The 207,500-nt window shown below is 38.0% G+C and overlaps 3 protein-coding genes and 2 long non-coding RNA genes across 13 annotated transcripts in view; 2 read left to right on the forward strand and 3 right to left on the reverse strand.

The window, feature by feature from the left end:
• meis2a (Meis homeobox 2a) overlaps window positions 1-14,191 on the forward strand; it is a 50,492-nt gene extending 36,301 nt beyond the window's left edge. For 3 of the 5 annotated variants that reach the window (XM_055171818.2, XM_055171821.2, XM_055171819.2), the window contains exons 10-13: window positions 8,549-8,607; window positions 9,543-9,653; window positions 9,954-10,041; window positions 12,806-14,191. In XM_055171818.2, the coding sequence (XP_055027793.1) occupies window positions 8,549-8,607; window positions 9,543-9,653; window positions 9,954-10,012 (229 nt within the window). In that variant the 3' untranslated portion in view covers window positions 10,013-10,041; window positions 12,806-14,191. The remainder of the gene's footprint in view (window positions 1-8,548; window positions 8,608-9,542; window positions 9,654-9,953; window positions 10,042-12,805) is intronic. The other 2 variants (XM_055171820.2, XM_055171822.2) reach the window with 1 other exon arrangement.
• Window positions 14,192-20,704: 6,513 nt separating this feature from the next.
• cdin1 (CDAN1 interacting nuclease 1) lies at window positions 20,705-74,873 on the reverse strand. Of its 2 annotated transcripts, none has more exons than XM_055171828.2 (12): window positions 74,686-74,871; window positions 73,851-73,968; window positions 62,340-62,385; window positions 61,272-61,336; window positions 60,837-60,897; window positions 55,452-55,524; window positions 49,292-49,371; window positions 48,750-48,799; window positions 47,502-47,569; window positions 44,391-44,456; window positions 44,063-44,168; window positions 20,705-21,226 (listed from the first exon to the last, which is right to left on the reverse strand). In XM_055171828.2, the coding sequence occupies exons 1-12, from the start codon at window positions 74,702-74,704 to the stop codon at window positions 21,091-21,093; spliced, it is 888 nt and encodes a 295-aa protein (XP_055027803.1). In that variant the 5' UTR covers window positions 74,705-74,871; the 3' UTR covers window positions 20,705-21,090. The 2 variants fall into 2 exon arrangements, with proteins under 2 accessions (XP_055027803.1, XP_055027804.1); XM_055171829.2 differs by lacking the exon at window positions 20,705-21,226 and adding an exon at window positions 42,086-43,223 and having other exon boundaries at window positions 74,686-74,873.
• Window positions 74,874-83,779: 8,906 nt separating this feature from the next.
• Window positions 83,780-142,293, reverse strand: LOC141365381 (uncharacterized). 2 transcript variants are annotated; one of them, XR_012370617.1, is made up of 3 exons: window positions 142,214-142,293; window positions 135,865-136,005; window positions 83,780-84,084 (listed from the first exon to the last, which is right to left on the reverse strand). It is a non-coding gene; the product is annotated as an uncharacterized lncRNA (long non-coding RNA). The 2 variants fall into 2 exon arrangements; XR_012370616.1 differs by lacking the exon at window positions 83,780-84,084 and adding an exon at window positions 110,441-110,568.
• Window positions 142,294-149,278: 6,985 nt separating this feature from the next.
• On the forward strand, window positions 149,279-199,024 carry dph6 (diphthamine biosynthesis 6). Of its 3 annotated transcripts, XM_055171813.2 has the most exons (14): window positions 149,280-149,435; window positions 149,517-149,608; window positions 149,748-149,941; window positions 161,428-161,501; window positions 163,426-163,544; window positions 168,996-169,057; window positions 169,707-169,895; window positions 171,605-171,755; window positions 173,267-173,383; window positions 175,295-175,424; window positions 175,502-175,667; window positions 188,559-188,798; window positions 192,846-193,215; window positions 198,782-199,024. In XM_055171813.2, exons 1-14 carry the CDS (start codon window positions 149,413-149,415, stop codon window positions 198,898-198,900), a joined length of 2,046 nt encoding a protein of 681 aa, XP_055027788.2. In that variant the 5' UTR covers window positions 149,280-149,412; the 3' UTR covers window positions 198,901-199,024. The 3 variants fall into 3 exon arrangements, with proteins under 3 accessions (XP_055027789.2, XP_055027788.2, XP_073725915.1); XM_073869814.1 differs by lacking the exon at window positions 188,559-188,798; XM_055171814.2 differs by lacking the exons at window positions 173,267-173,383; window positions 175,295-175,424; window positions 175,502-175,667; ... (1 more) ...; window positions 192,846-193,215; window positions 198,782-199,024 and having other exon boundaries at window positions 149,279-149,435; window positions 169,707-169,932; window positions 171,605-171,748.
• LOC141365382 (uncharacterized) lies at window positions 162,316-163,226 on the reverse strand. The gene is made up of 3 exons (XR_012370618.1): window positions 163,182-163,226; window positions 162,991-163,096; window positions 162,316-162,889 (listed from the first exon to the last, which is right to left on the reverse strand). It is a non-coding gene; the product is annotated as an uncharacterized lncRNA (long non-coding RNA).
• Window positions 199,025-207,500: the final 8,476 nt, after the last annotated feature.

Raw genomic sequence — 207,500 nt, forward strand, 5'->3', positions numbered from 1 at the left:
AATATATTTATCAAAGCGGCCGGTTCGCAGAGCGCTCTATCTGTCGGGTACAGGCGGCGGCTCTCGGTTTTATCAGGCCGCGGGCCCGCGTGCCACCCCGGGGTCAATTGATTTTCTCTGGTTTTCTGATTCATTTCTTCCTGTATAGCTTATTTTCTTTTTCGCTCACAATGAGAAACATGCCTGAGAATGAGGGGTCGATTTGTCGGCCAGGTACTTAAATTGCTGGCAGGAAAGGCGTTTATCAGCCTTTAATGCACCTCGCCGTGCGGGTGGCGTTTCAATTACAGCCTTAAGTTTCATACTGTCACACGACTACGACGGCAGATCATTGAGTTTCTTTGCCTGTTTCTCACTGATTAATGCTGTAATAACTGAAGCGACTCAGTAGGAATGAATTCTCCTCGTCTGTGAATTCAAACAATAATCGTAATGTAAAGAAAGGTCGGAAATCATTGACACTGTTCAAACTCACAGGTTGCTCTTTAAGGAGACGTCTTGGTTAAATCATTCTTGAAATAAACTCAGTATAAAACATCAGGCAAGTCAGGTCAGAGAGTTATTCACCGGAGGCTCGGCCAAATCATCTGAAATTCCTGTTGATGGGACAAAAAACCTCCTGGATTCCTGTGACGAACATTGTGAGGATCCTGCCTTTGATATAGAGCACATGAGAGAGAGAGAGAGCGAGAGAGACAGATCTGATCAGGAGAGGTCGACAGGAGAAGACTTTGGTCTGGAGGTCCCAGAGAGAGGACGACCTGGATCACGGCTTTGTTCAGAGAGACACAATCAGACCTGCAGTAGAGTACAAGAGACCCCTCTGTCTAACACACACCTCTCTCTCTCTCTCTCTCTCTCTCTCTCTCTCTCTCTCTCTCTCTCTCTCTCTCTCTCTCTCTCTCTCATTTCAGTTTCTCACTCTTTCTCTGTGTTGAGTAAAGTTGCTGGTCATCTATATAACTTTGATTTACATGAAGCTGTTCAGTGTTGTAGTATTGAGTCTCACCTTAAAATATCTGTGATAAGAAAAAAACATTTCATGAAAAAATATTACTGATGTGAAATTGCCAAAATCTAGGAGAAATGTGTCATATGGGAATGATGTTGAGGGCTGTGATCTGCTTTGCTCGCTCTTTGAGGTTCACCTGTGAGCTTTGGCTTATAAAAGTTTGGCTTATGAAATATAAAGTTTTGTGATGTCAAGGTTTGGTTTATGAGCTGCTGTTGTGCTTTAGTGTCTCACCTCATAGTGTGTATTTAACTTACCCAGAATCCTCCTGATCTGACCCATACCAGATAACACCTAAAGAAAGACTCTGTAGAGGATGTAGGAATAAATGTTTCCTGTAGCTCATTGTCAGACAGATCTCTTACCAGACCTGACGTTATTTATAGAGTCATATCTGCCCTTCCTAACACTGAGAGAGAGAGAGAGAGAGAGAGAGCGAGAGAGAGAGAGAGAGAGAGAGAGAGAGAGAGATGAGAGAGAGAGAGAGAGAGAGAGAGAGAGAGAGAGAGAGAGAGAGAGAGAGATGTCCTTCTGCTGACACTGCACATTAAGATAGCGTGAGCTGAGAGGGAGACAAACACTAAAATGATGCTTTTTTTCGCTGCTCACACCAGTTTGTAGTTTTTATCAAACTTAATTTGTGTGATTGTCACAAACTCCTACTTGTTTCTCCCAAGATTGATTTCGCAGTGAATGATTGTTGTGTGATGTTGAGCTAAATGAATATTTGACTCTTGTTTATTGAAATCTATGCCAGACAGCTTTTCTGGATGAGGTACCGAGTGCGTGCATGCGTGTGTGCGTGCGTGCGTGTGTGTGTGTGTGTGTGTGTGTGTGTGTGTGTGTGTGTGTGTGTGTGTGTGTGTGTGTGTGTGTGGTGATAGGCAGATCTCAGGCAGGTGTATTGCATATTTTATGTGTACTTATTTATTATTTTTTTAACTTCAATGTTTTTGTAAAGTTTTTTTATGATTGATTTTTCAAACATTCAAATAAGTTATTTTTAGAATTTTTTTAACATCAAAGTTTAAATTAAATATATATTGAATATAACAGGATTGCCATAAATGACTCTAGCAGGAATCACCTGAATGATTTATTTATCTATTGAGCCCTTCTGTGCTGGAGTTTAAGGGCACGTTTACATGACAATGATTGAACTAAAAACTGAAAACTTTCTGTGCGTTTTTGAACAATTTTGCCTACACACCATAATGTTTTCAAAAAGATCCTCATACACATGTTTTCTTAAAATGACTAAAAACGCTGTAGTATATGTGCCAGGCCAGTAGGTGGCATTGTTACTTTGTAAAGAAACACTACACGCCTGCACATATACGCATTCTTCTACAGAGAGGAAAAAACATATCGTCAAGATGGCAAAAGCATTGAGCAGTTTTGTTTAGATGGACGATGAGGTAGATTTATTATTACTGTACTATTACGTGAAAAATGTGTAAGATTTGTTGGAGAAGCGTTAATAAACTCTTGTTATATCTTATCTTGAGTAGCATAAACACAGTCTCGTGTATAGACTGAATTAACACATACACATGATGTCACTGTTTTAAGATTTACATTTTTGACGATTAGACGGAAATTATAATGCTGTTGTTGTTTTTTTTTAAATAACTTTGAAACCCATTATAAAACTTTGTTTTTGTGAGGCCAATACGCTGTTGTCATGAAAACAAAAGAACAATAGTGACAATAAATAAATATTTAACTTTTCAGTGTATTGTAACTGCACTTTTTTAAAATAGATAATAGTTGAATAAGTTGTGTAAAAACATGTTGAATATTTTAATGAATGTGTTTTGTGTGTGTACAGCGTCTCTGGTCTGGCGGTGAGAAAACTTGATTTATTGTGTTTAACATTTCAGGATTTTACCTGTGAACGTTCTGAATGTTGACAAGGTTTGAATCCCTGAGATCATCGCAAATCTAAAACAGTTTTAGCGCCAAGGTGTCTCAGAGGAGAAAGAGAGAGTAAGAGAGAGAGATGTGTGCTGGTGTGGACTCCTCCTCACACAGGTGTGTTGACGCCCGGGGCGTCTTTGGCTGTGATTTTTGACTTCTGACTGTCATGTCTTTAAGTGAAGCAGGACGCAGTGTCAGATGCCTGTGAGCTTTACTGGGCTGGAGATTAACCTGCTGGTATTGTCAGAGCTTGTTGATGTAGTCAGTGAAGGTGTAGATGTGTGTTTCTCTCTCTCTCCTGCAGTCGATCTGGCCGCGGGACAGAAGCCACAACACAACTACAGACAGAACAAAAGTCTCACTGTAGAATCCAACAGCTGCTATTCTCAAGATCAAAGTCGTAACAAACATCTGATCCTGCTGGAGGTGTGTGACGGACAGCTGACAGCTGGACCCTCCGCCTCGGGTGGGAACCCCGTCACTCGCTTCCATCTCTTTTACTTTGTGTTTGTGTGTGACGTAAAGCTCACCTTTGGGCGGGCTGTCTTAACCAGACGATTCACGGCCAGTCAAAACATATCTTTGTTGTCGACGTGATTGCACCTATTTTTGCTACCAAAGATATTTCAGCAGGTCAACGCAGAGCATCAGCACAAAAATATCAAGCAATTTTTTCATTGTCTGATTTGGAGTCTGGTGCACTCCTGATAACACTGATTTAATACATTAAGATGGAATAATGTTACTCAATTGGATGAGCAGTAAAATAACAAAACAATCAGGAGAGAGAGAGAGAGAGAAAAGAGCGGTGAGGTCGAGTGCTGCAGTGTTATTGATTTATTTGAATTAGGAGCTTGTTAAATTATGTTAGTTTGCAAAATAAATAAATCATTCTGTGTCTTAAGACACACCTGAAAGAGAGCTGTCTTTATGTCTCTATCTATTATAACTCCTTAAAATGGACATTTCACAAGACTTGACTAAGATGTCAAATCAATATTTGGTACAAATGTGAAGTTTTAGCTCAAAATGCCCCACAGATCATTTATTATAAGATGTTGAAATTGTCACTTTGTAGGTGTGAGCAAAAATTAGCTGTTTTTGCGTGTCCTTTAAAATGCAAATGAGCTGATCTCTGCACTAAATAGCAGTGTCGTGGTTGGATAGTGCAGATTAAGGGGTGGTATTATTATAATAAGATCCCCTTCTGACATCACAAGGGGAGCCAAATTTCAATGACCTATTTTTTCACATTCTTGCAGAGAATGGTTTACTAAAGCTAAGTTACTGGGTTGATCTTTTTCACATTTTCTATGTTGATAGAAGCACTGGGGACCCAATTATAGCACTTTGTCTGATTTTCATGATATGTCCCCTTTAATGTATATTATTTATTTATTCTATTTTTTACATTTCTTTCTTGCTTATTTGTAAAATTTTCTTTATACTAGTTCTTATTACTATCTCATTTTTTGTATTGTACTCCATACATTTTTTCTTTCTTTCGATTTGCACTAGAGAGAGAGAGAGAGAGAGAGAGAAATATGTAAACACACAATACAGACACAGTCAGTCTCTACACACACACACACACACACACACACACACACACACACACACACACACACACACACACACACACACACACACACACACACACACACACACACACAGACAAACGTTACCTCACCCACTGTTTGATTTACTACAGATGGAAGAGCGGTGTCCGCGTGTGTGTGTGTGTGCGCGTGTGTGTGTCCTCTGAGATGTTATGATAAGACAGACAGACAGACAGACAGACAGACAGACAGACAGACAGAGAGAGAGAAAGAGAGAGTGAGAGAGAGAGAGAGATTTCTCTGGCCTGTGGACACACAAACAGATTTGACCCTGTTAGTGGGTGTAAATTGGTGAATTGTTTGTTTTGATTAAAGTTGTGCTGTTAATCTGTGTACACTTGACAGGTCAAAGTTTATAACAGCAGAGTTTTTCCTCCTTCAGATCTTCTCTCTGTTTCTCTCTTAGAAAGATCCTCTCAGATTGTGGTTGGTTATTGACGTCTCATTGAGATTGAATAAAGTTTGATTACAATCCTACATACTATTATTTATACACTTAAGTTACTATTGCTAAGCTATTGATATTGAAGAAGATTTGACATAACAGTGATACGTAACCTATATAAACATCCTATTACAGTTTTTCTGAATTGCTAAAACACATTTTTTGAAACCATCACTCATTTTCTCAAAACCTTAAACACAAATCCAAATTGTAAAACGGAATTCACAGAACCCCTGACAAAATCAAACAATTCCTTCAAAACCATTTCACTTGTAAGTACTGCAAGTAATAGTCAGTGTTTAATATTATTGTAAGCAGCACTTGTATTTTGTAAAAAGTCAGCAATCCAACCGCAAATTTTGCCAATTGCATCGTCTCTGGTGTCCTCTTCTTCCTCATACTCTTCATCTGACTCTCAGACTCTTTACAATACACACAAAATACCATTAGAGAAAAGTGTGTCGAATTTTAAGTGTTTGCTTGATGACAACTGTGTTGTAGTTGTGTTCAACTTTTGCCTGTCTGTGTTTAGCATTTACAAAACAAGTACACTGCAGTTTAAAATGTGAGAAGTTTGTGTTTAGAGTTTTGTTAGAGTTTATGATTTAATAAATGTGTTCAGAGATTGGGGTTTAGTGTTTTAGCAATTCATAAAAAACTGTAAACTCCTTCAGACTATTATTTCTACAGATAGTTTAGCTTGTGTACATATTACAGAAGATTTATAAAAATACCATCATATTATTCAGAATCCTGTTTTTTTATTTTTAAAATGTGTTTTCTGTAAAGTCTGAACTCTTGCATTGCACAGCGTCTTATACATCATAGCCGGTCCCTGATTGGTTGAGGTCTTGTATCCTGTTGTTGTGATTGGCTGCGACTGTTGTCTGGCGTTCATGTGGGCGGTTCATAAGATGAACGGTGACATCAGGGTGTCATACACATGACTGAACCCTCATGAGATGTGTGTGAATGTTGATGTAGTCAAGTGGACTCCTGCTGTTCTGAGTCTATAACTCTCACACAGCGACTTTATGACTTGAACCCAAAATATACAGCACAGAAATAAAGCTCCAGACTCTTCAGAATTAAAGAATTTCAGTTTTATTTCAAAGTTTAGTGAAAGATGGCATGAAAATCTGCATCCACATCTAATGATTAAGTTTTTAATACCAACATTTGGGACATTTCAAATGTAAACCCTTATTTTTCATGTGATTTGTTGCTTTTACAAATAGTCATTTATAAATATAAATATTTTGTAAAAATTGAAGATTTTCTTTATTTTCATGCAGTGTAAATCATCACTGATGTATTAAAAACTACCCACTATGTGACTCAATAGTTATTCACTGCAAAAAAAAATACTTTTTTGTATTTTTGTCTTGTTTTCAGTACAAATCTCTATATATTTTTTAATCAAGATTTATTTTCTTGATAAACAAAATGACCTAAGAGAATTCATGTAGTTTTAAGACAAAAAAAACATTAAATTGAATTTGTGCTTCAAACAAGCAAAAAAGGCCAACTGGGTAAGATTTTTTTTCTTAAATTAATTGTTTTAGAAAAATTTAACTTATTTCAATAATTTTTTTTTGTACTTGATTTGCAGATTTTTTTTGCTTGTTTTAGGCCCAAATTCACTTAAACTGTACGGGGCGGTTTCCCGGACAGGGATTAGATTAGTCCTAGACTAAAATAAATGTAAGAGCTGTCCAAACTGAGAACAACATGCACTGATATATCTTAAAATACATTAGTGTCCTTTGTTTAGCCTCAAAATGGACACCAGTAATGTTTTTAGTAAGGCATGTTTGTTGAAAACTAGTTATAATTCCTAATTATACTAAGGCCTAATCCCGGCATAAAGTAATACCCGTTCGGGAAACCACCCCTATATGTTCTTAGATCATTTTGTTTTTCAAGAAAATACATATTCATTTAATGATATTTTTTTTTAGATATTTGTAATTATAATCTTTAGACATTTGTACTGAAAACAAGACAAAAATACAAAGTAAGAACGTCATTTTTTGCCGTTTTTTCACAAATGTAATGGTTTATTTCTGCCTTTAGAAGTCATTAATGGAAACTGAAGGCCAGAATATAAATGCGTGTCAGATTGTTGTTATCTGTATTCTCTGTCAGATTGAGAGTTTGGTGCGAGTCGAGTCGTTCATGTTGAGGTTTGGTGTCTGGTGTGTATGTGTTTGTTTTGGGTGTTGTTTTAAGCACAGCCCATTATCAGCTCATGGGAGGAGACAGTAAAACACTCTTATCACACACAACCCTGATAATCTCTATTGACTTTAAATCACACTGATAAAAGAAAATGTGCTGTGGACCAGCAGGACTAAAGTTTGGAGAGGAAGACTCTTATAAAACTGTTAGCTCTGATTGGTCACCGTTCACAGTCGATCAGGGACTATTTTATCAGGCTCAAAGAAGAATTTTAATGACTTTACTTTATGAAGGTTGCATTTATACAGTACATATATTTCTTGCTTTAATTTTTTGTTGTTTAGTAGATGTTTTATCAAATCTGGTGTTTTGTGAATAAGTCACGGCTGAAGGGAATAAATTGACTACGGCGCCTAACATTGGCCTTCAGCCGTGACTTCTTCAGTTCAGTTGTCCATAAGCGGACTGATGTCGCAGTTTGTTTTCTTGTTCTGTCAGGCGTTTGAAAGGTAACGTCAGGTACGTTTGGTTCAGAAGGTATTGGAGTTCAAATTGATTCCAGTCGTTTAGTATCTAATGACGTCTCTCATAGAGTCGCCCTCTGTGCGTTCCTTCTCTTCTGCGTCTGATTCTCGCTGTAATATCAAACACATGTGGGCACCGTCGCCGCCTCCTCCTCCTCCTCCGTGCTCTTTCTTCCCCACGCTCGCCTTTGACACGGCCCTCGCCGGCCCGTTCGGCATTAAAACGGGTTCCCTGGGCTGGCACTAACCTCGCCGTGACCCGGCCGGCCGCAGGAGAGAGGGGCCGCTTTTCTAGAGCTGTCGTGCTGGTGATAAAACTTTAGACAGGCTAATTGATGAGCTCGCTGACATAACAATAGCTTCAGAAAGCCTGCAGCTCATTTACAGACAGCTGGAGGACAGAGAGAGAGAGAGAACGAGAGCGCCCTTACTAGGGGGCAGGGGAGAGAAGTCAAAGAGGCGTTTGTATAGAGCCGTTTTTTACATCATAATTTTTTTGTATGTGAGAGGGATGTCAGGGGGCTTCATCTGTGTTAATTTTAAGTAATGATCGCTTTAGTTTACTTCAACTCAAAAACTCTTGAAAAGAAATAAAGCGAGACAGGAATGAGTCGATAGTGGACATACGGTACAGCTGTGAAAGAATTGTGGAGAGCACAGCTGACATCTATGAGACAGAAACTCACATGAAAACACTTCAAGAGAAACTTCATATAATCTCAGTCCTGCTCAGCAGTTTTTATATTTCAGCTGATCGTTTGAAGCTTTAGTGTATTTATTATATTGTGTTCATCAAACCAGCTGCTGATTCTGTTGTTTCATGTTTCTGTCTCTTCTGTGCTTTCAGGTTTATTAATGCCAGAAGAAGGATAGTCCAACCCATGATCGACCAGTCCAATCGAGCAGGTAAACCCGTCTGATGATCTTCATATCGCTGGTGTTTGACTCTTTGTGTTTGTGTAGTGTGAGATGTTTCAGCAGAGACATTAATGCATCTCAATGCTAATTGGCCACAAGAGACGTTTATGCTCATTCTGGGAGAATTGAAACACTTTCTCTTTGTGTTGTAGTAGATTAGAAAGTGCAAGTGATTAACATAATGATACGTAATAAAGTCATTTTACAAACGAAGAGATCTTAAATGCATTTACTGCTGGCAGGAATCTGATCGACTCGGGAAAATTGTGAGATGCATTTCGGTCGAATTGAGACGGTCAAATCTGCTTCAATGATGATCTGATTTGCAGGCGATATTTTTACTAAACGTCTTTAGATACAGACCTCAGATGAAGAGCTGAATGCATTTTCTAGTTCAGTCATGCATGTGTCCTGATCAAACATCAAACCTTCACCTTTCTGTCTTTGGATTGAACCGTAAACAAGAAATGTTCCCATAGCCTTCGTTTTTAATGCAACCTCAATGAAAAAGAGAGATTATGAGCTCTGTGAAGTCAGATTAAATCTGCTGTTTCTGTCTATTTAATGTCACAATTAGCATATTTCATTTCTCATACAATATAACATGACTGACTGATTCATTCCACAAACTAGCTGGATAACAAAACTAATCACTCTTAACCTGGTAATTACAGAGATAACAAAGTGTTTCTCAGCGGAAACCTTATCAGTAATACAGAAACAGACTAAAACAAACTCTATTAACCAGAACACAAGTTCTTGACATTTAACAGAGGTGTGCGTGTGTGTGTGTGTGTGTGTGCGTGTGGAGGATGATGATGATGAAGATCGCTCAATGTGTGTTTGGTTGTTGCTGAGATCTCCTCTGATTGTCTCTGGTATGTCTCTTTTCTTTCTCTCGTGTCTGCGTTTGACTTCATCAGGTTTTCTTCTTGATCCTTCAGTGAGTCAGGGAGCGGCGTACAGTCCGGAGGGTCAGCCAATGGGCAGCTTCGTACTGGATGGACAGCAACACATGGGCATCCGGCCGGCAGGTTTGTTCTTATAGGAATATCTCACTTCTTTTCTCTAAACAGTCACCCCGAAATGAAGTGCACAATAAACAGAGACGTTTCCTGAAGTCTTCAGCCAGAAATAAAGACGAGCATTAATGTCACTCAGTTATCTCCTCTAGATCTCAATGTGACCTCAGACGTTTCTCTTTTCTGTCCACAGTTTAGCTTCTTAAAGGAGAAAGTCCCAAAAACACTCAGCATTGTGTGAATAGTGGAGCTTTGTGGTGTGTATTGTTGAGTTACGATGACTTTACAGTTGGTGTTGTTTTGTCTCTGCAGGTCCTATGAGTGGCATGGGCATGAATATGGGCATGGACGGCCAGTGGCACTACATGTAACACGTCTGTACAGGAAAGAAACGGAGGAAGTAAGTACTGTACTCTGCCTTTCTTTCACAAGTCTTTCCTGTGCCCAGAATTTCCTTCAGAATTCCCCTGAAAGCCTAAAAATAACCCCACAGACATTCACTTGACCAGCGTCCTGCCACTAAACGCACGAAAAGTAAAGCGAGATGATGTCCTGCACAGAAACAGTAAAGGGAAATGTATTTAAACGTCACGGCGGCGTCGGGTTCTTCACATCTCATGCAAATGTTGGACGTTGGGGGGGGGTGGAATTAAACAGCTCCAGCGAAGCAATAAAACAGGTGAAGTCAAACTGTCCTCGGAGTGACATAAATCCGTCAGGGGAACGATTGATTCTCGAATGATCTTATATGCATAGACGGTAGGCACGCAGTACATTACGCTCCCCGAGCGCGTGACACCGGCCATCCTTCACGGGGGAAGCCGCGCGTCTGCCACGGGAACGAATCCCAATGTCTTGAGGACAGGGCCGAGCCGTTGAAGAACGACCCGGAGTAAATGCGGAGATGTCGGCGTTCGCCGGCTGATTAAGATGCCGTTACGCCGCCCGCCGGAGCTGCTGACATTTAAGAAATCGAGACGTATGGCGTCCCAGAGGTGGCAGGCCAGAGAAGATTTTATTTAACACCTCGACTTGCCGCTCAATGAGTCTCAATATAATAACACTTTGCCTGATTAAAAGAACCCTTTATATGTAAATAGACGGCAGTTTGGCGTAGGTCACCGCAGCGATGCAGCGAGACGCCGCTAATAGACTCCCAACGCCAGCGAGCGCCTTCCCTAAAACAGCCGCAGAGACAACATTTGCTCAGCTTGGATAATTTTTAATACGGCGTTGGGTAATTTTCAGTCGATTTAATTACGTAACATATTTTATGCTTCACAAGCAATTAGATGAATGGTTTAATGCAGAGGAATATTAGCCATCGCTGTGATTTCATTACGCGCACACACACAATATGCCGTAGTTTAACGGCGATCGTATACGGTAGCGTACGTCACGGCTGATCTCAATATAACCGCAACATCTGCTGTGCTTTTAACAGGAAGAGCTTCGGGTTATATGGAGGTAAAGGCCGTCGACACGCTTGATTTACTCATTTCATGAGCTCTTTAAAGAGCGCTTTAATAAACAAATGCATTTGGAATGCGTTCACGGCCGTGAATCTGCTCTCTCAATACCTGCTCGCTGTCGATTCTTCTTCACGTGGCGTCGTACCGCGGTACAGGAATGTAAAGTGAGTGCCTGATGACCTGAGAGCGACCCCACCTCCTCCTCTTTTAAATGAGTGTTGTTAATGCCCTCGGGGTCACGTTACCAAACACTCTGTGCCACCCACTGTGTTCCTCAAGCACCGATCCCTGTAAAACCTCAACATCTCCTCAACTCAGATATTTACGCTTTACCTCAATCTAAAAACCGTTTCCTCTGTAAGATATGAAAGTCTTTTTTCAGATCAGTGTATGCTTGTTAAGACTCTTCTGACGTCACCTCTGTTTTCTCTCATTAACATTCAAACATTTAGGGTCACATACTCCTCCTTTAATAATTTTCCCACTTTAAAAAAAATAGTACGCTTAATTAAACATAAATAGATAAGTGAGAATTATGTTTTGATCACAAATTTCTGCAATGAATCAAAAGCATTTTTTATTTCATCATCTTGAGTGTCTCCAGCATTTTGTTGAGAATTGACAGAAATTTTCTCTTTATGAAGCAACCGAGATGATGTTGAAATGTCTGTGCTGGACTCTTATTGGCTGCTTTTTTTAAATAATTTCTGAGTCATCTATTTCAAAAATCCATTAAATCAAAAATAAAATTGTATGTTTGATGCAAAAACAACATTTTAGCCAAGTGACCCTAAACGTTTAAATAATAGTGAATGAGGAGTGTTTTTCTACACTTTGTGCTGTTCGTAATAGACACACACGCACACACACACACACACGCACACACACACACACACACACACACATGCGTGCACACATACATGCACAACCACACACACATACATGCATGCACGCACACACATACATGCACACACACATGCATGCACATATACATGCACAAACACACATACTTGCACACACACACACACACACACACACGCATGCATGCACGCACACACACACACACACTCACGCATTCACGCACACACACACACACACACACACACACACACACACACACGCATGCATGCACGCACACACACACACGCACACACACACATGCATGCACATACACACACATGCACAAGCACACACACACACACACACACACACACACACACACACGCACGCACGCACGCACGCACGCACACACACACACACACACACACACAGGGGCATAAATGCATGCACACTCAATTGTACTACAAGTTTATTTGGATAAATGTATAAATGTCAAATCCATGAATGCATGTAAACTGAAATCCACCTCCTGTAGCTAAATGTGTAGACCGGATTCATTCAATTCTCCTCTATAGCTCAGTGGTAAAGTCATACCTGTAGTGTTAGCAGCACAGAAGCTCATGGGTTCCAACCCAGAGAACTCATACTGACACAAAAAATGTACACCTTGTAATGCACTTTGGATACAAGCATCTGCCAAGTGCGTAAATGAGAATGCTCAGCATTCCTCACAGACGAGTTTCCTCAGTCATTATCAGCCATTTCTGCTTTCTCTGTGTAATATCTCAAGCTGCATATGTGTGATCTGAGTCTAGATAAGCACCACTAACTGTGTGTTTGTGTGAATCTCAGGTCTGCGAGTCGTGCTGGAGGAGTTTGTACCTCAGCGTGGTCCTCACCGACCCAAACCCTTCACCGTCAGTCCCTCGTGTATCACATTCCCCACACATCCATGAGGCCACGCTCACGCACGATGAACCGACTCCAACAGAACCCACCACGACCGCAGCACCGTCCACCACGCGAGGGAACCCACCAATTACGCCGTGGATGATATTGACAATTCTCCCTAGAAAGATTTTTTAAGGAAAAGAAAAAAGAATCAGACGCTTCAAGTGGACGAGCTGTGATGATTTTTTATTTGATTGTGAATTTTGTTACGTTCATTGCTGGAGGACCAAGAGCTGAATGAAAACACTTTGTAAAGTCTTTGGTTTTTGTTCAGATCAACTGAGGATGTTTCAGTTTAAAACACACACACATAATGTGAGAGAGAAAAAATACAAAAGAGACTCCAAGAGTTGAAACTACTGTAGTATAAAAGCATAGAAACTTAATGAAAACTTGTACATTTGTATCACTCACTTTATTTGTTTCATAAGCTTATAGTCCTAGAGTAAAATGTTTCCCTGTTTTTTCACACTGTGTGTGCGCGCGCGCTGTCCCCTGAAGCAGAGACGCTCCGATCGCAGCAATAAGCAGAATAAAGACCCGACCCGACCCGGACCAGAATAACGAATGATTCCTCTTCCTCCATCATCATCTTCACTTACTGCTGATTGAAGCTCCCTCTCTTCACCTCCTGCATTTCATCTTTTTACTCCATGAATGAATGTTAACCTGTAGGTGGAGTTCTTTGTTTGAATTGCCCAAGCACTGGATCCTGTTGCTTTTATACATTTTTATTTTATTATTATAATTATTATTATTATTATTATGTTTTGTATCTTGGACTCTCAGAGTAAGAGCCTTATGAAGGATGTGAATCCTCACACACAGCAGAGTCGATATATCTGCCGTACGGATCGTCGTTCGAATGGATTCTCGGAATTCTCCGGCACATAGAGTCGACGCACCGGAAAACTTTAAAAGTTTGACAGAAAAAAAGAAAAACAAAGCAAGAAAAACACAACTTAAATTATGAACTCGAAAGCGAGAGATTATTGTAAGAAAGTTCGTACAGAGTTTTAGTCTATTAATTGTTTCATGTTAGATATTCTGTGTTTACCTCAATTGAAGAAGAATGTTTTGCTAGTTTCAAATCTGCTGTGACATTGATATTGTATGTCCATGAATTCCCCTCTTTTCCAGCACGTGTTGCTCACTAGAAGATTAAATACTGTCTCCCTTAAGCTTTGTCAGAAATACATTCAATACTTGTATAAGGACTGTGGCGTAATGTTTCAAAGGTGTTCACTCACAAATGCTGTAATAAATATTTCATTTTGGATTTTGGTAGATTCTTGTGTGTTGTACAGTGTGTTGCAAATGAAGACTTTATAACATCATTCAGTTTCATCAGCTAGAAACCAATCTTGGTTTTGCTCTGCTGAAATTCGGTGATTTTCAGATGAGAAAGATGCTGGATTCGTGGAGAAGTCGTCTGATTGTTTTAAGAGAGAAATAACTTCAGCTGCTCAACACGACTGAATTACATTGAAGATTCGGATTCGAGTCGCTCTGCGGCGCCACCTGCTGACCAAACTCACAAACACACGCTGCCACATCAGGCTTATCAGGACTTATTATTATACTGACCTAATGATATTATTTACACCTTAAACACACCTAATCCTCCCAAAAAATCATTATTAAATTAAAAAAGTTTCTTTATTTTTTTACGGTTTACGAGTATGTGTGTTTATGTTGTAGGCTATTACGCATGTTGTAATACAAACCCCAATAAACCACACACGTGTTTACTTCTCTAAGACTTCTATTGTTTTATAGGCTGGAACCCTATAATTATAAAACATTTTTAAATGATCATTTCCCCAAAACGAGGTTTCTCATTTTCAAAATCTTAAAAACACGTTGATGCATCACCACAATACTACAACAAATTCATTATAATGATGCGCAAAGCGAAAAATCAACAGTACAATTTTGGAAAATATTTGGAAACAATTTTACTCGCGAGTATTAAAACATTTTAGTGTTAAATGTGTGAATATAAAACGCAAATATTTATTAAATTACCTGTTATTATTAATATGCTTTATAATTTTTTTTCTTTGTTATTTTTAACACTGTATTATTAAAAAATAGCATTTCTTATTGAATCGTTTTTAAAAACATTATTTATTTTATCGATCTTCTTTTATCTTCGTTAGATAAAAATGCTTTTTATTTTCTCCGATTAAGCACATTTTTAAAAACGTTTAAAAAAAATTAAAACGCATTTAAAATAATGACAGCTGTAATAATAGGTTTTAAACACATAAAACTGTAAATACATTTCTAGACATTAAAATTACTCATTGACGGTATTATTTTGTTACAAGGACATTTCACGGGTTCCTACACGGATCATTTTTATGCCATAATAATATAAAAAATATGTGTGCCGTTTTTATTTGTAGGATTTAATAAAAAAAATACAACGTCATTTCATCAAATAAAGAAGTCGACTATGTAAAAAGAAATGTAATGCTATTGTCTAATGTAACGTTTAAATGTTATTTTAGACTCTTTATTGTCCTCAATAAGAAGCGCACAAGACTAAACATCATTTTAATGAAACAGACGTGAGAGACATTTGCTTTATTATTATATTCGATCAAATGAGCTAAGAGAGAGAGAAAGAAAGAAAGAAAGAAAGAAAGCAGCATTGTGCGGCTGATTTTAATATTAATAGAGGACAGAAGGTGGTTTCACTGAATTCAGCGTTTGACAGGAATGATGGATGATCCGACCTTCATCATCATCATCAGCAGCAGCAGCTCTGTCAGAGACACTGGAATAAACACACAACCACCACACGAAATGTTCACAATAAACCTGAGAAAACAAATAAATCAAATCTCAATCCAACTCCATGTTAACGTTTATGTCCAGATTTTTTTTTAGATCTGAATGTTCATTTAAAAGCAAAACGTCTGGAAAGAATTTCTATTTAATAGAAATCTTATTAAGCTGAACTATAAACTAAACTGAATTCATCTGATAAACAAACTAAACCGCATTCATCTGCTTAAGAAACTATATTAAAAAAAGATTCGTGAGTTTTCGTGATGTTATTGTCGCTGCTGTATTTGTGTGGCCTCCGGGGGTCACGCGCAGGGGCCCGTGATCATTAATCACTGTCAGCATCAGAATGATTCTCTATTGATGAGGATAATGACATTAACTCACAGTCACTGATCAATAAAGCCAGCAGAGCTCGTTTCTCATGCTGGATCAGAACCGAGATTCTCAAACTACAGCATAAACATTTAGTCGATGACGTCAACAGAAGAATATAGGTTTTTTTTAATTATTAATCATCTTTGTACTGTTGTTCAAACCCTTTACTCACTCAATCCTTTACACTCAATTATTTCAATAACACACATTTATTTTCAGCATTATTAAACATTACTCATTTAAGTTACATCATGAACACACATAGGCCAACACACACTTTTTTGTCGAATATTATTATTATTATTTGACAGCCAAGTATATATTTTGTAATATATACCAACAATGTTTTGTATTTATTTTGAAATATATAATTTAAATCATAAGACTGCTGTCCATTCGGATAAATGTCTGTATGTGTATTGTGTGGGGTGTCTTTAACCAGATACATTTGTACCCGAAAGTAAGCCAAACCTTGGTACATCCTTATTTGTAATACATATAAAATATAGTAGCTTACATAAAGTTTGCTTTATTGAAAAAAATGCATAACTTTTTATATTAGGTTTAGGTAATGGCATTAATTTCTGTAGGTGTCTAAACGAAGTAAATCTCAGTCTCTGATGTGTGTGTGTTCATGCAAGATTAATTTAAATGTTTTAAAGGAAATAATCAGCATTATATTTGCAGACTCGGTTAATACTTAACTTAACATGTTATTTCTCTGCAGTTTGAATCAAGAGAAACAAACATTATAGTTTACTCGAAATACTAAAATAAGAATTAAAACTAGTGTTTGTTGAAGGGAGAGAAAGCGGGACAAACCGCACAGCGACCCCTTCTGGATGACAAACAAAATGTATTAACTTTAAATATAAGAGTTTCATTTATATTAATTTTAACAACATTTTAGATCAATAAAACACAACCATTTTACAGCAGAAACAAACTTTAATAAACCAGATCATTTTTATGACGTTTGTGAGAATTTATGTCGGCGCGCGTGTAACGTCACAGGCGCTCGCGCATCTGAAGAGACCTAAAGCTGGTTTAAACTCATACTAATAAACCTGTTCTTCATCTGATCATTAACTTCTGGACCATCTCAGGTCTGCTTTTAATTCATTTGAGTCTATATTTCTGTAGCATTATTCGGCTACATTACAGTGAAGAAATATAAAAAACAACCTGAAAAATTGCACCTCATACTGAAGATTTAAACTCTGTTATGTTATTAACCCAGTACAACCTACAGCCAGCTGCTTGTTTAACCCGACGCGAAGTGATGAATAACGGGCGAGACCAACTTACATTATCTAGTTAAATACGACTGGTTGCCACGTGAGTAAATATATTTGGACACAATATTGAGTTGATATTTTATGAACTTATTTGTAAAGCAAACCTTCTTAGAAGAAAATCTGATTTCTATCGACTTTAAGTTCGAACAAGACGAACATTTAGTTTCGGTTTAATCGTTTGAGAAACATAATGTGTCTCATTAATGATGGATAACCTACATTAAATTCGTTTTTTTAAACTAAGTACTATTAAAATAACTATTAACCTTTACCTGTCAATATGTTATCGGTTTCTGGTGGTTGTTATCTGGATAAAACAAACCAGCGGTTCTGAGGTCAGTGATAACAGCAAACTCTTTTATAACATGATTTATAAAAACACGATTTCCTTTGGTATTTCATTTCTTTATTGCTCTTAAGTTTCATTGTAAAGAATAACACTTAAATCATACAGTACCTGACAAACACAATCATGTTAAAAAATTAATAAAAGACAGCAATCAATGTAACTCTTCTTCTTAAATATCCGACATCATTCAGCTCGTTTTGAAATGAACTCTGTTGTTTAACTAATGACAACCTGAAATGTAAAGTTTAAAATATTGCCAAAAACTTTAATGTGACTCATGTGAACACTTACAGCTGTGTGCTCATTTTGTAAGATAAACAGTTAATGTACAATCACAACATGACTCAAGACAATATTCATGAACACATCTTCATATTAAACCAGCACAAAAATATTGTGTTGCCACTGGCGACGTTTTAATACAATTACAAAAGGCATTTCATACATTTACAAATGAAGCATAATTAATGTGTGTGTGTGTGTGTCGCTTGAGGATGTACTGTAAAGCTGAACTCAGAACAGAACATCAATGAATCTGGGTCACCTGTCAAAGTCCAAATGCCACTTGTGCTGCTGACCTTTAGGGGTCGAACAGAACCCCCACACCCCCCTTACAACAACAAAAATAATGCCTTAATATTCACAAACACAAGACATCATCACTGAATCTTACAATGACTTTCATTAGAAAATCTAACATGAATGTTTATAAAAGAAAACACTGACAATAAAATGTGTCTTACTGTAAGTTTAAGAAAGAATAATATATTTAAATTCCAATCATTAATGAAAAAAAATATTTTGTGGTATTTCACCGTTAAAATAGCTGGACAAAAACCTAAAAATATTTTTGAGATGTTAACATTATTGTTTTCTGCACAACTCCACCCTCATAATGTAAACAGCAAGAGTTAAACAGATGCTTTATGAGTGAAAATATTAAATATACAAACTATACAAGCAGAAATCTCTAAGGATAAACTGTAGGGAAATCTGAATCTCCTAAAATTGTGGTGTTTGGTATTCAGTTCATCTGGTGTTCCTGTAGCTCAATGATGAGTTAACATCTCAAAGGTCTGGGGTTTGAGGAACAAACTACTGATTAAAAGAAATGTTTATCTTCAATGCACTGCAGCTGGTTGCCAGTAACTTACCGCCGATTGAAATGTATGTTATTACTAGCAACATTTTGTTGAAAGTCAAATAAACACTAAACATTGACAAGTCTTTGTCTTTACAGAGCAAAACTAAAATAACAGCATCGAGTAAAACATTTTGGGAAACAAAATCTGAAGCAAAAAACAGAAAAAGTTTGTTGAGAATTTCTGGTTCCCAGAATGCTTTGCACGAGGCGTTTTTTGTATAGTTTTATTCTGTAAAGATAAAGACTTGTTAATATTTAATATTTATTTTACTCTGAACAAACTCCCGCCAGTTAATAACACAAATTTAAATCTACAGCAAGTTACCGGCAACCAGCTGCAAGTAACACTGTAATTTTTATGGATTTTTTTACAGTGAAGTCACTTTGCATCAAAGCTTCTGCTAAATGTTTAATGATTGTGGGACACATTTTTGCATTTATATTTACTACAGAATTTTTCTGCTTAAAAATAAACATGATGAAACCTTCAATAAAACTGCCTGTCATAAAATTAATATAAATAAAACTGTCATGTTCACTCCAGTGTTGCCTGAATTCATCACTCAACTATACCAAACCAAACCAGCTACCTCTTTAAAAAATACATGTTTTACATTCATGAAATTCAATCTAGCCTACTATATATCTACAAAAACTATTTGGTTTCAAGCTATCACATAAAATAAAAGCACATGTAGAATTTATTGAAAGGAAAAGAACTTCTCTGTTTGATTCATAAGAAAATCTGTCATTTTACCCTAGTTGTGTAAAGTGCTTGACATTTTGACCAGTCACATAAGCGACTGAACCGCTTTAGGGTCTCACCATCGCTGGTAAAATGATGATTAAAACTGCAGTTAAGTGCCACTAGAGAACGTGAGCGCGTAAGACACCTGCTGCTCTGTTGAGAGATGAATGTGTTCATGTTTGAGCGGAAACAGCTGCTAATCATACGAGAAACATCTGAAGATGACGAGATCTTTCCTCGTTCTAATGTCTCTTCTGTCCAAAACACGCTCAGATCCTCACAAACTCCTGCAGACCCTTAAATCTGCAGTAAACAGCATTCTGGGCTTTTCTCATGGGAATCTGTGAGTCAATCTGCTAAACTCTCAGATTCCTACAGCATAAATGATCTGCTTAATGATAGACGCACATAAATGAGTTTGTCCTGTTGAATCAAAAAGAATAAAGTCAAGAGAAATATGCTCATGCGCTCATGTTTGAAGTGAGGATATTATGAGCAGATTCTCATTTATAGCGCCTGATCTTTACTGCTTTTATCTGCAGAGCCACAATCATCAAGCACAATGACGGGAAACCTTAAGAACCAAAAGGAACCGACTCGCCGACATTTCTGTACCCTACGATGGGTTTATGTGTGAGAATATAAAGTGAAGTCCAAGCGTTTCACAGACGTTAGCGTGCCTCCATGAGAACCATTGTGTTGGGGCCCGTGTGAGGTGGGGTGGGGGGAGGTTTGGGGTTTTAACAGAGGAAACCGCAACCGCCCGGTGACCCCCCCTCCTTGACCCCAGATCCTCCTGTCTGAATCAAGGTCTGTTTGTAGGGTTAGGGGTAACAAATCATGCAACACTTTACCGCGATTTAACAGCCGAGCTCCGGGGTTTAGACGGGCGAGCGGGGTCAGGGACGGGTAACGCTCTGCGGCAGACGGGCTGAGCATTACAGAATGAAATCCAAGTTCTTGATGGTATTAAACTCATATTAGTCTGAAATAAGTTGATGGTTGGAGAACATAAGCCTGTTTGGCACTGGACTAGAAGAAAACTTTCGTTCTTCCATTAAACAAACTTCATAAAAACAATACAAACTTCAAGAAAAATACTCAACTTTATTACACAACCAAACAAGTAAAAGATACATCATCAAACGAACACAAAGAAGGAATATTAGCAAATGTTCATCATGACATCCAGGCAGATATAGAAGTGACCCAGCTGTCAGAGAAGTTCATTACCTGCCGTCTCCTCTCCCGGAGCTCCTGCAGGATTCGAGGAGCCGTGGGGCGGCGGTGTTTTGGCACGGAGGTATTATTCTGACCCCGGCCCTCAGGAGTTCAGCAGGAGTTCATAGCAGATGTTTGCCTGTAGACTCGCGCTGCAGGAAAGCCAAATTGCTTCCGGATTCACATCCCCACCGACAAACGGCACTCGCGACGCCCCTCCGCCCAAAACTTTACTAGCACCCTCCACCGGCGTCACAGCCGAGACGCCCGCTGGCACAGGGTTGTGATGTCAGAAGGAAAGCGGTCATTCAGCAGGATCCCTCGATCTCGCTGACAGTCCAGTTCTGATATAAAACCGTACCAGTAGATGACCAGACCTGGACCGAACCTGCACACACAGAGGTGTACAAAGATTAAAAAACTCAATGAGTCGATTGCAAAGTTTCTAATAAAAAATCTCTCTACTGACAAACTTGTGTCTAAAACAGATGTCAACCGTCATACGAGGATGTTTTCTCCTTGTCTTTTGATTCTTTTATCCTGAAATGTTTCCTCTTAATATACGAAAAGCTGCAAATGTAAAATTTTGTGAAAATGTAAAAGTATTATTTGTGTTTATTTCCTGAACATCAGATTAGAAATGAAAATCTCTTTATGAAGTTCATGAAAGTCTACAGTGCACACAGTAAAACACTTGATGCAGATTTATTTGTGTAGAATGAGAATCTGATACAGAGAGAGATTGGTGAGATTGTTTAGTTTAAGATCAGATGTTCAGAGGTGTTTAGTGACTGAATCTTTATGATGAAGTCCAGCAGTTCATCTGTCAATATGGTGTTGTGGTCTGATCCAGCTGTCTCATATACACACAGACACGCTTTTGCGTCTTTAACTCTATAAATAACCACTGACACTTTACACCAATACACAACACTTTGCTATCAGTTATCCAACATCAAATTAACCCAACAAGAAAAGTGGCAAAACTCAAAAGTCATTTTATTATAAGATACTATTTTCTCCATTACAAAAACACTTCAATTTAAGCTTCATCTTCAAGCATCACTCATTATGATGATGAAGTTCTCAAATTTCATTTATTTCAGAAAATGCTTTTTATAATATCGTATTTAGATACATTTTGGTAAAAAGAAGTAATAACACGAAAACCTGATTTAAGTCACACAAAAATAAAACACTTTATATCATTTTTGTGTCATCGCCTTTTAACATCAAGATGATTTACTGACTATCTGCTGAAAAAAACTAGTTAGTTCCAGTACCTATTTAAAACCTTCAAGTGATAAACAGCACTGAGATCTGCTTTTACACGTCACTTCATGCGTCTGTAATGTGTTGAGAAAGTGCAGGAAGTTTAAAAACAGTCTGTACAGGAACAATGCAATCACACTCCCACTGTCTAATAAATCATCCCACTGCCTGCCTCTACTGATCTCAGATCAGCCCCACACTCAAGCTCAGAGCTTTCTCCACACCATGCACAGACAATCAGTGGACGCTTGAGAAGAAGAGCAGCTTTCAGAAAAATCACCTTCATCCAAACAGAAGACAGAATCATCAGCAGGAGAGGAAAGAAGAGAAGATAGGAGAAAAAATGAGAGGAGAGGAGAAAAGAGGTGAAGAGAGGAGAAAAGATGAGAGAAGAGAGGAGAAGAGGATAAGAGAGGAGAAAAGATTAGGGGAGAAGAAAGGAGAAAATATGAGAGAAGAGGAGAAGAGAAAATAGGTGGAGAGGGGAGAAAAGAGAAAAAGAGGAGAAGGAGAAAAAAGGAAAAGAAGAGAGGAGAAAAGAGGTGAAGAGGGGAGAAAAGAGGAAAACAGGAGAGGAGAAAATAGATGGAGAGGGGAGAAAAGAGGAAAAGAGGAGAAGAAAGGAGAAAAAAGGAAAAGAAGAGAGGAGAAAAGAGGTGAAGAGGGGAGAAAAGAGGAAAACAGGAGAGGAGAAAATAGGTGGAGAGGGGAGAAAAGAGGAAAAGAGGAGAAGGAGAAAAAAGGAAAAGAAGAGAGGAGAAAAGAGGTGAAGAGGGGAGAAAAGAGGAAAACAGGAGAGGAGAAAATAGGTGGAGAGGGGAGAAAAGAGGAAAAGAGGAGAAGGAGAAAAAAGGAAAAGAAGAGAGGAGAAAAGAGGTGAAGAGGGGAGAAAAGAGGAAAACAGGAGAGGAGAAAATAGGTGGAGAGGGGAGAAAAGAGGAAAAGAGGAGAAGGAGAAAAAAGGAAAAGAAGAGAGGAGAAAAGAGGTGAAGAGGGGAGAAAAGAGGAAAACAGGAGAGGAAAAAATAGGTGGAGAGGGGAGAAAAGAGGAAAAGAGGAGAAGAAAGGAGAAAAAAGGAAAAGAAGAGAGAAGAGAGGAGAAGAGGATAAGAGAGGAGAAAAGATTAGGGGAGAAGAAAGGAGAAAATATGAGAGAAGAGGAGAAGAGAAAATAGGTGGAGAGGGGAGAAAAGAGGAAAAGAGGAGAAGGAGAAAAAAGGAAAAGAAGAGAGGAGAAAAGAGGTGAAGAGGGGAGAAAAGAGGAAAACAGGAGAGGAGAAAATAGGTGGAGAGGGGAGAAAAGAGGAAAAGAGGAGAAGAAAGGAGTAAAAAGGAAAAGAAGAGAGGAGAAAAGAGGTGAAGAGGGGAGAAAAGAGGAAAAGAGGAGAGGAGAAAATAGGTGGAGAGGGGAGAAAAGAGGAAAAGAGGAGAAGAAAGGAGAAAAAAGGAAAAGAAGAGAGGAGAAAAGAGGTGAAGAGGGGAGAAAAGAGGAAAAGAGGAGAGGAGAAAATAGGTGGAGAGGGGAGAAAAGAGGAAAAGAGGAGAAGAAAGGAGAAAAAAGGAAAAGACGAGAGGAGAAAAGCGGTGAAGAGGGGAGAAAAGTGGAAAAGAGGAGAAGAAAGGAGAATCGGTTGAGAGGAGAATGGAGGTGAAGAGGGGAGAAAAGAGGAAAAGAGAAGAAAGGAGAAAAGAGGAAAAGAAAGGAGAAAAAAGGAAAAGAAGAGAGGAGAAAAGAGGAAAAGAGGAGAAGAAAGGAGAAAAAAGGAAAAGAAGAGAGGAGAAAAGAGGTGAAGAGGGGAGACAAGAGGAGACGAAAGGAGAAAAGAGGAAAAGAGGAGAGGAGAAAAGAGGTGAAGAAAGGAGAAAAGAGGAAAAGAGGAGAGGAGAAAAGAGGTGAAGAGGGGAGAAAAGAGGAGACGAAAGGAGAAAAAAGGAAAAGAGAAGAAAGGAGAAAAGATGAAAAGAGGAGAGGAGAAAAGAGGTGAAGAGGGGAGAAAAGAGGAGACGAAAGGAGAAAAAAGGAAAAGAGAAGAAAGGAGAAAATAGGAAAAGAGGAGAGGAGAAAAGAGGTGAAGAGGGGAGAAAAGAGGAAAAGATGAGAGGAGAAAGGAGCAGAGGAGAAAAGAGGAGAGGAGAAAAGAGGAGAGGAAGGGTTCCTGCAGGTTTCAGCAAATTCAATTTAAGACCTTTTGAGAGCATTATGAATAAAATTTAAGACCAACACGACGCATTACTAGAAGAATTCAAATGATCTCAGAAATTCTCAAAGCGTTCTATTTTTATTGATTCAGTTATAGAAAAATATCAAATAAATTCAGTATTAAAACAGATCATCAAAATACATGGAAATACATTATTAGACCGCGAGTGTTGCCCTTTAGTAAGAGACTTCTGACAATGAAAGCCCAAAAAGCTCGACCGTCACGTGATTCATAAAGACTTCAGTTAGATCATAGAAGCTCACAGTCAGCCATTAAAATACACACTGACAGCTGTGATGTTTCCTAATTAATAGTCGAGAAATGTATTGATTTACAATACTTATAAATCACACGAACATGTGTAGGTAGTATTGTTACGTAGTTCAATATAAATAAAATCCACTAATATGGGAGGATTAGTATGGTCAGCTGCTGGTTTGTGCCGTGTTAACATGTTTTACACTGCTGCATACAACTTTACAGCTTTAAAATGCATCACACTGTGTAGTATGTAATCTTATAATGTTAATGAATGTTTATAATGTACAATTTACTGTGTGCTGTGTAGACATCTTGTGTCTGTTTGATTTATAAATATACAAAGAACAAGGTTTACAAAAAAAAGACCCAAGGCACATTTAATGTATTGTACATTCTTATAATAGTCCTGCCTCAGTGTCTTACTCCAACATCTGATGAGAGATGCCATCTTAATCACTTTCAATTACCTTTAATCCCTGAAAACATTAATAAATGCACTTTATTCATTCAAGTTATTCATTCATTTATTGCATTTAATTTCATTAGAATCACAGTGCAAAAAACACTCCGCACATACATTTTTAAGCATAAATATGAACAATGTATTGCCATTGCATTTAATAGCCTGTATCTCTAATTACACAATAATGAATGAATCTGCATTAAAATGATGTTTGTGGTTTGTTATGTGTTGCTAATGTTATCCACTATTTAAAGGACTCTGATTCTACTCAACCGTTTGCGCTATCAAAAAATTTGAATAGTTCCCAAAAAATTGCGCTTCTTGAAAATATATGGTTTATTATGGCACTTTTTTGCTTTTTGTCCACAAATCACCGCTATTTTGTGGAGAGCTGAAGGGGAAGCGTGTTAGGTTCGATGCTCGATTTGCATGTGTATCCTCTTTAAAAAATAAAAATAATAAAACTGCACTGTAAAAAAATCAGTAGAAATTACAATGTTATTGCAGCTGTGTTGCCGGTAAATTACCGTAGATTTAAATGTATGTTATTTACTGGAAAGAGTTTGTTCAAAGTTAAATAAATATTAAATATTAACAAGTTTTTATCTTTACAGAATAAAACTATACAATAACAGCCTCATGCAAAGCATTCTGGGAACCAGAAATCATCATCAACCTTTTTCTGTTTTTTGCTTCAGATTTTGTTTCCCAGAATGTTTTGCTTGATGCTGTTTTTTAGATTTACTCTGTAAAGACAAAGACTTGTAAATGTTTAATGTTCATTTAACGTTGAACAAAATGTTGCCAGTAATAACATAAATTTAAATCTACGATAAGTTACCGGCAACCCAGCTGCAAATTTCTACGGAATTTTTTTACAGTGTGGATTGAAGTGTGATCAGAACTTTTCTATTTGCCTCCACCACCAATTACTTCTACAGCGTTTTATATTACTATTTTATTCTCTGTGGACAATGTTTCTCTGGAATGAACAGAGTTAAGAAATTTAAGACTGTGGCCATTGTCAATACTTTTAAGGCCTTAAATTTAACTTTCTGAATTGTAGTCTTTTAAGACCCTGCAGGAACCCTGAGGGAGGAGAAAAGAGAAGAGTACGGCCTCATTCCTTCAGCTGTTGTCTGGATATTACTCACCTGTGCACATGCAAATCCCCACACAACTGATTTACAGTTCAGTATCCTGAATGAGCCGGCGATGCTGAAGAGAAGCCTTACAGATGATCACAGTCAGGTTCATTTTAAAGTCACACATTTATTCAGACCTAACGGAGCGTTGCATTGGATCTGCTGGAGATCACACTTTTTTATGGAAGTGTTATGGACATCAAATCCAAACATTTACATTCTAAAACATGAGAGAGGTATGGAGTATGGCCATTACAGATGGTGCAGAGGTTAAAGCAGCGTTCTGATTCCTCAAGCATCTCTGGGCTACACACAAGAACAGCTTTTCAGAGGATAGTTTTTAATTAGTAAAGAAACACAACTGGAACAGAACAGAAGCTCACACTAAACATCATCCTTAAATCTGAACACCATCACTGGCCGATGGTGGCGGGTAATCGCCAAAGCTCTGAGGTTAAATAGACGCTCTCTCTCGTAAAGCCCAAGGGAGGCTCTCCAAACAGCTTCCACAGTCAACAGGGAAACAAAAAGGCCAATGTACTTCAATGCAAAGCTTCCATAAATAAAATCACAAACAGACACAGGGCTCCAATTATAATTCAGGTCTATTATGCGGGCCAGCGCTTTGCCACCTAAATCTGGCACAAGTATCGCTCGGGGGAAGTCGGTGATCTTCCAATAAACATCTAACTGCGTAACGAGTCGGTGAAATTGTTTGTGAAATGTAGCTAATTTGAAGCGCGTCGGCTTTGGCGCACAGAGAGAGCGGGATGCCGCTGAGAGCGACGCTGGCAGACGTGATGCCATTAGGCGTAACGAGCGGCCCGCATTTGATTTTCAAGCAGGTGCCATGCTGGTTAAAAAGGCATTTTAATGAGAGAGCAGCACTTAAGAACAAAAAGCCAAAAGGAGCTGCTGAGAGAGCGAGCGGCCTCCTCCCCGCCAATGCGCACACATAATCGCAGCGTAATTGAATAAGTAATTACAGCCCTCCGTGGTGTCATCCTTGCTCCGCTTCAGCTCCTGGCAGCTATCAGACGATACACCTTTCTCCGTCCGACATCGAGACGCGCCACTGTGACGTTTCTCCACTTGACGTTATTTTTGTGCCTCAGCAGAAAGTCATTTAAAGGAACGGCACGCTCGAAAGTAAAAATTTGGTCGTCATTTGCTCGTCGTCCGTCCCAAACCATTAGGACTTTTCTTAAGCCGAACACAATTTTACAGGCTGATTCTTTCCATACGATGAAAGCAGACAGTGATTTAAACTGTCAGACTCCATTTAAGTGTCATACAAGTAGTGTACGATATTTTATATTTGAAAAGATGCTGATAATCTTCCCCTCCGCTGCAGCTCATTTGCACGTCACATCTGAGTTTGCTAATGGCCAATGCATCACGTGACCGATCACATGACCATGAATGAGATCCAGGCACAAGATTGTTAGTGAACAACATTTATTTAGTCTCTTAAATAAAGATGTTTCGGTCACACTATATTTTACGGTATCACTGTTACAGTGTAATTATATATTTAAATACTAATAATCATTAACAACATGTACTTACTACAGGGTTGGGGTTAGGATTAGGGTTTGGTTTAGGGTTAGTTGTATGTAATAATGCATAATTAACTGTTATTACTATAATAATTACATGTAGCATGTGTAACAAAGACACCGTAAAATAAAGTGTTACCGATGTTTCACCATTTTCACTGTCTAGACTGGAACAACACGACTGAAAATGAGTTTTGATTCGTTTCTTGTTTATCACTGTTGCTGATGGCATCAAAGTTTCTGCAATAACAACATCACCGCACTTACAGTAAACAATAAATGAGACTTTTTCTCCAGTTCGAAGTCTCTTTGGATTCTTCAGTATTTCAGGTCTGAATGAGAGCAGATGGAGGACAGAGAAGCGGGCAGTGCTGTCACAGCTCGGTGATTAATTGGTGTTTATTTATAGGGCTTGAACCGGGTCGGAGGGGGCAGGGCGTGATTCCAGGCTGCAAGCGAGGCGATATCAGCACAAAACCTGCGTCTCGCATATTTTACTGGACCGGCCCAGGGCCTGCATTCAAAAGCAGAGCCAATATAATAAAAAAACCTTCACGCAAACAGGATGTTTAAAGAGCGCAGGAGAGACGGGATACGGTCCACGATAAATAAACAACACGTCCTACTCCATAAATATCACAAGGTGAAGAGACGAGCTGAGCGTCATGACATCCTTGTGGCTGATCGCAGCTTCTTCTGCTTTTTTATGTTTTAAAGCATTTCACTTCATATGTAGCGTTGAGCTAATAAAGCAGGATTATCGTTGAGTTACCCGTTGACCAGCAGTAAGTGTGGCATGAACTCAAACGCCGTAATTAAATGGGAAAAGACGACCATAAAGCGGATGCAATCTTCTTTCAGTTATAACTCTACAAGACGTTTTTACACCTCTTCTCTGTTGTTGTTGATGAGGCTTCAATCCGGATGCGGCGCGGCCTTCTCGGACTATTTCTAGCTTGACGCGTAGAGGAAGTGAAATTTACTTCCAGCGGCTGTCTGTGGATATGACGTCAGAGATTAAGGCAGGATTAAAGCGTTATATCTGGGAACCTCGGAAACATCCGTGACCCCACGGAGAAGAGCCCCCATCTCATTTAGTCCTATCAGGGGCAGCTAACGGCCGTTCAAACTCTGAACCCGTGACACATATTGATAAGCTCATTAATGTGTCCTGCTACCATCCGGCACGCGGCTGTAACTGCAGAAATCTGTTCGGCGCTCATTATCTGTGCTTATGGATTAATGATCGCCAGGCTATCGGTAAGGTGAGACCCAATAAACGCCTGACCCGTCTATGATAATGACTATGGAGATGACACCTCCAGATTTGGTCACATCATTTCCTCTGTGGTGAGGTTAAAAGACGGACACAAAAATCCAATTCTTCTTTTCCAGGTGATATCTCTGTTATTGAAAATCCTTTGATTTGCATTGAATTATAGCTCGGGTACGTTGTGGAAAGGTTTTTGAGGTGCACCATGGTAGTTTTTTCTGGCTGTGTTTCTATCATCTTTGGTTGAGGTGTGGTTATGTGCCGCGAGGCTCGGATTCGCCCCGTCACGCTCCGTCACCGGCCCAGCTGCTCTGCCTGCCCGCTCCAACCCATGACGGCCTGTCAGAGCCCAGATGACGGGGCCACCGCACGGACCTGATGTTACAGTAAAAAAACTCCTGCGTGGAGCACATGTAGGTCACCTATCTGACTACAGAAGAAGATCCACAGCGCCATAGGGGTCGCAGGCTTAGAAGAGCTTGACCCCCGGCCTGCCGCTTCAGATCAAGTGTCGGGTGACCTGGAGTTGGGCGGCAGGGGAGCGCGCTGGGCTCCGATGACCTACATGCTGCTTTCCATCATATAAACGGACAAAAGCTTTCATTAAGACTTCCTGTGAATTCATTAAACCACAGCCTTGTACATTGCAGCACGTCACCGTGTAATCAATGGGCCGAAATAAAACTAAGACCCATTACGAAAGACCGAGAGGACATTAATATTAACATTACGCATCTAAAAACAAGAAAAATCTATTAGTCAGGACAAATGAGAGGAAACCAACAGGCCGTGTTACTCGTAAGAACGATAGCTGGTATTAATTTACAGATGAAGCACATGTCATGATGATGAATGACCACTGCATTATGGGTAAGTGTTAGAGCTGCTGATGAGCACAGGGGTTTCACCGGTAGTCTCACCGGGTTATAAGCTCATGTAACCTGTTATTGTGAACTCCCAGCAGCCCAAGTGAATAATTAGCACCCTCTCAGGGGGATCAAAACAAATCCCTTCAAATGGTCTCCATTTTGCGTCGGCTCGGCTGTACAGCGAGCGGCGTCTAATCCTGCTCTTAACCTTGCCTGCTAATGTGTTTCCAATTTGTGTCGAGCCCCTCTGCAGCTCGGGCTGTAATCAACAACAGTTTGGTGTGTAACCCGAGTGCCGTCTGCTCGGCCCGACCCAGGCGCCTTTGTGCTGGAGTGTCCAGGGTCTCGAGAGGGTCCTCTGCCATTCACATAAACAACCTCGGCTCACGCAGACTCCGGTGTCGTGGACCCTAGATAGACTGCAGTTGAATGTCTACCAAGTTGTTTATTTTCTACACATCCTTTTCTACACAAAACTACCTTCTAGTGATGGCAAAAGTACGCGAGATAACGTGCAACGAGAAATCAGGCATGGCTTTCGTCCAAATCGCCACCTTTGCTTGCGTAACGGCTGCTAAATGGGCACGTCAGCACCATCTGAACGGTTCTGAGCTACTTATCTGATAACGCACCCATAGACAGAAATAGGAAATGAAGTGTGGAAAAAAATCACCCCTTGACATTCCACGAGCAGCAAAGTTTTTGTCCAGAAGTCATGGAGAGCAATGTTTTAAAGTCAGATGAATTAAAAGCATGATATTTGTTAGACACAATCAAGGCGGTGTGATGTTTTTGGATGTCATTGGGTCACTTTGGATTCTGCTGAGGTCTTCAGGAGAATCATCTTCATTTAGCATTCAGTTTATCTTTTAACAATGATCTAAAACAAGTCTATCTCAAGATGGTTATTAAAAACGTACATTAAAATACCAACAATCCTAAGCTGAAGATCAATGCCCAATGTGGTCGCTCAGCAGTATGTTTAAATAATTTAGGTTAACCTTTTACTCACACTCATGTTTTTACAAACCTGTATACATTTCTTTGTTCTGATTTACATGTAGGCTTTTATCAAAGCGACTTACAAGATTTGGAAACAACGAAGCGATGTTTCATAGGGAGGCAATAATACAAGAAGTGCTTTCACCAAGATACAAGTTTTCACTATTCCCAAACAATACCTGTCGAGAGATAGAAATGTGGTCAATATCTATGTCAAGTATTTTTTTAAGAGATGGATTTTTAATTGTTTTTTGAATGTTGCAAGAGATGTGGCTGACCGGATTGCAATAGGAAGATCATTCAACCAGCAGGGAGAAATAAAAGAAAATAAGCGGGAACATATTCCCGATACACAATAGAAGATATTTGGAGGAATGTTTCTAACCAAACTGATCGTGAGCCCCATTCGTTTTTATAGTAGGAAAAAATACTATGGAAGTAAATGGGGTTCATGATAGGTTTGGTAACTATCCCATTAAGACTCTACAGTCAACTAGATGATGCTTTGAATATCTGGTTAAAAAACACATGTCTTGATGACTTTTTACCTGAACTTTAGATTAATTTTTTTTTTTAACTGACAGGAAAGATAAATTGCTGTTTAAACCGAATGTGTTCTTACAGCAAAACTCATGTGAGATACTGATAAAGAAACAAGACATGAGCGTAATAGGCAAAGACACCCATCTAGTGTATGTTTACATGGAAAAGCAAACTGAAGTTGGAGCCAAAAGGATTGTGGGCTGCGCTCTGACATATTGTGCAGAAGTGCTTCAAGACACCAAAATCCTGGTACTTTTCCTCTCTCTCTCTCTCTCTCTCTCTCTCTCTCTCATATGATTCACTGTCATCTCTCCACTACACTGTCTATTAATGCCATAAAAGGACAAAAATAACTCATTTCATTTCAACTGCTTCTGTGTAATAATACTATTTGGATAAATCTCACAAAATAAAATGAGTCTAGAATTGAAAATATTTGTAGTATTTATCTGTTAGCGTATTTACCTCCCAAACTCTGTGAAAACTGAATGAATGTCAAAATCACTCATTACTGTCACAACAAACATATGCCTTACCCAACATTGAAATGTACATAAATGCGTTGTTTAATACTTATTGATATGTCAATTAATTTTTAAATAATGATGTACAATAAAATAAATAATAATTTAGCAATACTAGAGGTAACTTCCCATCTCAAGAGTTAACCATAATATTTTCTCCAAGAAGCTGCAAAGCAAATTAGATTTCAGTGTCATGTTAAAAATTTGCAAAGCAAACAGATTTCAAGTGTGTGAAGTGTCTACGAGAGCGAGACTCCAGCTAAACGAATTATCTAGCAGATCAAAAAGGACGTTAAATAGTCTAAACGTGGAATCAGACGCGGACACGAAGAGGTCACGGCGATGCTGAACGGCATCCCTGAGGCTATCTGCACTGATCGTCATTCACTGAAGGGGTTTGTCAGTCCCACAGTTTAACCCTGCTTTTAAAAGCCAACAAACAGAAGGATCTCTGAGGATGACAGGAATGACCTTTCAGAGCTTTAGGAGGGGGGATACGTGGGCTTATTCTTCTATAAATAACACCTTCACAATCTTTTCTGGCTTTAGTACACAAGACACTGCACAACATAGTTACACAAAATGTCTTGATTATCATCTCAAAATAAATCAACATTATATGATGTCAAACCACACCACAAAAAAGGCTAACGCTTACTACCATAAGGTTTATTTGTAAACATTAATTAACTGCATTAGTTAACATGAACTAACAATCATCAATACTTAGGCAGCATTTAGGAATGTTAATTTGATTAATTTTAACTTTTACTTATATGTTTTTTTTTTTTAACTGTATCTGTGAACATTAATTATTGCACAAGAAACTAAAAAGAACAAACAGTTCACAATAGTTTTAGTTTTTACTAAATAACACATTTGAATAAATGCTGTTTAAATATATTGCTCATTACTAGTTTATATTAGCCAATGCAATAACTTATGTTAATAAACAGAACTATATTGTAAAGTGTAGCAGAAAACATTAACAAAAATGTAAAAATACCAACAACTTCAGATTCCTGCGACACTACAAAGACTTAATTGACTTCTACATCTTTGGTCAGGACTTGGTTTGGACTTTAACACTGGTGATCATGTACCTCAACTGCTAAAGGAAAAACATATCAAAACTTGTTAGTACCTGTTAGTTGCTTTAGATAAAGGACACTTTGGACGACTGTTCCACATATCTGTTTATATTTTCATTATATTTAGAGTGTATTATCTTGTTCTTTTCTGCCACTGATTAGATGACGTTGCTGTATTTGGCTGGTCGAGCCACAAGAAAATGAACCTTTTATTGGTTTACCTACAGTTGACTCTCCATATTGAATCAAACACCACAAACTACTTTAACGTTAAAAAACAACAACTTAAATATATTTAGATAAATGCACACATAACCCTCAATACAGTTTCTGCGACATCTATGAGATGCATGCAAGAACACACCGAGATTCATTCGCACTTTTCTCTTAATGGTGGCACGACTGCCGCCTCCAGACATTTATTCTGCTCTGATGTTCCTAAAACACTTGGGAAAAAAATCAAGGCTGGAGCCCTTTTCACTTTTCGCCTTAAATTGCCTCATCTCTCTGTCAAGACGCCAAAGGGGACTCCATTAGTGCGGTCCGGAGTCGAGGCGCTCCCCCCACGGGTGCTCCATTTAGCCGTTCGCTCTGCCCCGTGAAGCCTGTCCACATCAAATTAGAACGGCCCCCGCGCTCGATATGACGGTTTGGAGAAACGCCATCCTGACTGATGCCGCAAGTCCCGCGCTTGTCACCGGCTGTCAGCCGGACGTGCCGTTTGGGCGCGTACGGCTGACAGGTAATCTTAATGTCTTCAATTATCCCAATTAGTTCTGTCATAAACAATTTGATACGTGCTGGAGCAACACAAACACACGGATGCGCAGTTCTTGAACCGGACCGCACGAGCGTGTTAATGAAAGGAATAATAGGTTCATCAGTGACAGAGTTTCAGGGTGTCGTCGTCGCCGTGCGTCTCAGCTGGCCCGTGGTCTCTTCTACCTGAGCTCTGGAAATTGTACCATCTCCTTTCATTAGAAGATCTCAGGCTGAGCATGTGAAAGGCTTTGACAAAACTCATTTGAAGGCAGAGCCAGCAGATTGCCTGCAGCAGCTGCTGTAAAGAGATAAAACAACGCGTGGTTTCCTATATTCTTCTGTCCAAGCAGAAGTAGGCTTTGGGTGAAGACGTACATCTCCATACAGAGATCATCACAACACTGATGCTGTTCTTTGCCAACTAAAGCTCCATCGTGTTCCAGTGGATCATTCACGAATGACAAAAGCCTACAAACATGAGATTTAAGACGTTGTAGGTGTGTTCTTGATGAACGGCTGTACAGAGATGTTAGGCTGCCTTCTAAGAGAAGGTGGCATTGTGTGTGATCTTCGCTGGGAACCAAATTAGCATTAACTAACATGATGAACTTAACATCAAACTGTATAGAAAATCATTAACCTGAGTCTACTAGAGCTGCAACTAACAATTAATTTCATAATCGATTAATCAGATAGGGTTTTTTAATTAATTAATTAATTAAACATTTTTCACTTATAACTAAATAAGGCACTAAATTAGAGGTAGAAGTGTACTTTTAAAAGAGTTAAAGCCACACTTTTATTAAGTTTTACTAATATAATCTTTTTGAATTTCATATTTTAAGGCTTAAATAAAAAAGTTTGTGAAGCTTTTAAATAGTAAAACATCTTTAAATGTCAAAATATAAATAAGCAAAACTAATTTCTTCAGGTCTTCAGGCAAGTGCTGAGAACATTTTGCCACAAATTAATAAAGTAAATAAAATTAATAAAATTCGACTTTAGACCTTGATGAGAGTTAACATTATTCATTATTAACAAAATAAATAAGTCATTGTGATATGAAAGTGATATACATGCATTGTTGCAGTAATAAAAACCTGGATTTCCCGCTTACTTTATAAAACAGATTAGTTAGTGGTTATACTATTTTTATAAAAACCCAACAACAAACGTATTGCTTTATTAACCAGCGTTCGTTTGCGCTTTTGCTTCCATCATTGTCCTTCAAGGTTGCCAGATCCATGCAACAAAACCAGCCCAATGGTCATTCAAAATTAGTCCAAAAGTATCCCAATGACTATTCACAGCCCAAATACCAACAAATAATGAACCAAACTCTAACCCACAGAAAACATCAACCTGCTGAAAAGCCAATGACCTGGCAACGCTGCTTTTTACCAAAGTTAAGAAGAAGCACCTGATAAACGTGTAGCTCACATTTTATGAAGAAACAGCACCTGATTTTAATCATAAACACAAAGTTTACAAATGTCTTTATCTATTTTTATCGATTTTACCAATTAGTTGATTCAGACTCTACACTGAATCTGTGGTGTTCGTAGAAATACCTGCTCAATTCTATTTTAGTAAGGAAACATAGCATATGGAAGAAGATCACTGGATAATGGATGACATCTAAAGCATTTAGCAACGCTGGCTTAGCATCTAAAGCACTTTTAAAGATGTCCGGTGAGCGTCAGGGACCATTACAGCGTCGGACACCCGCTCCTGTCCACAACTGACACGGCAGACAGAGAAAGAGCGGGGAGACGCCGTCATTGGGAAGTTGTAATAGGAAATTGCTCTTGGCAACTATTTGTTTAGTACCCAAATCTTTCTTTTTGTGCCAACACAGCAAGCCCCTTCGGAAAATAGGGCAGCTCTCCCTAATGAGTAATCTATTTCAAAGCAGTCTTGTCTGGGCATGACAGTTTACTGAGAGGCTTGAAGAACTGGTAATTACCAGTGTTACGGGGCAATTAATGCATATTACACTGCGCCACTCGTGGCGGCAACTGTCAGCTCCCCAATAAAAATGAGCACTCTTCAGCTACAGCGTGACATTAATTGGGCCTTTAATGACTATGCACAGGAACCGGGCCAAATAAGAACAAAACAGACGACTGCGCCTGACTCCAGGAACGGGCTGGAAATTGTACTAAAAATGAGATTAATTGCTGTTGGGAGGAGGAAAAGAAGAGGGGAAGAATAAAAACCAGATGAAATTACAGGGTTCTGGGAGCAAGGGCTGCTCGTCACAATGCCAATTCTTAATTGTCTTATATATTCTTTACATATAGAAAGGCCGGTGACAGGTTTGAAGTCATTCAACGCAACGATACAGCTGCTCGTGGGATATTTCCTTTACAAAAGCAAGAGCTCTTGAAGAACGACTGCTTCCAGTTCAACTGAAAAACCAACGTCCTATTTGTTCAGGGTCTGAAAAGAGTCAAGTAGCACACGAGCGCGTAGAGGAACGGACCGAGAGGAAAGATGTCTATTGTCTGTAAATAAAGGAAAAGGATCAGGTTAATCAAGTGCCCTTCATACGAAACAACACACACGAAAAGAAAAAAACTTGAGTCTGAAGAGCACTTAAATAATAAAAAAAACTGTTCATTTGTCTTGATTTATGCTGTTTATATGTGAAAGTACTCTATAGGGTGTGAGAATCAAAACACACTCATTTACATGCGGCGCTCCTGCTGTATTTTTAATACGGAGCACGATCTACTGCTGTCACACGTACGCTGTCATCACCGATGATAGAAGCACACGGCTTCAAAGATACTTCGCACCGGGAAACAGAACCGGCAAATATTTGAATTGCAAAACCACATTATCTTCCAAAGGGATAAAACTTCCACCAGTTAAAGACCTACATTTGCCATGAACACGTGAATCGCCGACTGTTAAAGGGGGGCGCCGGGGACCCTCAACCTGATTTAGCATATCCAAATTTGCGTAATGAGATCGGACATGTTTAAAGTCGAGTCTCCGTGACGCTTAATGCGAGGAGAGAACCATAAAAATGTTTAGGCAGACCTCATATTTATCCCACATCCACCACGTGAAATTCCTCGACTTGTGACTACCTGACAGAGATATGATTATGAGCTGACGTGTAATTACAGCAGTCACACTAATGCAACGTGAAACCTCTCTTAAACTCTCATATGAAGCTTTCACAATCCTAATGGTGTTTGTTCAACAGAGTCGCACAAGTATTTTAGTCTGTGAGATCCAAAGAAAACATGACCACAACTTTTTCATCCCGGCAGCCACAAAATAAAGACGGCAAATATGTAAATATGTCCATTTTGAAACAAATGTATGATTTGAAGTTCAGTTCTGTAACAGGAATGACTTAAGTTCATGTAAAAACACACGGGGAACAGACACTGAGATAAGCGCTGAACCTTGAAACCACCGCGAGTAGCTTTGAACAAAATTCATTGTGAAATGTAATTATATTCAGGTCATTAAATTGTACTGAATAAACACTTTCTTAACACTGGCCATACAAAACGCGCAGAGATGTGATTTAATACCAATAAAACTTGAAAGAGACATTATATAAATGATCGTTTCGTTTACTTTACATAAAGCAAATAATGTTGAGATTTCATTCACGTGTCGAGTTTAGGGCTGCTTGATTATGGGCAAAATCTAAATCACGATTAGTTTGGTCAAAATAATAAACACGATTATTTAGTTGAAAATCATAATCATGTTTTTTTTTATAATAATCTCAATTATATGGGTAAAAATCTTTGTCTTTGATAAAAATGTGATTATCACGGATATTTTGGTACAAATCAATATCACGGTTATTTGTGTAAAAATCATTATCGCAGTTCTTTTGGTAAACATTACAGGGCTCAACGCAAATAATTTTATACTGGCCCGGTCAGTAAAAAAAGTCAGTGTCACATATTTAAAAATAATAATTCAAAAATCAAATATAATTGAATACATATACAACAGACATGTTCCAACGAAAAAAGGCCCCCAACTTTTCTGCTTTACCTGTAAACTGACAGCAAATTGTGCAAAATATTGCATCGTTTCTTTCGTCGTGTTTTCCCCAAGTAAATGTCTGCTTTCAAGATGTTAAATAATAATAATATACATTGATGAAAATATATTTTAGTGACTGAGGGTGAAGCACTGACCCGATCGGGCAAGTGACAATACTTTTTACTGACCCGAACGTCTCTCACGCTTGCCCCGGGCCACCGGGCAGTCCTTTATGTTGAGCCCTGAATTATCACGGATATTTTTTCATAGACAAGACTATTTTGATTGAGGGTGGAGATGACATGCTCACAATTACTGTGGCGCATAATTGCTGTTATTTTGGTAAAAATCCTTATCCTTGGTATTTTTTATAGTCGCAATTATTTTGATCATGATTTTAATGGCACAATAATTCTTTTACCTCGATTATATTGTTTTTGTAATTGTTTGAATCAAAAATTGAAAGTGAAATTCAAAAATGATAAATTGCACAGACCTAGTCGAGCCTTGCAATTTTCTCACGGCTTACACATAACGTATGCATCTTTATTCCATACAATTCAACTAAATAAGCTAAAACTACTTTGTGTCGAGTTTGGTCTAAGTTATGATTGTTGTTGTCTAAACTCCGCCCACTGTACATTTATTCCATACTAAACACCAGCAAGAGTAAAATCGAGTCGTATGACCTGCAACGTCCTCTGAACCAATGGCCGTCCTCCCTCCGTCTGCGCCCTGATTACATGTAGACACGCTGGAGACAGACATGGGCAGAGACATCAAATGTCTGTGTGATGGATAACTTTAGGGCACAATGACCCGTGTCAAAGTTCTTTGCTCTAAATGAATTAAGGTGATAAGAATGCTTTGTGGATAATGTGTACCTTCGTACGTTCAATCAGAGACTCTTATCTGTACGACGAGGAAGTTGCAGTAATAACTAAAGACAAGCTATGACAAAACCACTGCAGCCACACTGTCAAACACAATTTACAATACATCATATCTCCTCTCCGAGCGCTGTTAAAACAGTCATTACGAGCGCCGATAGGAGGGAACTCTTTTTGGAGGAGTGGAGCGCGTCTCTCTGGACTGGGCCCAGGGGCTTTCTGCACCCTGTATCGTGCCACGGGCGGCTTTCATTTGCCGTGATGCATGTAGAGAAGGGTTGGAGGTTGAAGTTGACAGGAGGGCCGGCAGGGAAAAAAGAAAGCAAGCTTTGGGAAGATTAGAGAATTTAACATGTTCAGACCTCGCAGTGGTTTTTCACATCCCCCACTTCCTTTTTTGGATGGGGTCATGAGTGAGGAGCCATCAAATAAAAACAAGACATCAAACATGGAGATTTGGTGACCCTTTCTGTCTTGATCAAAATATGTTTGCTTTCTTATTCAAACTGCCACTTGACAAGGTTGATAATATTTCAGCAAACAGAAAAACATTCATTTAGGCACTGACAGTTTTTTTCCATTGCATACACGAAGGAAAGCCTTCCAGCGAAAGACAGTTTAAAATGCAGTAAAATAATGGGGTTAAGGGAAATGGTTTATCATTTACTCCCTCCTCATATTTTCACTTCAAACTTCTCCTCTGGTGTAGCTCTTTTAGTGCTCTGTAATATGACACCGTTCAACTTTATATGTTGGGACAATCTGCTTAAAATTGTCTGCTGATGTGATGGTGCAGTCTCATCACCGATCGCTCCAACACTCATCGCCAAATTAGGAAGAGTGCCGTCTGTATGAACACATGCCAATTTAAAGAAACATTCCTGGACATTATGACCAAAGAGAGTGAACGACTTCATGACATCTGACTGTACGTACAAGCTAAAATAGCATAAACATATCCACAGACACTTTGGGTTTTTCAGGCATGATTCATACGCAGTTCAGTACAGTTTGGACAACGGTGCACAAAAAAACTTCTGGTCAGGGTGAACATCAGACATGAACAGGAAAAATACGTTGCATGATTTACATTTATTAACATCAGAAACCACACAGCTCCAGTTTCTCCTGTTAAACTCACATCTTGATAAATCCTGAAGTAAAGGACAACAGTACAGCCAACAGTTAGAGATAGTGAAGAGAGAAACTTCTCGTGTGAAAACAACAACAGTTCTTATTCTATTAAAGTATATTTCACTTAGAAAAGAAATCACATCATTAGATGAGTCACATACTGGGCCAAACCTACAAGCAGTTTTAAAAGCACCATAATCACTGTGTTTATACTCTTCAGACAGTCAACTATCAATAAATTATTATTACTTCAGTCTACACATTAAACAGACAACATGAGAGACTTCTTAAATTGCATAATGCTTAATGTCTGTAAAGGAATTAATCATTACCTAGTGTTGTCTTTCACTACAGGATCAAATGTACTGATAGGTTCACGTAAAGAATTAATAGCTAAATATTTCTAGCATTAGAAAGTTTTGGCAGCTTTAATATAAAAGCATTCTAGGAAAACTCATTTATTAAACCAAGACATTGTAAAATAATGACAAATCCTATAACTCTGTAAGACGTTTGCTTTGGTCTGTAAAACACACTGACTCCAGGCTTTAACATCACTGGATCTCATTCAAAAATACAACGCCAGCAAGAACTGATGGTCTGATTGAGAGGATTAAAGAAAACAAAGATGAGAGGCTTTACACTCCAGTATGAAAATGTTTTCCCAATCTCATCTTCAAAACCACGCCAATCAAAATAAGAACCATCTCTCACACCATTTTGGTTTAAAGACCTCAAGAAATGGTTTAACATGTGCCGTTTTCTCTCCTGCATCCCCTCGTGACAGTAAACTGATTTGAGATATATCAAAGGTCTTGTTTGTGAACTATAGCTACTTGCTTTGGTTTTAGGGTAAGAGACATTTTCATGCTGTTTTAAACAAGAAACCTGATAAGAGATAAAACTCTGATGTTATGGGATCTATAAAAGTATGAGCTTTTCTCCAGGGTTGTGAGAGAACGGCATCTTTATAGTCTTTAAAACAAATGCAGGTCTGAATTAGACAGTTTTATTGTCGAATCAGTGGATCCGCACTGTCATTTATCAATCGAGAAGCACATCATCATATCCATCCATCCCTCGCTACACAACTAAGAGTTTACTGGGTATACAAATCTAAACCAACAAATTACAACCAAAAGATTAAAAGTTGAAGTCACTTTACTGCAGGTCCTTCTTTAACAAACTTTAAGAAGTCACAATTTACAAAATCTTTACTTTTAAAGTATTCCTGGTGTCAAAATCATACTTAATACGACATATTAGTTTAATGCGTTATGTGTAAAATAAACAGATGAAATAGAGGCTTAGTGGCAGATAAATCCCACAGCTGATGGGACCTGAAGTGTGCGGATTACATGCAGAGCGCATTAAACAATGTCCCTAAATATGCATTGAAATCCTTAAAGCATGAAAGCACCTTGTCATGTGGTATTAGCATTCAGAGCTTCATGCCAGGCATCTTTCGTTGCACCCGGGTGTGCCACAGTGCTAAATGTCATATGCCACAGACCACAAATCCCAAAAAGATTTCTGACGTCATCTCATGTCAAACTGTGTTTCTGGAGAGGTCTTTACGATTAAACCGTCACAAGAGCACTTAACACTTCAGCTCTCCTACACATTCTTTTAAGTGAAATTTTGTTTTATTTATATTAAACGTGATGGAGGATGACATGTAAGAACTGTGGAAAAGAGCGAAGCATTCAACTCTTATAGCTATTGAGAATCATTCAAAACAATGTCGTTGTGGTGCAAGAGGACCAGTATGCAAAAGAGAGACTGCCAAAAAGCATCAATATAAAGGGAAACAAATCTGAAGAAATACACCTATCAGCTGAGCTTGCTAATGTGACAACAGAAAAATAATCCAATACTGAATCTATGGCAAGCATAAGGGAACAAATTGGCATTTTGGGTGCAGGAGGTTCATATCCCGGACAAGCCCCCAATATTATCACAATCCCCAGATGTTTCAGGGGTACAAGAGACGCAACTTTAAAAACTGACATCTGAGTGAGCAGCACAAATCAAAACTACAACAGAAAAACTGCAACAAATCCAGAGAAAGAAAACTGTAAAATGTATGTATGTCTGTCACATTAGTTATTAGTGCCATAAGATAAGAAGGGGAGCGTCCTTCAGCTATAAATATCATGGACATAACATAACCACACACAACAAACCAAACCATCAGATTTAAATACTACAAATGTCATTAAAAACAGCTTCACAGAAAAGGATAAATTCAATCTTTAAAGTGAATTTCATTTCATTAAATTTCAACCGATTCATGAACAGATATACGTGATCAATGTATTGTGTAATAATGTCAGCAATTCTACTCGTGCTCTTTAAAAACGAATGCATGACCCAATCTAAAATGTATAATATTATTGTCAATGTCAGCAACTACAAAAACAAAACCACAACACAAATGTTCAGGTCAGGAATTTCCTAGTGGTCAAGCCACAGAATATATATGAGAAAACTGAGAGTATTAACCCTGTATGACCGCAGGGGGAAATGAGCCATACTGCAGTATTATTTGGCCATAAATCATCTTTGTCAAGTCCTGACAGCATTTTATCAGATCTAACCTTTAGGAGCCTCTATTAGAAGCACTAACATTTTCAGCTTTGAAAAATGAGCAGTACCGAGAAACCTTTCAAGTCTTGTGCTGAAAAAAAACACACTAACAGAACTTAAACATCTTAAACTAGGGTGTGCAGCTATTGTGAAAAACCTCAGCGAGTTTCATGTTAGCTAAAACACATGAAGGTCCCTCAATGCTTCTATAAATTCAACAATGACATTTACAGAAACACATATAATACACTATTAATGAATATGACCAAACTTTGTCACTCTAGTCCAAGGAAAAACTATTAAAGAGATCGGGTATCCAAGAATTTAATTACATTGATGCTAAAACGATTAGTTAGAATGGCACACATTCATTCATCACTGATAAACAACTTCTCTAAAGCTCTGAAATCTCATTAACTATCCAGAGTTGCACTTCATTACGGGACACATTTACCCACTTCAACTAAAGAGCACACACAAGTCATTTAATGTGCTTAATATTCACTATCATCAGGTGAATAATTCTTAATGCAACCTATAACCAAGTAGATGGATAACTCAATTATGTGCAGATCCGTCAGAGGGCCTGTTAGAAGATTGATGGGAAGGTGAAGCCAACAGCGTCTTTAGCATCAGATCCAAGCACTGGGCCTGAACCGTCTTTTCTCCTCCACTGATTCTCATCTTTATAGGCAAAGCATCATTACCCAGAACTCCACTGACAAGAGTTTATTATGAGCTTTGTGTTTTGGCCACACTATTGTTAGGATGATGAATGTTACTGCTGGGAAAAATGAGATGATTTGGCTAAATATACACTGGCATTGCTCTTCTGTTTTATTTCTAACTAGGGCTGGCGATTTAACGTGTTAAACAAATCTAAAGCCACGTCCCTTACGTTTGTCACATATGTAACGCTTCTGACACAATAATGTAACATCTGTGCGATCTCTGAAACTTCACACTGATGTATCCAACCATTGTGACTAATTATTCAGCACATCAAAAAAATGATCTTAGAGCAAATGCAAACGCTTGAAGATAATGAAATCAGTGTAGATGTCACTCAGACGCAATGCACTAATTCTAAATATGGAGGCGATATTCATCAGGTCGCAAAGGAAAGAAAACTCAATGACCTTTTCAATATTTTTTAAGATTTGTTTAAACAGAAATGATGTAAAAACGTCGAATCTAACGGGCTTGGACCTTCAGAGCAAATGATAAAGTGAATGAGAGGAGACAACAGAAAGCTGGACACAGGCGATCCTGTGCTACGAGAACCCTCCAAATGTCAAATGTAAATGTCAATTAAAAATTACAAGCATGCTCTGAAAGGTGGACTCTGAAGGGCCTGACATTCTTTTGACATGCCAAAGTTGATCTGACAAGGCAGCCAATCAACATGACAGTACGAGCTGTGTCACATCTGAACGCACACACATTACTATTTCAGATCCCCACCCCAACAATGGCGTTTCAAATGAGCATTGTATGAATAAACAACCCTTCAGTAATAATGTTATGGGTAATAATTTAGTCTATCATCTGAGACCCCTAAATAGTTTAAACTCTTTCTGTATGGTTTTACGCTGAGTGTTTGAGGTTTGTTTGGGGTCTGACCTGTTGCAGTAACTCCAAAACTGCTCATTCAGGTAAGTGTGATGGCTGTGGTCATCCCCAAATGAAGCTTTGCTTTCAATCCAGTGAACGATATGATCTTCAACAGCTGCAGTGAACAAAAACATGTGTTTGGGTATGAGATCTGAAGAGGAGATTCGTAATCAAATCTCAACACAAGAAGATTGTATTTTTATGAAAACCACTTAATGATTTCAAGATTTACAGCTAATGACATTCATGTCATTCAACCGAGCTACAAATATAACAAAACAACTTTGTAATATAAACAACCTTCGAGTCATACTAATAAAAACAGTAAGAGACTCACCTATTGGCACCTCCAGAATAATGTCTGGGGTTTTGTCGTAGCCTTTGGCACGAAGTTGATTCTCATCTGTGTGCAAACGTTTACAGATGTCATATACAGGGTTCTTTTTTTTAGCATTTTAAATGCAAGCTTTATTTATTTTCACCCCCTCTCTAACTCTTTTTTATTCTGATCTACCTACAGATTTGTAAACATCCTCTGGCTACATTGAAATAAGGACTGTAGGCTTGCTGTCACGTCTAATATATAGTTTTAATAATCACATCAGCATCGGTCTAAACATTTAGAAATCGATTTAAAAACAATCAAATAAAACAATAAAATGATCTGTATAACATTAGCAGCTTGTGATTATGACACTTGCATTATATGTGAACGGTTGTTTTGCTTTCTCTTTCTCATCCTCAAAGCCGAGGACAGAGAGACTAATAGAGCCAGTTTCTGCTACTGTGAAGCTCATCACAACACTGATGCTTCTGGCCTATCCTTCAATGTGATGCCCAACCAATGTCTGCCCAGTGACCACTTCACTTTATTTACACATTTTTGAATTCTAAATAAATCTTTTAGTAATTTTTTGCTGCATCAGCCAAGTCTGCCCCGCAACAACCAACCACTTCCTTCAATTTTTTATTTCAATTAAAACTCTTAATTTAAATCATTTTTTATAATTTAGTATTCAATATATAGCATATCTTCTATAGGATCAGCTATGTCTGGCTCTCTCTCAAAGGTTTTTTCTCCACAGGGTTTTTCTCCTAGGAGTTTTTTATCCCCTTGGGAGTCAGCTGACATTGGCTCAACTTTGAACTATGTTACGTTACACAAATGTTGAATTATTACTACACTCACTAGTACGGATTCATTTTAGTCGTGGTACTTTGCTGTCCTATGATTTTTCTGTTTCTTTTGTTTTTATTAATGTAAAGCTGCTTTGGGACAATTAAACAATTGTAAAAAAAGTGCTATAAAAATACATTTTTATTTAATATGAACTTGTTTCTAACACCTTCAGATCTTTTTAGATTGAGATGCAGAGCAGCAAGTGCAACACACAGATAACTGCAGCAGAACTTGTAACAAACTTTCCCACATTTCTTTTTTATCATTAATAGAGTAATAATAATAATAATAATAATAATAATAATAGATCTCCTGCTCCTCATGAGAAACACACGGTCAATGTGGGCGATCAAACAAAAATCTCCAAATGTTTTCATCCAACACAAACAACGTCTGTTGCAGTTCTGATGTGTTGTTTATAGTTCATTAAATGCTTATTTTAATCGAGAATGTTTTGAGTTTTGAATGTTGAATCATAACGGAATAAACTTGAATGTCAAAATCTGTATCGCTCATAAAATAATCCCTGAAAGACATTTACATATTTTAAACTTTTATCCAATCAGAACAAAGGAAAGGTTCAAATATAATTGAGTGTCAGAGAGCTGAACAAAGACCATAAAAAACCCATATCAGAGAAAAATAACACACAAGAAAGGTGAACCAATTTCATCAGCCCAATGTTTGCTAGCACTGCACAAAAGCCTCTGAAGTGTGCTTTTGTTATGAAGTGTGTAGATGTGTGACCTCGGCCATTGTCCTTGAGTCACAGTGAAACACCTGATTCCTCCATTAAATCACACATTCTGCTCCAGTCGAGCTGAACCGCCGCTGTAGGGTGAAGGGTGGAGGGATGGTCTGAGCGAGGGCTTCATACTGAACTCTATTGACACTGGTCACATGCTTTCAGACCCTCTTATTACATCACATTTTGATTAGAATTAATGACCCATCACAGCTGGTCGACTGATGATTTCCAATCCATTTATCTGGCTGTGAAGATGCTGCCCTGACCCGCTCTCTCTGTTGGGTCACAACTCTCTTATACAAAATGCAGGTGCAGCAATACACTGATAACATCTGAACGCTATCGTCACTAATGACATCTTAACACTAACAACAATAATTACATCTGAAAACTCATGCTACTAGTGTACAAGTATTAGAAAAGTGTTTTTAAGCAATGAGTTTTGTAAAAATTATACATTTTATACATTTAAATACATTGAATATGTGCGGATGAGTAACAGTCACAACATTTGTCTAACTAGAGCTAGTCAGCATAGGTTAGCAGGTCTGGGTGTAAATATTGGTTTGTAGGCTGCTTATTATGGGCAAAATCATAATCACCATTATTTGGGGCCATCACACTGAAAAAAATATTAATTTAATTTACTCAATTTTTTAAGGTAAGTGGATGCAATCAATTTATTTAAGCTACATTTAAAGAAAAGTTTTTTGTTTGGTTTTGTATTTCTAATTTTTTGTGTTTAAATGCAGCTTAAATAAATTGACTGTAACCACTTACCTTAAAAAATTTGAGCAAATTATATGAAACATTTTTTTCAGTGCGCGGTTATTATTATTATTGTTATTATCACAGTTGTTTATTTGTTTGTTTATTCCCATAATCGCAATTATTACTAGTAAAAAAACATGATCACGGTTGATTTTATTATTATTATTTTCATAATCATGGCTATTATTATTTTTTTATCCTAATTCCTTTTTTTATTAGCACGATTATTTTGGGGGTCATAGTCTCAAAAATTTTTTGCATAACCCTGATTGTTTTCATAATCACAATTGTTTTGTTTATTTAATTATTTTAGCATAGTCATGATTATTTAACAGGATTACTCATTTGAAAACATATATATTTATTTAACATTTTTCTTAAGTAAGTGTTTTAAAAGGCTTTATGTGTCAAAGCAGTGGTGCCTTCAAGGTGCCTTACAAACACATCAGTCAAGCACACAATTTAATTGTAATCACAGAATAATAATTTACCTCGATTATCTTGTTTTTGGTAATTGTTTGAATCACAAGTTGAAAATCAATTAATTGTACAGCCCTAGTTTGTAGTTATATTTTACATACAAAAAGTTTTCTTATGTTTTGAAAGGGGGTGTTAAAGCTGACTTCTAGAATGTCACTTTGTATAGACAGACATTTTAAGTAGCCTACATGTGATTTGTGCTGCTTATGCTGTGAAAGAAAAGCAATGACTCAAACAGCACCTGTAGTATCTGTGAGTGACAAACTTACCTAAGAATGACAGATTTCTCTCTCTGAGCTCGTCTCGAAGAATCTCCTCATGTTCAAGACCAATGGCACTATGAAAGTGTAGTTAAGAACAAACCGCTTCACAATAACTGCACACGTGTTGTGTTTAGAGTCTGAAGCTCAGATGCAAAAGCCACTAAACACCACCTCAGATTCATCAATTTCACTTCAAATCATCTTAATCTTGTGGCCTCAGATTATTTACAATCCATTAAGAGTCTGATAAAAATGCTAATTTACAAGAAAACATGTCAGACACACTTATAGGGTTTTGCATCTGATCTTAATTTTCTATAGACACGGTCAAGAAAGAATGGAGAACACCTTACCTGTGCTGTTGCCCTGGAAACACACAGATGAGTAAAGAAGGGTTGCTGTGGCAACACCAGAGAAATGTGTTTATTTTCATATCAGAACTCGTATGCTGGGGACACACCTAAGGACTTACTTTTTCTTGCATTAATGATTTTTATCTGTGATGGTAAACGAAGACTGAGCACAACTGGAAAAGACTGAGCATGATCAGTCATTATAATCAAATTACAATCATAATCTGTGCGAAAATCATCAGATGTGTGTGTGTGTGTGTGTCCAGCTTAAGAGTAACAAAACACCTGAAAGCATCGGCACCACTCTGATCTTAACTAAATCAACAACAAAACTCACCAGCATGACCCCAGTGTATTGTGGGTGTTTATAATGTTTAAGATGAATCATTATTATGATTTAAGATAAATCAATTTATTATATTCCTCACTTTTGGGTGCTGCTTTGAATAAAAGCTTTTGTTAATGGGGTTAGGAGTTATTCAAATCTTTAATTAGGAGCAATGTGATTGCAGGTGTGACGTATTTAACACAGTGTGCTTATGGTTTGACAAACATCTGTGTGAGGAAACGGCATGAATGAATGAAAGCTTACATATGCAATGAGGTAAAGAGGGCAGATATATCTCTCTTCTGAACATATCTACTTCACTAGGATATACATAGTATGTAAAAATCACTGTGTAAAATGAGGTTACACACACACAGTATATAGACACACACACACACACACAGTATATAGACACACACACACACAGTATATAGACACACACACACACACACACACAGTATACACACACACACGTGCAGCTCTTCCTCAAGCAGGAGTTTTATGTCAGGTAAAGCCCTGAATCAGTCAATGGCTCCTCGTGAATTTCAGGCTTAAAGTTTTATGAGAGGATACTGTTTGATGCAGTCCACCAGCGGCCCGTAACAGCAGTCATTTACTGTGCACTGAAAAGAGAAAAAAATATAACAGTTACAAATACCCATCATGCACTTCAGCACAGCCACACATGAGCTTCATAGCAGATGGGATAAACCATCAGATACACATGACCAACAGAGAAAATTCACAAAATCTTCAGATTTAAAACATTTGCTTCATTTCTGCTGACTATTGTTATTGTTAGTATCTTATAAAAAAAGTGCTACGCATATTTGCATAACAGCACTATGAAATTAATGTCCGATTACAATTAAAAAGACAATCATGTTTACAGTAAGCACTATTAATATATGTGACCCTGTCTGAGAAAACCCAAATAAAGTCATTTATTAAAGTCATAAACACATTGTGTGGAAATATAATCCTGATATCTTTAATATTGACTGAGTAAGATCAAATATTGAAATCAATGAGTGGAATTAAACTTTGATGTTCATCTCATCATTAGATTATGAGACCGGATTTCACACATATGTTTATTGTGTATTTGTTAATACCTGTTCCACATGTTTTGCTAGCAGTGGATCTGGAATGAAACATGGCTCCCGTAACATGTTGTTGATGACGTGTCTGGAGGCTGCAGAAACACAAATACTGTAGTCATATTTTCTCTATGATACTGAATGGGCCACAGAGGTTTTAAGCTGCTAAAGTTTATATGTTAATGACTGAATTTAAATCTAAAATATGGATTCATCTTTTCTCTTCATTTACCATTAAAGGTGGGGTGCATGATCTCTGAAAGCCAATGTTGACATTTGAAATCACCTAAACGAACACAACCCTACCCAAATAGAATCTGGACCTTCTTTTGATAGACCCACCCACACATACACAACCCAGGCAATGATGTCAGTTAGTAGACACGCCCCTTACTGCTGATTGGCTACAAGTGTGTTTTGGTACTCGGCCCGACTCCCTTTTCCAAAGCGTTTTTCAAAAATCAAGCACCCTGCCTTTAAATGATGTGATGAGTTTGTTTGTTTCTTCATTTGATTGCTGTGAACTCAGCAACTTCACTCCAGAGTCATAAAATTCACCCGATTTCTCACAACATGCACAGACTTGATGACTTGATGATTTGTGTTGTGTTTATCTGATTTACTCACTTGTGTTTAATCTGAACTAGATGAACATTTATCTTACGACCCTAAATGTGCCATGATTAATGTTAATGTTATTAATTTAATGTTTATGCCAACAAAGTGCACTTACATGTAATTTGGTTTGCGTCAGTATTTTTAAGGACATTTATAAAAAATCCTTGAAAAATCATGATAATATTGATAACCGTGGTGATTTTGGTCACTATAACCGTGATTATAAATTTTCATACCGTTTCATCTGTATTCCTGACCTTTTTAAAACTCATGTTTGTTTCTATACCAATGTAAGCATATTTCTGTGATCTGATCTGGTTCCTGATTAACTGACATGTACATGAGTTTTGCTGTGCTGGCTAGAAGAGTTCTGAATAAGGAAATTATTATATTTAACTTTTATATTACTCTGAAATATATGCCATCATGAACAGGTTGTGTGCAAAGCCCACATACTCAAAAAACCACAACCAAGCCAGACAGTAAAACACAGATTCATTTCAAATCTAGACTGGCAAGCAACTGAGACTTAAAGTACAAAAGGCCCAGAAGACCAAGATGTTTTGATGCCCTCCAGACTCCACATACAGAAGCAGCATCTACACAGTGCACTGGATTGTTATTTGAAAATCCCGTTTCCGCCGACGAGACGTCTTTAAGCTATCGGCACACTCTCGTTCTCTCTCATCTCTTTCCTCTCCGAAGCTCGGCGCTTCCACGAAACAAATGGGTATCTGTTATCTTATTCATCCTCCTGCTAAGGGAGAATGTGAGAACAAAGCCAGCTCAGCAGTCCTCTCTCCAGCAGCAGCACCCGCGCCGTTCTCTAGCTCATTTTTCTCAGAGATTGCTACCTTCACACGCAGATCCATACGGCGCGCCCGCACTCCGCTCGGCAATGAAGAGAGCTATATTTCCCCTTGAGTTAGGACACCTCGTGACAAACGATAATGGATAATCAATAAAGCGGGAAATATGAGGCCGCAAACTTTATGAAGCCGGGAGACGTATTACTCGCCAACAACACTCGTTTCTCTTAACAAAGTCACTACGCCGCTGCGCCTAATAATCCGAGGGAAAATCAAAGAAGCCGCAACCACATCAGCAATATTGGCAACTTATTCCACTTTAATGGCATTCTGATTGATTTTTCTCCCCCTTAATGGTACTTTTATAGATTTGATGCTGGTCCTGCAAAACAGCCGTGTGTAACAGACCTCCCCGAAGGCAAGCAGCAGCCATTAAAGGCCTTGTCTTACCAGGACTCATAATTGGAGGTTGACCACCATTGCATTTCACACATCGCACAACACCACCTGCTTCAAACGCTCTGCCCAGACATCCGTCCGCCTGCTCCGGGACAGATGATAAGTGACCGCTGGCTTTTTCCTCCATTTTCCGAGGGACGGGGTTCAAAATAATCGTAAAACGGCTGACCTTGAAGCTGACATTGCGGAGTTTCAGCCAAGCATTGACCTGATGAAAATGGAGGCCGGAGCGCTAATAAATCAGGCCGCTTTTAAAACGAGTTTACTCTAACGCTCATTCATCACGGACAGTAATGCCATTTGCGGCCACGGATGCGCAGCACGCAAGCGGCGCAGTAAATAACAACAAGAGGCGAGCGTCCTCGTGCAACCGCGGCCTCCGGCATCGCCGTACATTTATTAAAGACGCCTCCGCGTGCGTGCGCTACACAGCGCGACACTGTAAACACACGCCAAATTTAATGTAATTGTCCCGTGTCGACATAAATTCCTACCGAGGCGTCCTTATCGGAGGAGGGAAATATTAAAGAGGAAAGACGTCTCTCCGCCGGGAGTTGTTGGGGACAGAGAAGCGCCATTTGCTAAAAACACAGGCACCTTTAACAACCTCTGATGTCATGATGAATGGGGAGGTACGTCTCTCCGCTAGGATGGGAAAGCCATTATTGGAGGCAACAAAAAAAAAAACGGACAGAAACCTCATTAGAAGGCAGCGCGCGTTGAGGGACGATCGTCGTAAAAAAATAATGGATGACAATCGTTATCGGCCCTGACGCTGATGAGCTCCTGAGTTTGTTTATTAATTAAAAACCCTTCTTCTTTGGCTTATAAGCGAGACACTCCTCCCCTCCTCCACAGCTTCCAGAGCGTAACCCATCGACTCACAAAAGCCGTCGTACATCAAACTTCATGATGCGCGCGAGAGACGCTCGCTGATAATGCGCCCCTGCTAAAGCTGATTTTCCATGATGAATCTGGGAGCATATAAATTGGCTAATATCTAAAAACATTTACAGATACTAGAGGAATTGACTACTTGCAGGCTGTGATGGATGAGGCTCTTAGACACCAGAGGACAGCTTGGCAAATCTCTGCGGCTTTCTAAAGCCCTCCTTTGATTTTCATATTTACTTCTTTAAACTCCATTCCTAAATACACACAGAGAGAGAGAGAGAGAGAGAGAGAGAGATGGGAGCATTTCTCCAGCGTGTGGTTTGTCTCATCGGTGTTGTGGACGGGGGGGCTTCCAGCAGGGTTAGCGGGGCAGAACTGATCTCCCTTCACCTGATCGTGTCTGATAGGAGGGCTGCGCCTCAACTCGATTCAGAGCTCAACGCCGCAGTGAGGTCGACTCCAGCTACCTCGCTCCGCGCTAGTAATTAGTATACTTGTCAAGACGACTGCTTACCTCACCCGCCTCCTCCAACCACTAATGAAGAGAAGGATCTCATTATTCAAAACCCAGAATCATCTGCCCGATTCACTTACCTTCAGCTTTTGAAGCAGGAATGAAGCATGAGACGCCCACCTCTGGATCTCATTTAACTGTTTGTTTCAAATATTAAAGTCTGTGTTGTGAAAATGCTGCAAAAGCTCCAGTATGGGTACAATACGGTGAAAACCTGCCTTTATAAAAAGGTGCAGTCAAATTGTAAGCAGAAGATATACCCGGCTATACTGGTTCACCAGCATCATTAAGATGAATCTTGTTATCAGCACTATTCACCAGTGAATTTGACATAATATGTGTCTCATTTAATACATGGATATGGATCAATACATTGATTACATTTCTAATGATACGATGCATTGATGCCACAAAATATCGATATGAGGTACCTTTATTTTGACATCCTCTGCATCCTCATTTTTTGACGTAACGTACATCTACGTATTTCTGCCACAGCGTGCATTTTTGTTTATTTTCGTGTGTTAGTGTCAGCAGTAAATGCAATGCAGCAACAAAGCAGTTGTAGCAGCAAAAACACAGCGAAAGAGACAGAAGACGTTGTGACTGCTATTGGACCCAAATCGTGGGTTAAGTAATATTTAGTACTTGAAAAATGGATTAGACAAACAGAAAACCTTTGCTAACACTGGCTGAAACACTAAAGACTTTGACCGTTGCCATCATCAGCTTGATTTTTACATTTTTCCCCTCATTATTTATTTTTCTTTATTTAAAAAAGGTGATTTTTTTTCTAAGTTTGATATTGTAAATGTCCCTTTTTTTTAAAGCGTTTAATTAAACATTCATGTTATATATTTTGGTTGCATTTGTGAGTAAAGTATGTGACCGCATGTGATATCGATAAATTAACCGTATAGAATCGAACCGAATTGCATGAAAGAAATGCCCGACAACCCGGCAAATACCGCATCGCCGGTGGAGATAATCGATACCGTACTGTATCGCAACCAACTGTCTGACTTACACCCCAGTTTTAATGAAGCTCCACATACAGAAAACGTAAGAAAGATTCGAGTAAACGGTCAGGTTGAAGGAGATTCACAGCAGTGTTTGTCTTGCTTTTCTTCAAATCCCTCTGGTGGCCACTGTTGTCTGGAGCAGAGAAATTATTATAGATGTTGATATCATATTCGATGCGTGCTGAAAATGCTCTAAACGTATTGATTTATTTACATGCGCATCCATCCGGCCCGCATCCTGCTGAAACGGTCTGGGGGAAAGTCGTGCAGGGAAACGGCAGAGAAAAGACTTCACAAACAATCTGAAAGTCACTATTGATTCTGCTGAAGTGATTGGAGATATATTCAAGCATCCCAAAGGCACAATTTCTGTGTCTCTGAAATGCAAACAGGGAATGAAGGAAAAATAAAAGATGGTCGTGTGTGAAAGCAAGACGCTCGCTGGCTGAAGGATCACGTCTTGCGTATATGAGGCTATTGATCCGTGAGCTCTGCTGAAAACTCACACTAACGCTCACGTCTGGGAAAGAGCGAGTGGGAAATGATGGATGTGCTTGCCAATAGCACTGGACAAACCTGTTAGCTAATTGCCACCAAAGACAATTATCCTGGCATTGTTTCACGAGAGCAACACATTACAAAAGTCTAATATCCACACAGGGAGATTCAGTAATTGAAGCTTGGAGCTCAGAGCGTTCCTGCCGAGGGCCAAGCAGGTCATTGGAGGAGAGATCTGAATGCTAATATATAAGTCACTTTCATTAGATTATCAGCTTCCAATCACATCACGCTATCAGAACGACACTATGAAGAGAGGCGGAGTCTACATTATCCTCAAGATACCGTATGGAGATGATGTAAGATTTTCGACACAGGCAGCAAACAAGGAGAAAAAATATTTTTCCTTTAATTATGAGCAATTTCTACACCTCAGATTTCAACATTTTCTATATACCTCACATATTAACAAATTAAACCTTCAATGGAGTACTTTTCCTCCTCAGGTAATCCTCAGTACACGTTATTAGTAATTATCAATGTGTTTTAAAAGCTTTATTATAATAGTACAGCCACCAAATGACTAGTTTATATTTATAATGTGGTAGGAAAACATCAGCATCATTAAGAACAATCTGTATTTGACAAAAATCTATCTGACACAGACACACACAGACACACACAGACACACACAGACACACACTGTGAGCTGCTGTATGTGACTGGAGAAGAGAGCAAGATGGCGGATGCTGAGAACAGCATAAAGTGTGTGCGTGTGTGCGTGTGTGTGCATGTGTTTGTTTGTTGGTTTGTGAGTTTAAATGCACTGGATGAATGCTCAAAGGGAACGCTTGTCAACTTCTACTGACATCCAGGTGAAAAACAAACAAAGAGAAAGTCTCTGACACACTACTGGATATTTCAGCTTCATTCTTCCAGAAACTTCTGTGTGTTGCTGCTGTAAGAATGAAGGGAAGTTTCTACACAGATCCTGACAAGTGTGCATCATAGAAATAACGAAATAAAAACAGGCAAAGTATTAAGGGTAAATATGTAGCTCTCAGACTGGTTAGCAATAATGTGAAACAGTATAAAATAAAGTGTGCAAACCCCCCCAACTTAAAATTTGAATGTATTATTATTTTTTTTAGCCTAATTTACACAAAATGTATGATAAATTAATTGTTTTTTGTAAAATGTCATTAACCTGGGGACCCCTGGCACCATCTCAGGCCCCCAGTTTGAGAACCACTGCCCTACAGTCAGACTAGAGTCAAAATAAATGTGTGTTTATAAACAACAGCGCTGAAATGAGGGAGCTTGTGACAGGACAGCATTAAAAAATAAAGGGAAATACTCACGGACTGAAGCTTCACGTTCCTCCACGAAACACTCCACAATCATACGAGCCAGAAGAGCAGGAGACAGATCCACCTGACGGGAGACACACATCTCACATTAATGTTTATCAACCCTGATATCAGAGAAAGAAAAAAAATTAAGAAATACATTAATAAATTTGGCAGATGTTTTAATTCAAAGCCACTTACAGTGCATTGCAAACTATACATTTTATCAGTATGTAATGCATGCAAAGACATTTATCAGTAATTACAAACCAGCATCTGGTATCAAACTAGTTAAGCCTCATTCACATTAGCAGGGACTAGTAGTAGCAGAGCCACGCAATCTCACTGATTTTAATAAAAGCTTGACGACTTCTGGCGACAGTAACCATTGGAAAAGTTGAGAAAAGTTAACTTTATGCAAATGATGAGGGACTTTCTGGAGCAACTACCAATGAGAGCGAAGCAGTGGAGTTCACGTCATCCGTCTCTCATCAGTTAATGGAGTGGACGTTACTCATTTGTTTATGACAACCAGATTTAAAAACGCCTCCTAACGACCTCTTTGATAAAGTCTCTTGTAATGTGAATGCAGCTTTACTTTAGCTCTCCTCGTAACCGGGTTCAAATAAATGGCACTATGGAAATAGGCGTCACACAATTACACAAAACATTAGATTTATTATCAATTTAATCAGACCTTCATTTTGGTTTGATGCATAAGATGATCATTATTGACTGCATCTATAATTATTGGTGCATCGGATTGCTATAATGTTACAGTTTACTTTAAATAGTTGAGGTAAGCCATTAGAAAAACAATTCTGAATACCAAAGACTCATTATAATTTTAATGTGTTGCTTCTCAATATGTATTTTATGTGAAATACAGTCTGTTTTTCTTTCTTTTATCTTATAATAATACCCCCCCTTTATCTGCACTATCCAACCACTGCACTGCCATTTAGTACAGAAATCAGCTCATTTGCATTTTAAAGGACACACGCAAAAACAGCACATTTTTACTCACATAGAAAGTGGTAATTTAAACATGCTATAATAAATGATCTGTGGGGTATTTTGAGCTAGAACTTCACATACGTACTCTGAGGACAACAAAGATTTAATTGACATCTTAAAAAAAGTATTGTGAAATGTCCACTTTAAAAACTTGAAAAGTGTTAAATTAGGGTAAATGTAAAACAGATAAAAATGTGTGATTAATTTGCGATTAATCGCGAGTTAACTCATGACAATCATGCAATTAATCTAGATTAAATATTTTAATCAATTGACAGCCCTAATATACACATGTAAATATTTATTTAAAATGTTCTTGCATTCGTGTGTATTTAGATATACATAATTATTATTATTATTATTATTATTATTATTATTATTATTACACACTACACACACATATATGATGTAAACAAAAACTTTTATTCTGCAAACGATTAGTTGCAATAAAACGTTTTGCAGCCCTCCAATTACAATGCAACAGACAATTATTTTTACAATTTTACGTACTGCTGCTACTAACAGTAAAAATTAAAATGTCTTAGGCCACCATGCCAGAATTAGATTTGTTGTTTTTGCAATGTTATAGTTATCAAATATAATTGTTTCTCAGTCTATTTTATAGAATACATCCAGAAAATATAGGAAATGTATATATAGTATTAAAAACTGTATAAAAATGTGTAAATGGTATTTAGGGTAAACTCCCCTTCCACTTGAGCAATAGCAGGAAACTGCAGGATCTCTTAAAACTAAATAAAATTAAATCCTTATTTCTAATTTAAAAGAAATGAGTCTTTTTACTTCATTCTGTTCAAAAACGCTCAAGATGTGTTTAACATTAAACACAGACGATGCCTAAAGAAGACATTTAGTCCTGAACATTTTATTTTTTGTACATATTTCCTGTATTTTTTGTTTGAATCTTAATTAAATAGATTGAATGTATACATATATACACATACACACAGTTTATATATGAAGAGTTTGGTTCCAAAACGCAATAAATCCATTTTGACAAATTTTGGTAAAAACATGTTTTTTATACCAAGAAAGTGACAAGATGAAAACCACTATTTTCTGTTACAAACTTTCACATAGCATCTTTAGGTTATAAAAACATAAAAAATTCAAATCCATAACTTGATTTTCAAAGATTTATTATAAAAACTAATTATTTTTTCCACAAAATGCAATAAATCCATGACAGTTTTTTATTTCAAAATGCTATATCTATTAAATCAATGTATAAATGTGCATTCATCTTTACCATTTTATATTTATTTAGTTGACTAGTGGTATACAATGATTAAAAAACAAACATTAATGGCATTAACCAAAACACTTACTTTGTTATATTAAGAACACAATGTTTTAGCATGAGAAGCTTGATGCTGTCTGGAGAACAAGCAACCGAGTGCCTCTCGCGGAAATTATTAGCTGTTGATGGCTTACGTTTCTTTCCCGTCACAGAAAACCATCACAGGTTTGGCAATGCTATTAAAGTATTATTTTGTTTTGTTTGTTGATCACGAAGTACAAAGTAGATGAGGAAAATTAGGATTCCGTTTTCTCAGCGCGCCGCCATGTTTGTTTACATTGCGTGAATGGTCCGCTGTAATATCAGAAATGGATTTACTGCGTTCTGTAAAAAAGGAGGAGTGGCGTTTGTCGCATTTTGAGAAAAAAGGGAGAAAAGATGACAGAATATCATGGCGGGTATTGGATTTTGCGTAAAATTAATTATTTACTTTTAACTACTGACCTGATATAATACTGATTTTGGCAGTAACTCATTTTTTTCAAAAATGGCGTTTATCGCGTTTTGGAACCAAACTCTTCATATATATATACACATATACATTTGAATATCACTTAGGTAAACCACCAATACATAAAATCATGAAAATGATCTGATTAAATTCCGAAATATTTTCTCTATGTCTCAACCAATCGTGACAGCAATCTAAACACAGACAAACTTACTGACTAAAGAAAGCTCAGGAGCAACACCTGCAACCTTGAAATGTGTCATAATAATATTAGTTTCAATAAAATCATGTTCTTAATGCTGTGAGAAGTGAAGAGATCTCGTTTCATCATCAACACAACAATAGATTCATTCATACACCTTTCATGATAATGACAAGAGGACAAAGTATTTATCGTCATTAAACAGCCAGGATTTGCTTTCTCACACAAACCTCTCTGAGTCTGTATTAGCCTGGAGGTGTCTGTCTCTGAATCTATTGGCCTATTATCTGTCTCATATTCATGTGTGATACAGTTTAATAAGGAGCGCACAGCACCCGTATAGCCACATCAGAGATGACACTGAAAGATGGCGACATTAGCGGAGGTGTGCGGTTGACTACCTGACTCATTCTCATAACTCTCATATTAATCACAAAACTGAACCACGTGAGTAACATTTACAGAGCCCTCCACATTCATCATCCTTAAATCATGTTAAACAACGCTTGAACTCATTCAGCGGGATAAACAACACGGCAGTCTGGATTTGAGCGGATTCATTTAAACACTGTTGAGTCTCGACTGAAGGACAAGTGACGTCCACGTATGTACAGAAATCATTCTCTTCAGTTTTTATAGGTCAGCTCAGTCGGCGATATATCGTCTCATAAAACACTATGAGTGTATCAATTAGGTGTGCGTGAAGCAGAACATTAAAATGAATAATGACGCACTTCCAGAAAGACGACATAACCCTTCAAAAACAAACTACATGTCGCTTCAGCAGATTCAAAATCGCAGATCGCTTTGTTGGTGGGAATTCAAATATTTCTTTATAATTTCAGCAGAATTTGGGTGTCTTAGCTTCACACAACGACAGCAATGCTTGAGAACAGAGCTCAACAGTGACTGTATGATTTCTGTAAGGTAGTTTGTTCATGATAAAGAGCATAAACAGAGAAAGCTTTAATGGGGAATATCAGAAAGGAGTCTAGAAACACCTTTCACCGGATGATAGTAAGCCAGTATAACTAGAACAGGGTTCACACACTTCAAATTCAAGGAACTTTCAAGGACTTTCCAGGTCCAATACCCTCAATTTCAAGGAGACATTTTAAATGAGAGCAAGGCTACATTGTGTTACATTGTCACAGTTTTCATGCGTTAAACACAATCATGCAAAAAGCATTTTGAAATGGATCAAAATTTGCATATAGAAGATAAGTATTCAAAACTAACAGTTTAGCATGTGCGCTTAAAAAGTCTGGATTTTTATGACGTCATCCTACACTACACCAGGAATAATATGGATTTTTTTTCCAGAAAACGTCTTGGACAAAATATATTCAAGCACTTTCAATAATCTATTTATATGTATGGTTCTTTTCAAAAACTTTTGACATTTCTTTTCCAGATTCACAAACTTTCAATGACCCGTGGTAACCCTGCTAGACTGCGTCTCAATCAGCTGACTTGTTCAGAAGTCATGGCACTGATCAGGGAGTCGGACATTTTAATCGCAAAATTCTTACATTGTACTGAAACGTCCATTCCATAAAAATTCCCACAATGCAACGCAAAAACCAGTGAGCATTGAAGGTCCCTATGTTCCTTTACCAGAAATCACGTGACCTTTTCTAAAGCTCTCAAACCGAAAAATGTGTGAGCCAATTTAAAAAACTTCATGAAATGCAGCAGTATGTTTTAGTTTTAATATAAACACACACTGATAGACAAAAAGTATGCACGGACATAATGAAATAGTTTTTCATAAGATACTTCAGCAATGGTTGTTGATGAATTATCACAACACACGCTTAAGCATCCACGTCACAGGAAAATAAGTGAAGAGCGTCCCAATGTGAAGTGAGCTAGAGTCCTTATCAGTACACAATATACTAATTCATGACCTTGGGAACGAATTGAGACTAACATCATCATATTTGACCCAACTCATGTGATCTGAGGAATCTGTATAATGTCACGTAAGTATTGTGAGAACAGCCAAGCGTTCACTGCCGACACTAAAATCATCCTAATATCACTGCTGAGAGAGCTTCAATACATAAACACAGCAGAGATATTAACCACTGACCTCTGCACGTCAACAGTGTTTAAAATAGTCGGCAGATGCATTTATGAACGTCACTTATCTTAATGACACTAAAGTATTTTTCCTTAAAGGATAATTGCATGAAATCATTGCTTAATAAGCAGAACTATTAGTCCAATTTTTATAAGTACTAACAGACTGGGAAAACACAAATCTTTGAATCTTCTGGATTAATTGTGTTTGTGTTAAAGTTTGCAGAAGACCTGAGCTCAAGATCCCTGCAGGAATAATAAAGCAGAGGTTTGAAGTCAGGCGCTTCTTGTATATGATGTAGTGTTCGGTGAAGTCATTACCTCATTGGCCAGCTCCAGAAGAAGCGGTGCAGTAGGACGTGTCTCAGCTTCACTGCGGTACCTTCATTACCACAAAAAACAACAATGAAGGGGAAAAAAGTCAACAAATGAGAAGAGGCCAAACAACAACAGACCAGCCAGGACATGTCATCATCCCTGATGGATTTAACCTCTACGGCACAGAGCTCAAACCCACAGCTCATCATTAAATGAAAAAAAAAAAACACAAAACCCTCAAAGAGCTCGGCACAAACGCTCCTGACTTCTAAATATTCAGCTACATCTTTCATTGCCAGCATAGGAGTGGATACATTCGTTCAGTTAATTCAGTATTATATACTCACTGTTTATAACATCATAAGAGTCTAAAGGGGTCTGGAGGTGTCATGTGTACCACACTTATAATGAGACGGAATGATTATTAGTGATTTTTACCTCTGGTAATACCACTTCACCACGTCTGGAGCGTGATGTCTCGCCATGCTGCGCTTCATTCTCTTCTGAAACAAACACCACATGTGTACCGGTCAACATTAACAACAATCAAATCTTATGTCCAATCATACAGAAAACATGAAGCAATCAGCCTTTAGATTGGCTTGTATATAACGGTAAAGTGTGTGAGGGTCTTAAATCTTAAGTCTCGTAATTTATTGGTTATCAATAATCTAATCACAAGTGTCCATACAGTTCTCTTTTATAGAAGTAGGCATTTTCACAAATGTATAAATATACACTCCAAAAAAATACTTATGTCTTGTTTTTAGTATTAACATCTAAAATTTCTTTGATATGTGCACTAAAAACAAATACTAGTAGAAAGTCATTTTTTGCAGTATATATAAATACATTTGTTCTGTTCCTCAGCCCATGTTCATGTTCAGGTTCTTGTACAGAAGAAGCATTAAGATCTGAAGTTCAGAGAGGTCAGGAAACCCCGAGCTTTCACCTTCCATTCATTTCCTGTTTTAATGCCATTCGATGGACGTCTCATCCCGGGAACAGCAAGAGAAGCACTTAAAAAACGACTTATTTAAAACCTACTAAAGTAATTCTGTCGAGGCAGGGCGAGTGAGTGACAGCCGTCAGCCGGATGATGAATGACTCTATTTTGTGCGTCCGCCACCGCAGCAGCGGTCATCCATCATCGTCGGCTGTCAGCCGCGGAAAGCGGCCGTGACAGCGCGAGTCAGCAAACATTTAGCGCACGGTGCCGCGCTACGCGGGGAAATTATTATTGTCAGAATAATAATGGTTTAGCATAATTTATTACGGGTCCAGCAAATAAGCAGCGGCTAGACGTTATTAGGCAGATGGAGGGGCAGGGTTGGCAGTGGTCCACAGGGACTCGAGCACGGCCCTCGGCGAGAGCGCATGCGCGCCGGTCGGGGGGGATCCTCCAAACCAATCACAGAGTTGGCAGTTCAATTACACAGAAATAAGGGGACATTCATCATTCAATTAGGCAGCTGTCAGGCCTCACAAAGGAAGAAAACTTCTAACCTGGTACTCCTGGGAGAAGATGCTCAGAAGAGTGGACGGAGAAAGACTGGAACAAATAAAAAAGGACAAAGTTAATTACCAGAGAGCATTGCACGCAGACAAAGCGAGAGCGCCGCTTGAAAGCCGAGAGCAGCCGCCCTGTAATCTAGAGGAACATGAAAACAAGTGTGGCAAAGTTGTTCCAGATGAGCACCTTGAACACGAATGATTCCTGCGAGACGACGGGATTACCGAGCAGAAGGTCTGTGTGAACACGGGGAAAAATAAGCGCCATCTTTGCATCCAGACATACGATTGGCTGTAGCCAACACAACACGATTTCACATTTTAACATCCTGCATTCACTAATTCAGACTCAAATATACACAGCAACGTTAATATAATATATTCGGCAGAGCAGACAGCCGCGGTGCTTCTGTGTATTATATACATGTGATCTACTGTAATGTAAAAATCTGAGTTTGGGAGTGGATTGTAGTCCTTCTGTAGCTCAACTGGTACAGCGTGATGCTAGCGACTTCAAAGTCATGGGTTTGGTTCTCAGTAAATACAATATCTAGTTTTAATCGGGTCACTATTCTGCTGTTTTAACTATTTTATTTTAATTTTTGTTATATATAACATATCATACCAGTATAAACAATAAATTAATAAGTATGCTGTGTTCAAATCAAACAACAAAGAAATACTAGTTAAATAAATACATTAGATCTAGTGTCAATCATTCTCTGTAGTTAAAATCTGAATAATCCCAGATGTCAACATCAATGAAATTTCCATTTTTCATCAGACACATTCTCAAACATAAATTCAATCCACATTTTGCCAGATCAATCTTAGGTTTTAATAATTCTTATCACCAATCCTCAAACTCAGTTGATTAAATTTAGATGATTTTTGAAAAAGTTTTGGTAGTTTACACAATTTTTCTATAACATTCCCATAGAAGAAGACCGTTTTTAATCTGTAAATATTTACAGGAATGGTCTAGGCATGCTAAATTAAATGTTTATTTGACATTACTATAAGATACAAATCTATCATAACTAAATGATTTATTTAGAGTGTGTATTCCACTTCTAATCCATTGTCCTTAAAACACGGGCTTTTTCCCTACTTTAACATAAGGACTGTTTCATATTGATGAGTACAATGAGTAACTATTAAACCTCCAGTCATTCATCTATATCTCTCTCTCAATGTGTTATGCTGATATCCTTTGTAATGACAGAAAAAGTATTTCCTCTTGTGGTCTCAGATTGTAAACCTCACTGCATGTATGTTTATATAAACTGTATTTAAACCTTTGCAAATGCCAATTTAAATCAAAGGATGAATGACTATTCATTCATTATTTGACTCTATTGACAAGCTCAGTAAACACACAGAAGAGTAATGATTGATGTCGAGCAGCTGGCATTATGATGGAGCTCAGTGTGAGAGTGTTGGGGGATGATGATGATGATGGCCAGTACTGTGAAGGTTGACGCTTCGCTTTGGCGTGTGGGATTTTCAGAAACATTCCCACTGCAGCTTTGGGCTTTCAAAACCAAACTTTCATGACAGGAAGCTGAGAGTCCCACGGGCCGGTCACTTCTATAGATCGCCATAAGCTACATTCATCTCGTGCTCTGCTCAATGTCAAACACCTGGTGAACACACACAGACACACACACACACACAGACACACACAGGCAAACACAGGCAAACACAGACACACACACACACACACACACACACACACACACACACACACACACACACACACACAGACACACACACACAACCCCTTAAGCCATTATTTATTTGTTAATATTCAGGGTTTTGTGCTATTGTATCTTCGATGTGATTGGATTAAATCATCTACTGCAGCTGTTGTGTCTCCGATTATTTTTAAGTTTGTCATTGGAGCCTGAATAAAAACGTTGTTATTGTAAGTAACTCTTGACTAGTTCTCCTGCAATTGGCTCAAGTTGAAATAACACTGCAACATCTGCAATTTTTTAGTAAACTATCACAATTTTTTTCAAAATTTCTCTGGACATTTTGCTATAAAACCCCACATGAACGTGTCAGAGATGTATTGAAATCAAACTAAAAAATGTAAACTGTTATAATCTGTAAATAAAACACTGCTAGTAGTAATCAATAAAAAACGTGGAGATATGTTAAGGTGAGAATTTGATAAAGTTTCAGAGAAGATTTAGAAGACAACACCCAACAGACACAATTAAACACTTTTACCATCTGAACATACTGAAGACTGAAGACCAACACATCCACACATCTGTTAGGTTTCAAATGAATTACAGCCCATAATGATCATCATTACACCTTAACTGCTGAATCTTTACCCTATTCACTTGAAAGTGAGGTAAACTGCCCTTAATATCTGTAAAAATATATATGGGTGTCAAACAATGGTCTGAACGTTAAATTATGGGTCTTGAAAAATTCAAAGTTAATAGCACAAACTATTAATAATAGCACAAAAACCTCAAAAGTGTCAGATCTAATAGAGGCGCTCTATCTGAATCAATGTCTCTTCTCTAATCTCTTTTTCTATCAAACAGATTTAAACAGTGAAGTTCTTATGCGATGTTAAACACAACAATATGAAGCAACACAAATTATGCACTGTGTCATCAGAGTTTACATTGTTTCAGTTTAAACAGTTTTACATTTTGAATAAATGCATGTGTGTGTAGTTTCTCTATTGATGTCTTGTGTTGATTATTTATTCAGGAGCAGCACACTGTTTGGTCAGTTCCAGTTGATAAATGTACTTTACAGTATGTGTGTATTTAATGCACACATACAACATAAACACTATATTTTGTCTCCAGAAGTAAGTTTTCTACATGACAGAATAGCTACATTAGAGATTATTGCGTTAGGTTTAGTGCTAATGGTAGGTTTATGGAGTTTCTTATCAACCTATTATTTCCCTCTAGTTTAAGCTGTTGGCTTAGAGCGAGTCATTAGGAGCCGATCGCCTACAGCCCGTCATTCCCGACGTGAAGAAACAGAAGGTTTGGAAACACAAGAGCGCTTCGGAAATCAGTCGCTACGACCATAATTACCCTTCCTGACGTCCCATTAAAATGCACTGCCCAAAACGGCACAAGGTTTCATATGCTCTACTTTTATGTTAAATGTTTACTAATCAAACTATGAAACCAGAAGAACCAAGAAACAAAAGACGGCGTTTTCATTTGGTTCCAACGTTTCGTTTATCATTTTCAAACTTGTCACTTTGGCAAACTATTAATAATAAGAAATGGCAGCAATTAACCTAATGAACGCCACCTGGCTAATGGCCCAACAGAATCATCATATGTTCAGATAATAATGAGCGCGTGACGAATCTACTTCTACAGATTATCATGAGGTGAAACTCTCAAACGCTGACGGCGGGTTTAAGGAAATGATTTCATGTCAAAATTGTCATTGACTATATTTACTCTCTATGGCAGCACTGAGGGTGAACTTCACGATATTTCTAGACACAATGTGCGTGTTAACGTGATAGAAGAACATCGGCTTCGGCTTTTTCCCCTTAAGTCAATATTTATCACTAAAGCAGAAATGTGTTCTGGATGCGTTTGCGCCTCGTGCTCTGCATATGCAAATGAGCCTAATTATACATGCAGATAAGAGCAAAAGAACATCTGCCTCGACTCGACTTCATCTACATGAGGAGGATCAGTCGGCTCTGATGAATGTGACGTATCAGAACAACTACATGAAAACAGTGTGTGTTACGTTCAGCAGTTAAAGTCACATCTGAATATTTTTTGTGTCGATGTTTCAAGTGAAAACGGAAAATAGTTAAAACACAGCTATTATATGACCAGTACATGACTGCAGGTGATCACATTTCGTTTTTCATCAAAACTCTAAAGTCTACTTGTTTTTCAATGTGTATTAACAAAATAACATTAATCTAACACCATACAGCACATAATAATCATGAGGAAATATTATTGCTTTAGTTATGATGTGCTCCAGCAATACAGTATAGGGGTGAGTGGGACACAAACTAACATGGGGTTCATTTTAACACGACTACTTGACATATTTCTACAGGACCGAGCAATCTGTGCTTTTGGTTTTTTTTCTCTTACTGTCTCCTGTGAATTTGTGAAAAGTTTCGATGTGTTTTGGTTAAGATTTTGAACAAAGAGTGTTTTGGAGGCATGAAAGTAATTTTTTTCATCTTAGCTTTTTATCATAAGTTGGGTGTATAAGTCACCAAATCTAACCTTATATTATTTTAATCATTTTAGTCTTGTTATCTAAAACAAAACAAAAAAAAAACAATTTAAACATGTCAGCAACTCCTAGTAACTGATAGCTGGGATTGAAACTGATAGCTAGTTGTCACACAGTGTTATAATGAAGTCTCAAGTATACAATGTTAATGAAATGAAAACAATGCAAATATTATTCATCAAAATGATAACAGTTAATACAATATCAGGGGAAATAACTCAAATAAATCTATTTCTATGCATTGCTGCATAATACAAGGATGTTTAGATGAAGGATGATGGATGAATGAATGTGTGGATATCTATCTATTATAGGCAGATATATAAACAATATCCACCTTTAGCATATAGACAGAATTTGATTGAATTATTTGTGTTTAAACTAAATTTTCTAGCAGGTAACAACAAACAGTTTGTTACAATGAACCCCACCTATAGGGTAAAGTTTGCACTCCTGTTACTTTATGTGTAATTGTTTGATAAACATTGGTCCCATAAACAAACTTTAAGTGTTCATTTGTAGCAGAGATTTGTGTGTTGATTTTGTAATAAAATGATTCATCTAACTTAAATATTTTTTAAATAATAGAGCCAAAGCTAAAAAGCGTTAGGTTGTGCCCCGCTCTTCCTTACTGTATGTACAGTGTGAATGCTATTATATTACATGTAGATGTTGATTAATGACCTTTATAAACTTCAGACAGCACGACTGCACAGAAATCCCTCGGATGATCATAAACGTACCATCATTACAGTCACTGACATGTATTTGTGCACAGCAGCATATATATATATATTTATAGTCGTTTTATAAATCAAGCACAAGATGCTTTCCGGCTGTCAGATTATTTCTCAATAGTCGGCTCATATGAAGACACGTATAACACAATCCCAGAGCTAATTATGATCAGCTGTGAAAAGTGACTCTCTCTGGCGGTATGGGTGACAAGATGTGTTAAAGTTATTTTGGTTTGGTCTCTAAGAATCATTACCGCTGAAAAGTGTCAGGAAAGCCTCCTTTACCCATCATGCACTGGGCATCTGTCGCTCTGGCGAGGAAGCAGATAACGCTGACCGTCGACTTCCAGCCTGGAGCAACGTTAGCGAGCTTGTACCATCCTGGGCAATTTGTTCCATTCCAACACTGCAACTGATCGCGTATGCAAACACATCCTGAGGCAGAACTCATGCGCTGTCAGGAGCGACTCCATGTCTCCAAACTACATCCAAACCAGGCCTCCGAGGGTCACTTTCACACTATACTACATTTAGTAACTTACTAAAAGAAAAACTAATGGAATCAGTAATGTAATCCTAACAGCACAAAATCAAAAGAACGCAAACCAGAACCGTCTGTACAGTAATACAATAATGTTGAATCAATGTTGTAAATTAAAACAATCTTTGATTCACATCTTTGAAATATAAAATATGTCGCAAGTACTGGATTTTCCATTATTATCAAAGCAATATTAAGTTAAATGTAATCTTGTGAATCAAAGTCAAATCGGCCATCTGTACCAACACTAAACCCAACCTGCTGTCCTTAATCTGACTACAAACTAGTTGAAATGGACCACACAAGTCTTGTGCAGTTATTGTGGGGTGTTTACAATGGATGCACTTTTCTGTTTATGAACAGCAGGAGGAAAAGCAAAGCTTAATGGCTGACAGTCCAACATTTATTCTGTGACACAATCCAATGCACGCAGCGCACCAAAACCATCTCAAAAGGTTTATCAGCTACATCTAAAAAAAATCAAGTAAAATACTAGTAAGCCAACTAGTAAGACAGCTGTTCCTCTAGCTCAATAGATAGAGCATTGTGTTAGCGGCGCAAATGTCATGGGTTTGATACCTACACAATATAAAAAGTCAGCATTTGTGTCAAACCAACATATATTTTTGTGTTACATAATTTAACTTAAAAAAATAAGTTAAACAAAGTTTTGTCAACTTATCACAGGTCAAAACTTAAAATAGTAGGTTGAATTGACTTGTAAGTTCACTAAAGTGCAAGTTATAGTCATGCGCAAGATCTATCCCGTAGCTACGCTGTAGGTTATCCGTATGCTGTGTGTAGCCTGACACGCACCTTGCCAAACTTTAACAGTGTGTCCATTCAACGCAGCGCTGTGATTGGTCCACCAGAACCCCTCCCGTCAGGTAAAAAAAACTGTGATTCAACTCAAACTGCAATCAAAGTCACTGTTTATTAACTTCCGTCACTGCTGGTCTTCTCAAATCATACACAACAAGCTGCTGCTGCTTCTACGGCTGTTTCATTGCTACTCTGGTAAAGAACACACATAATGATAAACAAAAATAAATCGATCTTAAATGCACTGTTAGTCACTGTCTGTACTCTCAGTTTACACCAGAACGCCTCACCAGTTAAACTACAGGTCAGTCACAGTCCAACACCCAGATCCCCGTTTGAGCAGGAGAAAGAAATGAATCTGGTTAACGTAGCTGCTGGATTAACAGGCATGTAATGTGAGGATAACAGCCATACGAGTGATAAATAATCAATGAGGATTTGAGCAGAGCAGTCACAAACAAAGTGTTTGTAGCCAAGAAATCTGCATATCAATGGCACACTGGCTTTACTGCGGTTTACTCTACAGATCACGCTAGATAAACCCCCAATAACAGAGAAATTAACAAATGCTTGACATTTGCTCAACATCCATTATTCTGACACTTCTTCACAATTTCAAAAGCCTGAGTGCATTCTTAATCAAAATTCATATTCCCCCAGCGAGCCACATGCACCATATTGCGGCCCGCCTCGTCGCTGATGAAAACGGCACATTATGGCCCGCTAAGGGAACGAGATTTCGCATTCAAACACACCCAAAACCAGGAGCATCTGCCAGAGCCCTGGACCAACATCTCCTGCGTTTCTCTCCCTACTACGGACAAATATGCAAACCAGGTGGAACGACATTTTAAAGAGGGCCAATCATTACGGCCCAATTCATTCATGGGGTTGTACGGACCGTCCGCACCCTCGCTCTCCTGGGATAAAGAGCTGGGAGGAGTGACAGTGCTCCGCGCCATTCGGACGGCACTTTTAAGAGCCATCTTCATTTCCAATTCTAATGTTGAGAAGTCAGAGGAAAGGCCTGACTGATGTCACAGCTCGCCGGTCGCCCATCACGCCCCACGCTTCGCTCTCATTGTAGACTATGGGCGGGTGGGGGGAATGCTGGATTTGCATGTGTCTCCATTGTGAGGCGGCGAGAGTGACAGCACCGTGTCCAATTCAGAAGAGCCGGAGCACAGAAGAGCCGGAGCTCGGCCCGGGAGAGGTCTGGCTGACAGATGACTCCCAACATCTGTGTTACGAGAGTCTCTGTCTTCCTGTCCACTAAACATATGACAGCAGTTTAGAAAACCCATAGAAACCAGACTTTAACAAACCATCGCAGCTATCGCTCATTATTTACCCACACTTATGTCGTCTCAAACCAATATCATCTTCATTCAGTCTAATTTCAACCAGTTTTAGTTTATCGTGAGCACAACTGCTGCTACAGCACAGGGGAAATATTTTTAATGCAGAACACTTTTTAAAGCGTTAACAATATTTAATGAGTTTCTAACTTAGTGCTGTGCAGCATTGTGAGTTTGTGATGTATGCACATCAGATATAACATCAGATATGCGTCACCACATTCAGGGGTTACGACCATCAATCTGTTCAGCACTGAATGAAGTCAAACACAAGCCTAGAATTTATAAAAATATCACTGTTAATTTTAGGTCCTGTACGTATATCCGTTCTGCATACACATACTTAAATGTTACTGATCCAATCTGAACTACAGCTTCATCTGTATCTACTTTAAATACAGAAGAGTCACTTAAATTCAGCAAATCATCAATGAAAAAATGTGCTTAACCTTCAAGAAATGATCGTACACCTCAGCTGGTCAAACTCAATATTTTTTATATGAGGGTTTTGAAATAATGTAGCCCTATTAGCAAAAGATGATGTCCGAATAGGATTCAAAACTCTGTGTAACTCTGCAATTTTATTTATTTATTTTAAGAAACATTCAATAAAGACAAAACTAAAACTGTTCATAGTGTTGATTAGGTGTAAATGTTGATTGATTTCTCGTATATCACGAAAAATGACTGGAGTGCTTCTCATACAATAACTCTTTAACACAGAAACTCTAAAGATTACCCGTGAAAATACATGAAAAGGGTCTGCCTTACATAAATCTCTCAAAATGTACAAATTATGAAGAATTATATAATGCAATAATTATGCTATGCATTTTAAAAACTAGAAATAAGCAATAAAACCAATTGTTTATGCCGTAAAAATTTTTTTGATATCAATACAAACAGAATTTAATTTGTAAGGTTAGTTTATTTATCTTTTTAGAGAATTTTTTTATTAATATGCACCTGACTTACATTATAATAAACAATCACAAATTAAATGTTTGAATTACAATAGAAATTGCAGTTGCATAATATTTCACAAAGCAAACATGTTGCCTTAATGTGGATCTTTTATTTTGCCTTTAAATGTGCATTGGTTCCTTGATAATAAGATGTACAGTACATAATAAATGTGCAAAATGACATTTCAAAACACTTTACCATTTTAATTTTGCTAAACGCACTGTAACTCAACAATCCATGATGCACAACAGACTCAATCTGACTCCTCCTATAAGCAGTTCAGTGTATTAATTGTGTCCTAACGTCCATGCTGAAAGAGAAATGCTTTTAAAGTGACTGAATTTAAAAGACCAGCTAAAAAGTTATTCAACTAAAGCATAAAAAACTAATTTTTTTTTACAATTTAGTGATGTCATAATTGTATATACGGTGTATTTACTGTGCAAAACTGGAACCAGATACAGAAACACAAAAGAAGTTTATTCACATAACATAAGAGTGAATATGGCACTATAAACATAAATGCATTGATGCTTGTGCAAGGGCAGGACCAACACACACACATCAGATGCATGCGCAGTCGTGTTGTCTATAGATACGGGCGACTGCAGGATTATGAGCATGCAGATTCAATGAGCTCAGGGCCGTTGAGTCTCTCCAGCAGTAAAACACATACGACAGAGGAAAACTCTCGCTGCCCCTCCTCTGCGTCAGTGTTTACGCCGGCCCGCGGCTCTGAAATAAAGGAAGGCTGTATTGGCAGGCTTGTGCGCAGGCTTCCAGATGATGGATGGCCTGGTCAATACGTTATGTCTTAAGAGCCCGATTTCCTGCCGGTCCAATCAGAAAGCCTCCAGAGCCCGACTCAGCTGATTGGACGAGCAGAATCATTTTGCGGGCAGTGAAAACATTAAAGTCTGTCCAGATCTTTGACCACATCTGGGTTTCTGAAAGGACAGGATTGACTTTCACTGAGGAATCATTACAACTGAGCAAAAAACACGCAGCATCACTTCATGTATTTATGGTTTATACGGTCATTCATTGTGGGATTTTTTTTCTTTTACATCTTTTCATCACAATGGCAGAAGCGCCAGAGAAACCAAACACCGGCAGAATGTGCAAGAAAGAGGCTCATATATCAGGAGACTCCAGGAGGACAGAGGAATATAAAGCAGCACATCTAGGGCATCAGACTAATACACCCTATATTCTATAAAGTGCTGACGCGGCGTGTGTAGGGTAGACGATGTATTCCTGAGGGACACGAGCCGTATTCTAGCTGTGATTACAGCACGATGAAAACAGGAAGCTACTGCTTCATATGACTTTCTAAGTGACCTCTGCGGAATGAGGCGGTCTCTGGGGTCTGACACGATTACACGCGTTACATTCAATAAAGAACACGCTTTCATTGTCAAGAGCACGCATACCATCAACATACACACTATCACCATGCTCTCTTTAAACCACTTCATATAAATACATACAAAATAAAATCATGAGACCTTCTTGGCCTTCTTCATAAATGCATCATTTATGTTTGTACGAAACAAAGGAAGATAAAACTCAAATTAAAAAAAAGTCTACAGCATCAAATGGTACTATAAACAAACACAAGACTTAAATCATGTTCCAGAACACACCAATGCGTATATCTACATACACACAAGCATTAAAAATGACAAACTAAGACCTTTTCAGTCATGAAACAAAAAACTGGCTTGTGTGAAGTTTTTAAAAACAAATCACAACAACTGAAGTAAAATCTGTGTTTCACCTCCTGTATGTCGCCTCCATCCACCTTCACCTCATATCTACTTATTACATCCAGAGCTACTTATATCTGCTAGGGCTGGGTATTGGCATGGGACAGCCTCACGATACATTACAATATGATACATGGACCATGATACAGTGTGTCGCGATACGATACAATACATTACAATGCTTTTTCTTTTTTTATGAAAAATGTAATTTTTTTTCGTCTTTTTTTTAAGCCAAAGTGCGTCCACACGAAAGCTGCAGGTGTTTTTACATTTTCTGCCATTTTTTCACTCCCACTAACTTCTGAGACATTGGCCATATATGAAAGACAACTGGACAGTGACAATTACAAGCAGCGACAGAGGAGGTCGTTTGACACACACAGAGGGATTATAAAGTTTTTTAAATATTGATAGTAGATATTGAAATATCGATACACTATCATGGAAAAAAGTATTTTTGCACAGCCCTAATATCTGCACATCTTTTTATTAATAAAATCATCTGACCTTCAGATTGACAGCTGACTGATTTAACACACAAAAAAATCTAGTGGTAACGGGTAAGAGGTTGAGTTCAGTGAGGAAAACGCTGCTGATGACGAGAGATTGTGTGCACGAGCAGCAGGGTGTGTGAAGATATACAAATACATAAACTGACAGGTAAAGAGGACATTATATCATTACATTAGGACTGAAGATATAGATTTATATAAATGTATGCAGACCATTTTTCTTAGTAAATATCAGCATGAAAACCAGCAGAACCAAAAGCATTTCTGGACAAAATCACCCCGCTTTTAATTAAAAACCAGTCATGAAACACAATATTTATAATGTTATTAATATTATAAATCACCAGCCAAACCATTTATGAATGTGTAACAGCCTGCTTTGGTCTCAACACATTCATAACATGCACTGAACATAACATAATCATCATACACTCAATGAATCAGTACAGTAACAAGAGTCAGTTATTATTAATATTATTAAAAAGCTTTAAATAGACACATGATGTATTATAAAGATGGATGAGAGCTTACTTTGGAAACTGGACCTTCAGTATCTTCATGCACTGTCGTGTAGGTCTGAGCTGCTCCATAAACCTGCTCATATATTTGTATTCTGCTCGACTAATTCTCATCTTATTCACATCTTTACCTGGACACAAAGAAACAATTCATTTACATACCACATGTATTCATAACTAAACCCGTTAGACTTAACTCATAATCTAACATCAGCTCTGCACAAATGATCATTCTGATTTTTATTAACATGTTTTTTGGGTGAAAGATCTCAGATTAATGAGTACTGTGGATGAAGCTTAGGATCATTTGATGCTTCAACAAATATTTTACAATATTGTTTGCTAGTTTTGCAGGAAGGTTTCACTTTCAATGTCTCTTCATGTAATCAGACTGATGATGCTGAGATCAGACTGTCAGGTGTACTCCATTCTCAAACAAAAATCTCACTTTATTAGTTAGGTTAAATGTCATTGTGTTAACTGACAAATCCTTATATTCATATCTTTAGTTATATTTTACCTAACACCTTATTTTTATTTCACCTTCTTGTCTGTTGTATTTGAATGAATGTATTTTTTGTACTATATGTATGATGGCTTGACAATATTATAACAATCCTGCCAATAAAGTACATACACATCTGAGGCAGACAGACATAAACACACATACGAGGGAGGGCTTTACAATACACACACAGTATTTAGCCTAGCTGCTAATACTTTGACACACAAATGTAGTTATTATGAAGTGATCGCGTGAATAAAGCAGATATGAATTAAAATTAAACAAACATAAGATCTGTTAATAATCATGACACATGTTAAGATACGCGCGCGCTGTGACATACCTGCTGCCGCAGACTCCATCACTTCCGTTCAAATCAATAAATATATAAATAAATAGAAAGAGATAAACGACAAAACACTGTTATAAAACACACATCATGAGAAAACAACGCGTTTCAATAACAGATACTGAATCACTTCCTCAATAACTCCCGCGAAGCCCTTCAAACATGACGTCAAAGAGAGCGTGACTCTGATTGGCCGAAAACACTGCTGTCATTGAGTATACTGAAAAGTGATTGGTCAGGATCAGATGTAGACACATACACAGAGAGAAACACACACAACCTGTGTTCTGTGTTTTAGTAAACAATGTAAACGATTTTAAACTGATGAAAGATAGATTTAATATTTTTATTTAATATGCTGCTGCTTCATTTGAATGTCAAGAAATTGTTATAGATCACTGTCATACACAATATATGTGTCATTAATACCTGCACACTCATCTGACAAATTTTTGTCATTTTCTATTTCACAAAATGTAAAGCCTGATCTGATATAAGTCCTTACGAAAATTTACCATGGTTTAACTACAATTAAACCAAAAAACATGGTGACTGTAGTAAAACTATGGTAACCACAAAATAACCATGGTTTTTGTGTGTCATGTGTCTCTGCAGAATGAATGAGCAATTGGACAGTGATGGTTTGAGATATGAGCCATTTCTTTGGGTCCAAGACAAAAGCAGATATATATCTTAAGTCTGATTGTTTAGGAGGTCAGGCCGTGTGGATTGAGTTTAGCCTCACGTGTATCTGAAGAAAGCGTCCGTGTGTCCTGGGAATCAGAGGTTCAATGTACAGCAATGCTGGAGAAGATAAAATCAGACATTATAATGACTGTAGGAAGGATGAAAGGCTGGTGTGCACATCTCGAGAAGCTGGCGTGTGTGTATAGCGCAGATGCTGAAAGCAGAGGTCTGTGAGGCCGCATGTAAACCGAGGAGCGAAACACGCAGCGGCGTTAACCAGCTGTGCAGCCGGAGCGCAGCAGGAGATGAATTTGCAAAGGATGTTTTGCTTTGATAAGCAGGAGATTCAGTACTGATCTCTGCATCACTGACTGCTCTCAACAACACAAACTTACTGTGATGATGAGCCAATAATGAGACGGATAAACCTCAACACCTGCAAACTTATTTTATTCCACGGCAAGCCGTTTCATAGTAAATGTGTTCAGTGGAAAAAATGCCAGATTTTTTGTTTATAGTGTTAAGATATTTTCTCTTGAAACAGGACATTCTAACAAAGGGTTCACAATAATCTTTTGGTTATGTCACAGACAAAAACATGATAGTTTGCTACTAATGCTAGTAGTCAGGGGGAGATCATTTGGGTGACAAAACATAAACACATGTGTATATCTGCTAAAGATGATTTTTAAGGAGTAGATACTACTAGAGCAGCAAGCAACATGAAATAAAATAAGTTTTTGAAGATTTTGTGGGGTCTGGGACGCATGTCATCCAAAGTCTATAGTGAATGAGATATTTTCGAATGGTAAGCGATGAGCTTTAGGTGATTTAACGTGGATTTGATGATAAATCAGTAAAGGGCTGGAGAATTAGCAGCGTATCAGGTTCAGTCATATCACAGTTGCCCCGTGAAATCCCAGAGCTATATTTCACATGAAAGAGTATGAGACGCTGAGATTTTAAAGCTGCTTCTCTCATTTATTTTATTAGCTTTTAATGAATGTAATTAGATGGCAAGTAATTAAATGTAATTGTGCTCGCGACGCCCCCCTCCCCCCCGATCCTTGTAAATTGGCCCAAACAACATGTGTGGTATGAGCAAATTTGCTGGATTAATTGGGGATAGATAATATTTTTGGATTGTATTTCACACTAAATGGCCGTGCGCCGAAACAAAGACTGCTGTGCGAACTCATTAATCTCTGTCAAGGGGAAAGCTCGGATGTAATTTGCATGACTGAAGTAACGGCGCACGCTGTCGAGCGGTCCAGGTTTACCCGAGCCGAAGCGTCAATCTGGTGGACGAGACCCCCGATGGCCTGCTGGTCTACACGGAGGAGGCGTGGCCTGTGAAAACTCTCATTTCAGCTCAAACTCTAATGACTCTGACACGGGAACAAAATCTTGACAACGTGGCCTTGTTAGAGCCGAAAGACACGCACAAAATTGAAGCTTCTTCACACCAAAAGAAAGATGCACCTAAACTTTTATCTCACTAGGTCCCCTTTAATACTGATAATTAGTCTGTCTGTCTGTCTGTCTGTCTTGTGTTTGTATTCTGCAGGCAGTTTTCTCATGATCAAATATTGTTTGATGTCTTTGTTTCTTGATGATCCCAAACTTTGCTCTGTTATGTTGAAATTTTTCATCTCTTAAGGAGATGCACATGGTTTGTGTACGTTATAGTTTTTTTTTTCTGGTTGTCTCTGTTTTGTGTAAAAAGCATAACACGTACATAAAAGCTGCTGAAAGCTGGTCATTATTAGACATTTTAATGTCATTCATCATCAAGATATAATTGTATCATTGTATGCTTTCTGTAAATAAATCTATTCCTGATGTCTGAAAGCTTCACAGGTGAAGTGATCTGTATTTGTTTGTGTAATTGTGTAGTTAAATGTGTTTGTGGCTGACATGTCTGCATACACAAAGTGCTGGTTTTAAACAGATGGGAAGGGCAGATGACATTTGTAAATGATTTAAAATGATATTCATGACATGGAAAGTAAACAAACAGGAAAACAACACCGCACGAGAGTGCAATGGAGGATTTAGGGCATTGTGTCTTTCTAACGTTATTATTTAGTGCAATGTGAAGAAAAGAAAATGGCAGAAATAGTCTGCATTGTGTGCTGTCTTATTTAAACACATTGTGAGAGCGAGCGATTGAGAAAGAGAGGCGCCTGGTAAATGAAAGGTTATGCTTTGCCCTGTGTTTGTATTGTCAATAACTGGAGAAGCTGTCAGGAAAGTAGAGAGATAAAGGTCAATAACTCTGACAAATGTGTTTGTATTTGAAGACTCACGCTGATAGCAGGAGCCTTACGCTCCACAACACTAACACAAATACTCCAGCACATAATAACACACTCATTATTTTAACAGAAACAAAATCACACAAAGTCAAACAAGCAGCTCAATGGCACTCAAGTGTGTGTCATTATCACATATAAATACAGGTGGAAACCTACTGTAGGATTTATTCGGTATACGTCACATGACAAATAAATTCTTATTTTTATTTTATTCATCTTTTAAAACCATTTGACTGATATAAAATATGAAATATGTCATTCTTTATAATTATGATAAACAATAGTTTAGTGTTTTTGTGCTTTTGAGTTTTTTGTTTATCTAGGATTTAGGCCTATGCATTTATTTTTATATATTATAATATTTAGAGGTTAAATTGTTGAGAATTTTTATTTCTCTCATATAAATTGTTACCATTCATGGATGTAAATAATAATTGTTGCGTTTGACGAACATCAACACTGTTACTGTATGAGTGTATACAGAGATGTGTATTTATTGTGAAGCCTATAAAGAGTTCGTTTTGATTTTTAAATAATACAATTTAACACAAATTTAACATATTATTTTTCTAAAAGATGTTTGCTGTGTATAGTATAATATACAATTACCATTTAAATTACAATTTGGTCAATTCTCTTTCATTTGCTATTCTGTATTTATTATAAAAGAGAAATGTTTTAATGAAATATCTTTAGTGTGTTTGTGTTATTGTGATTACAGCTACACTATTGATCAGGTTGTGTTAGATTATAACAAATGAAACTGAAAGTATGTGTTTGTTTCTGTGGGTGAAGGAGATCTTCAATGTACTTTTAGTGCCTGTGTTAATTCCTTGGGGAATATGAACATTTTTTCTTGCACTTTGCATTCAGTGTGATCATGTAAATTCAGGGCTCTTGTGTGTGTTATTGTGCAGATCTTTTGTAAAGTAGCTGTTCCAGCATTCTTTCATTATCTGCAGCAACAAAGAAACTCTTTTGTTTGCAGTTTTCCTGCAGGCGACTTCATCCGTGTGTAACTTACTACTGCCCCCTGCTGCATCATACACAATGTGTGTGTGTGTGTGTGTGTGTGTGTGTGTGTGTGTGTGTGTGTGTGTGTGTGTGTGTGTGTGTGTGTGTGTGTGTGTGTGTGTGTGTGTGTGTGTGTGTGTGTGTGTGTGTGTGTGTGTGTGTGTGTGTGTGTGTGTGTGTGTGGTGTGTATTGTCAGTACAGTCCAATTCTAATAAATTGTGTTTGTTCTTCAGAACTTGCAATATAGTATTCACTGTGTTCTTCTGTAACAGAGCCAAACTGATCACAGAACAGCATCAGTGTGCAGATTACAGTTTCTGCAATGATTATTATAAGAATTTTTCTTTTTTGACAAATCTAAAGTGAATGTTTTATACACAAACCATTTTCTAACATGATGAGCAGATAGAAAATACAAATATTCATGTTTTTGTTAGTCAAGAATTGTATTTAAAACTTCAACAGAATGAATGAGCGTTAACACAAGACCTACTGATGTTGTTATTTTCAGATGATATTTTGGTTGTGTTACTGGGATGTCTTTGTGTCTTTGGGTTAAACAGGAGGTTGAGTCAGGTTATTCATGTCAAATGAGCAATTAAAGCTCTTATAGAAGCTGTCAGGACGCTCTCATGGGACAGCAGTCAAACTGATCACTCACATCTAAACTACATTATCCATCATTTAACAGCACAATCATCATTCATTACACACATTTCGTTTTAATCAGATTTAAACAGTTTCTTACAATTGTAAGTTTTTCAAAAGTAGTTTTTCTGAGACCTTTATTGAAATGATTATTCATGTTTTCCTCTCATTGTTGTTGTTTTTTTTTTTTAATGTATTCTTTTCTTATTCATTTCAGGTTTATATTTACAACTTTTTTAATCCCAGAAGGAGCGATTATTAATGTCAATACTTGTAAAACCACACCAATCACATTTATAAACATGATGCAGCATGCTATAAATTCAGATCTCATAAATAACAGGAAACAAAAATCAATTAAAACTCCACATTACATAAACAGACAGACTTCAGCGCATGTATAGTAACTGGTTGGGAAGTCTCGTGCCTGAGGCCATTTTCTCCAAATGTGAGGGGTGTATAACAACACACCCATAATAATACCGTGCTACTTGATCACACATTAAAAATAAAGTAATTCTTATTGGATGTTCCTTTTTTCTTTTTTAAACTTAAATATTATCAAGCCAAAATAAAGCTCCAAAGAACATTTGTCATGAATTTATCTGTAATCTAATTATTATTGTAAATCACTCTAAAAGATGTTTTTGCTGAAATGCAGAATAACATGCAAATCCTAACATCACAGGTGTGCTTTTGTGTTTAGACCTTTTTGTTATTGCATAAATTCATTATTTTCTTTAATCTCAGTATGAGCGTGTAAGGATGATATGAAATGCTTTGGAAGAATGTGCAGTTTAATGTTAGTTTTAAGCAATGTTCATTGTAGCTTCAGTGATTTATGAAACACGTGTTTACATTATAGAGTGTAATGTAGTTTAGATATGAGGACCTCTCACATTATCTGCGACTCGTATAATCTCTCTGAATCTGAATGCTCGACTGTGCTGTGTTTCACCCTGAAGGAATATTTCAAACACAAAAGTCTCTTTATTTAAATGTGAGTAAAGCACAATTCAACTGCTTATATTATATTGACATGCTTTAATATTCCTAAAACACTTTGTTTTTCTCTGTAAATTTCTCCTATAAATGTAGTGCATATTGCATTTAAAGCAATAAGGCTAAAATATTTAGCAATATAATCGTACATCTTTTTCATATTTCAATGATCACAAAATTAGACAGAGAAACTGTCTTGCACTATTAAAACCACAGCTGGCAGATGTGTAATATTTATCTTCTTATTTCATTTCTTCATTGTTTGGTTTTTGATGAGAAACTTCTTCATCTGTTTCTATTTGATGTTGTTTTGATGATAATTATGTGATACAGTCAGATGTCAGTCAGATACAGATCAAGAAAGAAACAGCAAAAGGGCAAAACTAAAGTTCAATCAAAGAGGAACGCAGGTGTTATTTATAAACTGCAGCTTTAAATAAAAACCACTGTGATGCTTTCAGTATGCACAGCACAGACACAAATACTTCATGCATTTCATCATTCAAAGGATAATAATGAACAAAAAACAATCACTAAAGCACTAAATCTAGATTTAAGACTGAATACGTTTTTGTTTTCCATTTCTAAAAAAAAGTTAAAGAGATCTCCAGCCATGCATCTTTTCATTTCATCTGAGGTTAAAAAAATCAACGTTTGGCTGTGCATCTAAAAATATTTCAGCAGGCTGATGGTGTTTTCTTTGTGTGTTAATTGTGTGGATGATTATGAACATTGTGTATTAATAATGTGACAGTAGCTCATTCATCACAGCCTCTAATGAGGAGATACACATGGACACGTCTGCACACCGACCCTGTCTGTGCTGAATAAATACAATGATTTTAAATTCTTTTTTTTTAAAATGCGTGTATTCGTGTTTCTGAGGTTTTCTCTTTGTGTCAGTGTGGGTGTGTGTTTAGCAGAAAGAAAAGAAACCGTATACGCACAAAATCCAAAATCTTTCCCCAGTTACATCACAAGCTGTCAAAGCATCTACCCATAATTCTCCTCTCCGTACGGCTGCACAGCAGCAAACGCAGCTCAATGCTCTTGTTGTTGTTTTTTCCTCCTGTATTTCCATGTCAGAGAAGAATTGTGAGTAAAATTCACGGGGCTTTAGAGTAACTAATCTCTCCTGCTGTAATTATGGATTATCAGCTCCTCAGAGACTGATGAGGGTGGTTCCACTTCTCTCATTGGCTGATCGGGCGAGGGGTTGGAGGGGGAAGATCGTGTGGGTTTGCCCGGCCGTCAGAGTGATCTACACCTCCAGAACCTTCAGCGGGGCTCAGGGACTGATTTTATGCTCAGACTCCAGGAAAGAGCTCATGATCTCATCCAGAAAACAGTCGACTGCTTGTACAGTACATGAACGAGGTCCACACATCTGACCAGCGTACATACAATGACAGAGCTCAGAGTTGCTTTAGATATTTGGAGGCTCTAGGAAAAATTTATGTTGGAGACCCCTCACAGAAATCTGTAAGAAATCATTTAAGCACTACGGTTATCAAACATGTGCTTCCACATTACTACATGTTAACACATTGATTACATTTATGCTAAAATTTCATTACAGCTTACCTGTTAGCTTAAGACAGGCTCCATCTCTCCTTACTTTTAAATCCAGACTCAAAACTTATTTATTCTCAAAAGCCTTTGATGAAAATTTAAATTAATGTGATTTTACTTTATTTTTTATTTTTTCCTGTGTCTTTTATCTATTGATGTGATTTTATCTTATTTTCTCTTTTGTCTTTTATCTGTTATTTTATCTATTTGGAAAGCACATTGGTCAACAGCTGTTGTTTTAAATTGTGCTATATAAATAAATTGTCATTGTCATCATTGTCATTGTCATTACAAATTATGCAAAAGCACGTGTTAAACATTTTAAGACAAGTACAATTTGTTGTTGTTGTGGATGCAGTAATTCATTAAAAAACCCACCGTTTTTGAGATAACAAGTTTTGTTTTCTACAAAGAATAAAATTAAAAAGACAACACTACATTGCAAAAAAACTACAGATGAACACCTTCTAGACATTATTTCATTAAATGAGTATCTTTCATTTTTTATTTTAGCTGGGTATGAACAGGATTTTACTGAACCAATATACAGTATAAAGATTTTTATTCTAGACCAGTGGTTCCCAAACTTTTTCAGCGTGCGGCCACCCTTGTGTACAGTGCATTTTTTCGCGGCCCCCCTAAAGAAAGTTTATGACAAACAGTTTTAAAATGTAATATTTTAATTAAGCAAAACATATAAAATTATACCTAGTAGTGCTTTTGGTTAGTTGGCTTATTATTTTTTAGGTTTAATTACACAGAATTCATGAGAAATGAATGTATTTTATAAAATGTCATAAAACTGGGGCCCCCTGGCACCATCTCGCGGCCCCCAGTTTGAAAACCACTATTCTAGACTATAGATATAATCACATTTTGCAATATATACCTTAAATGTCCATATATGCAAATCAGCTGCTAGAAGTTAAACAGACAAACTATTAAGCAGAATAATTAAATTGTTGGATCATTTTCAATAAATATGCATCATGTTTTCATGATTTGAAAAAAAAAAAATTGGTAGAGCACTTGCAAGATATACATACAGTTGACTATAGGTTACTAACACCAGTTTTGTTTGCTGTTTGGCTTTAAATAAACTTTGTTAACTTGACTATTCTGATAGTGAGCTCTCCATGCGATACTATCATGCACACGCATTCAAAGTGTCTAAACAGAGTCAGCAGCGCTCAAGTTTTGTCTGTCCTGAAATGACGTTGATACACAGAACAAAGCCAAGTTTATTTTTACAATTATTTCAAAATATCTGCATCATGTGCTGCACTGTCTTTGCATGCCGGTTTTGCTAAGCAGGAAACAAAAGATGTGATAGCCGCTTTCAGGGTCACTTAAAGTCAGTCAGCTGCAGACTTTTGAATACTGTTCATCATATAAGCTTCTTCGACTTCATACGGCGCTGCAAGAACCGACAGGCGGATGACATCAAAGCAAGAGCGAATCGAGAAATCATACAGAGGAGTTTGCTTATCAGTTGTTCTGGCGTTAGTTTAATATCATTCGCCTGCGATTCTTGTGGCGCAGCATAAAGTCGAGCTCACCTTAAAACTTTATTTATTGCTGTCAGTAGTGATTGTCGGACTAGCACACATGGATTTAGCCGTTATGGAGGCCCCCACTTGCCTACTCTACCTATACGTAGCGTCAGCCCTGACAGAGCAAAACATGCCCATACAGTGTCCAACAGAGCAAAACAATCAAATATTCATATAACACCAGAGTCATAGTGACACGCTGTGCAGTGCTGTTTATACTAATAATGCAAGCTTAAGTCTTTAGTTTTTTCTGTTTCTCTTGACATTATCTTGACTGGCAAAGATGGCAAAAATAATAGGGATGTAATTTATTTTGCATTTGAACATCTTCATTACGTAATCTAAATCGTTGTATGTTTTTGTCCGGTCTGTAAAATAAATCAATGACTTGTAACCAGCACGAGCATGTAGAAATGTAGAAGAGCTCTTTAAAAAAGTGTCAATATGCAAATGAGCTGCTTCAGAGGATGATGGTCAGAGAGATTCGGTGACATCCACGTCAGGAGCGGCGGGGGGTCCGACGTCTTCCCTAATTGAGCAGAAGAAGCATCACGTCAGTCCTGTCAACAGCTCACCAGCCGTCACCTTCCACCCAGACCTGTAATTCAGTGCCATTAACAGTGAACAAATGCCTCATTCTCCAACACTTTCTCACAGGAAACTTTTGGCACGGCTTGAAAGCCTAACCATTGGTTGTGTCAGTACAGTGATCATGAAGTCAATCATGTAGGTAGAATTATAGGGCACTTTTCCGGTTCCTGCATGGCAGAGGTTTTGCCCTGCTGTTTAAAGGAGCGTTTGTAAGGTGGCATGTTGAAAGTGAGATGTGTATACAAACCGTAGATTCCTCACATTTCCACCGCTGTCTTGATGTTCAGTAAAGAGCTGTGGGCATCGGGAGGCTGATTTGCTAATAGCTGCGATGATTTGTTGTGTTCTGCATGGACTAAAAGCATAAAGTCTGACTCACGTCGTAACGTATTCGGCTTGCCCACTTATGAAGAGACTAAATTATTTTGTTTATATGTGATGTTTTAATGTTATGTGTAGATGTGGGGTAATCGGCAAGGATGATCAGGTTTATAAAGGTTGTTATAACTTGCTTACTTGCCACATAGTGTCTGAATTGTGTTTAAAACTCTGAATATCTTTTAAAAATGTCATGTCACAAAGCTCACTAGATTTACTAGGGCTGTCAAAAGATTAATTGTAATTAATCGCATACAAAATAAAAGTTTGTTTTTGCATTATATATGTATGTGCAGTCTGGGCTGTCTAATTATTTTGTAAACACACATGCATGTATATATTTAAAAAAACATTATATTTTGATAAGATTTTGATATATTTTATATTATATATAAATAAAAAAAAATACATAAATAAAAAATTTCTTACATTTGTATGTGTGTATTTATATATACATAATAATTAGACACTATATATACACACAAATACATTAAGCAAACGCAAACTTTTATTTTATACCATACATATTTTTGACAGCCCTATTATTTACATTTTCTGAATACTTGAATATTGCACATGATTTACAAGAGACAGTAGATTTTATCCCATGAATGCTCATAGATTCTTAAAGGCACAAGCATCCAGTGACTTCTGTTATTTGTCTTATATGCCATATGTTAAGAGCCAAATGAAAAAACGAGCAATCCAATAAATAATAAGTCCCTGTACAGGTCGAGCTGTTTGTCTAAGGGTTGAGGTCTTTGGACAGAAGAAGTCTGATGTTTAAAACACATGCTGTCTGTGCTGCGTGAGCCGTGCTGTTTTATGAATGCAGATAAACATGAGAGCTCGGCCTGTCAGAGAGGTCTGTGGGGGGTTTACCGCGGTACATCCATCCTGTCACTGAAAACTCTGCTGTAATGAGAGATTTAGAAATGGGAAACACCTGTGAAGGATCAAGGAAGAATCCTGTGGATCTCCAGTGCGTTTGAGCCAGCGTGACCGATGACTGTGAGCTCAGGAAGTTCAGTATCATGTGTTTGTCCACAGACTCAGAATCAACGCTGACATTCCTTTATGCACTGGAAATTATTTATGATCTTGAGCATCTTTCAGCTCGATGAATGTTTACTGTTGAGTCGTCATAATGTGTGTTGTGTGTGTGTTGTTTTTGGACGTCATCTACATTAAACTTACTATCTGAGCTGAGCAATGTTAAATGATGAAGTGCACGGGTTGATGTGATGTCATAAACGTGCCACTGACTTATAGAATCTGTCAACGTCTGCTCAACACTTTATGAACTTCAGCTTGTATGTCAACCTTTTAAATGAACTCAGACCATCTCAGATGTCTTGCATGCGGTTCATTTATATAAATGCTTTGAGAATACAGAGCTTTCCATGTCCATACATGTTTTCATACTGTACTGTACTGTGCAGACTATTATTCTCTTATGCTGAAATGCTGTTAACTTCGGGCCATGCGCATAACCACAACAACACGCGTGCATCTAACCAAAACCGTCAATAGTCACTCTTGATCTAGAATCTACAAAATCATAAAATCAAAAGGTGTCTCAAGGTTTCACCATGAGATAAATGAAAAAAAATACTGAAGGAGTTTCCATCTATTCTGGGTTCTTATTGGCTGCTTTTTCTTCATTATTCAGTCATCCATTTAAAAAAATTTTTTTAATAAAATTATAATTATCTAATGAAAGAAAGTAATTGCAAACATTTAAACCTACAGAATAAAATATTTTTAAGGTCATGAGAAACATTTTTGTCAAGTGTTTTAAAATGTCTGGAACAGTAGTGTATGTATATAGATTTCTTTGTATTAAAATCCTGAATAAAAATGAGGATTAAATAAAAATGTAATTAAATCAAATTAAAATAAGGTTAAACATACATGAGATATATTTTTATTTTAAGTTTTGTTAGAGAGTCACAGGGGGCATTTTTGTAAAAAAAAAAAAGTTATAGGGATTGCATTGTTACACATTTCAGGACACAATTTTTCATTAATAATACTTCAGTATCTGACCCCAAAAAACACAAACACTGTATTTAAATCCAACTGATATTTAAATTATAAAATGCAAAAGATATTTTTCTGTAAATTTAGATTCTAATTTTTTATTGTTTTACACATCAAGCATTATTTTAAGATTGTTTAATGATTGCTCATTGACACATTTTACTGGAAGGTGGGACTACTGTCACCACAATGGCCATATTGACTACTCCATTTTGTTTCATCCCATTCCATTTTTAATAATATTACATCATCTTTCGTTATATTTGGGTAAAATAATTCACTCCTGCAGGCTAAAGGTTTCACATCACAAGTCCTCAAAAAGAAATCCAAAAAGTTTCTGCACATCAGATCTGTGACAGCACAAGACTAAAACATCTCTGACAATAAAATACCAGTCTGATTCTCTCTCTCTCTCTCTCTCTCTCTCTCTCTCTCTCTCTCTCATTCACTGGTAATATTAATTAATGTATGTTCAGCTGTATGAGCCTGTCAGATGGCAATGATAAATGACCTGTAATATCAAAAGATTTTACTGGTAGCTGAAAACACACACACACACACGTGCGCACACACATTAATCAATGGTCTCATATCTGTTATTAACTTACTAGAGAAATGATTCAAGCCGCAATGTCATTACCAGCAGTATGGGTTCATAATGGAGGTGAACCTGCAGAAGGTCTTCATATACGGGATAAGAAATCTGATGTGATTAGAGGTTGATGTGTAAATCTTTGGCCTTATTATGCTTTCAGAGGAGAGTGAAACATCACAGTGTGTTGCAGTGAAATTCATCTTAACATGATTTTACTTAACACCTCATGGACCAAATATGGCTGTTTAATGGAGCAAATATGACTGTTTTATGGATTTTTGATGGTTCATATCACCACTGAGTTCAGCCCTATTGAGTGTAAACAGTCACTCACGGTGGATTTTGCAATCAAATCTTTTGCTGAGAATAAGAAACATGCACAGAAGAGACAGATGTTCAAACACCTGCCCATTGACCTCAGCGATGCTTAATTGTGATGCAATTTTGTGCCCATGAGTTTTCTGGTCTGAAAATGAGATGTGTTCAGGTGCATTGTTGGCGGGTTGCTATTTTGAGGCAACTAAAATAGCCTACGCTATTGACCAACTAAAACCTGCTCTACATGCCACAATATTGTTTTTGTTATTTAAAGAGCGCGTTAGTAATGCGCCTATAAATGAGGATAAACGGATGCGCAGCAGCACACAAACGTTTTTAAATAAAAATTAAAGAATGAAAATGTAAAAGATTATTATTGAGTCTCTTGGACATAAATAAGGACCGATTATGAGACGTTAGAAGGCATAAAGAGCTGCTTCACCTGTAGCCTGGTAAGTAATTAAATGTTTTGCTTTAAACAAATGCAAATATTGCATCTATTTTAAATGTTTTTATAAATGCTACCTTACGGATTTATTGTAGGCTATGTGATGACTTTGTACTTGTGGATATGGTGAGATGAGAAACATTATGCTTTTCAAAACATTCACGGCGCTGTCCGTTTCGGCTCTCCACACGTTTCTGAATTCGTTATCTCCTGTTTGTTACAAATAAAGTACAAACTTTTTCTTGCATATTTGTAAATATTCTTTGAGAAAACACAGATCATGTAGGCTATCCATTCATTTACAGCAATTAAAAGCCTGCAAATTTACTTCATTGACTGAAAGAAAATGAGAAAACTATAAAGAGAAAAGAAAAGAGAACCAAAGGTTGTAATACAAAACAAATAACAATTTCAATACAAATACAAACAACAAAATTCATCAATCTTAAACTGTTGGTCTTCTTTCTCCACCTAGTTTTTAAGTTTACAAATTCTGCCATCTAAACAGGGAATCTGTAAGGTACCAGCGCAACTGGCTTTTAAAGGAATTGGGAGAATAGACTCTCATTGGTTTATTGCACGTTATGCCCAAAACACAGCCATTACTCATGACGAGAATAGGAACAACACTTTTAGACTGTGTGCCTGGTGCACAAACCATTTTTCCTGTTGTTAATGGATTCGGACACACGTTTAGACTGTGGGCCATTCGCTTTAGGCAATGGGCTTAAATCATCAAAATAAAGCCCAAAAACTTAGTCCAGCTTGATTTACTTCGGCTATCTTACACTTAGATTCATTCACTTGCCAGATGGATTTATCAGTACATTCATTACATTTCAAGCTTTGTTTTTTGGATGTTTTTCCAGAACAGTAAACCTTTTCACATTAGTTTCCAGATATTGAAAAACAAATATAAAATACTTGTATTAAATTGCAGTACTGGTGTAGATATGTAATCTTCTTTAGTTCATTATGATGCCATACATCAATAAAAACAACAATACACTTGATTCATGAGAGTCAAACTGATCACAATGATAAAGCATTAAACAGACCCAGAAATCAAACGTGTTTTTCTGCACTTCACACCTGTGATGTTTTCCTCTTAGCTCCTTAATTCTTACCTGAGTTGATTTTAAATGAATAGCGAGGCCTTGTCTGTTTTCACTACTAAAACAGTGGTTTATGTTATGGCAGTACCCTCATTACCATGGTACTCTTTGATGTACACTACAAATACCTGTGACGTGTCCTGTCAACTCACACAAGTACACACTTTGCGATGCTGATGCAAACAGAAAATAATCAGACCGAGATGTTCGGAGGAATGCAAATATTATTTACAGAGCGGTAGGCATAAAACCAACAGGCGCGTTCCCACCCACAGACCCCAAACCGCTCCACCCGAGCGCATTAAATAAAACGTTAAGCTGAACAAAATGATTACACCTGACAAGAAGAGCCAGAGGACAACATCGCCGGTGGCGGCCGGGAACTTTCGGATCGTGCTCCGTTTCCTCGTCTAGGGATCGTTCCATAACCGGCTTTCCGAGCATCGCCACGCCGCTGCCAGCGATTAAAGCTGGTCTTTTGTGGGATCCCTTACGCCCCATCGCGTCCTCCGCACAAATCCCATAACTCAGCTTTAAATCAGGTTACCCTGCACCTCGCTGATAGGGCATTGTGACCGATATGCTAAAATCGATCCGAGTTTCAGGCCTGTTGTTCGCGTGTACGCGCCCCCGCCGGCGCTCCCTGTTAAAGCTCAGCCTCTGCCGTTCTGTATTCTTCTCTTAAATGTGGCTCTTGTAATGCAATTAAACGGTGCGTGTAAACCACCCACACACACAAACCGCTATTGTTTCACACACAAAACAAATTCATCTGCAGTCATTTCTGATGCCACCGTTTAACCCGGGGTGAAACGAAATCATTCGGGGGAATATTAAGCAAAGAATCGGCTCGGCTGGGTTGTCACACACGATCCACGCCGGCTCGTCTTTCCAAAGATGAGCATCAAAACGTTAATATCCTGCTTTTCGTTTGAGCGATGGATGAAAATCCGTAACGTCGAGCTCTCGGATAAAGGACGCGACCAGATAATACTGAGAGAGATTATTGAAGGCTTCTCCCCAGACAGCTGGCGAATGTTAATATTTGGTGGAATATTTGCAAGCGCAAACTTGGTGAAGGCGTCAGCTGACAGCAGAAGTGATGTTACATGCACCTGACAGACGCTGTCACACTGACTGTATGATCACGTGCTCTTATTGAAAAGCCTTTCTGTCCGTCTCCCTGCAGTTAAATGAAGAATTCTGCGACTCTCAGCGTGCCAACAAACTTTCAACCCGTCAGCACATAGCGCAATAAATGACAACCAGAGAGACTGAAGGAAATATTAAGGGAAAAACCTGGAAATAGCAGCGTGTGTTACTATGAATACTTCAGATTGAGAAGTGTCTCGTTTTCATATAAACACACAGTTCATTGTTTTAAATAAGATTTAAGAGCAATCTAAATGTCAGAGAGGTTGATAATGATGCAATCATCATCAGAAGAACTTCATCCTTACGTCTGTAATGTAAATATGTCTCACATGTCTCAAGACATCCAAACAGAAGCAGCTGTCACCCTGATGATTGGAGTTTTCATATAGTTTGTATTAAGATTATCATGATGTTTTAAACATCTGCAGTATTGTGTAGATGTTTCCTGAGGTTCAGCTACATCAGTGTGTATTTCAGGACTTCTGTAATCACTGAATCCAAACAAACTCATTACCTCACACCACACCTCCATTTCATCCTCACCTGCTTTCAATCACGTCCTTCTTCCCTCCTTCATGCTTTTGTCTCGTTCAGCGCTCTCTCTCTCTCTGTAAAGTTGAGCGTCTCGATGCCTCGGCCGGCAGTACAAATAAATGCACCTCGAACGCTCGCTCGGCTGTTTCTCGTCAGGCATCCGGTGACGGCGGGCTCGGTGAGATCAGCTCAGATCTGTGAAATGGATGATTGCTATGGGAACAAACCCTCCACCCCCCCCCGGCGACCGGCCCACATGCAAACGGACATTAAAACGAAATCCGATCCCAGCGCTGGAATCTGAAAGGTGCCATTTTTTCTTCCCTGTTCTTTTCCTGTAGGTCAGGGAAAGGTGAACTGTCTCTGGAATTCCAAATTAAAAAACGGCCCCAGATAACCAGCAGAAGTGGAATTCACAATAACAAACCGGTCATATATCTACCTGTCTCCGGCCTTCCTCTCCGAGAGGAGCCACAAGGTCAGAGAAACGTGGCTGCGTTCCATCAAGGGCTCTTTTTCTCTTGTCGAGCTCCAATAAAGATACCGAGAGAGTCAAAAATAGAGTCTTGGAAACTGAACGGATCTGAAATCTGCGCTGTTGTGTATGACGACTCCACGGGCTGTGATAGGACGCCGTACGGCTGGGTGATATTTCACATAGTGAGCATCACAGTTTTTTCATTTGGTTCCTGAAGAATCTAATAGAATAGAGCATTATTGCTCAAGTATTTCTAAAAGATTTGTTGTTTGAAGACTGCACATTTATACACACATGCACTACACAATAATACAAACATGATTTCTTTTACAGTACATATCCACACACATGCAACAAATAATACACACATGTTTGAAGCGTGGCTACAGTGATGTGCTTCCCTTATTATTCTCATTAAAATGCTGCAAGGACACAGCTGAGAGATGCTGAGAAAGTGAAGCAAACAGACAAACACACACACACACACACACATACACACACACACACACACACACACACACACACACACACACACACACACAGAGAGTTTACATGCACATCCTGCATTAAGTGCAAGTTATAGTCATGCGTAAGGTCTAGGCTGTAGCTACGCCATAGGTTATCTTGCCAAAAGGTTGCACGTTTACTTTTACACAGACTGCAAGGGTTGGTTTCCTGGACAGGGATTAGACTAGTCCTAGATTAAAATAAATGTAAGATCTGTCCAAACTGAAAACATCTTGTACTGACATATCTTAAAATACATCAGTGCCCTTTGTTTTGCCTCAAAATGTACACCAGTAGCCTAATGTTTTTAGTAAGGCATGTTTGTTAAATCTAGTTATATTTCATAATTAAACTAAGGCCTAGTCCTGGTTTAAGATAATCCCTGTCCGGGAAACCAGCCCATAATGTCTTTGAGGCATCATGCATAAGAACAAACCTTGTTCCACTAAACTCATGCAAGCCTTTTATAGCTTTGATCAGTAAATATTAACAGGTACAGTAGCTGCTTTACAGTAAATATCTGAGACATTATTTAGGTTTTCCAGTGTTATAACACAACAATATTCATTATATACTGAGAAGAGATCAATTCACAGTCACTTATTTAAATCCTTCTGGTACTCTTTAAAATATTCACTTTCTACTCAAAAATTGAACAGCAATAAAAATTGACCCTCTTGCTTTGCTGTAGTCATAAATTTGGTATCTATTGGCAGACACCAAGCAGAAAACAGACTGGCAGGCATTTAATTATCCTCAACATTGATTGACAAAGTGATTTATTTTCTAAATGCTCCTATTGAGAAACCAATCTTTTCCTCTTTGTGTCGTGTGAAATTCAATATAGTCGGAATGTTTTATTTCAAGGAACAGAGAGGTGTTTTGTAAGATTCGTATGATGTTGATATGTTTAAGAACAGAGCCATAGAGTCTAAACAACAGCTGAAATGTGTTTAAGATCAGCCGTTCAGTTTTTGCTTGGCACAGACGCTCAGATTCATTCTATAGGACGTCCTTCAAAAGAGCTCAATCACAAAACTAAAAGAGAAAATCCATCTCATCTGCGGCCCAGACGTTTGAGGACAAGAGATGAGAGAATTTGGGAATGTGTTTTATGGTGGAGAGCTCTTTCTTGAACTGTGCACCACAATCATCAATAACCTGACACTGGTGCTTGGCATTCCCATCTGCAGCGGGATGCTCTTACTCTTCTGGAATGTTACGGACAAATCCCGCTGTCAATCATTTCAGATCTCCTTTAACTACTATAGTAAGTATATGCTTCAGGACCAGACATTTACAATTCTTTAAATGCTTACTATTGTTTCAACGTTTTATAAAGAATCAAAAAAAAAACTTTAGTTTTTTTACAAAACTTGATTTGTATGAATATTTTCAATGATTTGCTTTTTGAATTTCTATCCTTCCCCATTTTCTTAACCAATCAGATTTGAGCTTCAGGTTTATGGTAAGATGCTTAAGGAACTTTAAGTTGAATAAAGTGAGTACGTGTGTGTCTGTGTTATATGACATAAGCTGAAACTCTAGAACTCGAAGCGTTGTGATTTTTTGATGTGCACCTTGAACTCTTTAACCCCTCCTTTACCCATCACAAACCCCCCTAAAGCCATTATCATCTTTTCCTCAGAGTTTTTCAAGTGTTAATGTGTCCTGGAGCACAGAAATGAAGGATGTGTGTTTAAAAACAGTTCAGATGTTTTAAATCCAGACAGCTTCGTTCAGCACTTCATCTGCTGTGACAGTCTCACCCTCAGGCACAGCTGAACTCAACTTCTCAAATATCTTCAACACTACTCATGGATCCGGACCCCATTACAAAATATTTGCCCTCATCTTTGACTGGTTTATTTACTCTGGGGTAATTTTTCCCTTGAGCAACTCACCACATTTGGTGTTTGGCAAATAGAGCGAGCAGATGAAATACTGTAGGTCTGCAGGGCTAAAGTCAAAGTGAATTCACTGAAGAGCACATGAGATGTTGTGCTGCCAGATATTTCAATCACCTAAACAAATAAGTTTGAGAGAAATCTCGTGTGATCTCACACGCCTCTGCAGAGATGAAACCTCTTTGAGAAGAGAAATCCATCACACGTGCATGAGGTCATCAATCTGACATTCTCCTTCTCTTTGAGGCGGGCTTCACCAAACACCCTGTCCCAGTGTGCAGTGGGGGGTTAAGTGGACACGGGGTAAATATTGGGCTGATGTCACAGGAGGGGCGGTCAGAGAGACAGAGAGCTTCTGTATCCGATGTTTCATCTCAGCTGTGCTTGTGACGGACGATGATGCTTCAAATTATAATGGAGGATGGATCACGTATGATTATTCAAATGATTTTAGTATTTGTCTGTTTCTTCTTTCACCTTTTAAAGAATGCACAGTAAACCACAGTAAGACCTTGCTTTCCTTGAGCAGTTGTTCTGGATGTTTTTAATATTATTATTGAGAATTATAATATTGTTATATACTTTCATGCACTTTCACAGAATATTACACTGTTCAGTTAATCTATGAGAAAACATCACTTATAATGCACAAGAATAACTCTCACATGACTTTTCCAACACCACGTGAGATTTAACAGATCGTGTAAAAGCTCTTTAAAGATGCTGTGTTGTGAGAAGAAGAAACTGGGCAGTGATTTGAGAGAACCGTGAACGAGAAATGTTACCATATGTTGGGTCACATGTGTATCTGATAGCTATTATTATGAAGTGATAGCTGACATCTTCTCTCAGGTCTATGAGGATAATAATGTAAAGCAGAAGGTCAGAGGTTTCCTCACTGTTTGCTGAATTAACCTCAATCAACCTGAAGAGCATCAAACCTTTCAGATGAATGATGATGATGCTGATGGAAGATTGGAGAAAAGATAAATCTATCATCTTTAAAGATTTTCATTGACTGGATCTTCTGTTATCTGAATCCTAAACGCTTGAAGCAGACATTTCACAACACTTTTTAAAGATGTTAAATAAATCTTTGGTGTCCCCAGAGTACATACAGTATGTGAACTTCTAGCTCAAAATATCATATAGATAATTTATTATAACGTTAAAATTGCCACTGGTGCGAACAAAACTGTGCCGTTTTTTGTGTGTGTCCTTTTAAATGCAAATGAGCTGATCTCTGCACTAAATGTCAGTGCTGTGGTTGGATAGTGCTCATTAAGGGGTGGTATTATTATAATAAGATCCTCTTCTGACATCACAAGGGGAGCCACATTTCAATGACCTATTTTCTTCAATACTTGCAGAGAATGATTTGGCAAAACTAAGTTACTGGGTTGATCTTTTACACATTTTCTAGGTTAATAGAAGCACTGAGGACCCAATTACTTAAACATGGAAAAGTCAGATATAAACTACACTTGTTTTTCACTTGACTTCTGTTTGTTTCGATATACCGTGTGATTCAAGGGGTCAAAAATGTGATAAAAAATGTGATAAAAAAAACAAATGCACTGAAAATGCACATACTCCTTTCTTTCAGATGGGAAATCTATAAATCACAAATGATCTTGAACTTCTGCGATTCTGCCTTTAAACGAAGCCTAATTAATGTCATTGACATATAAAAGAGCATCTGTCAATGTTTAAATCCTTTATAAGCATCAAGGATGGCTCATATTTACAGAAACCTGCAGCAATTGGGCAAGCAAAAGTGTGTATGTCTGCTCAAATCCTGATGGGGCGCTGAGCACTATAAATATTATAAAAAAGATATTTATAAATATGGACTTTGCTGTGGATTTTTGTGTATAAATAAGGCCCCAGGTCTTTTCCATCAGTTGTTGGACCAACAAACCTGCTGTTTCTCTGAATTACATGTACATAACTTCTGATTATACCCCACAGACAGATCCTGATTGATTCACTAAACTAAATGACACAGATTCAGTGTCTAGACTAATGGATTGGATTTCAATATGATTTCACCAATCAAAAGTCAAATATATTAAGACTAAGATTAAAAAATCTCTCTTCCTCATGCCTAAAATGTCAGTAAATATTCTGTATGCTGCACATTGTAAAAGTCTGTCAATAATCAGACGCCTGCATGAGGCAATGACAGGTCAAAGTGTTTCTGTCAGTTTACTGATGAATATATCTCTTCATTTATGTATATTCATCATCAGGTGATTTCACTCTTAACTGTGTCTCAAGACCTCTGCAGAGCCCCGTGGCATTATGGGATGGATGAGGAGATGCAGTAGCAGGGCAACTTTATTCCAACATCTCTCTCTCCCGTCGGCAATCTCAGGAGAACATTGGTGAGATATGCTGACTGTATCTATGTCAAGTCATGTGGACATCGATCAGAGTTAACACTGGCTTGATCATTTTCCTCTCTGTTAATTTCTCTCTACTGACTTCACATCGGCGGTTGTTAGCGGCACGTCGAGCCGTAACCTTGTTATCCTCATCCCCTTACTGACAATAACAGCTTTTTATGAGGTGGTAATTCATCTTTTTCCGTTTGCCCTCGTGCGAGAGGCCACGCTTGAGCACGCATCGGTGCTGACACCCCAATATCCGCCGTATACCCGACGGGGTGTGAAGAATCACCGTCGACCTCACTTCCTGTGGCAGAACACACACACTTCCTCTCAAACCCAAGTGGGAAAACTTAGGATGGAATTCTGTTTCCTGGTGACTGTAATGAAACTCATAATTTGCCTTTTTTGCGCCATTGTTGTTTTATTTTTAGGTCGTGGGTCATCTGACACCTACACGCCGTGCCGCACAGATCTCGGTATCGAGCGGTTTGTTCTGAGTGATGATGCTGAAATAAATCCAGAACTAAAGCTGGGTCACCTGATATTCACCAGCTCCACTTCTCCCGATCAACCCGAGACAAACATCAGTGCTCAGATTGAACTTTACAGCATTGGCAGGGTTGCACTTTAATTCTTCATGTTTCATTTAAACATCAACTTTTGCCTGTACAGTATGTGTCACAGATCAATGAAACATTATCATTTAAATCAAACTTTTAATGTGTTGCACAGCTTTTAACATCAGGAGAATTTGATGAGAAATGTTAAAGTACAGCCGACTAGCGGTCTAAAACAAAGTAGAAAGTGAAAACAACTCACAGCATCAGATTGTGAATCTTCACTGTTGTCTGACACTTTCATTCAGGATCAGAGTGTGTTATAACACAACATCAACAAACCTTATCATCATTTCAACTAGAATCAATCCATATGAGCTCATCCTGATGCTGAAACTCATTCATCAGACTCATTATCAGATCTCTGCTGGAGACTTCAGTAAAAGTCTCAATATGAGGTCCATTCGTTTTGTCTTCCTATGGGCTGAACTTCTCCCTTCCTAAATACTTTTCCTCTGCCTTGAACATTTTGTGTTCCCGCACGTGACCCGCAGTCTGAGGTTACGACTAATAATGCAGACATTTGTGAAACACGCTTCCCGAAACGTATTGTATTGAAAAATGTGTTTCCTGGTTTTCCCCTTGATTTTCACATCAGTTCCCCTTCACAAAGCAGCGAATAAAAAGCGCTGGGTTTCAGCCTGAAGGCATCGCATGACCCTCTGAAATTGAGGATCCACCTGCGAGCGACTAAGTCAAATGTGATGTGGTTTTGTGTAGGTCACATCCTCTACAGCTGGACACTTTAACAGGACCCTCGCTCAAGGACTCGCATAACACGAGAGGAAAGACTCAAACAAAACAAAGCACGAAATCCTTCGTAAAATCACTTTCAACGCTCCGCATTTCTCAAACATCTGCCAGCTTCAAATGAGTCTGATTTGGCCAGGAGACAGATTGTAAGTAAGTAATCCTTAACTTTCTTACCACTGTCAAAACAAGAGGGGGTTTGTTTGCCTCCAGATTTGCACCTCAGCATTGATAATCATCTGTCATCTTAAAGCGCTTGACAGACAGAGGAATGCTGCGTGAAACTATTTCACACTTCTGTGTCAAAGTTCTGCTACGTCAACCAAATCCTTACTAATCTTAACCGGCAGTCGGCTTTACCTGACGGACAGAAACTCTTTCCCGTTGACGTGTTTGCCTCCGCCAGCGTGCACCAGACATTTATTTGTCTTGCTCTTTGTTCACATGGATACGCGACGCTGAAAGGATTTTGATCGCCTGTGAAAATATTTAGAGCACAGCAAATATTTATGACACCGTTGGTGGTGCGGAAAGAATATATATATATAATCTGAGAACATTCTCCACTAATCGAGCGTTACCAAACAAACGGACACAAGAGAAAGAAACCAGAGAGCTTCGAGTTTGGACCAAACATCTTCCTTATTTACTCTTGCGCGTCTGTCCTGATCGTAAAACAATCAACATTTAAACACGGACATCAACGGCGTGCAAAGATTTCTGTTTTAAATGACCAGACTGAACTCAAAAGGCATTGTGGGAAAAAACATGAGATGTCAGCACTTAAGGTCTATATCACTGTGCCTCAGGATATCCCTTTCCTGACAGGACGGATCGAGTCTCTATCTGTTTATCTCAAAGTTATTTTAAAGACACAGATACTGGTCTGAGTGAGTGTGCATGTGTGTGTGTGTGCATGTGCATAAATGATGGAAGGGTTACAGATTGGCAAGTAAAATTTTAACAGTAAATAAATTCCAAAGTTTTAGTGAACATCTCTAAAAATAAAAATAATGAGAAACTGACTGACATGAGTGCTCTTAAAAGAAATCTTAAAAACAGAAGATTGATGATTTACAATTCATCTCTCCTAATCAAACAAGTAAGGAGTAATTGACAGGCCTTTGCTGATGCTTATAGTATGGTTACCACACCTCAAGAGATCGATCACATGATTTTTGTACTTAAATCGCTATTGTAAGTAGGACTATTTCTTCTATGTCTCATCCAACGGCTCTTTTGCTTGTTCCAAAATGTTATTTTAAAGCTGGCAATGAAGGCTTGAGCCGTTGATAGCATTCTAATGTAGTTATTAATGAAGTTATTAGAAAGAGAGTGACAGAGACACAGAGAGAAAAAGAAAGAGAGAGAAAGAGAAAGAGATTGTGTGAATGAGACTAGTTCTGTGCTTCTCTAAACAGCGCTGTTATTGCCTCGGAAAATTGTCTGTCATGTTGTTTTTGTTAGTCTGTTATTACAGTTAACTATGTGAAGTGATATGGAACTGTAATGCGGTCAAGAGAGCTGCCTGAAACTACGTTCACAGTGCGTTTCCCAGAAAATAATTGCACACCTCAGAACGTTTATCAGCCAATCAGATTCAAGGATTCAACGGACCCGTAGTATAATGTCATGTAATGATTAATCTAATTTATGAGCACCAGAAATAAACTTTAACATTGCAGTTCCAGAGCTGTGTGTTAAAGGCTTATTTGGATCAGGATGCAGAGGAGATCTCCTCATCATCTTCATCCTCCTCCTCCTGATCTTCTGCCTGTTGCCCATCTCTCTGTCTCTCTCTCCCCGCTGTTCTGGATCAATAATGAGTCTGAATGTCCTCACAGAGCAGATGTTAATGATGTGATGATAACTCACAAGTGAGACTTTAAGATAATCGATACGCTCTTATGCATTATGGCTTTAATGCACCGAGTATCTGCAGGATCTACTTTATGTTGTTTGTTCTTTACATGAGAACATTGTATCTCGATAGACTTTCTTTCCACTCATTCAATCATTCTTGGGTTATATACAGTACAGTATACAGTAAATAACACTATGACATCACTCTTTAGATTTGGGTTTCCATGCACAGATATGATGTGTTAGAACAAACAGCACTTAAGCTCAGACGTGTGCTTCCTAACTATGCCCTCATTAAACTTACATAAAGCTGATAATCAATAAGAGCTCTCAGCCAATGAATACACGATACAGTACAGAAACAAACAGGGCAGACTTTAATCATCTTCTTTTGATATACGAAACTTTACAGTAGTTTCATCAGAAATACAAATATTATTCAGATATTTATTCAACTCTTTTTAACGGTATTCTGCTGTAAAATTCAGTGTAGGATTATTTGTGAGTTCATAAACGTTTACGTGGGCTTAAGATTCACCCTGAGGCTTTTGTACCTGTTAAATGCTTACTGTTGTCATTAAATATCTTTGATAAATCCATTTTTATCTCTCCAGTTATGAGCAGTGAATGAGAATAAAAGAACCTGACACGACTGCAGGGGACAAACACACAAACACATGAATAATATCACTCATTTCATCTACGGTTGTGTTGTCTCTGTAACATAAAGAGAGGTTTAAGACTGTGACTGTGGAAATATGGGATCAGTTTTAATGCTCATGTGTGGATGAAGTTGATGCTTCATGAAAAAGTGCTCTCTGTTCTCTGGAGATCAGATGATGATTAATGTCATAGAGACGAAATCTGAAGACTCATTGACATCTAGTCAATCTTCTGCTGGAGTCTGCAGGGTTAAATCTGAAGTTTTATTTCTGAGCTGAATTTTGTTGTGATGTTGAGATGAGCAGCAGAGCTCAGTGATGTCGAGAGGTCAGAACTTCATGGTTTCAGAGTCCGCTCCTGATTACAGTGCTGGGATTTAAACGCACGACGTTTTCATTAGCCAGAGGTCCAAGATCATACAGGAAAGTTACGGACCATTAATACATTTGAAACGCCAAACGAGGATGGGACGGGGTTATTTTGAAAGAGGAGAACCCAGAGGAACGGCTGGGAGAGCCTCCATAATCATCTTAACCCAGATTTTTCTTCTCAAAATCTGCAGCCAATTTTCCTGCAATTTACCGTAAATTGTTTGTGAAATCTTTCATTGTGCTGCTGGTAGAGAACGCTGAGATTTCTAAAGAGGAAGATATTTCAGTCCACACGTGAGCACATCCAATAATAAGACACGTGTGTGCATGCATGATAAATAAACAATCCTGTAAAATCATGAAGAATATACAATATCTTCATTAAGTAGATCTCAGCTATTTCAAATGTAAAATATCCTCAGCTCAGTTTCACAACTTGTTAATATTTGATCTTGTATAGTTGTATAATGACTTGTATTGATTTCTCATTTCTTATTTATGATCTTCTGGTGCCACAGTAAAATGTTAATCAGATGACGGTCAGTTTAATAATTCTATTACTGTAACATCAACGTACAAAAAAAAAAGTGTTTGAGTAAATACTGTGCTGAGATCCTTGTTTGTTGTATTTGTAATTTATGAATATTAAATTAACATTGCTTTCAATCTCTAACTTTAACCTCTTGTGTACTGTGAAACTAAACTATTGAAATATATTTTTTATTTGTCTGTTTAAATTTCCCCCCAAGTTCTCTTTGGTCTCTGAGGGATTTGTGTTTTATTGATATCTCAGTTATAAATGTAATTTCTCGTTGCATGTCCGTAGAGAACAGATGAGTTTATGTGAGGTAAAGATATATTTCTATATATTTGATGTATAATCAGGCGTGTGTTAGTCCTGAGGGCTGTTAAACAGTCTACAGGCGTTTGAGTAAAACATCACAGCGATATCCACCACAAAAAAAAGCTAATCACACATTATTTCACATCACTGCTTCACAAGCCTTACAGCGCTGGATTATTGACTTCATTCACAGGATTATCATGTTCGTTCTCATGCAAATGTTAGGAATGAATTATGATGGATCTCTTTTATAATTTTGTTGTTTTCAGTTCAGTATGGAGTTTGGATCTTGATTTTGGTCTTTGCTTCTTTAAGATAAAACTCTCAGTAAATGGGTTTAGATAAAGTATTTATATGATTTCTCTTTGTGTCTCTGGAGAATAAAGGCAGTTGTGTGTGTGTTGACTTCATCTGAATCTTCAGTGCCGAATGAAGCTCAGAGTTTTTCTCTGTGATGTTTTTGCTCTCATGAGTTTTTCAGCACAAGTCTGAGGTTTTGTTCATTATACATTTAAGCAATGAGAAACATGTACATACTACAGGTTAAGTCTTTGTTTACACTTAAAAACATATCAAGAGTTTGGTTACAAAACCCCATTTATTATTCTGTTATCATGTTTTATTGTGCTACTTAAATCAAAACAAACAAACCAACTGCAGTTTAATTGATATAAATAGGAATGCACAAGATGTTTGAAAAATTTAGAGTTATCTCATTTTAGAACCAAACTCTTCATATAATTATAATGATATTATTCTATAACAAAGACACTGGAAAATAAAAACACAAAGAGCCTTAATTTGCACAAATGTTTTTTTTTTAAATATATTGAACAGAAACTAAAGCATCTGTATATGAAGACAGAGAGAGAGAGAGAGAGAGAGAGAGAGAGCGAGCAGCATCATGGTGCAGAAGTAAAACATCTAAAGAGTTGATGATGAAGAACTCAGGACAGTATATGGTGTGATGCTCTCCTCTGCTTTTATGTCTCTTGAATTGATATGTAAACAACCAAAGATTTTGATGACATCACAAAACACAGATGACAGGTGTAACATCAAAACACCAAAGAAAGAGCGCGAGAGACGTCTTCTCTTATTCTAATGACCTGACAGCACATGGGGACGCATGCAGAAACGTGCGTCAGTAATGCTGTTTTCAGGCCTCCAGCACTTCTGTTGTTGGACACTGAAACTGAGGTTCAAATGATCATCTCACCCTAAATTATTGAAAGCGTTACATTCCCTGGAGGTGTAAATAAATGAGTCCTGTCACTGTACACATGCACATCACTGCATTAAGTCCGTATAATACTGTATGTGTGACCATACGAGGACAATGAAAAACTGTGAGATTTAAAGCTTGTCAGGTTTGATCACTGACAGTAATCAGTAGTCAAAGAAATCTTATATAATACATCTTCTTATTGAAAAAATGGTATTATGCTTTAATATTAAAGAGCAAAGATGATTATGAGGGAAATTCACAAAAAAACACAAAATCTACACACAATGGGTAAAATTTACTAAACAAGATCTGCAGGCACAATTTCCATAATGTTCAACACAATTAAAGACATGATTTTAAAGAAGAGATAAACAATGGTACAAATAGGAGTAAACTCACTGTCGCAAACCTTGTGTTGTGTGATTCATTTCAATAAACTTCTTTACATTTAGTGTCAGAAAAAGAAACTCCTACAAATTCAAATGCAATAATAAACAACAACAACAATGCCTTTATATAAAGCACTAATTCTTCACTGCATTTCTCCTGACAGTAGTTTAAGATAAAGAAATGCTTCTGATAAATAATAAAAGACATAAAAAACCTGAAATGAGGAAGAGTTGTGTAAACCTGCAAACATGAAAGTTTTAACAATCAGGTGTTATGTGACTGAAGTAAAATGTTGTCCTGCAGCTGAATGAACATAAAAATCTACACAAATGATTTTCTACCAAAAAGCTTCGTTTAATTACACTGAAATGATTTTTAATTTAGTTAAGTGAGAAATGGACAATCAAATTTTTGTAGTAGATGATGGTTTGCATCAGACACTAAGAATCCAGCAAGAAAACAATCCTCTAAGATTTGACAGCGTGGCATGTGGTATTTTTCTTCTCTAGCTCCAATAAAAGCTCTCAGTATTGAAGACATGAAGCTCGGCTATTAAAGCTTGCAGCGTCAGCTCTTACGTGCCAAATGTAAGTCACCCTCTCGTCTCCGGCTCGTGTTTGGAGCGGCCACAATAACCATCAGGAGTTAAAGCGTTCAGATCCATTACACACGCCGCAGCCCCGCATTACTATAATATCATCTATTCCCAAAGTGCCGTGGCCCATTCCACAGCCTATCAATTATTAAAAAGCCAGCTCACAGCTAATGTTTGGCCTGAATTATTTAAATGTGTCTTCATGTATCAATAAACATGAATGTTAAAATGTTAAACAAAGACTCGTGATGAAGACGGTGAATAAGGAAAGTTTACGAGACGTCTCGTAACGCTCTCGGCCTCTAATTGATGCAATACGTCGCCTCCGTCTCGTAAAAAAACAAGCGACGCTGTTTAGACCGCTGAGAATATTAAAGCTGCTTTCATGACCATTTTTTAGGAAAGCCCACAGTAAGTGCTCTTAATCAGTTTTCACCGCGTGAAACATTTACCAAAGTGTTGTAAATCGGCCTGGAGCTCGCTCTTCCCTGGGGTCTTATTGCCCGTCCGTTCCCCGTGTAGAAAGGGAAATGAAATGGGCGCTGAGATGTTCGACCTGTTGAGAAAAGTAATAAACGATGACTTTATGCTCGACGAGCAAAATGAGCGAACTCTCCCACGCCAGCTTTTGACGAATGGGTGAAAACATTCAGAAGTCCCGGCCGTCTCAGTTAAAACACACCGGGGTTATTACGAAGGACCCGTGCGAGTAGAAATAACACGAGACCCGCAGGCCCTTATGAACCACCGCCGGGTGCCGTCGACCTCCGCGGGTGACGTACTTACGACGCATCGTTTCCAGTCTGGAATGAGGGAATTCCCTCAACACGGAGACGTCGAGGCCGGCAGACAGACAGACAGAAGGAAACGATGAAGCGCTGCGTGATGCTGTTTGTACAGACGCAAAACTGACAGAGTCATTCCTCAAAGACCAGTCAAACCAAACTAAAACCAGTCTTTACAACTATAGAGATACAAACGCTCTCAGGTTCGGTGGAAGAATATACAGATATAAAACTATAGACATTATTAACAGAGGGACACAAACTAACGCGGGGTTAATTGTAACGCAACTACTTTACATATTTCTACAAGGCCGAGCAATCTGTGCTTTTGGTCATTTTCTCTTACTGTCAGAAGATCAAAAAGGTTTTGATGTGTTTTGGTTCAAATATTGAACAAAGAGTGTTTTGGAGGCATGATAGCAAACTTCTTATGTTTTTATCATAAGTTGGGTGTGTAAGTCACCAAATCCAATCTTATATAATTTTATATTATTCTTTAAAACCTCTATACACCTTAAAACTGGTAACCGGCCCATGCCTAGTTGTCACACAGCGTTATAATGAAGCCTCAGGTACACAATGATAATGAAATGAAAACAATGTAAATACTATTCATTAAAATGATAACTGTTATACAATATCAGGAGAAATAACTCACTATTAGGATTTTTTTGTATTGCATATATGGATGTTTAGATGATGGATGATGGATGAATGAATGTGTGGATATCTATCTATTATATTCAGATATATAAACAATATCCACCTTTACTATATAGACAGAATTTGATTTAATTATTTGTGTTTATCTAAATTTTCTATCAGGTGTAACAACAAACTCTCTGTATGTTACGATGAACTCCACCTATATGGTAACGTTTGCACTCCTGTCACTTTCTGTGCAATTGTGTGATAACTGTAGATCACACAAACAAACTTTAAGTGTTTATTTGTAGCAGAAATGTGTGTGTTGATTGTGTAAAAAATGATTCATCTAACTTAAATATTTTTTAATAATAGAGCCAAAGCTAAAAAGTGTTAGTTTGTGCTCCGCTCTTCTTACTGAAATATGGACTCATTATTACACTGTAACAACATCTGTATAAATGACAGGATCACTGGCAGCTGTAGGATCAGTAACTTACTGTAGATTTTACATTTATGTTATTTACTGGCAACAGTTTGTTCAAAGTTAAATGAACATGAAACATTTTCAGTCTTTATCTTCTACAGTAAGTTACTGGCAACCAGCTGCATAATTACAGCTATTTTTTATGACTCGCTGGAGTTTTGTTCATATTTCATTTATATTATTTAATAATGGTTCTGACTGCAGTCCTCTGAAAGTGAAATCTGCAGTTTTTCTTGTGAAGGTTATTTTTTATTTCCACCTCTTCATTTACTGCAGGATTACATTCTGACTAATTCATTAAACAATCCAAAATGAATCTGTTAAGATCAATCAGAGATTTCCTTAAAAATAAACTTCAGCAGCTCATTATGTGTCTAAAACATCACCGATCTGTCGTCATCAGTATTTCTATCAGAAATGAGACACATCATCCCTTTAGTTGGCATTTTGAATTGTAAGGTTTATGAATTTGACATTTCATAGCACACACTTTAAGATAATTTCTCAGATGTAAGCCTTTTCCAGTACTGGCATACAGGGACAAACATACATTTGTTTTGTGTCTTTATTTGGAGAGCTCTATTGTCACTTTACATGAAGCCTGGAGCGATACACTGTGAATCATATTTGAATCATTTATGTCAGGATCTGATCGCTGTCCTGTAGTTCTTTGATTTGGTGAATCTTAGACATATGCAAAATCTTTCATGGATGGTGTTAAGATGAGCAGAATGAACTGAAACTAAAACAATAGCAGCATCTTGACTTCATTGTGAAAACAGCTGACGTGTTTCTGTAGATGAGTTTAGAAAAGCTTGGTCTTCATCTGCATCATGAACACAGAGTTGGATTTTACAATGAAATGGAGTCATATGGAGGACATTACTTTATGTTACACAACACTGTCATCACAACAAATCAAGATTTTTATCTGAGATTAAAGAAAATAATGATCTGATCTGAAGCGCAGGTGATGATTTCAAATCTCAATCTTATGACAAGACTCTCATTTATCAGAAAAAAACTCTTCTGATGACAAATTAGTTATACATTAAATTGGGGGTCTCTGTGTGTGCGTGTGTGTTGGTATATGTGGTTTACGGGTGAATAGTGTATAATGACATGTTAGGTTAAATGATGTTTACCTGCATGAATGTGAGGAGTTCATAAACCTAAACATAAACATTTGATCAGCCTGAATGGCCTCATAGAGACTGGGGCTATACCGCGCTAATGAGACTCTATCCTGCTGCGAATATACACATACATCTGTAAATCTACACACAATTATACCTACACAAATACATTTGAAAGATTTGAAAGAAAGGAAAACCTTTAAAGATCATTTATGTTTACAGTCATTTCATAAAGCGGTACTGACATCTATTTCCTTCATTTTTCAATCTAAACATATAGTGTCATGTTTGATGTGAGAATGAGGATGTCAAACACTTTGGCATATGAGCTTCTTTATGAACTATACACAATTTACTGTGAAACACAAAATGAAAGAAGACAGAACGACACAACAAGCTGATTGCTAATTGAATTACTGCATCTCTTAAATGATGTCAGGATTCGTCTGATATCTGATACGACTGCAAGACTTCAGATGGCGTCTGTAGATAAACCTGCAGAAATCAGTCAATCCAGATTATCTCAAACATTGATTCTCAATGAGAGCGCGAAACACAAAATACAAGCAAACATATATAGTGGTGCAAAAATAAATACATCTGTCGGCTTTAGATGAAGAAAACATTTCATTTTTATTTGTTGTTGACTGCAGTATTTGAACATGAAATCATCACTTGCATACCTGTCAACTCTTACGGTTTTCCCTGGAATTCTCCCGTATTTTACTATTCTATCCCACCATCTTCCCTTTTAAATAATTTACAGTATTTCTCTCGTATTTTTAGTCTTTCTATAAAAAAATCCATCTGGCCGTATTTGATGTTTGCTAAATGTATCTCTGGTAAAGCAGGCGGCAGTATATCTGAATATCACTCAAAGACATCCGTCAATAAAACAAGAAGAAAAAAGCTTCCCGAGGATGACGAGCAGCAACGGGCAAAGCTACAACTGCCACGCACAATAGTGCCTTTTTTCTAATAACTTTGTGTGTAGGAAAACACTTCTTTTGTGCTTTTAACTCAGAAGGTGTTAACTTCTTCAACTTATGTGTATAAGAAGTCACTTGCAGATGCAAGATAGCCATACATACAATGATAAAGGTATTACTCTCTTACTTAGTTCTTGTTTTCAGTACAAATATCAAAAAAATTCTTTAATCAAAATGCATTTTCATGATGTGCCAAATGACCTAAGAAAACAAGTCAAAAATATCAAAGTTAAATGAATTTGTGCTTAAAACAAGTTAAGAAAATATTTCTTGAATGAAGTTTTTTTAGAAAAAAATAAACTTATTTCAAGACTTTTTTCTTATGCCATTTTGCACATCAAGAAAGTGCATCTTAATTTAAGAATTCTTAGATATTTGTACCAAGAACAAGGCAAAAATACTAAGTAAAATAGTTGTTCCCAAATTTAGGGTTTGGGAATATTCTCTTATTTTAAACTCCCAATGATGACAGGTATGCACTTGAACCAACTAAACCCTGTCTAAAGTCAATGGGGCAGTATTTGTTTTATACTCTCTTATTACAAACACAGGGAGGGACGCGCAGCCACACATAAACATGCCAAATATTAAAATGATTGGATTATAATGTAAAAGACTATCATTGTGTTCATAAAGATAAAAATGCCTACATGTCATAATGGGGAGTCATCATTGCATGTATCAGAATGCCCTCCAGTATTTACAGTAATGATGAATTCAGGTCAGTTTCCTCTCTGAAGAGTTCAGTCTGTATGGAAACAATGAATCCACCATGGTGCAAACACAACTGGCTTTTAATGGGAATTGGAGATTAGATGAAACTCTGATTGGTTTTGTCACGGTCCTGTCGGACATCCGTGCTAGATGTAGGTCTGAGTGCATCTGACAGGACCGTGGCAGTATCATGTTCAGTGTGGGGACATGTGGGATCACATTCTGTGTGTGGCTGCCACATGTTCCCGGTGTCTTGTTGCTGTCGTGATCTTGCCAGACCTTAGTATAGGTTCAGGTCTATGTTCTGTGGGCAAGGTCAGGGCAGCAGTGTGTGTACGTGGGAACACGTGTGTTCACATCATATCTGTGTGACACGTGTTCCCAGTGTTTTGTGGCTGTCATGGTCTTGCCTGACCTTGGTTATTATCCAGAGGGCAGGACCAGGGCAGCATTGTTTTATGTGGGAATACGTGTGTTTTCACATCATGTATGTGTAACACGTATTCCCAGTGTCTTGTCACTTTTACCCTACTCCCTTATGTAATCATGTCTTAAGTGATTAATTATGTTCACCTGTTCCCCATTGATGTGCTGTCTATATATGCCCTTGTGTTCTCTGTGTGGTGTGCGTGCGTTGTTTGTAGATGCTGTGTTTATGTTCACCAGTTGCTTATCCGAGTTCTTCTCGTGTTCTGTTTTATTTTGTGTTCCAGCACAGTGTTTTTGTTCCCTTCCGTTTTACCCCCTTGTGGGTGTTTCAGTTTATTTTGTAAATAAATCATTGTTATATTTTTATACATCTTGCGTTTGGGTTCATCTGTTACTTTTTCACAATCCGGTTTATACCAACCGTGACAGGTTTATTGTACATTACGCCCAAAACACACCCATGAATCATTAAGAGAACCTGTCATGGATCATGACAGACCCATGTTTTGTGTGTCTCCGCCCCCTTGTTATCCCCGTTTATTACTTATCATTCGTTTATACCCATCACCTGTCTTGCCTCATTATCTTGTTTAGCTTTTCTTATATAATCCTTTCGTGTTCATTGTCGTTTGCTGTGTCATTTTGTATTGTTTATGTGAACGGAGTCTAGAGTTTATAGACATCAAGTCTTTAGTCTGTCCAGTTGTGAAAGTAACCGTGTCTGTATGTTTTGCCCCTCACGTGGGTCTTGTTTTCATGTTTGGCCAATAAAGTCTTTCCGTTCAACCTTGACACCCATCTGCAATTGGGTTCTCATTGGTTTATTCCTGACACAATCCTTTTGGACCATGTGCCTGGTGCACCAAACGTTTTTTTCTGTCGTTTAACTAACAAAAGTGGATTGGGCCCCCCTTAGTGCACCTGTGCCATGTGCTTAGATTATTAAAATAGGGCCAAAAGTTATAATCCATTCAGGATATATTTTTTCCAATCTGATCTGCAGGAAGACTCATTCTGTGGAAAGTTTGTAAAAGTTTTTACCGTATTTTCCAGACTATAAGTCGCTCCGGAGTATAAGTCGCTTCAGTCAAAAAATGCATCATGAACAGGAAAAAAACATATAAGTCGCACTGGACTATAAGTCGCATTTATTTAGAAAATGGTTATTCTTTTTGGGGGCATTTTCTTTGTTAAGTCTTTCTCCATTGTCTTTAAGCTAATGTTTCAGTTAACTGTTTTGTAAGTCAACTGGTTTATGTAAGTCAGTATGAATTAATTTTGACATATAAGTCGCACCTGACTATAAGTCGCAGGACCAGCCAAACTATGAAAAAAAGTGTGACTTATAGTCCAGAAAATACGGTATATTTAATTCAGCCAAAATCTAAACATCCAGCTTCACATCCAGCACAAGAGCTCTTCATTTCTCTTTACAGATATACTCTACAAAAGCACTAAAGCAACAACACTGCTGCTGTCAACCCTTCTGTAAACAACACAATAAACACACACATCACACACTCTCACAATCTAAAACACTAACAAAGTCATAAAGTTTCTTTAAAGAACTACATTTAGTTCACATTTGAATTGTGATTGGTTGAGCAGGGGGGCCAATTAGTCAATTATTATCATTATTTACTGATGTGTTTTAGTCGGTTTAAATGGTTTATTTCTTAAAGATCTTCAGATATTTATATCAACTGAGGTGGTTTGCTGTATGGGTTTTACTGCTTCATGTGTTTTGAAAAGCCTAAACGACACAGATCAGAGAGTTTCATTACTGGACTTTATTCACATTCTCACTGATGGCCAATTTGAATTTTATTTCTTTTTACACATTCATCAGAGAATGAAGATGAATCTCTACTTCTGGACATCTAAACTAAACTACAACTACAAACATCAGATGATTCAGTTGTGTAATAACAGTGATGTTGATGAGGAAGATGATTGACTGGTTCTCTCTCTCTCTCTCTCTCTCTCTCTCTCTCTCAGCTGTGCTGTCAGTCTTTGATCATAGTCAGGTCTCTTGTCTCTCTCGTGTGATGAAGGCTTCTTACCGCCCCAGTTAAATCTTTCCTGTCCCGGTCAGGTGACGGCATGTGATGAAACTGTAGAGTTCAGAGAGTTAACAGCATCTCATTCTTACAGTTTCAGATGGTGTCAGGTGGTCACACTTTAAAAACCTTAGGTGTGATTGTTTTCCTGTACAGCACAATCAGTTCATTTAATTAAATGTTGTTGTGTAAAAATTAAAATTAAAAGCGATATTGCTTTTATACAACAGTTCGATGGCACAAGTGTGAAAAATTAAAACTAGAAAACCACAACGGAGTGATTTTAAAAGCCTCTTTGTTGGGGAACTACTTTCTTCCGCCTTTAATTTGAAGGCCAGATTAACAGGTAAACGTTTTGGCTGTTTGTTTTTGGTGGAGATAGATAGTTTGAACAGTTGCTTAGAAAGATTCAGACGTGAGATCCAGAAGCACCAGCGGGTATCAATGTTCACCTTCCCCGCTGACCACAGCCTGATCTCAGACACTTATAATTTCCCGTTGGCTCTGATGTATCTGTGTTTGATGATCAAAATGAGAAATGTATTTGTTTTAGGTTGATCAAACTAGCAGTATTTGGTCCCATGAATCTATTACTTGTCACTTTTATTCATATTTAGTCTTTGTGTTATTGTTTTGGCGCTATATTTATATTCTATTGATTTTCTATTTAACGCAGTACGAGCACTCGCTTTATTACTGGACTTTGTTGTTGTCAGTACTAAATAAAACAGAATAATGAAGTGTTTTTTTAATAAGTCAGAGACATGTTTCTGCGTGCCGCTAATAAATATATCAGTGGTGATATCTCACAACGTGTTTTAATAGTCACGTCAACAGAAAATAAGTCATCAAGTGTCCCAATGTACAGTGAGCCGGTGTCTTAACCCTGCAGTACCAAACAGTGTTTTTTAATGGGAGTAGAGACGTGTAAACCCATCACTCCAGATAAAGAGAAAATGATTGTTTTCATTGCTTTATTCGCCAAGTGTAGATTAATCGTCCAGACGATGTGACATTATTGTGGTACTCCTTTGAAAGTTTACATACAAGATCTCTGATTGGGGCATGGGGATAATCACTTCTGATTAGGATTCACAGACTGATTCACCAGCTAGGTGGCAGAATGATACAAACAGTGAAGCGGTTACTGTAATGTTATCAATAGAATATCACACTGCTGGGAAATGTATTTTAGTTGTTATATGCTCTTTGATTCCTATTCAGTAGGTACAGCACTTTGGTAAACACTTGGTGTTTTCAAGTAAGTGCTCTATAAATGAAGAGTTTGGTTCCAAAACACCATTTTTTTAATGAGTTACCACCAAAATCAATATTGTATCAGGTCAGTATTAAAAAGTAAACTCTTAATTTTAAGTAAAATCTGATATCCGCTGTGTTATTCTGTCATATTTTCTCAAATTTTCTCCAAAACGCAATAAACATCAGTCCTACTTCTCTGTAGAATGCAATAAATCAGCTCCTCAAATCAAAGCGCACCATTCCACACATTGTAAACAGCAATGGCGGCGCTTTGAATACACACAGAATCCTAGTTTTCCTCATCTACTTTGTACTTCGTGATCAACAAACAGACAAAAACAAAATAGTAATTTTGATGGCATTGATAAACCTGTGGTGGTTTTCTATGGCGGGGAAGAAACGTAAGCCACTCAGCGGTGACACACAGCATCAAGCTTCTGTCATGATAGCACATTGACCCGAGGGGATCTTATGAAAAACTTGACATTATTTTACTCAAAGTCAACACAAATCGAGCAGGACCAAAACATTTTACAGCTGATCGCTGTGAAAAAAGTTCAGCGGATCAATGGATTTATTGCGTTTTGGAACTCTTCAAATAAACTTGGATTTGATTTAGGTTTCACTTTAATGGCAAAAAAGAGTTTATTAAGTACTATTTGCACAGGATTAGTATTATCTGGGGACCTTGTGTGATTTAAAAATGACCTCCCTACATCTGTGTTTCATGTGTCCCTGTTCACACGGGATAAGAAAAGACTGTGAATTTACTGACTTGTTAAATTAGGACCTTGTGTTTAATAAAATATGGTAGGTCATTTGCGGGGGAATTTTTACTTTACAAATTACAGCCATGACCGATTCGTATCTTGGATGTTCTTGGATTATTATGCTCTTTTATTGTCATATATAATCAGTGACATAAAATGGTCTTAAAAAGACAATACTTTCAACCATCGCCATTATTTCTGAGGGAATTGACCGACTTATGAAAAATAGCTATCGTGACAGGCCAATCTTAAACTATAACCTGCATATTGAGGTCAAAACTCAGAATGCTTCCTTTCCAACCCAAAACATCAGTTCACCTGTAACGCCCCCCTAACCCATCTAAAGATCATATAAATGAAATGTGCGGTGGGGGGATCCGTCCTGTGGTGGAGGGTCACTAATGACCAACTGAATCTGAACGATCCAAAAGTCAGTGGGCACGCGTCCAGCTCCACTGTTCATTGATAAAGTGTCATGGATCTAAAGCCTCTCCACTAATGCCATGCTAAGCAGAAACATTACTCTGAACCGCCGGCGAGGACACAAACTCTACAGGGAAATTAAACAATGTTGAAGAAACCGAGTAGCAGGGAAATTCTTGGATAAATTAACAACGCAATTACATTACACGACACACCACAAGATGGATGGGGAAAGCTTGCCTGGTATTATGTTCTGTTTTCCAAATTGCAATTTATTTGAGGGCTTTAATGGATGCTGTATTAAAACATCTAGAGAGCTCCGGTCAGGTTTCATTGTGTGTCAGCCGCTCATGATTGATGACTCTCTCTACTTCCCCTACACTACACTCTCTCTCTCTCTCTCTCTCTAATTTCAACTTAAACGGATTGTGTTGCCAAATTTGTATACATGAAGCAAGAAAAATACAATAACAAAAAAACAGCAAAACAATAACAAAAAACAATAACTTGATTCAAGAGTTTCTCCTCTTCTGTGTCAGTCTTTAATATTCAAAATATAATATTAAAATTCAGAATAATCACAACAATGTGCTTTATCTCTAATAAATGTTTGTGTGTGTCCTCTGTCATGATAGATTTATGTTTGTGCGTCAGTGTTTGTGGGTAAATGAGTTGATTTTATTAAATGATAAATGCTGTTGGTTTATTGTATTCTTAGTTATTTATTTATTCTTCACGTCATTCCAGCATCTATGTCTATATATTTATGGTGATATCTGGTTAATCCATACATCAGGGGTGGACACTACTTCAGTATTTTAATAAGATTTTTCAAGCATCTGTGCTTTTTCAGAGTGTTTGTCTTTAGAAAATACTACATAAAGCACAGATTCATACTGTGTATTCTTTTCTATTGCAAATTAAAAAAATAAAATGCATGCTTTTACATTTACTTGAGGAAAAATAAGAAAGTACTAGATGTTTAATTAAATGTAAAACAAAAACTTAAAAAGGGTGATAATATGCTTTGGAATGTATGTTTTCCAAAGAAAAACACAAATACTTGACTTAAAGTGATACCATGTAATTTTTCAACCTTCATAATAAATTTTCAAGACCCTTGTGATAGTACATCGACTTTAAATAGGTTGAATGACATGTCTACCATAGCCTGACGGGGTCTGTATCACTTTTACTCGTATTTTAAAACTTAGGGTTTGTGGTAGTAACCAGAGCACAAAAAAAACTACAAAATTCGACTGCTTTACGGCATACGTCACTTCCTCCACACAATTTGTTTTTAACGTGAATTTTGCTGGAGGCTACTTAAGGAGTGTAGAGAGCAGTTTCTATTATGTGACTCTGTGGCACAGTCTTTAGTGTCACGGACCTATGACACGGGCGACCCGGGTTCGATTCCCCTTTAAGGCAATTTTTTATATAAACTGTTGATTCATACATAAATGCGATGTTCTTTATAAATTACGGCGATTATATTGCATATAGTTCCCTGTATTCAGATGCTGTGTTCACGTATTTACCTTTCTTTTTACTGTGTCTATGATATTTACATTACAATCCAGGATGCTATAGCACTCAAACTTGCTCACAGTGTAAAACCAAACCCTATTCATTCACCAATCAGATCCGAGCGTTTCTCTCTTCTCTCTTCCTCATTTGCTGCGTTCCGCTGTCACTCGCGTGACGTATTACAAAGCGGCAGACCTAAACGCATCGGTTTACTTGGATTTGGAGCGATTTTCACACAAAAAAAGAGGAATAACGAGCGCCATTGCGGAAAATCCTGGTGGCGAGGGAGAGAGAGAGGATGCAACAATATTTGTTTGGAAAAAGGCAAGGAAATACGTCTGGTCGTTCCTGAATTGGAAGGCTGCAGCCTCCGGAGGTCAAATATGCAGGCTGCACACGTCATCAAGCCTGGGTTATTAAGGTAAACTGAGCATTACATTCGCAAGTCATAAGCATACTGCAACAATTTACGATTAACTAAGTATAATAGTCAACTTTGTAATTGTTAATATTGTGAAATAAGACAGTCTTGATGACGTATTAGAAATACGACATCCGGAGGCTGCAACCTTCAGATTGAGAAATGGCTTCTGCCACGACGAGTTCCTCATCAGAAAGTTGTAACATGACTGCGTTTCTCCCTGTTGTCTCAAAATGTTGATCGTTTAGCATTTTAAATGTTTAGTTTTTAGTTTAGTTTTAAGGTTGGCCAGTTCCTTTCCTTTGCGACAGTGCTGCGGCGCTTGTGGGCTCTAGGGGCGCTAGAAGTGAAAAATACGTGTCTAGCACCCCCTAGTGGCCAAAAGTTTCATGGTGTCCCTTTAAGTAGAAAGTAAAAAAACTTCAGTAATCTCTACCATACAGAAGTTGATCCACACACCCACTGTAAAAAGTGAAAAGTTGGATCAACTTAAAATTTCACTTTAGTTGAAAAATGTAAGTTGCTTAAACTTTTCTTAAAGTATTTTTTAAAGTTGATCCAACTTTTCACTTTTTACAGTGCACGTTGTAAATCATCTTCAGTTCACCTAACCTGCATGTTAGTACTGGAGTACTGGAGAACTGACACAGCCCGGCAAGCAATAACCGAGACGGCTCGTCTATGAGTAACTCACTTCTCCTAAATAACCTTCAATTTGATTGCATGCCGTTTTTGCTTAAATAGCTTTGAGATGTCTGATATTCCATCATGTAAGCAAATCAACAGGTGTTCAAGGTGTCTGCTTTCATTTCTTTTACATCTTCTGTGCTCTTATCATCCATTATTCTTGGGCTATGTTTAGAACCACTGTGCCACCCACTGAACCACTGTGCCACACTCACACATCCCAAATAAAGCATCTTGAAGATTTCAGTCATTATATAGTTGTAAAATGAACTGACTCTCTTCATTATCACTACTGAAGAATAATGCAGGACCATATCAGGCCATGAACATTTGACTCAACTGTGATTTAGTTTCATCTGTTACAGCAGTGATTCTGTTCTCATGGTTTCCCTGATGAAGAATGAATGAGAACGAGAAGTTGGTTTTGGCACACAGGCAGCTTTTCGAGTCTTTGTCTAAACAGAGTTTGGGGTTTGTAAATAAAAGAGGTTATCTGACCATCACAAACTCCATATGCTTTATGAGACAGACCACCTGCTATGGGAATGCCTCTCTCTCTCTCTCTCTCTCTCTCTCTCTCTCTCTCTCTCTCTCTCTCCTTAAGAGTTTAATGACTTTGTATAATGTAAAAGTGAACTATGGGAAAGAAACCCAGGATTTTTTTAGCACTTGAAGAGACACCAACACGCACACACACATGCACACACACACACACACACACACACACACACACACACACACACACACGCAGAAATGCACACACACACACACACACACACACACACACACACACACACACACACACACACACACACACACACACACACACACGCAGAAATGCATACACACACACACATGCACACACACACACACACGCACACACACACACACACACACACACACACACACACACACACGCAGACGTTTGCCCTTCAGCAACAGAAGACTGGCTTTAGTTTACTTGTGTCAGGAAAAAAGAAGATAAAAACAAGGCCACACTGTTAAAGTGTTTAGGAAAAAACACGGGCTGAACTGGAGGAAAACTAGACAAAAACAAAACAACATCTAGAAAAAATACACAATCTCTTCATCACTCATCTTCCTCTCCGATTGAAAACACCAGATCATTCATTCACCAGAACAACAGTCTGCTCAGTTTACTCTTCAGTATTTCAACTTAAGTTTAATAAAAAATAAGAGTTATAATTACATCTTTTTATTTTATTGATATTGCACATACATTTACATTTAGTCATTTAGCAGACACTTTTGTAGAAAACGACGTACAAATGAGGTAAACAATAGAAGCAATTATAGCAACACAAGAACAGCAATACATTAATGCACTGGAAATACTCTCATCAAGTCCAAATGATATTGAACTGAATGAAGCTTAGTTTAGTAACAGGTCACTGACCATTGAGACAAATATTGTCAGAGGTATAGATAGTTCAAATAGTTTCTGTTAGTTAGTGTTTAATGTTGTTTTATAAATGTAATTACTGTCAATCTATTAACATTTTTCATGAAAATCTTTCATTGTTTTTGTTTTATTATAGTTGGGTAAACACGAAGCAATTGTTTTTTAATTTGCAAAAAAAGAAAACAAACAAATATGAATTAGGTGCATTTCCATCAAGTTGTTGGAGTGAATGATGGTAGTATTGGTAATCTAGTAACCAACAAGAAATAAAACAAGGCACACTTAGAAAATGGAGACAGGGCTGCATGTAAGCATGATGGGACAACTTATTCATTTATTATCAGCGCAGCTTGTAATTACCAAACTGTGCACAAAAGAAGAGTTTTTGATGCAGGCACTAACAGCAAAGGCATTACGATGACATTGAGCCCCATAAATGATGAAGACAAAGACAGCTGATACAGCTAGATGATCAGTCACATGGGTTTAATGTTCGCTACGTCTTAATTCGCAAATGTGTTCCCATCTCCCATATTCGCATTTACTTCTTTTCACATAAATCAAAAACCACCTCAAGAGAGCCTTAAAACTGTTTTGTGAATTAAGGGATTTTTTTATCGAAATTTGGCCTAACCGTAACCGTTCCATTACTCGTTTTTGATGCAATACTTCAAAATGTGCATACAATCTTATGGAAACATGGCTTATGTTTGTGTTTTTATTTTGAAGTCCTGAAGTATCTAGAAAAGTTTTCAGATGATTTTCTACAAATGAACCCAGCGGCTCTTTAAATGATTTAGGTGCCAAGAAATTGTTCCTTGTAATTTTGTTGTACTTTTTAAACAAAACATAAGTAAATGATGGTTATAGTAGTTGTGATTACATCATAGGCCAAAGGACAAATCTGGTCATGTAACAATGAAAACATGGCGAATGCAATATGTCTGAAATGTATTTATACTGTGCCCACACATACTATAGAGAATATACTGTGTAAACGCGTGATGGTTGTGCCGCTGTGATGGTTGTGATGGTCATGATGCTGTGATGGTCGTGACGCTGTGATGGTCGTGAAGCTGTGATGTTGTGACACTGTGATGGTCGTGACGCTGTGATGGTCGTACCGCTGTGATGGTCGTGAAACTGTGATGGTCGTGAAGCTGTGATGGTCGTGAAGCTGTGATGGTCGTGACGCTGTGGTGGTCGTGATGCTGTGATTGTCATGATGCTGTGATGTTATGTTTTAACACTGCAATGATTGTGACACTGTGATGGTTATGATGCTGTGATGGTCGTGACGCTGTTATGTTATGTTTTGACACTGTGATGGTTGTGACGCTGTGATGGTTGTGATGCTGTGATGTTATGTTTTGACACTGAGATGGTTGTGATTCTGTGATGGTCGGGATGCTATTATGGTTGTGATGGTCATGACGCTGTGATGGTCGTGACGCTGTGATGTTATGTTTTGACACTGTAACGATTGTGACACTGTGATGGTTGTGATGCTGTGATGGTTGTGACGCTGTGATGGTTGTGACGCTGTGATGGTTGTGATGCTGTGATGCTATGTTTTGACACTGTGATGGTTATGACGCTGTGATGGTTGTGATGTTGTGATGTTATGTTTTGACACTGTGATGGTTGTGATGCTGTGATGGTCGGGATGCTATTATGGTTGTGATGGTCATGACGCTGTGATGGTCGTGACGCTGTGATGTTATGTTTTGACACTGTAACGATTGTGACACTGTGATGGTTGTGATGCTGTGATGGTCGTGACACTGTGATGGTTGTGACGCTGTGATGGTTGTGATGCTGTGATGCTATGTTTTGACACTGTGATGGTTATGACGCTGTGATGGTTGTGATGTTGTGATGTTATGTTTTGACACTGTGATGGTTGTGATGCTGTGATGGTCGGGATGCTATTATGGTTGTGATGGTCATGACGCTGTGATGGTCGTGACGCTGTGATGTTATGTTTTGACACTGTAACGATTGTGACACTGTGATGGTCGTGACACTGTGATGGTTGTGATGCTGTGATGTTATGTTTTGACACTGTGATGGTTGTGACGCTGTGATGGTTGTGATGTTGTGATGTTATGTTTTGACACTGTGATGGTTGTGACGCTGTGATGGTTGTGATGCTGTGATGGTTATGATGCTGTGATGTTATGTTTTGACACTGTGATGGTTGTGATGCTGTGATGGTTGTGATGCTGTGATGCTATGTTTTGACACTGTGATGGTTATGACGCTGTGATGGTTGTGATGTTATGTTTTGACACTGTGATGGTTGTGATGCTGTGATGGTCGGGATGCTATTATGGTTGTGATGGTCATGACGCTGTGATGGTCGTGACGCTGTGATGTTATGTTTTGACACTGTAACCATTGTGCCACTGTGATGGTTGTGATGCTGTGATGGTTGTGACACTGTGATGGTTGTGACGCTGTGATGGTTGTGATGCTGTGATGCTATGTTTTGACACTGTGATGGTTATGACGCTGTGATGGTTGTGATGTTGTGCTGTTATGTTTTGACACTGTGATGGTTGTGATGCTGTGATGGTCGGGATGCTATTATGGTTGTGATGGTCATGACGCTGTGATGGTCGTGACGCTGTGATGTTATGTTTTGACACTGTAACGATTGTGACACTGTGATGGTCGTGACACTGTGATGGTTGTGACGCTGTGATGGTTGTGATGCTATGTTTTGACACTGTGATGGTTATGACGCTGTGATGGTTGTGATGTTGTGATGTTATGTTTTGACACTGTGATGGTTGTGATGCTGTGATGGTCGGGATGCTATTATGGTTGTGATGGTCATGACGCTGTGATGGTCGTGACGCTGTGATGTTATGCTTTGACACTGTAACGATTGTGACACTGTGATGGTCGTGACACTGTGATGGTTGTGATGCTGTGATGTTATGTTTTGACACTGTGATGGTTGTGACGCTGTGATGGTTGTGATGTTGTGATGTTATGTTTTGACACTGTGATGGTTGTGACGCTGTGATGGTTGTGATGCTGTGATGGTTATGATGCTGTGATGTTATGTTTTGACACTGTGATGGTTGTGATGCTGTGATGGTTGTGATGTTGTGATGTTATGTTTTGACACTGTGATGGTTGTGATGCTGTGATGGTTGTGATGTTGTGATGTTATGTTTTGACACTGTGATGGTTGTGACGCTGTGATGGTTGTGATGCTGTGATGGTTATGATGCTGTGATGTTATGTTTTGACACTGTGATGGTTGTGATGCTGTGATGGTCGGGATGCTATTATGGTTGTGATTGTCATGACGCTGTGATGGTCGTGACGCTGTGATGTTATGTTTTGACACTGTAACGATTGTGACACTGTGATGGTTGTGATGCTGTGATGGTTGTGACACTGTGATGGTTGTGACGCTGTGATGGTTGTGATGCTGTGATGCTATGTTTTGACACTGTGATGGTTATGACGCTGTGATGGTTGTGATGTTATGTTTTGACACTGTGATGGTTGTGATGCTGTGATGGTCGGGATGCTATTATGGTTGTGATGGTCATGACGCTGTGATGGTCGTGACGCTGTGATGTTATGTTTTGACACTGTAACCATTGTGCCACTGTGATGGTTGTGATGCTGTGATGGTTGTGACACTGTGATGGTTGTGACGCTGTGATGGTTGTGATGCTGTGATGCTATGTTTTGACACTGTGATGGTTATGACGCTGTGATGGTTGTGATGTTGTGATGTTATGTTTTGACACTGTGATGGTTGTGATGTTGTGATGTTATGTTTTGACACTGTGATGGTTGTGATGCTGTGATGGTTATGATGCTGTGATGGTCGTGACGCTGTTATGGTTGTGACGCTGTGATGGTTGTGATGCTGTGATGCTATGTTTTGACACTGTGATGGTTATGACGCTGTGATGGTTGTGATGTTGTGATGTTATGTTTTGACACTGTGATGGTTGTGATGCTGTGATGGTCGGGATGCTATTATGGTTGTGATGGTCATGACGCTGTGATGGTCGTGACGCTGTGATGTTATGTTTTGACACTGTAACGATTGTGACACTGTGATGGTCGTGACACTGTGATGGTTGTGATGCTGTGATGTTATGTTTTGACACTGTGATGGTTGTGACGCTGTGATGGTTGTGATGTTGTGATGTTATGTTTTGACACTGTGATGGTTGTGACGCTGTGATGGTTGTGATGCTGTGATGGTTATGATGCTGTGATGTTATGTTTTGACACTGTGATGGTTGTGATGCTGTGATGGTTGTGATGCTGTGATGCTATGTTTTGACACTGTGATGGTTATGACGCTGTGATGGTTGTGATGTTATGTTTTGACACTGTGATGGTTGTGATGCTGTGATGGTCGGGATGCTATTATGGTTGTGATGGTCATGACGCTGTGATGGTCGTGACGCTGTGATGTTATGTTTTGACACTGTAACCATTGTGCCACTGTGATGGTTGTGATGCTGTGATGGTTGTGACACTGTGATGGTTGTGACGCTGTGATGGTTGTGATGCTGTGATGCTATGTTTTGACACTGTGATGGTTATGACGCTGTGATGGTTGTGATGTTGTGATGTTATGTTTTGACACTGTGATGGTTGTGATGCTGTGATGGTCGGGATGCTATTATGGTTGTGATGGTCATGACGCTGTGATGGTCGTGACGCTGTGATGTTATGTTTTGACACTGTAACGATTGTGACACTGTGATGGTCGTGACACTGTGATGGTTGTGACGCTGTGATGGTTGTGATGCTATGTTTTGACACTGTGATGGTTATGACGCTGTGATGGTTGTGATGTTGTGATGTTATGTTTTGACACTGTGATGGTTGTGATGCTGTGATGGTCGGGATGCTATTATGGTTGTGATGGTCATGACGCTGTGATGGTCGTGACGCTGTGATGTTATGTTTTGACACTGTAACGATTGTGACACTGTGATGGTCGTGACACTGTGATGGTTGTGATGCTGTGATGGTCGTGATGCTGTGATGGTCGTGACGCTGTGATGGTCGTGACGCTGTGATGGTCGTGACGCTGTGATGGTCGTGACGCTGTGATGGTTGTGACGCTGTGATGGTTGTGATGCTGTGATGGTCATGATGCTGTGATGTTATGTTTTGACACTGTAACGATTGTGACACTGTGATGGTTGTGACAGTGTAATGAGATGTTTAGACAGTGGGCTTTGATCAATAGAGTTTGAGTTCTGTGGTGGGACTGACACCCGTTTGTGGGAGCATTTAAGAGAGGTCACAAGAATCAAAGCATCTAACCTTCATCTTTATGAGTCCTGACACACTGGGCAACATTGACCACAACAACGTCTGTAGCTTTTGAAGAGCGCGTGGAGTCGACTGCCTGTCAGCCACAGAGTGTGATGTCTTTCATATCAGAGCATCAGGTTAATGGATTATCTTCCTCTGGGAGAAACACACATAGTGTGGACCACATAAAAAACATTCAATATATTCTAGATGATCATAAATAGACTTACATAAAAACTATCTGTGTGCATGCGCGTGTGTGCTTGAAATATTCATGATACATCTATTCAGCTTTGGCGTGTTCACAATAAAGGAAACACAAGGAATGAAATGGCATGTATATTTTGTCCAATGAAATGCTCTTTTAAGTGAGAATGACCCTCCCTTAAATTCCACTTTAAATATCACTTTCCTTTAGCAATTGGTAATATTGAAAGCACAGGAAAACAAATCTTCCTTGTTTGCTTGTCATCCATCAGCTGGTTGTGAAAGATGAAGATTGAATTTAATAAAAGTGTCATTCTTCATGGTATGATCTGTTATTTGTGGATTTTGAAAGTGAAATTGCAGCAAAATGTTTAGTTGACTTGCAAACCTCCATTATCCCAGAGACCATCAGCTCTTAATTAAACGTGAACACTTACAAAAGGTTGAAGAAAAATAACAAGACCACATATTAGACTGAAGTCGCCTGTTCCCCTAACACACATTTAATAATTCATGCTATCAGAGCGCCTCTATTTCTCTCACCACAGCTCGGATCGTCTGTCGTCCGGTCGGGCTGCACGTGCATCTCTTCAGCAGCACAGTTATAGAAATGAGTATGATTATTTTTAATGGGGTTTAAGGTTACTCGTACATTTATTCCCCAGCCGCCGTCTTCTGTAACCGTCCTGACATACAGAAGCAAAGTGGCACCTCCGGTTTCACACACGTAATGGTTAGATGATTCTCCTACGAGAGAGAGCGAGCCATCACCTCTTCTTCATCTTCACCTTTATCAACCACTTATATTCTGTATTATATTGCTTTTGTCTTTGACATCCAGCCGTCTGTCTGCTTTAGTGCCTTACACTCCTGTTTACAGATTTACTTTGGTTTCTCAAAAAACTTGTGTGTTATTGTAACTACATTTCATCCCATTTTACTAAATCTTGCTTGCATTATTTCTAAAGCACGATCAGAAGCAGTTGAAAGAGGAAAACTGACATATTCAAATATTTTTATCAAAGCTATTGGGGAAACTATTTGGGGTCTATGTTTGTGTGCAAGTATATAGGGTTATAAATTGGGTAGAGATAACATTTATAGAATATAATAATCAAGTAAAAATATGTGTTCATATGATAATCATCAGTCCAGCATGTGAGGTAGATTTAAAACAACTGTTAAAGGTTTGTGTTGTGCACGTGTGTGACAATCCAAGAAATATTATATTCCCACATCTCCCCCTATAGGCCAATATATGCATTACCATCTGTTTCAGACATTACTGAGATTGTGTGTGTGTGTGTGCGTGCGTGCCTGCGTGTGTGCGTGTGTCCGTGTTTCTCTGTGTGTGTCTCTGCGTGTGTGTGCCCGCGTGCGCATCTGTATATGTGCATGCATGTGTGTGTTTATGTTCATGTGTGTGTGTCTGTATGCGTGTGTGTGCATGCATTTGTGTCTGTTTGCGTTTGTCTGTGTGCGTGTATGTGCATATGTGTGTGTCTGTGTGTATGCATGTATTTGCATGTGTGTGTGAGTTTGTTTCTCTTTCCATTGTGTGTCAGTGATCAGCGTATGTTGTCTGTGATGGATGAATGTGTTTCATGAGTACGTCAGTTGAGGGCGGTGGGCCATATGGACCTGGCATATGGACTTCATGTATATGATGAGAGGAACACAGAAGAGTGACTAAAATATACATTAAAGACATTCTGGGCTCTTAGAAACGCAGGGTTCATCAGCTTGGTAAGAATATTACTCAATGGATTCTTCACGCGACGCCACGCACATAAACGGCAGCAGATGGACGCGAGCTGGTCGGCTGTAAGGTTTCTTTTTCACGAGCAGTTTTACAGAGAATCACATTTAGATTTCAGGACTCTAACGCCGATGTGTTTATAACATCTGTGAAATCACTGTTTCCATAAACCCATTCACACTTAATGATATTTAACACAACTATTGTCATAATAATAATGCACACAAATTAAAAATTTACTCATCATTTTAACAAAATTATTTATTGATCATTTTAACAAGATGTATTGTTTATTTGACCTCTGCTTTCTTAAATAAACACCAGAGCAATATTAAAAGATTTAAATCTGCAACATATTTCGAAAGAAATCCCAAGGCCTATTTCTAACAAAATCCTCAATATCTACTGGTGACAATATTGTGAGTATGATTCACCCACACATATATAAAAACTTACGCTCATTTACAAACTCCACTCTACAAACAGTGTGCAAATGAAAAATAAATGAATAAAACTAAATAAAGCAAAGGGTGCAATGGAAACGTCAGCAGGAACAGTGCAGTAATATGGTAATGTAAAAATACTAAAACTTTTAGCACTTTGTCTTCTCTAAACATCATCATCTCATGCAGAATCTCATTTTTTCATCTGGTGTAAATAGACACTGATAAAGCCGGTAAGAATTAAGATGATATATCGGGACGTGGAATTCCTAATCAGACTGCGGGCTGTCGGATCGGCCCAGGGGGTTTAATTCGATTGTTTAAAGGCCTCTTTTAATTGGTGCTTTGTCTGCACAATCCTAAATGAGCAGGGACACCCACGGTGAAGTCCCGCCGAGAGTCAGGACGGTTTGACAGCCCCATGGAGGCTCCTGTCCCAGAAATCTTCAAATCGCCAGCCATGTGACAGCGGTTCACAGTCTACCCATCTTTCCAATTAAAACTCAGCTGTCAGAGAGGAATATTCTAGCACGGCCTGCATGTATGTGTGTGTGTGTGTGTGTGTGTGTGTGTAATGCTTTATGTGGCCCGATGATTTGGGAATTTGAAGGCGTGCGTAGGTTTCAGCCCACCTGCGCGTGTTTTGTGCACGTCTGATAGCTCTGCGCATCCGGATGCAATGAGGGCCACGCGTTTGACGGGAGGGGATGTGCGAATGCCGATAGGGTTCCTCACCGAGTGGTTTGTAATTCTGAGTAATCACTTAGGAGAAGACCTGACATGATTTTATCTGTTCATGACTGTAGGCCAAAGTCAATACTCATACTATAGTAATGAGCTGAGAATCACTGCGTCTTTTTCTGAAAACTCTGAATCCTTTGAAAGCAAAGCATACAAGAAAATGACTAGCAGCAGTTCTTCAACCAGTAAGCCAGTATATCCTCTACTGTTTCCACACAAACAACCACCAACAGACCATGTGAAAAATTAAACCCCTAACAATATCTAAAAATATCACACGTCTTACCCAAAAATGACCCGTTAATCTCTTAACAAGCTAACACCTTCAGCGTGGCGTGTCGGTTCACGTTCACATCTCTGGCACAGGTAAAGGTGATTATTCCTCTAATGCTATAGGTGATTTTTCTTTCAGATGTATAAACATCAGCTAGACTGCCAGACATCAGTCATTATTGTGTCAATTCATGGTGGCAGTAATCACAAATATCTGACTGGATGGGTTTGGGCTGTTATTAGTGTAAAGTCTTCATTCCAGGAGCAGGATTGCACAAATGCAGGTCAGGTGCATGCAGGTCCTGCGGCGGGGACGGATCTGTCCTCGAACACACACACAGTTTACTGCTAATCTCTGCCATAGGCAAACTGGCTTATTGAAAATGAGTTTCAGATACACACATAAGCTTGTGTTGGTGTGCCAAAATATATCTAGCAAACACACTTAAATCCCCTCAGATTACACCTCATATTATATCTGTATTTGTTATTGGCTTTGTGATATTACACAACATATGTAGTGAATAACAGTCTCGCCGTAAATAAATATTTCTATAAAAGCTGGATTTACTCTGGACATACACAGCAGAACTTAAATATGGACAACACCTCTTCCTTCATAATAATAATGATGATGATAATAAATAATGTATGTTGTTGTTTTTTTTTAGTTAAAGTGACTTTGTTATTTGTGATTATTGTTTTAGTGAGGAGAAATCACCTCGGTTTGAAACACGCATGTATATAATAATAATAATAATAATAATAATAATAATAATAAATGTGTCAATCTCCATTCATGTGAAATGCTCACTCTGACACGATAATCTTAAAGGGATAGTTCAGCCAAAAACGATATTAAACCCATGATTTACTCACCCCCAAGCTGTCCGAGTTGCATATGTCCATCGTTTTTCAGACAAACACATTTTCGGATATTTTAGAAAATATTTTAGATCTTTCTGTTGATTAAATGTAATGTTACGGGGTCCAGCAATAGTCCACGACCTTCAAGTCCAAAAAAGTGCGTCCATCCTTCACAAATTAAATCCAAACGGCTCCAGGATGATAAACAAAGGTCTTCTGTGGGTAATCCGTGCGGTGTTGTTGTAGAAATATCCATATTTAAAATGTTATTAACGTTATAAACTACCTTCCGGTAGCGCCCACAGAAGACCTTTGTTTATCATCCTGGAGCCGTTTGGATTTAATTTGTGAAGGATGGACGCACTTTTTTGGACTTGAAGGTCGTGGACTATTGCTGGACCCCGTAACATTACATTTAATCAACAGAAAGATCTAAAATATTTTCTAAAATATCCGAAAATGTGTTTGTCTGAAAAACGATGGACATATGCAACTCGGACAGCTTGGGGGTGAGTAAATCATGGGTTTAATATCGTTTTTGGCCGAACTATCCCTTTAATAAAATCCTGTAGTCTGGGATGCGCCATCATGATTTTGAAATCTTGTAGTGTGAGCATGTTTAAGATTTAAGAGAAGAAGATTCTCCTCATGTGTGTGTGCTGCAACCAGATTTCATCACTTTAAAAATCCCATTGTGTAAGCCCGGCTTAAATAACACCTTAGCAAATACATAGCAACACTCAATACATGGCAACATCACCCACATCAGAAAATGAACAAATCTACAAAGAGCAAACCGATTCAGAGACACAAAGACTTCATAAATGATCTGTGACTTTCATGAAGACATAACTGAGCTCATTCTTATAACTTCAGACTAAATCAAACCTGTTTCCAAATAGAAATGATTTTATTACACAAACGAGGACATCCAAGGCATTTTCCACTTAAAGGTTACACACAAACACACACAGTATTGTGTTTCTTTAGCAACAATCTCATATAATTAGTGTAAATATTTATAGATACTATAATATACACACAGAGAGAGATGTCTTTCTCATCCATCTGGAAGGCCGTGGATGTGTAAGTGTTGTTTTCCTGATGTCTGGAAACATTCAGTCACTTCTGGCTCATCTCCAGAAACACTCAGATATTACAGCTGTCTCACAGCGTTTAACACATGGCATATGGTACCTAAATACTATTGTTTCATCAGTTAATACTCTCAGTTTTCATGATCAGAGGCCGTGTACGTAACGTCACTTCTACAGGGAAAAGACGGTGTTTTGGTCTAACGGTTGGCGTGTTGACACTCGTATTCACAGTCAAAGAGTCCACACACCATCTGTGTTTCTCTGACTAATGACTGTAAATGAATATAAATATTAAAGACAGCGTTTCACGTCTATGTCAAGACTCTCCAGCTGAAGATCTTTAGGTGTTTAAACAATCGCCTCATTGTCAGTGTACGTTCATAACAGAAAACACTGTTGTGAAGTGCATGCACGACACTAAAGTCACGTGACTGCAGTGACGTGGATGACGTGTTATCCTCAGACATGTTTGCAAAGTTTTTTTTTTTACTTACAGCGTGTGTCTCCCTCAGACTGTAAATGAAGCCCGGGCGCACAAAAAAAAAACAGTTGGGGCGCACCAGATAACACGTCAGCTGTGTCACTGCAGTCACGTGACTTAAGTCTCGCGCATGCGCTTTACAACAGACACGGAAGACACATTCTAACTGACCCACTGATGTCACTACTTTGATGATGTTTTTATTACCTGTCTGGACATGGACAGTATACCGTACGTAAATTTTCAATGGAGGGTCAGAAAGCTCTCAGAGTAAATATAAAACATCTTAAACTGTGTTTCAAAGAAGAACGGACGTCTTACGAGTTTGGAACGACATGAGGGTTAGTCATTAAAGGGATACTTCACCGATTTAGCATTCAGCTTTGTATCTGTAGAAACCCGGCAGTATTACTGAATGACCATGTTTCCCTCCATCATTTCCCCCTGAGAGGAGAGATATCTGCATTTTGGTTCTGCAAAAAAGTCCTCCGATGATGTAATATGACGATTTTTGCATCATCGGAGGACTTTTTTGCAGAACCAAAATGCAGATATCTCTCCTCTCAGGGGGAAATGATGGAGGGAAACATGGTCATTCAGTAATACTGCCGGGTTTCTACAGATACAAAGCTGAATGCTAAATCGGTGAAGTATCCCTTTAATGACATTATTTTTATTTTTGGGTGAACTATACCTTTAACAAATTTCTAACGTAAAAAATGACAGCAACATGAAAATAAACAACAAACACAATAACACAAACATCTTTTGGATGCACTGGGCTCAGTCAGAAGATTTGTTTGTGTTCACTGAGAGAAATCGCTTTATAAACGGCCATCATATTCAGAGACAGACAGACAGACAGACATTTTTACATGAATGTTTAGTTATTTACAATCTTACACACAATGTAATGTGTAGCATCAGCCATCAGTAATTCACTGTGAAGATCATTTGTTGGCTATTTTTGTGTTAGTTTATGGTGATCCTAACTGTTAAGATGACCAATTTCAGTTTTTTAGTTCTGTTTGGTGCTGCCATTGCTGCAGAAACGTCACACTTTATCTTTAAGATGATCTGCATCTCGCACCTTTGCTCCGCCTCTTCTCTCACAGTAGCCAATCAGATGCCTGGATAGATTTAAGTGTGAGCAAAGGTCAGAGTTTTCCTGTCAATCACTGCTGTAGTGTTCATCTCTGGTCATTATCCACAGCTGTCAATCACCTTGACTCAAATCACATGACAGGTGCCAACCAGCAAACCAGTGGAAAAGAAATCAATACTTAAATCATCTTACTGACACCAACCATCCAACTTATTAGCAAACAGAAAGGAATAGTTCACCCAAAAATCTAAATTCTGTCATCATTTACTCACCCTCATGTTGATCTAAACCTGTATACATTACTTTGTTCTGATATGATTCTTATGTAAGGTATATATCATTTTAACAGCATCAAACCCCCAGAATCCCTCAATAAGACAAAAGTTTCACAGTGATCACATTACCACTGCACACAGAAGATGAATGACGTCGTCATTTTGGGAAGCTTTGATCCAGTAAGTTCTGGATTTGATTTTTTACAGTGGAAAACATACAGAGATGGCTTACAATCCAGAACTGCTCTAACTTTAACAATCAGATTAAAGTTAAAAATGAACCTCCAGACAAACATGTTTGCAGGCTAATAAAATAATATTTTCATCCATAATCTTTTTTATTACGGGAATATGACAATTCTCTCATCGTGCAGTTTGAAATGTATTTCTTTTTAGATAAAAACATCCCAAGTTTATTTTCAGAGAAAGAGAGAGAGTCATCGCTTGAAAGAGCGGATTAAATCTAAAAATGCCGATTCAGTATCTTAAACAAAGATGGCTGGTTTTGATTGTCAACTGTATTGCTAGATGTTTTGGATGTAATCATAGTGTTAGTTTTAAGCTCGGGCCTGTGGCTTTTGTCTTTGATTTGACATTACAGAACCTCGGATGTCCCGGGGCAGCGATGACTCCACACCAGGGATGAGAGTGCTGTGAAAGAGCCTGAGGTGTTTTATTCAGGGTGACTTATATCCGCCGCGATGAGAGACGGCCGCACACCTTCACGCTCAGCAGTCATGTGTGTGCACGTCTGAAGGATGTGATGGACACAAAGACTAAAGATCTCAAACTTCATCCAGCCAAAAAGATCAGCTTAGACCAGGATGAATTTCAATCCTCCAGGCTGGCTTATCTGGTTTGGTGTTGGTCTAGCCGGCGGACCGGCCTATTCGTCTTTTCGAGCAGTCTCACTAGACATCTACGACACAAGATAAACCGGTAACCAGCCAGCGGTAGTCATTGCACACATGCATGTAAGCCTGTATGACCCTGACCCGACTGCCCTGCTTAGATGCAATCAGCTGTAAAATGAGCTGCAGAGAGTAGCCTGCTGGTAATGAGACATGGCGTCTCGTTCAGTATAACCTCGGGAAAATCACTTCTATAAATAAAGAGAGAACATTCGTTAGGATGGTACGAAGCTTTCTGAAAAGGTTGTGTGTTGCTGGTTGCAGGCGTTCTTCAACTTTCACTCAAGCATCTCACCTGGTTGTGGATTATTTGGGTGGCATTTGCCTTTGAATCCATCGACGAGCGCAGTCACCGCTGGAAGTGCAGAGCTTCTACTGTACGTGCTGTTAATTACTTCCCTAAAGGGTTTACATGTCCCCGACCCACAGCCATATTTCATCATGTCAACGCTCGTGTAACACGCCACAGCAGTTTAACAACACAACAACCACTCTCTAGCTAAACCTTTGACCATGCACGCCTGCTGTTAGCATGTCATTGACTGTTAAAGTGAATCTCTTGTGCATAATGCAAACACCACTGATCTGAAATAACTCTTAATCGAGTTAAAAAGAGACTTATTATTCCCCTTCCTATGATTTCTAAAGTAATATTATAGACAGACCTTGCGATTTAAACATCATCTAAAAGTTAAATAAACAAGCTTTTCATCTATGTTTGGTTTCTTAGGATTGGCCAGGATACAACTATTTGTAAATCTGGAATTTAAGCGTGCAAAAAATCTACTATTGATGAAATCCCCTTTAAAGTTGCCCAAATTAAATCCTTAGCACTGCATCCACTCACAAAAATAAAGTTTTGATATATTTAAGGTAGGAAATTTACTCCATTTATTTTTGACCCATACGATGTATTGTTATGTCCGGTGCCACTTAAGATTTGTGGTCCAGGGTCACATTTATGTTTTTGGCAGATTCATTTTATTAAAAGTGAAATTCAAGCTTAATTTTATTATGCATGTTGACTGGGCTCGAACCCATGACCTGTGTTGCTAATGCAACGTACTACCAACTGCGCTACAGGAACACTGATTGTAAACATAGTCACTGCTGATATAAGACAATAATATAAAATGAACCCTATCATTGCTTTTCAGAGTTAAACTGAAGTCTGCAGTCAGGGATTCTTCTGACGCATGTTCATGTATTACAACTATTTTTAGTCTTTTTTTAATCAGCACATGGCTTAGTTCGAATTGAAATGTCGTGTTTTCCCTCAATGAATGTGAAACATTTGCTTCAAATTTTTCCACACGTTTGGATTTTGAAAGGTCTCAAGGGCTTTAAATAATCCTCCGTTTCCATGCAGGCCCTCGGGGGCACGGATCCCCCGGAAACCTGATCCAATTAGCTTCATTCTACATGGATCTCCACGCTGACCCGGACAGATCACTGATCCCTTATCAATGATTATTTAGATTGATTATGCGGTCGGTTTCAGCTCAGGGCGACGCATGGATTGAATCCACAATATTAGCCTGAACAATAAGAAGGTAATTTAGTTAGAAACCCCACGTCAAAGGGAATATCACCGAGTGCCTTAACACGGCTAAATTAAGGCATCAGACTGAGTCTGTTGTGTACGTGCATAATCAGACAACGCTTTCTTTGTTTCTGTGAAACCGCGACGTTAAACTACAAGTAGATCAAAATGACGGGTCCTGAAGTCGGGTTATCAAAGTTTGATCCTTTCCTGTTGACTCTCTGACATTTCTGACCGCCAAAAACAACATGTACTTCATACTGTGACCCTCAGAATTTCTCCATCCTTGACCCCAAAGACCTTCTGGAAAGTGAAATGTGATTACATCAAACGTCCTGAGGATCGCTGGGCTCTCACTCCACTGACTCTCATTAGACTCTGGGAAAACTGTCAGTCTCCCACATGAATTATTTACACACCACACAATACAAAGAAGTAAATAAGTCATGAAAAAGACACACATCATACAGCAGCTTGAGTTCTGGAGAGAGAGAGAGAGAGAGTAAATGTTAATACTGCTCCACAAACAAACACAAACTAACAAAACCAACAACCAGCAGAAACAACACAACACCTTACAGATATTCAGATTTCTGTCATTTAAAGCCGCGTCTTCATTAGGAGATTAAATGTCTTTAAGTCTGGAGTCATTCAGTGATGTATAATGTGTAACACAGTCACCCAAACATAAAGTACAACTAAAGAAACATAACACAAAGTGTGTCGTGTGCGGTCCGGGATTTTCTCTAATCTTGATGTGCGTTGAGATCAGTGGCACGTGATGATAATTAGAGATCTTCACACAGAAATAAAGAACGAGATCCTCCTGCCAAAGTGTCCCGCGGGGTTTCATTTTGCGGACATCATTTTTTTGGGTCAGCGAGTTAATGCTAAAAATACGTCCTGCCAAGAGCCCTCCATTTATCTGGGTGGGTATTGCGTGTCAGGCTCAGCGTGTGTAATTCTCAGCAGGTCTGCAGCGGAAGGCAACACTTACTGGTGAAGTTAGACATTATCTTCTCTCTGAACGTCTCATTGCACACTGCAGCGACTCCAACGGTAAGATGACAATGATGCTTTGAAAAAGAAACACCACACTGTGCATTGATCCTCATAGTAGAGGTCTTCCAAAGAAATGTATCCTACCCGAAATGACCCGACTCACTTTATACCTGAACCTGACGTGCATAAACATTATTTTTAATAAAGACCCGACCCGAGACAGACGCAAGAAAATTAGACCCAAATCCAACCCGACCCAGTGGCTTTTTTTTAACCTGACTGTACCAGAATGTAACGGCACCGACAGAAAGAACGCTGGCCTCACAACCAATCTGGTCGCTGCTCCAATTTATTTTCATTTGTTATCTGACGACAACACCAAGGTAACCGCTTACAGTGTGTATTTGACAGGTCTGGTTAAAAAAAAATAAACCACAATGTCACAAGCGCTCTAGGGGTTAGTAAAACACTTAATGCACACACGTGAGAGTTATGGTCTTCTCGCACTGCTACAGATAGACATCAGTAATTGAACAGATTTAAATACACTAGAGCTCTATATCTGAAGAGAAGATCAAAGCGCTCAGAACCTCCTCTCATCATCTCAATAACATCCGCAGCATCAGCATCTGTCTACTGTAGAAACGACCTTGCAATGCACGGTCAAACGATCCAGCAAATTCTTATCATACATTTGTATTGTAAATGTGCTCTACATATAAAAGTGACTATTATTTATACAATTTAGTAACCACCAGAAAACCACTCAACAAACCCCTAAAGACCTTTAATAAACACTGAGCAATGCACTGCCAAACACACACAACTACTGAAACATCTCAACACTCGATTCAAGATTCAGTTCAGGAAAGTTTTCTGGTTAAATAAGCCTGATTTGCCATGCGACACGTGTGATGTGCTGTTTAAACTTTGATAAGATTCAACACTGATGATGATGATGATGATGATGATAGGGTTAGAAATCCTCCTCATGAAGTTTAAATAAAGACTTTAGGTCAGGATCTCATAGAAAGTGTGTGTTTGTATATGATTATGATTATTATTATTACTGTAGGTCAGCTGAAAACTGAAGTTTAGCCATGAATCCTTATTTTCTTCACCAATGATTTTCCTCTTCACTTCCAGTTGTGATTTCTATAACTGTTCATTACAATTAAACAAGCTTACAAACTCAAACTCTCTCTATTGCAAAAGATTGTTTTTAATCCTCTGATATTTCTGTTTTCCATCTTTAGCCTGACCATACTAAGCCCTTGAAGCTATTTTATGGTGCAGATTTGTAAATGTTTTGTGTGAAGATAAAACTCTTTTCTGAGTCTCTGGATGCTGTACCTTTATCTTCAGGCCTATTAAACACAGTTTTAATTCAGCTCCGGTGATCCTCACGTCATTTGTCTCTCAGGGGACGGTGGTGTGTAATTATCAGACAGTGCCGTACCGCTGCTGTCATCGCCATGACGATAATCACGGCCTCTTCACCAACATCTGTTCCCCGAGCGATGCGTCTAAAGGCCGGAGGCTGACACACAAACATTTTCACCTCTAACCTTCACAATCTCACGTGATGGTGATGAGTTAACTTCAACAGACAGACTACACCAGTACTACTGAAGGCTTTTCTGGGATTCACCTCACACTCTTCATACACAACAATATATGACGAGACAACCAATAACAACCACATAGTGAAGAAATTACACAAGAGTTTACATGTTCATTAAATCCAGACTGCATTGCTGTAATCACATCATAAGTCAAAGGACATATGGATCACATAAAGTATGGTGGATGCAGTGTCCTTAATGTATGCATACTGTACAACCACATATAGAGTTTTAATGATGAATGTTACAGTCACAGGAAGGAAGATTTCTTCAGCATTTACAGTATGTGTTTCAATCTACTGCATTTAAAATAAGTCAGTATATCGTCAGTAGTATTCATATATCATCACTTCTGATTTCTCTTGACAGTTCTCAATATACTGCATTGATCAACTAAACATAAATCCAGCCAGACACTAAAACAACAATCTACTGCTGATAAAAATGCAGACCAGAAACTTTATGAATAAAAGAGAAATAAGAGAAGCCATTTTAAACATCCAGAGCAGACAAACTCTTCAGAGATGATGTGAAATCTCCAGACAGACGACTTATCAATAAATGTCGATCTGTCTTACTGAGAGACGATTGTGATGTTTTCACTCGTGTGCAAATAAAAGCGTACTGTATCGTATATACATTTTCACAGTTTAACTCTGTTTTATCTGCTTTATATTGATTTAAAAGGCATTAAGCATTCATTGTATTTTATTTAGTCTGGATAAGTGTCTATCAGAATTAACATTCACATGGATTATTTCATTCACTTTAATACTGTGACACTTTCTTAAAGTTAGGCTTAATCTGGATTTTACTTGCATATAATCCTCAATGATGTTAATATTTCAGATTTCAGAATATATCATAAATCATACTAAATTATTATAAAAAAATAACTCAGATTTATTAGTTTTTGTCTTGACTACATTGGTAGTACACACCCTTTCACTTGCAGATGTCTGATGTGATGATGTCAGACAGGTTGTTTTAAGTTCTCCTTCATTTTTTCTCATTAGAGATGGATGTGTTCTTGTGTCAGTCGACAATCAGTGTTAATGTTACAGATTGTGTGTGTGTGTGTGTGTGTGTGTGTGCGTGTGCGTGTGCGTGTGCGTGTGTGTGTGTGTGTGTGTGTGTCCATCACCTCATAGGACTTCTACAGAAAACAGATGATGAAACAAAAGTCTTGTTTACCTGTGTGTTTCTGTCCAGATTTCTGCTGGTGTTGTATTCCTGCTGAGGTCGAGCCATCCGTCAACACAAACAGATATGAGAGGAGCGTGAGGAGGGTCAGAGTCGCTCGTGCACCTGCTGATTCCAGCATCTGCTGTAACCCTACACACAAATAAACTTCACTGAGGACCACAGTGCCTTTAAAATGTCTTTGAAGAGTTTGCTTACAGTATGAATAAACATCTGCTGTAATATTAGACATAAATGAAAACATGATGTCTCTCTTTTCTTGTTAAATATCAAATTCTTTTCTCTCACATTTACATTAAGTTCTCATCACTTACAATTGTTTATATTATATTGTTAATTGTATTCATTAAAATGACTGTTAAAGGGTTAACCCTAAAAATCTAAATTTCAACTTGATAAGTGCTTAAATATACTAAAATATATTAAAAATATTACAGTCACACCTACAAAATGCAAAATGGTATTACTTTTGGACATGTACTAATACCATAGTAAAACTACTGTATACTTTGATTAACATGCAGTATCATAGTGGTTCATTACTCTGGTATATATCAAAGTAAAGTAGTCTGAGCATCAGCATGATACCACCACCTTACACAATAAAGAAATTACTGCAATCCATCTGCATTCATCACAGTGTAGATTTAAGTTAAAGGTGAAATATTTATTTTTATACAACAGTTCTTTCCGGTTCTCGAATCTGATTGGCTAAGAGCTATGCGATATTGTACTGATATCGGCACTGTAACCGCTTCACCTTTCGTATCATTCCGCCACCTAGTGAATGGAGGTCCTAAGCATGCTCATCTCTGAATGGAAAAACACAGACGCCCTGTTTTGAATCACTCTCCGTGTGTGTGTCTCATTAGTTTACTAGCTCATAAATCAGTCTGTGAATCCCCAATCAGAAGTTATTATTCCTTCAAACATCAGCGCTCTTGGATGTTACGTTACAGTTAATGGGAGAAATGTCTTGTCACATCGTGTGGACGATTAACACTTGGAAAGAGGAATATAAACACTCGTTTTTTTTCTGGAGCTATATTTCTTATCAGAACGCGAAAACACCGTGAAACAGCAGGTAAGCCCCGCAGCTTTTAAATGTGGACATTGATCATTTACTTTATCGTGACGTGACTATTAAAACATGTTATGAGATATCGCCACTGGTATATTTATAAGCAGCATGCAAAAACATCTCTATGACACTTATAAAAAACCGTTTTATATAGTACTGACAAGAACAAAGTTTAATAATAATAATCGAGTGCTCGTATCACGTTAAGAATAAATGAGAAAGCAATAGTAACGTTATACAAGTAGTTTTATTAACTTTTACCTCGCGCCAAAACAATAACAACACAAAAGACACTAAATATGAATTAAAAAACAAGTAATAGTTTGATCATGACACCAAATACTGCTGATTTGATCTCATTTTGACAATCATAAACAAACAAGGCCAACATGAGAGCCAGGGTATCTCTTTCAGAAATGTAGCCCAGAGAGGGCGGTGGTCAGCGGGGCGAGTGAACACTGATGTCCGCTCATGCTTTGGTTCTCATTCGTACCGAATCTCACTAAGCAAACGTTCAAACAGGCGCTATCTTTACTAATCGACTGCAGATTTAAATATAATACATATACATTCTCGACTGAACTAATCTTAAAACTACACTTTGTGACCAAGAAACGGTAATATAAAGTAACGGCTTTCCCGTCCATTGAGTTGTTATGAGCTTCAAAGCAGCCGAAAGTTTTACCTGTCATTCTGGCCGCCCTCAAATCCGTGTCGGAAGAAGTAGTTCCCAAACAAAAAGGCTTTTAAGATAACTCCGTTGTTGTTTTCTAGTTTTCGTTTTTCAAACGTGTGCCGTCGAACTGTTGTATAAAAGCAATATCGCTCTCGGAGTTGTGTGATATAGCTCTATATCATCACGGCTGTGATTAGGCCCGAGGCACGAGGCCGCAGGCCGAGTGCCGGAGGCAATCACAGCCGTGATGATATAGAGCTATATCACACTCCTACTTGAGCGATATTGCTTAAATATGTTTCTGTTATTTAATGGGGAAATTCAGTAACCAAGTCTTTTTAAGAAGTGGCGTCACTGAAGCAAGCAAAAAGCATTCGAGTCTGTACAGAAAATGTCATTCTTTAACGCTTGATAATTGGCACTTTTTACTGGAAGGCGGGACTAGAGCAGCCATATTGACCGTTGCAATCTCCCTCATTTATTACAATAGCAGTGATGTATCTTTGTTAACATTTAATATCTTTAATAAGAATCAATTCTGTCTTCAGTTCATTATCGAACTCAAAGAGACACGAGCTGAAAAGTCAAAGGAAGACTTGATGGAAATCAGGACTCTTTCTGCTTCATGAGCTGCGTTTGCGGTCTCCACCGACACCTTCAGAGCAAATCTCTTGTGTTTCTGCATGGCCGCAGTCGTGTTGATCCTCCTGATGGTTTGGGGTCAAGAGTGCCTGTCCATAAATAAATACAAAGAGCCATTTCTCAATATAAGAGCTGGTGTTCAGCGCTGGGCTGGCTGTGTTTAATCTGTTCATATCCGCTCACAGGTCTCAGTGTAGGGACAGAATGAGGTCGACTCGGACGGGCAGCAGGCTCATGATGATGATGATGATGATGATGATAGGCTTGTATGTAACATAAAGATTCACTGTGAGGGCTTCTTTTGTTTTTGGTCATGCAAATCTTCATTGTTTTCTCATTGTTCACACATTATCATGTGCTGATATCATCAGTGTTTTCTCATGATGCCATTAATCCGAGCACGTTTTATTAAAGCCCAGGCGCTCTGAAATTTCCTGCGTGCCAGGGAGTGAGAACAACAGATTTGCTGGTTTAAAAGCCCTGTGCACCTAACAACCTCTCTAGTGCAAGGAAACATCAGAGCCGTGGACGTTCAGGTCTGAGCAAGAGTTCAAGACACGCGCATTACAAGTTCAGGTGCGAGAAGGAATAAGTGCCACGTGCATTACAAGCTCTCTTGCGCAAAGTAAAGCCCACAAACCCTCTCATGAGAGGAAAAGCACGCAATGCGCATGTTAATGTGGAACTATGATGAATTTAAAACAATAACGGGCAAACATGCCAACTATCGTCATGAAGACCCACTATCAGCCACATGTCTGACTATCGTCGATAAACAATAGTATCGTTTTTTCCGCACAACCCTATTCTGCACATTATTATAGAAATGCAGCCAACATGCGCTGCACGACAATATTACCATTTAAATTATTGTCATGCAGCATAAACAAAGAAACCCAACCGCAAATGACATTTAAGCAGATGTTGTTCTATTTCATCTTTGATCCATTCCCCAATTCAAGCTATCGTACGGCTTAAAATGTCCTGCAATGTACCACACAAATCTCATGCCCGACTTATAACGTATTGATGCTGCAACAGCCCCCATTTCAGATCGTTTCCCAATGTTCGTCTCTTCTGCCCTCCGTCCTCACATGAAGGGCAGCGTCTTCCACCCGGTAGAACGATCGCCATGATTTATAGATCTGATTCCTCTTCACATGTCTGCTCAGCGTCTCGTCTGGTCTCGCCCCACACCCCGCCCCACCATCGCATCATTACGGCCAGCGGTCTCCTCTCACCTGTCAAATTCACTCTCACTAAAGGCTCGTCTGGAATCTCCACGCCCTAGGCAACGCTGCCCCTGTCCTCAGGCAAGGTGCTGCCCCCACGCGGCGCCCCCGTCTGCCAAAAAGCTTATCCGTTCTGATCGCTGCAATAGGCTTCAACCCGAATGCCTTCAGGAGCCGAAAACGAGGAAAAAGAGAAAGAGGAGTTAGATGGGCGATGAGCGAGGGGGTTAAGGGAGCCAACTGCAAAGATTCGGAAGGGCCGAGGAAAGGGAGGGGGGGCTTTGCCTTGAGCGAGAGTTGAGGCAAAAATCATCCCTTCAAAAAGCCTGTTGGTATGAGAGCCCACCGCAGGCCCAGTGTACCTGCAGGACTCCAGCAGACCTTTCATACTGGATGTGCCAGAAGCACAGAGACACGCGGCTCTCGAGAACTTACTTCACTTACATCTGTAGACTGACCTCAGATCTGTTACACATCTAAACCAAAACACAAACACACACACAGTACACAATTAAACACAGCAGGGGCGTAGCCATCAATTTCCAAAGTGGGGGGGACGAAATGTCTAGTGTTTGCTTTATATGCTTTATGATTATAAAACTGAAGGAAAGAAAGAGAGAAACAAGAAACAAAGAGAAAAGCGAGAGAAGAAAGAGAGAAGTAAGATTTAAAGCAATATCTCTGCATCGCTTTACCGAATTTACACCAAATTTGGTGGGTGTCATTGCAAGCATGACCTGAGGTATCATCCATTGTTTCGGCACAGTGCCACCTAGGTGTCTCAAGATATGACAATGGCTATTTTTGCCTAAAACTTCTGCAAACTTGGATCTTTAATCATCACAGTTATCATCACGGACGAATGGTTTTATGCTTGCAGATATATTTATTGTTATTATTATTATAAAGATAATGCAGGAAGGTTTTGCTCTGATGTCAATCATAGTTTTTAGGTAAAATTGAATATCACCAGACTGTTGAATGTGATACAGAATTAATAAACAAACAAAACTACTAATACAATGACATGTAAATAGCAAGTACACTTTGAAAAGCATGCAGAACTATAACAATCTTATTCATCCATTTGTATGTGTAATAATCTTAATTTACTCACTAACTGTTTTGATGCTTTAGTCGGTTATACGACCGCAGAAGGACCATATGCCTCCAATTACAACAAACTGCTCCGTATGGACATCGATATAAAAAAGCAGCAAGTATTTGAAGCGCCATTAATTTCTCCTCGCTGTTCTTTATTCCCCTAATGCAATGAAATATCTTGGCACACGGCACCGGCCTCTTATCGTCAGCGCAGACACGGCAATCAAGTCCCATAATCACAGTTTTCCGTGGCGGAATAAACCCGAGGCCATGGCCAACAGATGCTAATGTGAGCCTCTACGGGCCGCTAGACGCGAACGCTTCAGACCCGGCAGACGGGCATCTGCTGCGTTTACACGGACGTCCAGCTTCATTCCAGCGTCTTGCGCTAAACCGTTATTACTCTGCTTCATGAATGCTGCACACTAATGAGAAGTCTGGAAATACAGCTAACAAGATTGCAATCACCGATTGATTGCTCCCCACTGATCTCTTAAACAGACGGAAAACATCAGTGCCAACCAACAACAGGCTTTTACATGAGCGCCTCTTATATGTTGTGTGTCCTGACCTGACTGACTGCGTAACAACTTCATCTCTTTGGCTTTTGTAATCTACCTGACTGCTAGTCAAAAATGACATCATCCTTTATTGTACTTTTAAAACATACTGTAAGTTTAAGAGCTCAAACATCTTTCTCTTTAGTCCAGTCAGTGTATAAAGAGTAAACCAAACTCCTGTACTCTGCAAACTGATGTGTTAAAAACATCACAAGCACTACACGTGTTGTCCCAATATAGACACATCTCTATGTTATTATTGGAAAAACAAATTTTGTGTAAACCCATCCTAAAAAGCACCGTGTTAGCAGATGGGGTCGATCCCAGGGTGCACACTTCACATACTGATCAAATATACAGTAGATTTAAGTTGCTTTGGATAAATAAAAACTTCTGTCAAATGAATAAATGTAAACTAACAACTTTCTGACATTTCTCTCTCTCTGAATCTTTAAAACAAACTATGAACATAAGACTTTAAACTGTTATAAAACAGTGCTGATATTTAGTGCCATGAATGAAGTTTATCTTTTATCTGAACAATAACTCATTTGTCATTTCTGTACAATAAACTCTGCCTTACTGTCTGTTAAGTGTTAAATAAAATCTGAATTTAAAGATCTCATGTAATTGATATTTAAGTTGTAACAGAGAATTATTATTTTATAATAAATATAGAGCAATACAAATAATAGTGCTGCTGCCTTCGTCTTTTACAGTAACTTATATGTTATATATCTAACTTTTCTCAACTCAGAGATGAGTATAATACACAATCAGCTAAACATGATCATTTAGTAACAATGAGAGCACGCACACATCACTTACTAACGCGGGTAAACTAAGTTAACACGGACTAACGCATGGACTCATTTACATTTCTGTGATCATAAATAAACGTTTCAGTAGTCAGTATTTTAGCAGTTTTATTCCTTTACGCTTTTTAGCCCTAATATGACGAACTAGACAGAAATGTATGTATAGGCTCGATTTATAGTTGATTAAAACAGTATTTTTCAGTATGAAGGCTCTTTCAAACACTTACACAGGGTCGCCTCTTTTTCATCTCAGCGTGCATCCACCTGCGCGACGTGCGCGCGCTCATGCATTCACACAATGGTATGACCCATTTTAGGGGTGATCATATTTATTCTTACATACTATTTACAAATATAGAGCAATGCAAACTGTTATTCACTCATTTAGTAGTGTATGTTGAAATGTCAAGATACCCTTAAATGTTGTTTTGAAGTCTTTCAGAGAAATTAAAGCCGGGAGGATCGTCATTCATCGGTGTCATTTATGGTAGTTAATTTCACTGAAAACGTACAGTTAAAATACACATTATTAGAATAAAATATAAGTATTACATAAAATTAAGAAAAACTATTATTGGATCCAGCTATGAAGAAGTTTTTCATATTTTCTGTTTTTGTTTATGTCATGACTCTTATTTTGAAGTTTGGTGTGTCTGGTGTCGTTTGATCTGAAGTGTTCTGTGGAGCTGCTTTGCTTACTGAGCACTTTCGTTAAAATATGAATAATGAAAATATAATATTCTTGATTCAGTGACTGTAGGTTTATGTTATCTGCTTGCTGAAGTGCTTCATAGGTTTGATATGTAGTAGCTAATAATGGGAAAGATGTGTTTTACATCCACAGAATGACACACAAGATCAGTCAGTGACGTCATGTGTCTGAGGAAAGTACCTGGTCCATTGAAGTGTTTAAAATAGAGCACTAAGATGTGTGATCATCATAAATCTGTCAGTAGTGCTCAGTGCTTCCGTTTCTCTGATTGTTCTTTGTCCGGGTATTGTCATTTAACTCTGTGTCTGAATCAATGGAGGGCAAAATGGATTTCCTATGAAATCTGAAGATTATTACACAACATTTATCTATTAAAGTCAGCATGGACAAGAAAAATATATAAATCTTTACGTTTAATACTGTGAAAGAGGTCTGACTGTAAGGACACGTTGTTACAATCTACATCTATAATTTATTGGTGTGTAGTTACATACAAATTGCGTTTCCTGAAAGGCTTATTTTATATCTAAAATTCAGATTTGTATATTACTTATCTGTATGTTCAGTTGTAGTTATTTAGAGAAATCCAATCTCGTTTCTCTAACAGGATTTTAATATAATTTAATAACAGAGGACAAGCAACACGCTGAGGTTTTATATAACGCTTCAGTCTTCTCTGCTCCACATTATAATAAAGTTAGTCAACATCAACCACTTGGCCATTAAGCGATGACCAATTTATTTTAATCTGTGGGTCTGAACAAACTTTCTTACATTTCAACAAGCTTTCCCAAGCAGTTACCAGATTAAAGATAAATTATGACCTTAAATTAGTCTAGCTGAGTTTAGTGAATGATTTTTATTAAAACTAACAGCAGTTAAACTGTTCCCTTAACACTCATAAACTCAAGTGACCGTCATCAAATACATTTAAACAGCTGTAAGATCAGAGAATATCATTAATATAAGATTTATCATTCTGAACACACACGAAAACACACACAACACACACACACACACACACTGGGTTTTAGTAAGTGTAGTGAAATGTATGAGTAATCCATGTAATGTAAGTTATTAAGAGAATGAATCATGTTTATGCCACACATGACCTGGACCACTTCATTAAATATAATGAAATGAAATTGACTTTAAAGTCAGACTTTCATTGTCTGTTTTAATATGAGGTGAAATGAGCTGCTAACCAAAGCGTTGTGTTCACTCTTTTATTAAGTTAATGGCACAGATAATTGACAGACACTCATAAGATGTTAATTGCAGTCATTTAAAAGACGTTTCTTTCCCAGAATCCACTGCTGTCCTATGCTGTTGTGTGATTGGACAGTTTAGAGACATAGTGGGTTGCTGTACAAAATTGACAGGACAGTGACCATTTAAAATCTTTTTTATCTGAACTTTCTTATCATAGACGACAACATCAGAAATAACTGCAGACATCTGCAGATAAAAATCTATAGAAAGAGTTTGGAGCCTCCTGGAAGCATTGGAGACGACATCCGTCCACTGACACGCATCCACACTGACCCGGCCATGAACTGACACTCGCTCGGGTGAGCCAGAGGTCAAAACTGGACATGAGATGGGTGTGTATGTGTGTATAGAGAGGACATAATCACAACACAATGGCTGTGCCACATTTTAAAACGTTAAAGATTTTGGCAGGCAAATGAATTCGTTACAAAGGGTTGTTATTTAAGAGGACTTTTCACTTTTTTTTAAGATGTTAATAAATCTTTGGTGTCCCCAAAGTACGTACTGTATGTGAAGTGCTAGCTCAGAATAGCATTTATATAGATCATTTATGTTAACTTTGTAGGTGTGAGCAAAAAATGTGGTGTTTTTGTGTGTCTTTTTAAATGCAAATGAGCTGATCTTTGCATTAAAAGTCAGTGCCGTGGTTGGATAGTGCAGATATAGGGGCGGTATTATTATAATAAGATCCCCTTCTGACATCACAAGGGGAGACACATTTCAATGACCTATTTTCTTACATGCTTGCAGAGAATGGTTTACCAAAACTAAGTTACTGGTTTGATCTTTTTCACATTTTCTAGGTTTGTAGAAGCACTGGAGACCCAATTATAGCACTTAAACATGAAAAAAGTCAGATTTTCATCATATGTTTCCTTTAAAACCCAGCATACCCATAGAAACACAATACACCCAACCGACACACACATCAAACACTAATCATAACCCCAACACCCTACACCAAACACACACACAACACACACCTTGCACAACACAGCACTGACCCCACGCTGGCCTTCTCAATCCCCAGTGGTCTCAGTTTTGTGTGATTTTCATTAGGCCTTCAGTGCCTCCTGCTGCTGCATGGAGGTGACAGGTCTGTAAATCAGGTCGCTTTAGTGGAGCTTCATCCTTTTTATTCACTTTAATCACAGAAGTCCTACGGCAGAAAAGATTGGAGCGATCCAACAAATAAAACCAGCGGTGAGGATTCACACATTGACCTCTCGGGGTAGAAACGCGAGGCGTCTTCCTCCAGATGCTGCTGGGATGAACTGGGCTGTTTTCTCTGCTCGTGATGAATGGATGCAGATCAACAGGTCCGGCTCGTAAACTCGAGGTCACATCCTCGGTGCTACGCAGTTTCTCATATGAAACGTAGCCGTTAAGGCGTCAAAGAGAATTCATAGGAAGGCCTTGTGTTGTGTTTTTATAGTTAGTCACAGGTTTAGCTCAGTCTGAAATGACAGACAATCATTTTAAAATGGTCAACCACTTTAATCATTGGAGTGTCGGAGGGATCAGCTCAGATAAAAAAATAAAACTCGACTTGTCTGAAAGTTTGAGTCGTCTCAGGTGATATGCTGACTGATGTAACAGAGGTCAGATAAATCCCTTTCACACAGTGTGTTAATCACAGAAAATTGCCAAAAGTCTTTGTGAAGTCTGTAACGTTTCTGGAACGCATCCAGCGTGAAGAAAGGCCATAAAGAGGTGTGTTGTACTGAGACAACGTTCAGCTCTTTGACACAGTGAGGTTTACAGTAAATGCAGATCAATGTTCACAAGGAAAAAAGTTTGCACTGGTTTATGATCCAATCAGACAAAACTGCACACATGTGGTTTTCCGAGATCTTCTAGATCATTGGATTTAGATCATTTTATTAATGGGATAAACCCCTTGAGATGTACCATCTCATTTTCGAGGGAGTCCTAACATTTAAAGTTACACAATCGTAACATAATAACAAAAACATAACAAAATTACAATTAACATTACAAACACATAAAAAAGAATGAAAAATTACCCCACCAAACAGTATCAGTAATAGATAAACAAAATAACTGTAAATAAAGCAGTGACAATAAGTAATCAACAAACAGAAACTTTGTTATACTAGAAAGTCACAATTTCAAGCATGTACAGTCCACCTTAAAATAAGATTCTGATGATGTAACGAATCAAATGTCTGCAGGTAAATGATTCCAATGTATAGACCATTTCAAGAGATGTAAACAACACTGGTCCAGGAGCACTTCCTGTTTTAGTTTTTTAACACTAGATAAACGTTGGGATAAAATAAACCAACAGAACATATAGAACTGAATTAACTGAAGTTAAACAAACATCTTAAAGATAATGATATATGTGAAATAAAAAAAATACTGTCACAAACTGTAACAGGAAGGGTTTCTGTGTTGTTTACATCTTTTGAAATGGTCTATTGGGGCTTTACAATCTTTTAATGCTCATAAAAACTAGAATTGTTTTGTTTCATCTGTAGTGAAACTTCTGCATTAAGACTGAATTAATAGAGAAACACCACAGTTTACTGTAATAGCACAGCACCAATCTAATGCAACACAAACATGACCTTATGTACTTTCCTTCAATCCACAAGGCACTTCAGTTCACTTTTTACTTTACTTTCATTTTAGTTTACGAGATACCTACATAAACATCTTCGTCCTGAAACACTTTACTACATGGACACAAAAGCTTTGCTTCATATCGTATAATATATCATCTTATCATATATTATATATCATATCATATTGTTGGCCTTATTTTCAGAACACACAGTAATACACAATGATAGGAAAACAGAAATGAAATACGAGAGAGAGAAAGATGGAGCAGTAAACACGGGCCGGCCCTTAAAGACAAGCGTGGATCCGTGAATGTAGAACAGGTGGAGTCTGTGATTTTATGCCTTTAATGACATCATCACAGACACACACAAACACCAGCAACACACAACACGACTTGGATCCAAGACAAGCAAAGTGGGCAGAGGAGAACACTCAGGCTTTTGTGTTTGCATAGTGTCATACTTCATCAGAAGCGAGACCTCTATCGGTCTTTGAAGCTCGGTGAAAACAGTCTCTGTGGTTTCCTCTGATGTCACGTCCAATATTCTCATTGCACAAAATTTCCTGGATTAAGGTTGTGTTTGTCAGGATTAAATATCAGAGAGCAGACGTCCTAATGACTGCATCCCACTTCACTTCACATCCACAGACTACTACTGTAGTGTGCTTAATGAAATATAGAAACACAGACACATCAGAACCAATGAATGAAAGTGATGTGCATCTTACACAGATGATGTATTGACTAAAGTATAGGACTCTTATTGTTCTGTAGCTTACACAAGACGAGATGTTTGGCAGAGAAAATCTCATGAAGTGATTTGTGTGGTTCAGTTTTATTCACATTATTTAAATCTCCTGAAAGAAGTTTGGATAAATAGCACGACTGATATATGATATTATTTTTATTATCACATTATCATAATTTAATGGAGTGATGGAGAACAAATGAACTGAGTCTTTGAGGTTTACTTCTGTTAATAAGAATCAATATTGTGATGGTTTTTGAAATAAAAATAGGTTTCATCACGTTGATAATCTTTTAAAATCATATTAGTCAATTTTAAATGAACTTGTGTGACTAACCCCATGTACTTGAAGGGGTAATTAAGCTGAAGGGAGTTATGAGACTACAAAACAATGAATTCTAATGTAGGTTTATTTATTCAGGTACACGTATATCATAGTCACCTGGCCTGCTCAGAACAAAAGCATTTGATAAGAGAAAACTTCAGTGTGAAGGAGAATCCAACAAGCAAAACAAGTTCACCTTGATGTTAAAATTTAGATCCAAAGCATTGCATTGACATTTCTACAGATTTAAAATAACAGTGAGGAAGCCTCGAGCGTTTCACTGCCAGCAGAAGTTGGTTTTAGTTGGCATCAGACGCAAATGAAGTCACTTAATTGTTTAGACACATAATACAGTCGTATGCAAAAGTTTGGGCACCCCTGACAATTTCCATGATTTACACTGACTGTGCTATTCAATAACTGCTATAAAGACCAATATCAGTAACTTCAGAAAGTATTGATCTAAAAAATCAAAATAACATCTCATTCAAATGTCCTTTACTAGCTAACGGTTGTGATTTAAATTCACTGTACAGTGCTCATTGGTCTGTGCGTCATTCAAATACAAATGATGGCCACATATGAACTGGTTAATAAACTCTGAGTGAATAAACAACTAATCATTTCAACTAAATTATTGATACATTGATAATTATTGTATATTGATAATAAAGTACAGACAGAGAAAATAACTCACAATACAACAGAAACATATTTCAGCTAAAGTGACCTGGAAACAATCAAACAACATCATTCAGCCAAACTCACACTTATGTTTTAGAAGAAATGAAAGAAATTAATATTGTAAAGTAGAAGCAGTGTGAGAAATGAGAAGATGTTTGGTAAATTCAGACAAAATGTGTTGCCTTTGGCCGGCTCAGGGGCGTCAGGTGAGAAAAGCAACACAATGTTTCTGCTCTGGCACAACCATACACAGCAAACACAACATGAAAGGCATTTGTGTCAGTGTATACAGATCCCCTTAGAGGAAACATTACCTGAGAGAACACAAACAACCTCCATCCCTTTACAAAAATTAACCACGCTTTTACTCCACCTCCTCATCATCACTGATATGATCCTATGACAAAAATTAACCATTGCTGGATCCCAAACCGCCTACTTCCATACTATATAGTACGTAAAGTAGCGCTTATTACGTACTATATAGTATGGAAGTAGGCGGTTTGGGATCCAGCACGTTTTTTTTTTTTACTGTTAAAACCACAAAACCATGGTTTTCAATAACCATAGTTAAATGGTTAAATAGTTACTGTAATAAAACCATAGTTTTGCTAATAGTATCAATACACTCACAAAAAAACATGGTTACTACACTTTTACCACAAAAACGTGGTAAATATTGGGAAAGGGAGAGTTTGATGATTTACAACTGGTTTATATTCATGAAAACACCAGTGGTCTGTCAATAAAACAAACATCTGATCTAATAGATTATTATACAAAATTTTACATTTTTATTTAAACAATATAAAATAAATAAATAGATTACATTTCAAAATGCATTTCACAAGTCTATTAATTTCATTACAGTGATCTAACTATCACATGATACAAAGTAAAAAATGACATTAAAGATGTAAAATTAGTGGCAAAATTATTTTTAAAATCTGTTAACTGTCTTTTTAGTCAGGCAGATGTTGAGACAGCCTCGTGCAGGGGTCCACCAATCTCCCGGAAGACGCTGCAGTGTTTACAAACGCGCGAAGCACGTGTGATTCTCTCAGAAGTGTTCATCTGTACTGACTGGTCAACATGAGGGTTGTGGCGTTGATCAGGTAAATAACAGCACATTGACTCATTTATTACGTGTCGTTATAAACACCGCTGACGTGTGTGTGCGCGCGTGTGTGTTTCAGTGGCGGGAAAGACAGCTGTTATAACATGATGCAGTGTGTGTCTGCTGGACATTCGATCGTAGCCCTCGCCAACCTCATGCCTCAAAAACACGGTGAGATGACTCGACTGATCAATAACTAAAAATGATAAAGCCCACCAACTCAAAACTAAACTAAATCAGTGATGCAAATATCTCTGTCTATATAATTTACTTTTCCTCACATCATGACATGAAGTTTGTGTGTGTTTAGCTGTTTCAGATGAACTGGACAGTTATATGTATCAGACTGTTGGATATCAAGCCATTGATCTGTATGCTGAGGCGATGGATCTTCCCCTGTACAGGCGCACTATTGAGGGATCAAGTCTGGACACAGGAAGAGAATACAGCCCGACAGATGGAGATGAAGTGGAGGATCTTTACCATCTCTTAAACCTTGTCAAGGTATTTTAAACATCTGTGGCATCTATTAAACATCTCGCGGTTACTCAGCAGGTTTAGGTCAGACCCATAGAGAAAGTGTAAGAGTAAACCAGTAAACATTCAGAGATTCACTGTACACTGAGTCTTATTTGTAAACGTCAATGTGAAAGAGAAGAAATGCATTATTTACAAAGCACCAATGGACTGATTCACTTTTTTACATTTCCTTTGGTGTGTAAGTGTGTATTAGTTCATGTTAAAGATATGCAAAAGGTTCAAACCCTAATATAAACGATGATGCGGGTTATCCTCTCCAATGTAAATCTCTTTTCTTGGACTACAACAAACACATTGATTGTAGACAACAGTTTACTTTCTGGGATTGGTGATGTAGTAAAGATCGACATTTTCATAATTCCTCCCGCTTGAACTCACAGACTGTAATTTAACTTCTGTTAGCAAACAAATCTTTCAAACGTGGTAAGAAGCATCACATTTCTGGCTGACGTCAGAGGTATTCAGACCAATCACAATGTACAGGGCTGCGTTCCCCGAAACCTTCTTAGCTCTACGTGGTTCTTAAGTTGTACCTTAAGCTGTACCTTATCGTTAATACGTGTTTCCCGAAACGTTCTTAGTTACGTATCACTTCTGTCAGTCGTTCGTTCGGAAGGTTGGTCTGGAGCACTCTTAGCTATATCTTATCCCACTTGACTCCGCTAGGGGCCATCACTGTGATAAAAGCTTGTGTAGATTGCAGTCTATATAACTAAATATCTGTAAAAAAAGTTGAAGTACACTCCGTGTTAAATTAGGCATTTTTTTTATTTAAAGAATAAAACATTCACATAATTAGACATTATTACACTGATGGTTGTTAGATTTGTAAAAATTTTTTCCAAAGGAAAATCAGCTTTGAACTATTATTACAGGCTTAAGAAACTATCAAAAAATAAAAAGATTTTGGGTGGAGGAGTTGGTGAAACTACGGCAGGCAGCTATACAGCGAATCTTACCATTTCATTTGTGCATTTCAAATCTGTTAAATCTTTAGTTTACCAGCTATTTTAGCTGCAATAAAACAAATCAAGTAAAAATCGCATGCCAAGGGAGCACATTCATCACAAAATCATAATTGTTGATTTTTCTAAATATTATGATTGATGTTAAGTCGACTTAACATCTTTAAAAGTTTTTTAATGTTTTCTAACTCTGAGGCAGCTGCATGCCATATTCTTTATAAACACTCAAAAGAAACTGCTCCACTTGATTACTGCTTGTATAGTCTCCTAAGGTCAACAAAATTTCCACATTAAAACTAATCAAAGCTAAAATCTAAAGCAACCATAATTTATATATCATATAATATATATTGTTATGTAGTGATGCACCGATGTATCGGCCGCCGATATTTATCGGCCGATTTTTGATGAATTTGAAACCATCGGCATATCGGCAATAGCACGAGAAAGGCCGATACCGATTGTTTATTAATTAACTGCATAAAGAAATCCATTATATGTAAAAAATGAGTTAATGTTGTTTATCAAATAAATGCTGAATAGCAAAAAACACCTTTGAAGGTTGTCATGCTGTCTTATTATATTTGTTTTAGCTGAATTTGTGCCTCTCTTATTATGTTGGTCAGTTGAATGTTAATTAGATCCAATCCATGTTCAGTACAAATAATTTGATGCAGAAATAAATTAGCTAATAGACCAACTGTATAGTATTGTATACAAGTGTTTAATATCGGCCAGAAGTTGTCTGTTTAAATCGGCATCGGTATCGGCCCAAACAAATCCTATCGGTGCATCCCTATTGTTATGTTATATTTAAGGTAAACAGACAGGCGCGGCTCCAGAAATGCATCCATTAAGCGTTATCCGCATTGTAAACACGCAGCTTGCGCATCCAGTGTCCAAGCACATAAACGCTTGAACTAATGAACAACAATTTGTTTTTATATATTTTAAGTGTAATGCACAGCCAAGCCAGGTGACTTGCACGACCCACCTTATTCCCCTGTGCAACGCATTTATTGGGAACCCCTAATATAAATTATCATTTAAAGCGAAGGAAAAATGAATGCATTGGAGCAGTTTATGCATGATACTTTTGGACATGAAGTTGCGGGTTTTGCATGGGTTTGATATAAAATAAAATATACAAGGTTTATATTTAGTTGTTTGCAATTCAAAATATTTTTACCAGATATTCCTAATAAATGTAACTTGAACTATTTCTGAAATGTTTCTTTAATAAATAACACTGCTCTCTGATAACGCAGCGAAGTACCTATTACATAAAGTGAACAATTGATTGTCGAGCAATCGATATCAACCTATTCAGCACCATCGCCATGGACAGCACCTGGTAACGTCGTACGTAAGAGAGTATACCTTAAGAAACCCGCTAAGGTACAGTTCGGGAAACACACCTAGAAAAGGTATGTATGTAGTAAAGGTTTAACTTAAGAGTCTTCGGGCGTTTTCACATCTGTAATTTGAACTTGAGATTTTTATACTGTTACTAAACTGCACAGTATGAGCTGCAAACGCTTTACTGAATGCTACCTCTGACTAAGAATGCATTATTTTGCACTTGTATAGCTTTTTTTTACTTTGAAATTTTAAGAGCAATGAACATATATTGAAATGTTTACATTCAGATATGTAAATCAACATGTATAAATTGCTATTAGTTAATTAATGGGAAGATAATCGATAATCGAATCGAACAGATAAAATGAATCGTTAGATTAATCGATGCATTGAAAAAATAATCGCTAGATTAATCGTTTAAAAAATAATCGTTTATCCCAGCCCTAGCTGTGTCGTGTTGTCCCCTTACCTGTTCTCAGTCAAGATGTAATGTTAATGTTCGTATGGCTTTTTGGTATCTCTTGTCATTTGATGTTTAAATATGAGATGATAACTCATTGAACTTTTGACGGCGCTGTACATTTTGCACCTGACCGACTGTATTTTTGAAAATCACGGCATCCTTTTAAACCATAGTACCTCAGTGATGTGAGGTGTGTCCGACTTCACGGGATCGGCGAGATCGGTGGGTTGCCGCACATTGCGCGGATCGGCGGGTTGCCGCGTGGCCGGTGCGCGGAATAATCTGTTTGTTTTTGAATCATGCATGGTAATGTTATGTCATACACCGGTCTGCGTAGCTCAACACTGTCAAACACGCATCTCCAGACCCAGTCTTTACTACATGCGCTTGACATCCATATGCCACCATAACCACAATAAATAAATAAACCCACATGATCATCGTTTTCGTGATCGATCATCGATGCCACGTGCCCATCCCTACTACAGAGGCGTTGTGTGTTGTTGATATTTGTGAGGCTGCTTCAGAGAGCGCTGTCTTGCAGTGTTGCAGGTTTTTTGAGGAGGTTTTGGGCTCGGCTCATAAAGCGATGAAACTTTTGCCGTTAATTAAGTGGGAAGGTGCGGGCTCAACATTTTGTTCTTATTTTTAATGTAAAGCATTTGGGTTTATTTTGGTTTATTATGGGCTTATTCTTGTTTGCTGTTGCTCATGCAAGATCTGGCAACACAAGTAAGTAAATGCGCATATCTGTTTCTCGCTGTGATGGCTTGTTTAAATTAGGGGTGCACCGAAATTTCGGTCGCCGAAAATTTCGGCCGAAAATGGCATTATCGGTTTCGGGCCGAAATAAAAAATCCAGCCGAAAATGTAAACCGAAAATGAATGTCAACCGCGCCCCTTTCATCTGTGCGCTAGCGCTTGGGTTTCACTCAGCCTCACGGTGATCAGTCGTCTCCCACCCCTCCCCTTCGTGCTCAAGCAGGTTTCACTTAGGTCCAGCTGTTTGCACGCGTCTGCAAAGATTAAGAATGTCTTGATGTGTAAACTTTAGAGAGAGTCGCGCTATGTGTCTCTTACTGTAATCCATTAACGTACATTTGGCGAATAAAGCAATGAAACACAACGTAACGTTTTTATGTGGAGCGACTGTTGCGCTGTTTGGGATTCACCATCAGTCTCTGTATATGCATGCGTTTAAGTGCCCTTAAAGCCGAAAGTATACTAGGGACGTCCGCGTATGCGCGCCATCATTTTCGTCATCAGGAGGGTCCGCGGCCGGTTGCGCGGACCGTCCGCGTGCAGCCCAAAATTTGAGACCGCACGGACAGAGCGCGTACAGTCCGCGTACAACATCGCATGCGCGTGAAAATATTTAGACAGGACACTCCACTACAAACAATTATACAAAGGAAATAGACAGAATTTGCACACATACTATCGTTTTTCTTCTTTAATTTTATTTCATCCATAAACAGAAAGCTGTGGAGCATGTTTGTTACCATATTGTTTGATTCCTGTTCTTTGTTGTCTTCTTGTTTGTTTTAAACTGTTTGCAATGGTGGATCGGTTTTTTTTCTTCACCTATCCTAATGTTTTAATGTACTGTAAATGTCTCCAAATCAGTGCTGCACTAGAGTAATAATTTGAATAGAGACGTGTTTAAAAAAAAACAAGCAAACATAAATTCTCTCTGTTATTGACAGGGCACATATAAACAAAATTCTCTCCACAGTATTCTTTTTCTAATAAAAACATTTGTTTATGTCTGTATAGATTACAGTCAGATTAACCTACAAGTCTGTGTCATTAATGTTGATCAAACAACCCATGACAAAGAGACAAATAGCTCTAAAAAATAATAATATATAGTATTTATTGTGTTATGATTAATTTAATTTGATTTCTGTACCTAATGCTAATTTCAGACCTTATTAATGTACAACTTTGTTCTCTTTTATAAATGTTTGCAATTTCTTTATTGTTTATTAGATTTTTCCCACCTGCTTTTTGCTGATCCGAAAAATAATCTGATCTGTGCCTCAAAAACTGTAATGTGATCAGAACTGTGAGTTTTTTTATCCGTCACACACCCCTAGTAAAGTTAGTACACAGTGAAAGCCATAAATGCAATTGTACTAATAATTGGCATAATAATTTATTTCGGTGTTTCGGCCTTGGTTTGCTTTTTTCGGTTTTCGGTTTCGGCCAATAATTTTCATTTCGGTGCATCACTAGTTTAAATACATCATCATCAACTAGTTGTTCAGTTTGGTTCTGTACAAACTGTTTTCACTAAATGCTGTAAGTCTCTCATTCATTACTATGAACACAGAGTCTGTTTAAAAATGTTTGCCAGTGTAATAATAATGTTTTTTATTATTATTCTGTGTTATATTGGATTGACTCTGTAGTGTTCTCTGAACATCCCTCGTCTTTTCCTTCTCTCTCTCATTTTATTGTCTTCTCCATTTATCTCCTCTCTTCGCCTTTTGTCTTTTATCTTCTTGTCGTCTTTCTTCCGATTTCATCTTCTTGACTTCTGACATTTTAGTCTTCTGAGTTCCACATTAGTTTCTTTAACACATTTGATGGTGTTTCTATGGATTCTCATTGGTTGTTGCTCAGGGACCATGAGTTAGGTGTCTTTATATATTGTGTACTCATGATGATGTGTTTGATAAACACGTGTCCTGTCTGTACATAGTTCAATTCAATTCAATTTTATTTATATAGCACTTTTCACAATAGTTAATTGTTTCAAAGCAGCTTTAAATTAATAGATGTATGAAAAGCATAGAAAAACGAGCATAGTAATAATGTAACGTATACAGTAAAGTAGTAAGTTAAGCCAAAGGTGGCGGACTCCAGGGGATGACTCCTGGCTAGGGTTAGGTTTAATATATATATAAATACTATCGGGGTATGTGAACGGGTAAGCAAATTAAACTGGTTCCGCTGGTGGTCGATGGTCAGGCATCGGCTGGGCATCTCGTAGAAGGACGGTCAGTAGATCAACGGTGTGATGACCTTCACGGTTGCAGGAACTGGGTCTGTTTGTCTCATTGTCCTTGGGGTCGAGGACGAGACAGGGAGAGAAACAGAATCTTTTCAGCGTAGGGGCCGTTCACATGTAATGCAAGTGTCATACAGTATAGTGGTTTAAGTCAGTTTGGTTCCAGACAGGCTAACTATTGCAGCATAAGTATATTACCCAATATGAGGAATGTGAGTGCTTTGTTAAAGAAGAATGTCTTAAGTGTAGTTTTAAATTGATCGACTGTGTCTGATACTCAAACATTATTTGGTAAATCATTCCAGAGCTTAGGGGCTAGATAGGAAAAGGATCTACCACCTTAAGACACTTTTGATGATCTAGGGATAATTAAGTGGCCAGAATTTTGTGATCGCAGTGTACGTGATGGATTGTATTCTGACAGGTGAGAAACAACAGTGTGAGTAAAGAGAAATATAAGTGGACGTATAACTTCATGTGACAGAATGAATCAGGACTGACTCGAAGATGTTTCATGTTCATTAGAAACATTTCTAATCTTTTAAAAAGAATTAAACACAATGTTGTCCAAGTTGATATTATGGTTTCATATTTGGCAACAAACACTTGCACGTTTATATTATATTATTAAGATTTTATGATTATCAAGCTCAGAGGGAGATGAAGTGTTTTTTTACCAGTGGATGTTGAAGATTTGTGTTATGTCGGTCAGTAGAACGAGCGCATCTCATAGAGTAGATAATGTATCATACCATAAAACAGTAAACATGACTTAATGCTTCAAGACTGCGATATTAAAATATCAAATTCAGTTCATAATTGAAAAAGCTCATAATAGATGTCTCAATAGCAATTATTTATGCAAAGGTGTAAAAATGATTAAATGAAAAGAAGCAAGGGTTTAGTCGACAGGGACAAAAGAAAAGCTGACTGTGTATCCTTCACATAAAGCATCATATGTTTAAAGTCAGCTTTTTTCCTTGCTAGTAAATGAGGTCTGATTCAGGTTTGGACCAGCAGTCATGGGCAGTTAGTGTTAACCTAGAGCAGGTGTCATAACTTTTATCCATATCTATAATCACAGAGTAAATATAATCACACATTATGTCTGTCTGTGGCCAGAGGAAGGCTCAGTTTGTGTCAGTACAGATTGAGATGTATTTAAACTGAAACAAAAATATCTAAACAATCATTTTCTTTGTCCACATGAGTCTACAGGATTTTATTTTTATCTTCTTTGTGGTTTTGTGGGAGCAATCGTATGATAATGAGCTGTTAAATATGTTCTGTTTGGAAAGTGTGAGATATGAAAAGATTTCTTTGGTTTAATTAAATCATTCCTGCATGTTAAAACTCTGCAGATAATATCATTTTCTAGGTGTGGTTTGTTTGAGTTTGTGTGATAGTACAATAGTGCCACCTGCAGCTGCTCCCCATGAATGAATCTCTCTCTATCTCTCTCTCTCTCTCTCTCTCTCTTGTTCTCTCTCTCTGTGAATATATCATGTTATTGCTTATATTTTAAGCGTCACTGAGGGGAGTTCATGTATTGAAGCATAACCAGGTTTCTCACCACAGTTTATATTTGACGTATCAATCGAGTCTATCATGATGTCTACATTAAATATTATATAGCTGTACTCATAATAAAGTAGAATGAACATCATGCATTGTAATGACGTCACACATTGTATTTTGGGAGACTTGTGATTTTGCATTAATTCATTGATTGCATTATGGCAGAATCCTTCAGGAACTGATCAGACACACGTGTGACTTTCTCAGTGTTTCTCTTGACTTAACAACACTGAAGTGTTTCATACAGAAGATCTTTCTTAATATATCATTCAAACTGAAGAAAATCTTTCTTAAATTGTCAATTCTGTCTTCATATATCTCTGCTTAATGGATTCAGACAAAACATGAACCATTTTATCAAACCCCACGAGTCATTTATAGACATTTTACACTAATTGAACCTAATAGGTTTAGAATATAACGGGATTAAATCAAATAAAATGGTGCTGTTGTGTTAAATGTAGGATTAGTAATAATGAAATAACTCATTGTGTTTTAATAGGCTGTAGGAATGCATTGATGGTCAGAAGACATTCAACAATATTTCTTCTGATCTGAAGGGTTTTTCTATGTTGCTAATTTTAATGTTGTCCGTAAAACTGTGTTTTATTAAAATAATGTTTTAGTTTTTGTTCAATTGATCATAAAATATCATTTGTTTAATGCTTCAGAAAAAGTGAATTGAGTTTTGTGTATGAGTTTTATGAAAAGCACATTTATTTTGGTAGCAGTCTGATGTCTAAACTAAACTACAACTTAATTAAAAGGAAATATTAGTGAGTTTGTTTTCAGGATTGTTGTTAGATTTTGTGAGACTGAAATATCAGCTTCTTTATACACAGTTTATGGGAATTAAGAGCTCTTCTCTACGGCACATCTTCATCGTGATTAATATTTCTTTGTAGTTTTGATCATTGTTGGTTCATAATACATAAACAGAAATTAAAGTTAATGAAGAATCTTAGATGCATGAGTATAATTCATGATAAATATTTCCAAAATGTATGTTTATTGTACACATACGAGTAGCATTTTTCTTTTAAAGTTTTAAAGTCTATTTATAGTTTTTTTAAAATGTTTTTCTCAGCGTAATGTGATTTATATGGCTCATGATATACACGTTTTCTTTAAATGAGCATTTTTTAATCAGACACTTAATGGATTCTGCTCAACAAACGGATATTTCTGAATGACCTGAGGCCCGGGATTAAGTGGATTTAAAGCGAAATTATTTAATGAACGTATAAAACATGCCGAGAGCATTCGTATATCTCATAGTATTGAGTTCAGTGGCTTTTGCATCTGAGCTCCATAAATGTCCTTCTGTTGTTGTGTGAATCAGATTTGAGTTAAAGAGCCCTCGCGCTGCTCCATTATAGACATCAGTAGATGAAGCCCAGTCCCATGAGCTCGAGGTCCGTCAGACCCTCTCCAAACACACAATGTTCAGACAAACTTTTATCTGTTGTCTTCAGAAGGCCCTGAGACCGCAGGCGTCCGGTTGGAGTTTTATGTAGCGAGGGCGCAGAAACAGACCTCATGGGCCGGGTGTGTGTGCCCCGACGATCGATCGCACAAGCGCGCTGAGGTGTCAGGAGTGAAGTGCAGCTCGTAGAGAAAAATCAAACCGCTCTCTGATTACATCCACATTACTGCTGCAAAACAACATAAAAAGAAACAGAAACCTTTAGACCTGCTTAATACATAAATGATGACCTCTCAGGTCAATCCCAGGATGCCCACGATCAATATCACAGCTAATAGAGGTGCGTTTAAGATCAGCGGGGGACATTCGGTGGACTCGTACTTCTGTGCATTAGCTGGAGGAAAACCTTTTCAGTCTGTCCTCATTAAATAACAGGAGCCACATTTATTTGATTACTGTTTGTATGGCATTTACTTGACACAAGGCCTTGAAAACACTTGCTCTGATGTTCTCGTGTGGCTCTTATGGGTCTTTATTTCATTTAATCTTCTTCTGTAAAATAAACATCTTGTCATTATTGAGTAGTACAGACATGGGTCAGTGGTAAATACACTTAATAATGTGGGGTTAAAAAAGTAACACAACTATTGGTTAGTATAGCACCTTTCCAACTGTGGGTTATTTTTAACCAAAATGTTTTCTCTACCCGAGTTTTATTTTGTTTCATCTTTTTTATTATTTTTATATTATTTAATTTTTAAACAATCTTTATTTAATGATTTCAAATATATATTTATTTAAATTCAGATGTTTAATGAGGTAAAATACATGTTTTAAATGTTTTATCAGTTATGTCTGGCTGTCTCTCAAGGGTTTTTTTCTCCTAGGACTTTTTTTCAACCACTAGGGAGTCAGCTGGCATTGGCTTAACTTTGAACTCTCTTATATAAGTTATATTATTATTATGCTTGCTTGTATGGTTTAATCTTAGCCGCTGTACTCTGCTTTTTATTTTGTCCACTGATTTTTCTGTGTTTTATCTTGCATTTATTAAAGTAAAGCTGCTTTAAAACAATTAAACAATTGTAAAAAGCGCTATATAAATATAATTGAATTGAATCAATTGTATCAATTGAATCAATTCATGTAATAATTATAAATATATAGCAGAAATGATTCACACAAGTCACAGATTTTAGGGTTAATTTTGAACAAAGGAGATGTTTGTATCATTCAAAAAGCAGAATAAGAGTAAAACAAACAAACTAAATCATGACAGACTAACCAAAGCAGTCAAAGCTCACATTACTTTTAATAACAGTTAATGTAATGTAAGCTTTCATATTTTTGTACAAGCAACAGTAGATGATCGATTAAAAACATTTATACAGACCTTGTTTCTCCAAATAAATACAACAATTTGTCCTTGCTGAAAACCGTTCCTTGCACATGTGATTGAAAACTTCAACCGTTACCCAGTGAGCCGAGTAACCCAACAATGAAGAAAATAACCCAATAAATTCACCCATCAACTTAACCCACCCATTAGTTTAACATAAATGACGCAATGATTTTTACTGTGTAGTCACAAAGAAATTGCTGTAATTTGTTGGTATTTTAATGATCATGCACACTGTCTGGTGCTTTAATACGTGCATTGTGTTTTTAAGATGTTGTGCGTCTCTGACCAGCTGATTCTGAAATCATTTTTAGAAATCCTATAAACTATATGAAAGTGCATCTGCTAGATCAGTGTTTATCATTAAACTGGTTTACATAAAGTTATTAGAAGTGAATTAAACAGATTTAATATAGCACACAACAAATTGCTGTTGTTACAATATGATTGTTTTTATTTAAAGAGCTGCATAAATGACTTTTCATCTCAGGTAAAAACCAATAGATGAGTAACTTTTGGGTGAAGTGTTTACTTGCAATGTTTACTAATAGTTGACTGCGTGAGGAGGATGGTTTATGTTTTCTCCTCATGTAAATGTGTAGAAGAGAAAGTCTGATAACAGCAGATGTTTGAAATGTCAGGATGAACTCAAACAGCAGATAAAGAGTCTAAAGCCTAAAGCTCTTGTAATTTGTTTGTGTTTTTCTGCCTAATGTAGTTTAGTCAGTGTTGTTTAGTGATGACGGAGGACGATAGGTCTTATCTGGGTTTGCCAAGGGCACGAGTCTCTAATAGCACCAAACGTCGTTCCGATAGCGCCGAAGTCTGACCGCTGAGATGAACCGGAGACGCCCCTGCGGTTATTTGCATTGAATCACGCTCAGAGTTTTAAATGTGGATGCTGAGAGAGATACAGGACAGATAGTTATAGATCCAGCGTGGGGTTAATGTAAACACAACTCAATCTAAAACAGAGAAACCACTGCCTATCATTATTATTTCTGATGAATGAGGGCTGAAATATCATGAACGTTTATCTAAACATCTGTTAGGTGAAATAATTTGTTCAGTGCAACACTAAATTAAAAAGAAATAATTTTTTATGATCCCACGGTGTCACTTTTTTTTCTAAATAGTAATATTTTGCAGATTCATATGCAAACTTATGAGGTCAACAGCATGTTTAATGAAAAAGTGTTGTGATAATGAGTGTGTGTATTGTGTTGTGTTGTGTTTGTTAGGAGAAGGAGAAGATTGAAGGCGTGTCTGTGGGAGCCATTCTGTCAGATTATCAGCGAGTTCGTGTGGAGGATGTGTAAGTGTTATCAGTCATCATCAGACCTCTTTATTAAGACTTCATCTCAGGAAAACATTTGTGATGCTACTCTCATAAACTAATAACAAACATTTTCATTAAAGACATTAGGTCATTATGGACTGGAAAATTAACCTTTGAAATTATTATCTAGCAGTTGAGAAATTTGATTCAGATGTTGAACTGAGTAAAAGTTTGATAATAACAGTGATGACAATCTCCTACATGTGGCGGAGTGACGCTCTACTGCTATCAATGCAAGTTCACCTACTTGCAGGGGAATTTGACTACGCCACCTGGGAACTACCCAGGAAACAAAAATGACCCCTAGGTCACACAGGTTCACTTCTCATATATAATTAAAGGCAGGCAGAGAACATGAGTATCAAAAATACAAAATTTATTAATCAGTAATAAAAAATAGAACAGTTAATTTTTCTTTAAAAGGAGTATGTTACACCTCCAATCAGTTCAAATGTCGGGACAAGATGGATCGCATCACTTCAGATCTCAACAATATTCTTACTGCAAATGATGCGGTAAGTGGCAGCTGGATACAAAATAAATCAAAACAAATATAACCAACAGGGCTGAGGTTACCCACAGGAGTGATCACCGGCGCACGTTGTCAAAGAGCACACTTCATATACACACCACACCGTGAACTTAGATTACACATCATACACTCCAAAAAGGTGTAACACAGCAAATGTTGGGATAGTACAACCACCACCACCAGATCCTTCACCCGTGGGGACCTCAGCTCCTGAAAGAAAATTAAACACAAAATAAATATCAAAATAATATTGGTCAGACATACACAAAATAAATCACAAAAGTCACAACACACTCCATTACACAAATATTTAAACAAGAACAAAATAAAGAAATACAATTTAAACTAACTAATAACGAATGCAAAAATCCACATACAATTATTCAAAAAAAAAAAGAAAAGAAAACAAAAGTTAAGCAGCAGCAGTAAGGCTACAATTGAGACCGACAAACACAGACGCTCAGCTCGAGTATGCTACGCGATTCTCCGCTCAGCAGGACGTTTCCATATAACTGAACACTTTACAGAAACCAGACAGCAGCAACAGTTCCCAGCATAATACTGTGCAATTTAGCAAAGTTTATGCAGCACACAGCGGCGGTAGAAAATGAAACTAAAGCTGAAATGTATAATCAGCCAAAGTGAAAGGGAGAATCCTACAAAATATAAACAAACATAGCCTGTATCATTGCAGATCCCAGATTACAATTAAAATTCCCCACTAATACCCTTACCTCGACTTACCACAAGCGGATAGATAAAAAGTTTTAGGTAGGCTTCAGTATCAAGCCACGGCCAAGCATGCACAGCATTCAGATCACCCACGGTTACGCTGGAATACAGGGACTACACATTACCAAAAACCCACCCTTTAATCATCCAGCCCTTTTTAAATAAACCTGACCTTGTGATACAAAAACAGCGCTCACTTACCGGAAAGGGCAGTCAACAGCTCCTCGCTAAAGCAACCGTAAAACTACATCAAGAACAGGAGGGCTAGATTGTAGCAACAAAACCACTGCACGGATGGAAAGCCAAGCTGCAATATAGCGCGCAAATCGTTAGTGTTATATGTACAGTGAAAAGTTAGCAGCATGCTACGTAACAACAACAACAACACATACCGTAAGCCACCATCAACACAGCGACAAGGGGAGGGTCCGGACGTGACGCATACCAAGCTAAAGCCAACCAGCTCTAATATAGCCGATACTCATTGCTGATTGGTCATCACGGGTGTCACTCACCGCCACTTACCTCATTCATGCTGTTACATACACATTAAACTCACACAGAAAAGATTTTAATGTCCAAAAACTTGATGTGTTTGTGTGAGTTATTTTTTGAGTTTTCTCTCTCTCTCTCTAGTTGTGCACGTCTTCATCTTCAGTCGCTGGCGTATCTGTGGCACAGAGATCAGTCTGAACTGCTCAGTGAGATGATATGCAGTGGTATTAATGCTCTCCTCATCAAAGTGGCTGCATTCGGTGGGTGAGCGAGCGGTCGGGCGAGGACAGATAAGGCCTTTTTATTTATGGATAAAAAATGAATGCTTTTATTTATTAAATAACTATGAACACCTTTTTTGAATGATTTTCTATGGGCAGTGGGCATTATACACGCTGTTTGTGCGCTGTTTTTGCCACCTGCCGCACCCCTTTGTTTTTGAAGGAGCACTGAGAAAGCGCCTGACGTCTTTCCATTGTCCAATCAAATGAGTGGAGAGCCATATTGACTGTCTCATAAATACATTCTTCAGTATTTCACGTTATATCTGTGCTGCTTTAAATGTGTTTTAAACAGTTGAATGTGAATATGAGATGTCATGTCAGGTTATACTTAAATTTCTTTTTATGGTCTGCTGAGGACAGAATTACATATGTGAGATCTGTACACATCTGATGTTATGTTAACCCACCCATCCAGATAAGCCTTAAGCACTTTAAACCAGTACAAATCATCTTTTAAAATCAAACCCACAATATTTCTGTGGTTACCCTGAGCTGTTTCTTTGGGTTAAATGATTTGATCAGTTTCAGATGGAAGATTTTTACCCAGCAGTCATTAGAAATGAGAAGATGAGCTTCAGGGTGTTTCATGAGTCAGGACTGTATGGAAGAGGTGTACACACCACAGGTTATCTTTAACATCAGGACTCATTAGGTGACATGACACAATCATACTACTGGTGCTGCTGGTCCTTTATAACTACACTGACAAATATATCTGAAGTATTTGTTCTGAAATAGATTAAATGGGTTTCAGTCAGGTAACAGATTATTGGAAATATTATAATATTTGATCATATGAAAAAGCCATTGAAACATTATAAATAATGAACGTCTTGTTAATGGTGTTTTCTCTTCTGCAGTATAAATCAGAGAAAGATTAAATCCTCTCTGTCTGTCTCTCAATGGCCAAAGTCAAATCATTGTGTTTTTTAGATCCATTTTATATTCATATTAAGAAAATGAGTGTGAATGTTGTATTATGGGTAGTGAAGCTTGTGTTATAATATCTCCTTCTCTATGTTGTCCTGTCAGAAAGTGCAGCAGAATTCATTCGAGCAGATATAAACTATAATTGGCTACATCAGATCTTAATAGCTTGATTTGTGTGGGTGAGGACGGTTAACAGAAGTTAATTGGTTGACGGTTCTGCTTGAAACTGACATGTGTAAAGGTCTGTCTTTATTTGAGATCTGCACTTTTTTTCAGCATTGTTATATTCATTCCTCATTATTTGTCTGTGCGTGACCGTATCTCAACGAACTTTGTTTTGTATTTTAGATTTAGTTTGCTGATGGTAAGTTATTAATTTAAAATTAAGCTTCACATGCAAGCTCAGAAACCGTAACCAGTGCACCAGAGCTTTGGTTTAATTTTTTGTTGTCCTCTTGTGTCAATGGCTTTGACTGTAGTAGATACGCTTATCGGATGTATTTCTTCATTATAATAATTCACTACAGCGCTCATGCATTTACAGCAGAATAATGTACAATACATGACAGAAATGATTTAACTACACAACACACTTTTGGTTGTTTTGAAGCAGTGCTAAATGTTACACAAAAATATCTTAGTAAAATCTGTCACAATGGGCAAACAACTGTAAGTCCCTCTGTATTTAATAAATATGAATATATATATATAAATATTAGTTGTGGTACATGATGAATGATATAAAGTGTTTGTGATTTCAGTTGAACAGACCTCTGATCGATAGATATGAAAGAGAAAAAGCTCACATATGATCTTTGAGTTCCTGTGTGGAGTCTCACTCTTCATTTATTATTTATTTGGTTTTATGTTTTCAATATTCAGGTTATTAGATCGTCACTTAAGTATTTCAGATAAACATCAGATGAGGTTAAAATTGCAGCTTTATTCTATTTGATGGCTAACAAGATCAAATCTGAATTGCATCGGCCGTACGGCTATTATTCCTCATGCAGGTGTTGAGTTTTAGATAAGTGTCTTTAATCTCATCTCATGTCTGTTGTCACACCTTTAGTTTTCTGCTGAAACCTCAGAGATCAGGTGATATCACAGCGCTTTTGTTTCTGCTCAGGTCTTAGAGAGTATTGTTCAAAGGATGAACGCGCTCGCCTTCCAGCATTAGATGCTTATTTCATCCATTTAAAAGCTAAAATGTTTCCCAACATGAATCCAATTTTCCCAGCGTTCCCGTCTGAAGGGAGAGATTAAAGTCTGGCTGTCAGTCTGTGCTTCTCAGATCCATACCAACCTTCACAAATCTCTTCGTCTCTCAGCGCTATCTGCAGTCTGTGCTCTTATGTTCAGAAGCCGATTTATTTCAAATTAAACATGTAGGCAGGCAGAGATGCTGGAGACTCACTGATGATGGACGCTTCACTTCTTTACATTTTTGTGCATTTGCAATGAAATCTCTTATATAAGATCTTGCTTCAGTGTTTTCTGTTAAAATATTTATGACTAATTCATATCTAATACGGTGCAGCTGAATCCACCTTCCTGCGGTTGAGTTCAAACACATTTAAAGTGTTGATATGAATAAATGTATCTAAATCCACACAGCTGATTTGCACAAAGGTTTATAAAAGCAAAGCAGGACATGTGTGTAACAGAGAATATTCAGTTTTGGCCTGTGTGTGTTTTTAGGCCTGTTGCTGTGTGTTGGGATACAGGTATATGTTAGGATCACCCGAGTGTCACAGGTTAATTCTGTAGGACTGAAAGTCGTCTTTCACCGTTGCTTTTACTTCATTTGCAGTGATGAGCTGGATTTGTGTGTCTGTATTGGTTAATATAGCAGGAAATATTTTAAAGAGTGATCAGACAATAACTGATGAATGTTGCTGTTTTGTGTTTTGCAAACTGCCGGATTTTTCTTACCACATCTCTTTTAACATATATAAAACATATGCATTATCAGAGGAGGGAAATGCAGGTTGATGTGCAGCAGCATAACCTTAACTAACCCAACAGTATGCTGGTTATATCGCTAACAGAAGGACTATGTACAGTACCATATGCTTTTGTGTTTCAGAAGTGGCTTTTTTACAAGAGATCGGTTTGACCTAAAATGCTTTAATTTGAAGCCCATGAAATCTAATGCAGAACTTTAAAATCCATTTTTGTACAGTTCACTGCCTTAAAAGTTCAATGGATTAAATTTCAGTTTTATAGGATAATAATGAGTTAAAGGCTTTTCGCAGGTTTATGGTTCCTGTGGGCTTCAGTAGCACTCTGCTTGTGTAAAGGGCAGTGAGAACAGACACTCGGCAGATGAATTGAGCCTGGACCGGGCTTATTTGTGTTTAATGTGCCGTAAGGGGTTCAGCTAATTAGCTTTAGGTCAGGTAGTAAAACAGGTGCCGAGGACCGAATGTCATGGCCATCATGTAAATGAGAGCCGAGGACGGACCTGTCGATGACTGCGGCTTTCCGTCATTAAATGATTTCGTGCTCTTTTGTTAGGGGTGAAACACAAAGTTTTGTATGCACTACCTCAGATGTTCAGTATTTTTACAGCTGTCGAATTTGGTGGTTTGTGAAACAGAGACTTTGTCTCAATCCACCTCCTGGTTTAAGTACGTACACTGCTTAGATAGTTTGTCATTTCTAAAGTTGGTCAAAATCACTCCAGTGCTCTGAATATTCATAGGGAGCATAGAAATCCTCCCATCCACAGAATTCACCATAAAACATTGGGAACATCAAAAAGAAATCGGTTTTGCAGAGTTATACAGAAATGCAGTTGATAAGTTGCATTTTAATGTGTGACCTCATGAGTGTATCACAGATGTCATAAGCATATTAATATTTAGTGGATGAAGGGCTTTAACGTCATAGGGAACTGGGCAGAGACACAACCCAAAGGCATTGAAATGAATCAGTCTTTACTCTTTAAGCTTCCTGCATTGTATGTTCTTCTTGTATCTTGTACCCTAACTGCGCTTTAATCTTTGAAATAAAGATGGTAATGAACGTTACATAAAACAGACAGCCTCTTAGCAGTTTAAAGTCAATAATTATAATTTGTTAAAAATGCATGACTTATTAAAAGGATATTAAAATAGGATTGAATTTTAATGCCGTTCTCCCTGTTATATTTGTGAGGGGTTAACATGAGAGCAGACGATTGGATATTCTCTCACTTAATTATGAGCGGTGTTCTCCAGGCACGGGTATTGGGCCCGCTCTTACTCCCCACTGACAGGCTCCATTGATCCCCTGCAGTTCTGAGCACAGTTTGCCATTTCAGTGTGTGACTATGTAAACATGCGTTCTGTATTTAAGCATTTACTCCAGCGGGGCTTGTGGTTAGGGTACTGACCTCTGAGGTTAGGCTAGAAAAAGCATTCCCTTCACCACACAATGCTTGACTGTACTAGTGAATATGGGTTTGGGTTATGTGGGTTGGTGCTTTGAAGTAAGTGACGAGTGTAGTTGGTAACCTTTTGATGTATGTGGGATGTGCAGATGAGATTTTGTCAAATGTAGTTGTGTTATGTGTGGCACTTTTATTGACCTAGGATATAAATATAATAAAAGCACAAATGCCATGTTGTTTTTCATGAAAACTATGAGAGAAGAAACGGAACTAAAATGTAACAAATATAAAATGCCAAAAAAAATCTAGTTTGGAATTTAATAATCAATCACTTTGGCACACTTTCATTTCTCAACTTATTGCATTTTAAATAAAAAGGGACAAATAAGTTTATCATTAACTGGAAATCAAACTATCTATCAGTTTTTAAAATGTGTTTACACATTATGGCAGATTTGGTTTGATTAAAACAGTGTAATCGCTCAGATGGTGCGGTTCATTTAAGTAAGTGTGAACACTGCCATCCAAACCTTGGTGCGCATCAAACAACCAGAGCGATACAGCTGAAAAGGCGGATCTCAGTCCTCTTTCAAACACAATCTTATGCGGTTCCACTAAAATGTAACACACACCTAAGAAATCTAAACAAACCAAAAACAAGAAGTGATAAGATGTGACCCCAAAAAACACCAAATTTGTTAACATGGGTAAGGACCGCATATGAAGGAATGAATTCATGTTTCTGTTTTGATTCTTTTAAACGTTTTATAAGCTCTTCATGAGTTTTCTGTGGGTGACAATACCCTCATATCTACATGTATTCAATGAGTGCATTTAGCTTAGCGCACAGCGCTGTTTTAAGTTACCAAAGCTGATCAATCAGGGTGTGACTTTATCCTTATGCCTTTAGGTTTGGTTCACTGTTACAAATGCCAATGTGAACACTAAGATCTATTGTTCATCAGTGAGAATAGACTCTGAGCAATGAATTACATGAGAAACAATGAGAGACAAACTGTTGTTTTGTTTAGAAGAGATCTGGAGATAACATTCAGGACACAGATCTGTGTACATCAGACACACGTGTGTTGAGTTTGTTGTGTTGTGTGTTTATCTATCAGGACTGGATCCAGAGAAACATTTAGGAAAGTCCCTGGCACAGATGGAGTCTTATCTGCAAGAGGTCAGCACAAAAACTTCAACCTTCAGTATTCTTCTGCTTTCTCTATAATGATGTAATAGGAGGAGTGTGACATCGATCTCTATCATCATGGCTGTGATTCGGCCAGAGGGGACACTACTATTATTATTATTATTATTATTATTATTATTATTAAAAATAATGATTCAGACACCAGTGCAGAAACTTCAGTATCACGTGAAGGTTAAAACCAAACATTGATCAACTTTAAACTGTTGAACACACATCCGTGTATTTATTCTACAGTTGACCTTTAGCAGACGCTTGAATCCAACACATCTTACTGTACAAGCCATTTATCTGTGAAGATTCAACAACTGCTTAAGACCAAACCTGCCTGCTGAGAGAGGGTTTATTGAATATATAGAGATAAATAAATGAAGAGGATGTGTTTTTTAAATATTGAGAGTTTGAAAGATCATACCAGCAGTGAGGAAATGAGCAGAAAAGTGATATCGTGAAGGTGTCATTCATTCACATTCAGTGCATTGCAATAGTCCAGTCGAGAGATGACAAAGTCCTGAATGAGGAGGTTTGCAGTAATCTCACTTTCCTCAAGTAATTGTTCAAGACTAAAGTGTTTTGGTTGCCATTGAGTGATTACAGTGATTAATGATATTGTATTATTCAGCTTTCACAGAAGTATGGAGTTCATATCTGCGGTGAAGGGGGTGAATATGAGACCTTTACCACTGACTGTCCACTGTTTAAAAAGAAGATTGTCATTGACTCTATGGAAACTATCATTCACTCGGCCGATGCCTTTGCTCCTGTGGGTTACCTGCGCTTTACACACATGCACACGGAAGTCAAACATGAGGTCAGAGTTCAGCTTTCTTCAGCCAATCATGATACAGGTGATCATTCAGAAATCATTGAAAATCTGTCCGCTTCACTGCTGCGCCTCAAATCAGTTTAGACGTCAGTGACACCGTCAGACATCATCAGCTGTCATGTGTCTGCTGAGGAATAGAAACATGACTACAGATGAGTCATATGTGCTTTATAATTATATATACTTCATGTTTTTAAAGTTTAACTAGCAGTAGTTAGTTAGTTAGTTAGTTAGTGAATACTGTCAGTGTTCGTTACTGATGTTAACTTTATACTGGTGTTAGTGCCAGTTTAAAAGGCTTGTCCTGAATGAATGCTCTTCCTCTGAAGTATAATGAATTAAATGATCATACAGCTAACAGCAGATGACAGCAGGACAATGAAGACATTTATCAGAACTGTGTGTTTATTTATCTACAGCAGGGGTCTTAAACTCAAACTGGCTTGGGGCCATTTCTAGGACAGACATTTCATCGGGGGGCCGCAGAGCTATTTTAACGTTCAAAAAAGTACAATATTTCTGTAAATGTCATGTTTAATTTCTATGATTTAATGTATAATAATACTTGAAAATATATAAGCAGTGGTTTTATCTTTTTAATATACATGATTTTATAAGAGTAGCCTAAGTAAATCTTTTCTTAACCTTATCTTAACTAAGACCTATTAAAACCTTGCACTAAACTAACAAATTTAATTCCTGTATACATTTATAAACTATTATAAAAAATTACCACTAGTAAAGTTAAGTGTTTTGGGTTGTTTTCAGTCATAGTATTGACTTCATTATGTTTTTTGTTATTTCAGTTCTAATGAATTTGCTATTATATGTGGGAAAATATTAATAAGTGAAAGTGATCCCATAACTTTTGAATGGGTAGTCCATGTTATTTAAGCTAGTTGGACAGAAAACAATAATAATACTGCTATATGTGTAATTGCATAGCAAGCTACATAATAATATATTATACTTCATTATATATCGCAGTATACATACTTTTATCTTCTGTACATTTCTCCTCATCTTTTCTCTTTTCTTAACCTGGGCACTTTGATGGCTCTTTTCTTATCTGTAGTTTAAAATGTGTTGCATTACTACCTCCATATGTGGGTGTCTCCATTAGATGATGTAACTTGATGTGAACTAACCCCACCGCAGCTCAATCTTCTCTGAGCAACAGCTGAGTATCCACCCAGAAGTAACAAATCTTCTCTGGACAAACACTACAAAGTCCCGACCAGATTAATTGATCGCATGGTGACAATGATATGATTGACACGAGGTTCAGTTGAGGAATTAAAATCCGATCACGCGTTCCGTTATCCTCAACATACGCAGCGCACGGTTAATGGCTGCTTACGGGACTCACGACACGGAGCGCAACTTCCACTCCCGAGCACTTTGGGAAGTAATGCTTTGACTCGTTTTAGCGCGTTGTTAGACGCGACATGTGAACGAACACTTGAACGTTTAAATCAAAAATCAAACGAATATAAAACAAAGTGAATACAAATCTTTCTGTGGGCCGGATTATGTTATATTTTTGATAGGTGACGCGGGCCACAGAGAGAGGGAGGGCGGGCCGCAAATGGCCCGCGGGCCGGGAGTTTGAGACCACTTATCTACAGTATAAAATAAAAGCTTCCTCTGGTGATTGACTTGTGTTTGAGTCAGATGTGTGTTTCATCTGAAAGGACCCTGACAGTCGGCCGATGGCTCTCAGTAGATGTTCTTGCCTAAACACCATAGATGGGATAAAGGAAGAGCTGGAATATTCTGGTGGATGTTCAGATGATCTGGAAGAGTTTTCATCAAACACTGTGAGCTGCTGTCATGATGAGCTGGGTGAGAAACTCACTTCACATTTTTACTCATTTATCCTTTTAATCCTCTTCACAATATTACACAACAAAACACTTGAATATATCCAGTAGTTACTGTAAAACACTTTGCAGAACTTTATTTATATTATTTTATTTATCAGTACAAATGAAGATATTGGTTCCAAAACCAGATAACGGCAGCTAGTTTGTTTTGATTTAAGCCTTCATAACTAAAAATACAGCACAATAAAAACATGACAACTTAATAATAATAATAATAAACAACTTTTGACAAAGATTTTAAAAACGTTGTTATCTCGTTTTGAAACCAAACTCTTCACTTATAAAGTGGCACGTGGTGTCCCCTGAACAGCACTGATATAAATATTGATACGGTTTAACACACTGAGGGGCCAGTCACACCAAAAGCGCCTTAAACGCTTGCAAACGCAAGGCGCGACGCACTGCCCCTTTTAAAAAAGAGCAGTGCGACGCGGCCTCTCATATTGCTAAGCAACCACCGAGTCAGCTGTCCTGTCAATCAAACATTGAAGCGTGAGCGCTCTTTTGCTGTTAACTGTCATATTAGCAGAAACTTTAAAAAGAGGGCGCTTGCTCTGACCTTGTTTGAGGATGAGAGGTGCACAAACACGCAGGAGAGAGTGAGCGAGTGGAGTCCGGTTCTTCAAAGCAACTGTAAACTTCCCTCACCACAACGTAAGGCCCGCCTCTCCCCTCATTCGATTGGACAATGGAAGACACGAATGACGTCGGGCGCTTCTCCGCTCTCAGCACTCCTTCAAAAATGTGTGCGCGGCAGGCGGCATAAAACCGCTCGGCGCGCATAAACAGCGCGCAAACGCGCCCTGCCCATAGAATATCATTCAAAAAAGGCGCCTGCAACTGCCATAAACGCTTTTGGTGTGACTGCAGCCTTAGTGTAAATATCATACTGTTGTTGCCAATGTCTTTATTATATTAAAGGATTACTCCACTTTCATAAAAATATCCCAATAATTTACTCACCTTCATGTCATCCAAGATGTCTTTCTTTGTTCAGTCGAGATGAAATTAAGTGTTTTAAGGAAAACATTCCAGGATTTTTCTCCATATACTTCATGCGTGACCTTTTGATGTGCATCACACCACTAGTGCAAGATGAAAAGTTGTGTTTAAAAAGTACATGTTTTTTTATGATATTGGTTTTGCTAGATAAGACTCTTATGTCTCGGTTGGGATTGTTTAGAGCCTTTGAAGCTGCATTGAAACTGTAAACTGTTGAGGTCCACTAAAGTCCAATATATGGAGAAAAATCCTGAAATGTTTTCTTTATAAAACTTAATTTTCTTCTCCACTGAACAAAGAAAGACATCAACATCTTAGACAATCATGGAGGTGATTAAGTTGTTGGGATATTTTTTAAAGAATGTTGAATATGGCAAAGGTAGATTTATATATAATTCCCTGAGGTCTCCTGGGATTTTATTAAAGACACAGTGAATGTTAAGACGGTGTGTGTTTGTTCTGTTAAAGAGCGTCAGGCTTCAATCTCATCCAGGAGCTCAATGGGTTACCAGTGGATAACTGGACTGACGGGGCGGCACGCAGACGTCCACAGTCAAACCCGGCACGTTTTCACACTTCTGGAAAGTATGAATATCCATTTTCATATCTGTGTGTGTGTGTTTGAGTCTGTGTGTTATCTGAGCTCCAGGCCGAGTTTGTCGGTCGGGGTTGTGAAGAACTGAGTGTATAGTTGCTGGTGGATCAAACAGACAGACTGCAAACAGTCCTTCGTTTCAAACACGCTTTCATTTGCCCTCAAAATGCAGTTCAAGAGGTGCGGCGGAGCCGTTTGTGCACACTGTCTGGTTTTGGGAGCGTTGCAAGCGGAGCGCGTGTCATCCTTCATCATTGGACTTCAAATTAAAGTTGGAGAATGAAACCGTTACTTCAAAAAAACACGGTCGTACGCATGCATGTGTGGCTGTTTTTATCGCCCGCAGAACTTTTAAAGAGAAAACTCTGAAGAGGGAGCGCAGCTAAAGATGAAACGCATATTTAATGGTTTTTGCCTTAGTTCACAAAACAGTCTTCACAGCGCTGAGACAATATTAAACAAGTTAATATTTAATGACTCGCTCTTTGTGCGATCAAACCGCGTGAAGAGCGCTGACACACGAGAGTCCGAGAGGAGAAACAAACTTTGTTTCCTCGCTTTTACATTTTGTGTATCTATAGCTAAAGTATTTGAATAAGAGATAAGAAAGCTCATGTTTAATCTGTAGTCATAGATGCTGAAATGTGAGTTCGTTTCTGTGCTTTACTACCAATTATGTTTAATATAATGTGTCATTTTAATATAATTCAATTTGAAATGATAAGACTATTTTACAATTAAGTTGTTTATTTGGTGGGAGGATTTTAGGCAGTGTCCATGATGAGTTAAAGTCTGCGAATAGTTTCTTAACACCATAATAAATGTTATAAATGTATTGCTGAAACACGTTACAAAGACTGTGAACTATGTGGTACTGAATTGTGGAGTTAAACCATTAAACAGTTTTTCCACAATTCTGTGTCAGGATTATTTGGGCCCCGCCCCTATCACAATTACGAGCATCCATTCAGGTTGTAGTGGTGTTTGAAAGTTAAGAGAGACGGCAGGTTTCCCGCAAGTGTGCTACCGGTACTCCATCAGAACGCGTTTCAGCGCCGCTGTAAACATTATAACCCCAAAAAGGTTCCTCATTTGTAGGGGTGCACCGATATATCGCCAGATGATGCTTGCTATGCTTCTCAGTGAATTGCGGTGAAATGCCGCTACATCCAAAAGCCAGAGGGCGCTCTTGTGCATAAACGCAATATGCGCTGCAGACGAAGAACCACACACATGAAGCTCCAGGAAATGGCTTAAGGAAATAAATGCAATACTTTTTTTAAATGCTTTTAATCTATTAAATTAATATATAAATGTGCATTTATCGTTGCCATGTTATATTCATTTAGTTGACTAGTGGTATACACTGATTAAACATAAATGGCATTAATCAAAACGTTTACTTGTCATATTAAGAACACTGTCATTGCATTTCCACAGCGATCAGCAGTAAAATGTTTTGGTCCTTTGGTTCCATTATTCAAGTAAAATAATGGAAAGATTTTCATAAGATCCCATGAGGTCAATGTGTTAGCATGACAGAAGCTTCATGCTCTTGTGTAAGAACAAGCAACAGCCGGCAATTTTCCTTCGCCCGAGTGACTTACGTTTCTTCCCCTCCACAGAAAACCACCACAGATTAATCAATGCCATCAAAAGTACAAAGTAGATAAGTAAACTAGGATTCTGTGTGTATTCAGAGCGCTGCTATTGTTGTTTACAATGCGTGGAACAGTAATGTGCTTTGCATTGATCTTCAGCACAGAAACATTTTAAATGTATACAGGTTTGCATAAACATGTCTGACAGAGGAATATCATATTTATATCCAATGCTAAAGTTAAGATCAACTGAGACTGTGTGTGTGTGTGTGTGTGTGTGTGTGTGTGTGTGTTGTGTAGGTGAACTAGAGGAGAGAGGTTTGCTGTTGAATCATGTTGTTTTGGTTCATCTGTATGTGAGCGATATGAAGAACTTCAGTCAGATCAACTCGGTGTACTGCAGCTTCTTCAAACACAAACCACCAGCGAGGTCAGTCACGCTCTACACGCTGCTTTTACTGAAGATAAACCGATGTCATCTTCATTGTGTCATGTCGTGTCATTCAGGGTCTGCGTTCAGGTCCCGCTGCCTCTCCACCAGCTTCTGAGAGTGGACGTTCTTCTTCATCACTGTGAGGATGATGAGAGATTGCTTCAGAGAGAAAGACTTCATGTCCAGAGTTTGTCTCATTGGGCCCCGGCCAACATTGGCCCCTACAGTCAGGCTGTGCAGGTACGACCCTTTACGTCACATACTGTGTCTGCTTGATATCTAAAGATGATTAAACTGGTCTGGATATAACAATGTCAGTTCAGTAGACAATCTGTGTTATTGTTTACTCCATCACGAATGAGATAAAACTCTTTAAAGGTGCCAAAGAATGCATGTTAATAATCTGTTAAATTGTTCTTTGATATCTACACAGAAGATTTGTGTCTTTATTAAGTGCAAAAATGATCCAGAGTCAGTTTTTCATGTCCATTTATAACCCTAGGATTTGTCTTTAAAATGAAATGGTCTATTATTACCTTATTTGAAGGGGTCATGAATAATAATGTTGAGCTCTGCTCTGATTGGCTGTTTCTCCTTCAGAAGCTCTGTGTGTGTGTAAACAGATCTTATGTTTGAGTCTGTATAAGATGAAGATACAGATTTTGAGGAATAATCAATTGTTTGGAGATTGTTATACTATGGGTCTGTTGAATGCTTTATTCTGATTGGCTGCAAAATGGCTGCACACCTGACCTGTCAAATGTCCTAAAAATAGGCACCAGATCAATGTTTGTGGTAACTGTGCTATAAGAGGAATAATTGACTCTGGTCCTTTGAATTATTCTGTAGTTAATGGATGTTTCTGAGTGGTAAGTTTGTGTTTTTTCAGTATGGACCTGCAAAATGTAATTGTAACGTCAATAGTAGAACTTCAACCTAAACGGTAACATATAGCATTAACTAGCATATAGCATTAGCGTTGGGCCGTACATCTGAACTGTAAGGGTTAGGGTCAAAGTTGGCGTTATGTTGAGATTGGTCTGTTTTCCAGCGGTCTTCTGCACACATAAGGTTTACATAAGAAGAAAGAAACAATCGTGTTTGAAGATCATGATATGTCTTTAACTTCTACACAACTCTTATCATTCACCTATGTCTACATAAATACAGCTTTACATTCGACAGCACCTTTAAATCTATCTGCTAGGACAGACGGTGCACAGATCAGTTCATCATTTCCAAGTCGAAGAGAGTCAGTTCATCTTTGTGTGTTGCGTTTGATGTTAAAGAGTATTTGAGATTATATTAACGGTGTGCAGTTGTAGTTCATGTGAGAGATTCAGATCTGTTTGAAATATAGTTTAATAGATGGATATTTATGATTGGCGATTCCACCGTTGGCAGGTGCGTCAGATATTTGGTCAGATCCTCACAACATGTTAATATACAGCATTATAAGCGTGATTTCACTTTATGTAAATCTGTGTTGAAATAGCACGCGGTGTGTGTAACGTCATAAGTTCAACATTTCAATCACGGGTAATGCGCTTTCTGCATCCCATCACGTCTGACAGGCGCGCCGCCACGTTACGTTTGTTAAATTGGAAAAGTGTAGACAGTTTCCCATATTGATATAATTACCCCCTCGCTGTGCCCGCGTCACCCCCCGCCACGCACCCGTAATGAGAATTTTCCACTGATGATGTTTCCCGTTTATCTGTCTGCCTGTGTCCCTTCTCTGGGGTTTCCTGCACCTGCCCAAAAATAATCGCTCATTCCTTCTTAAATCCAATTAAAATCAGAAGTTAGCATGTGGACATCTTAACAGTTTCCCAGAATGTGTTTAGATGTTTGTATGGTGCAGACCCATCAACACAGAGTTATCCTGTCACCCACTGAAGGACTTTCATCATAGATGTTTGTGCTTTTTGGAGATTCACCATGTTGAGACCCATATAAGAAGACAACATGAAAGCATTTTGTTTTTTTAATAAATGCACACCTGACCTGTCAAATATCTTAAAACAACCACCAGATCAATGTCTGTAATGTCTGAAAGAGTAATGTCTTTGGTATAAGAGGAAAAATTGACTTTGGTTCTTTGAATTATTTGGAAATAATGCAAACCCCAGGGCCCGGTTGCATAAAGCACCTTTAGTTTTTCCCTTAAGTATGACACTTAAGGGGTAAATTCCCCTTAACTAAGAGAATAATTAAAGGGTGTTGCATGCAGTATAATTCCTTAAACGGTTCTCTTAGGTAAAAGTAATCGTTAAGTGTTTCATGACAGCGACCCAGGTTTGTCTTTATAAAATACTATTGTTGCCATAGAGATGCAACAGAAAAAACTTAAGGGTTTTTTCTGCAACACCCTTAAGTTTAAGGGAGACATAAGGGTGAACTTAAGGGAAAATTACACATAAGGTGCTTTATGCAACCGGGCCCTGGTCTTAGGCCTACTCTACTTCGCATTGTGCCACATTACCACCTTGGGTCTGCATTAGTTTTAAATAATTTAACAGCCCGTCGTCAATTATTCCTTACATTTATATACAGTACATGTGACGACGGTAAGATGAGTAAAACAAGAGAGAGTTTTCATATTTACAGTTAACAGAGATATTCTGGGATGTTTTTGAAAAACTTTCTTTATAGGAAAGATAAGTTCATTGATTACTAAAAAGCAACATTTTCCTGCTGTGCTTCATTTAGATCTGCAACCCAATGACTTCACCTCTTATTTAAAGTTTATTGCTGAACAATAAAAATTACAACCCTATTGCAATAATGACTATATCGACTTACTGCACGATAAGTGACAATGACCTCAGTATGTTTTTTATTTATTTTATTTTTTTTGCGGTATATTGCTGCAGTGTTCATGTGTGTTTGTTTACGTAAAAATTAATGTCATTAGCCGATCACGATTGCCTCTGTCGTTTCTGTCTACCATCTCGGTTAGCGTGGCATACGCAGCTCAAGGTCCACATGTACACACACACACACAGAGAGAGAGAGAGAGAAAACATAACCATAACATTTATGGGGTGGTTTCCTGGACACCGATTATCTTAAATCAGGACTAGGCCTTAGTTTAATTAGGAAATATAACTAGTTTTAACAAACATCCCTTACTAAATTGTGTGCATTCTGAGTCAAAACGAAGGGCACTGTTGTATTTTAAGATATGACAGTACAAGTTGTTTTGAGTTTGGACAGATCTTACATTTATTTTAGTCTAGGACTAGTCTAATCCCTGTCCAGGAAACTGCCCCATAGTGTAATAGATCTGACCATAAAGTATAGACAATAAAGTTTATATTTATTGATATGTTAAAATGATAAATGAGTTTATGTTTCCTCCTGTCATCTGTGTTCAGTTAATGAGCGGCAAATCCTCTATAACAGTCATTGATGTGACTACTGTACTATAATATTATATATAAAAATACTTTCATTAGCTTCATTAATATATTATTGTTTATCTATGACTAGTCTTGCCTCTTCAATCACAATGTCCAATGCTTCTTCAATTGGAAATCACTTTGGATAAACGTGTCTGTGAAATGAAAACTCTACATGTAAAAAAACCAAATAATTTTGACTTTGTGGGGTTGATAATTAGCATTTTCTGAAGCATCTTTCCTGAAAAAAAACAAGCCACATTAAAGCTTTATTTTGTGCCTCATTTATGCTAAGTGTTTGATATATTTAATATTCCTAACAATCAGGAAATCTTTAAATTAAATTGTTGAGAATATGTTGTCATTATAGAGTTGTGAACGCTTCTTATCACTTCTGATTTAGGAAATTGGTTAACCTTTGTGTTTGTGTTTCTGTAGCTTTGGGCTGTGAACACATTTCACCATCATTTAGATGAAATTAACCATCAGACGCTGTGTGTGTGTTTTCATTTTCTCAGTTTCAGCGTTTATTAGCTTGAGCGTCGAGGTCACGTTTAACATAATAGTCCAGATATTTTTAATGAGGAAATCTGGCCGTGTGACAGACGTTGTTCAGCCTTAAGATAAATTCCACTGTACTTCTGCTTCATTTCTTCTTCTGCTTCTTTTTCAATATTTATGCAAATGTAATTTACTTTTTATCATTAGGACTTTCATTTAACAGCAAAATATTTAGGTACAGGACATTTCTAAGGATCTGTCATATGAATTAAAGGAGGTACGATGGAACGATATTTAACGTTACGTTAACAACTCCTTTGTTAGGATTTTACACTTTCTCCTATAGTCGTACACGTAATCGCTCGCACGAGAATGAAAGAAACATTTTTCCACGTGAAGTGAAAAAAAAATCAATTTTCTTTCATAACAGACGATTAAGCTGGCGTGTTGGCAGATGGCTAGAATTGACCCTTCATTAACCGAAGTCGTAGCTAACAGCGGGAGTTGTAAATTGCGTGTCGCCGCACCTTTTGTGATTTAATATTTGCTGTTCCCTAAACTCCCTTTGGAAGAGTGACTGAGAACTCCAGGCATCCCATCATCATAATAGAATCCCTAAACAAATTGTAAAACCCCGGCACACGCCGCGCTGCTGAATTGTAACGAGCGTGCTACCCCGAGACCTCGCCCGGGAAGCCCGCTTAAATAATCCAATTTAACATCCACAGGGAAGAGATGTAGTTGTGTTAGTCCCAGTTTGGGGAATACGCCCACTCCTCAACACTCCTCTATTCTGTATGAAGTTCCAGTGGCCCGGCAATTAGATTTGCATTGGATTTTGTAAATGGTAAAAATCGGAATCTGACGCCCACAATTAGCGTCAACGAGAACGCAGAGACCTCCGCCGCAGGAACATTTCAATAATCTTCTTACAGTAAGTGTGTTAAATCTGTTAAAACAATGAGAATATTCTGGAATCAGACCCGAACACATGCTCATAATCTCTCTTCATACTGAACCTCATACAAGATTTCATGTAAATTAACGTCTTTTCATTTCATCTATAAACGGTGATTTACAGTAAATATATAAGCAGTCCAGCAATTAAGATCTGTATGGTTTTCCCTCATATAAGATCATATTCCTTCATAAACCGTGTGTGTGTGTGTGTGTGTGTGTGTCTCTGTTTGTTTGTTTGTGAAAGCCACTTCAATTATCAGAAGAAGATAATGAGTCTGTGACGCTTGACTGAGATTTCACTTCTGTTTGTAACGGAACTAAATGAGTGACACAGAATCTGGAGTGAAGGTGTCAGTCATCGTCTGCCGTCGTCTCTCTTTGCCCTAATCTATTAAAACGGCGCTTTTATCTCACCTCACCCTTGTCATGTTTTATGGATTTTTTCATAAACACCGCCTATACTTCATAAACGTCTCAATTTTCTAGTCTATTAACATTACTTCAGAAGCAGTTGATAAAAGAGGCATGCAGGCGTGAAATAATGCCTTGGTAATGTGAAGTGCCGGAGGCGAGAGGAGCAGAGCGACTCTGAAACAATGCAGGAATGCTATCGGCTCTAATAAAGAACCCATGATCAGCCTAACGGAGAGCGCGGGACGGGACGGAGAAAAATCTGCTTTGTTCAGAGATGGACGATGAAAGCTGAAAACATGTTCAATTGATGTTTTAAGGGTTTTGGCAACATTAATATTTATTATGAACAATATATTTTCCTAACACAAGGAGGGATCATCAATCACATGTATTTACACATACCAATAATTAGGTTGTAAATCAGTTTATTGCTATACAATACAGTGTCTGTTATCTATACAATATTTGCCGATGCATTGGCTGTTTCTTCGGGGCAATTACAATTCGATTTAATTTATAAATACTTTAATGTTATGAGCCTAGTGAAGCAGTTACATTTTTACTAACTAACTTATGAATGCAATAAATATAACATGAACGTTTAATTAAACTTTTTGAAAAAGGCTGTCCCAATTGGGACATTTACAACAACAAACTAAGAAAAAAAAAAAAAATAAAGAAAGATAATAATGAGAGGGAAAATGTCACACAAAATCAAGCTGATGATGGCAACAGTCAAAGTCTTCAGTGTTTCAGCCGGTGTTGGCAAAGGTTTCTGCCAAATCTGTTTAATCCATTTTCCAAATACAAATATTTTCCAAATATTTTCAAACCCATGATTTATTTCCGATAGCAGTCACAATATCTTCTGTCTCTTTCGCTGTGTTTTCGCTGCTACAACCGCTTTGTTGCTGCATTGCATTCACTGCTGATACAAACACACGAAAATAAACACAAATGCACGCAGTGGCGGAAATACATAGATGGACGTTACGTCAAAAAATGAGGACACAGAGGGTGTCATAATAAAGACACCTCATATTAATATTTTATGTGTGGCATCGATTCATCGTATTGTTAGAAATTGAAGTAATGTATCGATCCGTATCCATATATTGTAACACCCTTACCAATAATGTAATAGACGGGTGAATTTTATTACTTAATAATAAATGATACTATAATCAGCACCAATGACAGCATCAGATTCATCTCAGTCTGTCGTTTGAGTCGTCACAAACTGACCAAATAATAAACAATTTAATAATGTCATCATCATCATCTGATTGACACAACTCCATCTCTCAGTTCAGTTCAGTCAGATTCAGATCTTTACTGAGCCCACATGCAGCACCATTCATTTATTTCCATCATCCTGATCTGTGTGTAGTGTACATCACTGAATCTGAAAGGATGAGATGAGACTTAGTGCAGTTTATCTCATTACGAGTCGTCATTTCCCTCAACATTCATTACCCAAAACATTTAAAATCAGCCCAAAACATTCATTACAGTCATGAGACAGACATGAGTCGGTCTGAAGCAGGAATCTGGAGATGTTTTCTGAGGTTGTTGTGTGACCTGCTGTGACATCAGTCGGTCGTTGTGTGAGATGTGTTGTTCACCGCTTGTTTCCACTGGTATGAGCTTGTACTGGGAGATCGTACTGGACGAACTGGATCTGTCAGAGCGAATAGGCTTCCTGTGTCTCGCCCACGCGCCGGTGCTCTCGACCCTTCATTAATGTGCTCGCCCTGACAACTGATCCTGATTGTCTCTGAATAGTCATCATGTATTATTGGTGCTTGAGTCTGACCCATCATCTACTGTATCAACATTTACAAACACAATCCCAGCACTGGGTTTAATGTGTCTGTGGTTAGTATGGTCAACAGTACTAACAATATGGTACCTAATGACTGCATATCAGTGTCATGTAGTGCATGAGATTTTCACGTGTACCTACATTCAAGTTATAAAATGATGCTGATAATGATGTGTGTGTATGTTTTAGGCAGTATCTGTTCATAAACCTGATGTATATGTTGTGCACGTGGGAAGGTCATTGTAACTTGTGTCCATGAGATGGTCTGATATGGTGAATGGCTGTGTACTATAAAAGCGAATAATATATATGAGAAGAGAAGCCAGTGAGTGCTTGTCTGAATTGATCATCATCTAGAAGAGGAGGAGAGCGGTACGGTGGTTGTATTGCTATGGTAACGAGGGCTCTGTTCCCGTACGCCTGTGTTTGATGGGACAGACACTGACACGCGGCCAAACAGAAGAGCCAGAGATTACAAATGAGTTTCTCTCTTTCATCTCATGAATTCTCTATATGTGATCATTTATAGTAAATAAACACAAACTTCTGAAACATTACTGTTGCAACAGACAGACCTTACAGTTTGTCTTCATTTACTTACAGCCATTAAAAATCGCTGGCTGTGTGTGTGTCCAGATCCCATTTAGCCCAATCATTTATTGTGTTTTTCATGAAGAAATTAAATGTCTGATATCTTGCATTAAAACTTTATTTCCATGATAGTTAAGCAATCCCCAACCCCACCCTAAAAATAATCTCTTTAACCTAATACAGAGAAAAATGTATTTCTTATTATGTCAAATCCTTTATCTCAGTACTGTAATAGTGGCTAAGAATTTTTTTTATATGTATTATTTAAATCTGCATAAATTACAGGTAGTTGAAGCGCCATGTATAAATACACCATTTAAATATTATTATTGTTCATTTGAAGATGCTTCATTACTATAAAAATCATCTCACAGTACTACAAAATGTTCATGGTCTATAAAACTAACCTTTTTTAATCATTAACATTTTCATTTTTATCTCTGTGCCTTTAGTTAAGTGATAACAGAGGTAAAAATACTGTGACTCTAATAGATGATAAACTGTTTTAAATAAGATTCATGAAAATATAAATTACTTTTATATAATACACTTTTTTATATAATAACTTTTATTAATTATTTTAGTTAGTTAGCAGCTTTCTGTGGATAAGTAGAGTTAATATTCAGTTCTCTTTAAACACATATAAAATAAGTATACTGGTAGAAAAAGAGGATCTCCGTGTTTTTCCTGTAGTCATACTGCCCTCTGTTGACCAGCATGAGTAACTGCATGTGTGTGTGTCTGTGTGTGTGTGTGTGTGTGTGTGTGTAATGTTTAAATGTCCTGCAGGTTGTTGTTTTGCTGTAAGCGCTGTGCTGCAGGTTTGTCCTCTGTGTGTCCAGGCAGCTGGGATTTTACCATACGACGGCCTTATAGGCCACAGCACCTCGTGCCGCTCGCGTGACGTGACTCGTCTTGACGTGCCCCTGGCCGTCTGGAAGAAACTAAACCACTAAAACCACGGCAAAACATCATCTGGACCGCAGTCCCGCCTGCATTGAGTCCAGCGGAGCTGTTCTCCGGCCGTTTATGTTTTTTAAAGGGAGAGATGCCGCTGAAGGTTGTAGCATCATTCAGTCCGACATCTCGCCCCTCGGCCGAAACGGCCAAATCTTCCCATTCTCTCGAATTAGGGAGATTAGCAGGAAAGGGCATAATGCGGTATGATGGAATTTGTCATAATTTGCATTGTCCTGGAAAGATCCGGTTTGATCGAGTGACACACACTGCGGTGTCCCGCGGGCAGGTCACGGGGGAACCGCGGCAGACGTGATTTTTTGCGGTATGTGCATCAGTCAAAAAAGCCTCACAACCAATTTGTCAAAGAAGCAGCAAGACGGGGCACTTTTTTTCTACAAAGACTAAAAACGCCCCCCTCCCCTTCTCCTTTCTTGTCTTTAAACAGCACATCTGACGGTGTTACGCTGCCCTAAACGCATGACAACATTTCTTGTATATTTGAATATGTACATGAATTGTAAACAAATATGGTGTCTAACAATGTAAATATGAAAGTTTGTGTTTTTGATGCATTGCATTGTGGGTAATATGCGAAGAGCACCATCTGACCTTGCTTCCGTTCCAAACAGCCGATAGATACAGACAAATAATCAGCATAACGCTGACAAAAGCTGACGTGACAGCGGTACTCATGCAGGCGTTTCTGGGCATGTCGGGGTCAGATGGCCGGGAAGGTTCGGGGAAGGGGGGCCCGACGTCCCTGTCGGTGATGGAAGTTTACACGGACACCAGCTCATCTGCTCTCGCGTCTTACGGTCTGTCAGAATTACTTTGGACTTTTATTGCATATTTTATTTGATCTTTTGAAGGAGAGGAGAGGAGAGCGTGCCAGACTCCACGTTTGCTTTTTTCCTTTGTGAATTTCATGTAGCTATTTCTATCTCTGTTGAAGTTACACTGATTTCCTGTGACAGCTCGGCACAAGCAAATAAAAATTCAGAGAAGAGACATCAAGCGGCCTTTAGTGTGAGCTGTGCCGAGCTTCTCTTGGGCGTCGGGTGTTGAAGAAGCAGCGTTTCCTGGGGGCAAATATCAGCGCCAGCTCATCTCTCATCGTCCATCGCCAACCCATGTACTGTCAAACGAAACACATCTGCACATCATATTGATCAGGTCTGTGCTCAAGTGTTTGTGTGAAACAACAGTGATTGATCGTTGACTCGTGGAGCTGCGCTTCTTTCAGATGCTTTGGTCACCTGTTATTTTGCCATCATGACCACATGATTAACCACCAAAAGATCGACCGAATAAATAACCAATCCGTTCAACAAAGTTGGTGCTTGATTTGAGAATCTTCTCACCTAGAACTAGAATGTAATCCTACCGTGACATGGGTTCATATCCGGTTGGCTCAGTCTGAACTAGTATCATGTATGCTGTTTAAATCTGGATCTCCATGGGATCAATTATGCATGAGGATTCAGTAGGGATGTTGGTCCATTAGCATACCTGAGGACGCTTCTCCTCCCTGTGTCCTTGACCACAGCAAGCCAGTCTGACTCTTCATCAATATCAGGTCACTTTACCCGTCTACTGCCAAAAATAACAGCAGCGCATCTTTAAGGTCACCTCGCTGCCAGAGCTAAAAACACAAACACAAATGAGATTCTTGTACCTCAGAGATTGAACTTGTCGACAATTAAAATGCTGGCCATGTGTTGTGAAATGACATCTTCAGCGTGGAGGCTCCCACAGAGATCTCCCATCATTCAGATTCACTGCGTGAACTTTCACCATGATGCACGCTTGAGAAAAACAAACTTCTTCATGCCCATAGCCTCATTATTAGCCCTTTCAAAAATAAGACACATTGATCACGTGATACGCATATTTAATAAAAGAGCTGCAATTTAAAATAAAGACTACAGTAGAAGTCATCTTTTCTGTCGTGTGCCCCCCTGCATCCCTTCATGACATAAAACATTACAAAACTTACAGTTTGAATTAAACAAAACTTATTAATTGATACAATCTAGTGCTGTTGCTTAGTAGCCTTATTTAGGTTTATTTTCACAGATTTTATGATAAAGTATTTTATAAAATATTAAACTGGGGCCCCCGTTTGATCTATACGTGCTACATTCTCTGTGTCCTGAAGCGTTTGTGTCATTTATATTCACAACAAATCTTCTCCACGTTCTTCTGCCAAGTTTCTAATGAACAACATTAAATGCTTTGATACACATACTGTATGTTATTTTTCTGTGTGATTTGGGTTCAAATGTGCATTTACCTGTCGAGAGAGAAAGAGTTTTTTTTATTTAAGATAGAAGAGGTGTCTGCAGTCAATATCAATTTGTCAAGCAAAGAGTTTTTAGTTGATTTTTTTAAACTTATGGCAACATTTTGTGATCTGGCAGGGTGAAATATAAATGAAGGGTTTTAATGGCAAAGAGCGGCAGAAATATTCAGCAGGTTTTTCTTTTGCCGACTGTCTGATACAGGACGACTCTGAAACGACACGTGAGCGCAGAAACACTGACAGAAGAGAGTTTGGTTTTTATCCCCAGACTTGAGGTTCTTAAAAGTTGAGGTTTTGTAAAACGCTTGCTGGATATAAAGAGTTAAATGAAAGGCACTGTGTTTTGACCCCACTGAATATTAATAGCCTTTGTCGACTCTATTAAAAATGCATGCAGCATCGTAGTTGTTGATCAGATTTTGGACGGCCATGCAAATTGGACTGTCGTCCATGTCAGCTCAAACTATGAATAATGTAGTTGTGTTGTATATTCATTGACAGTCAATTAACAGGTTTGATTGGTGTGTGTGAAGTTGTTCTTTTGAACTGTTAATTTTATGTAAATCAGATTTCCCAGATCTCCTCGTGTCTGCAGTTACACACAGCGCTCCCCAACCAACCCAAAGTCACCTGAGCCAAGCTCTTAATAATTGATCACCGCACACCTGTTTCATACTTTAAATATTAGAATAGTCGAGAGGTCTCGCCCTGGTGGCTTTTGAAATTCAAATCAATAAAATCTCTGCCTTTTCTGAGACCCCGGCCGTTTGAAGGCTGGCTTTTCTCTGCGCGTCGCGCCCGATCGGGGATTCGGAGCAAAAGGTCTGATGGCAGTTGATGGCTCATAACTGGAACGCCAGCGACGATTTGTTCTTGACGTCTGGATGATACACGTGTGTAGGCATAGATGGATCGCGTTCTGCCTTTGCCAAATAACGCTCGCAGGTAAATGATGCGTTGATTGATCTGCCATTTGAAAGCCGTGAGCCCACCCCCTGCCTCCGCTGCCGTCCCGGTAATTCGGAGCGGTCCGGGCAGCTGTTGAAGATTCATCAAAGTTGACAAGTGAACCCAGGAGCAGAGAATCATAAGAAACCCATACGATTATGGAAATGGATGTGACTGTTTCCTCCCCCCAGCAAAGCCGTTTTTGTTGATCTGTTCTTTCGTAAAATGCTGATTTTTCTATGCGGCAGTAAAAGCGTAAAGCAGAATATCCAGCCGTCATTTAGCTTCTTATAAACGTTTAGATGTTGGCTTCATGCGCATGCACGCTACGACATCTTACAAACCTGATCATTAGTGCAAACCTTTTCAGGCGTACTGATACAACATCTGATGCAAAGCAATAAAGGATGTGAAAATTCAATGCATATTGTGGGCATAATCAAATCCAAACTACACTTACAGTCATTATAAATCTTTTGCGTTGTGTTATGATGCCATCTACACGTGGAGGTCTCATGTGGAGCGCTGCATTGACATTGATGCCATGGGTCCGGGTTTACTCTGGTAATCTTCTTTAGAAATGCCATAGCCGTGTATCAATAGATTTTGTCAGCTCTGATCACCGCACGCTAAACATCGTTGCACAGCTTCAATTATCACCTGCAGACACAGAGCGATGACCGCTTTGATCCGTTCGTCCCGGAGGACCTGACCCTTAAATGCCACAGTGTTTTCTGCATACCCGATGTGGTTGGTTGGGTGTATTTTTAGCCGTAGGATTATCCAGGAGAGAGACTTCTGGATTCCCAGCTAATTATCAGGTTGTTATTAATGCAGATGATTTGTTCTTCAGTGCCGGTGTGAAACCAGAACTACAGGTGATAAAATAACAATGAAGGTGCAGCACATTAATTGATGCTGTGCTCTTCAACACAAACACTTTAATAACCGTAATGAATCGCATCTTTTTCCATGACAGAAATAATCACACTTTATAACACTTTCCACAAACAGGCTAGAAACTAAGCTTTGCGACTAATGAATAATAAATAAGGTTAGGTATGTTATACGCTATAATTAACAGGGAGGTTTCTTATTTGCTTTGTACTTCATTAGGGCTGAAAAGTTTCTCAGGTTTTATTAAAGACTTTTTTGTTAACTTGATGTTGTTATTTGTGTAGCTGTGAACGCATCAAGTTTAATGTGTGTCATTGTGTTTCTTTCAGCTGGACGAGGTCGTGTTTTGTGCGGGTCAGATCGCTCTGGTACCCTGCACCATGCAGCTGGTGAGCGGGTCGGTGGATCTTCAGGCTTTGCTTTGCTTCAGTCATATGGAGAAAGTCCTGTGCGCTGTGAAGTCCACCCTGACATTAAATCACGTGATGCAGGCTCACATATACGTCACACAACGTAAATATATCCCCACCGTCACGGCTGCCTGGAGCAGGAAACTACATAATGTCCAGGTAGGTTATGATCTGGTGATATACTGTACTGTACTGTACTATGAGTCTTTTATCTGTTTACTTTACCTTTGGTTCACAATGAAGCTTCTTCTGAATGAGAACTGCCAGATTTATACCAGTGGTCATCGTCTGATTGATGTTTACCAAAGTCCAACTATGCTTTTTCTTTATCATATGTGAAGATGAAACACAACAATAGGCCAGCTGAATTATTCAGATAACACTGCAGGAGTGTAAAGTTAATGGACCTAACACGATATTATCCTAATCCTTTTATAAACATCTTTGTTTCTGGATAGTCTCCATTGCTTTATTATTTAATGGTTTTTTTAAGCATTTTAATCCTCTGAAGTCTTTACATGTCTCGGATTAAAATGCTAATGAATGAAAGTCTTCTTCTGAGTATAAACTGTTGATTTGTAAGAGTCTTGCGTTTAGATCCGCTGTGAGATCTTTCCCTCAAAGCAAACTCACGGGATTAGACGTCGCTGCTCTTTAGCAGCTCATGAAAAGTTGATATTGTGAGAATGGTGTACGACTGTAATGATATGGAGCTCGGCGCAGAGGCAGATGTCGTCCTCCGAGCCCCTAATTCACCCTCCTGCCCCCTGGAGCTCTTCTGAGCTTATCTGCCCCCCCCTCCTCCTCACGTCTGCCTCTCTGATCTGTGCCTCCATATGGCTCATGAGATCTGTTCCTCATCCAATCAGCTCTTCAACACTTCTATTGATTACCTCTGAATAATGAAGATTATTGAGAGTTCAAATATCAAAAATTCACTCCTGAGTCAAAAGGCCATCAATGAGTTACTACAGTATTATTCATCATTAAAAACAGACCGAGTTTAACTTCAATAAACATGTTAACAAGACATTAATAATCAGCCTGTAGTGACCTGCACATAAGAGATTTTTATACCATCAAAGTGAGTCAAGCTTTTAAGGTTTAGGATCATCTTTAAGGGGCAGTTCTAGATTACACTGCAAAAAAATCTTACTTTTCTTACTTAAGATTTTTGTCTTGTTTTCAGTAAAAATATCTAAAAATTCTTCAATCAAGATGCATTTTCTAAGACCTAAGAAAATAAATCTAGTTTTTAGACAAAACATTGAAAAAAGTGTTTAAGAAAAAAGTTGGGCAGATTTTTTTTTGCTCGTTTTAAGCAGAAATTCATGTCTAATACTAGATTGATTTTCTTAGGTTGTTTTGCTCATCAAGAAAGTGCATCTTGATTTAAGAATTCATAGATATTTGTACTGAAAACAAGACAAAAATACTAAGTGAGAAAGTCATTTTAGTAGTTAAGCTGCACGACCGTCAGGTTTGCAGGATCTGATCAGAGATCAGCAGAAGCACACAGAGTTTATACAGCACAGAAGTATTTTTAAGTGTTTACACATCACACATTATTTTCTGCTTGACGTTTTGTTGATTTACGGATCAAACATTGATGGAGTTGTTGCTCAGGTGTAAGATGTGATAATAACAGCATGTTTGTGTCTGTCTGTAAGCTGTGATGCGTTCCTAATGTCTGTAATGGGCTGTGTGATGGAGTTTTCAGGGTTAATTGGAGTCAGATGTGCTGTTTGTGTGTTAATGAAGAGTTCAGGTAAAGTTAAACTTCAGTCTGATAGATCAGAGACTCTTTTGTTTTTTAGCTTGGACTTCATTTGAAAGTTCCTCACATTTACATTCACATACAGCTGATATTGACTTGATATCACACAAATTAATATTTTAGTTTTAAAGTAAAGTTAGGAAGGTGATAGTAAAAAAATTCATGTGTAAAAGCATAGCACAGCTGGTCCAGTGTCAGTGTGTTTATTGTAGTGATGTCTGGTGTGGTGTAGCAGGTTCTTCTTCTGTGTAGGTTCTTCATCTCTCATTAGGTTACGCGGAGGCGTCGAGCTGCGTTTGGTGCTGTAAGTGAGCCGGTGCTGTGGAGAATTCAGTGGGAGTCACGGCCCACCGCACGAGTACACAGAGACGCCTCACGAGAGCTTCACGCTGGGCAGGAAATGTGACGCTTTACTTCCCGAACCCATCAGTACCCTGCTGAGAGACGACTTTACCCTGAATCCTTATTATGGTGTTTACTGTTCCACTTGCATGACCCCCATCTCTGGGCGAGAGAAAGGGGGGCGTACAAACACAGTGAGAAATGCTAACAGGGCTTTCAAGTGTCACCTACAGGACCTGATAGAAACACTAATGCAGTAATGGCCTGCATGATGATGACATAAAAGATTGAAGAGAGTGTAAAGTATTCCTAAAAGTTGACTTCATTTTCATCTAAATATCTTTTCTTGCATCATTCAGTGTTGAAATATGAGCCTGTTTTCATGACTTCACGCAGTAGACGGATGAGTTTAACAGAAACACGTCAACATTTAACACATTTTCAACATCGTGCTGGATTATCTGTGTATTAAACAGCCTGTCGCTGAAAGAGGTGAGATGACATGAAGAACAGAAAAGATGTTCATTCAAGAGAGGTTGAAGGGTTTTTGGGGTGTTGACCCATAAAGGAGAGACACTCGAGGCCCACGCTGAGAAGCTGAATAGTCGAGGCCAAGGGGTCTTCAGCTAAATGCATGAAACAAGCCCCTCTGGATTGAACATCAGCCGTATTATTGCCCCTCCGAGCTATTAACAACCCCCCCCCCCCCCTCATTACCTGCTGAGTGCTAATCTCACACTCGTCTGAATGAACGCTACACGCGCTCGTATTGTTTACTGGTGTCTCTGCGCTCATGGCACGCTGAAGTGCTTCGATTGTGATGCACAGTCAGACCTTTGCCGGTTTAATCTGGATTTAAGTGGAGCGGTTCACGGTGCCGACTGTGATTTATCCCCGCGCGCTTTTGAGTGAATTTCAAAATAAAGTGTGCGTAACCCGTCATTATTGGGCTCTCGTGCGGTGGGATGAGTGGATGAAAATTGATCCAGCAAACTGAAAAGCGGGTTAAGTGTTTTTTTGCTCCTATTGACAGCACAACAAAACTGCTGCGGTATAAAACATTCATTTGTCCTCCATTAGCAGACGAGTGTCACTCGCCGCCCGTTCTGTCTGAGGTCCGCATTGTGCCGGACCAACAGAAAAATGTCGAAGGACCGATAATGGTCCAGACGCCAGCCGAGAATAAAAGATTTGAACTCTAGAGATGACATCATTTAAAGTCATCACCGAGGCTTTCTAATAAACGTTTGTCCTGAAATGATGAGCGCGTGTCTGGAATCATTTAACTTTACGCTTTTGTTGTGCATCTCAGCCGTTGTGTTCGATACTCGTTGATGATAAATTGATGAAATGTTGTAGATGTTTGTTACTCAGCAAGCTCACAAACGATTAAAGTAGCCTAAAGTGGTTTGCCGGTCTTTACTGATACACGCTGGTTTCGTGGAGATTGTACTGCTGAAAGTGCCTGAAACCTCCTTAAACTAAAACCAGTTTAAAGTGCTTTACTGGTTTTGAGTTGTTTTGATGTCAACACAGGAAACTAGGTGTTTAAAGGGTTAGTTCACCCTAAAATGACAATTTGGTCATAAATCACTTACCCCTGTGTCGTTCTAAACCACCAAGTCTTTAACATTTTAAAATATTTTTGAAAAAAACTGGGAAGCTTGTGTTTGTCCCATAGACTTCAGTTGGATTTACACAAGAATGAAAGACGTCACCAAAAAGGTCCTTGTGCCATCAGTAGTTCAATCATAATATTATGAAGCGACGACAACACTTTTGTGCGCAAATTAAACAAAACAAACAACTTTATTTAACAATTTGTTCTCCTGTTTGGTCGTTCAGTGTGCGCTCACGATCAGATTACAGCTCATGATGCTGACGTCACCTGATGATGAAGTCGCCAGCGTACAGACACAGAATATGCATTTGTGCATTTTTACAGGTTGTTTAAATATTGTTTACAATGTTTGCATAATGGCTTAAATAAAAAGACAAAAAACCTTTTGCAACTCATCAGCAGGTGACGTGAGCAGCAGTGTTGAGTGATTTAATATAAACCTGATGTCTCTTTCTGTCTCTTACAGTCGGACCGTGAGGAGATTACAGCTCCGATTCAAAGCAGCATTGCAGTCGTGTCATCTTTACCTCGAGGAGCAAAAGTTGAGCTGCATGTCATCGCTGTCCATGATGAACCCAGACACAGAACTTCCTGTCACATGACATCACAGATACCGGGCGGCACAATCGAATGCCAGTTACTGCGGTCCGGTTGCGGCCGATACGCCACCGCTTCTTTGTCTTTGTGTATTAAAGCAGTAAAGCCGACGGGAGCTGAAGGAATCGTTGATGCTCTGCTGTCTTCAGTTCAGGACGCTCTTGAGAAAACTGAGAAGAATCTCACAGCGCTGTGTGCAAGAGTCTTTTATCATCCATCCATCACAGAGATCGCCACAGGTACATCACTACTAATAGCATCTTCTCATTTCAGACAGCACTCATATTCATTTATCCAAACAGAGATTCAGTACAGTAAACATGAAAAGTATTTACAGGATAATTCATGTAAACATTAATCTCAATCTGGAGATGATTTAATGACTGTGAAGTCAGTATGAAGTGATGTTGCGTGTCCAGATCAGTAAAACACAAGAGATGTCAAGAAGGGTTTAATGATGAAATGATATTTAACTTTACATGTAACATAGGTCAAAGAGGTCATCTACACTGGAAAGTTCAATATACTAATAAATGATTTAGTGTTGTTAATGCTCTTTCTGACTGCTAATGCTGTGAAGAATCACGTTTAGTTTAAAATCATTATTATTATCAAAGAGAATTCAGGTGTTTTAGACCAAAACATTTTTTGTTACATACAGCAGACATCTCCTCAATATCTGCTTGCTGCCTGTCCGCTGATCAAAATGTAAAAAACGCAATCTCTGTAGACAGCCCAGCCTCCACAAACTGCAATAAAAACAAAGTGGCCAATCCTACAAACAGAAACCATAACAAAGTGTTCCAGCCAATAAACGACAAGAAAGATTTGAGGGTGGGTGTTGGGTGCGTTCATGAAAGCACGGAAGGGAGGGGGAGAAGTTAACTACGCTCCGTTTGTTTGAAAACAGTTCAAACATCAACAAAAAGTAACATCTCACAGATTCGCTTAGAGCGCCTTTAAGTGTTTCTGTTACTTTTATCTTATTAATATTTCATGAATTTTTCTCTCTGCAGCGTGTTGTTTGATATCAGTACTGCCTCCTGTGTGTGTGTAATACTTCATATCTCTTTTAAACAGTTAAGTAAGGAAGGTGATGTGTTAAGAATGTGCGTCATCATTCATCTCTGGTGATATTAACATCATTACAGTGTTATTCTCAAATACTAAACCATGAAATAGCATAAATATAACATGACTGAAGACACATGATTACAGCGAGAGTAAAGTCACTTCATCTCTTTGTAATAAATACTGAGATTTAACAGCAATGATTGGCCATGAATACTGCGTCACTCTCATATAAGTTTATATCTAAAGATTTAAAAATAGTCAAAGAAGAAATAACACCGGATGCAAATACAACGTGTGTTTATTTCATATCTTCATGGCTTACGGCAAAAGCCCGAGTGTTTTATAGAGAATGTGAAACGCCTTCAGGGTCCAAAACTCAGATTGAAATCTTTGTGTATACTCACATTTACTTTCTGTTGCTGCAAACTCTTAAACCCAAGAGAAATAATGCATTATTAAAATCGTGTGTACGTCAATGATAAGATTATCATATAGTGTTCATGTTTAATCTGCTGTATGTTGAGACATAAAAGAGAAATATAATCTTACTGTATGTTTCACAGGACATTTAACATAAAGGAACATATAAACAATAACTCTTTAATTTCATTTATTTATAAGATAACACATGCTTACAATGAAAATTTATTTAATATCTTAATGTTACCTAATACAAATACAGTACTTTAATGAGGTCCATTGTGCATTAACTAATGTTAATAGATAGCAGATTACTAATAATTACTAATAATTTATTTAATATCTTAATTAATGTTACCTAATACAAATACAGTACTTTAATGAGGTCCATTGTGCATTAACTAATGTTAATAGATAGCAGATTACTAATAATAACTTCTAATAGAAGATAAGAGGATTTGTGAAAACACAGCTAAAGTTATTTTTCAGTCATTTACATTTCGTTTTACCGTATCACAGCGTGTCATGTTGATAATTGGAAATCATCTACCAGCTTTAAAATGTCTTAAAAATAAGCTGCTTATCTCGTCAGAAGTAAACAGATAAGCGCTTACTTAAATTTGAAGATAATAATGTTCATATATTTATTCCTTGCCCTGCTCTGTCCCTCGTGTGATTTAATATTATGGTCTGTTTTCACTTTCTAATGATAGAAAAGAGTTTCATGAAACAAACTATATAAGTGTGATTATAATCAGGTGTTTATGTGTCTAAAGTCAACACAGACATGATAATAATCAATGATTTAGCCAAGTTCAGGTATTTTGGTGCAGAATAATAAAGCGTAGTGTCAATAAAATCATTCATTTCAGAATTTATCATGTTTTAAATAAAAATATTGTATATCAAGTCTTTAATCTGTCATTTACAGCAATAATCACAAATAACATCTTGTCATTTTCTTATGGTCAATATCTGGGGGTTTCACAGGTGGGGTCTGCTGTGAGAAAAGATCTCAATGTATTCAGATCGGTTTTTCATGAACTATACAGTCATCTTTATTTGTTGTTTATACAGTAGCTGAAAATATGTTTGTTAAACATCTGCAATGGGCCTGTGAATGTGTGCTCTGTGTTTACATCCAGTCAAGATCTACAAACATCTCTGCCTACATGACTGAATTTATTTAAGCTGATGGCTACAAATGGATCATTTAAACCATGTTGAGATGTTTATCAGCACAGATGAAACTCTGTGTGTGTGTGTGTGTGTGTGTGTGTGTGTGCATGCGTGCTGTTACTCTTACTGATGCTTTGTATTGTTGCTGTACTGTGTCAGAATGTTTTATGTTGTGTGTGCTTGTGTTTTGTGTATATAATGAATTTCCTTTCAAAACTTCAATGTTCATTCAAATGTTTTTTCAAACACATAGAAATGCATTCAGTTCCAGGCCCTTCACATCTGATTGGATTTAAAAAGGTCACACAGCTTCATCTCCTTGTACCGCTAAACCCACAGTAAAAAGTTGGGAAGTATTCCTCTCTTAACCTGATAAGGATCACTGTGCCGTACACGGTACACCCCCTCCTTTGCACGTGAGGCTGCATAAACGTCATTGTAACTTTGAAGCATTAAATCTTCATGCGGCACATTGTTTGAAAGCTTAGACTTTACGGATTCCATTAAGCGCACACAAAGCATCATATGATTATAGCAGTCATAAAACTGTAATTTAGTTGTTAGTTAACTGAACCGGGCGGCGCCAATTTAGGATATTTACTTTCCTTCAAAATCTTCCCTTTATCCAATTCGGTGCAATTGTTCAAAACAAATTGTTCATAAATCCCCAAAAGTCCAAGGAAATGGAATATCCAAGCCTTTTAATCCAAAACGATTTGTTCATCTCACAATCTTGACATTTCTGACCGAATTAATAGTGTATAAATAGTGTATACAATTAGTTCACTTCCGGACATTCGTTCGAATCTCACTTCATTCACGATTTATAATGAATATGGGTGATTCTCACGAAAACTTGGTTTTAAAAATGTCAAGCATGAAAATGTAAAAATTGCTTAAATTGACTTTTTTTCCCACCAGACATTGAAAAACAAAGTCTGGAGTAAATGGGAACATTATTTAAAAACTTTTACTTATCATTTAACACTTTTTGTAACATAATTTAAAAAATTAGTCCTAAATAAATCTCATTACCGCAAAAGTCAGAAAACATCAACACTGACATATTTTCAAAATGACATGACAAACCTGAAAGAACATAATTTGGAGATTCTGCACATGCATTTAAAATCAAAGTATTATGCTTCTATTAATTAAATTAACATTTAATAAGGATCTGTTGCGGTAATGATAATCAAAATGTCGTGTAAGCATTCTGACAAGACAATATTTCAAATTAACTGTAAAAAAATGATCTTACCTGGTAGCCATCTTGAAGTAACTGGTCCATGTGCTTGGTCACTCAAAATCAAACTTTATTCAAATTCTGTATGTGTGGTTAAACTGTTCTCAAAAAGTGTTGCGGAGGATGAGAACATCAGGCATGGACACATCATTTTCCTCATTTTTCTTCATTATTATTATACATGAATATTCAGTAAATATTTTTTCTGTCATCTAAAGTAGTCTAGCAAAACATCCATTTATTTTTTTTCTTAATATTTTTCTGTTAATTTGATTAAATTACAACATAACGCATGTTCAAACACAGCCGGACACATTGCGGTAATGAGAATTTCAGCAGAAAATGAGATAAAATTTACAATTATAAATTCTTATGTTGAAATCACACATTGTGCAAGGTAGAACACAGTATTGTTAATTCTGATGCTTTTTAATGTTACTATATTACACATTTTAAAGCTAAAATCATTAGTGCCGTGCTGTTTCAATGGTTTCGTGAGAATCACCCATATATTCGGATGTCACGTTTATTGTGCAACGTCTGAGGAACAAATACACCCCCTTGTGGAATTTCAGCCGTTTAATAAGAGGCTACGCTTAACACAAACACACAAGTTCAGATGAAGTTTTTTCATCTCAAACATTTGTCAAAGGGTAAAGTCTTTTAAAGATCTGACAGACTCACCCATTTCTCTCGCCTGTGCTTCTGTAATTATTTGTATGCTGGAATATTTTGGTTTTCTATCTAAAATGATTTAAAAGACTGCAGACAGATTTTTAAGTGACAAATGTGAACCAGACTAAAGTCTCCAAATCAAACTGTGAGATGAGGAGCATTAAAGTTTGATTTCAGTCTTTGACGTGATATCTTGCTCAGTCAATATTAAAGATTCTTTTATCACACAATGATCTTTACATTATGTAGGATGAGTTTATGTAGAAAACAGTCAATCCCAAAAAAATGACTTTGTGTTTTCACAGACAGGGTCACGTATTACTCCTACCTTAATGTCTCTTAACTGGTTGCCGGTGCGTCAGAGAGTTGACTTCAAAATACTGTTGTATGTTTTTAAATCCATAAATGTACTTTTGCCCTCCTGTTTATCTGAACTCCTCAATCTAAACGTGTATAGCAGGTGTCTACGGTCCACAAACACTTACGTTCTGTCCCAGCCTCAAACACGGTTAAAGTCAAGAGGGGATCGGCGGTTATCCGACTGAGACTTTGGAATAGCCTTCCCTTATCTTTGAGTTCAAATTTAAGCTAAAGCTTCATCTTCTTGATCGGGAATTCAACTCATTTAAATGATGTTCGTATCTATCCTAGGTTTTTATTCTGTAAAGCACAGTGTTGCTTATTTGTGTGCTATATAAATCAATGAATGAGCTGCATCCCAGTATTCAACGTGCTGTGTGTCGACAAACTTAACAAACAACCAATGAGTGCTCTTCAGTAATGAGCGTATTCATAAACAGCAGAGCGATCACATGACTGCTATTCATTTGTTGACTGGAGTGGACATCATAGAGAAAGTCAAATTCCCTCTTGTGCTTACAGACCTTCCTTCAAATGGAATTCCGATCAATTTTACCGGAGCGTTGTACAAACTGCTAATCTGTTGCTAATGGCTAACTAAAGATTTTCTTTTCCTTTGTGAATACACGCGTGTGTTTAGTAACGTGCTGACCATATGCCACGTGCTATTTGAGCAGAGACCTACAGCTGTCAAGGATTTAAGAAAGTCAATAATTGGGGAATGCTCATGTGTTCTTTGGTCGAAGGGTTAATTGCCGTGAGCTCTTTATGGAAAGAGAGAGGGTTGAATATGAAAACTTTTTGTATTTCTAGTTTAAGACTGACTTTGTGACTTTTGGTTTTCTCTGTAGGATTGGAAAGACGTTTGAGGAAAGATTTGGACCGATGTGCTCCCGCTGTGGCTCTTGTTCCTGTTGATGCGCTGCCTGACCGTCATCTTCTTCAGGTCTCCTGTTGGCTCAGTGTTTAATAAATCATCTCACAGAGAAACTCAAACCAACAACTGACCATCAATATACTCATGTTGAGAGATTATCTGTACGTCTTTAATATACAGAATGAACTTTTCAAGAAATACAACATTTTTAAATCAACCTCTGGAAAACATAATTGTTCACTTACTTACAGGGGACATATGATGAAAATCTGACTTTTTCCATGTTTAAGTGATATAATTGGGTCCCTGGAAAATGTGTAAAAGATCAACCCAGTAACTTAGTTTTGGTAAACCATTCTCTATAAGCATGTGAAAAAATAGCTCATTGAAATTTGGCTCCCCTTGTGATGTCAGAAGGGGATCTTATTATAATAATACAGCCCATTAATCTGCACTATCCAACCACACCACTCCCATTTAGTTCAGAGATCAGCTCATTTGCATTTAAAAGGACACACACAAAATTGCACATTTTTGCACACACCTACAAAGTGTCAATTTTAGCATCTTATAATAAATGATCTGTGGGGTATTTTGAGCTAAAACTTCACATATGTATTCTTGGGGACACCAAGGGGTGGTTTCACGCACAGGGATTAGCTTAATCCAGGACTAGGCCTTAGTTTAATGAGGAAATATAACTAGTTTTAACAAACATGCCTTACTAAAACATTACCTGTGTGCCTTTTGAGGTAAAACAAAGGACACTGATGTATTTTAAGATATCTCTGTGTAAGTTGTTTTCAGTTTGGAGAGCTCTTACATATATTTTAGTCTAGGACTAGTCTAATCCCTGTCTAGGAAACCAACCCAAGACTCTTGTGAAATGTCTCCTTTAAGCTTTTGTTTGTGCGTGTATCTCCTCCTTGTGTTTGGTGTCTTAACTTCAGTCAGGTCTGTGGGGTCACGTAATCTTCATCAGTATTTCTCAATGTATTTCACTCGGGTTATTATTGTGTGTGACATTACATTCGAAGACTAATTAAAAATGAATGCTTTGGTTAGTTTAATAGACAAAGATAAATGAAATTTGTGACCCTGGTCATAAGTCACACTGGTATATTCCTGGCCGTAGACAACCATACATTGTAAGGATCAAAATGGTGGATTATGATCTTGTAATGATATAAAGATTGTGGCGATATTTGACGATATGTCCTATCATAAATATATAAAAACTTTGAGATTGGATGCAGCAAAATTGGAAGTCATCTACAAACGTTGCTCCTGATGCCCTTTAGGAAATACCCACTGGAGTTTGGTATCTATTTAAAGGTGTAATGTGGAGGTTTAGTGGCATCTCGTGGTGAGATTGTGAATTGCAACCAAACGGTAGCTGCCACAGCACAAACATGTCATCGTCTAAGACAGCGTTCTCTGTAGATCAGTTTGTCTGTTTAGGGCTACTGTAGAAACATGACGGTGATTTCCATGTAAGGAGATTCACGGTGTATGTAGATAAAACATCTCATTATAATATAATAAAAACATTACAGTTCATTATGTAAGGCCTTTATACAACACTGATAATATAGTTATGTAGATTAGATTGAATTTCTGTCAAGAAATCCACCTACAAGTTACACACTGCACCTTTAAAATATTTGTAGTTTTTATCTACTCTTTTCACCAGCATTACAGCGGTAAACCAGTAGAGAGCGTGAAAACAAAGCTGTTTATAGTAATATGCATTGGTAAGGACTTCATTTGGACTTTAAAGGTGAATTTCTCAATATTTTAAAGCATGACATGAAACAGAACATCAGAGAATTGATCAAGACCTGAAGATTTCACAAAGATGTAGAAAAACCTCTCGCTGTAGATAGAGATACAGCTCTCATATATTACTATATTTTAATTTAACTCGTTTTTTGTATTTTTATCATATAATTATTTGGTGCAATTACAATAATTAAGTCTGTACAATGCACCTGAAAATGAATTAACATTGCACCAGCTTAGAGTTATTCACATATTCTTTGACAACTTATTACATTGTGGTTTTTTAGGACTTTTTATTTAAAAAACAAACCGGTTTTATACACAAACTTTAAAGCTGAATATCTAGGTTGTGATGTATTTATTTTGATCTATTCTGTTACCGTCATGACTTTGACGTCTGTCTGTCATTTTAAATGAAGGGCTTTCCAGGTTTAAATACAATTCTGATTGTGTGTTTTCATTACATTGCTGACTGCATTCAGATATCAGTTTGTTGTGTGATGTGATTGTTGTTGTGTTGACAGACTGTATTAGTGGTGTGTGTTGTGTGGAAAGACTGTATATGGTTTGTGTTGAGATGATATACTGTAGTGTTGTGTTGTGTTGACAGACTGTATATTTAGTGGTGTGTGTTGCCCTCATGTGGTTGTTTTTAATGTTGCTCTTTGTGCTTTAGTCTGTGTGCGTTTTGTTTTATTAGGGTGGAAAGAGAGGGAATAGATTTTGTTGAAGTAACTAAAGTGGTTCATGTCAATCTCACAGTGAATTCACAAATTAAAGATCTTCATAAGTTGATGTAAATCAAGTAACAGTGCTAAGTCCTCTAAAAAAGTCCTCCATTATAAAGTTTATTGCATGATTTCTCTCATTCAACAAGAAAATTTGAGTTGAATCAATTTGATTGAGTTTAAGTCTCTGTATTTGAACATTTTACCCATCATGCATTGCAGCATGCATATATTACCTGCTACTGTATATGAGTGTTGTTTTGCTGTTTGTTGTCTTCATTTATAAAGTTGGGAGCTTGAAATGTCTTGGTAAGATGAAGCATTAAGAGTTCCTTCACTGGAGGTGATTAAAAACAAAACTTTTGGCAATATATTGTATATGAGGAGCCTACATTGTCATTTTCTAGATGGACACAGACATCTACAAGTTGTATTTTTTTGTTTGTTCACCTGCAATACATCCTCTCTGACACATTTACTAAAAAATCTAACAGGGTTACGTAATCAGGATACAAAAACTAGTAACTGTAATCCATTACTCCATTACAAAAAAAACATAGATTATAGTTACATTTAGTAAAAAATGGGAATACTTTCAGGATTACAGTGAAAGAAATGATTATTTTGGTATAATAACACTGCTCGACTCTGTTATCAGTTATGACTCCACCTGCTGGTGCATGCGCAAATAACCCGCGTCTAATCTCTACAGACAGACTGAATCACAGCTAGTTAAGATGATGATCCCCACGAGGAAATTCATGTTAGCTAAAACGTTGTGTTTGTTAGTGCTTCTGTGAAATTCTGCGGTTGTGTAGAAGTAAGTTTTCTAGTGAAACTGTACAAATGAACACAAGAGTCTCCTCACAATGTTCTCAATCTCTTCTTGAAGAGAAATTCAATAAAGATATTAGCTGGACTGTATATTTAGCTGGAAACTACAAACGTCTCAGCCTAGGACAAATTGTGGCTTCAGTCAGCATCTTTAAATAAACATTTAACTGTAATAAATATGTAGTTAATAGATTGAACTATAATACTTTTTACTACAATTTTTTAAACATAAAATAACCTATATGTGACCTTGAAGGAATCCAAAATGTAACAGATTACATTACTTTTATATTCTGGTGCTTGGATTAAGTTATGGAAACCCTTAACACAATACATTTTTAAAGTAACCCTGTACAGACAGATTGATGATGTCTGGAAGATGTTTATGATTGAGAGTTTATTACAGACCTTTATCAGATGTTTATAGACACCGGAAGTATTCCAGATCTTAGCAGACATTTACAGATGTATCTGTGCTATCTGGGTCGGGTTAGATTATTTAATTTAGTTATTGAGTTAATATAAACTCTCACCTCAATGCACACTTCAGTATTGAACTGCATTGACTTCACAAACTATACTCATGCGTTAAGTCTTGGGTTCATGATGTGATTGTGTGTCAGTCACAGCTCAGATTTGTGTTACAGTAAAGTTTTGTTTTAGCTGCCAGATAATGAGCAGATAACAGCAGAAGACAGCGCGAGCTTTTGAAGCGATTAGTCGCGCCTGTTCACTTTGAGTAAAAATCAAACCCAAACGACAATGCCCAGAAGACGACCTGAAAGAGAACAATATGTGCTGCCACATGTATGCGTTGCTTTACACGTGCCTGTGTTTCATCTTCCTTCGGTAGCGAGCGCGTCTTCTGTGAAGTGTCGCGTCGCGTCTGGAGAATCGGTGAGAAACTCTGCAGATCTTCAGATGATCTGATCTACAGCTCAGGGACATCACACCGGCAAATCTCTGATGATCTGATCTACAGCTCAGGGACAACACACCGGCAAATCTCTGATGATCTACGGTTGATGTGATGTCAGGAACAACACGGGAACGGCGCGCGTGTCTGTGCTTGTAGTGCCGCGCTCTCAGACGCGCGGGCCCGTGGGATAGTAATGTTTATCGAAAGGAAAGATTTCCTCTGGCGTCGTTGAATGAGTTTTTGTAAAGTAAGCTGAAGCGATGAATGTCAGTTTTAATGAGGGCTCATGGGTCAGTCGAGCGGTAACCCACAGCTCTCAATCATCTGAAGAACACTCTATATAAACTCATCTCATGCTTGTAAGGTTATTTTTTCTGCTGCTCGATGCTTTATAAGCTTAAAACCATATAATTAATTATGAATACCTGTAGTTGGGTATTTCTCAGATTAAGGGCCAAATTGCAACTTTGACTAATTGGTTATACATCAAATGATCAGTCCTTAAACTAAACAGACTTCGTAATCATTTTAAAGCCATGTTGAATAAAAAAAAACATGAAACAGGAGGTCAGTTAAGAACAGGTTAAACGTTGAAATAACAGATTAATCATATTATGTATCCCAAACAACTAAAATCTAATCTGACAGTTTACTTAAACTTTTTGTTTAACAATGCTTAAAAAATGAAACACCACAAACATGTTATTGATACCAAATCTTCCACAAAACAAACAAAAACTCCTCAAACTTCCATCCATAACGGATGATACTTTTTTTGCAGACAGAGACATCAAGCAGCATTTTCCTTTTGGTGACTGGCTTGTCTTTATGTGCTGATGTAAAGATATAAGTTACTATCAGATCATTTTTACCTCCGAATCAAACCCAGATTGACAGAGAGATGTTAAAAAAACCCTATTAATTTACTTTACGAACATCATTTGGTGTAATATAATGTGTTCACGTGGTTTATGGTTGAAAAAACACATTATTTTCCACATACCCTACATATTGGTACATCCTGCCTCGATTTCTACAAAGCTCATCTTTCTGAAAAGTGCGGTGTGCTCTGATTGGCCGCTAACCAGGGTGTTTTGATTGGCTGGATACATTAAGCGTGCAGGAAATGTGGTGCTCCTTACCATATTTGGAAGATCAGCTCCCAACAACAGGAGTTAATAAACCATTTGCGTGTTTTCAAACAGAGATTACATTTTTTGTGGGCGGAGCTCAACTGATGTCAGAGAATGACAGATCCACCTTTGAACACTTGTATAAAACCTTTGATCTTTCCCAATCACAATTTTTCTGATATTTACAACAAGTGCGCCATTACATAAAAACATTCTTTTACTGAATTTCAGGATTTGCCTAAGGATCATTACAGGTATGATCTTTTGGGCCAACCTCCTGAGGACAAACATTTGGTGACACGATTTGTTTCTTTCTTTGTTTCTCATTCTGCAGTGTCTTCAGAGTACCTCAAAGTAGCGTGGAAAAATAGTACTGGAACTAATATCTCAAATGAGATTTGGGAAGAGGTACTGAAACGAATTCATACCTGTTCTATTAATGCTAAATTACAGCTTATACAGTTAAAAGTATTGCATAGGTTACACTATACCTAAACTAAACTTAATCAAATTTACCCCTCAGTCTCCCCATTATGTGATAGATGTAAGAGCTCAGATGGCACGCATGCTCACACTTTTTGGTTTTGCCCTGAGATTTCTGAGTTTTGGAAGAATATTTTTCGGTTGTATTCAAAGAGAAAATTTGGAGAAAATATTAGCCCAGTCTTTGAATTAGCTTTGCTTGAGTGTTCTGACTCTGCACTAGCATTAACATAATCTCAGCAATTGTCTCTTATGTTCGGTATGGCGGTAGCTAAAAGGGTGATTTTGATGGAGTGGAAGTCCACCCTAACGCCAAGTTATCATAAATGGTTGGTTGCCGCACTTAAGCTCGAAAAGATACGCTTTTCCAGGATCGATGCTTATGAAAAATGTGAAAAAATCTGGGGCCCCTTCTTTGGGTATCTTTTTAAGAATTGAATTTGTTTGAGCATTTATGTAAATGGATGTATTTGGATATGAATGAATGTATTTTTCACTCTGTTTTGTTTGATTACGTATGTCTTTAAAGGAGCATTTCACCCGTAGAAACATTAATCTTTATTGAAAGTGTGTCATATCTGTAGTCGAAATGTAACATACATTTAGAATTTGGTGCCTATTTGACTGAGAAAAGGAGTGTTTGTAATCTCACCCCCTCAACAAAGATATTGGACTTCCTTCTTTCAATGATGCAAAATGATGATTTTTACATCATTGAAAGAAGGAAGTGCAACACTGAAATCTGTATTTCTCCTGTCTCAGCGGCAACTGAGGAAATGATGCATGACCATTCAAAAACATGACTATACAAAAACATTCTAACTATACAAAGCTTTATGCAAATGGGTGAAGTGTCCCTTTAAGGTGTTTATTTTTTTTCATTGTATCTGGTGACTGTTTGTGTGGGGGGGTGGTTCTCCTATTTTTGTTTTTCCTTGTGTATAGCATGTCTTTGTATACATTGCATACATTCTTTCATCTGTTTTATGTTTATATAAAAAAACGGTTATAAATAAAATAAAATAAAAGAAAATGACAGATCTGCAGTGGCGGTGTGAAGTGTTTTAGCGTTAAACTGTGATTTTTATGGATCCGGTGTTCTGTCAACATCTTTTTCCCCTATGTTTACCTTTAGTGTAATGTTTCTTATAGCGTTTATATCACGTTACATTTATTTATTTAGATAAATTAAAAGTTTAAATGACTTGGTTACTGATATATGTGCATGTTTGTAATGTATGTATTGTTCTTTATTGGTAAATAAAAAAAATACAGTATGAATCGTTAAAGTACATTTAAGAGCAATACTCTGAATGTATTCTGTATAATACCATTTAATACATTTTTCAGCATTTTCCTCTTGCCTACATGTTTGTTCTAAACTAAAACTTTGTTTTTATAAAACTATTATGTTAACATTCAAATTAATATGCATGGGCCTGTTTATATATTAATAACACTTTTCATCGTGTGTGTGTGTGTGTGTGTGTGCTATATTTTTATATTTATTAAGTATGTAAACATATTCATTTTAGAACAAACAGGAAGAAGACGGTAAAAAAATAAGGTAAAAAGAAATAATAGAAAAGAGAAAATTTTGAAATATTTAATAAATTGTGATTATATTGCTTTTTCAGTAGAACCCATTCAAATCTAAAATCTTTCTAAATAAATTATAAAGGTAATGTAATGAAAATGCTATAAGAAACACATAGAGGCAACAGACTTCGACAGAACACCGGATATCTTCCAGCATATGTTGTGTTTTGGTGCTGGTATGCTGGTGACCACCAGCTAAACCAGCAACAAACCAGCATGGCAATGCCAGTCTATGCTGTTTTTTCAGCAGGGACGTAGCAGATTGGTAAGATAAGGATATAAAACATTAAAACCATGTCTGCATTTGTGATTGTAACAACAAACAAACGCTACTTTGCACTGCACAAAACTCATCATGGTTTAGTCAGTGGTAAACTCAGAAGTGGGCGGGATTATTATAATGACCTACGTGTCTACGTCAACAGGCCCAGGAAGTAAACTAATTGTAGTCCAAGAAAGGAGATTTACATTAGAGACAATAACTGGAGTCAACGTATACTTGTATACTTGGGATTTGTAACTACCCACACTTACACATCAAAAGAAATGCAAAATCACATCCATCAGGTGTAGTGCCCTTATGCTCCTCCAGAGGACACTTCCTCTTGGACGTTCTGTAACAACATGCACTACATTTCCCATGACAACATTCATGGACTCATTACCCCTCATTGTTTGCACCTGTTTCATTATCATTGTTACTCTGCCTATTTAAACCCATTCAATCATTTCTCAGTATTATACACGTTACTCTGTGGTCTGTCTGGGTTAGGTTCCTGTTTCTGCCCGAGGTTTCCTTGTTGTTTTCTTCTTCTGGTTTTGGATGGATTGCAAGTGTGCTGACCTTTGCCTGTTTTATGGATTATGATCGTGGATTACCCGTTTTATGGATTACTTTGAATAAAGTATTGCGTTTGGATCCACTACCTTGTCTTGTCTTGCCTTCACTTTGGGGCTCTTCAAAGTCTAAACTGGACCTAAATGTTTACAGTGCCATCTTTTGGAATTACGATCCTTTATAAAACAATAAGTTACTGGAATTCCCAATAATTCCAACCCAAAAATATGTTTAAAAAACAACATTACATCCTAATAAAATTTTTTGTTGTTACAGTCCAGTTTATGATTCCAAAACGAATGGCAACTACAACATAAATTAGGTTGTCTAGACATGTTTTGCAAAATGAAACAAATAGGGGAAATGTATTTTTCTGG

The sequence above is a fragment of the Misgurnus anguillicaudatus genome, chromosome 7 (assembly GCF_027580225.2).
Source record: "Misgurnus anguillicaudatus chromosome 7, ASM2758022v2, whole genome shotgun sequence".
Taxonomy (NCBI): domain Eukaryota; kingdom Metazoa; phylum Chordata; class Actinopteri; order Cypriniformes; family Cobitidae; genus Misgurnus; species Misgurnus anguillicaudatus.

Coding starts and splice junctions, on each gene's coding strand:
- dph6 (XM_055171813.2), top strand. CDS start 149,413: ATGAGGGTTGTGGCGTTGATCAG. Junction 169,058..169,706: donor TGGAGTCTTATCTGCAAGAG/GTCAGCACAAAA, acceptor TGTATTATTCAG/CTTTCACAGAAGTATGGAGT. Junction 188,799..192,845: donor GGAAACTACATAATGTCCAG/GTAGGTTATGAT, acceptor TGTCTCTTACAG/TCGGACCGTGAGGAGATTAC.
- cdin1 (XM_055171828.2), bottom strand. Junction 61,337..62,339: donor TCTTCTCCCAGGAGTACCAG/GTTAGAAGTTTT, acceptor TGTTTGTTTCAG/AAGAGAATGAAGCGCAGCAT. Junction 48,800..49,291: donor TAGCAAAACATGTGGAACAG/GTATTAACAAAT, acceptor TTCTCTTTTCAG/TGCACAGTAAATGACTGCTG.